Source organism: Centruroides vittatus, unplaced genomic scaffold, assembly GCF_030686945.1.
Source record: "Centruroides vittatus isolate TY-2023 unplaced genomic scaffold, ASM3068694v2 contig_1695, whole genome shotgun sequence".
Lineage (NCBI taxonomy): Eukaryota > Metazoa > Arthropoda > Arachnida > Scorpiones > Buthidae > Centruroides > Centruroides vittatus.
In genome coordinates this window covers 227,666-456,354 of record NW_027121028.1, presented here as the reverse complement: position 1 = coordinate 456,354, position 228,689 = coordinate 227,666, and the positions used below count along the sequence as shown (strand labels likewise).

At 32.2% G+C, this 228,689-nt stretch overlaps 7 protein-coding genes across 8 annotated transcripts; 6 read left to right on the top strand and 1 right to left on the bottom strand.

Annotated features, from left to right (window-relative positions):
* Nucleotides 1-37,506: 37,506 nt before the first annotated feature.
* On the top strand, nt 37,507-54,031 carry LOC136969031 (ATP-binding cassette sub-family C member 4-like). The gene is made up of 4 exons (XM_067263102.1): nt 37,507-37,568; nt 43,099-43,209; nt 53,601-53,706; nt 53,780-54,031. The coding sequence occupies exons 1-4, from the start codon at nt 37,507-37,509 to the stop codon at nt 54,029-54,031; spliced, it is 531 nt and encodes a 176-aa protein (XP_067119203.1).
* Nucleotides 54,032-55,291: 1,260 nt separating this feature from the next.
* LOC136969030 (ATP-binding cassette sub-family C member 4-like) lies at nt 55,292-100,268 on the top strand. The gene is made up of 23 exons (XM_067263101.1): nt 55,292-55,333; nt 55,537-55,700; nt 56,084-56,209; nt 56,525-56,774; nt 62,868-62,981; nt 74,566-74,652; nt 75,844-76,035; nt 82,614-82,708; nt 82,809-82,895; nt 82,955-83,051; nt 85,690-85,878; nt 86,047-86,219; nt 88,043-88,323; nt 90,059-90,138; nt 90,722-90,872; nt 91,279-91,512; nt 91,585-91,685; nt 92,901-93,098; nt 93,169-93,324; nt 95,156-95,245; nt 96,857-97,029; nt 99,851-99,956; nt 100,023-100,268. The coding sequence occupies exons 1-23, from the start codon at nt 55,292-55,294 to the stop codon at nt 100,197-100,199; spliced, it is 3,363 nt and encodes a 1,120-aa protein (XP_067119202.1). The 3' UTR covers nt 100,200-100,268.
* An 8,414-nt stretch (nt 100,269-108,682) lies between these two features.
* On the top strand, nt 108,683-152,401 carry LOC136969039 (S-adenosyl-L-methionine-dependent tRNA 4-demethylwyosine synthase TYW1-like). 2 transcript variants are annotated; one of them, XM_067263118.1, is made up of 14 exons: nt 108,683-108,814; nt 111,092-111,213; nt 116,040-116,186; nt 116,313-116,414; nt 118,003-118,197; nt 120,156-120,255; nt 124,074-124,180; nt 128,344-128,457; nt 128,675-128,928; nt 131,725-131,834; nt 132,058-132,371; nt 137,990-138,100; nt 141,562-141,729; nt 152,070-152,401. In XM_067263118.1, exons 1-14 carry the CDS (start codon nt 108,796-108,798, stop codon nt 152,286-152,288), a joined length of 2,082 nt encoding a protein of 693 aa, XP_067119219.1. In that variant the 5' UTR covers nt 108,683-108,795; the 3' UTR covers nt 152,289-152,401. The 2 variants fall into 2 exon arrangements, with proteins under 2 accessions (XP_067119219.1, XP_067119220.1); XM_067263119.1 differs by having other exon boundaries at nt 137,990-138,104; nt 141,566-141,729.
* Nucleotides 152,402-163,409: 11,008 nt separating this feature from the next.
* On the bottom strand, nt 163,410-188,462 carry LOC136969037 (kinesin-like protein KIF12). The gene is made up of 21 exons (XM_067263116.1): nt 188,387-188,462; nt 188,166-188,299; nt 185,255-185,313; nt 182,972-183,263; nt 175,322-175,411; nt 173,978-174,056; nt 173,782-173,909; nt 173,637-173,706; nt 173,427-173,561; nt 172,750-172,882; nt 172,418-172,660; nt 171,671-171,789; nt 167,306-167,410; nt 167,141-167,230; nt 167,000-167,054; nt 165,483-165,546; nt 165,302-165,409; nt 165,067-165,217; nt 164,602-164,720; nt 164,251-164,537; nt 163,410-163,961 (listed from the first exon to the last, which is right to left on the bottom strand). Exons 4-21 carry the CDS (start codon nt 183,010-183,012, stop codon nt 163,885-163,887), a joined length of 2,094 nt encoding a protein of 697 aa, XP_067119217.1. The 5' UTR covers nt 183,013-183,263; nt 185,255-185,313; nt 188,166-188,299; nt 188,387-188,462; the 3' UTR covers nt 163,410-163,884.
* Nucleotides 188,463-193,247: 4,785 nt separating this feature from the next.
* LOC136969038 (uncharacterized) lies at nt 193,248-199,281 on the top strand. Its single transcript, XM_067263117.1, has 2 exons — nt 193,248-194,029; nt 199,031-199,281. The coding sequence occupies exons 1-2, from the start codon at nt 193,251-193,253 to the stop codon at nt 199,221-199,223; spliced, it is 972 nt and encodes a 323-aa protein (XP_067119218.1). The 5' UTR covers nt 193,248-193,250; the 3' UTR covers nt 199,224-199,281.
* A 2,167-nt stretch (nt 199,282-201,448) lies between these two features.
* LOC136969029 (carbonic anhydrase 6-like) lies at nt 201,449-210,877 on the top strand. The gene is made up of 15 exons (XM_067263100.1): nt 201,449-201,521; nt 202,695-202,727; nt 202,800-202,967; nt 203,044-203,195; nt 203,280-203,372; nt 203,450-203,677; nt 203,776-203,906; nt 206,708-206,805; nt 208,578-208,604; nt 208,694-208,864; nt 209,362-209,489; nt 209,620-209,712; nt 210,154-210,381; nt 210,451-210,571; nt 210,705-210,877. Exons 1-14 carry the CDS (start codon nt 201,464-201,466, stop codon nt 210,568-210,570), a joined length of 1,728 nt encoding a protein of 575 aa, XP_067119201.1. The 5' UTR covers nt 201,449-201,463; the 3' UTR covers nt 210,571; nt 210,705-210,877.
* A 5,011-nt stretch (nt 210,878-215,888) lies between these two features.
* LOC136969047 (dCTP pyrophosphatase 1-like) lies at nt 215,889-226,098 on the top strand. The gene is made up of 4 exons (XM_067263126.1): nt 215,889-216,111; nt 219,157-219,267; nt 224,251-224,285; nt 225,813-226,098. The coding sequence occupies exons 1-4, from the start codon at nt 216,008-216,010 to the stop codon at nt 226,004-226,006; spliced, it is 444 nt and encodes a 147-aa protein (XP_067119227.1). The 5' UTR covers nt 215,889-216,007; the 3' UTR covers nt 226,007-226,098.
* The last annotated feature ends 2,591 nt before the right edge of the window (nt 226,099-228,689 follow it).

Sequence of the window (228,689 nt, the reverse complement as noted above, 5' to 3'; positions counted from 1 at the left end):
ATGTTTGTAAATCAATAAATGTACTTAATTATCAAGAACTGTCATGTAAAATCAAAACATATACCTGCAATTTTACAACGATACTGTACAGTTATTTTATGTCTGTAAAACCAAGTAACAAATGTATTGTATTATAATACCTGATTGTGCATTTGCGACATCAGGTCATGTAACCTTGTTACATTAATAAATCTACAATGAATGAAATGAAATGAGGTGGAAAGAAGAATGAACTAGACAAAAAAATAAAAAAGGTCTGTAAGAAAGACAAAAATGACTGTATCGACAGTATATGCAATGAAATTGAGGTCCGTGCAAATAATAATCAGACTCGTGAACTATTCGATAAAGTTAGATGTCTAGCAAGAGAGTTCAAACCACGCACACAAATAATTAAAAATGATGAAAATGAAATCATAACTGATGCGGAAGGGATTGCGGATGTCTGGAGAAACTTTATAAAGACACTGGACAAACAAATGGTAATAATAAACTTCAAAATGGGGTCAGGGGAAGTTGAACCATCAATTCTTAAATCAGGGGTAGAAAAAGCCATAAATACATTAAAAAATCACAAAGCGCCGGGACCCGACAACATAACCTCCAAAATTTTAAAAGCAATGGGAGAACTGGGTGTTGACATATTTCATAAAATCTGCTCCCTAATTTCGAAATCTGAGAGATGACCAAAAGAATGCTGTAAATCAATATTTATTCCAATTTATAAAAAAGGCGCACCAACAGACTGTAGTAACTACAGAACTATCGGCCTAATTGACCATGCCAGTAAAGTAATGCTCCAAATAATTAAACGCAGAATTTGCCTCGCTCGCAATGCAACCTCTAAATTATTTAGAATTTGGAAAGATTCTGAAATCACTATTTTTAATAAACTAAAGCTCATAAGAACGCTTATTTTTCCAATTTCCACTTATGCCGCGGAAACCTGGATTATAAATGCCACTTCTCGGAAGAAACTTGATTCCTTTGAAACACGGACATATAGAAGAATGCCGAGAATCTCTTGAATCACCGAACAAATTGCTCCATCCTAAATCAACTGAAAATCGCAAAACTCCTCACCACTAAAATATACCGATCTTACCTTCGCTTCTTCGGACATATTTCCATGCGCAAAAATGGATTTGAGAAAGAAATTCTACAAGGGACGATCGGTGGCAAACGCCCTACAGGCAGAGATCGGATTAGTTGGGTAGACCAAGTAATGATGATTACGGGACATACAATGTATGAAGCCAGCCGTATGGCCCAACACCGGGAACAGTGGAAAGATACAATAAAAGCCGTCAATTCGTAATATCATTACGCACTTTGAAGGGCATAGGACTAAGAAGAAGAGGGTATAAAATGAATATTTCTCTGTTTTGTTTAATAAAATATAAAATGCATGTTGGACATTCGAAAATATTCAAAAAATACAGATTCGTCATCTCAATTTTTTATAAAGGGTATGAAACTCCCATTCTGTTGATCTTTTTTGTCCATGCTTGATATACCCACTTGCGGTGCTTTCTTGATTGCATTTCTTTTTCTTTTCTATCCAAATATATAACTATCATAGCCAATTCATCCTCACAATTACACAAATCTTATTGTTGGAATAAAATTAATTTAATTAAGTTTAATATATTCTGTTTAATTATCAAAGTTATCGTCATAAAATCAATTTGCAATAATAATTTTTAAAATTTGTTGTAATATCCGAATAAATTCTAATCCGAAAAAAATATATATATATATATATTTAGGGTCTTGCTCGTTTGTCTCTGTCGGTCCGTTCGTCTCGTCTAGTTTGTCATTGTGTTCGTTTGCTTTTCGCGCTGTCTGTCTAGCTGCTAAAAAGTATTAAGATTCGCAATTGCGTTCAGTTTTATTAAGTAAATTAAGACTTTCTACTAACAGCCACTTGGCACTAACTTCTACACTTAGCTGTTCGTGGCAGACCTCAATTATTGTTTTTCCCTATATTCAAATTTTTTCTACACCCTTCGGGGAACTACGGCCTTGCAGCCTAAAAACTGCACACCAACATCAAACATACAGGGTACTATAGCATTATGTATTCCGTTCAGAGAGATTCTACTTTTCTCTACTGTCTATCTTCTCTCCCTCCTTCTTCCCCTCCCTTTTCCCTCATTTTCTTTTTTACCGGCTAAACACTTCGTGTACGGCTGATGTCTTGTATGTATGCATGTATGTATGTATCTTCCGTTATTTTTTGTATTTAAACTTTTGTGTTCTAATCTCGTTTAACCTGAAGATGGCCTATTGAATAGCTGAAAGCTAAAAGCGTTAGTTTAACTTTAATAAATATTCTCAGTAACTTAAGGTATATTTTGATTGTCTGACAATCTTGATAAATAAGACCATTAAAGTATTTCTAATATATTACCCGATCGAAATATTTAATTCTCTCGAAGATGGAAAGCCCAGACAAATTCTAACTATATTAGTCATCAGTCAAAGGCAAATTACGCAATTTGTTAAACATAAGATATAGCGGAAGTAATTTTGTGTAAAAGGAAGGTGCAGCCATTAACCAGACAGGCAATCTATAATCAATGCAAAATTGAAAATTAGCATTAAAAAATGGATTAGCAATGCCATTTTATTAAATATAGGTTTATAAAATCGCCATAAAATAATAATAAAAGCTTTTTTATGAGGTACTTCAAAATAGTTATCAAAATGAATTTACAATAATAATATAGAACTTTTACACTCGATGTAATACGATTTGAAATACTTTGTTAACCTATTCCGAGATTTCATTCGTATCGCGTGTATAATGTGCTACTTCCCTTTTCTGTTCTTAATTATAAAGAGTAATCTTTCGTATTTTTATATTATTCAGCTAGCAGATATTTCGCATTCACAAGTACCAGTTACTTTGGATGCATTTCAATATGTGGACTTCCTTTCAGTCAATACAATTGAATCAATTACTTTCATGATAAAGCAAAGAAAGAAGAAACTCGATTGGAAAGCAATTTTCAATTCATTTTCAAAACAGGTACAAGTTTTATAACGACTTTACTTCAATTGTTTTAAAATGCTAACAGATATTTAAAATACAATAATGTCATTTCCTTGTTACCAAACTAATAAGGTTTGGTTATCCTTCGTATTCTGTGTTATTCTCTTCGGATTAATATTCCGAATATTCCTGCGAGACACGGAAGGAAGTCCTTGGACTCTTACAAGTATATACTGGTATCTGCTCCGTACATTATTGTTTCAAGGTAACTTGTAAATAATATAATTTTATCGCAGGTAATATTTAATTTTAAACAGTAATTTTTTTCTATAGGAGTGAATACCAGAAATCTGAATCGTTCGTCGTCTAGAATAACATTTGGAATTTGGTTGCTAATGATAGCCGTATTGTTGTGGGGTTATGCGGGAGTTTTGACTTCTTTTCTGGCCGTGCAAGCGGACGAACCTTTACCGAAAACATTCGATGAATTGGCAGAAGCCATTAAAAGAAAAGAATTTACTTGTTATATAATGGAAGGATATGATATTCGACGGATGTTACAGGTAAGGAATATACTGTAATAATAAAGCGTATTAGAAATTTCGTCTTATTCGTATTGTATTTGTGAGAACTCGCGATGTAGAGATACTAGCGAGGTTGAGGCCGAAGTTTTAAATGCGAAAACGTGTACGTCTGACGTTCGGCGCCGCTTTCCTGTAAGCCTAGAAGTTTGACAATGGCGTTTAGAATGTCGAGCATGATTCCACTGGCTTTCCAAACGCCATTGTCAAAGCTGAAATTTATCTTTGTATACTAGTACAAATGTACTAGTATACAAAGATAAATTTAAGATAAGATCAATTAACAGGACTTATTATACTGGAATATTATGGATGCAGATACAAAGTCTTACTGATCAGAAATAATATTTTTTATTTAGTTAACCTGTTAACTAAATAAAAAATATTATTTCTGATCAGTAAGACTTTGTATCTGCATCCATAATATTCCAGTATAATAAGTCCTGTTAATTGATAAATGTACTAGTATACAAAGATAAATTTCAGCTATTATAAAAGACACAAAGCCATTGTCAAACTTCTAGGCTTACAGGAAAACGGCGCTCAACGTCCTACGTACACGTTTTTGCTTTAAAAACTTCGGCCTTAACCTCGCTAGTATCTTTTCCCACCTCCTAACACCCGATGCGAGATCAGGTTCGGAAAACTCGCTCACAAAGTCTGGTATGGCAAAATGAATGATCAAGAAATCGTTAAATTTCCGCTTTTACGTCAGTCCTGACACCAGTTAAGATTTTACGCGTCTTAACTCGCGATTAAACGTATTTATACATATACAGTAGAGAGCCGTTTATCCGAATCAATTGGGGACTCGGGTTGTTCGGATAACCGATTATGTTCGAAAAAATATATTAACCTGTCCGATGTTGAAATTTTTCTCCATTGCGTGTCGCTTCGTGTCGAATTTTCGTCGATTTTAAGCCTAATGAAAATTTTTATAATCATAATCGAGGCTATTGTATCGTTAAAAATTATTTTTTTATTTTGTACAAACAAAATAAATATATTGAAAAATATAAAAACATAAAAATTATACTTTAGAAGTAAATCTAGTATCTAAAATTTCGATTCAGCACGACACAGTCCGACTGGAAAGCGTTCGGATAGCCGGTGTTCGGATACGACTCTCTACTGTATGTTCGAATGGGAAGGGTCATGAGTCGGCGATAGAGCGACCGACATTAAATAAATCAAGTTCAAAACCAGATTAAAACAAAAAAGAACGATTTATTTATTAATAATAAATTGGAGTTCAAATACAAAGAATATATATATATATATATGAAAGCTAAATACAGTCGAGTCCGCATAAGTCGACACCCGAATAACTCGATACCATCGGTTAAGTAGTCACTTTTCTGCGGTCCCGGCCGACTTACATAGGCATTAATGTTAAAAAAAAACTCCGGTTTACTCTACACCGTTTAACTCGTCACCGCTGGATAAGTCGATATACTTTTGTCGTCCCACACTCCGATAAGTCGTCACCCCCTCTTGAAAAAATGAATTCACTCCGCTCGTGTGGTGCGAACTCATTTTTTTTTCAGGAGGGAGACTGAAAATACATAAAATGCCTTAACATTTTATGTGTTTTTATGTATAAAATAATAACAGATAAACAAAAAGAAAACATACAATCTACATCAACGTCACACCAGAATCCAATTTTGCATTTTCTCACGCTAGAGGCATTAAGAATCTTTAGACGTTACTTGCCAACGATTGACAATTGCGAAGATGACGTTATCGAGACGTTCACGATCGTTGAAAAAGAAAGTCGAGACAGTTAAGTGCTCGAAACAAACAACACTAAACGAATTTTTCAGTTTTTCATCTACGGAGTAATTGTAAACGGAGGACACAATGTATTGTAAGCCTATACTACTGTATAACCCACTACTGTATTTTCCTAATTCTAGTTTTGTGGTTTTTTTTCTAACTTCGCTTTAGTCGTCACATCGGATAACTCGACACATTTCCGCTTTCCATTGGGGTGTCGACTTATGCGGAGTCGACTGTAATTACACGTCTATCTGTATAATGGTTAACAGAGAGAGTTTACAGAAATTTGTGCATAATACTTCTATAATATAATTCTATGCTCATTGACTTATTAGTGGAGCCTCGGGAGGACTGGAAATTTTGAGGAAGGACACAAGACAAACTCGAAAGGTAGAGCTTTTAGAGAACCAGCGAGAGCCTGGAAAAACGGAATGTTTATCCTTTTTATCCCCGCATTTCCTCCAATCGATAGTCAGTATGACACCCCATGCGATGGGATCTGAGGGGCGAGTCACGCCCACAGGATGTATCATAACACTTTGAGATAAGATTATTTCCCTTAGTGAAGTCAGTTATTTTGATACACAGAAGAAAGTTGTGTTTTCCTCTTTTTCCAAATTCGAAAGTGAAAGAAATTTTAAAGATTTTTTCTAACTAAATAATTTCTAAAACCGGTAAACAATTATAGTCAATTTTAAATAATTCTTTTTTAAACGTGGGTAAAACAGGTCAGATAATCTTCAGGCTTTTAATATTACTTAAACGTTACTTTTATTTGAATATTATTTTTATCCTACTCCTACGGAATTGTTACAATTCGCGTGAAAATAAAATATATTACTTTAATATTTTAAAATTGTTCAACAGGAAACAAAAATCAAACACGCAGAACTTTTCTTGGAGGAATGTACCAAATATGGTAAGAAATATCCAGAAATTGTAACCAACGTTACGGTTGTCAACAATATTATGAAAAAATTTAAAACTACGAAACTTCTCTCGGCTCATCACGTGGAAGTAGATTATGTAAAGTTGTACACAAAAATGTTTAAACACGATCGAGTTGCAATAATCGCATCGAAACGTTACGAAGTACCTTTCTCCAAGGCATTCGAGTCGAAGTACGTAACATCCGAAGACGTACTTTTCACAATAAATTACGCATTTCCTATGAGAAAAGGATTCCCACATAAGAAAAAATTGGATCGGACGTAAGTGGAGAATTTCGTAATCATTATTCTCTTAACTTTTTCGAATTATTTATGTTCAATTATCCGTTTTTAGCGTTCGAAGACTGTACCAAAGTGGAATTACTCGTATATCAGATTCCAAGCGTATAATTTCTGACGAAGTTACAAAGCCACTTTCTATGGAACACATGTATGGGGCATTCGCAATTCTATTCATTGGAAATAGTCTAGCGTTCGGGTGTTTTCTGGCAGAAGTAATACTGGGCAAGCTGTTCAAATTCAGAATGTAATAATAATGGTTTACGTTGTTGTTTTATATTTGTTGCTTAAAGCATAACATCTGCTTTGTGATTTAATAAACAGCTTAAGATTTCACTAATGTAGAATTAGAAAATTTCCGATAGTTACTAATATTATTGTACCTTTGTCTTAATTCTACGGGTCAATAGAATAAAAATATAATTAGGGATAATTTGTTTTGTTGGAGATTAACAAACAATGCAATTTTTATGTTGTGTGTAAAGCAATCATTTTGCTAACGGTTTACTTTTTTGTTTTAACAAGGGAATACAATTAATATATATTTACGTATAATTATTATCACTAATGTATATTGCGCATAAACATAAACTGCTACTTCTGGATCATGTTAGATGTCGTAGGAGTGAAGTTAGATTTTATATGGTTTGGCATTCATGTTTAATCTTGTTCATTTTATACTGTAAAATAAAATCATGGAAAAAAGCAAATCCTAGCAATTTTCTTGTATGAATTCAAAACGGGACGTAAAACAGTAGAAACTATACCATATCAACCGAGCATTTGACCCCGGGATAGTTAGGAAATGTACGGTACAGCTCAACGTTGGTTCCAAATATTTCGTAACGGAGAGATAAACGTTGAAGATGAGGAAGGTCACGAAAGTCTTACGGCGATCGATGACAACAAATTGAGGGCCGTTGTTGAAGCAGAATCCCTGAAAACGTCGCTACAGTTTACAAAAGAACTGAACGTTAACCATTCAACAGTATTTCGATATTTGCATACAGGGATGGCGAACCTTTTTGAGTCCGCGTGCCATATTGTAAGCATACTTAGCTTTAAAGATGTTAATGCGTGACAAAATCTTAGACTTCGAATAATGATATTTAAAGAAATTAAACGAATAAGCTTTAATTCGAATAAATGTAAAAAATCTGATTGATGAAAGGATTTTCAGGTGATAAACAGAAAGGATGATTGAAAAAGACAGAAATCATATGATACGTCACGTGCCAGATGATTTCTCTTACGTTCGCCACCCCTGAAATAGGAAAATCAAAAAGGCTCAACTAATGGATGCCACGTGAGCTGAACGAATATTAAAATAATTTGCCGTTAAAAATCTATTCTATACTTCTTTTGTCAGCAAAATCGACCCTTTTCCCGATTGCATTGTAATATTTCACGAGAAATGGATTCTCTGTGACAACTGATGAAATTTCATACAGTGGTTGAACCGAGACGAACCACTAAAGCACTTCGCCGAATTAAAGTTGAACCAATAAAATATTATAGTCACTTTGGTGGTCGGCAAGTGGAATTGTCCATTACAATTTCATGAATCCTGGCAAAAATATCAGAGCAGAGAAGTATTGTCAACAAATCGAAAACATGCACCGAAACCTGAAATGTTTACGTTTGACTTTGATCAATCAAAAACGAGCAATTCCTCTCCATAACAATGCCCGACCACTTTTTTCACAAATGACTCTGCAGAAATTAAATGAACTAGGCTATGAAACTGTACAGCACTCATCTTACTCATTAGACCTCTTCAACTTATTATCATTTGTTCAAATACGTTGACAACTTCCTGCAGAACAAGGTTTTCAACCACCAAGTAGCAGTTCAAAACAGCTTTAATTAAGAAATTTATTAGTTCCGAGACTTCCGAATTCCATGCTACTGGAATAAATAAACTGGTTTCTTAAATTAATACGCCTCAATGTCCTTAATTTATTGTAATATTATTTTCGTCTACTAGTACGTATTTTCTATTATCATGACTTATTAGACTGGTTTTAAGGATTCTGAACACAGTTTCACAGATCAGAAATTTATTTTATTTGATATACCTGATTAGTGGGTGAACAATCCAACGCTTGGCGAATTCTGCTTCGCAATGATAGGAGGAGCCGACATCGAAGGATCAAAAAGCGACGTCCCTGCGAACGCTTGGCCTCCACAAGCCAGTTGCTATCAATGCGAAGCAGAATTCGCCAAGCGTTGGATTGTTCACCCACTAATCAGGTATATCAAATAAAATAAATTTCTGATCTGTGAAACTGTGTTCAGAATCCTTAAAACCAGTCTAATAAGTCATTATAATAGAAAATACGTACTAGTAGACGAAAACAATAATATAAAATTATATGGTTTCTTGTTGGCAAAAATGTATGGATCTAATCTAATGGTTTTTATCTCAAGATACTTTATTGTAAGCTGAGATAAACTGTTTTAAAGATAATGGTTGAAAATTGCAATTATTTTTCACCGACATCTGTATTATAAATAATCATATCAAGTACAAAAACAGGCAACAATGCAATGCGTTATTAATTATATGTTATTGCATAAGTATTTATTTTAATAGAATGGTATATTTCTGATAAACAGTTGACACATTGAAAGTACTATTAACTCGTTACCAGCGAAAAATGTTTGTTTTATTATCGAGTTTTTCGTGTTTCTTGATGTGGTGTTTTTATTAGTAATTTTCTTAACTTGTCTACTGCTACAGTTAGGCATTAATATTACCGTATTTTACGGACTATAAGACGCACTTTTTTCTTCGAAAAATTGCCTCCAAAATGCAGGTGCGTCTTATAGTCCGTAAAATACGGTATATGGATAAGTGGTAATTTTCGTGTATTATTGTGTTTGAGCTTTGTATATGACTTTTAACAAAGCAAGTCACTACAACTATATAATCCTGTCAAATAAAATATATATTTTCACGTAAAAATGGCGTTTGATTTTTATATATATTTGTAATATATTTTCAAAATATAATTAATTGGCCTATTTCTGAAATGACATACAGGTTTATTATATAATACTAGAAAAGAATGTCTAGCGATGGCCAGAAACTCGGGAAAAGTTTGAGTTCTCGTTATAAGATAGTTGACAGTTGGTGAGTGGTAGAGTGGTAGAGAGTACCACTCTCTACCACTCTACCACTCACCAAGAGTGACTATTTCTGAGTATTTGGTTACTGTTACGTGGCGTTACGCAAACTCGGCCATCGGCTGTTGCATTCCTGAAACGTCAACAACTAAAAAAACACGGAATTAACAGGCTTTGTACAAGATAAAATGCTTTTTTACACAGAATCCTACGCAAAGTGTATGTATTTCACTGGAAATATACCTTATCACAAGATCTTAAACTAAATCAATATTAAAATATAGTGATAAGGACGTAAATTTACTTCAGGAAAATTCCCAACTTATTCATTTATCAGAAAAAACAGCACTTTGTTTATGCCGAGCATCAAAAAATAGTTTTCTGTTTAGTATACTCGTTGCCAGTGCAAACAGACAAAGGTTCAGAAGAAAATAATGTACAGTACTGTAAATGAATAATATTGGCAAATACCACAGGAAAAAGCTCGTGATATTTCCTAGTGATGCAAAAAATCCTGACAATCGTAAAAAAATAAGAAATAAAAATCGTTGTTAAAAAACTCATAGGCAGTCAACTACGATATTTATCAGAAAAAACGTTTTAAAATTTATAAATGTTAAAACGTTTGATGATTGATCGAAGAAGTGAACCAGGCGGAGAAAGAAAAATGAATAAAATTTCTTTCATATGTGTAGACTTACAGTAGTCATCATCATATGATATAAAATTATAAATAATTAATTATTTTAAAATTATACACACGCATAAATGAATGTATGTATACAATTCTATTATTATAAAAAATAATTTATTTTAAAATATTTTAGAAAGAGGAAGACCATTTAATAAATTTGAGTATTGTAACAATTTACAAGCCTTCATTAAAATATTATATGCGTGTAATATTTTAAATTGTAAATGTCGTTGCGTGTATCGTAACTATCGTTACACGCGTTCGAATGTATTAAAATCTTGTAACATTTTAGATTTTTTTAAAAAAAAAGTTCCTCTAATAATATAAAAATATTTCATAAATTTGAATATACACATAACGTGTAAAAAATTTAATAAAAGTTCGGGTTAATTTAATACACTTCTCGTGTTTAAACTTCACGTGCTGGTGAAGAGCTCGTGATCCGTGTCTACTATCAAACTATTCAATTGTTTATCTGGTTACATATGCGTTAGTGCAGAAAGTCATACAGTAATTAGTGATGTAACGAATATTCGGTTACTACCCGGTATTCGGCCTATTCGGCCTATTTTTCGCTATTCGGCCGAATACCGAATACCTAAAAACAGGAGTAAGAAATAACAAAAACACGGTAAATTAATCATTTTGGTTACTTTTATTAATGAAATTATAATTATTAAAGTTAATAAGAAATAGCATCTACCTCTAGTATTAAATTATTTCGTAATTAAATAATATTATAGCCTTTATCTAGCCCGATATCTTACGGCATTGATGGCGTGTAGGTTAGAATGTATCGGGCATTAATGTTATTCTTTAGTTAATTATGTTATATTCGTATTCGAGTATATTTTATTGTTTTTACGATATTTTAAAATGATTTACGAAACGTTTTATTGAAACTTATCGTATTTAACGAAAGAATTATTTATCTATTTCCAGAAGATGAGTAACTGATATATAGGCCTAATTTATTTTATATATAAAGCAAAGAATGAGCATTACTCATTATATACAAAGATAACATTTGAAATCGTGTTAATTTTAAAAATATTCACAAAAACAATAGCAACAAAACATCACAAAACTTCACAGATAGATAATATATATGAACTGTTCCACAACTGGGGAGAAACTAGACTATATGTCCCCACTAAAGTATATCCTTAGGGTGCTATTCAGTCTACAAATACGTGGTAAAAACAAAATTTTAGTGCTTAATTAAAGAGTTAAAAAGAGCCATTGCAAATAAAATAACTTGGTATTTAGATGTAAGTTATAACTTACATCCAAATACCAACAACTGCCGAATCATATCGGGCTATTTACGGCTATTACATAAATTATAAAGCAATTTGGCACTAGAGGTAGACGTTAGGCTCCATCTCATATTAACTTTAATAATTATAATTTAATTAATTAATTTAAATAATTTAGACCTACTAGAAGAATAGTTTGAATCAAGCCGAATAGTAATAAAAGCGCAAAGTGAAACGCGACCGATCTCTTTTTCCCCTCGCGCCAAATCTTCGCCAAATTTCCCATGCCTAAAATAAATGAATCGGTCCGTTTCTATGGTTGCCGTGACAACGCCGACATTTGTCTGGAGCTCATCCGGCGTTGCCATATTTGGCCACTTTGCGCCAAATTTGGCTACCCTTTTTTAGTTTGGCGTAAAAAATATCATTTGGCGCATTGGCTACTTTTTGGGTTACATAAATTTGACGTGGCTACATTTTTGGCTACATATTATTTATAAATATATTATTTGAATAAAAATCACTTTAAAATGGTGTTTCGTCGTTTTTGATTAATTACAGACCCAAATAAAACTAATATTTGTTTTATGTTTTTCAAATTATGCTTTTTTCAAATACATTTTTGTTTGTCTCCTTTATAATAAATGAATATATCTATTTCTAAGTAAAAATTGAAAGTGTCTGTAAAAGTAATGTTTTTAAATATCCTTATTCGTGATAAAGTTTTAATACTTATTATTATAATCTAGACACGTTAATCCTTAAATAATAAAAGTAGAACAAAAATAATAATTTTCCTATTCCAAAGAACTTCTCAAACCACAGTTATTTAATTTGAAAGTTGACTGACATTTCTTTATTAAACTAATATGTGCATTTTGCATATATCATGACCCTTCATCAATTTGGTTTTAGGTTTTTCTGTTTTAAAAGATATTTTAAGCAATTTTAACTTTTCCATTTTTAAACTTCCCCCCCGTAGGCACTAAGGCCTTCTTAAGCAAGCCCATTATGTGTTCGGCCACCATACAATTAAGCGGCCAGGTGATGAGGGACGAAGCCTAACATATCCGCTTGGACCATCCCGAAAAATTCCTGGGGATTTTTCGACCCGATCGGATTCGATCCCGGGTCTCTCCAGAGGGGGTAGGCTGGAGGGGTAGAGATAGAAATTTTGGATCTTCAGAACGACATTAGCCTAAAATCCATTGTATCGGATGAGAAGTTCTGGAATATAGTTGAAAGAAACAAATTTCCATTCTTGAAAAAAGCAGCATATAAAATAAAATGATTTTTCGGTTCCACATACTCGTGTGAATCGTTGATTTTATAATGTTCATTGTCGAAAACAAAGTACAGATCACGACTTCCAGATGAACACCTTGACGATTGCTTACGAGCAGGAATAACATCATACTCTTCTAATTACGAAGCAATGGCCAATGAAATGCAATGCCAAAAATCACATTAACTTTGAGATTTATATTTTTTTATAAAGAATTTTTATACTTTGTAGATTTTGTATGCATTGTTTAGTAATTACTTGTTCTATAAAAATTATTGTTAATATTCTTGTGTATGTTAAATTACATTTTTGGAATTAAATGTTTTTTGTATATTATATGTATGTAATATTAACTATATCCAATTCTAAATTCACCTTGAAAAAATAAATGGTGCCCGCAGTCCGACCGGTATTCTAAAATGTGCTCTTAGGTACAAAAAGATTGGGGACTCCTGGTGTATATCATTACGGAACTCTTGTTTACAAACGGTGCTAATCCGATTGATTCAGTCCTTGTACAATCGAATGAAAAATCGATTGTCTTTTTCAATCGTGCCAATCACTTGTTTGAAATGTGTAATGACGTTTTCATTATGTAACACACTCAAATGTCACACGCGTGTGCATTCTAAAACTACAAGTGTACGGCCTCTCTTGTTTTACGAGTTTCTCACAAGATTCTCGGCTAAAGACTCATACAAGCATACTGTCATTTCCATATTCTTGTGAAAAATGTGAAAGAGATTTTATTTCACCTAAACATAAATTTGTTCATTATAGTCACAACTTGTGCTACAAAAAGGAAATGAGCTGTGATTCTAATTAATGTGTGTTTCTAATGTAGATCCACGTATGGAGAAAATTTTAAATGAAAAACAGACGCAATCGTCACATTAATTTCTTTTCTTTACGTGTGTACTTATTGTAAGTAAAATGTTTATAAATTTATAATAAATAATTTTTTCTCATAAAATGATTTCACTGTTGTTTTACGACTTCCAGGTTGAGAAACGCTGCTGTATAGGAAATTGGGTTAACTTCGATGACCACCCGTTTGACCTCAGGTCAAATAAAAGAAGAGTCTCCCGAATTGTGAAATGACCCGTGGTTTGTAAGGGGACAAATTCGTTGGCTGAAAGAGAATTAGGACTTAGATCTATTAATACAATTTTCATTGAATCACAAACAAATTAGATCGTTGTATGTTTCAAAATTTTACCTAGAATCGTACTATAATTGTTTCTTAAATTAATTTAGGGATAACAGCATAAATTTCGTTCATGTAGGCCTATATATTATAATATTTTATATACAAAATTTGTGGGTTTCGCAGTTTTTTTCATTGTCAGGATTAAGGTCGTAATTTTTTAATATAAATTGTGATTTTCTTTACAAATAAAGTAATTTTTATATCGATATTTTAGTGTTTTGAAAAGTTTTCTTAGTTATAGTAATGACGTCACTCTACGGCACATAGATCACTCCCATAGTGTACATCCAATTACGCGGGAATAAGCTGGCGCCATAGTTAGTTATGAAAATATCTATAACTAGTTAATTCTACGATAGATTTAAAACGTGTCCGATTTAAAGATCTGATTACTAAATTAATCGAATTTCGAGATGTTTTTAAATGTTTATTGTAACATTTGATTATTTCAAATTATAAATATCGCTGGGATAAAGATAATAAAATTGTCTTTTTTATCACTCTCGTGAGTTAGGAGTGTAGGTCACGTGATCATCAGAAGCGGCGGCGTCTCGCAGTAAGCGGTAAAAGTCGTAATCTGTTCTGGTCTAAACTCATTTGCAAACGCATTTTATTTGAAAAAAAGAATATTTACTAAAAAATATTATATGTAAAATAAAGCATTTACATAAAATATACAAGCTTCTGTAAGACTATTTCGCATACGAACATTTTCTTCACTTATTATATATTTTGTCAACGTGGACATTAATTATTAATAGGACAATTATACTAGTTTTAAGATTTTATGCAAGAATTAAAGAAAAAGTTCTTAAAGAAAACAGACTTTTTTCAATTCTTGCGTAAAATCTTAAAACCAGCATAATTTTCCTATTAATAAATAATGTCCACGTTGACAAAATATATAATAAGAAACTAAAAGACGGTGAGGCAATAATAATTAGTTGTTTTCTTCACTGCTTATAATAAATAGATTCTGGCTGCATTTTTCGGTCGTTATTCATTATCAAAAATACCACTTTCACGAAGTGTGTTTAAACGTTTAAAAAAGCCGTTCATTGAATAATTCACAAATAATTCACATTAGAACTGGTATCACGTGACACATACGTCGCCAGAAAAGTTGCGAGGAAGTTGACGTTGCTTCCCTTTCTGCTTTCACTTCAGACTCATTTACATGGAAATAAACGTAAATTGTGGAATGTGCAAAATAAGTTTCATTTATTTCCTGCAAATTTTAAACCAATTTAGGTAACGGTTGGTCAAATAAATATTCGTCAATATATAAAACTTATTTCTAATTTTTGCAAATATTGGCTTTATTTGTATAAAGCATTTAACTCCTATACGTGTCATTACAGTTTTTCTATGTGTAATATAAAATCTTTATTAGACGTGTATCACTTTAAATCGGAATATATAAATCATATCAATATTATACATTTTTCCCTCGAGTGTATTCTCACGCAGATACTATAAAAGTATAAAATTTTTCCGACGGTAATCACGGAAGTAAAAGTGCCTGGAATCGCCTTTTTATGTTATGATATTTGGTTGTTCGAGTTCTCTGTGACGAATCGGCAGGGCGGAATCCGTAATCTAAATCGGGTTCTGCACCAAGGTCCTAGAATATTAGGTTAGCTCGTAGAGAAGAAACGCTTCTCGTTGGTTGCTTATTTGACGTCATTCCTAGTCGAAAAGGAAATATCTTACTATGTCCTTATGGTAAAAACATTACCGATCAGAGGCTCGTAGCTTTAATTACACGCTAATATTTCATTAATTACGATTAATATTTTATTAAATGTAAATAAAAATGGATTATAAATAAGAAAAATCCGGAATATTGAGCGAATCTTGGTAATTTTTACGCGTAAAGTTGAAATTAAAATGCGTTTTTCTAATTTGTAAACGAAATCGATTTTATCTATTTTATGATATTATAACAACAATAGTTTCTTAAAAGATTAATTTTGGTAAATCCTACGTAGGTGATTTATATATAAATGAATTAATTTAATTTATATCGTCAAACGACTTCTTTTTTAAAACTAAAAATTATATTGGTCTATTTTTTAATTTTTAATATTCGTGTATCAAAAACGATACTATTTACTCATACATATACAAAAATAACTTTATAAAAAGAACAATTTTTTATGTTAGAAACATATTATTGATATCAACGTATACAAATTAAGTGTTATGTAAAAACAATTAAATCAGGTACAAAATTTTTTTAATATTTAAAATATTTTTTTTTTATATTTTCTTACAATCCATACTGCTAAATATTGTAATCCATCATTTTTTAATTCTACATTTTCCCGAGATATCTCACATAAATCATCATCATTTACATTGCATGAATTTTCAGATATTCCTTGTTCTTTAGAACTAGACATATCTGAAACTTCTTGCAGTAAGTTTTGCTGCCTCTTCAAACATTTCATTTATTAAATAATTTTCAACTATCTCATCTTCTGTGTTTAATTTATTTTGCAATATTCCTGGTGATTTGCCTAAAATTATCATTCTTACTCTATATATTACTTCGAGTGGACTAGGATGATCGTATAAACCACCTCTAGTTCGAATCTGTGAAAATAGATTTTCTAAAGAATCCTGATTTACTTTACACGTTAAAATATAATGGTATTTAGGAAATTTTGAACTAAGGTCGAAAAATAAATCTTTGATAGATTTAATAGATATAAGCATTCTTTTTTGAAATGTTTGAAGCGATTGTTTAGATACACATCTCATACTTTCAATTATTCTGTAAGTATTATCGAGTATATTATTTTGTTCATTTATGTTAATGCCGTAAGCACATTTGGAGGGATAATCAATTTTGTAATGAAAATTGGGTGTTGAACTATTCGTAACATCAAACCATGCATTAACTGATGATATAAATTCATAAGCTGCTAAGGCATTTTCAGTTTTAATATATCTTTTAATAGCAATAGCTGTAGAGTTAGAAAATAGTATATATTATTTCCATTAGATGGATGTATAAATTTAGTATTGAATATATTTATCCCTAATTCCTTCCATAATCCTATATTTTGTCCACCACAGTCACTAACAACAGCAACAACAGTATATCCCGCATCAAAAAGTTTTGAAATAACAGTAAATAACAGTTTTTTTTCATTTTAACATCGAAATCCAAGTAAACTGGTTGTTTCCACCATGCAAATAGTCCTCTCGCCATCATTACTAAAACTTGATTATTGGGTCCAATAAATTTATCCCTCACTTTATCATATTCAAATATATACTCTTTACCTGAAATATCAGTAAAATGTTAAAACAGAAAATTAAAATAATTATTGAATTATGTGGTTTTATCAATACGAGTACAGTATACAGAATTTACCTTCATCTCGTCAAACTGAGGAACTGTAAATTTTTCCTCTTCCGAAAGTTCAAAGCCTTTAATTTTCACGATGTTTATAACATCATTTAATATGCCTCGACAAAGATTTATTTTTGAAGCCCATCGTCGAAGTGTCGAAACTGCAGGTAACGGGATATTCATTTGATTTCTTAAGTATAAATATGATCTTACGCTTAAATATCTCAAAGTAAATGCCAAATTCGTATCTTCTTTCTTCCATTTAATTTTCTTTTTTCTCTCCGGCAGATTATATATTTGTGTTTCTGTAAAGGCACCTTTCAATATTGACATAACAAAATCTTTTTTATTTTTTTCAATTTTTCGTGTTCTTTTTGAATGATGACAGTTTTACTCTTCCAAAATTTCAGATTTCTTTGGATTGCTTGCATTCTTATCTCAATATGTTTAATCTTCATTTTTAAAATAAAATTTTCATGTTTTAATTTAAAATTAAGATCTTCTAAAGTTTTACAATTGTTACATTTGTTAAGAGATTCTTCTGATTTATCCTGTTTATTTACATCTAAAAGTTTTTCTATCAGGTTTTTTCTATTTTTTTTAATAAACGATTCTTTCTTTCATTTGACTGCTTAATATTTTCATTTTCTACATTTCCTAAATTTACTGTCGGTAAAAAGTTTTCTTTAGTTTAGGTCTTGCCAATAAACCTAATAATTCGGGGTTAATGTTACCTTAGGTTCCGAGATGGGGACGTAGGGATATTTTCCCTACGTCGGCGACCGCGCCGGGGAAAAATTTATTTCCCTGCGATTCAAGATTGCCACGCGACCGGCCGCCATCTTGAAATGCTATGCAGAATCCGCGGATTTTAACCGAAATGAAAAAAAAATTAAAAAAAAGGGAAAAAGTAATTTTTTACTCACTTTTCGATGGAGTTCGACTACTTCTTCCTTTGTTTCTTTCCTTTTCGATCCAATTTTTTGCCGGTTTCGCTAAACTCCGGATTTTCGTTCGGTGAAGTTCTTTTATTCGCTGTTGTTTTCGCTTCGGCCGCCCTTTTATTGGTCGGTTGGCGTATTCCTTCTTTTGAATTAGTATTACTATGCTGCTTTTTGGTATCTTTCCCTTCTTCTTGTTTCTTGTTAGCTTTCTTTTTCGTAATCGTCGCAGGCGCTGCGGGAACGGTTTCGGGCTGGAGCCAAATCGGCACTTTTCCCTGCCCGGACAAGTGTTGCTTAAGTGTTGGGCAAAAGTTGGAAATCTCTCGCCTGGTTTTCTGGAGGGCCAGGAATCACAATCAATGCAAACGGACTCAGTCGGCTGTATGCCTAATTTCACAGCAAATTTAAATGCGCTATCGACAAAGGGAGGTACACCTAACTACAAACGGTCGTCTTCCATCGACTTGTAAAAATCACGGGAAGTGCATTTCGACCGAAATTCGTCGTTGCAAATCAAATCGACCGAACCGCTCATTTCCACACAATCGGTAATAACTAAACGGGGGGAGGTTGGAATAATGGAGAAAAAAAACACAGCCTATCCTTAATTTCTAGTTACAGGTTCGTCTAACGTTTAGCTAAAAATTGTAAAAATAAAAAAAAAATACTTACTAATGCAAGAAGAAATATTAACCACAATTATTATCCGATAAGAGTTCATTTGAAAACGAAAAATCGTCACGAAAAAAAAACACGAGTCATAATCCAAATCGCAAAACACGGCAGCACACGTTTCCAACTGGTAGTCAATTTGCATAAAATTGCATTGAAACGAACAGAAATCACGTCACAGATCGAGCATTTGCATATTCGTGCGTAACACCACTATGAATTTCCCGCCGATATTACTCTCGCACGACGTCACGAAAAGGCTCCCTCTACCGTCGCAAATTTACACACACCGTCGCCGTTTCGAGGTTACAGGATACTCGGCAACATGGAAGTCGGGGTCGAAACCGACCGGGGAAATAAATTCTCGAGGGCGTCGACGTCACGAGTCTAGGGAAAAAATTTTTCCCCGTCGCGGACGCCGACGTAGGGAAAAAATCCCACCACCGCAATCTCGGAACCTAAGGTAACATTAACCTAATTCGGCTTTTAAATTTCTCTCAAAATCATTTTCTGTGAAATGATCGGAGCAAACATGACAAGAATCAGGATTAAATTTGTCTTTTCTTTTACAATTATGGATCCATTTTCTCCTTATTATTGGATCTTTAAAAAATGTAAAATAACTAACTTTCCTGTTTAATAACTTTGTTTTACAATAGGTTTTATTACAAGTTGCAACAGCACATGTTCTTGGCATCTAAAAAAAATAATAATAAAATTTAGGTATTTTTTTATTTTTCCAAATAAGTCTAATCAAGATATAATATTCTGAAGTGGTAAAAAGGAGTATTAACATTTCTTACATAAAAATTATTATACGAATAAATAACACTACAATAAATTTATACTAAATATATAAAACAGTTTTATATTTTGCATTTTTAAGCATTTTACGTAAATATGCATATTTTAAAAAGTTATATTAATTAATAATAAACAATATTTCTTTTTTACACCTCGAATTATCTTAAAAGTGTCACCACCCTGTTACGGGGCCAGCTTATTATCTGTAGTCGTCGTTTCATCGTGCAGATACTATTTTTATACATGCAGAAAACTATTCTTAGTATTTTTAAGTATTTTAGTAATAAATATATTTTATCCGCAACCATATTCTGTAATTTCTACAGAACGAAGAGTAAAGACAACAACAGATTATCAAACGGTTCTAGGAACACACTTGTTACTTCCGTACAATTTTTATCGACATAATTATGTTTAATAATAGTAATAACGATAGATATATTTACCTTCGAAAATTATGAGTGTAAAAACGCTGAACAAAGTAACAAAAATAGTGAAATTCCAAAATTTTCTTCCCTCGCTTACTGTGGTGAAACAGTCGCTCGACCACGGATCGACTAGGGATGACGTATATCCGGAATCTGGCAGGAAGTGGCTAAATCGGCTGTATGAGCTAACCTTATATTCTAGGACCTTGGGTTTTGCACATCTCCATTTATGACAGGCTATTGTATGCCATCTTGTAATGAAATTTTAAACTAAAGGCCTTCCCAAATTATTTATTTACCTGTTAATACATTGTAGTGTAAATTTTATATGTTCGCCTATTAAAAAAAAAAAATAAAATATTATTGTAAGTTTTTATAATAAGATTTTTAAAAAGTAAAGATGTTCGATACTCTCATCACCCGATCTAATTCTTGATTTAGTCACGAGAAGTCACATATTCAAAATGCCCTTTTCGAGTCAATTAATGTGGGCAGAGTCGTATTTAATGCATTTAAGAGAAGACTGATGTTATGCGTTTTTTCAACCGTAGCCTGGAAGATTTCTAGTTCGTTTACGAGATGCGTTACAGTACTTCTTTTCCTGTATAGTTTTCTTGATTTGTGTATCTCGGCTGCTTTAATAACGGCATCAAGCTTATTGCCCTATATTCGGCAATTCGTTTGGTTGTGATAATCAGTTTACGAAAAAACTTCATAGTGCATGCTTCGTATTCGTTTGTATCCTTGCTCAATTTGCACAATAATCCAGTATCGAAGCTGCTGGGCATAGTTAAAAATCAAGACGTCATAAACACAATTATTCCAGATATTACAGCTTCTGATAAAGAATTTTCGGTCCTGTCACAAATAGGCTACGTATTGATTATTGACAATGTTTAACGCGCCATAATATGCAAAAATTTTAAAAATAATAAGCGAGCTTAAAATTAATAAATACAAATGTATTCTGACAGTTTATGGGTTAATATTTAAACATATGATTACGTGGAATGAAAACAATATTTAATAATTTAAAATACATATATTAACTTACTAACGTATTTAAATTTCTTGCAGGACTGATACCTGTATTCAGAAAATTATTCAGGAGAATTTCAAATCTTGTACAGTATTAACAATAGCACATAGATTACACACTATTATCGACTCAGACAGAGTTATGGTGAGTTTTATGTCGTAAACTAATATAAATAAATACGAGTTTCATTTAAATTTTTAAAATTTTTAGGTATTACATTCAGGAGTTATTCAAGAATTTGATTCGCCGTATGCGTTACTAAAGGATGTAAATGGCACTTTTTATAATTTGGTAAATAACACAGGCAAGACTTCAACGAAAGAACTTTATAATATTGCCAGAGATAAATTTTATGATCGGCAAATTATATTAAATACAAAATTATAAGTAAATGCGATACTTACTATACAAATTATTTCTTGTAAGTCTGGATTATTATTTACTTTTAAAACTTTCATCTTAGAAGCATGTCTACGAGCATTCGTTTCATGTAAGAAGTTAAATATTATCAACGAACTAAGTTTTTCTAAAGAAGAGGTCGAATTTGAAAATCGAATGTTCTAATATTCTTCGATTTTCACGACGTGTTCTGATTATATCCTTCGATTTTCATCGAACGTTCTAAAGAAGAAAGGTCGAGAAAAACCGAACTAATGTGTTTAAATTTGAAAATCGAATATCTTCCAACATATTACTTTTTTTCTTTTTTTCCAGCGCCCGTAAATCTTGCACGTCGCTTTCTCTTGTTCTCCATTGTTACTTAACACTTCCACTGTTACTTAACACTATCATTGTTACTTTACACTTTAATACTTAAATCTGGTACCCTAACTGTGTACCAAATTTTAACTTCCAACTCCTAACCGTTTGGGCTCTGCCCTGATTAATATTATTATGTTGGATTAAGTGAGATATACTCGGTTAACACCGGTGGCTGTGTACTATGCCGGACCAAAGTCAAGGCATAGTAACCAAAACAGAAATTAAAGAAGTGTATCAGTGTGTGTGTCTGTATTCAGGAATTTTCTCACAATATGACATGTATTCAATATAGCGGCCTTCTGTAGTGTGATGTATGTGTTTCTATTCAATTGTAATGTGCCCAGGCTTTTGTGTAGTGTGTGTGGTATGACACCTGTAAAAAACAGAACAACAAGTACAATAAGCACTCTTTCTATCCTCCACAGATGCCTTATTTCCTGGGCGAGTTCTGTGTACTTGCTAATTTCTTCAGTGCATGCGTTTTGTATATTGTGACTGTTTGGAATGGATATGTTTATAATGTATGTGATTTTATTGTGTTTGTCAATGAGTGTGATGTCTGGTAAATGTGGTAAATGTCTGTTAAATGTCTGTTGTGGTAAATTGTTGTATCTGTGATTGTGGCTCTGTTCTAGTACATTTTGTGCGTGTTGTTTTCCAATACTGTCTGTGCAATGTATTTGTAGTATGGTTTGTGGATGTCTACTAATTTGTGTTTCCTTGCAAGCTCTTGGTGTATTATTATGTTGAATTAAGTTAGATATACTCGGTTAACACCGGTGGCTGTGTACTATGCCGGACCAAAGTCAAGGCATAGTAACCAAAACAGAAATTAAAAAAGTGTATCAGTGTGTGTGTCTGTATTCAGGAATTTTCTCACAATATGACATGTATTCAATATAGTGGCCTTCTGTAGAGTGATATATGTGTTTCTATTCAATTCTAATGTGCCTAGGCTTTTGTGTAGTGTGTGTGGTATGACACCTGTAGAGGAGAGAACAACAGGTACAATAAGCACCCTATCCATCCTCCACAGATGCCTTATTTCCTGGGCGAGTTCTGTGTACTTGCTAATTTTTTCAGTGCATGCGTTTTGTATATTGTGAGTGTTTGGAATGGATATGTCTATAATGTATGTGATTTTATTGTGTTTGTCAATGAGTGTGATGTCTGGTCTGTTGTGGTAAATTGTTTTATCTGTGATTATGGCTCTGTCGTAGTACATTTTGTGCGTGTTGTTTTCCAATACTGTCTGTGGAATGTATTTGTAGTATGGTTCGTGGATGTCTACTAATTTGTGTTTCTTTGCAAGCTCTTGGTGTATTATATTTGCTACTTGGTTATGTCTGTGTAAATAATCTGTCTGTGCCAAGAGCTTGCAACCAGAGGTGATGTGTTGTATAGTTTCTGGCATGATGTGACATTTTCTGCATGTGTCATTTGTGAGTGTTGCATCTTTGAGTATGTGTTTTCTGTAGTTTTTAGTATTTATGACCTGATCCTGTATGGCAATCATGAATCCTTCCGTCTCCCCAAAGAGGCATCCCTGAGCTAACCAGCTGTTTGACGCAGTTTTGTCAACAAAATCCTGGGCCAGATCATAAAGATGCCTGCCATGGAGTGCCTTTCGAGCCCACGATTGCTTAATGGTGTCTATGCTTTTTATATGTTGCATTGTGTTGCATTATGTATTATTATTATTATTATTATTATTATTATTATTTATATTCGTCTACGTGGACGTTATTTATTAATAATTTCTAATTAATTCTTGGTGTATTATATTTGCTACTTGATTATGTCTGTGTAAATAATCTGTCTGTGCCAAGAGCTTGCAACCAAAGGTGATGTGTTGTATAGTTTCTGGCATGATGTGACATTTTCCGCATGTGTCATTTGTGAGTGTTGCATCTTTGAGTATGTGTTTTCTGTAGTTTTTAGTATTTATGACCTGATCCTGTATGACGATCATGAATCCTTCTGTCTCCCCAAAGAGGCATCCCCGAGCTAACCAGCTGTTTGACGCAGTTTTGTCAACAAAATCCTGGGCCAGATCATAAGGATGTCTGCCATGGAGTGCCTTTCGAGCCCACGATTGCTTAATGGTGTCTATGCTTTTTATATGTTGTGTTGTGTCCATATGATGTGAGTGTAAGTTTAATGGTGTGTTATTCGAGTCTGCTAGAGTTACTGCTTTATGTAATTGTGATGTTTCTTGTTTTTTGTAGAAAAACTCTCGCAGTGACTGTATTTGTTTGTAGTGAAGGTTAACTATGTCAATCAGGCCACGTCCGCCATCTTTACGTGGAAGGGTTAATCTTTCTGTGGCGAGATTTAGGATGATGATGTTTATGCTTAGTAAGTGTTGTTCTTGTTTTCCTTTGGAGTTGCTCAAGATCTGTGTGAGTCCAATGTATAACTCCAAAAGAATATGTGAGTACTGGGATGACATATGTGTTTATTGCTTTAACTGTGTGTTTTGCATTTAACTGTGTTCTGAGAATAGCATTTAACCTACTTTGGTATTTTTTAATTAATCTTTGCTTTATTTGTGTATGTTCTGTTAGTTTGGCCTGTTGGAATCCTAAATACTTGTAGAACTCGCCCTCTTCCATGGATTCAATAACGTCTCCATTTCCAAGTGCAAAATCTTCTTTCTTCAGGATTCCTTTTTCTATGTGAACGTGTTTTGCATTTAATCTAGGCCAAATTCCATTTACATGTCCTTAGTGTATGAATGTGTGATTTGTAGGAGTTGATCAAGTTTTTTTTGTGTGGATGCATAAAGTTTTATGTCATCCATGTACATGAGATTTGACAGTGTAAACTGTGTTGTTTTTTCATGTCTGATATTGTAACCATATTGCGTGTTGTTTAACATGTTGGATAATGGGTTCAGGGCTAGGCAAAACCAAAAAGGACTCAAGGAATCTTTTTGAAAAATTCTTCGTCTAATAAAAATTTGCTTTGTTTGTATGGAAGTGTTACTAACCCTGAGATGTAGTGTTGTTCTCCAGTGCTGCATAGTGTTTTGAAAGAATGCAATGAGTGATGGATGTATTTTCTACATGAGTAGGATATGTAGCAGCCAATTGTGTGGAACACTGTCGAATGCTTTTCTGTAGTCTATATATGCCATGTGTATGATTCTGTGTTGTTTGTGTGCTTGCCGTAGAATGACTGAATCTATGAGTAACTGTTCTTTGCATCCCCTGTAATTTCTACGGCAACCTTTTTGTTGTTCCGTAAGAATGTCGTGTTCTTCAATATGTTTGTATATTTTCGTTTGCGATACAGGATGTCAATAATTTGTAGAGTTTTGGAAGACATGTAATTGGTCTGTATTGTGTGGGATCTGTGGTATTGCTGTTTTTAGGTTTCATGTTAATGATGCCCTGAGTAAGAAAATTTGGCATGTCTTGTGGATTGATGATGATGTGTGTTAGGTGTTTAGCTAGTTCCTGGTGCAGTGATGTGAACTTTTTGTACCAGAAATTGTGAATGTTGTCTACACCAGGTGTCTTCCAGTTGTGTGTTCTGTTAACAGTATATTGGAAATCACGTATGTTTATTTCAGCACAGGGTATAGTTGGTATGTTGTGCAAGTTTCTGTTTTCCTCGATCCAGCCTGCATCAGCATTGTGCGTGACAGCACTGGACCAAAAAGAAGACCAATATGTTGTGAGTTCTTCTTCTGTTGGTGTGCCACTGTGCTGTGTATCAGTGTTTGCTTTGTTATTAATTTGTCTGTAAAAGAGTTTTTCATTGTTTGAAAATAGTTTATTTTGTTGTTTTCGTGATGTACATGTTTTGTATCCTTTGAGTCTACGTGCTTTGGCAGCAAGTTTTTGTTTAGTGTATCGATGTATTCGGTAATGCGGTGTTGTGTTGTTCATGTTTTGTGTGTGTTTTTATTTTTTTGAAAATGTTTTTGAGCTGTTTTCTTAATTTGGCTGTTATGTTGTTTTTAGTGAATTGTGTCAGCCTGCCTAATTGCTGTCTAATATCATTTATTTGTGTTTCTATTCTTCTCTGCCAGGCAGGCTTGTGATAGAATTGGGTTTTTTGTGTATTTGTCTGTGATTGTACTTTCAGTCCATGGTGTGTCACTACTGTGACTGCCCCAGCATAAACTAATGTATGAATGTCTGCGAGTGTAGAAATTGAATGAATGTAGTGTGGTATTAAGTGAGTGTTTACGTAATTTAGTGTTTTTCCCACTTCCTTTGACGTGTTGATTTTTGGTATTCGTGGTCGTTGTGTGGGATCTATGCCTGTATATTTAGTGATTGTTTCCTGAAATATAAGTGAGAGCGTATTAACTAAATCCATGTCTATGTTATCAGTGATGGACGAGGATGTGTCTGTAGTATCATTAGTGGTAATTGTTGTATGTGTGTTATTATCAATGGTTGTTACTAGATTATCTTGGCAGGTTACGTGATCTTTATTAATGTTAGAAGTTTCTGTCTGTCGATGTATTTGATCAGCAACGTGTTGTTTGAAAAGTTCGAGTGTTGTTTGTGGAATAAGGTTGTTGTGTATAATTGTTCTTTTTTGATCAACAACCCTTTGTTCGGTGACAGTGAGGTGAAGATGTTGTTGTGTGAATGTATGGTGTAGTTATTGTCTGTACGCTGTCATGTTTGTTTCGAGTTTTGTGATGGTGTAGTAAGTACGGATTATAAACTCGTTCATTTGTACTGTCCATTTTATCCGTTGGCGTGGTTTTCTAGTTTTTGTTGTCTGTGGATGCATTGCCACAGAAACACCAAGGCTGGGTTAATTCCTCACATGTGTTGAGGGCATTGCAGTAGCCATGCTTGGGCCGGTGCTGCTTTCGCCACCGGTAACCAAGGGAGACTGTGGCCTATTTTTCGAACGTGAGCCTCTGCCTAACTCACGAACGCGGACCTTGTTAACCCGGGCGACGTCCGAGCCGGTATCACATTTAGATCTGGTTACTACCATGATACATATCTCCACAGAATGTGGGTGTGAGGTCACTCTTAGCTTCATTTCTCCTCATAGACCTTACTGGCATAAGTCTCCCTACCAGGAGCTTATGCTCCAGCCTGCATTGTCCTATATATCGGTAAAATTACTAGGCTCTCCCACCACGACTAGGTGGTGACCACGGGAGAGTTATTATTATTATTATTATCATCATCAACTCGTCTCGATTATATATATAGATGGATACTTACTATACAAATTATTTCTTGAAAGTTCTGGATTATCATTCATCTTTTAAAACTTTTTTCTTAGAAACATGTCTACGAGCATTCGTTTCATGTGAGAAGTTAAATCGCTGAAATCTCAAATTAATTTTAAAAGTTAATTATTAAAGTGAAATAAAAAATGATCATGAAATAACCCACAGCATATTTTCCATTAAACGTAATATTACTCACCATTATAATAACATTATTTTTCTTCTACCTCTCCTTTCACACAGAGTTTTTATTGTTATTTTTGTCACACAGATTAGAAACTGAAATAAATTAAAATTTATAGGCATTTTCTTATTTTTAAGTTTTCAAAATATATACTTTTTTAACTTACAAAATTTCATGCTGATCAGAGTCAATTAGAAAATTCAGTAACATGCAAACTACCTAAGTTTTTGTTTAATAGTCATAAAACCATTATAACATTAGTATTATTTTAATTATTTGATTTCACGTAGGTGTGAGCGCCGCCGGGGTATAGGAATATGAAATTATTCACCATACCACTTACAGGACCCTGTCTCTTAACAGTTTTTCTAAGTACAGAATGGCTTCGTAGAGTTATTATACTTATTTATCAGAAGTTCGCAAAAACCCGTGGATGACGTTTCTCCTGACACCAGGTTATCAGTTTTATTATACGCGGATAACCACGCGTATTTAAATCTATCTCGCGGAATAACGAGTGAGAGGGACGATGGGTAAGTTTGGAAGGTGCCGACGAATTTGAGTCAGAGATGAATCAAATTATAACAATAACAAATATAATTTAATTTAAACGGAATAAAAATGGAATACAAGGGTAAATATAACGTGATTACAATTGGATCTTAATCTAACTATTTAACTTATCTCTATTAAACTAATGTCTATTCCTATCACACGAGAGAGCGTTTACAATAAAATTCTATGGTCTTGGTACCTCAATATTTGATGAATCTAGACGTTTTCTATGGCCCAATATTAAATCTTACCTTCACTTAAGGACTGGTAAATTATTTAGATTGGGATTTATTTTATGCGGAACTATCGATGAGCTCCTGGTCTATATCGGAGACCCCTTTCTCGCTGTGTCTTTGCAACGAGGACTCGTGGCGGACTCGTCGATTTCGGCGCGCATTCCGATAACATTCTTCTGCTTTACCCAATCAAAACATTACAATCTTACATCATTTGGGGATAAAACAAAGGAGTAAAACACTTGACGTCAACCAGTTAAGTCTATGATAACGATCTTAAAAACAGAACTGCATTTCCTTTTTAACGGAAGAGGTTAGAAGGGGTCCTCTCCTTCCCAAGTTTATACAATTACTTTATGTATGGTCTTCTTACAATTTAAATAACATAACAATTTGATTAGAAAGTTCCTTTAACGACAATCTGTATAAAAATTTGGACCTTTCGAGTACAACTTTAACAGTTGCTATGTAAAGGGGGACAAAAATGACATCGTGTTCTTATCTGTTATTACATCAATTTGTGTCAACACTTTCTTCTAGTTTAAAACACTTCTTAGCAAGAGTTATTATTATTTTACTAAATAATTAATTAAAGTAGATTTTTACCCAAATCTCATAGAAATAAAAAGAAGGCTTCTGACCCTCACATAGGATTAAACTTAAAGAGAACCTCGTATACTACCCAATGATTCGTGGTTCACGGACACATACACTCACCAACTTTTAAACATGTATGATCTTATTCTTTACTTCACATCTGGGTGCATAGATAGACACTGGGCATTTTTAACATTACTCTTTGTTCGGGTATATGTTACAAACAGGATGATTCGTCATGGCCAAGGATCTCATTCCCAAGTTTCTGGAACTAGTTCAGTTAATTTGTTTACAAATAATAAATAAAATAAGATCAGGTTATATAATACTATCATTTACGTATTATATAATCAGAGATTTCATACGTTTGTATATAAATAATATATTTTACAAGTAGATCGATTTAAATTTAATCTAAAATGTTTACATTTTTCTTTTTTATTTCACTGGCTTTCTATAATCTCACTTATTAAGTTTTTTATTCGTGCACGTGTGGAATTGTGTTGTTAATAAATAAGTAAAATTAATGTATATTTGAATTATATAATAAAATACTTTTTTTAATTCACGTTTATATTAAGAAGAATGTTTATTTTACTAATCGACTTTGATTTTAGATTTGAATTTGAATATAATTTAATTTTATAATTAACTTAAAGTTGGGAAAGTTAAAGGTTTAATAAGTATCAAATTTTTTTAATGTACAGAAAAATACTTATAGTTAGTTTCTAGACTATAGCAGTTATAATTGTCATACAGAATATTTATACACTTTCCTATGAAGTGCTTCATATTGTAGGGCTTAGTGGGAAAGGGTTAGGGAATAAACGTAAAAAGTAGCAACAGAAAGTAAACATCGTTTCAATATATGAAAATAAAATAAAATATATTTTTATGTTTATAGAAGATACGTTTTGTGTCCACTTTCTCGTGTGTAATTTTCTGGAATATGTCACAGATGTTAATTAAGCAGAGTGTTGCTTGTACGTAATGAATTTTCAAATATTTCGAGTCACGGAGAAAACAGGGTAGTACAGTAGTATGGAAAGAAAATAATTCTTAGTCTGATGAAAAAACAACACTAAGTGAACATTATTTTTTCGGAATTGACATGCCGATAGACAATTAAGTCTTTTACATTTCTGGATTCAAAATACTTTTAAACTACCAAAAAAAAATAATAATAATAATAAAGCCGTGGATTTATACTATATTTATGAATATGTGTTTTATAGTGTATGGAGGTATTTATCTTTTCCTCTTAATAACTGCTGAACCTTTGTCAAAAAATGTATAAATTTTTCAAGGAGGTTTGGATATTAGAGGTAAAATTTTCTAGAACTTTTCAGAAATATCCGAACCATAAAGTTCAGGAAATACGAACCCTACAACATTTTATCTCGCGCATCAATCTGAAAAAGTAAATGTAAGTGACGAAATGACATACAGAATGCCAGGAAAAAGTTCAGCAACCGAGCGACCAGTTTTTTAATATAAACAACACGTGTACGATTGCTGTTTGACCTTCTTCTGATAATCGTATATTAGTATAGTAATTAAACGTTATTATCAGATAAATTATACGTTTTTCAAATCATTGAATATCTAAATGAATAGAACTTAACACGTGCATATAGTTACGAACAATTAACGAACTCTTAATAATTTTTCCACAGCGAACGGTTATATATAACAAAGTAGAGAAAGCGAGCAAGCATCACTTGTGTTGTCTATACGTCAACTTTTTGTAAACTATATCGATGAAATACAATTTTCCACTGATGTTATTACGTTTTATTTTGTGAAAATAACTTACTTAAAAGCAATAATAATAATAATAATTTATAGTAATATAAATAATATAATGAAAATATAATAAATAACTTTAATATATTATGTAAGTATTTACAATATTGTATCAAATGTACTTTTTAAGTATGTCTTTTTGTTTTTCTGATGTTTGATAGACACTTCCAAAACAGATACGTGTAGAATATTTTGAAAGTGACCAATACAAAAGTGCTATAGAAAAAACACGAAAATACTTATAAACCTTCCACCGTATTAATAATGACCTGTAATGAATGTATATATATATATATTATTACAAGTTATATAATAATATTTAGAAATTTTTAGATAACTTATTCCTTCGCATAAAGTTGGAATTTTTTCATTGATTCGATGAAATCTTTACATAATTGATAATCTCACTGTTTATTATATGATGAAATCAACCAACCAGTAATATAAATACCTCGTTAAACGTCTACACTTACATATTTTATTAGAGTATTGACATTACATTACATTTATACACATGTAACTAGTATTTCTGTTTATGCAGTGTGCAGAATATTACGAAGCCATATGTTAATATAGAATGGATGAAAAAGAGAAAAATAATCCATTTGACTCAGCTGGTCTTTTCTCACGTGCATTTTTCTGGTATGTAATTTCATTTAAACTCATTAATATTTTAAATGTAGAAAAAGAATGGAAAGGATAGCTATCGGTGAGAAATAATTTCCCGAGATTTTTATATTTTTGGAGACGTTCCGGGACGTTGATATGTCGAGAAATGTATAAAAAATTCGATTCTTTTATGCATGTATTGAATTTAGTGTGTGGAGAGGTCACGCTTTTGTTCACCTTGTTCGAAGCTTTTATCCAAAGAAATTTAAATTCTACAGTGAGGATTGTGTATGTGTGTATGAGCGTGATTAATTGAAGTGAATTTTAGTGGATAAAGGTCGAGAGGTTCGGGAGATAAACGGGATCGTGTTATGTCTCGAGTAGGGTCTGACATAATGAACATTTTATTCGTTATTGCCATTTACAATTGCTTATACAACCCACCTTATCCCGAATGTTAAATATTTTCTAGTTTTATTATAGTTAAGGATAGAAAAAGTTTGTAATAATCAAATATCGTAAGTGATTCCCTCACAACTTTTGATGGCTCAATGTGTAGCAACTTATTATCGGAGCTTTTTAATGTAATATTTCATTTCTTACTAAATAGCAAATATATATTATATACATAACTATAAAGGGGTAAAGGAATAATAGTTTAAGCAATAAACAGAATTTTTATTTTAATATAGAGAAATACAGGTGAATCTTCGATTAATCATTAGGAACGTATATAGTGTGCGCATTCATCATTCGGCAGCGCAAAATTTCTCTTTAGCTGTGCATTTTGATTTACATTTTTGTTAAGATATTGAACTCGTATAGTTTGAACAGCGTGTCTACGTAATTTAATTGAGACATGCCCAATAATTAGTTTAGTTGACATTTCATGCAACAATGTACTTTTTGTGAAGTTTCCCTTATAAATTATACATTTATAAACTCAGAATATCATATTAAACGAAAAATGTTAGAATTATAAAAAGCAATTCAGGCACAGTTAAATAATTTAATTTCCTGTATCAGTGGCGTGCCGTGAGATTTGATGATAGGGAAGCTGTGTTTCTGTAAGAAGCCGACTTTCAGCGGCAATCAGTTAATTGCGCGTCAGTGATGGTCTAGGGTCCATTCGTACGTGCGAATGACAAAAATAAACAATTTATGTACTTTAGTTCTAAAATACAAATAATACATACATAATACAATTATAGAAAAACTTGTTTCTTTTTTTATTTTTTATAAATTAACTCTATTCGGCGATGTTTTTCCGCAAAGTCGTTAATTACTTTATCATAAATGTCACTCGTCGTTGATTCCATCAAGGTATTTAAAACTTCTTTTTCTATAGAAAGCGACGACAATCTTTCCTCCGACCGAGTGTTCCTGGCCAATGTATGAATTCGCTTCATTGTTGAAAAACTACGCTCAACAGACGCACTGGTAGATGGTATTGTAAAAAGTAATGATATTAAACCATATAATTCTATTAGTACGTCTTCGTTTAGGTCATCATTAATTATAATATTTTTGATGTCTAAGAGTGACTTGCCAATATAGTTCGGACACGAATATAAATATTGCAATTCACTACGTAATTTACATAAATCAAAAAAGTCTGCATAAAATTTACGTAAAGCATTAAAACTCTCTTCGGGAAATTGTTTTTCATAATATTTAAAATTATTAAAATCTAAAAGTGATAAAAATTCTAGAGATTTTATGTCGGCAAATCTGTCAATACAATTTTGTATCAATGTATCCATTATTTCATAAAACAGACGTCCATATAAATCCTTTTTAGACTCAATATCAGTATGTCTCATTCCTCTTTTTGGTTGAATTTCTAAAAAAGTTTCATCTTTTTTCAAAGCGTCCAAATCAAATCAAAATCATTTCTTTTCTGTCCTAAAAAATCAATAAAGTGATTTATTCTAGTAATACAATATGCTATATTAAATTTTTTTTGTAATATATCAAAAAGGATATCTGAATGTGCAAATATTTGATGAAAAACTAGTAATAAAAAGTGAAAATCAAAATCTATTAAATAATGGTATAATCCTCTTGCGGCAATTGTAGTATCAAAATCCTATTGTTCTGGACTTTCAACCATATTCAACAACAAAAGTTTTAATTCTTCTTTATACTCCATAACGCAGTTTACAATCCTGCTATTGTAATTCCGTCTAATAGGTGTGGCTAAAGGAAAACGCTTATTGACTTCTAGGTCTAAGGCGTGAGATCTTTTAGAAGATTTAGAAAAAAATGAAGAAAATCCTGTCATAGTTTGAAAAAATATTTTACATTCTTTTATATATTCAACAGATTGAGAAAAAACTAGGTTCAATCTGTCAGCGTAACAGTCTACGAAAATAGCATGTTTAGATATTTCTTTAATTTTAGTTCGGACACCATTATGTTGTCCGGCCGTTGCGGCAGCACCGTCGTGTGTTTGTGCCACTAATTTTTTAGTGCATTGAAATTCGTCTAAGTAACTCTTAATGTGATTGAATAACGAATTTGCGTCTCTGTTCTCACTCGCATCAGTAAAGCCCACAAATCTTTCTTCGACGTTACCGTTTTCTTTCACGTAACGAAATACAGTCGACATCTGGGCTCTGTGGCTAATGTCCGTTGTTTCGTCTACAATTATAGCAACAAATTTTGCGTTTTCAATTTCTTGCAATAAAACGTTTCCTAACGAATTAACGAGCTCATTTTGAATTTTGTTCGATAAGCCAGTAAAAACTGTAGACTTCTCTAAATGCATTTTTAATTGATTATCTGACGTACTTAATAAAGAAACGAGTTCAATATAATTACCTCTGTTATTAGATTCAATACATTCCCTGTGCCCTCTAAATGCCAATTTTTGCTTTGATAAAAACATGTAATATCTATTAATTTAGATACAATATATCTATTAGCCGTAACTATCTTGTTATAATTTTCAATATTAATTTTATATTGTTTACTAATGTTAAATTCTATTCTATTTTGATTTCCAAATTGCTTCAATTTTACGAAAGAATCGATGCGACATTTGCGATTTTCGTGTCTTTTTCTAGCTTTACTCAAATTATTTAAATCGTCAAAGCCATTCTGATTCCACACACTAATTTCATTTGAAAATAATAGGCGAGGCCAACAAAACAATTTTTGCATTTTTATGCATCCACAAAGCCATTGTACGTCTTGATAAATTTTCTCGTGAAAATGTCGAACAAATTTTTTGTCGAAGTACTTATATTTAATGTAGGCGTTGGTCTTTCTCTTTTAATAATGTTTTCTTTTTCATTATATGGTCTTGAGCCAAAACTTTTTTAAAGTAAATTTTCAATATCACAATTACAGTCGAAATTGCTAGCCACGATATAAAGGCTAAAATTAAAAATAAAATTATTAAAACTTACTCCGTAAAATAAAATTTGTGATGGATATACAATTATACATACCTGGTACAAAATATTCAATTGTATGAATATACTTTTGCGAAGAAACGTATATAAAAATAACATAAAATATATATAGAATAGTACACAAGTATTATAAAGTGGCAAGACTATCATATCAAAAGACCTAAACCTAACTATATATTTTGTATATCGGACATGAATGCTATACGAGAGAGAAAGAGCTTACAATTGTTCCAAATATTATACTACTTTCACTTGAGGTTTCATCTGCTCTTAAGTATCGACATGCGGGTAACCATTCTGGAGAATGTGGGACGGGAGGAACAATCTTCTGTGCGCACGTTATCAGGGCCGGATTCACTAATCCAGGGGCCCTGGGCACAAATTCGGTGGGGCCCCCCTTTAAGAGTAGGCAAATTTGATGATTTAGAAAATTTACACAAAATACTGTACTTTCAATTAGATTTGAACTAGGAAGTTGTAAATTTCATTTAAAAATAAGATTATTGTAAACTTACATATATTTATTGTGTAAAACTAATTATTTTAATTTAATTGAAAAATACCTATGTAAAATTTTTTCCCGAAATTTTCCGACTGTTTCGTAGGTTATCCCGGGTTTGGTTTTCTTTGCCTGTGGCCCTCATGATTAGGCCACACTAGGCTGTCGCTGTAATAGAAAAAAAAATTATGTTCAAACATAGTTTTGCGGGGGCCCCTATTTTGTGGGGGCCCTGGGCACCGGCCCCAAATGTCCTTATGTAAATCCGGCCCTGCACGTTATACTAAGTTTGGTGGGAAGACTTTTCTATGTCAGCATATTGCTTTCTGTGGCACTTCGATGAACTGCCCTGAATTACATATGGCAATCTTCTTACGGAGATCTGCCCGATGCTGCCCCGAATGGCGGGAAAACGCCCATTTTTATAGAGACGGCTGTCGCACGAAATTTGTACTATGTGCAGAGCGGGTAAAACTGACTCATCATGTGAAAGTAAGTTAATTCAGCCTAGAAAGGAAGTTTATTTCCTCCTTTTGTTGGGAACGACTAATGTACATCCTTTTGTGTGAATAATATTTTATCGAAAATAAAATATTTTGTTATAATATTTCATAACAATTAATCCCTTTATCCGCGGATCTTAAAAAAGCGATATAGCTTATAAAAAAGCAACTGTAAGCTAGAATGAAAATAATATATAAAAATATATATTTAAAAAGTTAATGTTACTGTGAAAATAAATAAAGTTTAACAAATATAGTCAAATATCAGAATATATTTTTTCATTTAATGTGCAGCATAATTTCAATACTTCGAAACTCTCAAATTATACATCGAAAGCAATATACAATAAAACTGTTTATTATTTAATAATGCTTATAAATATTTCATATGAGTATTGCAAACACTAAATTATTTAGTTCATGTTCGAATTTTATAATTTAGAAATTTTGAGTAATTTACCGTAGAAATGAATTTACTAAACAAAAATAGAAATAAGTCTTTAAAAATAGAACACAGTCTTTTTATATTCAGTTTAAGTACTGAAAACATTATACCAAGGATGAGATAAATATACTGACGTCACTGAAACAAAATTTATAATTCAAAGTCACTTCATGCATGGTTTGTACTTCCAATGTCTTTCGTACAATGTTAACTACTAGTTTGAAAAAATTCTGAAGTGAAAATAACATAAAATATTATAATAGAATATTTAGTCATTAAATTATTCGAAGTTAAACGTTTAAATTTTATTTTTTTTATTAGAATTATATTATCTTAGAAATTTTATATATTTTAGATACTGTGCATAAAAATTTTTGTGAAATAAATTACTAAAATTGAACAACTATATTTCAAAAAATTTGTTTGTGAATAATTGAGAAATATAAATAGCATGCAATAAAGATGGACGCTGCGAGTTAACAAACATAATGTATAAAAAAATACAGCAACGGCAACTTCCTAACAAGCAATCCTCCTGTGCGCTAGCAAACATTGTATGATTTTTATGTTAACAACATATTTACAACTACACTTCGACTTATTTGAAAAACTCGAATAATAGAAAATAATTTATAACAAGGGATGCTTAAATTATGTGTTTTTATCACTTAATTTAAGCAAACTTGCAAATATGACGAATGACAGCAAACATCTGAATGTTGATAGTGATAAATTAGTTTTAAATAAATTATGCCAAGGAAATATTCGTAGTAAATATATTCAATGTACTTAAACATTTATGAAATTTAGTCAGAATAATTTAATTGCATCAATGATCTATAGAAATAAACAAAATTTAACCAAAATTAATTTCCAATCGAAGTAAGTGGTTGCTAGCTTATTTACTACATCGAATTATTAATTGTAATATATTTATGAAACATCAGACAATTCTTTCCTTTGAATACATTTGGAATTTTTTTAAGTGTACTAAAACATATTTAAAATTTAAATTATATCAAAGACAAATTTTTTTCTTGAAACATCATTAAACTGTTAATTAATATCTTGTTGAAACTTCAAGGTATTATCAAGGTATTATTATTCAGTTGTGTGTATTATTACACGCAACTGGCTAAACCTTTACACTTTAATATACTGCGTTGCATATCTGGGAGATATGTACGAGTAGATTTATAAAAAACACTGTAGATGCGGTATATAAAACATTTCTGATGTAAAATATTCTTAATATAAAATGGAGAAAGAGAGAAGTAACACGTACGATTCAGCTGGCGTTTTGTCACGTTTGTTTTATTGGTACGTAATATTATTTAATGTTTATAATTATTAAAATTTTATGATTACCATAATTATTTAATTTTTTGGGACAATACTTTTAAGCTATATTTTTGCATTTAATTTTCTATCAGCTCCAAATGGAAAAATGCCTACCTTCCTCTGTGCAGGATATTGTGAAAGTTATGTGTTTATAAATAATCTATATATACGTAACACGAATTAGAATGATTTACTTTTATATTTTTTATACTTTTATACTTTTACTTTTTTGCGTGTGACACTGTTCTCTTCGATATAATTAGGACACATTTATTCCAATATATTGTGTGAAATATAATTAAAATGTCAATTTAATTATTTATTTCATATTATACATTCAAGTAAACTTCTGTTATTTGTAGAATCGTATATTAACAACTAGCAGATAATCCCGGCGTTGCCCGGGTAAAAGTAACGATAGCGAAGATTAAGATTATTACGTTATAGTCAACCATATCCGTTTACACACAATGAAGGAATTTGGTCCCCCTGTTTCCAGACTAATTAGAGAATTTTTAGATGCGTCTAAAAATATGTTCGATTTCCCCAAAACGAAAAAAATGCATCTGAATCTTGTACGTCGCTTTCTCTTAACACTTTCATTGTTGACTCTTCCATTGTTACTTCACTGCCATTGTTACTTAACACTTCCATTGTTGATGGCAAGTGTTAATCCTGTCCCTCTCCCCCGTGGGAGAAATTTCGAAAAATCCCTTCTTAGTGTGCGTTTTCGTGACGTACCCTAACTGTGTCCCAAATTCCAACTTTCAACTCCTAACCGTTTAGACTCTGCACTTATTATTATTATTATTATTAACTCGTCTCGAGCGGCCCAGCAAGGTTACGCTGTTTTGTTGCCTAACTAAGAAAAACTAAGCTATTACCTATGGTATAAGTATGCACTTTCCAACACGGGTTATGCGTATGCCTTGAAGTAGGCGCTTGATGATTAGGGAGTACGCGAAAAAAAATTAATAATGGCGGATGTACTATAAGAATATTTGAATTTTGGATTCTGCGTTTAGGTCTTTCGCAACGTCACAGAACTCGATGTTTAGTTTTAAATAAAAAAATAATTATATTTTTATAATGTTAACGTGTGTCCTTCCTCCGACACTTTTCACTTTTCGATAAAAGAAAACTCTTGCATGTAATAGTAGTGCTATATATTTGACAATGGCCCCACTGTTTGTCGGGACACCGGAGATAAAATTTATTAAACGTTATATTAATTAAATTCTAGTGGTGGAAACATTTTGACATTCTATAATTTTGTTTACATTACACATTTAAAAGCAGGCTTTTAATTAGTTTTTACAAAATTACTTTATTACTAATTAAATTAGTTATTTAATTTAATCAATTAGTAAGCATTTGTGCCGTCACAAGGTTATACACTTTTTATTCTGATAAACTTAGAAATGTTATTCGGCTTAATCAGTTATTTATCTAACCACCTAAAAGTTTATAGACTATTAAATGAATTGTTACATCCTTCTAGTCCGACTGTTTAATGAAGTTCAAGAATTAGTCGGAAACAACTTTTAATTTCCAGATGTTTTATTTAAATGCATTTCGGATCCAAAGTTTTCGCTGATTCCTCCTCAGTAATATATATGCAAAATATTTATACAATGGTTTACCAAAGAGTCCAAGATACAACAGCTCAGAAAACAACACATTTAGATGTAATACAAATATTAATTACTTCAGGTTCTTTCTGCAAAAATGCATAATCATTTACTAATAAAACAATTTACGACTATAAAACATTTTATCCTTTATTAATAACCTATGTATATATAAATGGACGTGTTTGTGCTTATATTTCACTCTGCAGTCAAAACTACACATCGCACATGAACGTTGTTTGTGTGTGGTAGTAGCCCTAAGTCTTCCATCATGCGAGTAGAGTAAATACCTCGGAATAAAGGTGAATATTGAATAGTCCTTTAACGTTAGCAGAAAGTTCTCGGCAGTCTTGACAGAGAACGTAAGTTCGTTAACATCTAGATAAGTCGAAGTGAAGAGTTTTGTGAGGATATGTTGATCTGTCAGAAGTGGGAGAATTTGAGGTGGGATCACTTTGGGAGGATGAACGGTGATGGCGGCGGGAGGCGATAATCCAAAGATGTGCGCGCACTAAACAAATGTTAGTAGTTCTCTCCCCGTGATGCGTCATCGCTCCGCCTTTTATTTGGGGGCTCCTTTCTCGAGATTTCCCCACATACGTCGTGGGTGATGATCTCTCTGGACCAATGATAGATTAAATGACATAATTATGAGAAAACAGTTCACTCATCTTCTACAAAAACGTATTTTCATGGGAACGAAGTTTTTATGACCGATTTGTTTTATGAGTAAATTTGTCGGTTCTTTTACTCTTTTTGAACTAACTCTAAATTTTCTATTTTTTCTTTTTTTTTGTAAAAACGATAGATGAATATGAATAAAATGTTCGAATCGGATGTCATCATCTTGGCCCTAACATCATCATTAAGTGACAATTCCAGTGTTCCCAACCGTGGCGACCAACCGTGGCGACTTGTCGCAACAATAGTGACTTTGCAGTAACCGCTACGTCTCTCTAAAACAGATCAGCAAAAATAACGACTTTTGAGATTTTTATATTTTCATTTTTGAGAAATATAAATTTATTTTTATAGAATATAGAATATAGAAATAGTAGGATATTGTTCAGACAATGCAAATGTAATGACGGGAGACGAAGAATCTTTTAAAACCCACTTGTTAGCCAATAATAATAATGTAATAATAAATTCCTGCATTTGTCACAGTGCGCACCTAGTACTGTTAGTGCCGAAGTGTAAAGCGACAATCAATGCTCTGATTTCCAGGATTATATGAAAAAGTTGCAGCTTAAAATAATAAGTCCCAGCAAACCACGATGGCAAGCATTATCAAAATGTGTAGATTGTATAATAAATCAATGGAATGTATTATTTGAAGTTTTTCGAGTCGCAGAATTTGAAGGAAAAATCAACAATATTAGTTTATTTTTATCAAATACAGAATCCATACGTTAAAGCTTGTCTATTATTTTTTAAATATATATTACCTTTATTCAATGAGTTTAATGCCTTCTTCAAATCTGAAAAGTCTTTAATATCTCATCTTTACATGAAAGTGTTCGTTTTATTAAAGTATTAGACTCTAATTTTATCAAACCAGAAGTATTATTGGCTTATGATGATCACATTGAAACTCTTAATGCATATAATCCACATAATCTACTGCCTATCGGAAAAAATTAATGTTGGGATAACCACGAGAACACTGATTAATGATTTAAGTAAAACGGACAACGAATTATTTATTTTGAAATGTCTAAAGTTTTACCAAAAAGCAGTTAGTGAAGCGTTTAAAAGATTTTCAATTGGAAACCATTTTTATAAAAATTTCGATTTTTTGAATAAAAACAATATTTTTGATGCCAATAAAATGTGCAATTTAAAACCAATTACTGAAATTATGCAAATTGACATTAATGTCGACACACTTGCGAATGAATACAAAAAATTACTCTTTATTTAAAATTTGATGAAGATGTAGTACAAGTTTGCCATCAGTGATAAACACACCATTCACACAATTCTCCATTGGGTTTACAATTTTTGTCTGATTAGATTTTCCCAGCATTCCGCGGGTATCACGCCATTATTTAAATTCATTACATTATTTTGCATAATAATTGCAAAATGTTCCTTAAATTTTCTTTCCACTACATTTTATCCCTAAATAAAATTTTTATATTATTAATATGTATATGACAATTATTTGCGTAACAATGCAAAACACAGGTAAGGTATCAACTTTGAGCCTCCATAATTCAGAAAGGATTGGAGAATTATTTTACCGTGTACTGGTCAATAGTATAAATAAGTAAATCAATTACTTTTGTTAATTGTTTTTGTAACACAACTATTATGTGTATAACTTTTCTTGTATTGTATCAATAAATTTGTTTTGTAATACAGCCTTTTGATGATTTGAAAATTTGTTGTTTATTGAGTAGCGACAAAGTAGCGACTTTTCAAAATAACTGTGGCGAAAAATTAGCGAATTTTATTTTAAAATGTAGCGATATTTATGGACGAAAAGTTGGGAACAGTGTACATTCATGAAAATGGATAAGTAGAAATTTGAAAATAAAATTTTCACTTACAACATAAACATTACTGTAACTGAACATTTGTAACTGTTGATAATTTTGGTACTAGTATTGCATGTTTTGTTTACATTATATACAGTCAAACCTGTTTTTATGCAATGGATAGGGAACGCGTAAAAAAACGCATATAAAAATCGCACGAAACTTCACGAGTGGCTATAAAAAATAGTTTTCGCAACACAATTAAAAAAATATTTTTATGCGGTCATTAGAGACCGCATAAAAAAGTCTCACATAGAAAATAACTCAAAACCGTACGAAATAGAATTTATTGACAACCGATGTCAGCACTTGACTGCATCGTCTGGTCTATCGTCTGTTTTACATATTTTTGTCCAGGTGATGTTTTGTTGACTTAAAAAATAAATTATTTTATTTTTCGCATATTCATGCAATAATATTACTATAAGTTCATTTATGCTATAATAAGTTTATATAGCTATAATAAGTCAACGTGAGACATTACAAATCGCACGAGACTAGTCGCCAACTATACCGCACAAAAGAAAAATCGCACAAAAAAAATTTCGCAAATAAAAAATCGCATAAAAGAAATCGCACAAATAAAATATCGCACAAAAAAGACCTCATAAAAACAGGTTTGACTGTATTTACTTCATATTACAGTAGAGAACCGAAAATCGGAATCACTTGGGGACTGGGGTTGTTCAGATTAGTGATTTGTTCCGATTACCGATTATGTACGAAAAAATACATTAACCTGTTCGATGTTGAAATTTTTCTCCGTCGCGTGTCGCTTCGTGTTAAATTTTCGTCGATTTTAAGCCTAACGGAAATTTCTATCATAATAATCGAGGCTATCGTATTGTTAAAAATTATTTCTTTATTTTGTACAAACAAAATAACCATATCGAAGAATATAAAAACATGAAAATTATACTTTAGAAGTAAATCTAGTATCAAAAACGTTCGATTCAGCACGACACAGTCCGACTGAAAATCGTTCCGATTACCGGGGTTCCGATTAACGAGTCTCTACTGTATTTAAAAAATGTTTTAAGTACAATTGTAATTGTAGTAGTTAGAAGGATGATGTAATATACAAAATAATTTTACATTTTTTGTTTTTGTCAATTGACACTTAGTGATTGAAATGTATTCTACATATTATTTATCATCTTTCATGAAATTATAGTTATGATTTTAATAATTAAAAAATAATTATAGATTGGTTTTTAAATACTTTATTACACTGTTTTCTCAAAAGAAAATAAATTATAAAACATTCATTAAATTTCGAGTACTTGCCAATTTAATTATACGAAACGATAACAAATAATTTGTTTATTTTTTCAGTTGGCTTTTTCCAATAATAAATAACGGAAGAAAGCGACTTTTGAAAGAAGATGATTTATACGAAACTTCCAAATATCATACTTCAGAGAACCTTGGAAATATGCTTCAGAAGTAAGTGTGAGAATACCAGGGTTTAAGGTCAATACCCTAATTACCAGTTACACGTCGAGTTGGTAAAACATGTCCACGCTGTTGTTTCGGATTGCTTTTTATCGCGTGGCGAGGGAGGTGAGCGAGTCAACAGATGCTTGCGAGTGACAGGAGACAAGTTAAATAAAATAACTAAGCTAATAAAATCTTATTTCGTCCACTAGTATTTATCTATTAACAGGACTTATTAAATTGGCTTTAATTAACCCTCCGTGAGTTGAGTCGCACGGGTCTTACAGACCCGGCGCGAACTTTAGTTAAAATTTTTTAATATTGAATATTTTCCAAAAAATCTGAAAAAATTAATATTCTTCTAACTTTCTAACCCGATTACCATGCTGTTAAATTTTTTTGAATAGCAACGCTCATTTTTGAGAAAAAAAATACTTTGGGTCTGTCAGACCCATGCGACTCATGATGGGGGTAAAAAAAGACCGTTTAATTTGTCGCCGTTGCCGATAGCGAGTGTCGCAATAACTTTATCGCGTTTAAGTTGTCGCGCGGTGTTTATTAAATCCTATCATATCGTTATTTATTTGTATATTTATATTTTTGTTTTTTTTGTTATAATATTGTTTTTAAAAGTAATGTCTAATTAATTTTTAATTATTTTAATTATTTTTTATTCTTTTCATATAATTTTTATTTATCACTTTTATAATTAATTTATGATTATTCCTCGTTTATTAGGCGATGCAAGTTGGCTTTTTTTCACTTTTACTAAGTAATCAGAAACTTGTGAAAACAGTCTAGCTATAAAATTCCGGGAAATATCCTGCCCCCTCGGAAATGATCTTGATAATCGAATTTACACAATCGCTATAAATTCTTTTGTTTTAATCGCGTTATGAGCTATAAATTGCTAATTAAATGTTCGACAGTGTTCAGATGAGTAAACATTAAGAAATTAGATATATGGAAAATAATTACAACTACGCGACAATCATATCGCATAGCTATAATTATTCTATAATCTAATAATCCAGATTAATCTGATAAAAATATTTTTAATTATAATCTGCTTTTATTATTTATTCATTTTTCATCGCGGCACAACAAAACAAACCTAAAAAGTTAGCCCGATCTACATAACAAGTAATTATGAATGAAATCGCTGCGTTTGATCGCGTAGCGACTGTTTTGTCGCGCGATACACAAAGCGCGACAAAAAAACTCAAAACTAAATTATGATAATACAAATTGTGAAAATTATAAAATTTTTGATAATTGCATTTTGATAACATTCAGATATTGATATGGATGCCTTTTTAAAGTTTTATTATGTGAATATTTTATATTATAAAAAAAACAAATTACAGAATCGAGAACATGTCATTAATTGCCGAATTTTTGATGGTCCTCTCATTATTTTTTCGATTGATTCATTTCGTGCAGAGAAAACATTTATATCTAAACTATCAACAAAGAATTTTGATAGATTGAATAATATTTTGACCGATGTCAATTTTTGAATTAGGTGATCGAGTTAAGCCTAACACACGACTATATCACATTAAAAATTAAAAATAAAATTCATGTGTAAAAATCTAACAAACTATCTGTTAAATCTTGAAGAAGACATTCTAATGAGTAAAACAAAATAAAACAGTTGTCAATTAGTCGATTTGAAACCCAGAAAAAAGCATTTTTTAATAGAGCCATAAAACAATTAATGTTTATTGACTCTCGCGATAGGGGGTAACGCGAGGTCTATTATAAAAATTTTTAGCAGTAGTACTGAATTTCTACTGACTTCACACGAATGAGTGATCTTTCTTCCCCATTTGCAAACAAACCCGATGATTATCGGTGAAACGTCAGATAACTTACAGCGAGTTGAAATTTGATATGTTTATTATTTTGTGTTTTTTTCATCAAATTACGTAAAAATAAATATTGAAAAGACAATTTTGTCAATACAAAAGTAATTTATACTACTAAATAGAAAACAAAGCGTAGAATTTAACGGAAAAATTGTAGTTCTTCTACGCGATAGAAAAAATTTATTAATTTCAAAATAAAAATGGCGGGTCTGACAGACCCATGCGACCTAAGTAAGAGAACGATTCCTAGCGATTCACTCAGGGTTAAGGATACAGCAACCCAGATTAGAAAATTGTTGTTTTATTAAATTTATTAATTTAAAATAACTAAGCATTTATTAATGTCTAAAGTTACTATACATAGGTCTACAACGCTAACTCGGTTAAATGCAATTAAAATATTAAATATATATATATTAAGGGCCGCTTTAGGCTAAGCCTACTCCTATTGCCGGAGAGAGAGTTCACAATTCGCTAATAAAATACCTCTATAAGGAAATGAACGATATGCGTCGATCCGTTCGTAGGAATCGTAGTCCTAAACGATATGGCGAGCTGTATAGAAGTTCGACGCCGTGATCTGTCTTCTATCAGAGTTTTTTCCTTTCGTTGTGCCGGGAGACAAATGCCTCACTCTGTCAAGTATAACTTTTTTTGGATCGCCATGAGCTTCTTGGGGCTCGCGCTTTTATTCGATTGTCGTGGGAAAGGAATACGTGATCGTCATTGTTGACGAAGACAACGCATTTTCTCACACCTATGTTTCAACTTTCCCATCAGATTGCTGACAATTAGGGAAACCTCCGATCCAAAACTATTCGATAGTTTTTCTATCGGCGGATGTCTACAATCTTTCGAAAAAAATTCGCGTTACATTTTTTTCTGATATGTGCGGATTTCACATAAGTTTACCAATTTCTTATGTTTGTTCAGATTAAATTAAATATTTTTTTAAACTAAAAAAATGCGATAATGATTATATTGTTTTGTTTAATCACAAGTATTCTTGTCACCTGTAATAAAACTGTGATTACAGATAACGTAGATATTGTGGAATTGACCTGAGACCTAGGTAATGATTATGAAATGAGTTGGCTGAAATATTAAGCAATCAAGATTGCCCTTTAAACAGTTTTGTTACATTATATAAAAATAGGGTCTTTATAACTAAAGTTATACTTTAAAATGGCCATAAAAGGGAAACTACTGGACAAAATATTATCAAACATGGTAATAATTTACAAAAAGTTGTGGGATTTTGTTTCCACCAAAACATAGTTCAAAAACTTACCACCAGCGGAAAATGGCGCTGTATGCAATACCAAATACATCGGTTGAAAATGAAAATGAACAATTTGGCAGAACTGAGAAATGCGACACACCAACATGTACGTAACATTCCTCCTGATATGCTAAGATCTACTGTTGAAAACACAGTACACTCAAACCTGTTTTTGTGCGGTCTTTTTTTGTGCGATTTTTTATTTGCGCGATTTGTTTTGTGTGATTTTTTGTATGCGGTATATGAATTTCAATCAAATTGGTATACTGCACAAAAATAATTGTGTGAAACCCGTATTAGGCCTGTCCAGTGTTAAATTTTAATTATTTCGAAGCCCTCTCGGGAGATAACGATCGCGATCCACGATAACGATCAAGTTTCGAAGGATGTACAATCTTCCGCCGTCAAACTCACTTCCCTTCTTCTCAGGATCCGACCTGAGTCACGGAACTCAAGTCACCATCCTCGATCGCGATTGGTGATCGTGGCGGAAGGGACTTAGAGTATAAATAGGGGGGAGATCTCTAAGAACGGGGGAGCTGACGTCCGAAATAGACGACCTGCCCGGCGATCGAATCCGACTCGAAAGCCAAGTCGAGACGCCGAAGCCTCAGCCGCCAAGCCTATCCTGCCGCCCACCTGCCACAACCGCCAGGAAAACGCCGAGTCCGACTCCACTCCTCGATCAAAATCGAGCACCGAGAGGTATGAATCCCCTAACAATTGTGAGCTCTCTCTCTCCCGCGATTAGGGACGGGATGCGTAGCGTTTCTGTAGTAGTTCCTATGTTCCAATAAACCATTATCTGTGTTGTCCTGTTATACGGATATTGCCTTCCTTTATCGACGACTCCACACACACTCCTCCACTCGACCTGACAAGTAACTGACCGATCCCGACAAGTCGGGATATCGCGCAAAATTAGCCATCCTTGACAGTGGGGCGGGTCTTGCCGACCTATTCGCCGAGAACAAGGAGGTCCGACTTCCGTCCTACCTCCCGGCGTTTCCCACAATTGCACAAAACACATTGCACATATAAAATATCGCACAAAAACAGGTTTGAGTGTAATGCGATTTAACTTGCTTTGAGAAAATGGAGGACGCCACATTGAACATGCTTTTAACATCTTTTAGAAACGATTAAAAACAATTTAAACCAATTTTTTCATTTCTTATTTCGTTCAACGATATTGCATACAGCACTATTTCCTGCTGGTGGTGAGTTTTTGAACTATTTTCGTTAAATGGAATAAAATCTTATGACGTCTCGTAAACTATTACCAAGTTTGAGAACATTTTGTCTAGTAGTTTTCCTTTTAGAGTGGAACTTTAATTATAAATATCTTGTTTATTATATTTAGTTTTAAATTATTTATATTGTAATATTTTTACAAGTTTTATGCTGTTAGTGTTGTAAAAGGCACAATTTAAGCTATAACAAATAATTCTCCAGGATTATTTTTTTAGGCAATATGCAAATACTTTAATTAATGTCTCAAACGTATATGTGAATGCAGATTGAGCTCATACAGTTTGTTAAACAGACAGCAGACAATCACTTTCTATTCTATTTAGACCATTTAAAGACCCTATTTCTCATACTACATTCAGAATTAATTCACAAGATACAATAACATTTTACTGTAAACTGTACGTAACTGCTTTTATTCCGTCTTTTTTTCCAAAAAGTAATGACAGTTTAATTTTTAAATACTTTATCACACCGTTTTACCAAAAGGTAATGAATTATAAGCATTTATAAAATTCTGAGTACTTGCTAACCTTTATGTTTTTGTCAACATGACTCTAAATAACAAGTATTTAAAAACATGTAATCTGCATTCTGTATCTATATATATAATCGAGACAAGTTGAAAATAATAATAATAATAATAATAATAATCAGTGCAGAGCCCAAACAATAAAAAGTTGAAAGTTGAAATTTGGTACACAGTTAGGGTACGTCACGAGAACGCACACTAAGAAAGGATTTTTTAAAATATTTCCCCACGGGAAGAGGGACGGGATTAAGTCTTAACACTTCCATCAACAATGGAAGTGTGAAGTAACAATGGAAATGTTAAGTAACAATGGAAGTGTTACGTAACAATGGAGAACAAGGGAAAGCGACGTGCAAGATTTACGGGCGCTGGAAAAAAAAAGAAAGAAAAGGGGTAATATGTTAGAACATATTCGATTTTCAAATTTAAACACATTAGTTCGGTTTTTACTCGACTTTTTTTCTTTAGAACATTTGATGAAAATCGAACGATATAATAAGAAGACGTCGTGAAAATCGAAGAATATTAGAACATTCGAATTTCAAAATCGACATTTCTTTAGAAATACTTAGTTCGTTGTTGAAATTACTCTTTTTCTTTTGTGACTATAAAGTAATAATTTTAATCTTCGCTATCGTTACTTTTGCCCGAGCAATGCCCGGCCTACCTACTAGTTAATTAATAAACATTCTGCGTTTTTATACTACTTAAAATAACATGGTTGTAAGGCTCTATCTCAAGTCTCATAGAAGCTCTAAATGACTTCTATGACAATGGAAAATTATAAATGCTTGTTTCATTTAAACTAATTATAATTGAGCTTCTTATACGAAAAACATTTGTAACAGTACTACGTCTTTTTAAAACCCATTAAGCCCTTAGCCCGAGATATGTCGGGCTGCACTATAGGCCTTAAGGGGCCTCAAAAAAGGCCCCTTAAGTGATTTATAACTTTTCCAAAAATGTATGAATCAGCATATGTACTGTACATCGTTATCTATCACCTATGAAAATTTTATGAATTTTTTGACCGCGAAAAATGTTTGTTAACGATTTATTAATTACATAATTCATTGCACTAATATTTTTATGGGAATTTTTTTATAAAATTAATTAAATTGTTCTAAACTTCTATTTGATCTAATTGTCTTCTGTAAAATTTTTTAAAACACTATTGAATGTTTTTTATGACAACAGCAAGTTTTTTTCATTTTTTATTCAGTAAAATTTTTTCTCATATCTTTTTCGGGTCTGCTCGTATTTTAATAGCATAAAAATCAGAAATATTGTGTTATATTTGAACAGACACGGTAGGTTAGCTCCCCTCCAGCTTTAAACTGATATTCCCCTGAAAAGTACTGTACATGAGAACTACTCAGGAAAGCTGACACCAGCTGTTCTCAAGATCAATTGGTTTGTAAAAAATGTAGACTGCAGGTGTGAAATTTCACGCATTGTTAAATGAAAGAATAATACTTCCTGCAGCTATATTTATCAAATAAAAGCATTTTTAACGATTATTTTTAACTTGTTATATAGTTTTTCTGTAAAACCACTTTTTGAAGGTGTTTATTTCACAAGAATTATTTCCCGCAAATTTTCTTAATGTTAGATTCGTATTTAAGTGGTAATAATTAATTAACATAAAAAATAAAATTCTTAGAGGATTTTTTGCCATTAGGGATTGCGGAAAAAGGCCCAAGGAGTATCGGTCTTGAATTCTAATATTTAAAACTGATTTTAATGTATTAATAATAAGAAGGCATTTTTGCAGGTCATTTATGGGATTGGCTGGGCTAAAAATGGTGCAACTAGTGCTGTGAGACTAAACTTGATATATTCAGATGGCATTCTGAAAATTCTTAGGTTTTGCTGAAAGTTGAGTGATAGTCTTCCCACCTTGTTCACTCAAATATTTAGTTGTCTCCATATTTATACCAAAAGTAAATCGAAGTTTTGAAATACTCCAGAAATTGTTCATGTTATATTATTTTAGTTTTTGCAATAAAACCAGCTGTTCTGGCGATTTGTACATAATTTTCACTTTTAGCCCATTTTTGATTGCCTGACATGTGTGAGGGGCGACACAAGCTTTTGATTTTGAAAAGTTTACTAAAACCCTTTTCCGATATTTTTGTGACATTAAGATCGGTGTCTCTCTGAAACCACGTCAGGATGTGACACCACCGAGTCGCTAAGGATCCGGAAGTCGAGACGGCAAGTTATTACGTCACGCGAGAGATCGTGGGGGTAAGCGGTTGAATTCGGAGTAGAGGTTAGTAGAGAGAGACGAGAAAGTGATTCACTCGGAATCCCTGTTAACTAGCAATAATAATTTAATATTAACAAAAATAAATACAGGTATACAGGCGGTACTAAACATGGTTACATTATCCAATAGTCATTGCGAGACCGGTCGTATTTTTTCATTCTGAGAGAGAGAGTTAACGAACGACTCGCGTGCTGATAAATACCTTGTTAAAAGTCTTGGCTTAAAGCTACTGGATTTCTTGACTTGGAGTGTAGCAGACGAGTCCCGATTAATTTATATTCAACAACGACGTCTTGGATGAAATAATCCGCAAAAGAATGGAAAAGTCCACAGAGGAATATCAAACGGATCATCAGGTTGGATAACGCCCTGGAATATGCTTGATGGTTGCAGAGATTTTTCGAAGTAATTTCTCTACAGGATTTGGGGCCGAGTTGAACGACCAGATGACGACTGCCTGGATTTGTCATCGTCCTCCCTTGTTCTTTGCCTTCCTCTTGGGTTTTTTCCATGAGGTCAGAAGATTGTTGTTAAGGGTCTGGCGTCCAATATTTGAAATTTATCAAAAGATCCGGGTGACACAATAGATGGGTCATCCTCAACAAGGAAACAAGTCCGTGGGAATTAATTGTTATGGATTTTAATTTTGCTCTTTGATAAGATGATTGAATTTTAAACGGTTGAAATTTAAAGTGATTAACGTTTAAGATAAAGTTTTTCGTCTATTTGTCCTTCACACTTTAAACAATTACAATCATCTCACAGGCATCACGCAAGCAATGGTTTGTGTAAAATGAGAGGAATTGCAATGACACTGTTACTAATGCATTGCACACAATTAAATAAATTCAAATATATATATATATATATTTGCTATATATATATATATATATATATAGCTATATATTTGCTATATATATAATATATATATATATATATATATACAATCAATAGAATTACAATACATGTACTGTGCCTATGATAAATATATCATTATATAAATCTAAATCCAGCGGAGTATTGGCAGTGGGCCGTCAGAGACTTGGCGAGAATGAGGGCAACTTCGGGCAGAAGGGGGCTGTTATTGTGTGTCGCGGATGGTCCTATGTTTACTGGGATGTTATCACCGATGTCAGCTGGAGTCCGCAGTGGAGTATTGCGGGCTAGGGGGTCTGGTTGACGTCTGACGAGTCTTCTGTTGATGGCCGCGCGGAGGTCTGTATCCATCCCTTTTTATACCCGTTTGGCCGGGAAAATGACTAATGCATCAGATGATGCAATATGTTCTAAGTTCGCTACGTTCCGCGTGTTGTTTATACTAAGTGTCAGAAATCGAACAGTTTATCAAATTTATGACCTCTCTGTATCCGGTATTGTTACTCATTCTACCTCATAGGTTTGATAACAGCTGTCAAACCTTCGAAATAAGTGCTGGGAGTTATCTTGGTCGGTTTACTCGTCGTTAATATCGGACATAATAGAAAGTGTAGGAAGTCTGTTTTTTCCCTTTCATTTGATCTGTTAAGATTTTCCCACTACGTCGTAAAATAATTCTAAATTATTAGTTTACATATTAATGCTAATTATTCTCCCTGTCTATTCTCACACTTAGCAATACATTTAGTTACTCTGATTCATGCTTGTTTTTAATAATATTATTCATAAAAAGTTAGTCAACTGAAAATTTTATTTGAAAAACATTAATTAAATCTCAGTAAATTGATTCATACATTTTTAACTCGTTTTTGTTTGGTGAAATGAGGTGTAGAAGTAGTCATTCGTAAGGTTTTTCTGCAAATCAGCTTCTTTACTAATAATAACTTTCTCAGATTTCTGCGTTATAGAAATGATGTAAATTTGGAACAACTGGCGTTGTTGAGTAGTGTTTGGTGTATCTTGTAGTCGATTTGTTCTGGCAGTTATCATCCAGTATCATCTTCAGTCAGTTTTAAAATTGACGAAGCAAAAAGAGTCCACATATCAACTTTATATTCGGAAAATCACGAAGAATTTTTATATAGATAAATGCAAAATTATTGCATGTTTTACGACGTTTTGTACAAGTGGCTACAAATGTTATGGCCGAAAGAAAGTTTGAGTTGAGAGGGTAGAATTATGTTGACCCTACTTTAAGCTGTACAGCAGATAGAAACTTTTTTGGAATAACTTGGAATTGAAGTAATGAAACCTTTAAAATAATATGATGAATTTAAAATATGTATGATTTGAAATGTTTACAAAAATATTTATTTCAGCTGCTGCTCATCGCATTTTCAATTCACTATGTATAAACTGTCCAGTTACATTAATCCCTAAGCTCTTACTACAGCGTTTGTAACGGATAAAACTAACTTCAAAACAAGAGGTTGACACAGAAATTAAATCTGTGTTTTTCAAATGGACTTCAGATATTTTTCTCTTGGTCATTGTCAGGATGTTCACATTCTTACATGGTAAAATTTTAATGAAAATTGTTCTTTTCATTTCATCTGTATTGTTAGTCGATTTTCCTATACTGTTGTATCTTTTATTCAAAGCATTTTTGTTGTTGTTGTTGTTGTTGCATGCAGTTTCCAGTAAACTTTAATAAATTTTTTCTCTTTGTGAAACTTTCTACATAACTGAAAGGTAATTTTTTATATATATGTTACATAGCATTATTAATATGATTTTGAAGGTTGCAGAACGTATTAAATTACATTAAAAATAAAAAATAATTATATAATTTGATTTCAAGATATGTTGTATATCTTAAAAATAATTAATTCTATCCCGGGTAACAGTTCACTTTTATCTCGGAATTTCGGGACTAGCAGTAGACCGGGAAATGAGAAACCCGAATAGCTCACTAACAACAATACTGTAACAAAGAGTGAATAAAATCTGAATAAACAGGAAAATAGTATGCGTGACATAACAAACGTTTTTATAGAAGCAGAAGCACATATGCTTTTACAATGGGTGTATGCTGTGTGACTGAGATGCGATTTTTTAAAACCAGAAGAAGGTTTAATATATTTAAAATTTTTTAGTGTATTATAGAATTTATTTTGTTAGAAAGGCATAATATAGTGATAACTTTTTACATCACTCGTAGTTTCTTACGGATTAGTAAATTGTGATTGCTTCAAAATATTATAAAATTTAAATGTAGTATCTTCTTAACTTGTAGAAATTTTCTGTGTTTTTCAGAGAATGGAATAAGGAATTACTGAAGAGAAATCCAAGCACAGTCAAAGCAATACTACGATTCATTGGGTGGAAATACTTAATAGTAATTTTACTTGTATTTATTCAGGTACTGTGCCTACTGATTGAAAGTCTTTTTGCCTTTAAAAATGATTTATAATATTTTAATTATGTATTTCCAGGAAATTGTCGTAATTACAAGCAAAGCATACATTTTAGGATTAATAATACATTATTTTGACAACAAATCGGAATGGAATGAACCAAAAGTTTATTTATTAGCAGCAGGATTTTGTGGCCTAACAGCGATTTATTTGTTTACATATAATAGTAACTGCTTTATAACAGACGTATTAGGCATGAAGTTAAAGGTAGCTTTATGCACTGTCATATACAATAAGGCAAGTATCAAGTATATTATTAGAAACGTATAGTAGTTTTTGTTCCTGTTTGTTCGTTTAACTTGTGTCATTTTATGCGGTCATTTTGATTTTAAACTTGTTTTAACCTTTTAAATGAAAATAGTTAATTTTTTAGTTTTTTGCTTTATTTATTTTCTTTTCACATTATATACCATATATACTGTTTTAATGGAAGGAGACTTGCATTGGTTTAAAGGTTTGTGATATTTCATGGATTTTGTACGTTTTGGGGTCACAATGTTACCTTTTGTGTTATGTAGTATATAAACTAGATTGAATATTTATAGTTTAAGTAAAATTAGAAATAAGTACTAACTAACGCAGGTATAGTTCGGTGTGTATTTCGGTAATTATTAAGATGCATTAAAAGGGTTGAGGGTGTTTTAAAATGGATGTTATAAAAAAATGAAATGTTATGGATCATCACACTGAGTGAAACATTAGTTGAAAAGTATAAAAATTGAAAATATATTTTATTGACGATCCGTATTTTTATATAATAAAATATAATGTTGAAACATACATATATATAAACACATAGAAATAACGATGCACCATTATAACAGGTACAGTACCATATAAATGGTCTTACTACGTTACACTCAAGCATACTTTTTATAAATTTTCGTATAGAAAGTTAAAACGTCCTCATATTTAATGTAAATTATTCAGGTTTCAGGGAAAATAAATTACATTTATTTTTAAGATGTTCACGTATTATGGTATTGTCTAAACTTTCTGTATTGAAAATAATTCTTTTTTTTTTTGTATTGGTAATAAAATTTATGCTGTATTGGGATTAATGCAGCAGTCTCAGTTTTAATATTTATTGTGATATTAATGGAAAATATTTCGTTTCACTAGAAAAGAGATAATTTAATTAGTGATAAGTGTAATTTATAGGTGTTTTGGTCAATACAACTCGTCCGTTATATCAGTTTAAAGTAACTTCGATAAAGATGGGAGTATATGCCAATTATAATCATAAGCCCTCTTCCCAGTAAAGCAACGTCTGTTCCTATACACATAGTACATATCATATGGGTTATGGAAATGTTTCATTTTTGTTCTAAATATTTTCTGGGGAATACGTTGACGCGCGTTATTCGCAGGAAAATGAAGTTATCGTATTAAAAAATATTAAAATTTATATTAAGTTTTTGATAAATAACAATGTTTGGATTTATATTTTGTATTTATTTAATTTGAAATATTTTTATGCAGGCAATTAATCTAAGTTCTTCATCTCTGGCAAAATCGAATATAGGACAAATGGTAAATCTTCTAGCAAATGATGTTAACAAATTTTCTAGCGTAAGTTTATATGATTATTTTTCTAAATATTATTTTTATCGTGTTAATTAATATCTTCTTGTTACGAAAATTTATTTGCACAACTAAAATAAACTATTTTTGTAATTTTTACGGCACTCTTCTAATTTTTCGAATAAACATGTAAATTATATACTTTGTTATCTTTCACTTTATATGTTTAAATATTTATATTTTATTCACAGAATATGTTCACTATTTCATATTTCTTCACAAATCCTTTTCTACTGATTACTGCCGTAGTGATGCTTTGGCAATACTGCAGATGGGCCATTTTAGTAGGAATTTCGGTCATACTTCTGTACGTTCCGTTACAAATTGTGTTGGGCAAACTATACTCAAAATTCAGGTAATTATTATTTTACTTTACATAATTATGACATACATACATCTGAAATGAAAAAAGGTATAGTGTGTTTACTACTCTGTAACTCAGTTATATTAGCAGCATTTTATTTACTTAATTAAATTTTTCTTCTTAATCAATCAAATCAGTTTAGGACTTAAAAATTTAATATTTTTCCCAAGAAAAAACATACTTGAACATAATATAAAAATATTCAGAGTACAATAAAGTAAATTAAGTAAAGTAAATTAACAAAATTCTAGATAAATTTTATTGTCATTTTAAATTATGAAATTGACAATAAAATTTTAACTAGAATTTTGTTAATTACACTTTATGTGATCTTACAAATAAATGTATTTTTTAAATAAATTGCATAATGACAGATTGCAGGCAGCTGTACTGGGAGATGAAAGATTGAATCTGTTGAACGAGATAATTGCCGGCATGAGATTAGTTAAAATGTACACTTGGGAGTTGCCATTCGCTTCGTTAATAGAGAAAATAAGGAAGTAAGTATAATTATACTATTTTTATGTTCTTTTCATGTAGAAAACCTTATTCCCTGGAAATTCTGTTCACAATCTGAATTTGTTCTGAATTTTTTTAAAAAATCACAGATAAATAGCAATATTACAAGTCCATAGCTCGACAGTATGTATGGCTTATTAATATGTAGTTTGTTTGATGGTTGTAGAAATTCAAGAACGCTTTTAAGCTTTTTGAATTTCTACAACCATCGAAAGTGACGTATTATATTTGTGTCCCAATATCTTCAATTATTTATATTTTACATTAATTTATGTTCATAATTGCTCTGTTTGTAGAAAAGAAATGAAGAAAGTGAAAATGTTTATATATGCTAGAGGAATACCATTGACATTGGGATATCCTGTGTCAAGACTATTTACTTGTGTTACTTTCCTCGCTATGGTTTCGTTTGGAAGCACTTTAAATGCTGAAATTGTGTTTGTCACTATGTACGTTTCGATTTTCATCTATTTTGGCACCGTTGCTTTGTTTTCGAAAGCAATCAATCTCATTGGAGAAATTTGGGTTTCGTTGAAAAGAATTCAGGTAAAATAATTAGTTTATAGTATATAACGTATATTTAATTAGAAGTACAGTAGAGAGTCGTAAATCGGCACCCTGGTAATCGGAATCGCCGGTAATCGGCACGATTTTCAGTCGGACTGTGTCGTGCCGAATCGAACGTTTTTGATACTAAATTTACTTCTAAAGTATAATTTTCATGTTTCAATATTCTTTAATATGTTTATTTTGTTTGTACAAAATAAAGAAATAATTTTTAACGATACAATAGCCTCGATTATTATTATAAAAATTTTCGTTAGGCTTAAAATCGACGAAAATTCAACGCGAAGCGACACGCAACGGAGAAAAATTTGAACATCGGACAGGTTAATATATTTTTTCGTACATAGACCGTAATCGGAACAAATCTTTAATCTGAACAACCCCAGTCCCCAATTGATTCCGATTTTCGGTTCTCTACTGTATAAAATAATTAATTTTAATATTTTTAGATAAAGATAATTATCTATATATATAAATTAGAAAAAGTGGATGTTTGGATGTTTGTTTGCTATATACGCCTAGGTCATTAAACCAATTGCTACGAAACTCAGCAGTTACGTTTTTATATCGGAAATGTAGATAATGTCTAAAATTTACTCCAAAATATTTATTCAAATAATACAACGAATTTAGACTCTGAAATCCAAATTATTTTTGGTAGACGAATCTCACAGCAATCTCATTGGCAAATTAATTTTATTTTTTAAAAAAGGCTACATCATCTAGCCTTTTTCAAAAAATAAAATCAATTTGCTTAATCAATTAAATCAATAAAAAATACATTTATTTGTAAGATCAAATAAAGTGTAAGTAACAAAATTCTAGTTAAAATTTTATTGTCAATTTCATAATTTAAAATGACAATAAAATTTATCTAGAATTTTGTTAATTTACTTTACTTAATTTACTTTATTGTACTCTGAATATTTTTATATTATGTTCAAGTATGTTTTTTCTTGGGAAAAATATTAAATTTTTAAGTTCTAAATTAATTTGATTGATTAAGAAGAAAAATCAATTTGCCATTGAGATTGCTGTACCAATAATAATTTGGATTACAGAGGCTAAATTCGTTATATTATCTACATATACAGCAACATTTATATATATATATATTTATTTATTTAATTTCTGTCAATCAATAATTTCTATCTTCATTCTAGCCCACCAGTGGCCAAGCGGTCTTCGTACCCCGAACTGCAAGGCGCAAACTCCGTGAGTTCGCGCCTTGCTAGGACACGCTGGTCACGTGGAGTTTTCCGGGTTTTTTCCACGTCTGTAACGAATAAATAAGGGTCAGTTTCCCTTAAAAGACTTTCCGGAAGGCATGCCCTTAGGCAGATCGCTCAAGTGTTGCGTTGTCATAACTTAACAAACAAACATCTCCATTCTATTTGCTGATTTACTCGTAGCGCCAATAGATTGCGCTGCCTTCTGAATGAGCAAAGCAAATGGAATGCTTGAATCGAACGTAAATCAGCAATTACAGTTTCTTAAATTTAAATTGCAAGAAAATATTTTAAAATATAATTAATAATAAAGAAAACGCCCGTAAGTACGAATTCGTCTTATTTAAATTCAAAACAAAACCTTTTCGATAAGTAACAGAACTTTACTGCAACTTCCGAACGCTTTCGGCCTTCACCAAGGCCTGCCTCAGGTTTCTAACTTAACTGACTTATTTTACGTCATTTCTTGGTAGTGTTGTTGACCGAGGGCAATCAAAAAATATTTTCCATATGTAACAACTCTGGTTTTTTTCATTTCTAAACGGTACTTTCTGAATTTTAATAAGCGCCCTCCAGTAGTTAAGTGGACAAAACCACCGAATTCTGGTAGTTTGTTAGTCGGAGGGTTTGGGCATGGCTAATGAGCTGGAGTTTTCCGTGTTTTTTTCACGTTAGTAACACCTAAATAGAGTCCAGCTTCTAAAAAAAGACTTCCCGGAATGCATCTTCCTCAGGACATAGCTCACCTGGCGCGTTGCCGTAACTAAATAAATTAGACTGATTTTAACGAGCGATTATTTATTTGACATCGTCACAATGACAGGCTGCAACTTTTTGTCACAATGTTCTCAATTTTTTTAATGCTGTCTCGCTCCTGTACTTCATAGTTTTCCTGTTAGCAGTAGAGTCGTGACGGTCATCTAGCTAACTGTTTAATGAAAAATTTTGAATCGATGTAACGTGACTTTCGGTTTACATTGGAAGTGCATATATAATTAATCTGGGTCTTTTGATCGACACATATTTGGTCTACATTTTCGTCTAGCTAACAACTTTTTCGAGTTTAAAGAAGGACAGACGGGCACACAGATAGACAAGGGACATCAGTCGGAATTTATTGATTTATAATTTTTTTCAAATTGCAGCCTGATAATATTCTATAAACGCGATATTAACGAGAACATCCTTCACACGTAGTTAGAACAGACGGTTGCAAAGATGTAAACACTTTGTTATCATATGAAGATAATTATTATCGCATTTTTTTATATTTAAACAAATCATATAAAGTCTTTCTAACCTTAAGGTTAAAACTTCAATCACGTGCGTGGCTATCACAACCCATCTAACACGGATCACTTTTCAATTATTACTAGTACAACACTATTAATTAATAGCCGTTGATCATTCTCTCTTCCGGGAAGTCAACGACTACTTTTGGTCGAATTACTTCGATCTCCTTCCACAACAGTATTATTTCTATCAGACGAGCGATATGATGGCATTCGAATAGGAAAATTGTATAATAATATGATACAGGTGAACATTAAATATGTTTAATGTGATTTTTGAGGGTGCCGAGTGTAAATATATGATTCGTTTTTCGCGAAATTTGATTGATTGGCATATTACCATTTGATATTCGGCTGCGAGTGGTACAGATTCTTAGAGTTTACATTAGGAAAAGATATATCTTAAATTTTAAAAAATATTTCCAATTTGTTTTTACCTGAACAATGAGATTGTGCAATTTTGTACTATCTGATTATCGCGATAAACGCGACAATGGTGGACTAAAATAACCAGACTATTTCTATAGTTTTCGTTTTAGTGTTCGTTATATTATAGTGTTTGATTTATATAACTACAAAAATTATCTTATTAAAGAGTTTTTTATTAGGGTGTACTATAGATTACTCCCTATGGAATTTCAGGAGTTTGATTATATATTTGATCTCAGGGGACCGAGACGAGTTCAACGGTACCCTACTTTTGGACCGGAGACGAAAAATAAAAAAGTTATCACACTTTTTAAGTTACCATACTTTTTTAATGCTCTCGTGCAGACGGCACCGTAGTTGCTAGTATTGCCATCTTGCGGTAAAGTCTGCAAACCGTGACGTCGGACTACGGTCATCACCCGGAGCGTTAAACACGCGATACGAGAGCGGAGAGAGCGACGCGACTTCCGATCGTCGCGCGATCGCCGGAAAAAAGTATGATAACTTTTTTATTTTTCGTCTCCGGTCCAAAAGTAGAGTATCGTTGAACTCGTCTCGGTCCCCTGAGTTCAGATATATACACAAACACACGAAATTCCATAGGGAGTAATCTATAGTATACCCTTTTATTCTTCTACTGCACGCAATTTAAAAAAGAAAATTTAAATGTGTTAGATTGGATCCTCGGTGTGATAAACGTTTGTAAATATAGATGAAATACGATAATATAATGTAATAGAAGGATTAGAAGTACCAAATAATCTGATAATCTTAACCTTTGTTGTTATTTTTTGTTCGGGCAATGCCATGCTCATCTGATAGTTATTTTGTAAATATTTATTGTATCTGGGGCAATTGTATAATTTTGAAACAGAAGATACACAGTATATTAAATTTACATAAAAATAAATTATTAATTTATTTTTATGTAAATAAATTACAAGTAACAATTAATTAAATAAATTAATTAATTGTTACTTAGAAATTAAATGAGCAAACTATTCAAATAAAAGCTGTTATTTATTGACTTTAAAAAATACTACGCTTTTGAGTTGCTTTTTGTTAGCCCTAATTAACATATCATAGTATATAATCGAATGCTGTCTAATATATTTTTAAAAACTATAATATATAGGGACAATGACGTATTGAATCAATACCGAATAGTAATTAAATATTCGGTATTCGGCCGAATAGTGAAAAATAGGCCGAATACCGGGTAGTAACCGAATATTCGTTACATCAATAGTATTTATATCTGCCTACATGAGAAATACTGTTTATGAAATTTTCACTTTTTACTTTATTACACTTTATCTGAAAGAAAAATAATCCATTATTTGTCCATTTGACTGATGTACCGTACACATCTTGATTTCCACACGATAATTAGAAATGAAATAAAAATTTCAAATCACATTTTTATTTTATTGTTTACATATTGTTACTTTCTGGTTTTTATTTTATAGCAATATATGTAATATAATACATGCCGTATATGTAGATATAGTAAATGAAGTATTGATATAATCTAATCTGCAGTTTGTATATACTTTTCTGGCAGACAGTGCAGATAAATTGTTATAGATCTGTAAGAGTAATTAGTAGTGATGCAGCGAATATTCGGTTACTATTTGGTATTCGACCTATTCGGCCTATTTTTCGCTATTCGGCCGAATACCGAATACCTAAAAACAGGAGTAAGAAATAACAAAAACACAGTAAATTAATTATTTTAATATTTACATTTAATATTATCGGGTTAGTGTTGTTTGTTTATATTCATTTATAACTGTGAACACAAAATATAAAACTAAATAATATTAGCCACATGTATTCACAATTTATAATTACAAAGATCAGCACACGTACACACCTATTCGTTCGAGAATCGTCGCACATCTGAGGGTCTGACCCTGCCTATTCTTCTTTTTAATCGCTCGTCTTTGCTCTTCCCTTTCTCTTTCCTCTAGCGCTCTAGTCCACGTATGCATATGCATGCATACTTCATAATGCGCGTGCATGGTACTTTTTTCGATTCATCACTTTTCCGTTGTAGATTTCCCATTTAACAATTACGTGACTCATAGCCTGGTGATAACGGAGAAAAGAAACAGACAGAACGTTGATATAAGTCACAATTATGATTTTACAGATTCGAGACAGCTCGGTAGCCTGAAAGGCCCCAGGGTTTCGCTCATGCACGCAAAGTGACTTTCATTACAAGCATTTAGCTTTTCAAAGTTTTTGAGAACAATTATTTGCCTTTGACGGCCACGAATTTCGTGGCAATAAGCTGCCTTGGCTTGTTCGATTATGTTATCAACTCAATTCCATATTTATACTACGTTGAAATATATTCACAAAATAATAAATTTACACAAATTTAATTCTAAATAGAATACATGTACTGTAAATTTAGTTTTGCTTGCCTTTCAGATGCTCTTGCTTTTGCATGAGATTATTTATATATAAAAAGCGAAAAAAATAATAAAAATGCGTAAAACTTAATATAAAAATACCTGCAACTTTAGAACACACATAAACATGAGAATCCACCAAAAAAAAAAAGTCAATAATAACTAAAATCCAGAAAACAAATAAAACTTTCAAAGTAAGGAAATTTCTGTGGCGAAATGTGAAGTAAGCGACACGTGATGCCCGTCTCCCCATCTTCTGTAACCAAAATGGACGAGGATGAAATAAAAGCCTAATCATTAGTAGAAGTAAAAACAAACATCGGCGCGTGTCTAGAACAATAAACTTGAACGGGAGCGAAGATGAAACACGACACTTTGTAACTTATGCCAATTACCTTCTAATATTAAAAAATTAAAATCGTCAATAAACTATAAAGAAATTAAAATTTTTGACTGAATTCGATTACAAACATATTAATAAACTGGATTAAAGTAAAAATACCCGTTTTTCGACGCCAAATTTTCATTAATTAATTTTTTAAATTGGTGCCGAATCGACCCAGGGCATGTAATTTCTATTTGACTGCACGCGCGCGTGACGACAGGTTAAATGTTACAATAATTTATTAATAAATATTTTAAAATAGCATTTTATGGAACATCTTTTTATTATTGATAGTAATATTTGATTGTTTTACGTAGGAATTTCTTCTACTTCAAGAAAAGGATAATAATTCAAACGAAATTGCAGATGAAGGGACAAAACTAAATGAATGTGGGATATGGATGGAAAATGTTATGGCTACGTGGAATAATGTGAGTAAATATATCTAAGATTTTTTAAATTTCGGCATGATACTAATATACCCGTTTATTTTACAATTACATATCTTATATTACCGCGATCTATGTCACATCCGCGATTTTAACGCAGTTGTCAGGGGGGAAAGGTGTAAATAACTGCAATAGCAAAAACGGAGTACTAAACTGGAAGTCATTAGGTGTATCAACAAGTCAATGGGAAAGATGACACATAAGTGTTAGAAAATGCAAGTCATCGTCAACAAGAGACGATCACGTGGCTCCTTTCCCATGACAATTGTATAAAAGAGCGAAAACACTGGAAGCTCAGGGCGATCACTCAGAAGTTATACTTGGAGAAACCTAAAATAGCACATCTACCAACTAAATCAAAGGAGAAGTTTCCGGTAGGGAAGCCAGTGGATCTTCCACACAGAACTTAATCGACGCACGTAGTCATCATTATCACCTACAGGAAAATATTTCAAACCCAGCGATCTCTCTCTTTCTCGAATATAGGCCTAGCTGTTAGATTAAACCCTGTTGAGAAAGGTTTGCCTGTATAATCGCCTAATTAATCGTAATTAGCAATACATGTATTCAACTTATAGTAACTTTTGTATTTTAATAGTTAGTTATATAATAAATGCTTTGTTTATATGTTAAACCTGTCTCCTGTCACTCGAAATCATCGACGCCTGTCAACTTGCTCACCTACCTCGCCACGTGACAGAAAGCCATCCGAAACAACAGTGTGGGTGGTCTTTGCAGACTGTTGCCGATTAAGTGGTCAGAAAGGTTTAACCCCTTACCCACGATTTCTAACTATTTGGTGTAAGGAGTGGGCTGAAGCCAACATATAGGCATTCGACAGGTTTGTCCGCCCAAAGAGGTTGTCTGCAAGAGACAAGTTTTGCAAAGTTTAGGCTAGGTTACTCTAGCACAAAATAAATTTAAAAAATGGAAGAAAATCCACGAGGAGCCACCCTCAGTTTAACAGGAAGTTTTGTCCCATTATTATCAGCATTTTCAGGCTACGCGGCAAGGCTTCGAGTCACAGAGTTTTTCAAATCATTAATGCTGTAGCAATACAATCACGCTCATAGTATGCATTGTCTGGTTTTTCAGGTTAATTAATGCCAAATAGTGCATCATATAAATTTTCTTTAATTAATAGCATCTCCAACCGAAACTTACATATTGAATAATTTTTATCATTTAATTTTTCAATGCTATTACAATCTTTTGAAACTGCCATTTGTGACAGTTTACTTTTGCCAAGAGAAAAAATTATTCTAAGATGGCGCTAAACGTCAGAACAACGACAGTCAAGACACCTTTTGCAGTAATCACTAACTCATTGGCAATGGTTAACTTCTATGTTGCTTATGACTTATTAAAAGATGTCATAGCTTATTGAGACATGCATTTTACATCTTTATCAGCGATTTTAGTCTCATAATCAATGTTAGGGCAGTGTTCCCAACTTTTCGTAAATAAAAGTTTTTGAATTTGCCATAGATATTTTGAAAAGTTGCTACTTTGGTACTACTCAATAAACAACAAATTTTCAAATTGTCTAAAGGCTGTATTACAAAACAAATTTATTGATACAATACAAGAAAAGTTGTACACATAATAGTTGTGTTAAAAAACAATTAACAAAAGTAATTGAATTGTTAACAACACGAACAATATATAATTATAATACATATATAACAAAAATGAAAAAACGAAAACAATAATAGGTTTTAAAACAGACTTAAATCAGAGTTGCTTCTGTCTTTTTGACAACGGTTTGTCAATGTCAGCCTCTCTTATTCTAAATCAATACATAGTTTTGTTGATTAAAAATTTAAAAATGTTCTTGAGTAATTTCGTAATTAGTACAACACGAATTTGTATTATGTAACTCAATTTCAATTCTTAACAATGCCGAAATTAAATTAACTCCAAGTCGATTTCTTTTTTTGGTTTTAAGACCAGCCAACATTAAAAATACACGTTACACATCAGCGTTTCCATGCGGAATAATGAAGGCACTTTGTGCCACTTGAACAATGTTTTTAAACAAATACACATCGTAGAAATTTTTAATTTTTGCTATTTGGGTCCGTATATCACAAGCATTATCAGGGTCTTCATCAAATTTTAAATAAACAGTAATTTTTTCATTCATTCATTCGCAAGTGTGTCGACATTAATGTCAATTTTCATAATTTCAGTAATTGGTTTTAAATTGCACATTTTATTGGCATTAAAAATATTGTTTTTATTCAAAAAATCGAAATGTTTATAAAAATGGTTTCTAATTGGAAATCTTTTAAACGCTTCACTAACTGCTTTTTGGTAAAACTTTAGACATTTCAAAATAAATAATTCGTTGTCCGTTTTACTTAAATCATTAATCAGTGTTCTCGTGGTTATCCCAACATAAATTTTTTCGATAGGCAATAGATTATGTGGATTATGTCGTGGCTATAATTTGGCTATAGGAGGGCGGCGGGCACATCTTCGCCAGAGGGCGCCTTTGTACCATTGGAGCACGAGGTGTGCTTGTTACCTTTCACGTAGAGCTGGTGAAACCTTTATAGTTGACAATAAAGCTGTTATGTTGTTAAACGATTAGATTAATTGAGAATATAGATATCCAAGCATGCGACAATAACGTAACAAAGGGTTATGGGCCCAGGAAGAAAATTCCAGCGTTGATGCAACTGGATTGAACGACCAGCCACGGTAAGCCTAAATTTGCTATTCTTAGAAACCGAACCTTTATAACGAATAGAATGGCCGAAATAGGACATGGTCAGTTACCGAAGTTTACGGGTAACAATTTCACAAGCTGGAAGTACCGTATAATGGCCATCCTAGAAAGTAGAGATCTGGGAAATTGTTAATAGACGACCCACCTACGGATCCCGCCGAAGAGGCGAAAATGGAAAAACACGGACTCACAGGCCAGAGGCATTTTAACATGCGCGATGGATGACACACAAGTGGCCCTTATCTTAACGTGTAGAACGGCAAAACAAATTTGGAACCACTTAAGAGAAAGATATGAAGGGGACCTAAGGAAACAAGCGATAGAGGCCAGAAACAATGTGGCGAGATTAGTAATGAATCGTGACGAGACATGGAGAGATTATCTACTAAGAGGAGAAAAACTTCTAGAGAGTGCTAGGATAATGGGAGCTCAAATAGAAGACGACGAATTCATCACCGCACTATTGAAAGGTTTACCGCAAAAGTACAACCTAACAGCCATGCAATTCGACAACTTAAAGGACCCCAAGATCTCCGATGTGAGAAAAACCTTTGAAAGATATGAAGAAAGAAATGGGCCCGAACAGAGGGAAAACCTCGCAGCCTACAGAGCATGTCACCTACCGAATTATAAAACCCCAAAAGACAATGCACAAAGAAAATCTCGAACAAGGAAAGTGCTATGCTACATCTGCCGTAAACCAAATCACAAGGCAATTGAATGTTGGTCGAACCCGATTAACGAAGCAAGGAATAGAGACAAACGAGATAACTATTTCGATCTCGATAACCGAAGATCAAATTTCAAAACTTCTAAAATAGCTTGGGAAAACTCAGCTAGAGAGGACGATAACCGACAGAGAAAGAAAAAATCAGCTAACGAGGATAACAACCGACAGAGATTAATGACTTTAAACACAAACGGTGAGCCAGATACATGCTGGATCATAGACAGTGGGGCGACCAGTCACATGACCCCAAATCGCCAATGGTTAGAGAACATGAGTGAAGACAGAAAAACAATCACCATGGCCGATAATAATGTCATATACTCAGAAGGCATAGGAGTCGCAGAAATAAGAGACGAAAACTCTAATAGATTACTTCTTGAAGACGTACTATACACCCCAGATCTGAGCAACAATTTTCTGTAAACAAACTGGCAAAGGAGGGAATCAAGATAATCTTCGACGCTGAGAACTGTAAAATACTTGACGAAAGAGGAAATGTCATCACATTGGGCAAGAAGTGGAAAGACCTATACACTGTTAGACTCAGGACCCCCAGCCATGAATACAGTATGAAATCCCACCATAATGACTGGGAGACCTGGCATAAGCGTCTCTGCCATATCAACGGAAATTACATGAACATTTTAGCCAAGAACGAGATGGTACACAAATTTCCACTCGTACCACAATCCAACACACCTGTATGCGATACCTGCATTCGAGCGAAGTTCACCAGGAAGCCCTTTAAGCCAGTGATCACAAAACAATCAAAAAATCCTCTCGATCTCCTACATCTTGACTTAGTCGGACCCTTTAGAGATGAATCAATGGGAGGAGCAAAGTACGTACTCACCATTGTGGACGATTACTCAAGAAAAGTTTTTACCAAATTCTTAAGAGCCAAATCCGAAACGCCGGAAGAAATCATAGACTTCATAAAAAACGTCGAAAACGCAACTTCGAGAAAGGTCAAACAAATCAGATCTGATAACGGGGGAGAATTCCTTAACGAAAACCTAAAGACGTTTTTAAAGGATAAAGGTATTAACCATCATCTGACTAATTACTACTCCCCTGCTCAAAACGGCGTGGCAGAAAAGGCTAACAGAACTCTTATCGAGGGTACCACAGCGCTACTAATAGAAGCGGAACTGCCAAAAAACTTCTGGGCTGAGGCAATGAATTGCTTCACTTATGTACGCAACCGGACACCCACCCAGAACGACATGAAGAGGACCCCCGAGGAATTGTTCTCTGGAAGAAAACCCACTGTAGGACACTTGAAAGTATTCGGCTGTAAAGCATATTATTGGATTCCCAAGATGAAGAGAAGTAAACTTGACTCAAAGGCGGAACTAGGAATCTTTGTGGGATACTCATCCTGTAGGAAAGCCTACCGAATATTCGACCCTACCACTACGACCGTAATCGAGTCACGTGATGTAAAATTTCTAGAAAACCAAAGGGGCAAAGACCTCCAAAAACAAGCGAATCCAACGCAGGACTATACCCTAGTCGAGTGTTTCTCAAACGTTTTGGACCGCGACCCCCCTTCTGCACTTAAAAATTTCAAAGGACCCCCGAAGAATAAGTATGTGTCAAAAAACATCCCGGAGGGAGGGGTTAGGCTCGTATTTAAATATTTATATTATTTTTATTATTTATATGTGCAATTTATTTAAGTAAAAATTATTTTATATATTTTTATTTCTATTATTTCTAAACATGAATCCATAGTAAATTTATAAAATATTTGAAAAAATTGATCTGGCATCAATTTTTCAGCGACCCCCCAAATATTTTTCACGACCCCCACTTTGAGAATCACTGCCCTAGTCGATATAGAGAGGCAGGGCATCGATTCAACTTCTACAGCTCAGGACATAGAAGATACAGAAGTCGCAAATCCTGATAACGAAATCGAGACAGATTACGACCAAAATGAACCTATAGAGGAAACCCACTCTCCAATTAAAGGGAAAAGACCTAGACCACCTCTAAATTTTTACTATGAACCATCTCTAAGTGACTCCGATGTCGAAGAAGACATACCAGAGGACACAAACGATCCAACATATCGACCCAACAACAGAGTCCTGTTATCAGAAAGCAAAGTCATAATCCCGAACAGTTACGAGGAAGCAATGAACCTACCGAGCAAGGACAAATGGATTGAAGCCATGCAAAAAGAGATGCAATCATTAAAGGCTCACAATGTATGGGAAACTGTAACCCTACCAGAGGGAATAAAACCCTTAAAATGCAAATGGGTATACAACATCAAGCTCGACCCCTTGACCTCATGCACAAAATACAAGGCCAGACTAGTAGCCACGGGATGCTTCCAAAAATACGGAATTGACTTCCACGAGACGTTCTCACCCGTTATGAAAGCGGATAGCCTTAGAGGACTTTTGATATACGCTGCTATGCACAACTATGACGTCAACCACCTAGACATAGAAACGGCATATCTGTACGGAAGGTTAGACGAAACAATATATATGGAACAACCCAAGGGATACGTAGAAAATACGAAAATCCAAAGGCAAGTATGCAAATTGAATCAAGCCATATATGGATTAAAGCAGAGTGGCCGAATCTGGTATCAAACACTCAACAAATATCTAATGGAGATCGGCGCAAAGAACTTTCAAACTGACAAGTGTGTGTACATCTATAAACTAGGCACTAGAAAAGTTATCCTGGGAATACATGTAGATGATATAATAACATATCTACTGACAGGAAGATCTTACAGGAACTACTAGAAAAACTACGAAGAAAATTCAAGGTCAAAGAAAGTCCAGACACGAAGAATATTCTAGGCATGGAAATAATAAAAGGAAAAGGAGAGGTAGTAATCAAACAACAAAATTACGTAAAGTGCATACTAGAGAAATACTCAATGCAAGACTGCAAGCCAAGAAGTACCCCACTTGATCCAGACGTTAAACTGGAAAAATATAACGACTCAAAACCGTGCGATCAGAAGTTATACCAAGAAATGCTAGGCTCGTTGATGTTCCTGGCAACGCGCACGAGACCCGATATAGCGTGTGCAGTAACCCTGCTCTCAAAATATACCAAAGATCCAAGAAATATTCACCTGACTGCATTAAAGGGCGTACTCAGATATCTGAACGGAACACAATCGACGGGACTGCGCTTCACACCAGACAGACTAGATGTCAAGGGCCCTCTGACGCCAGCTGGAGAACCCCCCCAGAAAAGAGTATAACGGGATACGTATACTCGATAGGAAAGAACATATTAAGTTGGACTTCGAAGCAGCAACCCGTTACCCCTCTTTCGACTTGCGACGCTGAACTATACGCCCTAGGAAGCTGCGCCAAAAAAGGGATTTGGATAAAATTCTTTCTAGAAGAACTGTTTGGGAAATTGGGAATAATCCAATTGCTATGTGACAACCAATCTGCGATCTCCATAGCAAAGTCAGGCTACACGAGTAACAACTCAAACCATTTAATTAGACTGGCATCATATCTAAGTCAACAGATAGAAGGAGGAACATTTCAACTTAAACATATAAAGACCGAAGAAAACGTAGCCGACGCCTTCACAAAACCGTTAAGCCGACCGAAGTTAAATCTGTTCGTCAAAGACAATTTTTTGTATATGTGAACGCCGCACCCAATCCATGGCCAAATTAGGCAGGGAATCTGTCGTGGCTATAATTTGGCTATAGCAGGGCGGCGGGCACATCTCCGCCAGAGGGCACCTTTGTACCATTGGAGCACGAGGTGTGCTTGTTACCTTTCATGTAGAGCTGGTGAAACCTTTATAGTTGACAATAAAGCTGTTATGTTGTTAAACGATTAGATTAATTGAGAATATAGATATCCAAGCATGCGACAATATCGTAACAGATTATATGCATTAAGAGTTTTAATGTGATCATCATAAGCCAATAATACTTCTGGTTTGATAAAATTAGAGTCTAATACTTTAATAAAACGAACACTTTCTATGTAAAGATGAGATATTAAAGACTTTTCAGATTTGAAGAAGGCATTAAACTCATTGAATAAAGGTAATATATATTTAAAAAATAATAGATAAGCTTTAACGTATGGATTTTGTATTTGATAAAAATAAACTAATATTGTTGATTTTTTCTTCAAATTCTGCGACTCGAAAAACTTCAAATAATATATTCCATCGATTTATTATACAATCTACACATTTTGATAATGCTAGCCATCGTGGTTTGCTGGGACTTATTATTTTAAGCTGTGACTTCTTCATATAATTCTGGAAATCAGAGTATTGATTGTCGCTTTACACTTCGAGAAAAATATGCATATAAACTTTGCAGTAAATTTTCAATATTCGATGGTATCTCGTCAGCGGCACTAACAGTACTAGGTGCGCACTGTGACAAATGCAGGAATTTATTATTACATTATTATTATTGGCTAACAAGTGGGTTTTAAAAGATTCTTCGTCTCCCGTCATTACATTTGCATTGTCTGAACAATATCCTACTATTTGACTTTTGTTTACCTGCTATGCTCGCAAAACTTTTTAAATAAGCACTATCAGAATCAACACGGACAATATCTAAAAAATTTGTTTTCAGCTTATTAATAAAAATACATAGTAAACGTTGATTGGAAATATCTGTGCTTTCGTCTAACAGAACGGATATTTCTTTTATTTTGCAAATTATTTTTTAAATTTTCTCTTATATTGGCAGCAAAAACGTTTTCTATTAAACTCTTACACTTTGTTTTAATTTCATCTGTTTTGCTGTGTCAGAATCATCAAAACAAATTTGACCAACATCGACAATGCGATCGACAGATCGGAAACCGAAATGATGTGAAGCAACTAATGAAGAGTACCGTAATTCTGCAATAACCTTCTTGTAGATTTTAATTTAAAGAATGACTGAGAAATATCTGCGCTTTGAGCAATAGCGGATGCATTTCGTTGGTGCTTATTACTTTTACAATGCTTCACTAAATCAGATTCTTTTAAATTTAGAATTACATTTACATTTACCATCTGATTCTGCTAACCATTTAGAAAATCGTGCGTTTTCCGTTTACTTTTTTCTGAATTTCTGCTTTTTGTACTTGCTTGTTGTCCGTTCAGAAGTTCCCAATTTAGCCGTTTTAGTCTGTTGACTAAGTTCCTCGTCCGATGAAGTGTCACTTTTCTCTTATTCTGTATCATCTTTTGCACTGCTAGGACCAGTTTGCGGTTTTGAACTAACTTTTTACAGGTTAAGTAATACTGAATATGTTTTATTAAACAGTTTGAAGATCAATTACAAAATGAAAAACACTTTTTTAAACTTGATGTTTCTAATTCAGCAGAATTGTAATAAAAAGTAACTCTTTTGAAAAAATAAAAAAAAAATATCACATACATACTCCAGCGGCAGATCATTGGAGTGGGGGCCCCAAGCGGTAAAAATTTCGGGGCCCTCGAACTTAAGTTAGGAAAAAAGTTTCAAGGTAACTCTCATTAAGTTATTAACATAAAAGAAAAGTAAAATAAAATTTCATACCTTACACATTAAAGAAATTTATTTAACAAAAAAACATATTTTTACATGAATTGCCATCTTGTTTTAGGGCCCATCAGTGGCCAAGCGGTTTCAAACACTTTTAGAGCAAGAGAAGTGAATGCTCGATCGAGACAACGAACGAGTTGTTTTCCCAAATGGTAAAGTAAGTCATTTCTGTTTCTGGAGAAAGCCTAAAAAGATAAGATGTAGGAGAAAGTTATAAAAAGACAAGACGTAGGAAAAAGGCAACCGATGACTAGACAAGACGATGCGAACATATTCTGTTTTTTAAAATCAAATCAAAATGAAGTTCGACACTCAGCCGCCAAAGTCGACATGGAAGAAAGTCAGGACTCACAAATGATTCGAATTATCAGGTCAAGGATCCCTGTAACGGACAGACAATGTGACCAAGGTGGTTATGTCAAAACGGAAGTAAAATGAATCAACATAGAAACAGGAGAAAACGAACTTAATTCGGGACAACCCTCTATATCCGAGTCCAGAGAAGACACATTGAAAGAAGTAGGTCAAGGTAAAGTTGTCGAACATTCAGAGACAACAGTTTGTACCAAATTGAACATCCTTGCAAGATGGATTCGAGCCTTGTTAGTTATAATTTCCTTGACCGTGCACATCCATGGAAAATAAACCGATACGACCAGTATTAGTAACCGACGTATCTACCGTAAGAATATCTTAGTCACCGCGACAAAGTCGCATCCCTTTTCCCATCTGTCCAACGACAACATTGTTGCAATTTAGACAGGCTCATTTAGATATAACGCAGGATGCGAATCTTGCCACGCTGCAAGATAATAGATCTTTTCACATGCTTTAGACAGCCACAAAAAATTTTTTGCTATAATTGAAAAACAATTTGAGAGAGAGAGAGAGAGAGAGTCTAGTAACACAGAGATTTGCATCACCCATTTCTGCAACCTAGGAATAAATTTGTGGTGATCTTTGAGAACTGTGACTGTCAACACTACAAGTGCAGCATCCAGTGAGAACAATTCCGCAGAAAATAGCTGCATCGAGTTATGACCGACGTTATGACAAGGTCAACGTCCGAATGCTTTCCATAGCAACCATCAACTAACAACTGACACCTCCGTCGCTAAGAACTATAACAGTAGGTCAACCAACCCGCCTCTGGGACACTTTCAGATATGCTATTGGCACCAAAACCAAAGTTTAGATGTTACGCGTGAACCAGTTGAATTTGTTACGTTAGGAAAAATTTTTCTTATTGTCAGGACAGGAACCCATTTGTAAAGTTTAGAATAAACAAATGCATGTCGGTGCCGAAATTAATGGCAAATTGACAATGTCGGGTGAAACGACGTTAAAGAGAGAGAAAATTCCAAATAATAAAATTATACTAACAAGTATAATTTTAAAGAAAGCGGCAAATGGTGTGAAATTCGCGATTTTAACGCACTTGTCAGGAAAAAAGAAGGTGTAAATAACTCCGATAAAAAAAACAGAGAATTAAACGCCGGGTGTATGAACAAGTGATGGGACAGATGACACATAAGTGTGAAAAAAATGCAAGTCATCGTCAACAAGGGATGATCAAGTGGCTCCATTCCCACGACGATTGTATAAAAAAGCGAAACTTGTGCCTGTCGATCTTCGTGTCAAAAAATGGAACCCCATTGGAGAAGACACATGACCGCCATTCTTCAGTTTACAGTCTGATCTCGCATAGAGGTAATTGTTATAACTCTGTAAACTCACTCCCCCCAAAGACAGAATTAAGCTTTAGGCATAGCCGACCTTATTAGAATTGTAAACTTATATTTAATCGCATATAATCGCATTTTATCGAGTAGTATCTTAGATGCATAGCCTTGTAACCAATTTTGTTGTTAATCTAGTTAATGAATAAATGTTTTATTTGTCAAGACCTGTCTTCTGTAAATTTAAGGACACCTGTCCACTTACTGACGCACACTCTCCCCACTCCTTTTTTGCCCTCCTAGCCATCCGAAGCAACATCCAAGTTGGGTTTCGCTAACTCGTGCAGTGCAAATGGTCAGCAAGGAGTAACCCTTGACGCTCTGCTTATCTCACACACGAAAACTGGTAGGTGGCCCCTTGCTTGACTTCTCACACATGACTTTCTATACATTACATGATCTTTTCTATGTATATAATATTTGGTTTCAATTTCTGATAAAAATCCATCATGTTTTGGGTTGCTGTGTTCACCCAAGTATTTTTTTACTTGTTACTGGTGGTGTGCAACGACAGAAAGGAGAAAGGAAAGTCAAAGGTTTTTCTTTGTGATATTTGTTGTTCTCCGTATTTTTACATTTCATGTTTACTAAATTTCTTACTTGCATTTCTATTTATAATAGCGTAATGTTGTTATATTTTTAGGACATGATTGCTTTTTACAGTCAAAATTGTAAATTATATTTTTAATAAATATAACATGAAGTAATTACTGATATTAAGAAACCTCATGTAATATGCTTTAAAGAATATTTTATTAACGTTTTTATTGCAATTTCGTTGTTTAATTTTATGTATTTTACAAATATATTTCCGTTAGAAAACCGGATCAACATTAAATGGGATTACGTTAAGTGTACAACCTGGAGAAATGTTAGCTGTTATTGGTTCAGTTGGATCAGGAAAGGTGATGATTTTACTTTTTACTGTTCGTATATAAAACTGTAGTATATACTTTAAAATTTAAAAATTTTGATTTTACCTGTACGTTTTTATTTTTTATTCAAAAAGCTTATTACGTCACATAATTGTGTATACTTATACACAATTAAAATACAAGTCAGTGACGGAGAAGTCGACCACATGATTTATTTATTTAAAAAATTATATGTAAAACGTGAACACATTAGAACACTTTAAATAACAAAGCAATAGAACAATGACATTTTCATTGATGTATGTCTGAAAGTTATAAATGTTACGTGGAATTCGAAAAGTTGTCAATGACAAATTCATCACTTGACATATTACTATTTTGTGATATCATCGCGAAGACGAATATCCTCTAAATGTTTTCCCATTATACTCACAGGCTATGCAATTTCTTTCTCATCATAATTCTCCACATTTTCTCTATAGACGAGCAATCTACTCTTCACACACGCCATAGGAGTACATTTATTTATTTCTAGCAAAGCGGCTTTCTGGTTACCTTAGCCATGTACAGTAGAACGTTATTTCGATAGGATGAGAATGAATCTGTAAAGAAGTCTCATAAAAAAACAGGTTGGTTTTGAAAAGGAAGACATAAACCTGTACCTTAATCATTCTATCATAGAAATATAGTTTACGTATACAACGAGCAGATATACACTCAAATAAAATTAACAATGCTTGCTTCTTGTTTCTATGTCAGCAACACTATTAGTTTTTTGACTTGTACTTACACAAATCTGCTTTGATCAATATTCCCAAAACAAATTCGGAAAATCAATTCGTAAGATAACAGAACCGATTTTCATTCAGCTGTTATTTAGAAGTGATGCTGTCTCGATCACCTAAAGTGACGTCACATTTTAACTCTGACAGCGATATGTACTGAATTGCCAAAATATAGTAGATATCGCTAGATATTGTGAAAAATTCGTACTTTTTAACTGAATTTCTGTGATATAGTAAACACATACTGCTACATGAGGAGAGGTAGTTCTATTGGATTTATTTACTAAATGGAATATATCACATAATTTTACTAATATTACTATATATTTTAAAAGCATTATTTTTGTTAAATAACATAATTTACTATTAATGTTTAAAATCATAATTACAATAGTATTTTTTCTCTTCACTAATCCAAAGTTTTTTCCCTCGTTAGACATCTTTATTAATGTCAATATTAGGAGAGATTCCAGTTATTTCTGGAAAAGTATCAGTGAAAGGAAAAATATCTTATTCTTCACAAGAAGCATGGATATTCAACGGAACAATTAGAGAAAATATAATATTTGGAGAAGAATATCAGGAAGAGAAATATAGAAAAGTTTTACACATAACAACCCTTGAGAAGGTAAAAACTTTATGTACTTTAACAACAAAAATTGCATTTTCAAGCAAAAGTTTGTTAGAAAAACTCTGTTTTTATAACTATGAAATATAAGGTCATTATTGGGCTGTCATTTAAAAAGATTGTAGATCAGTAAATTTTCACTGTCGTTCTTAACCTCCAAAATGTAATTAGAGATATGTACATGTAGACCAGATATGGAATGTCGACATGCGGGAGGGCCAGATTAACTATACACAAACAAGTGATAAAAGTTGGAACTTATGTTATTTTATAATTTCTCTCTTGAAAGGAGTTACATAGATGACCAGCAGGACTCCATTGCAAACGAAAAAGTAATATGTACAGGGGCAAAGCAGTACTAATTTAAGGTGGTTGGCATATCGAATATTTTATGTTAAATAGAAGGACGATTAAAAAATTCAGCTCGGCATTGTGATTTTATATAATTCTGTAGTTTTAATTACAGTGTAGAAAAACATGTAAAAGAAAAATTTATATCAAATAAGTTTGTACAATCCGTCATTAGCAATCACGAAAAACTTGTACTGATCCGTTTACTTTGAACTTATTTCTGTGTACAGTATCGCATGTCAGCACAAAGTAATAGTTAACCATGTTGTTCCAAAAGTAAACTCATAACCGAAGGGCAACAGATGTCATTAATTGTGTTTAGCATTGTATCGAGTGCATTGTATTTATTCTCAGTAATCTGGCAGCTAGAAAATCCGGCCCCATATGTAAAAGAAATGGCCAGATTAACCTCTTCAGGGGAACAGTCAGATGTGGCGCTACCACTCAGTTTTGAAGAAGAAACGTGGGATATTTTTTAAGAATTTTTCCATGCGTTTTTCTCATTTCCTTTTTGGAAAAAAAATTTTTAAACAGTTACGTCTAGTAAAGAAAAAATCTTTCTTTATTGTCACATAATTCTTTTATATGTTAATTTTTTTTCGTAATAATTTTTGGCTAAAATCTTTTTCTAAAATGTATATGAAATTCTTTTGTGATTTTTCATTCGTTACGATTTTTTCAAAAGTTTTGAATTTATTTTCAGTTTTATATAATTTTTTAAAGTTTTAGGCATTTAAGTCATGACGATTTTTTCCAACCTACAAATCAAATTCAACAAAATATAATTGGCAGTTAAGGAATTTCATCCGTAATGGTAGATGACGTAATGGCCGTTATGTTTACAACTACGATGCCTGGTGGCCTTTCCCCCCAGACTGAGAAGTGGGTGGAGGTCGTCTTGTGTTCTACTGTCAGTAGAAGTAACGTAATCATTGCAAATAAAAGAAAATCTTTTATGTAATTTTAAAATTCGTTTTTCAAATATACACCCAAATATTAAGGTTTAAAATATTAGCATTTGGTAAATAAAGTTACTTTACATATAATAAATTGAAATAAATTAAACTGTAAGAAACAACAAAACAATAAAAAATGTAGAAATACTTTTATATTCATCTTCACATTTATAACATATGTTATCGTCATTGACCGATATTTAATTTTAAAAATAATATTCATCATTGGCATGCATCAGAAAAAAAAGCATAACTTCCCTAAAACACACTTCACCGAGAGGGTCCGCTGCAGTCTGAAAAAGCCAACGCAATCCAATGTGTGACCTATTTTCTCTAACATAGTAAAAAGAAGTAATTTACAGTACAACGCTATACACATAAACACTACCCATAATAATCAAAACAAATTTTTAAAGTATAAGTTCTTCGAAAATCCTCCAATCGAACTTTGACGTAGTTCTACGTTATAGCACTAAATCAATAGACATGTCTAAATAACACGCTTATAAACACTAAAAAACATAAACGTTTCGAAATTAGAAGTACATAATTACATGCACAAATAAATTAGTAGTCCAATAATACATAATTTTGCCTATATCCAAGAATTATGTCCAAAGATCAGTTCTCATTAATTGTCGAAAAATAAATTATTTTTAACTTTTCTTTCTTTAAAGTAGCATATTCTGGAACAAGTTGTAAATTCACAATAAAATTTCTACCTTTTATCTGTTAAAAACAATGCAAAATGTATGGATCCGCGTAATAAAAATTTATCGCAGTGAACTTCAAAAGATAATGAGAACATACAAACAGTAAATCCACACTGTATGAAATCTGAACTGATGCATATGGGATAATCTGCAAATGCTCCTGTTCAATGTTACGTGAGCAAAAGTTCAATTATTCCAGAATAACCAAATAAAGTTTTAAAAAGTTGTTCCATGAAATCCGATGAATTTAATTAATACGCAATAACTAAATCTGTTTAAAGTTTAATAATTTACAATTATAATTATGCAAATTAGATATAAAAAAGATTATTGCGCAAAATCCAGTCACATTTAAATAATATAAAATGTCTAGATCTATTTAATAAAGATTAGTAATGTACTATCACAAATATGCAAATTAGATATCAGAAAGATCACTAGGAAATCTTCTGCCAAGTTGAGAAATATAAAACGATCACATGACCAAAAGTTAACACCAAGAAATATAAAGAATTATGTTTAAAATTTAATGTTTGTGTACAAATTAATAAATTTTGACAAATTTCATCAAAGACAACAGAATAATTTTCAGCTTACTTAAACTGTACAATAAATGATTATTTCTTCGAAAGAAGTCGATATGATCGTGCCAGATCGAGTTATTAAACAATCGAGTCGAGCCAGATCGTGTTATTAAACAATCACGTGACTTTTTTCCATTTTTATCTAGTTGAAACGGTATCTTTTACACGTTTCAGGCTTTTTGCCCCTCATCAATCAACTAAAATAAGTAAATAGTGTATACAGCATTAAAATGTTATTTTTTACAAGTAAATTGTACAAACATTTTAAAACACATGTATATAACCTACACGTACCAGTTTCCACCAATATGACACTTGTACACGATGACTTTGTATATCAGAAAGCCGAAAAATGAGGTGGATATAGAGACATAGTAAAATTCTTGTACATCTATTTAAAATAATAAAGCGATATTAAAAATACATGAAACATTCGGTATTAGCAGAATAAATTCTTGCTATCTATTATCTTCTTTCTCCTATCAGAGAGGATGAATGTACAGTACGTTTTCCAAGTTCATTCAAGTACATCCATTGGGACATTTGTATTGGCATAAATTTATAAAATTCTTCTTTTACTTGAATTTCTAGACAAATTTCTCAAATATAATCTTTTCTACTTTTTCGCTTAGTTTTGACTTTTTGCTATCAAGCGGTGTTTGGGTTGTTCGCAATGGTCAAAATTTACATAATGACGTAGAATAATTACAAAGGTTGAAACGAATTTAAGCCCTCTGGTGGTATTTTAAATGAAAATATTTTTAAAAGTTTTAATCTATAATATATTTAACCAGTTTTTTATTTATGTTTATGCTTACTTTTTTATTTATACGATTTTTTTGAGTTGAGTATTGGCTAGACTTTCTTTGAATTTTCTATTATATGTGTTTTTCTGTTTGTATAGAATTTTGGTGTTGTTTTTATCAATATTACAACTATTTATGTGGCAATAGATTAATATTTCTTTTATTTCTTTTACCCGTGCATTTATCAGTCAAATTGGTTGAACACGATCTCGTGTTCAACACGTCAAAAAAAAAAATATATTAGAACACAGTTTCACAACAAATGATTACTAATCTTTATTAAACTGGTCCAGACATTTTATATTATTTAAATTTGACTAGATTAATAAAATAATTATATAAAATTTTTAGTGTTTAGCAGCAAAGTTTCAATGGCAGGAGACATTGTAAGTTCTCCCATGATGTATAGTTGGTAAAAGATTTTGCGCAGTGATTTTTTTATATTAGGTCTACCGGAATGTTCTGTTCGTTTTTAGAATAAAACGAAATAATAAATTTTCCATACCTTGAATAAACTTTATTGAATAATATAACTTCCATCATTGTTTATGACATCTTGCCAGCAGGATGGCAATTTTTATATCCCATTTTTAAAAAATGCCTTATCCCTAGAGGCGAAAAATTGAACCAGTGCTTGTTTGATATCTTCTTTGTTTTTGAACATTTTGCCCTGCAAAAAATTTTGTAAGGACAGAAAGAAGTGGTAATCGGAGGGTGCTAGGTCCAGGGAGTGTGGTGGATGTGGCAGAATTTCCCAGCCTAACTCTGAGAGTTTCTGACGAGTTCCCAAAGCAGTATGTGGCCTGGCATTATCACGAAGCAGTATGATGTCCTTCCTATTGAACATCGCCGGCCTCTTTTCTTGGAGTGCTGTTTTTAAATTATCCAATTGCTGACAGTACTTCTCCGAATTTAGCTTTTCATTCAGTTTCAACAGCTCAAAATGTATTGATCCTCAAACGTCCCGTCCATCCTCAAATGTCCCACTAAGTTCACTGCGGTAAATTTTTATTACGTGGATTGATAAATTTTGCATTGTTTTTAATGGATACAAGGTGAAAAGTTTACTGTGAATTTAGAACTTGTTTCAGAATATGCTGCTTTACAGAAAGAAGAGTTGAAAATAATTTATTTTTCTACAATTAGCGAGAACTGATCTTTGGACATAATGCTTGGATATAAGCAAAAATATGTATTATTGAACTACTAATTTATTTGTGCATATAACTATATACTTCTAATTTCGAAAATTTGTGGTTTTTAGTATTTAGATTGTTAATTAGCATCTCTACTGATTATATAAAATCTACTCCTATTATATAAAACAACGTCAAAGAAGAATAAAAAGTTCAATTAGCAAGTAGTCCCTTTATTGGCAAATTCATTTGTTGGTAGAGTTTTTTACATTTGAAGTGTAATTCAAAGAAAATGAATGGATGTAAATATAGAAAGTAGAATATGGCACGACTAATATAAAAGAAGTATTATTACGTATTACTCGATCAGAAAATGTTAGAAAAATTTATACTTTAACAATTTTGTTTCGATTATTATGGCCTAGTGTTTATATCGAAAATATTTTTCAGTTATATTTGTAATCACAGTTACAAATTTTGTAAAATTTAGCTTGATATAATAATATATCATTCGAATAGTAATGGCACTTAAAATATTTACAGGATTAATTAAAGTTGTTGAAGTTTGTTTGAGGAAACCGATTAAGGCAAGCTTATCGGCAGTTATATAATGAACTGAATTTCAGTTAATTAGTTCACCTTGTATGTTTCGATCTAGTTTTTTCGTAATATTACGATATACAAACTTTTGATTTTGTAAATTGTATTATACTAAAAAATAAAGTTTTATGTAATTTTCCTACTTAATGATGTATTTTTAATGTTTCCGAACTAAATAATACTTATTAAATTGAAATTCAAGCTTTACAAACTACTGAGAATATTAGAGAAGACTGTTTTACTGTAAATTACTATGTCTTATTACGTTTTACTCTAATGTTAGTTTCAGAAAAAGTAGGTCGGACAAGGACCGTTAGACTGATGACGTAGACTGTCTCTTTTCCAGGTTGCATCGGATCTCTGGCGATAGCGTGATTTACGGAAGACAAACCTATTTTTTTCTGACGCCAGCCAATTAGGAATATTAATTTTTTTAACCAATCAAATGATGGCGGGAGGTGTAAATTCGATTTATTTCGATAGATGGCTTTCTAAAATTTATATTTATTTTAATTATTTTTCTTTTATTGTAATTTTTCGTGAACTAAAAGATATTCCAAAACAAAGTTGGAGAATCCAACTACTCGTGAAAATTCTAAGACTTCACGAAATGGTGCAGGTATTTCATATGAATTTTTTGCGAATATATTTGTCGTTCGCCACTGCCACATGATCGCCTTGATGAATATATTTGTTGCTCACTGCTGAGTGGTTATCAATAGTGCACCGTATATGAAGATAGTCCATGATTAATAATATAGAAATTATCTCTAAATTTCTATAAGTTTTATGATAATTATTTATTGGCATCACCACAATACACCTTTAGTAGTGTCTTGCCTGCGTAAATAATACTTTTTCTGTCCAAATTGAACTAACCATTTATGTATGTACCTCTTTTTAAGAGAAAACTTTTTAATTGAAATAATGTGACTTTCATCTATAAAGTTATTCAGAAACTCCTGCTATAAGCTTTCTATATCTGGTCAAGACTTTCATCTGTCTAACACTGTTCAGAAGATGAAGGTTGGACAGAGAGACAGACAGAGAAAGACAAATGAGACCGAAGGTTTATAAGTCTATAATATATAAAAATTGTAGCCCAAATTTTCTTTAGTTTCAGAAACCGCATTTACTTACCTTTTATTCACTTCATGCTCCAGAATTCACCTTGGTGACAATCTGATCTTTTGTCTTATGTTACTTAGTGTAATGTATAAAATGTTCTTTTAATACATGAAATTATATCTAGTTAATGGATAAAACTCCTTTAAAAATCGAAAGTGAATGATATCTTATGAACATGAAGTAAATTAATGGTAATTTTTTCTTCAATTTTAATTAATACGTAAATTATAATTTGGAATTTTAAAATTGTTGACATATTTTTTAAAAATATAATTAAAGTATGCTGTATTTTTGTCATTGGCAGGATATACGCTCATTTCCTAATGGAGATTCAACACTAGTTGGAGAAAGAGGAGTGATAATGAGTGGTGGGCAGAAGGCAAGGATTAATCTAGCAAGGTAAAATTAGTCTTATTTTAGCAAAATATTTTTATAAGTACCGCTATTAATGCGTATTATAATACATTTATTTTTCTTATATTTATATACACTTTTTCAGAGCGCTATATCTAGATGCAGACATCTTTTTACTCGATGATCCATTGAGTGCCGTTGATGTTCCAGTAGCCAGACATTTGTTTCAAAAGTAGATATTTAAATAGAAATAGTCTTTTCTTTATATATTTTATATTTCCTTTATTTCAGGTGTATAATGGAATACTTGAACGATAAAGTTTGCATTTTAGTTACTCATCAAACACAGTTTTTGAATTCTACAACTAAGGTTTTAATGCTAAACGGGGTAAGAAAATAAGTTTGCCTATGTGTATTTTAACGCTTTAATTTAGTAATATTGTGATTGATTTAGAAAAAATTATGAAGTTTCTCTAATACAATATTTAATACATATAATGCATTAATCTAGTACCATTCTCTGCCTACTATGATGATTAATATTTCTTACTTGAAAATAAAAATATTAGCGTTAATTAAGTATAAACTAATTATGTGGTAATAGCTTTCATATGATTTTACAATTACATTCTTTATATATAACACGTTTAGTCTCTAGCCCGAGTATATTTGGGCAAGACGTGCGCTTGCGAAGCGGTGTTTGGGTTGTTCGCAACGGTCAAAATTTACATAATGACATAGAATAATTACAAAGGTTGAAACGAATTTAAGCCCTCTGGTGGTATTTTAGATGAAAATATTTTCAAAAGTTTTAATTTATAATATATTTAACCAGTTTTTATTTATGTTTATGCTTACTTTTTTATTTATACAAAGTTTTGAGTTGAGTATTGGCTAGACTATCTTTGAATTTTCTATTATATGTGTTTCTCTGTTTGTATAGAATTTTGGTGTTGTTTTTATCAATATTACAACTATTTATGAGGCAATAGATTAATATTTCTTTTATTTCTTTTACCCATGCATTTATCGGTCGAATTGGTTGAACACGATCTCGTGTTGAACACTTCTAGAGAAAATATATTAGAACACAGTTTCAAAACAAATGATTACTAATCTTTATTAAACTGATCCAGACATTTTATATTATTTAAATTTGACTAGATTAATAAAATAATTATATAAAATTTTTAGTGTTTAGCAGCAAAGTTTCAACGGCAGAAGACATTGTAAGTTCTCCCATGATATATGGTTGGAAAAAGATTTTGCGCAGTGACTTTTTTATATCTAATTTGCATAACTATAATGGTAAATTATTAATCTTTATTCAACAGATTTAGTTATTGTGTATTTATTAAATTCATCGGATTTCATAGAAGATCTTTTCAAATCTGTATATCCTGGAATAATTTAACTTTTGGTCACATGACATTGGACAGGCGCATTTGCAGATTATCCCATATGCATCAGTTTGCACCAGATTTCATACAGTGCAGTTCGTTGTTCGTGTCTTCTCGTTACCTTTCAAAGTTCACTGCGATAAATTTTTATCATGTGGATCGATAAATTTTGCGTTGTTTTTAATGGATAAAAGGTGAAAAGTTTGTTTGATTGGGCAACAATCAATAATCTCTCTCGAAAACGTTCTATGCACTATATTACTTAGGAAAAGCTTATTTTGTATTCTATTGGATGATTTTTATGACCTCAGCAAATTTTAAAATTAGCCATCCAATAGAAGTGTTTTTTTTTTTTTTTTTAAACCATTTTCTTGGTTTCCCTCCTATAGAAACATTACAAATGACCGATAATTTCGTGACGTATTTGAGTGTTAACGGTAACTAATGATTATCTGTCTAAAAACCTTTTTTCCTCTGAGACTTACATGAGAATATCTCACCGACTTTAACAAACAGCTGATCTCAAGGACATATAGCTCTGTACACCGTGCACGTGATCTGTAACAATTTTTTTATGTGAAAGACAGTCTGTTGCTAAATAATATGTAGTAAAGAAAATAAAGTTTTATGCTTAAATTTTTTAGAAATGTATTTCATAAAATGGTGTATTATTAATTTTCTTTAATAATTCGTGGGTGTTTTTCCTGTAAAGCACAAAAAAACAATGTTAGGTTAGTGAGATTATGTGTAGCATATAATGCAATAAATAATAAGAAACTGGTATAAAAATTATTAGAAAATAACTAAATACATTCGAGTATTTACAGTAACTAGTTCAGACATGTGGAAAATCTATTCCCCCTCGAACGTTGTTTGGAACATCCTGCGAAACTTTACAATCAGCTGATTTCAAGGACATCGATTGTTTCCTTGCTAATAGTGGCTTTTAAGGGCTTATCAAAAGTTGTAGGCTCGCGGCTCATTGTTCGTTGTCTGATGCATATATCGACCCCATTTAAAATTGCGCCTTTAGCCGTTCATCCAATTCTTTACTTTGGACTCTTTGAATGACAGCAGCTTCCGCGTCATTTGCGCCAGGTTCCGGCATGATTTCTATTTTCATCGCTAATGCCTGAAGTCAGCAGGATATGTCTGAACATCTTACTCTTTTTTTTTTTTGTTTGCAGGCATAGAATCTAAATAGTCTAAAGGAAAATGGCTGGCGGTCAATGTGCTCTATCATTAATCGTTTAAATTCATCGAACCTGTCTACCTCTTTAATTATTAGGTTTATATGTGTGAAATTCTTACAAATATTGCGAATATACTAAAATATACTAGTAAGTGTAAAAAACAACAAAAATAGTCACTACAACCGTTCCAATTATGAATTACACATAATTAATAGTGTGTAATAATCTGTTACAATTCTCTTTACAATGACAGTTCATCAAATATTACTATATTCATATTAGGCAGTCTGTAGACGCCAAAAAATTTTGTTTGTTTTAATATATGTTTTATTTTTCCACGTGTACTATAGTGTTTTGCTCCAGTATCCATCTTTTTTATTATGTAGAATTCGAAAATTGTTAACGTATATAAATATATATTCTTTTATTTTAGGGAAATTGTGAATTAATTGGCAGTTATTATGAAGCCGGAAACTTAGAAAAATATACAACAAATTTATCAGAACAGGAAACAACTGAACAGTACATGGAGTTTGGAAATTTCTGTTACACTCAAAAAGAAATTGCAAACAATTATCATAACGTGTCTTATGAAATACAAGAAACTAGGGATGAAAATGAAGTAAGAATTTCTTTGAAATGTTGTTAAATTGTTTATGATTATTTATTATTTAAAGGGAAAATGTGATCTGAATACAAAGCATCCTTGTTATTAATAAATAATACGAACATATTTCTTTTCATTTGTTTTATTCTTACTAAAATAGCATATGCAAATTATTTCCTGTAGATAACGAAATATAATAAAGTACAAGAAGATGAACGAGTTGGAGTTGTAGGATTATCTGCATACAAAGCTTATTTCAATGCAGGAGCGGGTTTCTTCTTCAAGATGCTTATAATATTTATGTTAATTATATCACAAATCGTTTTCAGTGTCAGTGATTATTGGTTAATTATATGGTAATATATTTTCATTATTTAATTTTCATACTTTTATTCATAGATTAATAATGTCATTCATAACATTACAAAATTATCAGTTAAAGTGCATTCACTATTGTCTAAAATAAACGTACTTTAATGCCAACAGTGGCATTAAAGTACGTTTATTTTAGACAATAGTGAATGCACTTTAACTGATAATTTAACAGAATTTACAGGCAACAGTGCCTGTAAATTCTGATTTACTATTTCATCTGTTGCTGTCTTGTGTACTACTTATTTATTACTTTTAGAATATTTTTAAAAATCGTTATGATTTCGAAAAAAATTGAAATTTTTGCGCCTTAATATTACGTTATAATATACAAAAATTGAAACCTGTTACATGCCAGAATGAAAAAGTATGAAATATAATATACATAATATTATAACCAATGTATTTTTTTAAAAATAATTTTTACATTTGTAACATACTAATAAAAAGCTTGTCTAAAAAGGTGCCATATTTAAGTCTTCACGTGCTGCCAAATGCTCTATTCACATATATAGGTACAAGAATTACTTCTTGCAATGATGCAAGTACGGAGTTCATCTCTCCGGATCCGTTAGATACAGAGATCGCCTTTTCTTGTTTCTAACAATTGCAAGGATCGCTCGTCTGTCGAGTTCTGTGTCAATTTGATCGCGATGAGACAAATTCGCGTGACGTTTAAGTAAGCCACTGCAATCTTTTCAGCTATGCTTTCCCTCCACTTTCTTTCCTGTATAAGAAAGCTGATTTGTTTCTCATTTTTATCACATCCATTATGTCTTATCTCATCCTGTCGTTTTTACAACATTTAACATACTCGTTCTATACTCAAGACATTGGTTCTTTCTTGTATGTAATTGCAATTGTCATATTTGCTTGTTATACGATAGCCTTGAACCATTTCTCACAGTGAGCAGACAGAGACCCTGCACGTTGCTTCCAGGTTATGCCGTAGCATGGGTATTTTTTCTCACGATCTGCTTAATTATATACCAAACGTAATTCATGAATTTTTAATTTTAGACGCTCTGCCAGAATTTCATAGCATTTGAAGTGTATGACAAAATGTTGATTGGCGACGTTGCAGAAAGCTTACAGCAGTGCTTCACCATCCTTAATTGCTGATGCTGAAATGTCAGTGCACCAATGCGGTACCTAATTTCCAACTCGATCATCTCTTGCATAATTTACAATAAAATGGCATTGTTTCCTTACTTCATTGACATAGATCTATTCCATTCTGTATCATGTTTTTGTATGTTTCTAGTGAATTACATCGACGGTCGCCATGTTGCTTTTATTATGCTAAAGGTTGCAGTTAATTAACCAATGAAACAGCCAACTCTAATTCTCAAGGTAGATGAAAAACGTAAAATCATATTTAGGCAATTTTGTCTTTAGTTTTTCATTTCTTATTTTAAATTGTAATTAGAAAATATAACATCTGCTGGGGTGAAGCTTAGTCCGAAATGCTGAAATGTAGGCATACAGAATTACGTCACATTAAAGGTGTTTTACCTAAAACTTGTGTGATTCACTTTTTGCGGGGGGATAACAAGTCCTATTACACAAAAACGTCCATATTGACCAACACATAATATGTCTTCAGGTACATTTTAGCATCGAGCAAAACCATAAATTTTAACTGATAAGCTGGTGTCGCACATTGCAACCAGTTACACACTTGAATATATCAATTACTAATTTATAGTAATTATCCACCGAATCATAGTATTTTTACATCTATTTTAATTTAATTATAAAGTGGATTTGTTGATTTAAAAATAATTTATTTCATAATAAATTTTAGCTTACAAGACGAAAGAAGATATATTCAAAATGTAGGAAAATCAGAAAACTTTACCTCAAAAATAGTGACTATTAACAACACCAAAGATGAAAACTTTTATCAAACTCATAAATTTAACTTTTACATTTATTTTGGATTCGTATCAGTAATATTATTAACGGCAATGTCATCTGCCTCATTATTATACGAACTCTTTGTTGCTGCCTCTATAAAACTCCACAACAATATGTTTCGTTGTATTATACGTACTCCAATTTCTTTTCTGAATAACAATCCCATTGGTAAGTAAAAAAATATAATTATTAATTGAATTATTAGGTTAATAATTGATTTGTTTTATAAAACCGTGTCTTGTTCTATAATTTAGACTTGATAAACACTAATGTTGTGTGTTTTTTCTTCAAAGACACACAACATTAGTGTTTATCAAGTCTAGGTTAATAATTGTTTAGTGAAATTTACAAATTATATATATGCAATTTTCCAATAATACAAATTTGTTACAGTATGTAATATCCTATTCCTATTTTAAATTGAATACCTTGTAGCAGGAACATGATTTTAACCTAAGTTTTTTGGGAAAGTTAACTTAAAGTTTCGAATTTTCTCTACATTTTAGGACAGGATTACATATGATTCAGCTTCGATTAACGTATGAATGTCTAATAAAACGTTCATAACTATCTATGAAAGCTTAGGGCAGGAGACTTAAAATATCTGTTGTACTTTACGTTTCTTAAATTTCAACTTAAATTTCAGAAAATTTGGCATTTTGGTAGTCTGCATTTCTTTGGTCTAGTTGAGAGCGGATTAATCCTTTATATGCTTTTATGACTCAATGTCATAATCACACTTGGACTGGCATATGAATACAGTATTGTACAGTACAGTACATTACAATAGTAAGAAGCCTGGCACTTGACAGAATAAACAGCACAATTAGAACCCGACTTCGTACGCTTTCCTCTTATTAATGTTGTATGCATATTAACAACGTTGATATAATTTACACACACTGGTGATTAAGCATTCCTTTGATTGATCAATGTACAACGATAGATTACTATCTGTCTTTGCATATATACTCACATCACTTGCAAGAAACAAATAAATATTTACACATATATATGATTACAGAAATAATAATAAATACAGTAGACTCTCGTATAACGCGGGGGATACGTTCCACGTTGTAGGAAATCGCGTTATACGGGAGTCTACTGTATACATTTATAAAAGTACAGTCAAACCTGTTTTTATGCGGTCTTTTTTGTGCGATTTTTTATTTGTGCGGTATAGTTTGCGACTAGTCTCGAGCGATTTGTCATGTCTCACGTTGACTTATTATAGCTAAATAAACTTATTATAGTAATATTATTGCATGAATATGCGAAAAATGAAATAATTTACTTTTTAAGTCAACAAAACACCACCTGGACAAAAATATGTAAAACAGACGATAGACCAGACGATGCAGTCAAGTACTGACATCTGTTCTGAATAAATTCTATTTCGTACGGTTATGAGTTATTTTCTATGTGAGACTTTTTTATGCAATCCCTATTGACCGCACAAAAAAATATATTTTTAATTGTGCTGCGAAAACTATTTTTTATAGCCACTCGTGAAGTTTCGTGCGATTTTTTATGCGGTTTCTATCCACCGCATAAAAACAGGTTTGACTGTAACATGTCTGTTATCTCAAGTCATTTTTGTTTGACACTTCTTCTCCTTTATGCCACACAGCGCTAAGAGGTTCTTTATCGTATTTTTCACAAGAAAAATAGTAATTCGGTGTATAGATATTCGGCTTGAGTTATTTGGAGAATTTTGTCCATAAAATTCCTAATATGGTCGACTGATCATTACGTCACACTTCAACAGCTGTTTCATAAATCTGAAACAGTATCAGCCATTTGGCTCCGTGCTTTTAAATTCAAATCTATTTTTGTTCGTAATAACAATTAAGTAAATAAGTTTAATTAAGTTTATATTTAAAATCTTTGTATTTTTCAGGCAAAATCCTAAATCGATTTTCAAGAGATACAAGCGGAATGGATGACGTGTTACCACTGGTTTTTCAAGACGCTGTCAGAGTAAGTTTAAATAAATAACTGATATTCTCAAATACTAAAACTGAGTTTTAAAATATGAAAACACATGATTATGCTGTAAATGAAATAGTATATTTCTACAAACTAGATAATATAATTAAATTTGATTACAGTTACGCAAAATTAGTACTCGTTTTGCAAAAACATTAGAATTTAATACAAAAGTTTGTAAATTGTTGTTTACGAAACAGAATTTTTAATTTTTCCAAAAGAACAATGTATGCAATTATCACCATTTGAAATCAGGAATTAATTATTACAAATCGTCAAACATTGGCATATCACTTTGTAAATTTTCTTAGTAATTTTATAGAATACCATGTGTTCCAAATTTAATTTTGTTATATTAATAACTTTACTGAGAATCAATATTTTGTTGTATTCTGATTAATCAGCACGTGTTCTTTTTTATTTGCACAAAACAAATTACACGTCTAATTCTTACATAGAAATCTGTCTCGTTAGATCAACTTTGATTTATTTGTAAAAATAACTGATCATTTATAATGTATAATATAAATAGAAAATTCAGTTCCTGTATATATCAATTTATTATATTTTTCAGTCATTTAGTATAGTATTCGGAATATTTGTTATCGAAGGAATTATTTGCCCTTATCTACTCATAGTAAAGTTCATACTTTTAATGTCATTTTACCATATGTGGACGATCTATTGCCATGTATTGAAAAGCATAAAATATCTGGAAGGAAAATGTAAGTATATTAAATACTGTGTGGCCATCTCAAAGTTTCTGAATTCAGAGCACTTTGTTGCCTTAAATAATAAGCGGATTGACACAAAAACTTGTATCAGAATATGCAAACATTGCGAATAAAGATTATGCGAAAAAAATTAGTTCAAAAACTTATTCTAATAGGCAATTCACAGAAGAAATCACGAAACAGAACGAAATAGATAACGAAGATTATCATTAAAACGATATTTTAATCTGTTATTAAAAACGTAACAAATAAAGTTGGCGAAAAATGTAACGTCTGTCTGCAAGAACTTGAATAAAATGCTCTGAATAGGGAAACTTTCGATGTTGTGTTGAACTATTAAATATATTCCCGCGGAAAGTGATTTCAGATATATTCTATAATTACTTTGTTTTAACAGCGAGGAGTCCAGTATTTTCTCATCTGAGTGTATCCCTTTACGGGCTTACAACAATCAGAGCATTTAATGTCGAAAATAAATTCAAATCAACATTTAACGAATACCAGGATAAGCACACTGCAACGTGGTTCATTTACGTGGCATTGAATCGGTGGAATTGCACTTACAGTCAAATTATATGTTTTCTGAATATTATTGTCACGATTGTAGTTTTCTGTATCACAATGCCTTCGAGTAAGTGAAAGTATTGAAGTAAATTTCTATATTACGTGATATATGTGAATTTTAACTGTTTCTTATGTTTAGTCGATGCAGGAAGCACGATTGGCCTTATAATAAATTATGAATTAATGTTATTTTTGTATATTCAATGGTGTACTTTTAATTTATCTGAGACGGAGTATCAAGTAAGTTTTATATTAATATTTTATTTCTTAATAATTAACACAAATAAATAATTTAATATTTTTATAATTTTAATTTTTATATGACGTAACATAGATTAGTATTAGTTATTCAGTTTTCATTGAGAATTAATGATAACATACATTAGAATACCATTTACGTGTTTCTAACAGTCAGTGATATTTTTGTATATTGGCATGTAAATTTTAATTTGCTAACATTTTTCGTGTATAATTATGTTATACGAATTGGTTTATCGCGTAATACTTAATATAGATAAAAAGAAATAAAATTACAATACGTTTAAAGTAGAAGTATTTCTTTCAGAATGAATGTTTATAGAAATGAAAAAATATAGGAAACTAAACTTGAAATAAAGAAAAAAACACGAGTACAGGTATACCTCGCCTTACGTCGGCAATTGATTCCAGGAGAGGCGATTGGTTGCGGAATTGACTCGTCACTAAGCTAAACTACAAATAACCATTTCCAGTTCTGTATTTTATTTATAAGTGCATTTTAAATAATATATGGTTAATAAGAATCTATTTTAAGTTTACAAACAAATAAATTTTAGTTTTTAATACAGTACGGAAAGTACTAAATTTATGAATACATGTACAGTACATGTTTACAATTTGGCGATGTTTACAGTACATCGCGGACTCTATTTGTGAATGTGGTTTGCTCTAAGACATTATGGTTAAATAACAAATACAGTTATTAAAATTATTTTGTGATAGTGGAGAAAACTAATTTATGTTGCATTTAACAATGTTTACATTCAATTTGTTTATTTACATCGCCGACGTCAGCATCAACAGCTGATTCTGATTCTGAGTATTTTAATATGATTTTATATACTTTTATTCTTATTCATTGTACAGTAACATAACTTTGTGCGCTTTTAACGCTTTTCTAGAAATATTACGACTTCAATATTTGTGACAGACAGAGGTAAGGTCGAATAAAATGACTAATACTTGATTTTTATTCCTCCATTTTTTTGACAAACGACGTATAATCGAGAACGATTTAACTCGAAACGACGTAACCCGAGGTATGCCTGTAGTTGGAAATAAAGACAATTCGAAGACAGACCAAATGATCCTTTTAAATTTAACTTGCCAATATTATGCCTTAGAGTTTAACGGAATAAAAGTCTCAGAGCGTATTACGAATAATTGTTAGTTAAAGATTATTTCACTATTTTTCAGATGAATTCCGTTGCACGTATACTGAATTATAGCGAGTTAAAATCGGAAGCAGCTTACGAATCTTCTCCTGACGAACAACCTCCTGCCAATTGGCCTCAGAAAGGAGAAATTGAATTTAAAAATGTTTCTTTGAAATATTCGAATGACAGAAGTACTGTTTTAAATAATTTATCCTTTCTTATTAAGCCAGGAGAAAAGGTGAGTTAATTAAAACATTTATTCCTTGTAATTCTTTTGAGCAATGTTGTAATTTTATGTTGGGATGTAGATAGGAGTTGTTGGACGAACAGGAGCGGGAAAGAGTTCTATAATTGCTACTTTATTCCGTATGACAGAGCCAACGGGGACGATAACCATCGATGGAATCGACACTAAAAATATTGGTCTTCGGGATCTACGCAGTAAAATCTCAATTATTCCTCAAGTAAATTACAATAGGTTTAAAGTGATTCTTTTTTAGTTCGTAAAATTATTTAATTTTTGTATTCTTATTGCTATAAATTCTGCTTGTATGAAAACATCGTTATTTTCACTAAACTTAAAACCTGCTGTGTCATCGTTCGGTTTGGTTGCATATGTAATATATTTTATTTACCAGAATATATTGTTGAACAATCTTGATGTAAGGCAATAATATAATTTCCTTGTAAACGGGTTGTTACAACATATTGCCTTGTAGCCACCATGTTTGGATTAGAATTTGACAGAAAATAATACAAAAAAAGTACTGCCTGTTGAAACATGACTACGGTGACTGTTGCTTGGGTTGTCCACGGATTTTTAACTGTTTTGGCGCTTCTGTGAAGACAATACGTAAATTCTGATCAATCCAAACAAGTAATAGAATTTTGTTTCAATTTGCTCTGGGTTTCTTAATTACAAAAAACTTTTAGATTTAATTTCCTCTGTTCTTGCAAGAGACTGTCAATACCAAATAATATCATAAATGAACGCCGGTAAAAATTCAACACATCCTCACTTGTTAACGCGTGTTAACAAGGTAAGATGTGTTGAATCTTTAAACGAAAACTGAAAAACGCGTAAGAGTTTGTCAAGATGTCAACACTGCAGAATCAAACACTAACTTCTTGAAAAAAATTTTCGCAATTGATAAACACGAGGTTAACGATACAAACCAAGCACGAAAACACAAAGTGTGGAGACAACTCACCTATTCCAAAACCCGTGGCTTGATTAATTGAAAATTTCTACGTTTAGTATGAGAATTGAGTTACAATTCTACTTCCATTTCCTTGTTCTAATGAAAATTTGTATACTTATTTATATATATTGTTTTTAAAACAATTTCACTCGCGTTGAAGATACGCCATACAATCTTAACAGAAAAATATATAAAATAAAAGATATACCATAAATATATTATCATAATAAATAATGATGTCAACTATTATTGCCCCTGGTTATCTTTTCTCGTGGGTTATTGCTAAATATTGTCACTTTCTGTTATATAGGCTCATAAGTTCTTTCATAATATGTTGGTTATATCACAATTACTAACATTCTTTATAATTCCGTATATCAGATATTGTATTTTATATTGACTTTAACCAAAAAAACATGGTGAAAGACTATTTTCAATTGTGGTCATTTCAATTTTTATACGTATTTATTAATGCATTGTGTATTTATATATTAATTTTCCATTTTACTTCACGTGCGTATTATTTATTTATTAATACAGGCGATATTACAAGAACAATAATTTCGTCACATATAACAAAGATAAACTACAGTAGTTGTAATTGTGTATATTCTGCATTTCGTGATACTTACTTATAAATCCTATAGGCCTTTATCACGGCAAATTGTTATAATATAAAATGTATTTTAGTTCTCTGTTTACATTAGTTTTCTATGTGATAAGAAAGAATGTTTATTTGATACAAATTTTACAAAAATAATCAATTCTTATTAGCAGAAAGCCTGAAATAAAATAGAGACAAATGTACTAATAACTTTTCAATAATTGTGAAATTAAATATACAATACAATATTATCAAATCGGTACCCGATAACCCCGAATGTCCGGTAGTTCGATAATCAGGCTGCAGTCTGATCCTGTACATGCAAGTCTGAATAATTTCCACTGCTCACATGATTTTTCTATCAGCCTGTTATTCACATTGATTATTAAAATATCTTCTGGAATATTTTTCTTTGAATGAAAGTTATTATTTTATTTTTAACGAATTAAAAATTGAACACAATAAATACAGCTTGTGTGTTGTTTATAGGATCCGGTGTTATTTACTGGTCCTCTTCGTAGAAACATCGACCCTTTCAATGAATATTCAGAAGAAATGTTATGGCAAGCGATTGAAGAGGTAAGAAATAAACAAATATTTTAAATCCATAGCTTTTTTTGATTTTGTTTTTATTACAGTAGAGAACTGCTTATACGTATCTGTTGTAAACGTCGTTTTCATTTATTTGTGATTTTATATTATTTCCAAGACTAGCCCATTCTTTCCTATGATAAAATTTCAATTTATAGACATTAAACTCATTACGAAAATTGTCATACAAAATATCATTCAATCTATTAAAACTAATGTATCAATGTCAAGGTTCTATTATTCTCTTTATAAGTCAAAACTGAATCGTGTAATATTAATTGAATTAACGAAACAATATTTACATTTCACAGAGGGAGATTACTTGTTATTATATTATGGAGCTATCATATTAAATACAAAGTCTACGTAAGATATTATCTAACTGTGAAGAAATTGATAAAAATGATGTTTGAATTAACAAAATACATTAATTTGAGGCAAAATTGGCAATGGATAGAGAGAAATGGAAGGAAATAGTGGAAAAGGCATCAGACACCAACGGGCAATGAGCCCAGTGTTAAGAATGATAATGATGAAATTACGACGGACCGTTCTTAAAAGTTTGAATATAAACTTTATATATTTGCGATACGAATGAATACAAACTAACAATACCCAGCTGAGTTACATAACTTTCCCGGCTGTTAACACATTTCATTGGAAATACTCGTATACATTTTATATTAATAATAATAAAGGAAATTGTGTGTGGAGTCATCTTTTATGAGATTTTGTTATTAAAAATGTAATATTATTGATTATTATGCAATGGTTAAAGCTTAACTTTAAGAATAGGGATGAGTTATATGAGGAATTGTAAATGCCGATAAGGAGTGAAATGTTCAATACTCTTCTCTCGAGATATGTGACTCTCCTGTATGTCCCTATTCTCTCGAAATTTTACCACCAAGATTTAAAATCCTCAAAGACCCTTATACACAAGTTACCGAGCGAAATTTCGTTTCTTTATTTTTCTCTATCTTGAGATTATAAACGAAATAGACGCAAACACAGACACAAACACACACACATATACACATATTTCGGACAAGAATTTTTTTGGATTTTTTCACTTCAGAGTTGTCAAAACATTACGATTCCAGTAACTGGGAGGGTAAAATGTCACACAATTACAAAAGTATAACATGAGAAATGTAACCCAAGTCGCGTTAAAACGTCCAGAATATTATCAAGAAATTAAACATTTCAGATAACTACAATACTTTCCCGTGTTCCGTTGTAACAGCCTGGAAGGTAAAAGCGTTATCAATAACACAATACTATTCATTTTCGGTGGCATTTCAGTCATGAAAATTTAAAAATAATTTTAAAGTTTATTGCTAGGGAGTTGAATCGTGTCTACACCAATACTGAATATTAAAACGAAATTTTTTGGTAAAAACCTTGAATTTATGGTTCTTTGGTCCAGCTATTGGTTTTTTCAATATTATGTAATCGAAATTTATGTGACTAGATTAACCACACGGTTTTCATTACATGACTGTCAGGTATAATTCCTTGAAAAGTGTATAAACAGCACTCCACTGTATAAATTGATTGTCTAATTCTATTAATCACATGTTGAATAAAATGTTTAAGGTACAGATGAAAGATGTTATAAAGAATTTGCCCGGAGGAATAGATACGCATTTAACAGAAGGAGGGCGAAATTTCAGCGTAGGAGAAAGACAGTTAATTTGTCTTGCCAGAACAATCCTTTGTCAGAATAAAATTCTTGTCATGGACGAAGCGACATCCAACATCGATAAAATGTAAGATTGCTGTGTTTTGTGCTTTTACGTATAAAAGAAACCATATAAACTATTGTGTAAATATATAATATTTGTCCCTTCTGTATTTAATTAATTAATATTATTTGTTTGTTTCGCTGTTCTCGCGTATTATATATTTATCATTTATATCGGAAAATTAGATATATTCCAAAATAAATAACAGGAGTTTTGTGAGTTTAGAGTTTTAAATATTAACAGTTTTAAGTAGAATATATTTTATCTGCTAAACATTTCTGTGCTAAATATTTTAGCGTGTATTACGTATGAATTCATGTTTAACAATAATTTTATAAACAGTTTTAATTATGTTATGTTAAACGTGATAAATTTTCAGTTCATATTTATATACAGAATAAAAATAATTGCGTTTTTTGTTTATCGAACATACACTAGTTTAGTGCATAAACGTCATAGGAAAAGAAACGTATTGTAAAAAACATTAAAGAAAATAAATTTACACTGCGAACCGAACACTCTGCTGTCATTGCGCTTGTTCAACAATGCAAATAGAAGTTTCAAAGAAATTGATCTTATCCTGAAAAGAATTTCATAAAAAATATCCGGAGGTCTGTACGACTAAGCTGGTGTTGAATATAGCTGCGAGATTGTTACTTATGTTTAGCGCTTGTTATGTTCTCTGTGCTTTTCGATTGTGTTTTTCTTTTTTCTTTTGAATATAGGTATATTTAAACTTGTTCTTATTTATGAATTATTTTATATTTAGTGGTTCATATAAGAACAAACTGATACGTATTTCCTCCATTTCCTGATGTGACAATGAGTTGAGTCTTTCTGGCTTTTTTTAATGTAACACACTTATAACAAGAGCGCTTTTCATTCTAACAATTTCATTTACTAATTTCCATTTTTAAAATATATCTGTGTAAGGAACCGGGTTCGATATGGTTAAATGATCGAACGATTTAACGGCTAAGGGATGGTAAATCCCGCCCACTGAGTCTTACAATGGTTATATAAAAGTTAAGACTAAAGATCGTAAAATCCTAGTCTAGTCAGGATTCTGACACCAGTTAAACAATTATTTCTAATCGCGTTTTAACTCACGATCTACAAATTTAATATCACTAAAAGGACGGCTAATAATTTCATGAGCGGGGAGGTTCGTAGGTAAGTGAGTGATAGGAAGTCCGTTGGTTTAAGGAAGTTTACCAATAGACACATTAACAATAACAACTAAAAATTTAATCGAATGAGTTCAACTACAAATGAGAATACATAGACGTTATATCTAACATAATTATATCGATTCTATTCCTAACAGAGAGAAAATTTACAAAATATATTATATTACTTTACTAATATCTTGACTCACTAATATTTTGTTGACTCATTGATCGAGGTTTGTTCTAAAGGCGAGAAATTGCCCCTATGTTCTTTGGGCAGAAGTTAGTACTCGGGGAGACATGGCACAAATTTAAAGTACGAGACTACTGTATGATGACGTGTGCATTGCGCGCGGAGTTTAGCGCCTATCACCTATTTATACTTCAGTTCTCTTCCAATGGAGATTAAGTCTTTTAGACCATCTGACGAGATGTCACGACGAGTCTTTTGGTTATTCAGCTACTTAGTCATGGGAGATAAAGATCTCTCTCGGGAACTAGCTTTCAACACAGGGAACATTTCTCCTTGTTCTCCTTGCTGATTTTAACCTTTATAAAAATCGAAAAATTTCATTAAATTTTAAAGTATTTTCTATTAAAATATGAAAACCCCTTTCAGAATCTCACATCTGTATTAGAGTTTTTTATTTCCCTGTCTTTTACTTGTCCCGGGATTCCGGGAAAAAACGAACTGTTTTCCGGGATCCCAAGAAATCTCTTGATATAATTAATCATTTTTTAGACATATCATTTCATTTTAAGATTTATTTTATAATTATTCTTCATTATTAACTAACTTAATACGTACTGCAACCTTCAAAATAATAATACTAATGATGCTGTGTAACATATATATAAAAAATTACTTTTGAATCACGTAGAAATTTTCAAAAATAGAAAAAGTTTGTTGGAAAAAATGCGTTTGACTTGAGTTGAAAATTTAAAGAAAAAAATAAAATATTATTGTAAGTTTTTATAATAAGATTTTAAAAAGTAAAGATGTTCGATACTCTCATCACCCGATCTAATTCTTGGTTTAGTCACGAGAAGTCACATATTCAAAATGCCCTTTTCGAGTCAATTAATGTGGGCAGAGTCGTCTTTAATGCATTTAAGAGAAGACTGATGTTATGCGTTTTTTCAACCGTAGCCTGGAAGATTTCTAGTTCGTTTACGAGATGCGTTACAGTACTTCTTTTCCTGTATAGTTTTCTTGATTTGTGTATCTCGGCTGCTTTAATAACGGCATCAAGCTTATTGCCCTATATTCGGCAATTCGTTTGGTTGTGATAATCAGTTTACGAAAAAACTTCATAGTGCATGCTTCGTATTCGTTTGTATCCTTGCTCAATTTGCACAATAATCCAGTATCGAAGCTGCTGGGCATAGTTAAAAATCAAGACGTCATAAACACAATTATTCCAGATATTACAGCTTCTGATAAAGAATTTTCGGTCCTGTCACAAATAGGCTACGTATTGATTATTGACAATGTTTAACGCGCCATAATATGCAAAAATTTTAAAAATAATAAGCGAGCTTAAAATTAATAAATACAAATGTATTCTGACAGTTTATGGGTTAATATTTAAACATATGATTACGTGGAATGAAAACAATATTTAATAATTTAAAATACATATATTAACTTACTAACGTATTTAAATTTCTTGCAGGACTGATACCTGTATTCAGAAAATTATTCAGGAGAATTTCAAATCTTGTACAGTATTAACAATAGCACATAGATTACACACTATTATCGACTCAGACAGAGTTATGGTGAGTTTTATGTCGTAAACTAATATAAATAAATACGAGTTTCATTTAAATTTTTAAAATTTTTAGGTATTACATTCAGGAGTTATTCAAGAATTTGATTCGCCGTATGCGTTACTAAAGGATGTAAATGGCACTTTTTATAATTTGGTAAATAACACAGGCAAGACTTCAACGAAAGAACTTTATAATATTGCCAGAGATAAATTTTATGATCGGCAAATTATATTAAATACAAAATTATAAGTAAATGGATACTTACTATACAAATTATTTCTTGTAAGTCCTGGATTATTATTTATCTTTTAAAACTTTCTTCTTAGAAGCATGTCTACGAGCATTCGTTTCATGTGAGAAGTTAAATAGCTGAAATCTCAAATTTACAGTTTTTTACTGTAACATTGATAAGAAAACCTTGTTAAATTTACGGTTAGTCATTGTTGAAACAAAGATATTGCGGATGTCCTATGTGATGGTCTAGCTAAAAAGACGATGATTGAAATTTTGCTGAACAACAGAACATTGTTGACACGATTACAAGTGAATGTAATACCTTAATATTTTGCTGCACATTCAACATATGAAGTTGTTGAAAATTATTAATAACCCTAGAATAGCATTTTAAAAACTCCCACTTAATATACTTAATAATATCTTCACCACCGAAAATATATAGCTGTAGCGTATTTGTTCTATCGTTTTTTGTGTGATGTAAAAGTTACTAAAAAAATATGTACTATTTCCGAAAAATTTTAAAAATTAATTATTAAAGTGAAATAAAAAATGATCATGAAATAACCCACAGCATATTTTCCATTAAACGTAATATTACTCACCATTATAATAACATTATTTTTCTTCTACCTCTCCTTTCACACAGAGTTTTCATTGTTATTTTTGTCACACAGATTAGAAACTGAAATAAATTAAAATTTATAGGCATTTTCTTATTTTTAAGTTTTCAAAATATATACTTTTTTAACTTACAAAATTTTCTGCTGATCAGAATCAATTAGAAAATACAGTAACATGCAAACTACCTAAGTTTTTGTTTAATAGTCATAAAACCATTATAACATTAGTATTATTTTTATTATTTGATTTCACGTAGGTGTGAGCGCCGCCGGGGTATAGGAATATGAAATTATTCACCGTACCACTTACAGGACCCTGCTCTTAACAGTTTTTCTAAGTACAGAATGGCTTCGTAGAGTTATTATACTTATTTATCAGAAGTTCGCAAAAACCCGTGGATGACGTTTCTCCTGACACCAGGTTATCAGTTTTATTATACGCGGATAACCACGCGTATTTAAATCTATCTCGCGGAATAACGAGTGAGAGGGACGATGGGTAAGTTTGGAAGCTGCCGACGAATTTGAGTCAGAGATGAATCAAATTATAACAATAACAAATATAATTTAATTTAAACTACTAAAACTTTTAAACTTTTAAACTACCAAAAAAAAAATAATAATAATAATAAAGCCGTGGATTTATACTGTATTTATGAATATGTGTGTTATTACATATGAAGGTATTTATCTTTTCCTCTTAATAACTGCTGTACTCTTGTCAAAAAATGTATAAATTTTTCAAGGAGGTTTGGATATTAAAGGTAAAATTTTCTAGAACTTTTCAGAAATATCCGAACCATAAAGTTTAGGAGATACGAACCCTACAACATTTTATCTCGCGCATCAATCTGAAAAAGTAAATGTAAGTGACGAAATGACATACAGAATGCCAGGAAAAAGTTCAGCAACCGAGCGACCAGTTTTTTAATATAAACAACACGTGTACGATTGCTGTTTGACCTTCTTCTGATAATCGTATATTAGTATAGTAATTAAACGTTATTATCGGATAAATTATACGTTTTTCAAATCATTAAATATCTAAATGAATAGAACTTAACACGTGCATATAGTTACGAACAATTAACGAACTCTTAATAATTTTTCCACAGCGAACGGTTATATATAACAAAGTAGAGAAAGCGAGCAAGCATCACTTGTGTTGTCTATACGTCAACTTTTTGTAAACTATATCGATGAAATACATTTTCCACTGATGTTATTACGTTTTATTTTGTGAAAATAACTTACTTAAAAGCAATAATAATAATAATAATTTATAGTAATATAAATAATATAATGAAAATATAATAAATAACTTTAATATATTATGTAAGTATTTACAATATTGTATCAAATGTACTTTTTAAGTATGTCTTTTTGTTTTTCTGATGTTTGATAGACACTTCCAAAACAGATACGTGTAGAATATTTTGAAAGTGACCAATATTTACCAATACTCCATTTTATATTTTTAAACGATACTTCGCAATAGCGCAGTAATTATGGCCTTTTTCCTCGTGATCCGTTGCATAATTTCAATCTCATTGTATTGTATCACATCACAGTAATTAATTTGTCATTCTCCAAAATAAACTTCAGAAGAAAAGGAAAAATGTGTTTATAATATTGTGAGATCGCAACCGGGGATAGGGAATAACTTTATGATTCACCTCTCACTTAATCGGTAAACTTGTTTTAAAACAAGCTCTCGGTTGTCATATTCGATGGCTTCCAAAGAATAGTGATATACAAGTCTGTAAAGATCTCCTGGAAGTTGTGTTTCCTGGCACCAGTTAACCAATCCTTTTTAGCGGGTTAACGCGCTATTGAACATCTCGCGGAATAACGAGTGGGAGGGATCGCGAGTAAGTTGGAAAGGTGGAAGGCGGTAGTTGAGTCAAAGAATACTCCGTTTTTAACAATAACAAAAGTTTAATTAAATCGATTAAAAAAAATGGAAAATACAAATAAATGGATTACAATAAGTTTATCTTAAATCTAATATCTAACACACGAGAGAGAGCTTACATAAATACAGTAGAGACTCGTAAATCGGCACCCTGGTAATCGGAATCGCCGGTAATCGGCACAATTTACAGTCGGACTGTGTCGTGCTGAATCGAACGTTTTTGATACTAAATTTACTTCTAAAGTATAATTTTCATGTTTTTATATTTTTCAATATATTTATTTTGTTTGTACAAAATGCAGAAATAATTTTTAACGATACGATAGCCTCGATGATTATTATAAAAATTTTCGTTAGGCTTAAAATCGACGAAAATTCAACGCGAAGCGACACGCAACGGAGAAAAATTCAACACGAAGCGACACGCAACGGAGAAAAATTTGAACATCGGACAGGTTAATATATTTTTTCGTACATAAACTGTAATCGGAACAAATCCCTAATCTGAACAATTGATTGACCCCAGACCAACCCCAACCCCAGACCCCAATTGATTCCGATTTTTGGTTCACTACTGTACTACCTTAACAACTGTAGTTCATACTACCTTAACAATTGATGCAGATTCTGTCTGGAATGTCTTCTATTCAGAGTTCATAGATTTCTTCTGATAGGAACAAATTTATAAGTTTTTGATCTTCTACTTAGAATATAGGCAAAAACTTATGGAGAACTCCTAATTTACTTCCTCTTGCGATGAAAGCTTTCGGTGAACTCTTAGAGAAGCCTGATAATACGTACTCCTTGTCTGAGAGACTGTTGGCTAACTCCTCGATTTTGGCGTGAAGTATAGTAATATTTTCGAGTTGTGACCAATCGAAACATTACATTTTCATCACACGACTGGGTATGAAGGGGTGTAACAAAGGGGTAAATCTCTAGATGAAGTCATGATTTTTAATGATAAAATCTGCGATAAACGTCCTGTAAATAGGAAGCCGATTTCCTCTGTAACGGAAAGGGGGTAAAATTTCTCCTTTTTACAAAATCAAATAATTGAAAGGTTTCTGGTCTTCTCTAAGTTATTTGAGTACAACATTTAGTTTAAATTATCATTTAACATACAGATGTGTTCAATTTAGGACCTTTCTAAATCTTAAAATAAGGAATTTGACGTTAAGAGGGAGAAAACGAAAGTTTTCTTGACATCCGTTTTCAGTGAGTTTCCGCCTGAACTACTCTCAGAATTTAACGTAAATTGCAAGTGGAATAAATGAATTAAAAGATAACATATTTAACTTAAATTTTGAAGTAATTAGGGGTTTAGGGGGGTGATTCTCTCGCTATCATTTGAGAATTAAAAATAGATCAAGTTATTTAAAAATAACCTTATCATATAACCACCTTAATTTGCTATTATTTCTTCCAGTTGGCTTTTTCGTTTACTAACAAAAGGAAGAAAACGGTATTCAAAACAGGAAGATTTGTATGAAACGTCAAAATATCATTCCTATGAGTACCTTGCCAACCTTTTACAAAAGTAAGTTATCAGTTACTAGCTAAATTAAATTTATACAGTCGACTCCGCATAAGTCGACACCCCAAGGGAAAGTGGAAATGTGTCCAGTTATCCCATGTGACGACTAAAGCGAAGTTGGAAAAAAATCACAAAACTACAATTAATAAAATACAGTAGTATAGGCTTACAATACATTGTGTCCTCCATTTACAATTACTCTGTAAATGAAAAACTGAAAAATTCGTTTAGTGTTGTTTGTTTCGAGCACTTAACTGTCTCGACTTTCTTTTTCAACGATCACCAACGCCTCGAAAACATCATATTCGCAATTGTCAATCGTTGGCAAGTAACGTCTAAGGGTTCTTAATGCCTCTGGCGTGAGAAAATGCAAAATTGGAATCTGGTGTGACGTTGATGTAGATTTGTATATTTACTTTTTGTTTATCTGTTATTATTTTATACATAAAAATACATAAAATGTTAAGGCATTTTTATTAATATGTATATATATATTAATATATTATTATATTATTAAATATATTAATTATATATTAATAAGTAAATCGACTCCCCCTCCTGAAAAAAATGAATTCGCACCACACGTGCTGAGTGAATTCATTTTTTCAAGAGGGGGTGACGACTTATCGGAGTGTGGGACGGCAAAAGTATGTCGAGTTATCCAGTGGTGACGAGTTAAACGGTGTCGCGTATAACTGGAGTTTTTTAACATTAATGCCTATGTAAGTCGGCCGGGACCACAGAAAACTGACTACTTAACCGATGGTGTCGACTTATGCGGACTCGACTGTATATACAAATTTATTCAAAATATACAATACGGTTAATGTTACCTTAGGATCCAAAATGGCGGCCGGGGAAATTTTTCCCTACTTTGGAGACTGCGACGGAGAAAAAATTTTTCCCTAGAGTCGAGACGTCGACGACGTGGGGATTTTTTCCCCGTTCGATTTCTACCCTGCGTTCGACGTTGCCGAGTATCCTGTAACCTCGAAACGGAGACGGTAGTGTGTAAATTTGCGACGGTAGAGGGAGCCTTTTCGTGACGTCGTGCGAGAGTAAAATCGGCGAGAAATTCGTAGGGGTGTTACGAACGAATATGCAAATGCATGATCTGCGACGTGAATTCTGTTCATTTCTGGGCAATTTTATGCAAATCGACTAGTTTCCTGTTGGAATCGTTTACTGCTGTGTTGCGACGAATTGCGTATTGGATTAATTGCTGTGTTTTTTTTTGTAACGATATTTCATTTGCACACAAATTGCTATCGGTGAATAATTATTATTATTAATTCCTCCAGTATTAGTAAGTATTGTTAATTCTTTTATTACAATTTAATCCTAAAAGTTAGAGAACCAAGTAATCAGAAATTAAGGAAAGACCGTGTTTTTTTCCTCTCCTTACCTCCCCGCGTTTAGTTTATTGCCAATTGTTCGATAATGACTAGTTTTGCCGATTTGAGTTGCAACGACGAATTTTGGTCGAGATGCACTTCCCGTGATTTCTACAAGTTGATGGAAGACGACTTTTCGGAGCTTGGTTTGCCTCCCCGTATCGATAACGCATCGAATTTTGCTGTAAAATTAAGCATACAGCCGACCGAGTCCGTTTGCATTCATTGCGATGAAGATAAGAAATGCTTCATATGTCAGGTGAACGACAGATCAGAAAACACTGTGAATTGAATCGTTTGTAAATACGTGAATTCCGGCAGTACGATAATAACGGACTAATGGAAAGGATATATGCACATTGACGACATAGAAGGAGTAGCGGTCGAACATAGAACAGTCAACCATTCGAAAAATTTCGTCGACCCCCAAACAGGAGATCATACTTAGAATATTGAACAATCGAAAAGTGAGTTAAAAACTCCTCTTTTTGTTGTTTTTTATTGTTTATTTCGGTTAAAAAATCCGCGGAGACTGCAGAGAAATTCAAGATGGCGGCCGGTACCATGGCCATCTTGAATGCAGGGGAAAATTATTTCCCCGTCGCAGTCTCCGAAGTAGGGAAAATTTCCCCGGCAGCCATTTTGGATCCTAGGGTAACATTAACCTACAATACAATATATATATATATATTAAAACCGAAATTCTGTATATTATAATATTGTAATCGACTAATATAATATAATATTAAGCGACTAATTAAATAAAGTGACGCTCATTCTCACAGGTATTATTTTTACGTATTACAAAGTAATTAAATTGCATACTTTGCATATGTTGTTACTAGAGTTAAGTGTGAATAAAAGTTTCCTAATTACACAAAATACACTTTACAACAGTTTTTACACTATAAGTTACGTTCAGAAGAAAGTTCCTAGCAATATTTGAAGCAAATATTTTTGTAAACGCAAGATTCAAACCGAGTTATAAAAAATCCAAGATCGAATTGCGTAACTTTCCCGGCGAAAAGTAAGCAAAGAAAAGTATATAATGATCCCATCTGCTGTGGAGATTTTATTTAAAAGATAACTTTTACATTATTTGTTATAGTAGAGGCAAGAAGTTTAATTTTGAGGGTAGCAGTTATTGAGGTTCTGTTTGGCAAAGTACAGCTTCTACCGGTAAAAATATTTACATAACTTGGAAGTGTTTTGAGATATGACCCCCACCTCTTTATTTTATCCCAAACCAATACAGTATGTGTAAATCTGACAATCTAGGAGGAATAGTTCTAAATCAAAATATAAAGCATTATTGTTTGTTTTTTGAGTAGTTTATCCTAATCAAATACAAATGTGAGTAATTGTGCAAGTTACTTAATATATTTAAAAGAATGTAAAATTATTTATGGTACCTAAAAATGGATTCGCAAAACTTGTTATTTTGAAACCAAGCATTGATCTCATAGCAATGTTGTTATTCATTTCTGTAAGATCAACTGTATATTGTCATATTCTTTAGTATTGTAAACAAACATATCAAACAGAAAACTCGGCAGTAATGCATTGTATTATTAATTGTATAGCATTGTGTAAGCACCTAGTTTTCTAATAAAGAGTTAAGACATTTAAAATACTATTAAGAAAGTTAATTCTTCATCTATAATTAATATCATATTAATAAATAATTCTATCGATAAGATATAATAAAGAAGATACTGCCTAATGAATCAATCTATTGTTAAAATGCTTTAATTAATTACAATTAAACATAACATTTACTTAATTATAACACGAAATTTTTATTCAGAAGTGAGATAAAAATCAATATTAATTAAAAGCTAAATTATGATTATTTATTTGTGTACACATTTTCAACCCGTTATCAGTATTTAAATCCATTGTTATGATCTAGAACGTTACTGGGCTGCAATTTGAAAAATGAATTATGAATTCCCATTGTCATTCGGCTGTTTGTCTTTCTTTCCTTAATCTCGAGAAGGGAGTTAGACAGATGAACTGAGAGAATAGTCCTGGCAATGACAGGCAGGAGGCTCCGATTTACTATATGTGAACTTCTAATGTAAATTCAATTCAACCACAGGAACATAATTAGCTAAAGCAGGGTAGACGTTTCCTTTGAGGCTCTTCCCTGCTTACCAATGTGTAAATTCATTAAAAGTTTTTTTTTTAAAAAAAATAAGAAATGTATTTACATAAAAACTGATTAATTATAAAAATAATTAACGTTAAATCATCCAATAATACTTCTGCTACTGTTTTGCAGTACTGTCTTTACGACCGCTAGTGTACAGTTGAACCAAATGTCACCGATTTTTTCCCAGCTTTATCTTCCTCACTATAACCACAGAAATTTAATAGCATCAATGCGTGTTAAGCCCAAGCTACCAAATTTCGTTTCTTAATAATTATCCCATTTTGAGATATTAAACTAAGTAGACGCCAACACTCACGCAGGGAAAGAATGTTTTCCGTCATTTTTTTAAGTTTTGTGTTCGGAAAGTCTCAAAACGCGGAGATTCGCAAAAAACTCGGAGGATCAAATTTGATATGATTTCAATTTTTTCCATTGTTATGTATGGAAAGTAAAGTCTGGAAAGTAAAAGTCAAATTAATGCAACTGCCTCCGGTAAGATGGCTGCACAGTCTTCAGTTTCTATCACGTGACCACCGTCTTGTGGTCGGCATCGTCTCTCACCACCCGGCCGACTTCGTGTGGGCCTGGCTGAATCCGCGACGGGTATGATAAAAAGGCCCTTTTGGCGTCCACAGGGAAGAGTAGATTGAAAAAAGCTACAGCCAAGTTTCTCCGACATAGATATTGATATTTTAATTAATTTAATTTAAATTGTTGATCTTAATAACACGTCAATGTTAGATATTTAATTAAATTCATTTTTAAAAATTTAATAATCAAATTAATTATAAAAACAGTTTTACACTAAATAACTCGAATTATAATTTGGCGAATAAGGAAAAAATTTATCTGGCAACACTTCGAGAAATTATCGTTATGTCGATTTCGCTCGGTTAAATTCGCACGTGGGAAGATGAACACGAGTTTGACGAGTCTTGACTTGTAAATATAAACAACAAATTCGTTTTTTATATACTTAAGCTGGAAATGAATATTTTTCATTCGGGTAAATCTTATCGTTGATTTTCTTTCGTTAAAAAATATCTTATTGTTTGATATTAAACGTTGCATTTTCTCGGGATATTTATGTAAATTAGTGTCGGTAAGAAATAGTTTTTATGTGTAATGTTATGCACTCGTGGCTAGTAAAAGTGTAACGACTTTTTAAATGAAATTTGGATACTGTTTGTAATTATTATAATTTCTTTAATAAGAAAGAGCAAGTTTCTTTAACAGGTTGTTTTATTAAAGTTAGTTGAAAGTAGATAAGCAACTGCAAAAATGTTTGAGATTGTGTTTTACTAAGCTCCAATAGAGCAACTGGTCGCTACTGAAACTCCAAACACTATACATAGTGATCTCAAAATCTCTTATGTGCGCTAGTTATTAAAAGCTATATCCGTTGTGGACGGAGTGTGGCGCGAGATCCACTCGGGGCTCTTCTAAACCGTTACCGAGACTCCCGTATGTTGGGCTCCGTCCCTAACGTCTATAGGGTATGTCGGTTATGTATAAATTGTTCCGACGTAGGATCGGGCTCTCTCGTATTTCTGATATGTGGTGTATATCTTCTTGCGAGGTTTGGCAAGAAGATATACACCGCATACCTTTCCCTTGTCAAATAGATTTTAATTTTTCCACGTTTTTGACGTGGTCTACGTCGATGGTCGAGTCGTTACGCCAGTCTCCGATAACTTCTTTATTATGAGATAAAAGTGAGAAATTTTTGCTTTTATAATATCCAAATTAAATTGTCGTCCGTTGTTAAGCTTTGACTTACCTGATTTCGGAGATGGCAAAAATGGTCTTTCTGTATCGTTATTAGAAATAATTAAACTAGGTGTCGGCAAAATGAATGTGTGTTTATCCGTTTATAATACCCGTAGAAGTTTTTTTTTTTTTGTCAAAATTTTTCAAAATTGGAATTTTAAGGAATTTAGATAAAAGTATGTCTTTATGATAGTCTTCGACGGATATTAAATACATTGCTTGAATTTTATTAACTTGCTTAAAGCTCATTCAATACTTTGAGGAGAATTTTAAGAATGTTAAATTTTACTAAACATTGTTTATCATTTACATTAACTTCTCATTAGCCATAACTCTTGAAGAATAACTAAAACATGTAAACAATAAATTGATAGAACTCTATACTGTTGTTTCTTTACGTGTACTAATAAGGGAAATGTTTCGGAGTGTGTATACTATTCTAATGAAGAGTTAGTAATACCATACGGACCCGTTTCCGAGGCATGGCTGTCGAGCACGTGCAGCAAATAGGATAACAAGAAAACGTCCGGTTTACCCAAAAAGTGAAGAATGTACATTACTGTAGCTTAATTTATTTTTTAAGTACCGTAATTAGCTGTACTCTTTCGGGAATCCATACACTCTACGTTGTTTTCCTCGTCAAAATGTCAAATTCTATCTTTTTCACTTAAAAATTAAAATTTTTTAAAAAATTATTTTTTTTCTTTTTTTAATTATTATCTTATGAATTATTTCTTAAAAATCACTTCATCATCAAATGCACGAAACAAATAATTTTTTCTGCTGTTGTTGCTATGAAATAGGTAAACATTTGAAATAGTTTTCATTGTTATAGTTGGAATTTTGTGTTATTTGTTTATTTCTTCAGAATTAAGGTAGTGTTGTGGAGAAAGTTCCAATATAGCCAGGCATTTGGAAGTAGTTATCCCTGCAAAATAGATTTTTGTAACTACTGTAAATCTTTATCCCACTTTAAAAGCTTTCGAGGTAGCAATTATTGAGATTTCCTGGTATAATCGTATATTTTCTATTGTGGCGACACCTTTAGCATTGGTCAATTGTATCTTGTCATGTATCGATAGTATTTGGAAAGTGAAAAATTGCAAAAATTCCAAGTAATTTAAAATACGTGATAATGAATTTTTCAACTCCAAAATTCATTAGAAAACTTACATAATATGCACATTAAGGGGACTGATTTAAATTTTGCCTTAACAGAATTTTAAAATTTTTCCAAAAATCTAAATCACATATTACGACTGTATCTAAACTAAATTTGATTGAAATTTCCCCAATAGTTTTTTCTACAGATTGCTTTGAACACCTGCTCTTTAATTATTATAATGCCGTGTATCGGTTAAGGTTGTTCCGATAAGTCTAAATTTTTACGAGTTTCGACGCGACGACATATTTTGTCCGTCGAGAATTTTTCATTTCTTAATTATGTGTAAATATTTAGAATTAAAAGCATATAAAGGCTTTGTTTATACAGCTTTTTGCGTAAATATTTCAGCTCCGTCGTGGACGGGTGGCTTGGAGAATTCGTTCGGCGTCGTTACGTTAACCGTCGCGGTCGGATGTTTAATTCTAGTATGGTATTTTGCCAGAAGTAGGCTAAAGGAATTTTTAATAAAGGTACGTATAATAATAATTTTGAATAATAATAATTTTGAAAAATAAAAACGCAGAATTTTTTGACAAGAAAATTTAACAAATTTTCTGAATTAATAAATAGAATTTTTTAAATAATAGTATGGTTTCGAAAATAATCTTTTTAAAGAGAGGGCGATAAAAAGCATAGCAATATTTTGATTTCGTTACGGCAGTGGTTCTCGACTCGTGTTTTACAAAGTTGCCTCGAGTGTTCCACAAAGAGATTGAATTTTAAGTTTTCTTGCAAGTTTCCTCCAAAGTACTTTAATATATTACTTTATTTGTAGACGTTTTCATGTTGCTGTTTCATTCAACACGATATAGTTAATTGCTTTGTGAGAATAGTGAACGTGGAATTGCTTGTCGATTTTCGAATATATCGACGCTAATGTTCCGCATATTAAAAAGTATATGCATCGTGTCCTGCAGCTTCAGAAAGGTTGAGAACCACTGGGTTATAGTTATCAACAAAAATGAATTTTAAAGACTATAAACACAAATTTTTTAAATTTAATCATATTTTGCATTTTAAAACATACTTAAACATTAGTACTCAATTAAACATATAGAGAGTTTTACTTATGGGAAACTTTGTCAGTTTAGGAATTTTATTAGTAATTTAATTTGTCCACAGTGGTCGTATTCGTACCGATGATCGGTGCCGTAAGTTACTATTTGCTTTATTTTTGGTGCGCAAATGCTAACTCTCAATCCTTGGTCGTGAATATGGGCATAAATGCAATAAAACAAAAGTTACAATTTAAAAATCAATACATTTTTTTAACAGTTTATTTTACAATAATTTTAATTTTGTCTTTATAAGTTGAAAGAGACTTGTATCTGGTAAATCACTTTTAATAACATTGAAGCGTAAAAAACTTTACATTATTTAAATGTTTGACATAAAATAGATACAGTGGAACCTTGGTATACGACCTTAATTGGTTCCCGATGTTTGGACTTGTACCGAATTGGACGTATACCAAACCGACCTTTCCCATAAGAAGTAATGTAAAAATGATTAATCCATTCTCGTGTAAAAAAATCCCGTCTTGATATGGTATATTAATGGGGTTGTAAAATAATTTAAACACTGTTTGAGCGCATTAATAAAGAAATAAATTTTATTATAGATTTTTAAAGTTATTACAGTATATTGCATTATATTATTTAAATCATTAAATCAAAATCAAGTCAATCCAAACTCTCCAAAAAGCAATTTCTCAACATGAGCTAATGTCTTCAATCTCTGTTTAGAAATTGATTTAACCCCTTTCGCAACATTAGCAGATTTAATAATGTATTTATTTTTCACAATTGTTGATATCGTCGTTTTCAGAATACAGTATGTAACAGTCAAATCTCGAACACCCATGCTATCTTCGTAATTTCTACAATCTCTTTTTCAGTTCCATTGTGATTCTAGTCATTTTTTTAGTTGTCTGTTGCTTTTCATTTGCCTTTTTGCAATTCATGATTAATAAAAATAATAAAATCTTGCTTACAAATTAAAATCAGAAGAAATTTAACAAAGTTATAAACCGTGGCACCGCAACGTCTAGTCTGGTCTAGTACACCGGTAGTGCTACTTGTTTGTAGATGACGCGTATAATTAAGTCGTATACCGAGCAAAATTTCGTCCAAACGGGACGTATTCTAAAGCAGACGTATATCGAGGTACCACTGTATTTGGATTCGTAGTATGTTGATCTGAAGAGAAACTAAAAGTTTCGGGTAACGTCTGAAGAAAATAAATTTTTTACTCCCAAGAACTATTAACAATTATTCAATTGAATTAGTTAAAAACAGAATTTAACTTATTGCAATGGACTTATATCTAATAAGAAAGGCTTTATCATCCTGTATATCGGGTAATCTGTTTTTATATAAGAGTTTCAATATGATGATGTATATTCTGCATTGAGAATATTTATTTTTTAGTTATGTTTAATATTTAAAAATTAAAAATAGTTGAGCAAAAATTATTGTGATGTCATTGTAGTGCCAGACTGCAATTTTTTTAATCATATTTTTAATTTAATTAATTCAAAATATCTCAAAATAATAGTATCTTGCACCTGTACATCATACTTTTCGCAATGACAACAGTTGTGCCAGTCATCTATGTAACTCTGTTCTGGAGAAAATTTTTGAATTGAAATTGCATGACTTCGGCTTAGACCGAAAGTTCATATATAGTTAATCGGGGCTTCCTGCCCGAGCTTTTCGTATCTAGTCTTGACTTTTGTCTATGTGACATCATTCTCGAGTAATAACGTCTTAAGCTCGATCAGTTTATAATACATCACCAAACGATCGCCTAAATATCGGGCTACAATATGGCTAGTTAAATGATTAGCACAAAGTAATTTGTCACTAGAGGTAGACGTTAGGTGCCATCTCTTAAGTAAATTAATAGTTATAAGTAAATAAATAAATTATTCAATAATTTTGAACCCTCTGGAATTAAAGAACTGACCCGGGCGGGGCTTGAACCCGCAACCTCCGCTTGCCGTGCGGTGCGCTTGCCAGTTAGGCCACCCGGACCCCAAGTGAGTCTTTGCTTCTAGAAGTATATTAATTTAGATATAACCTTACTTGGTTAAATACGGCGCTGGCTGGGGTCGATTCCTACGCCCACGGCCTAATACCATCTCCACAGTAGCACTCAGCCGGCTATCTCTTTACCCAGCGAGGTATATATACATATATACAAATAATAATTTACTTAAGAGATGTTGCCTAATGTCTATCTCTAGTGACAAATTACTTTGTGCTAATCATTCAACGCGCCATATTGTAGCCAGATATTTAGGCAATCGTTTGGTGATGTATTATCATTCTTGAGATTATGGAATGACAGACAGGCAGATGACAATGAAAATTTATAAGTCTACAATCTTTTTCAAATTGTAGCCCAATAAGGGTTTCATTTATACAGTTTTCTATGGCAATATTTCGGCTCCATGGACAGATAGATGGCTTTGAGAATTCTGTTGGTTTTTTGTTGTAGTTGAGATAATTTGGATTTTATTTTTTAAATGTTTTTGGAGATTTTTTAAGTTAAGCTTTTGATTGAAACACTTGTGAAGGAAGCTCCTGATACGTAGGGTGTATAAAGCCAAAGTATTTGTGATATATTCTATCTTTTTGATTAATTTCCACATCACAGATATTTAAATTAAGCTCCTTTGTGAGTAGGAAGAGGTTGAAAACTGATTTTTTAATCTCTCACCTTTCATTTTCATTATTCCAATAATGTTTGAAATAATTGAACATTTTCCATAACAGTAAAATTGAGTTGTGAGAAGTTTAACTTAGCATGTTCTTAAGTATTCCATCAGCTTGTACAAGCTGATGAAATAAGAATTTTGATGAACATATTTGAAGAATCTCTGCTCTGGATTTTATGCTTATATCCACTTGCACAAATTATGATTAGTAAACTTCCCAATTTTAAAAGTTTTACTATCTGAGAACTAACAAAGTTTTAACCTTGCAGGTGTAAAAACTTCAGCTCCCTCTTAAGAGAAATCCTGATAAAATCCTCAATTCTGATAATTTATATACAAGGTATGTCTGGAAAAAATCCAGCCGTTGTTAATATAATGAGAATGGTTTGTGCATTATCGACGTAACCTGTCAGCCAAGGAGAGTGGATTAACTGACAGTGTGAGAGCTAGAAGCTGATTTGAGGATTCCAATGTTTCTTGTGTCTTCTTTAATAAATGTGTCTATTTTTCATATTATATGGCCTGATACTTTCTGGACAGATCACATACAGTATATACAGTCTTCCAAAAAGATGCTTCCATTTTAAATTACTGTAATTCTGTTAATTATCAATACTATCCAAGAACATTGTAGTGTGTGATATATCCATCTGCTTCTATTCTTTTTTTTTTTAATTGGTTTAAAACCATTATTTTCTAGGAATTATCACATCCACAGACTCCAAAAATACTAGCCAATCAACTTGGAGTATGTGGATGTGATAATTCCTGGAAAATAAGTGTTTGAACCAGTTACATACTGAAATTGTAGTGTATATTAAAATGTTGGAAAACCGTACCAAGTTTCGCCTTGCCCATTAGAATTTCTCGATGCATGCATTTTGTGTCAAGTGACAAACATCTAACCAATGCTCGAATTCTTCCTACACTTACTACAGCATATCCATTGTATCCCCTCCCGTGGCAGCCGTGATTCTGCAGCTCCGGATTACTCGTGTCGCACAATGACGAGTGATTCCGACTTTGCAAACTACGGAATACAAAATGCCTTCTCTGCTGTAGAGTTGCCATTTTCATTTACAGTGCTTTCTAGAGGTAGTAGATAAGAAGACATTTAAATACATGTGGGAGATGAAACTCAAACAATTACTCTATTGATTGGTGTACATTGCATACTTCTCGAATAATAATTAACATAATTACAATAATTTAAAATGGTAGCATTCATCTTGGAAGATCCTGTATACTTATTTCTTAACTCTCTCCTTTCTTAGGACATTAGGTAGGCAGTCTGTATACGGTGAACTTCCATATAATGTGATGAAAAAATTGTAACTAGTATGCGAACAATGATATAAACAGTGAAGCTAATAGTTATAAAAGATGTAAAGGTTTATCAAAAAATAATATGCAGCATATCTGCATGTCATATGGGAGTTCATTGTATTTATGAACACAGATTTTTCTATTATCGCTGAATTAATTGACTATCTTTAGTGTTTATAACAATTAACTCTTATAACACTAACAAATATAAATCTTCCAATTCGGATTACTTTATATTAAATATTACAGATAAGAAATGTATTTGAGAAACCTTCTCCGATTCAAAAGACGTTTCACGTTACTTTATCTAGGAACGTACAGCAAAAAACTTGCCGTCCAAGTGGATTTATTAAAAGTGTAAAAGTTTTTTATGGAACGCAAACAGGAAATGCTAAGGTAATACAATTTTATGTTTTTGCTGTGTCCAGCTATTTAACACTCATTTTATAATGTTTATTAGAATTTTATTTACAATACTATTTGTTTTTATCTGCATAATTATAAATACTTCTATAATTTTAGAAATTTTCCAAAGAGTTAGCAGAAACTTTGCAAGATAAAGGATGGACGGTCGAACTTATCAATTTGAAAGATTACGATCCCGACGATTCTTTTTTAGAAGAAGTATGTTATTTTGTTCCATTTATTGTACTCAAATTATTATTATTATTATTATGATAAGTTTCTTGAAAATTCTCCTATGTTTCATATGAAATTACTTATTGATACATAAAGAAACTTTCTATGGACAGTTCATAGCATTCTTTGTTAAGTATGTCATGGGAATGATGAGTTTCGTCTTTGTCTTGAGTCGGTTACAATGCACTCGACGATAAAAGTGCTTCTAATAATTATATAAAAAAAGTACTTTGATTAGGAAATTAAAATGGTAAATTGTTACTCTTACATTTAAGATCCTTTTTTATTACTCTTTATACTCTTCGTACTCTTGATTGATTAAAATTACGTGAAAAATTTGATTAAATTACCTTAAAACGACTGGTACACAGACAGTGTTGGCAAGTGGAAGTTTATATGTAGGATGATCGTAATTAAAGTATCTTATTCGTCGTCGGAGGGATACGTAGCAGTCCAGACTCTATCTTTATGTGCCGACGTCTCGGAAAGTGTGGAAGATATTTCGACGGAAAAATTGCTATGGATATTATGGGACCGAGAGAGACTAAACGGCATATTATATGCATATTGCTCGTGTCTTACGGGTGATTTCTGGGTATAAACTGTCGGGATATCTCGAGTGCTATTTGCGTTACATCAGATTAGCCTCGACAATCACAATCTTGCTCCAATACATTTCTCTTGTCATGCTGTTTTACATAAACATGGTTTTTTTTGTGTGTTTTAGTATTGTTTCCCTTATACTGCTTAAAATTGTTGCATAGTTTTTGCCACTCACAGCCACAGGTGTCATAATGGTGAATATTGGGACTAAATTTTTCCTTGAAGAAATCACTTCTGTTTGTCTTGACATTACAATTTCTATTGTATTATAGTAATTACAAGTAACTTTTATATGACTCTATATTCAAATACCATTCAACAAACTGTTCGGTGTTTCAAATGCTAATTCACTGCATTATTCCACTTGCGTAAAACTTGAAATTGGAGTAGTCCTTATTAAAACTGTAAAGCTGAATTCCGTAAAAGATATTATATTTCATAATAGTAAATCTGTAAAATTAAAAACATTATACCTCTAAATTATATCTTATATCATGATTTTTGGAATGCTCATACATTTAAAATGTTCCACAGTGAGAAGTTTACCCTTAATGAATTTTCTACATTTGTTTTTGTTTAGGTCTTTCATATCTGAAATAAATAAATAAATAAATACAAAGACGGAAAAAACAGTACATTTGAAATTAAATATGATCTCGCATACACATTCAATTTCTTTTCGTGTGTGCTTACGTGATAAAAAAAATGGAGGAATTTATTTCAGATTTTTAGTTTACACCTCTACACCTACAACAGATTTCAATTTACTACTTGAGAAAAACTAAAACAATTGCATTACACGAAAATAAAATATTAATATAAATGCACGTGATTTAATCGTGTGCATTTATATTAATGATGTCGTCTTTGTCGATCGTCTCGTCTTTGACAATTTTAATTAAGTTCGTAATTAATTCTAATTGGATAATTTTTTTAGGCAAAAAATTGATTATAATCTGTATCCGCCTAGGCAAAAAAGAAGACAACCTGCATTTTTATCATTTCTACTTACGTGGACGGACGTCCGCCCGACGACGCAAAATGGTTCTGCAAATGGTTAAAAGACATCTGTTTCGATTTTCGTATGCAGAAATTCGTTCTGAACGGGATGAGGTACGGAGTTTTCGGACTAGGTAATTCCCTTTACGGAGAAAACTTTAATAAGGTATAGTCTGCTTAAAGATTTAAAATATATTTTATTTATATTTGTAAATTTATTATTTCTGAAAATTAAAAATATTATCATAATTTCTCAACGTTAAAAGGGATTCTTTAATGTCGAGATTATTCAGATTATTGTATTATGTAATGAGTTGTAAAAATTTAGCTTAATAGGAACTCTATGTTCACATATTTACTGATGATACTAATATAAAAATTATATAAATAAATGTAATTTTTACAGTAGTATTGTTGTGCATATACACTGCTGAACTTTTCGGTAACAACAGCTCCGTTGAAAGATCTACTAACAATCGTAACTTTATATTTGGCATAGCATTTGGTATTTAATGAAGAATGTTTATTACACTTTATGGTGTATACTCCATGCCAGAATATACGAAGCGCGATTAATTTAATGGGAATCTAATTGGTTTCCGTTTTAAAATGTAGAAGCAGAATTTGTATGTTAAGTGACAATTGACTCGTCCTTACTCACATTTGATGCATAAATTTACAATCGGTTTCTTACTAACTCGATTCGTTAATTTCAACTTGCAGAAAATTTCCAATAAAGCTGATATTTATTTGTTTCTACTGTCATTTAGCTTCGTTTTGACAACTTTTTAAACCAACATGTTAGGTATTTTATTATGACGTATCATAGACATTAAGCCTGTTGGGTCGCATCTGGTAGTACTTAAATGTTTTTCTGGCAACGCTAGCAAGAGAAAAAACACGAACACGAGCGTGCCATAATGTAGATGCCGAATTAAAGTTGTTATTGTTTAATTGTGAACGTTAGTGCTTCATTTCTTTCTTTTCTTACATACAAAAAGAAAAGCTAAATGATCTTCCCAAAATTATTGGCCTACTTTTTGGCTACGTTATTAATTAATCCGCCTAGCGGTAGACGGTTAAGCCGCCATCTCCCGTTTAATTTAGAAATTTTTGAAAGAAAAGAATCGAACCCGCAACTTTTGCTTACCGTGCAGATGCGTTGCCGGTTACGCTATCGGGAACTTTATCCGATCTTTACTTCCAGAACTATAAATTTAGACACAATCATACTGGCAAGGTTATTTCTCTTGATTAAAATGTCAATAGCATTGATTTCAGGAAAAGTTTTTGCGAATGAAAATAAGTGTGATATTAAAAAAGATGCATTTGCAACAACATAAGCTGGTAATTATCACTAGTATAGTGATAATTACCAGCTTATGTTGTTGGAAATCAGCAGAAAGTTTACACATTTTAGAAACAACCCATTGAGAGAAAGACAAGCATAAAAATCAAGAGAATTTTATAGTGCATTGGTTCTAGTATGTGATTTCCAGCTTATTGCTACAAAATAATTTTAAATAAATAGATGGCAATTATTTCTTTATATGTTAAGATTCAAACCTAAAAGAATGACAACGATTTTATACGTTCGACTTAAAAAATTTAATATTTTTATCGGTTAACTTTAATCTTTAACAAACTTGTAGTTTGGTCTTTTTAATCTATGTTCGATTGACATATATAAAGAATAAATGAGAGGGTATTGAAGTCAAACAATTTTGTTGTGTCTACGGCATATATCGACATATTTAACAACTTTCGGCTATTGTTTGAAACATTTACATTTATATTTTAATTAATATCTTTATATTATTTACTTGGACATCATGCAACTTGGTCGTATTGTGATAGAATCGAGGCGGCATTTGTTAGGCACGGAAGAGGCAATTCTCGTAGCCGACGGTTGCGGGCGGACAAACTTTGCACTTCCGACGCGGGGAAGCAATCCAATCAATTGCTTTGTTCTTGTGTTCTTTTGAATCATATACTAGTTTAATTAAATTATAGAATTTTTTGGATGATAGATGACATATAAAAAACAAAAGTAATTTTCTATCCGCATCAAATTCTGCTCTTATTACTCAATTTGTAAGAAGACCATTGATAATTACTTTATAGGTTTCTAAAGAATTGGACGAATGGTTAAATAAACTCGAAGCAGAAAGAATACTGGATGTCGGTCTGGGTGACGAGAATACGGCAGAAAGCAAAAACGGAGGTAATTATTTTGTTACGTAAAAACGTCGCGTGCTTATAAAGGGTACGTTTGTAGAAATGCCAACCCGAAAAGAGTGCTATCGGTAGCACGGGATATGTCATGGATGGTTAGAGAGTAGGAGGAAGCAATGCCTCTATTTGTCCTGCTCCCAATATGACATTATTGCACTAATTTTAAGATATTCCTAAAGTAAAATAAGTTCTGTTTTCAAATTATAATATTTTTAATTTCATAAATTTAATTATATTAATTAAACATATTAAGTGTGTTTTTTCTATTTATAAGGTTATTCTTAAAGTTTTGAATATTTATTAATCAGATATATTATGACACAGATAAATTTTTAAAATAAATTTAAATTGATATTTCTTGTTTGATAAAATCAAATTCGTACATTTGGCAGAATCTGCCCCTTTGTCTGCATCGTGTATATGTTTCTTTGCTCGGGATTTCTGGACGCGCACTCTTCGGTCCCGACGTCCGAAGAGTGCGCGTCATTTTTATGTCTGAGTCGGTTGTTTCTAGACAGATTTTAGCCGACCGTGCAAGTGGGTCGTCCACGAGAACAGTTTTTAGACAAACACTTAGACATTGGATACTTCCAGTTCACAAAAAACTAACTACATGTTGTTAGTACGAATGCAGAGATTGGTTTGAGATTGCATACTAGCAATTCTATGCGGTCGACGTTGTCGAGTTCTTAGGGTGGAGGGACTCGAGTGCGTATAAAGTAACGACGGGCATACTTTTGGACACACATTGCCTAGACAACGTACGAACATACGACGCACGTTTTTATGATGGACATACTGCAGAAAAGTACTTTTGCCGATATTCGTAAATATAATGTCATTAGGCAGTATTTGAAAAAAAATTATCGGTGGGACGGATGCCGTCCGTGGACGGACCCTGTGACTCCGTAGTTGAAATTTACACACTGCTTCTGTAGAAACTACAAAAAATTTATTCTAGTTGGCCTTTCTGCATTTCCGAAGTCAAACGAGTTAGACAAGGACATCATTTGTTATTCTTACTTTTGATTGATTCATTTATAACAAATGACCATTTCTAAAGTCAAAGTTATGAATGTTGCAAGTTTATTAACTTCTAGAAATTTTTAAAATTATTTAATTCAAAATTTGTTTCCACTTATTAACAGTTGCAAAAGAACAAGCTGTAATTGACTTTCTTCAGGATGAATTTGGATATTTAATTAATTAAAAATGAACTATTGCAACCTGAAAATCGATTTAGCATTTTAAGTTTAGTTCAAAACAAATGGTAAACTCATTAGAATGGAGATAAAATCAAAAGATGGATCAAGTTAAGTCATGCTGCACTTCTGGCTTATTGCTAATATAATTAATATTTTGCTTAAATTTTACAAAAGTAAATCAATTTATTTACTTCTACTTTGGTAAAAATAAAATAAGATAGATTCGTGCCTCGTACATAAATTTACTTCTTTGCGTTTCACCAGAATTCATTCAATTGCACTATCTGGAAACTATAAAGAAAAAAAATTAAGTATATTTAGTGAATGTTTTGTTTATTTATTTAAATCTAACTCTGTCTACACAAAACCAAACTTTAGTTTGATTTTTCTCACATTTTATACTTAATTCATTCATAAACACGACATTTCGTTGTAAAGTACTATTTTTAGTATCTTAGGAAATCGACACAAAATGCGGTCGATAAAACTTCCGTTAACCTAACGGGTACTTTACGCGGATTCGAGATTAGTTTGCCAGGCCTGGGCTTTTAAGCGTGCACCGAAAAATTAGTAATAATAACGATAAATATCAAGTCAGATCAAAAGTTCAAATATATTTAATTAATAACTAGAATGTACTACGTACAGTTATCAATAGTCCAAACAAAATTTATTAACGAAAATCAACAAGTCAACCCGACAATAAACTTAGCTACTTAGCTTAACTTAATATTAATTCCCCTTTGAAAATTCGACAAATCCAATACTTAGAAACTATGAACAAAATCTCTTACTAATTAAACGTCTATCCGTCACCTCACTATACGAAGAAACTATTTCCTCAATCCTTTCGATATCGTCAAATTGTCAATCGAACTCCTCTTTAACACCTTGGATCGTCCAATTATCAATCTGGACTTCTATCAGAAAATACTTCGCTTTCGAATTAACCTCGCTCTCAAAGTTGCCTCGATTTGGAATTCACCTCTCCTCCTTCGGTTAACGTGCGGGTTTTATACTGTGAGGTGACGTCACACTTGAGCTGGGTTACTCCCTTATTTACATACTTAGTTGCTAACATTAACTTTCTTTTCTGGCAGCTTTAAGTTTCCGACAAAGCTTATAAACCGTTTACAAAATATTTATCATAATTTTCTGGGATGTTAAGACGGTTTATCAAGTATTTCTTTACTAGTGAATGTGGGGACTCCCCCCTCCATTTTTTTTCTGCGGACTGTTACTTCCGCCGGGCAGCGCAAGTGCGCAAGATTTTTCCTACGGCGCTTATTTCTCCGTGAGTTGTTTTATCTTCATTTTTCATTACTAACAAGAGAGTGGTGGGGAACCTTCGTCCTAAATAAACTTAAACCCCAAACAAAAGATAATAAAACGGAAATAATAATAAAATAAAAATAACGTTCGGACTCAGTTCCTTACACCGTAACTGCTAGTGGGACGGTATACGGACAGAACAAACACTATTTTGGTGTGTTATAAAAGATGTATTTTTTTCTTTAATTTTGTAATCTATTCATTTAAATAAATAAATAAAAATCATGATTATTTTTACTTATATACTTGGGTTTAAACCCAAATATATGTAAGAATGGTTTCCATTGATTGGTGTTTATTTTTTAGTGTTGGGAGAAATGGAGACCGACTATAATTTCAGTTGTGATAGATACCTCGGAGCCACACAGAAATACAATTCGTAAATATATATTAAAAGTTTCTTTAGAATGCTAAAAAGAATCCAATAAAATTCCAACTTTGGAATCTTTTAAAATTATTTTATGCATTTGGAAGTTGTTAGTAAAAGTGAATCGAAGTGTTGACAAAAGAAACGGGCAAACTTTATTATCCAACGTCTATTGAATTACGAGCCAACTGCTGCCGAGGTCCGTAATGCTTTGTGGATAGATTGGTCGGTTTCCAAAATATTAATTTTAATTAATAACTATTTTATAAGATATTAAAAGTAAAATCATCTTTATCTATTTGCATTACGGAGGTTTTCTGACAACAAAACACGTATATCGTTAATGCTGGCAAACTCGTTTTAGTGTCTCTTTTCCATAATGTGATACGAATGTTTCGGTCCAGTTTTATGCACGACGATTATTTGGATATAAGAAATTTACTTGTTTTATGCATTGTTTAAGAGTAGAAAACATGATGCTGTATATTTTCCAAAATAATGCACTGCCGGAATGCTTTCGGAAAGTTCTTATTATTCTCGCTAATGCTTAAGATGTAAATAGCATTGTAATTAACTACTGTCAATAACAAAATTATTTGCTTTGTTTTCTCGCAGACACAAAGATACTGGTAGTTAATCTTGTATATATAATGTATCGGTGCATTTTATTTACTTCAAAAAGCTCCGTTACGTGTGAACTATGTTGTTTTGTTACCATTATGACAGAAATTCACACTACTTTGAGAGTCGTTTGAAGTCCGACTCTTTCTTACCTTTTATAGCATAGCTTTTTAGCAACAGAACTTAACTTTTAACTTTAACAATTTAATTATTTTTATTAATTAACTGTATTTCTGATGTTAAAAAGGAAAAATACAATAAAAAAATATATTTACGATATAGACATCCATTTGGATTTTGTGGAATGGAAGAAACGGTTAATAGAAATATTAGAAAAGCCCGAACGTGGATACTCGTCGCAACGGATAAAAGCCAATCGTAATAAAGAGGTAAAATTAATTATTAATTTCTGCTTTATTCTCGATAAAAGTGCTTTTTTTAAATTTGAAAAAATTAATAATTTATTCAGACTATTTTTGTAACTTTTTTTTAATAATCAATCAATCTGCTAATTATTCTCATTTAATAAAAATTGTGATTCTTCTTTTGTTTATCCAATCTAACAATAACGCATGCAGAAACCTCGGCACTTACTCCGGCATTCGATTTACTTATCGTGCAAGCATTTTTGGCTCCGTTTGGGCCTGTCGTCGGATAGCACTGCCGTTCCGTTCCGTCGAACCCGACGTGTACGACGAACCGGCCGCATTACCCGACGAACGTCCCAAACGGATCCGATAATGTTCGCGTAATTAGTAAATCGAAGTGCCGGATTAGATAACGAGGCTTCCGTGTGTTATTGACTGTTGTTCCAGCTTTGTGAGTTTGTATCAGTTTAACAATACTTTACTAAAGGAAAACCCAAGAAAAGTTTAGTTTATATTGAATAATGATTAGATAAAAATAAATAATGTTTAAGAATATTCACACAGTTAAACATTAATGCATTGTTATACCAATGTCGGGATTAAAATGGGAAAAAACTTTCTTTGTGTTGTACTTTTTTCACACTGTAATTCGTAAGCTGGCTTAGTAGTTAAGCAGGATTAAATTAAGTTTAATTACCACTAACAAGGTTAACTACTCGTTAGCTTACATCCAACAATATTTTACCTATATCCAATTTAGGTGACTAAACATTTTAACATCACACTATTTCTACTGCAACTCTTTCATTAAGGACACATTTTGAGCTGGCCAATGCCCTATAATTAAAATTTCTATTAAATGCTTCCAAACATATTGAGAAGTGCACTGTTTGCTATTTATAAATGTAATATAAAGAAAATTTTTGCCATTAATTACTTTAAAACTAAAATATTCTCTAATACAGCATTGTCTTTATTAAATTACTCAGTTTTCAACTTTTAAAATAAAATGCTACGGTACTCGAGCGAGTGACACGTATTGGATCGTTCGTTACGTTTACGTGCTAATGCAAACATAATACAATCGAGATATTGTTTGAGTGCTTTTCTTCTAATTTTATCATTATGTTAATTTGATATTTATGTCATTTATGATTAACGTACGAGTCGCAAGAATTACTATTTTTGTCATTTAGTATCGTCATTTGTAATATATTTGTTTAAAGAATTTTTCATTTAAATACTAAGTGTTCATTGATTTAATGATTATCCATTTTCACAGTTTTACCTTATTTATATTTGATTTTTTAACTTTTACCACATTCTTGCTTCCGACATTGGCCGTCAAAGATGGATTTGCTTCCTTTCGGTCTACGTAAATCATTGATTCTTTAACTCCGTATGTCTCTATTAAACTGTTCGTTTCTTTGACAAATTTTCACTGTGATTTTTCTCGCTTTGATTAACTGCTATACGCTCTTCTTACTGCTATGCACATTGTGATAACTGCTTCTGCCATATTTCATTTTCTTTGAATTTGCGGTGGACTTTGGGGAAACCTTGAAGTGACTTATGCTTGTTAGGGAAAGAGATTTAAGTTGGCCTAGTTTTTGGTAGTTAAACCGATTAAACCTTAAGTCTGTTTCATTCACATTGCATACCTTAAGCTGTCGGTTAAGCCAACTTAAAAATTACAGTGTGAAAGGGATATTACACTTGATATTTTTGTCATAACATTGAAAATCAGTTTGACAAACACCAAGTTTCAGAAGGTTAATCCTTTTCTTCTTATATGAATGATACAGTAGAACCTCGGTTATCTGGACCTCTATTATCCGGATTTTTGATTATCCGGATTGCTCAAATTAAACAAAAATTGTACGAATTTGCCGATTTGCACTTGGCGAATTGCGACACTGTTGTACGTACGTGATGGAATGCATAGAACAAAATTTTGAAAAGACCATTAGTAAATTCCAGTAACATGGTAGAAAGTGGTATAGGGGACATTGCGGAAGCAATAGCACAAATTTCAATATGTGCCGAATGTGACGAAGATGTAACTGAGTGGTTAAATTGCGATGCGAACGATCCTGGATTCCAAATTTTGAATGACGAAGAAATAATTAAAGAAATATCTGTCTCGGATGAACAAGATCGAGAAGACGAAGAAGAGATTTGCGAAGTAAGAGATATTGGTCCTACACATTCTGAAGCTTTTCGGTGCTTAGATGTTGCCATGAAGTGGTTTGAGAGCTAAGAAGAGCGTATCTCGGGACAACTTATATGTCTTAAAAGTATTCGCGATTTAGCAGCTTCAAAAAGAACAGCTAGCTTTAAACAAAAATCGACAATTGAATTTCTTAATAAAAAATAATTTAATTTGAAGCTGTATATAAATCTAAACAAATAAAAATTATTCATACTGTATGTACAGTACATGTCTTTCACTGTCAATTATTTTTTTTCTTTCGATTATCCGGATTTTTCCTTATCCGGACTACCTTCATCCCCAATTAGTCCAGATAATAGAGGTTCTACTGTAATACCTTTCTTAAATTGAAAATATCTATAAAAATTGAGCCAATTTTTGTTTTTGTATCATAATATCTTGATCATGCATTGGAAACAGTTAGTTTTTGAAATCAACAAGCACGTATTACTAAATGTGTGGTTCACACATTCTGAATCAGATCTTGTTGAATGATAAAAGCAATATAAATTTATTTTCAGTTTAGTTCCTGTTTCCGACGAAGCATTTCTTATGATGTAGAGCAAACTTTCATTCCTGTTTGTAGAAGCCAACATTCCCCAATTCCAATCTTTGTTTCTTGGCTGTTTTACATACTGTAGTCACCAAGAGTTGCCGTAGAGTAAGAAAGAGATTGGTCACTTAATACCAGATCCGAACTGCATAAAATGAAGATCTGTGAATTCCTTCCGGAAATCCTATGGTAGTTCGTGTAATTGTGTTGGTACTAAGCAGCCAAGCATTACCGTGCAGAAGTAAAGCACTTTTCGCAAGCAGCCCAAAATGTTTCTGTTTAACAACAGATCTGAACAGCTTTGATGTTGTATATAAGCAGATATATTAAGTGATGATTTTATTGTGTGGACTCTCCCAACACACTTATTTATGGGTACTACATTCAAAATGTAGTAACAATTACTTTTCTAGTAGACTTGATAATCTCGAATGCAAGATCTAAGATATTTTACACCGTGTCTGCATAAAGAATTTTCCATGCAAAGACATTAAAAAAAACAAATTAATCCACAGACCTCGTACGGTAGTTTGGATGCCGTTTTAATTGCATTTCCACCTTTAACTGACAGCTGTCGTCGCACGTGCAGTGCAAAGTGATGATTTTCAGTGTTGTCAAATGAGAATAACAAATCTGATCGGACTAGGATCGGTTGTAACGATGTAGTCTCAAACTTATTTCTGTCCCCAAACTGACCCTTTTATAATTATTTATTGCAACATTATTTTATTTTCTTAATTTAAATTCTCGTATATGTTAGTTCATTTAACTTCCCAAAATTTTAATCGAAAATTACATAAGTTTCCAAAATACAAGCTTGTGTTTGTTTATCTTGTGATGGACCGGAAAGGTATTTGATTAATTAATAAATCGCCATTGCAAATAAAAGTTATGAACAATTGAATTTACGACTTATTGATAAAGGATCAAAAAATTTGAATTAATAGGTATGAATTACACTTGGTAGCTGTTACAGATTATTTTTCACATTCCCAGCTTGGGAAATGCTGCTGTACGGGATCATCTTGATGACCACAGTGCACATTTTTCCAACATCTTACAGATTCAAATATTGCAATTATTTAAGCATTTATGTGTGTATTCTTTTCCTTTCTTAAACAGTCAATGAAGTTTAAGGTATGACTTGTATTGTCAATGGAACATATTCTCTTTTAACAGTAGCGATTTCTTCTGTTTTTATGACCAAATTTGTTACATCAAACTCAAAGCCCAAGGTTAGAGGAAGACAAAAGGCAGAATTGATGTTATTTGTGAACTGATTATAAATGAACTTAATAATTGATGAATTTCTAACATGTTTTATTTTGTTTTTAAAATTAATTTTACGCTTTCTAATGAGTTAAATAAAAACCTATGTTAAACATTTTGTAGATGTTTAATTATAGATTTAATTTATAGATGTTTTACGAAAGCAGTGATGATGATGATGTGGAAGATGTAGCATCCGACGGAAGCGAATTGGTAGACGTGGAGGATTTAGGATCGGTGATGAATAAAATGAAGAACATTAAGGTAAGGTATGACTTTTGTAAATTCAAAAATTCTTGTTTGAGTAATTGTATATAAGTAATATTCGGGTGTAAGAGTCACATGCAGTAAAACAGAAGTGTTGTTTTTGCTTAATTTTTCTTTACTTTTCTTTGAAGTATAGATTTTAATGAATTTTTATTGTGGAAAAGTATAAATGAAATTATATTGCACTACAGAAAGTATATGTTCTACTTTGTAGGCTGCAAAAAAGAAAATTTCGGAGGATTCGGGCCCGAAAGAAATGATAACTCCGACGTTGCGCAAGGCCCTCACCAAACAGGGTTACAAGCTAATAGGATCTCACTCGGGCGTCAAGTTGTGCCGGTGGACCAAGTCGATGCTCCGCGGCCGGGGAGGCTGCTACAAACACACGTTCTACGGCATCGAGAGTCACCGGTGCGTGGAGGCCACGCCCAGTCTCGCCTGTGCAAATAAATGTGTATTTTGTTGGAGGTAAATTTCCTACTATTGATTATGAGATCATGTGCAATTTTAGTGCCATACATTGATTTAACACTGTCAGATAAATGCAACAAAACTTGTAACTCAGAGTTTATTAGTTTATTTTACATAATGGGTTTTTGGTCTAATACAATATTTTTAAATATTCTTTAGTACTTTATTTTGAGTTCTTTCATTTTAAAAACATATGCTAAATATTACAAGGGTAGGCTGAAAAGTAATGCACACATGCTTGTAGAACACGAACAAAAACAAATAGCAAGATTGGGCGTAAGTACATTAAAGCACAATTCTTAAGCTTCAAAATCATATATTTATTTTTCAACATAGTCACCGTTAAGGCTAACACATTTCTCCCAACGTGTAACAAGTTTTTTCATTCCGTCACCGAAAAATTCTTTCGACTTTTCTCGAATCCAGGACTTTACACCTTGGACGATGAGGCAAAGGCAGCTGTCATGATTATCCTCGCAGTCTCTGTTGAGTAGAAGTAAAAAATAAAAATCACAAGGCGCAAGATCGGGGAATAGGGAGGGTGTGGAATCGGTTCAAACGTCGGGTTTCACATAGCCTTTCCAGTTGTGCGCAAGGTGTGTGGACGAGCATTGTCATGTTGCAAGATTATTAACACCAGGCTGCCTCTAACACGACAAATAATCACCTGGCGCTAATAATCTTGCAACTTGACAATGCTCGTCCACACACCTTGCGCACAACTGGAGAGGCTATGTGAAACCGGACATTTGAACTGATTCCACACCCTCCCTATTCCCCCGATCTTGCGCCTTGTGATTTTTATTTTTTACTTCTACTCAAGAGAAACCGCAAGGATAATCATTACACCTTGGACGATGAGGTGAAGACGGCCGTCAAGTCCCGAATTCGAGAAAAGTCGGAAGAATTTTTCGGTGACGGAATGAAAAAACTTGTTACACGTTGGGAGAAATGTGTTAGCCTTAACGGTGACTATGTTGAAAAATAAATATATGATTTTGAAGCTTAAGAATTGTGCTTTAATGTACTTACGCCCAATCTTGCTATTTGTTTTTGTTCGTGTTCTACAAGCATGTGCGCACTACTTTTCAGCCTACCCTCATATGATGTTGCAATCATGTCATCATTACCTTCAAAGAACACATTAAACATAACACAGTAAGATTAAAAAATTTTTTATAAATGTTTTGATGGTTTTTAATCTTAATTTTTTAATCTGCAATGATGATGGATTTTATTGAGACAAAACCATTTTCAGTAACTAAGGAAAAAACTAGGCTCGAAGATGTTAATTGTAAAATTTTTCTTGTAAAAAAAAAAGGGAAAGTTTTCTTTATCAACAAACAAAAAGATGCAAAATGGAATTTCATTTTCATTCATTTCACAATGGTTAATTAAAAAAATGGAACTTTGGAATTTATTCTTCTGTTTTCCATGTAAATATTTCGTTGTGTGTGTGAAGTCAGGACTATCTGACATGTAAATTGAAGGTTATGTGAGAATCTGGAGTTCAGCGAGATATTTGTTAAAATAATTTTTCTATCAAGTTTAAATTGAATTAACTTTGAAAAATATTACGAGATCTTGACTTAAGAAACTTTGAGATTAAGAGATTTTGACTGGAGAATAACAATTTAGTTCCTTCTAAAGTGATAAGTCTGAGTGTGGTATCTCACTCAACTTATCCACAAGACCTTCCAACTTCCTCCTCTCGTCAGAAGCGTGGCGTGATATTCCGACGATGCTATTGAATGGAAGGTAGTATAAAAGGTAAAAGGTCACTTTCTGAATTGTTCTTGTCTTGATACTATTAAGTGGTCAAGGCTTTAGCCACTGCTCTCATTTTGGGGCCATTGGCGAGTGCCAAAGATATTAGTCGTCGTTTCTCCGGTTTTTAATTACCAGTTGTTTCCAAGGATTCCACTATAGATAATATAACTGTTTTATGTAAACTGTCTCTCTCGGGATAAATTTAGAGGTTTAGAACTAAATATCCTCACACCTTTGGATTGTCAAATTTATCATTTATGTTATCGTAGTCGTCACTTATTTGTATTTATATTTAGTTATAATTTTGTGTAATATATTTATATTTAAATTGTCGTGTAGATTGATTTAATGCCTAACTCTGTCGACGACTCGCGTTACCGCGAAATGTTTGAATGTAAAATTCTCTCGAAATTCCGGTTGAGTATTTATACCTTTGGCCACTTGGAAGATAAATTAATTTCGGCGTGCCTTCATCCGCGAACTGACTAAGTGGTGTCGGGACTGACTAGGAAAGATTTTTACAAATCTTCCTTACCGTATTTGGAAAGGGTTAACCTAGAATCTCCCTTCTCACAGTTATGTGTACTTTGAATAGTTTTCTTTTTTGTAATTTTAAAGACATAGATCTGAAGACTGGACAGTTTGGCCCCAAAAAAGTTTAATCTTAAACACTGATTCCTTCGTGTATTCTATTTTCATTTTTATTTTCTTGGTTCATCTGGGGAGTGATGGATTTGCATAATGAAAATAAACTACATAATTATGTCCGGCATGTATTGTAAGTATAAACGAGAGGAAGAAATTATTTGAAATAATTAACGAAAAGAAAAAATTGTGAAAGTACAAGGGTTTTTTTTATTTTTATTTGAGGTTTAAGATAATTGAATAATTTTATGTATTTGTTGATTTAAATAAAGATTATACATATCAACTACGAAAAAAAAGAAAATTTTAAAGTCAATATTTTAATTATTTTCGAGATTTATAAATTAAATTTTTTTTGTTTTTATTTTTTAAATTAAGGCATCATTCCAATCCCGTCGGAACCGAGTGGAAATGGAAAATGGACAATCCGGAACTAATATTCCAGGAAGCTTTGAAAAATCATTACCGGATGATCAAAGAATTTAAGGGTTTGTGTCTGGCTTGAGAACATTATGTTCAAATAACACAGTTGTATCTGTTATAATTTTATAATGAAGTATTTGGTTTTTATTTTGAAAATTAACAATTATAGACATTTCTTCTCTCATCTATTATTAAAGTAGAAAGAAGAAATGTGTTTTATAGCTTCCTTTGTTTTGTCATTCATTTGGAAACAAACAATTAATACTTTTTTTTTAATCATTTAAAAAGGTGTACCTGGTGTAAAGGAAGAGAGGTTTAAAGAAGGAATGGAAGCTAAACATTGCGCATTATCGCTTGTCGGAGAACCCATAATGTATCCAGAGATAAACGAGTTTGTCCGACTTCTTCACGGTCGCGGAATCTCTACCTTTCTCGTTACCAATGCGCAGTTTCCCGACGCCATATCGAAATTAGATCCGGTGACGCAGCTGTACGTTTCGGTAGATGCCGCCAGTAAAGACAGCTTGAAGAAAATTGACCGTCCTTTATTTAGAGACTTTTGGACAAGATTCCTAGATAGTCTAAAAGCTTTGTCTGACAAGGTAGGTTGACTTTATTTTCACTCTAGTTTTTTTAGATTATATTTTTAATTTATAAAATTTATTCTCGATAGCATATAATTCTTGTTTACAACAAACTTTTTTACTTAATATTAGCTAGAACAAGTTATAAACTTGTCTCATAATTTTTTTCATAATATTTCAAATAAATCAAACACAAACCAGAAAATTTCTAACACCGAATGTTCATTTTTTTAACAATATTCCTATAAACATTCAGGCACTCGTTCCCCATTCTCTTTTCATTGTTTGAAAAATATTTGCTACTCAAAGTCCAGAAAGGTAGAAATTGTTTGGTGTTGGTCCAGGCTACAAGAACCTTACTAGAGTTTATAAGAATTCTTGTGGCAATGAAGAGATTTTGGAATTTCTAGCCAGTGATTCTGACAATGATCAACATACTTTTTAAGCAGCATATTTTTTAGAAGTAGATTGAAGTTGTTGGGACAAGATCTGAATGTTCTTGTTACAGGCATTTAATCTAATTGCTAATTTTTTCATACTTTGTTATTATTAACTATTAATGTATCTAAATATATAAAATTGCTTGTCCTGGCTGAGTGACAGATTCGTCATCGCCCAGAGCAAACCGCCGAACCTAAAGTGATGAAATTTGGTACACGGTTAGGGTATGTCGTGAAAACGCACACTAAAAAGGGATTTTCAAAATTCTGCCTGTGGGGGTAGAGGGAGAGCATTAAGGCTTAACCCGAAGAACAGCTTCTACTGTACTGTTTTAGATGCGATTTTTCATTTTCAACTACATTTAGTCTTTATTGAGTACTTAGTATTTTTATATAGTTCGACTTTTTAACCAAATGTTCAAACTGTTTTAAATTCGAATTTGTTATTGCATATTGGTTGATTGTAAACATTCCAGAAAATTGATCAAATTGAAAACAGTTCGTTTGATTCTCGGCAATTTTCATCATTCTCGGTGGTAGGTGTTATATAACAATTACTATGGTTGTTGAAATACTGAGTATAAATGGTGTTTGCTTGCAAAATCTGCATAGGCAAAGTTGCTGGTAACAGCTAGTGTAATTATAAAATTACTTACAAGGGGAACCCGGGAGGTAGTCTTCATTAATTTCAACAAAATTTTATGGATGTGTAGTATTTACTACTTGGTTCTGTGGCTTTAGTAGAGTTTCACTATTCAGACATTTTCAAGAAAATCGCAATTAAAGTTTTTCTAGAACTATTGATACCTAAGCAGAAGCACCATTCACGTGTTCATGACATGGCATGATTAGTTAGTAATGGTCTTCGCACAACCCTTTTACTGGTTCGAATCCACGTATGATACAATTATAAATGTAAAAAAATTAATCTTATTGTTATAAAACGTGTACATAAGAAATTTCATGCCATTTTTAATTATTGAATTTAAAATTTATTATTTATATCAGGGAATTCAAAAATTCAATCAGCAAGAAAAGGGTTAATAGTTATAGAAAAACAATTGTGATTTTCTCAAGAATGCCTGAATAGTGGGTCCTGCATCTTTAGCAAAGTTTAAGTACCAGTAAATCGGTGGCGTAGCGTAGTGGGAGCGGCAAAATTTCACAATAAATAATAATAATATCTTGTAAAAAGTTGAACCTTTACAATACACAATAATGATGATTGTTCTTGCTGAAAAGTTCTTTAGAATTACTGTATATTTTAGTCTTTTAAATTGAGATACCTAAATAAGGGAGCGGCGAAATTTTCTTCCGCACCGGGCGGCTGACACCCAGGCTACGCCACTGCAGTAAATACTATACATCCACGAAATTTTCTTGAAATTAGTGATGACAAACACCCGGGTTCCCCTTGTTAGAAGAATACTAGTCTTACAGATCACAAATAATGAATCTATAATTATATATATTACACAATATATATTGTGCAATATAATTATGTAGCAGTTGCCAAATTAAACAATTTGGATGATTTTTACATGAAACATACAAACATCCAAGTAATAATTCTCTCTTATTTTGTTAATAATTTGTTTTTATACATAGTAAGTTAGAATAACTAATGATCCAATTGAAAGCAGAAAAACTAGTTAAATAATAGTGGTTTACATTAAAAAGAACAGAACTAACTCTAAGGAAAAATGGAATTTGCTCTTTCCACAGTTCTAGAATGGAATGGTTGTAATCTCTCTTGTAATCAAATAGTTTTTAAAGTTATGCTATAAGAAATAGATATCATCTCTCCTTGACATGCATTTTTCAGAATGTAACTACGTCATATCATAAGTCAAAAATATAATAAATAAATAAATAGGCTATATACAAGATTACACAGTACAGTACATAATGCAATTTTGGGCTGTCATTGATTGTAATAGCCCAAATTCATGAGCAGTTGCCATGGCTGCCATGTTTACATATCTGAAGTTTCTCATTGAGAATAATAAGCTTCCACTTCTTCTCACCAGTAGCAGAAGACACAGTGGAGTGCTTCAAGGTCTGTATAAGGTCGGGACACGCTCCCGTGATTCTACGTGGCAGCGGCCATTTTGGGACTTATCGATAGAGCTCACTACACGTGGTTCCTGCGCAAGTCGACTGTTATTGCGTATATACGTACTCAAAACGTTAAACAATGGGTTATTGTTTGGCACCTAATTGTAAAAGTAAGTCTACCGACGTTCGATTGTTTAGATTTCCCGCAGATAAGCAGAGGAAAGCGAAACGGATGCAAAACTGCAGATGGGCTAAGTGGCAGCCAACTTTTCTGTCAGTGAGAGTACATATTTTTGCCAGAGATATGAACAGTACTTTGAATGTAAAAAAACTGTATGGAAGCAAAAGCTCATTTATGCATACTTCTGCTGACCTCCAAAAATAGTGTTTTATTATATTTGTATCTTGTGTGTTTAGAGAGAAAGAAGTTATTTTTAACAGAGCTTATCTAAGACATATCATTAAATTGTGTTTAATATTATCCTTTTTGATTAGATTTTATGTAATTAGGAAAATATGATGTTTAAGCCTTTGTAAATTCAAAAATGTTCATTAATTAAATGCTAGTCTAGTATTTATTTTTTAATGCATTAATATTTTATTGGTAAATGCTTTAAAATAAAATTTTGGATAACTTATGTTATTGCATTACTTTACGAAGTGCTTATATACGAATTGCATCAGTTTTAGCGCCTATTTAATTAGTTTCAATCGCGACAGCAAATGATATAGATCAGGGGTGGCCAACTTTTGTGCACATAAGATCTACTTTTTATCGTAAAAATGTGTCGCGATCGACTTGTTTTCATAGGCATAGTCTAAGTGGGGAGGGGGAAGTGTGAAATACATACTATGTTTATACACTGTTTCAGTACGAAGTGCACTCACTGCTTGTGAGTTGAGTCATAACTGCATGCACACAGTTGCATTTGGTTACAAATATAATACATTAAGTCAATACATCGCTAGCGATCGACCAAAATTGGCTTGGCAATCGACCGGTCGATCGCGATCGACTTGTTGGCCACCCCTGATATAGATGATTGTTTCTTTTAAACTATTTGATCAAAAAGTTACATAAAATTGGGGTTGCATAATCATCCGAAATTATTATTATATTTTTGACTGGAAATCACTGGATTTATGCAATTTTAGTTTAATTAATGTCGTATAAAACTGATCGCTCATACAAGTTTTCTTAAAATGTGCGACTCAAAATACCCCAAAGTGGCAGCTCGAGAAGTAGGTCACGCGTGTCCCGACCTTCTTTTTACAGCCCTTGGAGTGCTTTGCAGGCATAATGGATATACTGTAAAACACAAGAAGATATGAGACATTTTTTTTAATATATACCAAGAAAGATCATTAACACATCATTAGAACAACTTGAATTCAAATTTTAACCATGTTTCCATGCCTCTGTTTCACTTGCATTGATCATTGTATGTGCAAACATAAGTTGAGGTGCATCTGTATCGAGAATGAAGTATTCTCCATTTTCTTTTATTTCAACATAGTTGTTAATGTGTTGTGATGCATTTTTTCAGATAAGTGCATTCAGTGCACTTATCTGAAAACCTGCATCACAACACATCACAGTGGGTTCACTACTTTGTCTATTTTCACATAACTGTACTTATGGATAACTAGATAAATAGTTTGTTTGTGGATGTTTGGCGGAGTTATTCAAACAGACTAAAAATGAGTTACATTTTTCTTCATAAGGAATGATACAAATACAGTAGAGTCGCTATAATCTGTCACATCCAGTAATCCGACACTCTGTAGGGCAGCTCGTGCGAAATTTTTGATTTATATGACAGTATACATATACATCAGACTCTATCACTCGCTAGTTGTTTGTGACTGTTTTATCGACCACACGTGCAATAATCACGATAAACACGATAGACTAACCACGAACCAAGTGCATATTTTTAATTAAACTGTCCAGTATGTACAGTACTCCAACACCCACTGGTCTGATATGTTGTTTTCCAGAGGCTTGACTGTATTGAAAAATTTTTTCTATTATTTTCAGAAGTGCAGTGCATTTGGATAATGAGCTCTGGCTTTATTGTTCTTAAAAATTGGGAATTATAAATGGCATTTATATGATTAAAAAATGAATTTGAAAGAAAACTAAAGATATTACTAATTAGAAATTTTCAAAGATTTGTAAATCAAATTTTACATATATTCATTGAACGAAAACATGATCATTGAATATTTTATAATAATGGATTATTCTGTTTTGGAAGAGAAGACACAAAATTGTTATAATTAATCAAAATTTTGCTGTTTGTCTTTGCTGAAAATTGTTGATTGTAATTTTTTAGGAAGTGCATTTTTGTCCTCAATAATATTTTTTTACAATATCTCTTTACTGTGCAATGAATATAGAAAACCTGTTTCATTTGAGATATTTACTGTGACAAAAAAGTTGGTTATTATTATTTGGACAAGTTATTCAAAATAAAGCCTTGTTTTTTCTTTTTCAATAATTCAACAAAATAAAAAAAACTGTTGAATTTCGTGCGTAGAATTAAGTGACGATATTAGCGATACGACGTGCCGCTAGAGATTTTGATTTTCTCTCTTGCATTTTTTGAAAGTCCGACGAAGCATTTAAACAGTCAATTAATAATAGAAATAAAAAAAAATGCATATTTCAAAGTATGAATGTATAAGAGGAATTCAGTTTTGCATCGGGCACTTAATCTAGAAACATTGCATTACCCGACAAAAAATTGCAGTCACATCAATATAATAATTACATTTGTCTATTAAGTTTTTTACTGATGTGTAGTTATAATTTACACATATCTGACATAGTATGTTTGGCCGATTAAATTAGCTATGGTTTTATTCCATAATATGTTTATTCATATAGAATTTTATTAATCTTACTTTACTATGCTGTTTAAAAAAAGAAGGGTGACTACAAATTTTTGTTGGGTATAGTATATTGTTTTGCATTTGTTGCTGTTGGCTAAAATTATAAAACAAAAAGTCATATGATGTCTGATAAAAATTATTTAATGTTTATTATACTTAGTTGTAAAACTAATTAATAAATTATTTATATGTTGTAAAAATTGCTTAAAACTGATTTTAAAAGTATAATTGAAATCGTAGGGTCAAAGAACAGTGTATAGATTAACGTTGGTCAAAGCATGGAATACAGAAGAAATCGAAGGATATGCAAAATTAATAGAACTGGGACGGCCGGATTTTATCGAAATCAAGGCGAGTGTCGTATTCTTTTTATCGTAGTCTCTATTATGCGAGAAAATATTGCCGTATTGGTTTATATTTAATACAGTGATATTAATAAATACATTTTGAGTTAATTATTTGTGAATTTCTTATTTTACATAATTTAACAATTAAAGTTCACAAGATGCTTTTGAGAACTTATTTGCTAATTTGAGTACTTTAAACAAAAATAAAATGCAAATTCCTGCTTATGATAAAATATCTTGGAAATGTTAAACGAACTTAAATGTTTTACTGCATAACCTAAATGCAATTCGGGAATGCTCGAATCTGTTATTAGGTTTAGGTTAGAAGTGATATTAAATGGATCATTTGCACATCATATTTTTTTATAAAATTACATGGCATTAACTTCAACCTAACTGTCCATACATGTTATGCAGTTAGCATTTACATACCATATTTGACAGTGTGTTCTTGGATCTTGTTTGATATTTCAAAATGCACTAAAAAGGTAATGTAATAGTTTGTATTTTTCATGTGCTACAACATTTTCTAATAAAAATTATAACTGATAATGTTGTCCTGAGATTACAACAGCTTTCTCCAATAGAAAGGTTGAAGGAACCAGATATTTCCATCATTTAGTACATGCTTGACACAGGACAATCACTGTAGACCTGCCAACATATGCTATTAGTTTTTGAAATAATTATAGGGTGGTAAGGAAGTCCAGCTACAGATATTATTTAATATTGCATTATTCTCCTTATTGAATTTTTTTGTGATTGACTATGAAGATTTATATATCTGAAGGATATATTGAAAATTTGTTACTTCTTTAAGCAGTGGTTATTCCCTATCATCATGTATGATAGATAATATTTCAAGTTTTGAAAAAAATAACCATTAACTAATGAGAAGGCACGAACAGTCTTGCATAGAGTTTACTGGGTAGCATTTCAAGTTTGAGTTTTTCCCTCTTCCAAACTTAATTTTTTCTTCAAATAAATGTTTTAAATTAATAAAATTTAGCTTGGGTACAAAATATTACTGTGGAAGTTTTTGGCAACTTTCTTCTTCCATAATCTCTTCTTTACCATTTTTTATAAATTGTAAAGCACAAGAAGATAGTTGCTGAAAACTTCAACAGTTCTCTCCATATGAATCTCAATTTTGTTACTCTTTCCCTTCTTTGCATACTACTACTATTGTCTCAATTGTCAATTATCTTAGAAATTCTTTTTAGAACACAAGGGCATATTTTATTTTGTTGCACAGATAGCCAGGAATTGTTGATACAATTTACAAAATAATGTGTAACATGTTATTGTATTGAAGGTTGTTCCTTAGTATAATGTAACTATTGATCCCTGCATTGAAAAAATAGTGAGGAACCAATAACTACTTATTCTTGCTGCAGAATGTTGTTCTACACCTTATTTGGATAAACTGCAAACTTAAATATTTCTGGGTTTGTAGCTTCACGTTGCATCATTATGTATAGTTGAAGGAAGCAGGACAATCTTATCATATATACTAAGGAGAAATAAAGTACAATTATTCCAAAAATGCTACTGTGAATAGGATAGGGCTGTCTCTGGTTTGTATAAATCAGTGAGGTATTTCCCTCTGACATTTGTTCATATACTAAGAAAAAACAAATCACCAGTTTACTAAAAGACCTCGGCTAATGGAACAGAGCGGTATCAATTATCTACTGTCACGTTTCAGCCAATCTAAGAAATTGGCCTTATCAGCCTTTCAGTATTTTTGGGCACTATTCACATGAAAGGAACCACCTTCAGGTTATTTACTGGAATAAATTTTTAAGTTGAACATGTAAAGTATTTTTTTGTATGAAAGAGCAAATATTTTGATTCTGTGCTTTGGTTTGTTTTTTTACATATTGGCAGTTCTAAATCTTCCCACAGCTGGTTATATATTAGTAAATAACACCAACAAAACATTGATAAAATTAGAATGCTAAAAGAGCAAACATTTTAACCTGAAGCAGATCCCATTAGGATCAAAAGTGCTTGTCGTAGTATATTTGCTGGTATATTTTTGAATGAAGAAGACTTCTTATAAGAATAATTGTATGGTTGAAAGGAAATGATGAGTTGGTGTTATTTATTAACAGAAGTTGCATCTTTCTGTAAATTGCCTCCAACATTTCATCAGTTGTTACATATTAACCTATTGAATATTTTTATTTGCTGTTTTCAGATAATTTTCTTTGAATGACAGGTGCAAATCATAAATCTGAATCTTCTCAGGAACATATGGTCTTACGACAGGCCTATTGTTCAATTTTTCACAACCAGTCTTCCAAATACATGTATGATTTCAAAACACTGGCCATGTATAGCAAACACAATGTAGCTTCTGTTTGCAGAATTAATTTTTTTCAATCTAAATATTGGTATTGTGAATAGTATTGACAGTTGTGATATCTGTAATGGACAGAATTCATATTTCAACCTGCCACCTCATCATTCACTGTATAGAAACATTGTTAAGCGTGTGAAGCATTCACCGTGAATATGTTGCCGACTGCTTTGTCGTCATTTAGCAGTTATTCAGTTACCAAACTGTGATCACTCTCTTCCAAAATTTCTACTTCCACTTCCACTTCGTTGTCTGACCATACGGGCATCATACACTCACAACGTAAAACTGAGATTTGCATTTGTTTTCAATCATTTGTTACTATTTTCCTCTTTGGCATCCATTTATACTGCTATAATTATCTGCTGAACTGAACTAAATATTAGAACTTACAAATACTTAAAAAGTTAGCCACTAAAAGTATCCAACCAAACTTCAAGATTGAATACTTCCAAGGTTTGCACTCATGGAATTGACCAAGTCTACATTCTTCTGGGTGAAACAAAATGACCATTTTTCTCAGATTTTCTTGTGATATGAAGATAGTAAGTGAAAGATATGGAGGTCTACAGAATATATAAAAAACAAATTGGATAGATTTATCTAAATGTAAGCCACCTGGTTGAAAACTCAGTGTATTAACATCTGAATGATACATGAATATAATTTGTAGTCTGTTTAAACTATAACAGAAGAGAGACAACCACAAAAGAACCTTAAGTTAGTCTCATATTAAACACTTACTGGAAATAATTTAAGATTTCTTTGCAGGTTATGTCTATTTTCTGTTGTAATCTGTTTACAGTACATTATTACTAGGAAATTAAAACTCTTTTTCTTAAGAGCTGTAATTTCCGTGTACTGATTATGTACAATGGATTTAAAGTTTCAATTACTATTAACTCTAAATATCAAGAGTCCGTGGTGGTGGTGGATGCATAACAATTATTACAAATACAAACAAAACTAAGCTTCAGAATTGAAAAATATTTTTTTATAAATAGTCTGTTTCATTTATTAAACTTTTTGAAATTTATATAAAACAAATTGTATTCTTCTGATGTCTAGTCATTGTTGTTAACATATTTGTTTCTGTTTAGGGAGTGACATATTGTGGAACTTCGAAAGCAAGTACTTTGACGATGGAAAACGTTCCCTGGCACGAAGAAGTTTTAACTTTTGTGCAATCTTTAGTAAATATTATTTCTAATTATGCTATAGCTGCAGAGCATGAACATTCAAATTGTGTTTTAATAGCACACAAAAAGGTAAGACAAGTAATTTTTTTTATATATAAACTCTTCTTTTTTTCAAATTTACTGAAAATGACAAGAATTGTTTGGTATTTTTATTACTATACTTATTCTTTTAAAGAAAGACTTGTATAACACGTCTGGTGGGAAAATTTTACTTTTCAAATAGCTATTGTATAGTTTGTTATGACTAAATGCCTAAATTTTTTCAGATCTTCTCTCTCATTGACAAGAAATATTTGAGTAGAAACAGACTTCTTACAGGAAAACAGATTAGTACAATCAAAAGGAAACATTGAGCACATTACTAGAAACAGTAATAGCTTATGAAAATATGTGATGTCAATTGTACAGACAGGTTCAAAACTTGTTAAAAAGCCACAGATCACAAAAAATCACATTGCAAGAATGATATTTTGTATAGATCTGTCCATGAAGTGTAGTACAGATTGAACAACTGTAGGTAGTTCTGCAACATTAAACATATAAATTGTTTTTGGCATAATTAAATCTGCCAAACACTATAGGGAGCAATTTTAACTAATAATTTTTCTGGTAAAATACTCATCATTTCTTTTCAACCATACAATTATTCTTATAAGAAGTCTTCATTCAAACATTTTGTGTCATTTACTGAATACAATGTATTCAGTGGTGAAAAAAGTCTCTCCCCAACTACCAATTTTTTTTTTCAAATAATCAAAAGGTTCACAGATTTCCTGTTTCAATTTAGTATAATGAACTGGCTCCCGCCAGTTCATTATACTAAATTGAAACAGTTAAATATCTTAACAAAAAAACAAACTTTAATCACAGTTGATCGTATACTGTAGAAACTCAATCCTATGCAGTTAACAAGACTCTTCGTATTCTTCCTTACCCACCCTTGTTTATTACTTTTACGACTGCTTGTAAAGAGATTGGATATGGGCTGGCGAGACCGCAGTCGGGGAGAGTAGGTCCAATATCACTACATCCCGGCTGCAAAATAACTATTAGGCTGATAACCCAAACATGGATCTGAGCTAAACTCCCAAAAAACTTAGGGTATAATAGAATTGAGCGTCTAAGAGAATATGTAATTGTGAGGATTTGTGTATTGTATGAACATTTTTTTTTCTTTTTTACATAAATTATTCTTGCAATTCTTCTGCAAGACAGTTTGATTGATGTTCTTTTGTGAATCTTTATTTCAATGAGATTGTTGCACCACATGAGCGATGTCAAATGGTCTGATTTTAAGTTCAAAAGAAACGTCTTTGCATTCCAAATTTATTTTATTGGCAAAGTAGTGAGGAGTGGGAATGATGCACAGAACATGCTCCATCAGTTTAGTGGGGTTGGATGTAGAGAAACCCATTTCGTTCACCAAATTAGATGTTGTTGGATGAGGGATGAAATTGTGGCTGGGTGATAAATACAATAGGGGTTGGTACATATGAGGTGATGGAGGCTGATGATGATACGGCAGTTAAGGAAGACAGACTCAGCTTGTTGATTTCAGTATAGAGACACTGATTTCACTTACTTAAACCACAGCTTCCAGTCTGGGCATTTTGCTGATGGGGGCTTCATTCTCATGATGAGTCTTATGGTGGTTTCTTTACTGCCATCCTTGATCACGTGTAGTCCTCAATGAGTTTTCTTCAATGATTGTGGTCAAGCCTGTGTTTAGAGGAGACCAAGTGATTTTTGCAGTCATCCCTCTTTTGCAAGTAATCTGATTAGCATTTAATTTTGCAATCAGATGTAAAGTGGAATGCACGTGCATTTCAAAACTCATCATGTTGTTCAATATTTAAAAAGTATTGGGGTGCATGAGTGTGTCCTGTTCTGAATTGAATACTGTTCAAATTGTGTTCAAATATTAACAGCCAGCTTGAATGGAATGAGGATAGAAGCCTGAAGAAGAGCCCAGAAGGGGTTTTGAAAACATTTGCAATTATCGAGCATAAGCACTCCAGTTATTTAATTAAAGTAAGTCAATCTTGTGTCATATATATAAATTAAAATGTTCGTGTCCTTCTCCCCCAGAATATTAATCAGTATCTCCACTTTCGTCTTCTCTGGCACATTCTTTGATTGGAATGCTCACTCTACCGATAAGAAAAATAGGTTCCTATTTACAGACCTAGTTGGGACTGGTAACTTTAACGTTTTCATGCTTTTAATTAAGCCTGATATAAGTATTGAGAAATTATCACCAGGTTACTTGTTCTGCTTTGATTATTAGTACTAATCTATGCTAGCTCCAATTCATGCTAACTTTCCCTTTCTCTCTCAGTTTCAGCTTTTGGCCTTTCCTGCTCCCTTTCAGCAACAGTTGAGATCAGAATTTCCAACATAAAATCTGAGTCATATAATAAAAAGTGACAATTTTATTAAAGTTCCCTTAACTCAAATACCTCCAGATCATCGTCTATTGTGCCATGAAGCTCTTTTGCCACAATCCATAGATCTTCCTTTTTAATTCCCTTTACACTTAGCATTCTGCCGTGAGATTTCCACTGCAACAAAGTAAAGAAAAAAATATTATTTTCCTACCTCTTCTGTAGTGTAAAACCTGTATATTCCTCAAAAGGTTTTCAGAGTAATCTCTCCATAATATGGTACTATGCTGGATCATAATCACTATCCTGTCAGCTGCACCAATGTAGAGAATCTAGACTGCATTCACAGATTCTTCCTGCTGGTTTGTTGTACCAAATTGAAACAGTCAAATATCTTAACAAAAAAAAAACATATACAAAAAATATAAATATTTATTAAATGATCAAATGATCAAATTTAACGTTTTTCACAAAGAGTAAAAAAACCTTTGCTATCATTTGTTTTAAACTTTAATCACACTTGATCGTATATGGTAGAGACTCTTATCCTTCACTAACTCTGCTGTCCCCCGCTCCCACTTTTTTATGACTCTTTGTCTACCCTTGTTTATTACTTTTATGACTGCTTGTAAAGATTGGATATGGGCGACAAGACTGCGGTTGGGAGTAGGTCCGATATCACTACAACAGCAATTACACTAAACAATGATACAACTGTCTACTCTCCTCAAAATGTATGTGTTTTCTGACTGCCTATTTGAAAGAAAAGATAAAATGTCCCTATAAACCACTGCATAACTAGGACCATTGCGTGACTTTGTCGTATTGCAAAAGAATTGAATTAGAGTCAGAAGGAAAGAAGTGATCCCTGCACCTGTTAGGCACAGGAGAGGCGATTCTTGTACATTACCTGAAAGACATGGACAAGTGAACTTTGCACTTGCTGCCACAAAAGAAGCTATCCTTGTATCTGCAGACTATGGATGCATGATCCCTGCACTGGCCAGGTACGGAGAGATGATCCAAGAATAAAGCAATCGCCATCATTTGCTTTGTTCATTTTTTGCTCCTATTTTCCATTAAGTGCATGTAATACTGTTTTTATTTTTGACTCCTATGACTAAATTCTGTTAGGTTCACTCATTGCATCAGAGAGCATGGACATGAGCCAATGACAATGATACATTGTATTACGGTGACAGTATATTTGGCCCATCCACCAAATGGCACTACAGAGTACAAAGAGACTATCTTAATCATAGGCAGTAGGGCACCTAGTAATCACTGAGGTGTCTGAACATTTAAATTCAGACCGAGTTATATGCTCGGACTCTGGCAATACAACCCAATAGGGACCAGCCTTCCTTGCTCTCACATCCAGCTCTCTAACATTGGCATACAGTCTTGTACAGCTCTAAGCTGTTTGACATGCTCAACCAAGAACTGAGTGATGCTTAACTTGTCGAGCTGCAGGGCTTCTTCTACTCACTATGCATGGTCGCTGTGTGGTTGACCACTGCTTCCTCTGTCTTTGAGGTGATCTTGTCAGTCTGTTCTAGGCACAAGTTGGAGGCTAGATCAATGATCTCCTTGGCCCTTTCAAGAACAGTTGGCTGCAATTCCAACTTTGAGGCCTTCTTACAGGACTGCTACTTCTTGGTCATGGTGCCAGATACACCAAGTCCTCCCTCTTAAGGAGTCAAGTCCTAAACATCCATTAGCTTGAGATTCTCCACTTTGCACTGCTGAGAGTAGAGTCGCATGCACTTAACTGTTCAACCATCATTAAATAAAAATAAGTAAAAAGGATTGAGGTTACTCCCAATCTTCCATGGGTGCCCCACATCCTTTTGAAAATCAGAGTATGCAAGAGCCTCCCTACATCTGGTTTGGCCTGCTGCCGGGACAGCTACCCATTTAAATGGCCATCTCCCCAGGGTCATCCCACTCCTGCTAGATGCTTGGCTTGGACTACCCCTTCATCCCTACTAGGATGCTTTCTTCCATTTCTGGTTCTCCAGGGTTGTTATGGCCCATCTAGCACATAATGGATCTTTTCCCCTCAAGACATAAGGAAGTTGGCCCTATGCCACGGAGAGGCTCTGTAAACCACTACAGGCTCTATCCTGCTGGCACTAACAAGGCTTCGGCAATGGGAGTATGACTGCACACATGGTGCTGGCTAAAGTCAGTGAGGCAAGGAAAGTCCCGTCTTCCTAGGAAACTGCTTCTCTTTTACCATGTAAAAGGAGTTTTAGGTGGTCCGTGCTACCACAGGCTTTGGCAAGATCGACTACATTTGTCCACCTGTAATGCATTCAGCCATCATCTTTGTACCACCAAGGAGAATGGGGAGTTCATGAGAACATATCTTGAGTTCTAGAGGATAAGAATTGTCAAGTCCATGGCCTCCAGTTCTTGTATCGAAGCAGTGTTTGAATCCAGGAGATCCAACGTCCCCAGGCCCACAGAGGACACTGGGAACTTCACCTGTGAGTATGGCGAGTGGGAGTCATCTTGCTGCCAATGAGAGCAGTGCTCAATCCAGGGCAGGGGAACTCAGACCACGCCGTAGTGTGACAAGGCACCTTACCATATTTCAACTGTGCCTATCAGGTGAGGCTTCACAAGGGACACCTACTAGTGCTTTCACTCCTTATTGGCAGGGCTACCAACTTGCGTCAGACAAGCCCAAACAATTACATTCCACTTCTCTTCAGACAAGATAAGACCTCCCTAGGAATCCTGTTCATAGCAGCTGTAATAGTTGCCTTCTGGCGTCAAGCTTACTGGGGGACCATTTTGGCCCTCTGGTATAGCTATTCTCTTTGGTTTTGACAATAAGTCTCCCTTCTGTTTTCATGTGAGTCTGTATGTCACAATGCCAAACTGCCACTCTTATTGCCATTAGTTTAAGGAGATGTTTGAAACCCTGTGGAGGCCATGGATAGGGATGTGGCACACTGACAACAACTAAAGCCCATCATACTCTATAGACTCGAGCCTAAGCTTCTAGTGATGTCAGACTTCATCAATAGCCGAGACCAATTCAGGATTTTTGGATCCTCTAACCAGTCACTAGGCCTCCACCGAGGCCAGTTCCCTACTTTGGAGGGGGCTTTGTATATTGAAAACAAAGTCACAGACTCCTATTTTTACTTTCCCAGCTCTGTTATATATAACAGAGGAAAAGTATGGCAATCAATCAAAAATGATCCCCCCCCATGATTTTTACATTTTTGGACTTGGGACCTTAAAACATCCAGAAATGCAAAAAAATTCAGGAGTTTTTTCTGTATGTATGGATGTTAATATGTGGCATGATTTTGTTTACTTTCTGAAATTTTTCTGAAAGGTTTGTGTATTAGAAGTATTCATGCTATTAAATTTTAGTGGTTTAAGGTTGACGGGATGGGGAGATAAAAGGGTTATGTATATTTCCAGTAGGGTCAGACTTAATGGCAATTTTACTCGTAATATATTCACTCACCACACCGCATTGTTTACAAACAGTGCTCACATCAAAAACCAATAGCCAGTGTGAAAACATTTGATTTTTAGAAGTTTTCGCACTGGTTATGGGTTTTTGATGTGAGTACTGTTTGTAAATTTTACTCATTACTAGCATTTACAATATTTTATAAAACCCATCCCTAATCTCAAAATTAAGCTTTTTGCCATTTTATAGTAATTTACAAGGGACACCTACTAGTGCTTTCACTCCTTTTAAATATTGTTTTTAAATATAAGTTTTTAAAATATGTTTTAAAAACTTATATAACTTATAAGTTTTATATACAATATTTAAAAAACTTTATAACAGATGATGTCACACATGCAGTTTTAAATGTTGCCAGGAAAGTTTAAAAAGAAATCCAGCAAGAAATTGCTTATGTTTAAAATGGACCCACATTACATACATGAGGAGAATCTTAATGCCTTTTTGTAGAGTTATTCTCCTAGTGTATGTACATTTGTCAACGTGATGTCCACCCTACATATTTACGTTACTTTATAAGATGAGGACCCATATTACATTTCTGAGTTCCTTGTCTCAATTAATGGAAAATGGCAAAGTTTTATTAAAATCACTCCATTAAATTTTGAGAACAAACTCAATTCTATAACAAATTATTATTTCAGCAACCCAATATTGTTTTTTCCCAAACTTATCACAATGACTTCTGTAAGTTTGGGAAAAAACAGCACTATTGGATTCAAGGGCGTCGCCAGAGGGGGGCAGAGGGGCAGTTGCCCCTCCCTAGACATGCGAAAAAAAATTATTTAAATGCTAAGTCATTTATTGCCCGATTTATAATTCCCGCGCGAAAAACCCAAGAAGATTATGTTTTAATTAAAATAATCTTCTTAAGCTTCTTAAAATTTATGAATCGTTTTTATTTTACCTACATACAATTCATATCCTCTATCAATTTATATAATCTTGCCCCCCCCTGGCCCATTGGCTGGCGACGCCCTTGATTGGATTGCTGAAATAATAATTTGATACAGAGCCAAACAAGAAGCTAAATGAAGAATAAAAGGAAATTGATTCTATGAGCCCATACAAGATGTGCTACAGACTGTGAAACATCACATGACAAAATCACACATGCTTATGAAAAGAGCTTATATCTTGAAAATGAAGTCACAGATTCCCATTTTTTATTGTATTTTTCAATTCTGCAACACAATTAATGGAAAATTGCAAAGTTTGTTCTCAAAATCCATTTGATAGATTTTGATTAAACACAATTCTGTAAGCCTCGTAGAAGAAGTTTCACTAATGCTCTGCTTCAACAAGGATGCAATAAGAAAAAGCCTACATATTATTTGCAGTGTAAAATAAATGTAACATGTTGATATTTGAATTATGTGAATAGTTACCAACTAATACTTAATGTATTTAATTTCATATCATAATCCCCATAATCAAAAAACTTGACAGAATAATGTTATGTTTAGTCATTAATATAATCTCTTATATAAATACAGTTTAAGACCACTACATTTTTTAGTTTTTTCAGAACTAATAATTGAGTATTAAACATTATTTATTGTATTTATTTTGTTGATTATTATTCTCAATTTGTTTCAAAATTTGAACTATCTTAATACATTTTAGTTAATAAGACTAATAACAGTGAAAATTAAACACTAAGTGCAAAAATTTTTGCGCATTGTCAGGCAAGCAAACTGCTGCGAAAAAACACCAGGGGTTGCCGAATATATGTGAAGGGGTGGGGTTGTATGACGTAAGGAGAGGGGAGGGGTTTACAGTTCATAGAATGACTTCCATGCAGAGGGGAAGGAGTCAACATCTCAAAAATTTATAGCTGCATTATAGTGGATGGTCTTGTGCTGAAACATCTAGAACAGGTGAAAGTTACATGTAGTTTGGATTCGTAATGTAGAAGGTGTGTCTCTTGGAAGTCCACTTGGATGCCGGGAATGGATGAATATGTAGTCAAAGCCGTACTGTTTAATCCTTTTTTGACAGATGTTTGATGTTCCTTGAGACAGACATGTATTGCAGGTGGAGGTTGCATCGATAGTCGATGATGGGAATGTGATAGATGCCTGGGAGATGGTCCTTGTTGGGACAGTCTTTGGTGTTACAGAGTAGAGAGGAGATAGCCAGACTCCTGTGGAATGCCAAACGATAATTGTTTCTTCGTGCTATTCTCGCTGGTATCTTAGGTATTTGTAGAGTTCATTTTTATCTAATAACAACAGTGAAAATTTGACTTTATAACACCACCATGAAAACAAATATTGAAAAGTAGCTTTTTTATTGGTTAATAGTTGGTTGTTGCTCCATTTCTTCACATCACTTTAAAAAAATGGTAGAATAGATATCAAATGGGCTACCATTTGGTATCAATTTTTTCAGTAGGTGGTTGTCAATATTATACCAATGGTGCACAATTTCACATTCAGTTTCAGTTTCTTGAACATTTGAAAATTGGCAGTTGTTTGCATATGTCGTCTCCCAAAAGTTTTCACAAGGATTCTCAAGTCAGGACTTCTTGATAGCCAAGGTAAAAATATTATTTTCTTCGTATTAAACCAGTTTTGAGTTATGGCATGTGATATTGTCTTGTGGGTAGTACTATTTTCTTCCTCTAAAATGCGATCTAAGTGGGGAGCAAATGTTTTTCCAATAACACTTGTTAAAGTTAATTTTCAGATTTTAAATTATCATCATCAAGAACAAGGTTGGCATCATAACAGAGCCTCCATCCACTTGTATACTAAAAAGTACCTTATGTGCCTTGCACAAATCATTCCAATATGCATTATTCCCATCTGGGCTATCAAGATGAAATTTCTGTTTGTCTGAAAAAACAATATTGGTCCAGGATATATACTTCTTGACCCATTCTAATCTTTCTTGTTTATGTGCTTGTTAAAGCTAAAGAGCAAGTCTAAATTATGTAATTTGCATTCTTGCTTTTCTTTAATATTTTCCCATTTAATTGTTTGGAAAACTTTTGCTCCAATTTCACATTAAATCTCTCATGGACATGTTCTGTTGAGTTGCCAGACCAAAAACCACCTGTAATCATGTAAGGACAGTTTTTTTTTTTTTTTTTTTTTTTTCTTTTTTTTTGACTGAAATTCATTCTGTACATAATTTTCCTTTTTTTTCAAAACGACAAATTGCTGCTTTGGACCTATTAAAGAGACCAGCTATGGCCCTTCTGAGTAACCAGCATAATAATAAATTTTTTGGCTTTTTTTTTCTCCTCTCAATTCACTTCTTCCTGGCATGGTATTTTTATGATGTCACATGACTAGGAAAAATTTCTATCATCCATGATTAAAGGAAGGGATTAAATGATTTTCTCATGATGGTCTTATAATTTGACTTTTGTAAAACTAATAACTGAAATGTGTTAATCAAGTTTTGAACAATTAGTTCAACAATCTTATTTATTGTACTTATGTTGTTGAGAATAATAATTGGCCATTAAATGTAGTATAGTGGTCTTATAATTGCTTAACAGACTGTAGTCTACTTTCTATGGATTTGTACTGTACATTATAAAGTTTGAAAATATAACAACAGTTTTTAATAAGATTTGCTTTCCTAGAAAATAATGAAGTTGTAATGAGTTCTTTATAATTAGCTGTACAAATAACCTGATAACTACTACTAATGAAACATTAGTCAGATTCGAATTAAGCATGTTGCTGAATTTGGAGGCTAGTTTTTTCACCCCAAGTTAAGGAATGCAAGGAATGCCTGCAATGCCTTAACTTGGGATGAAAAAACTAGCCTCCAAATTCAGCACCATGATGTATAACTCATTTGCTACACATCAGGGAAATTGCCAAAGCTAATAATTTTACCCTAGCCTATAGAAGTCCAACTGTTTAAAAACAAACTGGACAGAAATAATCTGTCATCAGTTTATTTGGTACCAGTAGATCAACTTCTACATTACATCAGACTAATACACCCCTTCTACTAATGCCTACAGGAACACCAATCTTTAATCAGGTAAAAACAGATGACAGCTTTGGTCACTTTTACAGCAAACAAGGATAGGCTTACTCACTTTGACCAAACATGCCTAATAAGTCACTCAAAGGATTAGTATGACAAATAATATAATTTTCTAGCTTTTCTAGATATATAAGTGTACAAGAAAAGGCACAGTAATCAAATGTGTTGTCAACTTTATAAAGCCTAGAAGGTCCCGAGATCCAAAAATCAAAACTGTACCTTTCCATCCAATCAGGATATAGCTGGTGTAAAGTTTAAAAATTTGTTCTATTCTATAATGCATACCCTTTTTGAATGACAAACTTGACAATGGTAGCTTTAAATCCACTGAAAACATTTGCTTCTTATTAAATTCATTTACTCTTTACTGAATTGTTGGATTTTAATACTGGTATATTTTTGATTTTTTTTATCCAGATTTTTGTAGTACTCAAACAAACTGCTAGGTATAACCATAAAACAATTTATCTAAGAAAATTTATATAATTTTTTTTTTATATTTTACTATTTAGTTTAAAATAAATGGTGAATGGAGAACTTGGATCGACTATGAAAAATTTCATAAGTTAATAAGAAGATATTATGAAAGTAACGGAGAAGAAACATTTACGTCATTGGACTATATGCTTCCTACGCCAAATTGGGCCATTATTGGTGCTAAAGAAAGAGGATTCGATCCCGTAGAGACGAGATTTTTAAGGAAAAGTAAAAAAGATATCAGTGGATGTTAGATTTTTTTAATTTGTCTGAAAAATTAGCATATCAATGGAAAATTGATAATGTACTGTCATTCATCAATTTTTGTATGATTTTGTTATTAAAAATGATTTGTTTCTCCTTTTAACTTTAATGTAGTTTTATTATTATCTGATATTGGAATGGCAAATATTTATGCATGTATTTTAAGAAATTTTATGATCGCAAAACTTTTAAAAGCCCAAATAATTTGCATATAGAAGTAAAATTTATCAGTATCTTAAAGAATAGAGGCATCATCTCAAGCTGCAACAGTTATGAATATAATATTGAACCATTGCTACTTTACTAACTTATTTGCCAGAAAGGCATCAAAATTATTGAATAATTAATGTATATTGCAATAACAATATTGTTTACCAAAAATTTATTTAAAAATTCAAATCTAATATATATTATCATTGTGATCATGTCAGATCATTTGATAATTAAAATACTGAGGGAATCAGCAACTCAAATATTCTAAACAAGATAAAAACATCAGGTCAATTATATGAGCATTCTTAGCATATTAAAATAATATAAAATGAAAAAAATATTGAAAACGTCTTCCTGTTCTAAACAATTTTAAAATATTCAACAACTATAAATTATTAATTTAAAGTTAAAAATAAAGCTATAGTATTTTATAGTATTAGCTTATAAATTTTAAAACTTAAGCTTCTTTTTTTCTTCTGTAAGAACTTAATAAACAAAACAAGACATTGAATAGTGGGATTGAGGATATATAATAAGATGGATGTCAGATATCAGCTAATGTAATAGCTATGAATTAAGCAAGACCTGACAAATATTACAGTAGATGTTTTGATATTTCATTTCTTGTATCTGCAACAATTGAATTGTTGTCAAATAGGGGTATTCCTAAAAGAACAGATATTAGAGATAATTTTTAATTTACTTAATTCAATTAATTAATCAATTTAAAGATATTTTTGAAAATAATATAATGTTATTTAATAAATTAGAGAATTTGAATTTTAATAAGAATGAAGGTGGTATTCTACAAAACATCCAATACAATAAATTGGATTGAAATCCATGCAATGTTTTGTTAGGCTGGCAACTGCATGCTTTGAAAAAATATTTGCCAGTAGGTTTAATCTTTTATTAAGTTGCTATTTTTTCCAATTCTTTATTGGCCAGACTACTATGCCATCAATTACTATTATTTAGCTTTAAATGAAATATCAGAAACTGAGAGAATTTAAATCCTAGATTCAAATGATATGGGATTGTAACTTCTTTTCCAATGTCAATATCTTTCCTATGTCATGAATCAGATACTGAATCTAAAGATAAGGATAATAGAAAGGTTTGGATGTAAAAGTGGATTCTCAACAAAAACTTCTCAATCTGGACCCAATAAAGTCTTGAATAGAAACAGGAAACTTTCTGGCAAAAACTGAGCTTGACTAAAATTTGGATAAAATTTTCCTGTTACCACCTGCATCAGACTGTGAAGAAGAGAAGCTGAAGAATGCAGGGAACTTTGGTTTTTCCCTTGCATTCTTCAACATTTTGTCATTGCCGAAACTTATTGACAGCCAAATCCTTCATTGCTTCTGAGAAAGAAGAATAAGAACTGAAAAGTGAGTTTGATGTGAAACACATCCTTTCTAGAAAAAGAGAGATCAGGCCTGTTCCAATGCATTTCCTCACAGAAGCAAAACACATACCAGAGATTGCTCTAATCAACAACTTCACTTGTTACAAATTAAGTGGATGCAAAAAAAAGACTAAATTCAGGTGTATGGAGTGTAATATATTTTTGTGCATTAAAGCTGTAAGAAATTGCATTTTATTCTTTCACAATTAATAACTGCTCATTGTGAAAGAATGAAAAGCAATAAAATATTTGCAAAAGATTCATTGTGAAAAGTGTAAAAAGAAAAATTTTAAATGTACAGTATAATGCAATTATGTTTTCTGTTTTATATTGAATATGATTCCTAAGGGTAAAAATAAATGAACAATTATGTATCTTAACATTTGAACATCCATTAAAATAGATACAGCTCCCCAAAATTTAAGGTTTAAGAGTTTAAGGTCGGGATAACCATATACAGAAGTATAGTTACTACAGCCCTAAGCAGCCCAAAAAATATCAATTAATGTATTTTTAAGATTGCAGGATTGAGGAAGATACATAATGCTAGTTTTAAAATACAGAGATACACTTAAACTACAAATATATATCAACTTTACTGGAAACAAATGAAAAGACAGTATAGTATCAAGATGTGTACTTTTCCAATATCCTAATATTATTATTCTACAATCTCATGGTTTCTAAAGCTATAATTAATGGAGACAAATTCAAACTATAATATATACAATAAAATTTTTCTTAACTATTATATAATTGAGATTTTTTAATAAATTTACTTATTTATTTTATCTACATTAGGAAATGTTGCTGGACAGCATATCTCCTCCCAAATAAATAACAAAACCCATAATAAAAAAGATAAAATACATAAAAAGAAAATCAACTGATGTCATAAAACATAAATAGAAATTGCAAACAAATAGAATACACAAAAAATGTCTAAAATATTAAATACATATAATGCTAAACATAATACAAAAATTTTTAAAATAATATAATAACCAAAAAGGGGTAAAGGATACTGCTATAAAATTCATTTGCATAAAGTGTAAAAGAATGCAATAAGATATGTAAATAAAGTTTACAAACCATTAGGAATTATATAGTAAACATAAATGATTATATGATGCTAGCTGAGCTTATACCAATAGCTTTAAAATGCATACTGGACACAGTGTTGCAAGATTTATTCATAAAAAAATTCATCTTTAAAACATTTTAAATTTTTTGGCATTCTGGAAGCAGTTAGTTAGTTTATTTATGCTGTTGCATTAATGAACAAGCTAACTGCTTTAAGTTTTAAAAGCATCAATGCAAATTTAATCTACTTATAAAAAACATTCAAATCTCACTGAAGAATAAAAATTACTATAAATTACTATAACTGAAGGATAATTACAATAAACTCTACAAAATACAGAAATCTCATTTAATCTTTATTTTTTTAGTAAGTGAGAAATCATGTCCTATCACTTATAATTCTTTGATTTCAATATAGCCTCTAAAAGATATGCTAATGTTCTTGCAACAAATATTACCTTAAAGAAAATAAGCAAGCATAAATGCTTAATAACATTACATAAATTTTGCTACAACATAATTGTACTGTCACAGGGAAATGCTGACTAATAATCATTTGTAAAATGGTCATTACTTAATGTGTAATAACAGGTAATAATTTGGTTTATGTTGTTTTTTACAAAATACGTGAGAAACATTAATAGCTGTGCACCAGTGGAGAGATCATCTTGCATAAACATCAAATAATCAAAATTACACTGAAAATTTTGAATGAGATTATCAAAGGCATCATTTCAAAAGATATAAACCAATTAATTAAGATTAATACTACATATCAAATAGTGTTTACAGCATTTGATACATTGTGTAAATTATATATTTCATACAGTTGTAAAAATGGAAAACTTTTTCCTTATGCTTTGGTGGCATGTTATCCTATGGGCAAAATAAAGGCAATTGCCTGTAGCCCCAAACCAATGTAAGAAAATATTTTCCTGAAGAAAAATGTCTGAAGTCAACACTACATGGTGCCCCTAATTCACATTTGTCTGAGTCCCATGAAACTATAATGCATCACTATTGTGCTTTGAGAAAAAATGGAAAATAAAGTTATATGTTGTTGCTAAATCATGTATCCATTAATTCAAAATTTCTAACTTTATTAAAAATTTAGAATTTTGTAAACTTTTGGATTGGATTGATGGGTGATCTGCCAGGAGAGGGTGCTTCTCAGGACTTTCAATGGGAAACTGGCTCCTATTTAGGTGTTAGGCAAAACCAGAAAACTCCAGAGTGAGGTGCTCTATCTACTCGGCCATTGGTGGACTTTGTAACTTGCCGTGGCCCATTCAGAAATATAACACCCTAGGCCTACAATATGCCAGTACTCCCAAAGTAATAGGATCATTTGATGCAAAGTGGCACTATTTTTATAACTAATTCTGCAATAATTGAACTTTTACAGATTTGTAAATATCCAAAGGGCACTATTATTCGAAACCCACAAATAGTACTATCACTCTGTGCAAAATATATATTAATTATTGATACTTCTCAACCAATAGGTCTTATTTTTTGTCTCTACTTAAGTTTTTAATTCGTACTAATTCCTTTGTGAATTGTTTCTACATAAAATTATTTTTTCATTGTTATTATTTGATTTTTGAACTCCTAAGCCCAGGCCTAATGGGAAATCTGCCATTTCTTACCTGTACACCCAGAAGACTATTAAACAAGTGATCTGTATCATCTATGTATATTTTTCTATTTATATTAACAAATGTAGAATGCAAACTCTTTTTCAAACATTATATTGTAATTAAATTAACTTTTAGAATAAAATAATTGAAATTAACAACATTTTGTTTTATTTTTTTAGGGGAAAAAATTGCCTTACACTTTTGACCTCCACTCATTTGTTTTGATTATTCATAACACACCTACTTATTAGGCAAGTAACTAAAATCAGTGGAAAGTTATGATACCAAAGGTATTAGATAAAAAAAGAAGCTACAATGTATATAGGAGAATTGGCATGAATAAATTATATTGGTTTTTTGTAACTTAAAATTAGTAACAGTTGCTAATTTTATCATTATTGCTTTGATTGAATAATACTTATTAGTCTATAAAGATTTAGATATCAAGATGACATTTTTTAGAAAATCAAGGCAGAACATAAACGTAAACAGAAGCTAATTAAATTCAAATCACTGAGTTTTTCATCCAAGAGTCTACTTTATTTTTTCTTAATAAAATTTACTGAATTATTTAACTGTTTAAAAATGTAATTTTTGATCAGGAAAAATATTAAATTTCTCTCTCCATAATTATTAATAAATTCATCATTATATCATTTCAAATGATATAATGATGGATTTATTATTAACACACAAAATTTTTATGACTAACAATGTGAATATAGTTTCCTACTACCGGGCCAACAACGTTTCATTCTGATTTCTAAATGTTCAGAAGGTAAGACTTAAGATTTATATATGTAAAAACCTATTTTAAAAAATCCAGCAACGAGTTACTTAACTTTCCCGGCAACATTTGGTAGCGCCATCTGTTATGATAAAAATAGTTAATTTATTTTTAAAAATTTGTGTATTATAAAATGGCAAAAATTTTAATTTTTAGGATAGGGACGGGTATTATAAAAAATTGTAAATGCTAATAACGAGTAAAATCGTCATTAAGTCCGACCCTATTGGAGATAAATACTACCCCTTTATCTCCCCACTCCTCGACCTTTAATCATCAAAATTTAATAACATCGATCCCCCTAATACACAAATTTTCCTGCAGAGTTTCAGAAATTTTCGGCAAAAATTACAGGAGTTGTTTGTTAAGCTTCAAAGATAGTGTGTTTGGGGTGGCACGATTTTTTTCTCTAACATCCATACACACAGAAATTACCCCAGAATTTTTTTTCTCGATATTTCAAGGCCCCGAGTCAAGAAATGTAAAGGTCTGGGGTGGGGTTATTTTTTGACTGATTGCCATACTTTCCCTGTTAACAGCCGGGAAAGTAAAACTAAGTGGGTGTGTCCGTTTAGAAATTCGTTAAGGTATCAAGTTACATCAGATGACCTCGGTAAAATGAATAAATTCCTAATGTAATTAATGTACTATAGTAAAAAAAACTCATAATGTAACGTGTAATGCTTTCATAAATTAAAAAAAACAAATTCATACTTACATATGGAAGACACTCTGCAGTGTTCCTACAGACTAGTGGATAAATGTGTGCAATGGAGTGGCAGATTCCTCCAGACTCCAGAAATTAATTTAGTTATAATGAAATATATTTACAGTTTTTCAAATCGACTGCCGGTTCTAATAAGCATTTATATCACAAAGATAGGTTAGAAGCAACAAAGCTGCAATTTTATTTGTCACTCTGTGTTGTTATGCAAATTATGCAAAAAATAATTTCGAATAAAACTTATCTTTACAGATTATATAGTGACAAACTTAGAACTAATATTAAGTGATTTAAAGTCTTTATCTATATAAGGTTTTGTCTAAATTCAGCACTTTTTCTTAATAATTTCATACCTGATTCTTGTTACGTGTGACTTTTATATACTACCCCTCAAACAGTATTAACTTTTATTAATTTGACAGTAGAAAAGAATATTTCTGCACAGTCTTACGAGCCAGATGTGTGGATTTACTTAATCTATTTAGGAATATGTACAGTACCTTTTTTCTCAGAAAAAAGAAGTTGGAAAATAACATTATTCAATGTAACGTACGATCGTACACGAGCTATTTAAAATGATAAATTTTAGAAAAATAACCCCTTTTACAAAAAAATTAATAGATCAGTAAATAAATATAATTTCATTCTTTCATAGAATCTATAACATTTATAAAGAAGACATATAAATCTATATGGAATTCATGGTTTCTCTAAAGAAGAAAACTTTATACCTCCTAAATCGACATCTTCACTACAATAAAATGTCGTAATTTAAACTTTTAAATTACATTTTTCTGCGTATAGTACGTTACTACAAAAATATCGATCTTGCTTAAGTTTAAAAAATGCATTTATAACCTCGATTTAATGTTAATATTACAGCAATGTTCTCAAAAAGATTGGGTTAATGAAATAAGGCGACGCAACACTTGGGAAATCTGCCAAGGGGGGTGCCTCTCAACAGAGGACACTGTGGAAAACTGGCCCTATTTAGGTGTTAGACACTTTTAAAAAAACTACACGTGGCAGCATGTTGGTGAGCGCCAACCTGCGACCTTTTTTCAGCAATTAACAATTGTTTCCTTTGTAAAATTCCTGTTAAATGAGTAAATTGTATATTTATTTACGCTTCAGTTTGAGAGAAAATCGAAATATATTGTGTAATATTTTTTTATAAATTGCTAGAAAAGCATACATTTGCAAGATAGAAAGAATTCTAATACTGTATATCCCATATTTAAACTTACAGATCTCTCCATTTCAATATAATTCAATGTCAAATACACCAAGACAATTCACGCTCTTATTATATTAATGAAGAGAAAACTGACTAATGTTTTAATAAAATAAAGCTTTAGCTAATTATCATATCAAACATCATACTGGCTTCATTTTACTGGTATGTGTATACAATGGTTTAGCTTGTCCCTTTCTTTATGCTTTCTTTGTGATGTTTCTATAGATTTTATTCTTAACGGAATGAAATAAAATTTAAGCAGTGCACATGATTTTTACCAGTGCAAGGTTAAGTAAACATTATGCAAATTGAGGTAAGCCTGCGTGCCACTTTGACAGTAAATAGTTACCATAGAGATGATTCTGTCTCAAATGCGACTAAATTTGTTTACTATAAAATGTCTTCGACTAAAAATAGTTATCCCCTCGAATTTGTACTAATAAAATGGAAAACTCTGTAAATAGAATGTAATAATATACCTGTGTAACATATTTAATGCGTGTAAACATTACGGTCAATCGATTCTTAAAATAGTAAAATTAAAAAAATGTAAGTAAATAGCAGTTCGTGGACTGAAAATTTAATAACGACGATTGAATAATTTTTTGTAGTTATTTACGTTTGTCAAAGAGAAATTGTCATACAAAATTACGGCCACTCGCCAGAGATAAAGTAAACCACGAAGCAATTTATTTGAATTTGACACGTACTGTACAGCACAGTACGATCGCGCTAATCCGAACTAATTGAGACCAGTGGTGATTCGGATTAACGGGAATATGATAATAAGGATATGATGCTTACGCTTTGATGCCATTTTAACCGTTTGAAGGTACTTAACATCAATTTTAATCTCTATTTGCTCTGTAAAGTCAAACGGGGTCACAAAAATAATGAGCAGCAATGCTCGAAACACGTGACTTAAGTTTATTTACACGTCATATTCAAGGGTACAGTTGACAAGTTCTTATTTTAGTTTCGGGAACGGTAAGTGTTCGATGACCAGGGATTCGGATTAGCGCGACCACGCTGTGTTTTGTAAGGTCTCACCATATTACAAAATTTTAAAATACAGGATGTCTCCAAAGCATCTTTATATTATTTCTTTATATTTCTATAAAGAATATTTATTATTATTATTTATAAATTATAGGCCTATTTCTTTTTGTTGTATGCTGCCCTTTCACCACAGTTGGGTGCGGTTTTCTTAATTTACAACACTTTAAATTTGGCACTGATTTATTTATTAATTTTATATAATAGACTGTGTTGTAATTAGGTATCGAGTGGCCACCCAGGTCCACTGATCTCGCACATCAGAATTTACTCTGGGTTCACCCGAAATACAGTAGTTTACAATACACATCCAATCATCATCTATGATATTAAAAAACAAATCTGTTCTGCGTGTCGGCACATCTCACTTGATATTTTCGAACACGGGCACAATTGGCAGCATAATATATTCTTGTGCATGGTGATTTGAATATTCATTTCAGTAATGATTTGCCTATGGGACCCCAATTGTGGGTCGTGATAGAATTACGACAGGGCAAATATATCTTATTCTCTAATCTTGTGAATTAATTTTAACATTTGGTAACAATTTTTATCATTTATAATGATGAGAATCACTAAAAAAAATTCATATTTTATATACAATGGATGTATTAATACATTCATAGAATATAAATGATTGTCTGTGATATCGTATTATTGTAATTAAATTGAATATAATAAATTATTCATTATCAACAAACTTACATATTTTTATTCTTTCAATAATCGATATGTATAATGTTTAAATGCTTTGAAAGAAATTTGTTACGCAATTATATACGATTCCATGTAAACAGCTCATTCATAACTTATCATCTAATTACATTCATTTTGGATACTTTACGTAACAAGCCATGTGACATTTGGGTTAAAATCATCTCTATGGTAACTATTTATCGATAAAAACAGGAGAATTAACCGTGACTTTCTTATATTTATTTAACTTTGCTGTCACTGTATCTATAAATCGGTGGGATAATTTTAGAATGCTAAAAGTTAAATAATTCATAAATTTAATATAATTATTTCGACAGAGTGTAGCTTTTATTAAAGATAAAATTACACTGGACAAATGTGCAGGACACCATTAAAAGGAAGAGAATGGAAACATCGATGAGGGTGTAGTTAAGTACTCGAGGGATGTTAATCTATAAAATGGCTTACAAATTAAATTTATAGAGTAGGAAGAGATCGACCAGCGATTCCGAAGGGAGACAAAATCCAGTTTATTAAGTAATTTTCGTTATATCGATTCAAACTGTGAATCGAATCAATCTTGTAAACGATTACGGGTTCCCAAACGTGTTGTTAATTGTTACGACACGTTGTGCGATTTTAAATGGTGTAATTTCGGCTAAAATGGTGCGAATTGATTTCGCTCCGACTAATTACAGTTAGTTTTTTCCTATGTTTTTGTTTTTTTCAGCAATTAGAGAACAACAAAGGTTAAATTTTGATGGGATTTTGCATTGCTCGACATTTTGAAGTCCTGATTGCAAAATCAAACCGGGGAAGAAAATGGATGTGTGTACTGTACATGTGTGTTGACTTGTATTTTTCTTTATATCTCGGGACCCCATTGACAAAAAATTTTGAAATTTGGTAGGAATACTTTTATATACGAAGAGTTGATGCTAGTACATTTTGGAGTGTATAAGTCAAAAGGAAGGGGAGATAGAGGAGATGGGATCAAACTCAATGGACATTTACTGTCACGAGATTTTAGCTTATTGAAAACAATCATTGAGCTTTACATTTTTTTTAAACTTACCCTACCCGAAAATAAGGCTTCTGTTCGAAAGGCGAAAAAGTCGTGCTAGAGCCTTCCCAATTTTCTTTTTTTTTTGTAAATAAAATGTTTTAAAACGTATTAGTGATGTGTTTATATTGATACATATTTTATAATACATCACACAGGACATCTATACAACCACAATGACAATTACGTTTCGTATATTTTATTTTGAAATTAAAATCGTATAATATAAATGTATCTACAAACAATTCTTATCTACATTATATAAGTTCATATTTACATAGAAGATAATCTGTATAATTTATAAATAATATTAAAAGGAAAACTCCAAATGATAATGATCTCGATCACGTGGCATTGAAAATCGATTAGCTCGGTCACGTGACGCTATCAGAAAAATTAACTCAATCACGTGACAATAGCGCATGTGATCCAGTTCATTTGCTGGATCGCTCGTATCTAGAACAAAATTTAAAATTAAAGATATTACTCTATTAATTTTAATTCGTAATATAATAATATCTTTAATTTTAAATTAAAACATACAAGCGATCCGATAGAAATATGCAAACGATCGATAACTAATTATTACGTCATTGACTCATTCTAATCACGTGAGTGGTTAGAATGAATCAATGACGTAGTTTTTAATCACGTGATAAACGAAATAAAATACCTTAAAGTGTTAAGCCTAACTCAAAAAACGTTATTTAAGCACAAAATAAATATTTGGCGTTAATAAATGCTTAATTCTATATATATTTACATTAATTTCTAAATAAAATCAGTACTTAATGAGGAAAATATCAATATTTTAAAAAAACAATTACTTAACCTACACTTCACTGGCAGACGAACTTTATTCACGAGGAATCTTGATCATGTGATAGTGGGAACCAATCACGTATTGAGAAATTTTAAACTTTATGATATTTATGATTTTATAAAATGAAAAAATTATTTTAAACTTAAAAGATAGTATATTATTTTATACTTTTAAAATATTTATATTATTTTAAATTAATAATAAAAAAAAACTCGGAATTTTAACTAATTAATAGATTAATGCTGCCAGATATTTTAATCACAGTTTTTACAGAAATATTTATACAATAAATATAATACATGTTAAATATACACATTTTACAATTTATAATACAAATAACATCGTTTAATTAAATAATTTAAGTATTATATTTCTTCTCTTAACGAATTTAGGCATATTAAATCAAATTTAAATTTAACCACGTAAAATTAAAAATAAATGCTCTATTTACATAATTAGTTTAAAATAAAATTTAATTTCATTTATATTTCGCTTTAATTTATAATTTAAATAAGTTAAGTTTTTAATAAAACTCATGCAAAAAACGATATTTTAAATTTCGATCACGTGATCTAATGGACGGAACCGATTGGATGATGCTGTTATTTTAATTATTAAAAATTTGCATATATGTATAATTTTTAATATGAATAATTACATATTTATACGAATTCTTGTATGAAATACATTTAGCAGTAGAAAAATCCGATCTTGAAATACGTCGTAGATTATCCAATTATTGCCCTCGGGCAGTGTATCGCCTGCTTTTTAAAATGATAAACAGTCAGAAGTATTGATTTTATTCTCCTTTACTTTTATTTATTTTTTTATTTTAATAATTTTCTTTATTTTACGTTTCGCCCCACATTGCTTTCTGTACTTTTTGTAAGTCTTTTGCTAACTTGGCACTATTTTCGTCTATCTCTTCTGTAAAATTAAAGAAACAAAAAAAAAATTGTTATAGAAAACGCCACCAGAGGGACATGTAAAAATATAAAATTTAAAAATTTGAATTATTCTCTCATACTATTGGTTAATTTTAAAATTTAAACTATTCTCACGTATTATTGGTTAATTTGAAAGAGACTTTTACGTAATTGGATATTTCGAAAATTTGAAAGATAATGTTTATAATTTTAAAATAACGGCATCTTTATTTCGCTTTAGATAAAGATTTAAGTTGAATCGTGTTTGAAATCTTAATTAACACTCTTACGTTTAGTTTTAATAGACATTTTAGCTGATTTCCTATTTATTCCTACTGGCATTAATTTCGATATGAGTGGAGGTAATTTAGGGGGTGGTGTAGGAGTCATGACGCTGTTTCCCACTATCGTGACGTCATCTTCGACTTCTCCTGATCCATTATTTACTGATTTGTTTATTTTGGATCTATCGGAACCTTGCGATATTCCATTACCCCACGAATTCCATCTTTGCGGCTTAGGGGAGGCTTTGGCGCTGCGATCGCTGTTCTCCGCCGTTTCTGTTATATCTGTCAAACTGTTTGCCTAGAATCAATAATCATGCTTTAAATTCTTGATTTTAATGATGAAAATTTCATTACCTTCTCCCAACTTTTCGTTTTTCGGGGGTGAATTGCTTCGTCCAACTTCGGTTCGTTACTTTCACTCTAGAAGGTGTCCTTTTTGTAAAATCCATGTATTCCGCACTTTCCCTTTCCAACTAGAATGGATTTTTCATTGTAAAATTTTTTTTTAAATTATAGTGTTACTTTTATGTTTAGATATGAAAGAATACGCGGTAATAATGTTTTTGTGTATGAAAATATCCAGAGAAAATTACTGTGTTTAGATACGAAAGAATCGCTGTTGTATAGTATTTCTCTTGGATATTTGAAAATTCTAGAGAAAGAATAAGTATACAGAAAACACTAGACAGAAAGTAAGCATACAAAGAACACTACAGTCCAGAGAACAGTGGACAAAAGTGCTTTTCGGGGAGGAAATTCCAAAGAAATAGTTTTATCTAGTGTCTAGTCGACAGTATCATAAATCAAAGGAAAACTCACGTCTCCGTCTAAGTCATTAAGTGATCTTCTCGATCCCGCACTGGACCACGCATTAGTCACTAAATCCTGTTGAGAACTGTAGGAATTGTTCAAAGAATGGGAGTTACCCTCGTCTTGATAATCGGGACTCGCCGAAGATGGACTGAATTTTCTGTTCGAAAATTGAAAAAAAGTATTAATTATACAGTTTTTTAATGATTTTCGCATAAAATTTATAATAAAATTTTAAAAATACCTTCCCATATTAGCTAATCTTTGTGATAATTTCTCATTTTCTCTGCAAACCAACTCGTGATCCCTCGTTAACAAGTCTCTCATCTCGTGAAGACTAGCATTTTCTTCCCTAAAAACACATGAATTTTAATAATTTAAAGCATTTTTACCCCAAAATAACATCTCGAAGACAAATATCTAACCTCAAATTTTCATTCTCTTGCATGTAGTGATACAACATGGATTTAATTTCGTCCGTCTTCATGTCTGAAAAAGGAGTGAAAATTAAAGAATTTCTTTATTTAAATGTCATACATTTTCTTAAATTGCTCCCATTTATTGTCCCTGACCTCAATAGAAAATGAATCTCTACCAGCCAACGCCTGTTAAAGTTCAAAAAATGGGAACACATCCAGCATCATAAGTACCATGCAAAGGGGGTAAGTTAGCTTAATAGAAGTAATGGAATATTTTGTTTAGAACCCACACGATTCATTAGGATAAAAACCTTTTCGTTGAATAGAAGAATTGTTTCCATAGTAACTACATAAGTTTACCAATTTGATTAGATTTTCTACAACATACCATTAGTGTGAGGGTGGACATGATAAATGTTTGGCTAGCTTTATATATTAGTTAAGAAAATATGAGTGTTGTGTATGCATAATAACAAAACATTGGCGTAAAAAAACACTAAATTTCTATGAAATTTAATTATAATTTCGCATTTTACTTCACAATTATGTAAACTAGCAGTGTCGCGTTATCCTATGGGCAAAACCGGCCCCCGCCAACAGGAGGCCCTAACCAATTTTTAGAAACTTATTAGTTTAGTGAGAATATCAAAATTGAAATTTGGCAACAATTAGGGGACCTAGATTGTTGGTTTGGCGCATTCACAGCGCAGAACTTGTCTGCATGTGCACAGACTTTACCTCTAAGGAATTAGAAGTGATAAAATTGAAATTAGAAGAGAAAGTGATAGTGAGTAGGGGGAAAGCAAATTGGGAAAGATTGAAGGGAAGTGTCGGATAACTGGGAGTCTATATCGCATTTGTTAAACAAGTAAAAATACAATTACAGGACAAAATACGTACAGTAATACAGTATACAACACAAACAACAGAGGATACAGGGAGATTCCCCCCTCTAAAATATTCCATCGAATAAAAATGTGTGAAGTCAACACTATGTGAGCCCCATAATTCAAATTTGTCTGGGCCACATGAAGCTATAATGCGCCATTGTAAACTAGTATCTCACTGACAGGTTATGCTATAAGCAAACTAAGCACGAAGAATCCCTTAAGCATGGAGAATACAGGTCGTGGATTTCCGCGGGGAGTTTTCCGTGTATTTTTTACATTTATAACACCTAAATGGAGGCTAGTTTCCTATAGAATGTCCTCCCGGGAGGCATCCTTCTCGGATGATTGCCCACGTGCCTCGTGATGTATAAAATATTAAATAATCAAACAGAATATTCTTCAGACATCCGAATGCTCCTACAGATACAACGTTTGATAGTTATCATACCCTTACTAACTACCACTGAGTGTATTACTGTCTGGCCTTTTAGTGCTCTAAGAGCCGAAAAGGGCCTAAAACAACAAATAAAAAAATGAAGAAAAAGTGTATTACTGTATATAACTCAAAGTGGAACATCTTATAACCCTCTCGAAATCAAATTTTAAATACAAACTCTGTGTATATCTACTTACCCTCTATAGATATCGAACCGGGTCTTCCAAAAGTGACGTCTCCACCAATATTTAACTATATATTTAATATTAACAAACAATATTTAAAACATATCACATCGTTAAGACCTACCTAGAGATGAATGTTATAAAATTATGCACCTTCCATACCTGTTGCCTCAAGAAATCATTTTCCATTCTAAGTAACTTTACCTCCCTTTTCAGGCTCAAAATCAGCTGTTCTCTCGGATCCTTGATAAAGAAATGAGTCATATTAATTTACGTGTTACATAGATCATTAGTTTACACCTAATTACCATTAATTACCATTCTGATAATTGGTTTCGTCTTGATTCTTTTGGCTCTCGAGGCGTACCTTAACGTGTTGAGTGTCTCTGAAGTGTTGGCTCTGCTAGGAGATATACACGCTATCTGAACGGTAAATATATTGTAAAATCATTTCGATAAATCGATATTTTCCTGATAATTCAGGATCGTTTATGTAATCGGAAATATTAGAATCAAAAAATTTATTATTATTCTTATTCAATAACCTGCTTAATTCTTATACGAAACTCCCTAAGCAAGTTATTGATATCTTCACGCTCATAACGCTTAATTAATTCTGTTATTAAAAAATAATTCCAGTAACGAGTTGCCTAACTTTTCCGGAAAAAACGTTAAAATTGTGTATGGCACCATCTGTTGCGAGATTTTATTAGTTATTATAAAATGGCAAAAGCTTCATTTTCAGGTAAGAATGAGTTTTATAAAATATTGTAATTGCTGATAATGAGAAAAATCTACATTAAGTCCGACCCCACTCGAGATACTACACGTGACTCCTCTCTATCTCCCTACTCCCTCAACCTTTAACCACCAAACTTTAATAGCATCAATGCCCCTAATACACAAACCTCCCTGCAAAGTTTCACAAATTTTCGACAAAAGACACAGGAGTAATTAGGCTTTAAATTGGCTGAACAAAGTCGTATCCCCATACACAAACGTCCATACATACAGAAAAAAACCCCAATTTTTGCATTCCTGGACGTTTGAAAGTCCTCGAGTTAAAGTGTAAAAGTTTTGGGGGTTGTTTTTCGACCCATCCCCATACTTTTTCTCTGTTATTTATAACAGATGGAAAGTAATTAGTTTGAAATTAACCTTGGGTTTTATTTTTAAAGATTTTTATTTGAATTTAACAAAATTTCTAGTTAAAAGTCTACTGCTTGATAGTAGATAACATGTTATTAATATATTGATTCAATGCTTGGAGAATATTGACTGAGTAGCGCATATACATCGCTAGACAATTACATTGTTGGGTAAGGTATTTATTTTATTTACTATCGAAGACATTTTGTATGATTCTTATATAAAATATAATCGAAAAATACAAAATTTTATATAATTTTGAGATTTTAAATTTAAAATTGTTATGGCAGTTGTCGATATGAGGACGTCTGCTTTGCTACAGGAATATGTTTTTAAATGTTTGCTTTAATTCCTATAAGAACACAAGCTTTAAACTACTATAATTAGTTTTCTTGATTCTCTATGTTACGTAAGCAGCTCTTATTATAGCTTATCCAAAAGCAAATAATACACTCGTATTGTCTGTGTAACTAGAACTAGTTTGCCTCTAGAACCAAGACAATATGTCTTGGCTCTAGAGGCAAACTAGTTGTAGTAAACTCTTGCTTCTGTATTAAAATCTTCTGTCATTTCTGCGGCATTAATTGCACGAGTCGACAAGTAATCACGGAAGCAAACACTACTCTAGAAATACTCCTATACAAAAGCATGCCTTCAGGCAATCAAAATGGATATTACTCTAGAAATACAAGAGAGATGTTCAATACAAGAGATGTCTTGAGCAATAACAATAAACAAGAACACGTAAATAGCATAAACAATAGCATAAACAAGAGCAATGGTGTCTTGAGCAATAACAATAAACAAGAACACGTAAATAGCACAAACAATAGCATAAACAAGAGCACGTATTTCTGTAGTAATCAAAACAGATATTTATCAATCAAACCGAATATTCCCATAGCAATCACCACTCAAATCATAAGCAAGCATATATACCAGCATGAATGGGTGCTGTTACAGCAGTATATCAAACAAATCTATAGCAATAATGCTAGAAATTGCCATAATAGTAAAAGGATAAATTCCCGTAACCACAATAGCTTAATCTGCTGTAAAATGTCATATGACAGTCAAAAATCATTAAAATTTTCGTCCGCCATTTTTTTTTTCTCGTATACTACTTATTCCTCGAAAATCTTTAATCGATAGAGTCTTAATCCAAAAATTTAAAAATCGATGATCCTAAAATAAGTCGTTGTCTTTAAGCCAACGTAATTTTGGCTGTCAGTTTGTCTACCGACTTATAAATGCAAAAATCAATATAGTCAAAAAATACAGGCAAAAATGTAGGTTACATACTCATGTATGCCGCACATTTCGCTTCATTTACATACGATTTTCGTACACTCAAGTTTAAAATTAACGTAGAATTAAGTTAATTAAGGTTAGATTTCTTTGTTTTAAGTTGAAATAAGCTTAAAACCTCATAAAATTCCCTGGAATAATTGAGTTTTTATTGGAAATTCCTGAGCGAGTGGATCATTCAATATTCTAGTGACCTTGTATTAAAATATACAGATTTAGAGGAAAATCTACAGAGAGTAATTATGAAAAGTGTACTTAGAAAAGTATCAAAAATGATGAAGTCCAGCGAGAAAAATTTATAAAAAATACATTATTAAAACTATTTTTTCGTGTATAAATATTATAATTGAGATATATTCGAACTGTTTTACTAAATTGTTGTTGTACTCGGATTTAATAACACTATAAAGAGCAGAACTTATGTACGGTACTGTACATACAGGGTGTCTCATAACTTTGAAACCATAAAATAACTCTCATAGTTCCAGGTTTTCGGGACAACCTGTATATTCCTATTAACATATTAATATAAGCTCTGCTTGCTGTGTGTTATTTTATCCGAGTACAACAACAATTTAGAGAACTGATTATGAAGCATCCTGTATATTCTTATGTCAAACTATATTTCTATAGAAGTAAGAACAATATCCTACTGTTCTTACTTCTATAGTAAAGGCTAAGAACAGATGTCGGTTTAGCTGCAACAGAAATATAGTTAGTACATAAACAGTTATTCTGTAGAAGCATAAGCAAATTCTGTAGAAGCAAGAACAGATATTAATTAATACTTATTATTCATTTAGGAGTAAGAGTAGATACTGCTATAATAATAAAATCAAGAGTTGATATGGTCAATCATTTCTGTAGAATAACGAGTCGAATAAGAATATTATTTTAACCAGAAGAATATCATTTTATAGGGAAGAAAAGGCTGATAATAGGAGTATCGTTGTCATTGTAAAAGTAGTAATTCCCATAGAAGCAAGAGCTGATATTCCTGTAACAGTAGCAACAGTTATTCTTATAGAAAGAAGCAAGAGATAGCTTCTATAAGAATTCTAAAGGATTCTCTTGTATGCCCAGAATTCTTAAAGATGTTCTTGCTTTCCTAAAATTCTAAAGGATTCCCTTGCTTGCCCAGAGCATCCTAAAGAATGCTGTGTAGTATTTATATACCAAAAAATCATGAATTCCTGTAGAAGTTAGAACAAGCAAAAGTCGATAGTAGGAGGTATAGTAGTCAGTGTAAAAGCAGTTATTCCTGTACAAGCAAGAGCTGATACTCCTACAGTATAACATTAGCAGCAGCTACTCCTGTAGAAACAAGAGAATCCTTCAGGATGTTTCTGCCTCATGCTATAAGATATTCATCCATCATAAAAGCAGGTATTCCTGTAGAAGTTAAAGCATACATTCCTACAACAGTAAGAACAGATATTCCTATAACAATTCCTACACGTGAAATTGTTATAAAATGCTTAATTAAGTACTTTTCTACAATAAATAAATACATTTAAATTGTTCAAAATTATAAATTACTCGTATAATTAAAATTCGAACGTTCTCTAGACATTGTCACGGGATTATTGAACCGAAAGTGTGTCACGCTTTAAATATTTAAATGGAATTTAAAATAATTTTTAAATGCCAATAAAGTATGAAATTAAAAATTAAAAACACGAACAATTTTTTAAATTATATTCCATATTTTTCATCGTAATTTATCAAAAAATTACTGTCAAATTCAAGATGAATGTAGGTTTAATTGTTAATTTAGTAACTCGAGCATCGTTAATCGATTAATTTGTCCTACTTACGAATCGAACCGGTTCTTAGAATAATAAAAAAAAGTATTTTCTTCAAATAAATCTCGATTTTATGATTTATAATTTCCAAAAATGCTGGACAATTCTAATAATAATAATCATCAAAAATTAATATCGAGCGACGATATTTAATAAACCTAGAAAAGTCCAACTCCGCCTAATTTTTCAATGGAATTTTTATTAATTTTTGCTAATTTTAGATAATAAAAAGTACAAATAGACTCATTCTGAGAAATTTTATAAATATTTTATAATTTTTTCTAGCTTTAATTAACTATTTTCTCACGTACCAGACTTCAGTAGTTGCCTTTAAAAATCCTTCCAAAAATTACGAATTTTCTCACGTAAACTAGATAAAATTATAGTATAATTATACATATTAATTGTTTTTTTTACATACCATTAATGCCATTCCACTCCCACCAAAACTATCAGCTAGAAGTTTAGTTAAAGTACTGTCTCTGTAAGGTATGTGACCGTTCCTCTTCCTAGGATCAGCAAGAGCAGAGATGCAATTACCTGGAACGTAAAGAGGATAAATTAATTTAAAAATATGCAAATTAATTAAACATTTGGCGGGTTTGAAAATACATTTTTTAACTTTGCAATTATGATTCATGGTTCTTTTTCTTACTGTTTCCTGTTCGGTGTCACTAGGTTATTTGACGGAGTGTAATTTATGATAAGGAATCGTAAGAATAGCCAAGGTTGCTTATGATAATTTAGGGGCACACCCATTTTAAAACGGAAGAGGGTGGTCTCTTAAATGATTATTCAAAGAATGAAATAAAAATTTGCAGTTAATTTCCCTACCCTTAACGTTATGTAAGTATAGAAGAATCGCGTGTCACCCCCCTTGTAAAATTCGAAAAAAATCCATAAAAAAATGTCTTTACGTCTATTCAAATATATAACTAAGATGATGTATTAATTGATAAGGTATAATCTCTGATAGACGATTTAGGAATTTAAAAAATTGTATAAAATAAAATTGATTTTCTTTTCTAGGAATTGGGAGTAGGAATTACATTTTAAATCACGTTTTAATTTCGAATTTAAAAGGCGTATAATCTCCATAATGGAATTTTGATGTGTCCTGGCGTGTTTAATAATTATTTTTCCAGCGTATAAAATAATTATAACTCACCCAACACCAGTAGAGATTTGTTAATGTTGTTGGCTTCCTTCAGTGTTTCCCCCTTGCTGTTCGTTTTCTTCGTTTTTTCAGACCCAGCCAGGTCGACTAATGATAATTTCCCGTGTCTACGTATGAAATTTGTGCTATCTTCCGGGTCCCTCATCTCCGACGTCATCATCAGAACCAATATTGTGTGGCTCCTGCTCGAATGCTCGTTCATATTATGACTCCTGACTTGCCTGTTCTTCCTCCCTGCAGTTTCATTTAAGATTTTATATAATTTTAAGCTTGCGGGATAAATTTTTAAGTGCAAAAATCAAGGATGATGAAGAATCTTTAACCTTCTTCCAGAACTCCTTCCAGATCTCCAGCATCCTCGCATTCGACGACGAAGAGATTCTCTGCATAAAACCCCCTTTCCTTAGACCATCTGACTGATAATCCTTTAGCTGAAGGATTTAAGAGGTCGAATACCTAATAAATAATTTAAAAAAAAATAAATTTAATCGATAATTTCTGCGAAATTAATTAATAATTCATGTTTGATAATGTTAGAAGAGATTATAATTCGTGCAGTTCTTTTATTAAAAATAAATTAATAATTTATTATTTTAATTAAAAAAGTAGATTTATTTTTAAAATTATACTTAAATAATTACATAATTAACATATCCTGGTGTCTTGGCCAATTACTGAACGGTTTAGATTATCGATCGCTCTGATTGGTTGTAATATTTCACATATGAACGAGTTATAACCAATCAGTGAGCAATACTAACTTTTAAATCTAAACTTAAGGAGCTTACAACCAATCATCAATCAGCTAAAACTTAATCAAACCAATCGGCAAAATTCACAGATTTTTTTTAAATTTAAATTTAAATTGATTCAAATTAAGCGGAAAATGGAGATTTTAAACGTTTATTTTGTTAAATTTTCTTCGTAAATTTATTTTTTAAGTAAATTAATTTCCTATTAATTAAAATGTAAGTCAGATAGGAGGAAAGTATACTTTTACCTGCTCTTTGTACACTTCTAAATAGGAAGCCTGTACAATATAATTGAGTTCTCTTCTTAATTCGACTTGTTCGAATAAATAATCGAATGCCATTTGTACAACGCCTTGTACTTTCTCCCCCGTTCTTCCGTCACACTTTAGCATAAAAAAGTCAATAATTTATGGCACAAAAACCGCGAAATTTTACGTAGAAACCGCTCAAAATTATACCTGTACGCCCGTGAGCGTGTACGTCTTTCCAGCCCCCGTCTGTCCGTACGCCAATACTGTACAAGCGAATCTAAAAATAGGAAGAAAATTCGATAAATTATGGATAATTCAATGGTTTCTTTAGTTAAATTTCAAAGACATTCACCCGTCTAACGCCATGTCTATCATCTTTTTGATTCCGCAATATTCAAAGACGTCATTTTGAGATGCTTCGGGTTCGAATACCACGTTGTAAGTGAAAACACGTGTCTGACCTGATATTTGATCATCTACCTGCAAGATATTGCATGCAATTTACGAATTTTTAAGTCAATTTTCGGGAGACAATTAAAGAAAATTACCATGATTTGCCCATCTGCCGGAAAATGGACCACTTGGATGTCTTTCTTTCCAGCTTCTTGCATGGTAAGAGGTCGAACCCTTGAAAGATAATTAAAGAAAATTTCTTTAATTTTAAAGGTTGTTGACATATTTAGGAATAATTTATCGACTTTTATATGACCGTGCAATGAATATATAATATATAAAACCGCTTCATAAAGGAGATATTTTGTTTATAGTTCTAGGAATTAAATTATAAAAAATTTACTCCCCTCTAAATCAATGAATGAACCGCTTACAACTCTAGATTATGTATTTATTATAAGTTTAAACTCATAATTTTACTTTTTTTATATGTTTGTCCATCCGTCACGCTCTATATATGTAGGGTATGAGTTTACTTAAATGTTTTATGGCACATATCTTTATAGATATGAGATTAATTTGGGAAACTATTTTCGTGTTCCTTCTCCATTTTATGACAACGTGAAAGGCTTCTAAATTGGTTCACTCCATTGACTTCTATATATTACTCAAAATACTTTTGAAAAAATTCTGTACAGTAAATTGTTTATATACATAGGCTATATTATTATTATATACGATATACAGCTTATATGTATTATTATATACAATATATAGGCTATATTTTATAAGTTATATTCGATATAATTTAAATAAAAATCCTTTCAAACTATGTAGCATCCTCTCGGAGTAATTAACTTACGACTCATTAAAGATAAAATATAAAGAAAATTGTGTTTTTATTGGGTGTAGAATGATTAATTTTTATGCTTAAATTATTTAAATATCGAAATTAACATATTATTTCATAATTTAGGTGAGTTATAATCATTGGATTCCTGATAATCAACATCTTCTAATGATGCAGCATCATCTTTAACGCTAGAAGATGCTGCTCATTTTGTTTAACGAGGTAAGTGATGATTGAATTTAATTCGATAAAATGATGTAGTAAATGTTCATTTAAATTTTATTTACTAATTAAAATATTATTTTATAAATATGTTTAGTCATAATCACATTCAATTGTTGATCATCAGCATCCTTTAATGATGGAAACTGGAGATCATAATTGAGTTTATTTCGTTTAAATAGGCATTTGGTATTAATTTAAAGCTTTAATTATTAATTAATTTTCGTTATTTATGTTTAAAATACCGTTTAATGTCCTTGTATTGATTTTTATTAAAGTTAGATAAACAATCGCTTCATATTTCTAATGGCGTGTAATGGTACCAACACGAAACTATCAGATGAAGGTTAATCACATAACCAGATACGAATCTGTAATATTAAAAAAATGTAGGATAAAAGTAATAATAAAAAAACGTCTAAATTACCTGACAACCACATTAATATTATCGTAATCTCCATTAATTTCGTCTGTGTCTGCAGACATTATCGAATCTTCGGAGGCTGCCGTACTCGGCCTGAAAAATTCAATATTTTCGTCAATGTTTAATATTAAAATACATCCAAATTGATAAAATTCCGTTTAAGAATGCCTGTATACGGCCATATTGGTGGATAAAAAGTGAAATTATTATTTTTTTTAAATTAAAAACAAGTTTTTCAGATGTACAAAATCACGCATCACGCATAGTAGCGTGATACAAAATGCAGTTTAGATTTCCTATTTCGTGAAAGGATTGAAAGGGGTCGTTGAACGCCAACGATTCCCAATAGAGGAAACCCCCCCCCTCTCTGGAGTTCAATGATGCTTGACTCCTTGAAGTAAATAAATTCTTAGAAACAAGTCCATTAAGAATATTTGAGAAAAATGATATCGATAATTCAATGACAGCTTAGATAAGATTAATATTTATATAAATAGAGAAGATCAATCGAGGAGAAGAAAGGAAAAACATAAAAGATAAATGGAAACTGCTCCCGTAAATGTAGCTTTCTTACATAGCAGATAAGCCTTGGGATGTAAACACGCTTCGATTTTATTGTTTAATTTAATTAATATTTAATAATTAATATCAAATATAAACATAAGAAAGTCTCCTCTATCTAATTGGGATTCTCTACGTACAATATAAAAAATTAAATGCAATGTTTATCGTATTTTTATCGAGCTCCACCTTTGTTTGAACTTGCATATCATTTTTTGTACATTTGCACGGTTTTTATCGTAGTTTTTTGACGTTATATCGAGGAAAAAACTCGTAAAATTTACTTTTACACAATGTTTACTGATTAAATCGGAAGTATTTACGGTTTAAATGATTAATTTTCTCCTACCTTTGAGCATTTTTCTTCGATATTCGGTGTGAGTTAGACAGTTAATATGACGACAGAATAAGGTCTGCATCGATAGGAACTAAACAGCGAGACTGAGAAACGATTTTTAGATTTAGAACACTCGATATAACAGTTGCAAACTTCACCTATTTCCCATAGTATTCGAGAAAATATACTTATGTGTCAAGGTTGTTTTCATAATATTGAATTTTCATTTTATTTTTACTCCGTTACGTCATTTATCGGGATTAAATTTTAAAAACGAGTAAATTTTCCATTAATAATTAACGAAAATAACTTTAAAAGGAGTAAAATAACTCGATATTAATTCTTTTTTTAACGGAATAAACGTCATATTTCCCACCCCCGTTTTTTATACAGAAAATATTTAAAAATACTGCACTAAATTTAATAAATATTAATAATTAATTTTTAATTCTGTCATTAAAAATTTATGTAAATACGGAAGTATGAATATTTTATAAAGTATTTTATTTAGTAATTATTATTATTTAAAATAAAATTAAATTAAATTAAATGCCGCTGCCGGTAAAAGTGTCTTCACTGCATGGTCAGTGAGCCATGCAGGAAAGCCTGAACTACATCTATTTTCCGAATATTTTTAACGAATAAACGAGAACAAAATTGAGAAAAAGAATATAAAAAATATGTAATAAACTCTCCTTGATAGATTTTTATATGTTAATAATTAAACTAGAATCAATAAATAATTGGAAAAGGCAACTGAGGATTTTTTGGAAGTGAATTACTGAAGTCAATCAGCAACAGTTACTTTAAATAAGAGTTGATACAGCGATTTAACAAAAATCTATGGAATCGATAATAAATGTCTGTTGTTCTAAGAAAAATTGACGTACAAAAACAAATTTCTCTCACCATTTAACTAAATTTCTGAGCTATTTTAGTGAGTGAAATAAATCAATTAATTTAAACTTTTCATTAAAATAAGAGTAAAATGGTTACTGGTTTCTAATTATTTACACCTTTTCCCTATATTTTCGTCTTTTAATTAATTTTCTCCCCCTTTTTCACGTATTTATTCTCGTAAATATCGTGTTTAGAAGATGGAAAACGTGTAAAACTAATAACCAAGCTTTTACTTACTGTAAAACCTGTATATTTACATTATACAGACTTAGAAATGTATATACAAAAAGTAAGAGAAGTTATCTAAAACCCACCAGCTGAAGAGGATCATGTGGATCAAAACATTATTAAAAATTTAAAAACGAAACATCCTTCGCAGTATCAAGATTATAAGAAAAATTTGTTAAAATGGCAAACTAGTAGACGAGATGCTGCTTTAAAATCAAGATATAACACTGATAATTCTGAACGTGTGTAAGGAAATAAGCTACATCCCCGTAGTAAACTATTAATTAATCAAGAAGATAAAGGAAGATAAGAGAAGATACGTGATTAGGAGAAAAACAGTAGCTGGATCGAAGAGATGAAAGAGGATGAAACACGTCAGGTATGGAAGAAGTTGAAGATTAATAAGAAAATAACATTCAAAGCCGCTTAAATTATCGCATCTTTACTGAATTATTTAAGAAAATTGAAGAATTATTTAGAAATTTTATTCCTTTACCACTACGAGCCATATTCAATTAAGTATAAAAGATACTAGCATTTATACTTAATGCAGCAGAGTTAGGCCTATATAAATTAGTAGAAATGGCATTAAATATCGGTTGATACTGTTTGTTTTTTCTAGAGAATCAATACACACTTATATACTTAAATTATATAAATATAAAACTGTATGTCAAAATGTGGACTGCCAATTCCTCCTTCGTACAATCCAGCAACGAGTTTCGTAACTTTTCCGGCGAGATTTAAAATTGTGTGTGGTGCCATCTATTGTGTGTTTTCAGTAATAATTATAAATAGCGATAAGCTTAATTTTGAGGATTTTACGAAAAATTTTAAACGTTAAAATCGAGTAGAATCTTTATTAAGTCAATCTCCACTCGAGATACGACACGTTAATCCCCCACTATCTTCCCACCCCCTCGACCTTTAACCACCAAAATTTAACAATATCAACGCCCCCGGTACACAAACTTCCCTGCAAAATTTCGCAAATTTTCAACAAAAAGCACAGGAGTTATTAAGCTTTAAAGTGAGTGAACACGTGTAATAAAGCCATATTTTGGAGTGTGGAGGGTGGAATTGACGGCCTCTTCACAATCCTGTGTACCTCTATCGTGTGATAACCTTGAGTATTTTGGCTGAGTACTCTTGATTGATCATTCAATGTAATGCCCAGCCCATAATACCCGAAACTCGAAATCCCTGGGGATCTCATTTACTTGTGTTCCATTACAAAATTAAAATATCTCGTCACCTTGGTAAGGTTGCCAGGGAAATATTTCACCTAGGAATAATACAAAAGGCATATATATATATATATATATATAATAATATATATTACAGATTATCTAAGATTGGAAAAGTCGTATTTGTGAACGGATTTTTCTACCGATAAAATCGTCTCGTTAACCGGGGTCCATTTTAACTTTATTTAAATACTAGCGTACGAAACAAACAATTCAAAGTAGCGCCCGCGATCTAATCCAAACCACAGCTTTTCTGGCGTGTAAAATATGTGTAGACACGTAATTAATGAATAAGAGTATTAATTTTAATTAAAATCTAGGCACATACACGTGCTTTTTACGATATTTCAATCAATATGAATTAAAACAATATCTAGAAAAACACTTTCCAAGTCACTCGAATCCCTTACACCCATTGGAAATTGGATTTTTTCAGTTTAAATACAATTATCTAAACATAGAAAAGTGTGTAAAAATACAACGTAAATAATTTTAAAAATTGTTTCGCCGCAAGAAAAACGGTTAAAATAAAGTTTTGTTCAACGAAATTTGAAGAGAAATACATTTAAATTATATTTTAAAAATAATAAAAATATAGTTAAAAGTTACTAAAAAAGACAGTAAATAAATTGTAACAATCGGTAAAAATCGCAAAACCTATTTAAAAAGTACCAAAAACAATCAAAAACGACAATACATTACGAAACAATAGTTAAAAACAGTGAAAAATGAGGAAAAATTATCCAAACTTTAGCTATAAAATCGCTCACAAATCCACGAAATTCGTTCAAAAATTACAAAAAAAATAGTTCTTAATTATCTCAAGCAATTAATTACGACTTTTATATACGATTTCAACCTACTCGTTCACAATTGAATGCGAATTTCCCGCATCCAACAGAAAACAACGCATTTAAACCCGACAAAAACTCGAGCAGAAAGATAAAAGTTAAAGGGGAAAAAATCCCTAAATTTCCTTTAAAAAAAGGGAATTAAAACTACATTTTTGCGGAGTTTAAATATGTAATTCATTAATTTAAAAGCCGGTGTATTACCTGAATCAATTGTTCTTAGAGTAAAAACGTCGTCTTGCTTACCCTACTGTTCCCATCTCATTCAATGTCAATACCATTAGTAAATGTTTTTTTTATTTTTATTTTTTTGTTTTATTTTATTTTTTCTTGCCCCCCTGACGGAAATCGCAATGCATTCTGGGTAACGGCCATCCCTCCTCTCTTAAGTAGTTAAGCTGTGTTATCGGTTTATCGACTCTTTCACAAATTTAATATATATTTTTTGATCTCGTAAAAGATTTACGGTAACAATTTCTCCATTTTTTTTTTTTCTTTTTCCTACAGATTTCTCCTATTGATCAGTAACGCGCGCCTGGCATCCCATAGGATTTTACGCGTGTTAATTAGTAAATCACTCCGTTGATTATGTAAAAAAGTGATTTATTTAATTAAACTTAACTTTAATTAAACATGATTAATCATCCGTTTGGGTTAATTACGCTTTTCCTCCGTTTAATTACGCTTAACACCTGAGAGTATATAATAATAATTACTCTAACTCCTACTTAATTCTAATCAATCTGGCTCAGTAATCCGACGTTACGCTTGCGTATCTTTAAAATAAACTAAAATTTACCAATGTTAACTCGAGAATTGCGTAACGAATCGTCCGTATGTTACGATCCGCTTAAATAATTACGCGTTAAGCGCTCGAACACGGTAGAAAATCGTAAAAATTTGTAATTTTTAAGTTAATTTAAATGTAAAATTTAATTTTTAACAGTAAATTATTGAATAAAAAACGAAAAAATTGCCTTAAATATCGTACTTACAACACCATGGCTTCTCAATGTCTAACAAATATTTATTCAAAACGTGATGTCATTTATTATCGTCCCCCATTGGCTCGATCATAAATAATAGCCATCGTCTTTATCTCCGGATTGGATAAATATGACCTTGACAGTGCTTTAAGATGACGTCTGATTGGTGGAGAAGGAAGATGTTAGCTATAATGATGCAAGGTGCTGGCATTATGACATTGAACGTGACTGCCTTTGACGTGTCCCCCAAAGAAGATAATGTGATTAAATTCCATAAATAATAATTATTATTATTATTCATGAAAGTTTAACACGTTTATGGGCCAAATATTTAAATTATCTTCATATAAAACCATTCGGGAATGTGTAATGTGGTACGTACCATGCTCCTTCATCCTATTGATAATCGATATCGAGCGTTAACTGACGTTGTAAAATATCAATTTAACCTCGAATTTTCTAAAATTTAATTACTTTTTTAGTTAAATTTAAGCGTTTAATTAATTAAAAACATTATTAAGCGCTTAATTATAAGTCGAAATTTAATTAACATCGTAAATTTATGATAGTGAAGTCGTCAGATCTCTCTGAAATGATGTTTATTCTATATATTTATCGTGTAATATTATATATAAGTGTACAGTACATTTCCATGTTCTATCGGCGATATATAAGATTTTTTATGTGAGAAAATTGAGATATTTTATAGATTTGTTCCCTAGAAAGTATATAAGAGCTACGAAAGGAATGAGGGCCTTTCATGTATATTACTTAAATGTAAGAAAAAAAAAGAAGAGACTCATAATACTTGGCTTCTTCCTTTTTTCTTATATATATTCAAGGCTTTCGATAGCTCGTATGATGTTCGGAAGTAGAATGGGCGGGCCCCTTTGTCCTTTAGCGGGCCCCTTTTACCATGATTCTTTTTAAAAAAACGATATAGATAGAATACCTCTTCATTGATAAAATGGAGTGTTAAAGATATTTTCTGTTAGTAAGAATAATGTTAATTTAATAGGGGTAGGAACCATTATGTGCCTCTAAGTTTTTTCCGGGCCCCCTTCGTGTATTTGTACTCGAAAGTACAGAGGATGAGGAAGGACGAAGCGAAATTAGCAATATAATTTATAACTAGTCCTCTTCTTAATATATAATTCTCAATTCTTCATCTCGCTCTTTCCCTATTTTCTTATTATAGTGGAAATCATGATAGAACGGAACTCCCTGTGATTTTTAGTAAGTGGATGGTGCAGAGATCTTCAAGAACTTCAAAACAGATCTCACAGTGCACGTCTATACTGTCGAGTTCAACGTGAGTTGGCAAGCACGTGCCGATAAGAGTTCATCCCTCTTTTTCCGGCAGAATATTGTAATTTTACCGGTTCTTATTCTCGCCCATAACCTGTGACCGAGACAGGGTCTGTTGAAGGGTGGATCGTTTGTCAGAACTGAATCAAATAGCCCATAATTCATATGCAGTAGCGAATTACGTTCCTTTGAGACTCCTCTAGATGACGAGGCCCTAGGCACGCGCCTATTGCGCCTATCGGGTATAATCTACCCCTGTATGAGAGGAGAAAAGGCCCAATATTGTATAAGGTTGTATCTTCTTTCTCTTCTACAAGAGTGAATCATATACATTATATACAGTGATATAATTAGGCCTCTCCTTTAAGTTATAGGTATAATTTTGGGTTCTCTCTTCTTTATATTCTCTTTCTATAGATAGGAAGAAAACGTAACTACTCTGTAATTCCTTCTATATACATATAAAGATACTAGAGTTTAGAGTATATTTCTGAATTAATAGAGAAAATGTAACATGAAGATGACGTCAAAGTCGTGTATAAACGAAAGATTGTGACGCATTTATAGTTATATTCTATAGCAGAATTCACGCCGGGATCTTAATTAATTAAATAAATCACATAATAATGTTTAAATGCGGGTTATGCCGTAATTACAAGACGTGAAAATTCATTAACACGCGAAGAAATCATTCGAATTTTCCAACCGGCGAATGGAACTTGCGGTTTAATTTTCAAAAAAATTGAGTTAAATGCCCAATTTATCTAAATGACAAGCGATAAATAGGAATAAAATGAACACTTACAAACTGTCGAACATCATTTTCTCTCTTTTTTATCAATTTAATAAATATTCAACTCGATAGAAAATTTTAATCGCCGCGAAACTCGTGTTAAGTTGACGAATTTTTCCCACTTGGGTTCGCTTTAACGATTAAAGCGCCACCCAATGTAGTTACCATGGTAACTATTCAATATTTTTCTATTAAGATGGCGTAACGTCGCCTTCGCGGGAATCACCTAAATGGGTTGTAATTTAAAGAAATAATCGTGTCAGGGTCTTCGTAAAGTAAACTATACGCTGTCTATAACGTAAAATACAAAACACACAAGCGTTTTTCATTCATTAAACACGTAAACACGCGTTTTTTCCGCCATTACCGGCTGAAAAATGTCGGAAACCTTGAATTTCCCGACTAATTTAAGCAATTTTTATTAAGAAATCAGCATAAATACCTTGTGTATAAGTTTCTTCTTCTTCTAAAGAACGAATTCATTCTTATTTTACGTTGGTAGAGAGAAGAGGAGATTGATTAACTCGATCCTTAACAGTTATTCCGGTCACTCTTCACGTAAAGAGCAACCATAATAACGCTTTTTTAACTTAAAATTTTTCGAATTTAATGCGTAATTTCATCGAATTTCTCTTAATCGTTAGATCGATTATAGGAATCGATGTCCAATCCTTGGCCTTATTGTCCTTTGTCACGAGCGAAGCATTAACAATGTCTATCATGTCGCACTTTACCTAAATAAATTTCAAAGTTCAACACTGTTATTACACATTTTCTTATATTTTAAATGCTAGAAAATTCACCTTAAAGTAGCATATTCATAAATTACTTCACTATATCATTATATATTAAATTATATATTAACTATACCCACTTTTATGCACGCTCTGAATATAATTTAGAACGTTTACTCGCTGTAGCATGAAACTTACCTGTTCACGAAGGGAGTTAACTGGGGGGGACGGAAAAAAAGTCAAATTTTAGTGTGACCAGCCAACTAAATAACACTTCACATGCCCAGATTTTTACTAAGAAATTGTCATTAACGTTTATGTGGCAACGTCGCCACGTTTTATCGATTAGAACTCGTGATACAGTGGCAAAGTAATGTGTGTCGGAACGTGGCGCATGTTCGTGACGAAATATTCTTTGCAGATCACGTGCCCCGTTAACGTCACTACAGGATAACTTAGAGGTGAGTGAACCTTGAAAATTCGATAGGAGAGGGAAAGTCCCTCCATTTGTTACCAACGTCCCCCCCCCTTTTTTCCTCTCTATATTTAACTAAAAAATCAAATTTCGAATATTAATAAAATTTTTACTAAAATAAGTTTAAAATCGCATTAAAAATTGGAAATTTTTTCAATTTTATGTGAAAAATCTGAAATATTTTATGATTTTCGTAATTTGTTAAAAAATAATTTCTAGAAATTTTACTTTTTAAATTTTTTATAACTAAAGTTTTTTTTAGAATTTTTTAAAAATTTTTCTAGAATTTCAAAGCGTTTTTTCTAGAATTTTAACATTTTTCTAAAATTTTTAAAAAATTTTCTAGAATTTTTAAAAAATTTTCTAGACATTTAAAACATTTTCCAGAATTTTTTAAAAAATTTCTAGAATTTTAAGACATTTTTGTAGAATTTTTTAAAACATTTTCTAGAATTTAAAAAAAAATCTGGAATTTTTTAAATTTGAAAACTTTTCTAGATCTTTTAAAGAAATTTTGAATTAATTAATTGATACAAAAATATTTTAAAACAGAAATTAAACACAATTATCTTAAAACTTTCCTTCTTAAATATTTCGTTAAAATTTGAAAAAATTATTTAAAAAATTTCTTTTAAAACTTGTTTTATCAAATTTTATTTAAATTATTTAATAAAATAATTTTAAAAATTACTAAAATTTTTAATGATTTTTGAAATATCTCAAAAAAATTTTAGAATATTTTAATAATTTAAATTTTGAAAAATATAGGCCTATATTAAAATTATTTAAATAAATAATTAGAAAAACACATTTAAAAAATTATTTCATGAAAAAATTCAAGAGAATTTGAAAGTAAAATTAAATTTCAAGTAATTCTAGAATTATTTAATAAAATTTACTTTTTATAAATTAAAATAACTTAAAAAAATTTTTATAAATCTTTGGGAAAATTTTTTATATATTTGAAAATATATTTAAAATTCTCCATTAATAATTGCAATTAAAATTATAAGATAAAAATATTAAAAAATTATTTAAAAAACAAAAAAAAAAAAACAAAATACACTAAAGAATTATACTTAGATTTTAATTAATGAGTTATTTGTAATTAGGTTCAAAGTTTAATTAAAAAATAGATTTAATGGTGTTTTAGCTCACCAAATCTCCATTAACATGCCAGGGTTGTGAAGATTTAAGTGTTTTTTCCAGCTTAAAATATGAATAATAAAATAAAATATACATTGATTAGATCTTGTTTGTATACTCTATAATACAAAAACATCATTGCTTTTGTTAGAATTCCATAAAAACATGACGTTTACAGACATACCTACACGCAAATATGACTTACAGACAGAGGTACTCTTACACTTTTTCCACGTTAAAAATACACAGAAAATGAATTTTTAAACTGGAAAAAATATTTTAATATAATTATTTATTATCTTAAATATAAAATAATTTAAATATTTCCGTATTTTTATATTTAAAACCCGAAAAAATCATAATTTCCTACCTGGAACTACTCCAAATTCAATTCACATTATCACAATGATGAATGAGTAGAGCTGCCATCTAGTAATAGATTTAATTATTAATTTATATTATTAAATTTTTAAGGATATTATTTTTATGTTTGAGGATAATTTATTTATTTATTTTCTTATAAATATGAAACGTGAATTTTTTTTAAATAAATTTTTCGGAGGGGGGAATATTGGGATTTTAGATAACGTTGGCATGCCAATGATTAAGTCGGTAGACATTTTTAAAATGTTAGAAACCAGCCACACCTTCTATAGGCACGTAAGTTATACATTTAATATCCGTTCGCCATCTTTGATGACATATTAAACCGGAAGTAGATTGCGTTACGGAAGCCGTCACGTTTTGGTTCGCGTGACGACACGTCCCCTTTCATTAATCAATTAGAAACAAACAATTAATAAACTTCCATTTTTAAAATTTGACTGCTTGACAGATGTCAGTAGGAAAATTAATAACGTTTACTACTACAAATAATACTTTTTTTTCATTAAATAATAAATTTAAATGTTTACGTGTCAATGGCCGTTTTATTGTAAGTTATAAACCCCAAAAACGCAAATTTGGGAGTTACAATTATCTCACAAACCCTCAACAGAGCAATTTTGGAAGGCTAAAAGAGCATCCTGAATTCCTCAAAAACACATTTTGGGAGTTAAAATAATATCCAAAAACCCTCAAGATCCTATTTTGGGAAATAAAAGAACCCCCCAAACTTACGAAAATCCAAAAATTCGGTGTTTACAGCAAATACACAAACCTAAGAAAACATAATTTGTGAGTTTGAGGTAAGCTCACGAGCCTCGGAAAATCAATTTTTAGGTAAAAGCAAGCACATAAACTGAAAAAATATATAATTTTTAGGGATTAAATAAAATATATCAACCCTAGAAAATACAATTTTGGGAGATAAAGTAAGCACACGAACTTAAAATTAGCAATTTTGGAGGGTGAATTGCAAGCTTCCGAAATTATAAACATTCGATTTTTGGCGCTTGTCGTGAGCCAAAATAGTTTGATTGCTTTTCGTCACGAATATCAGCTTAATTGGGGTTGCATAATGGCACGAGGCAGTAAACAGGAAGATAAAATTACGTTGACAAAGCCCAGGGGGCTCACGGGTCGCTAGTAGCTGTTTCACACTGATTTTTCTTGTAGCTCTTTCAAGAAAAGAATAAAAATGTAAGAAATTTTTCTATAATTAAACAAAGGTTACAATTGCTTAAAAGAAATAATTTTTTAATTTAAAATAATTCTGAAAAATAACTAGAAAGAAATAATTACATAAATCGATACTAGATGGCGATAAGATCGAGAAGACTGGTTAAAGACAAAAGAAAAATGGCGAATGGTATTACGGTGTTAACACAATGAAACTATTCTTGCCATTACTCACTCCAGGCCGTGCCTTCGAATGCCAAATTATATTTAATTAGTAGCCGGCTTCTTAAAGAGAAAACAATAAAAACAAAATTTCTACCAAAAAAAATCAAGTATATTTTCAACTGTTGAAAACTTTAATACATATATTGATGAAAGTGTTTTATTAGAAGTGACACAAATGCCCATAGGAAATGGAAGGAAATACTAGCATTGCAATTTCGTACTAACCAGGCGGAAGTGATCGCTTATCGGGCGAGACTATCACGTGATACACGCAGTCCGGGGGTGATTGATGTCGGGGCCTTCTCGTTAAGGGAGAAGAAGAGAAGCGGAGAGAGGAGCATACTGATGGAAACGTCCACGTGGAGATAATAACCCGAAGGGGAACACCCCCACCTACAAATAAGGGACAAAATGACTATGGTCCCTCGATTTGTCTACCAGTTTCCCTGCCAGCGACGATAGAACTATCCTTTCTTATCGCTCTCCCATAAACGAAGAGTGGGGGGTGAAAGACAAGCGAATTCTCCCGTTTATCCACTACTTCCGCAAAACGCTTCCGTTTCTTCCCTTATCTACTTTACTTTCCTGGTATCAAAATGGAAAAGGCGTTTCTTCTATATGCACGGTTTTTATTTTTAAATGTATAGTTTAAAAGCTTAACGCAAGAGGCGCTCTTATGTCGTAAAATTCCATAATCAAAAGTCAGCGGTTTTGATATGGTAATGAAATTGGAAAATTATTTTTTAATCGTTAGTAAAAATGCGTTTTACTGCAAAGTTTAGGAAATGATTTCAATAATTTTACAACATATATTTTTAGTATTTTAGTGATGCTACAGGAAATTCTTCACGTTGTTTGTTTTGGGGAATTGTTTTTAAAATCTGAAATTTAAGACTGCGTATTTTAGGGATTTACTTCTCAAATTTCTAAACATATTTTAGGGATTTATCTCGATTTTCAGAAATATATTTTAGATATTTTTCCTGGAGTTTTAGGAAATTTTTTTCTGATATTTTCGGGTATATTTTGGTATAATTTTTCTCTAATTTTCCAACATCTTTCATGAATTTTAACTAAAATTTTCAAGCATATTTAATGGATTTTTTTTCTAACTTTAGAGCATTGTTTAGTGCTTTTACCTCAAATTTCATAATATATTTTGACAATTTTTTCCGTATTTTAAAATATAATTTAGAAGACTCATCTGAAATCTCGAAGCATATTTAGAGAATTATCCTGAAATTTTACAACATATTTCAGAAATTATTTCCCAAATTTTAGGGCATATTTTAGCGACATTTTCTCCAACGTTCGAACATATTTTACGGCTCCTTTGGAGAATATCTTAACGATTTTTTCTTCAAATTCCAGACCGTCATTGAATTTAATTTCTGCTTAAAATGGGGGAGATATTTTTGTGAAAAACAAAAGATTTGGAATGTTTGTTAACGTAATGGAAAGAATTTCTAAGAACATTCTAAGTGAAAAGAACTAACCAGTTAGTAGAATGGTGAATTTCAAAGCATTGGTTTTGTCATCGATGTCTGTGATGGATGAGAGGGCGGGCCGGACATAGACAAACGTCGTACTCACTTCTTTATCCCCCATCAGAAAATGTTGGAATCAGTAACTGTTTCTCCCGAACGAAAAAAAATAAAGAAATTTATAAAAAAAAATCATGAATGCCATTTTTTTTTCTTATAAGTTTGCCTTTAACTTTTCCTATTCTAGATTTCCCTTCCCTATCAGTTACACTTGTCTTGTACTAATCCGTCAAATAGCCGAAAACATGGCCTCCGGATATACTTTGTGTTTTTAAAGTAATTTAGATATTTCGCTCTTTGTTGCCATTTCTTTTTTTTCATCTTTCTCTCCTCCCTCTTCTTCTAGTTAAAAAATAAAATAAAAATAAAAGAATAAACGAACGAGTGAAGGAGGGTGACGTGCTTATAACCGCCATGGAAAAAAAACACGAGAAATTGAAGAATAAAACTGAAATGAATTGGAAAATTATTGAATAAATCTGTTTAACACTTCACTAGGATATTTTTGTCTAGAACAATTAGGAAATTTATAATTTGTTGCGTCACTTACAATATAAAATGTTACGAGTTGAGCAAGCGTAACGTGTTAGAAATATCAAAGAAAATCTGTTTAAAGTTGTAAATTTTGTTGGAAAAATATAAAAAAAAATATCGCATTTCAAAAGAGTTATTTGTTTTAGGAATTTTCTCCTGTTATTTTCGACATGTTTTAAAGATTTTATCTTAATTTTCGGGGCAATATTTCAGAGATTTTTTTCTTATTATTCGAATGTTAGGGAAATTTTTTGGATCTTTTCGTCAAATCAGAGCAAATTTAAGACGGAATTTTACAGATTTTCTTTTAAATTTTTTAACGTAATTTTCTTACATTTCGAAGTATATTTTTAGGTATTTTTCCTCAAATTTAAGGATATATTTTTTGGGTTTTTTTCTCAAAATTTCGACGATATTTCCTTTTATGTATATAAATTTTTATAACCAAATTGAGGAAGAATTATGCATACAAATACAGCTTAGTAATTGTGTACAATTGTATTTTATGTACTAAAAATGAGTTGCATTATCTATCAGGAAATAAGATAATTATAGTACAAAATGAGGAACAAAGAACAAATTTAGTAAATATTAAATAAAAATCGAAACATGGGAATGAGAGATAGAGAAGCGGCGAGTGACAAAGAGGAGGAGAGGAACAAGAGAAACAAAAAAAAATGTTTGAAAAATTGGGTAAAATAATAGAGAAATTTAAGAAGTACAAAGCGAAAAATAAGTGAAATTTTAGAAATAAATGAGTTAAAACATTCTTGAAAAAAGTACAATTGTTCAAATGATATAAAATAAAATTGTAAATACGATTTTTGAAGAGAAAATTACATTCTGTAATTTTATCTTTTTCTGTAACTTAAAAAAAAGCCTTTAAAAATTGTTTTAAACTGTTGAGAAGGTTAATTTACATTTTAGTGCCTTTAACTAGTTACTGAATTTATAAAATAATCATTAAAAAATTATGAAATTCATGTAAATAATCATAAAAATTGTAAAATGATCCCGAAAACACGTTAAGTAATTACAAGAATTACGAAATAACCTTTACAAAAGTTGTAATCGTCCATTAATCATCGGGTTCTTACGTCAAAGTTGATGGACAAGAATCTTTTGGCTCTTGTCCCCGCTCGGAAAACGAACTTTCTAAATATTGTATTCCGTTAATCACGGACTAAAAATGCAATGAAGTAGAATTATTTACATTTTTCCACTCCTCTTAATATTATCCTTATATTTTCCTAATGCTATTTTTTGCTGATCTACGTCATTTTCTGTAACAAAATTACAAAACGGGGGCTTAAAACACTGGCATCAGCATTTTCTACAATTTTATGATTGGACGAACACACCGCTGGACAGTTGGATCGGAAGTGTCGTGTGATCTTTGACCTCTGCCAAATAGTTTCCTCGACTTGACGAGATTATTTTCTTCGGATTTTGTTCCCATGGCAACAACCTCAGTCGATAATTATTACTTGTACCACACACACACGCACACACACACACCACACATACGCGGGTATAAAGTATATTCTTCTGTCTCTTCGACCTTTGTTTAAACTTGTTCAATTTTAAGTCAAATTATTAATTTTAATGCTGGAATTTTACGGTGTTACGAAATTTGTAGGTCAAGGGACGTTGTTTATTATGCTCATTTGCACTAACAATTTTTCTAGGTCACGTACACCCCTCTGTATTAATCTACGGCGTTTCTATACGTCACAATGCTCTTTAGTATTGCTAAAATGTCTCTAATTTAAGCGCTGATCTTATCGATAGTTGCTGATACCGATCAACTTTATGTTACTCATTGTACAGAATATAATGGAGTTTACATACTTTTTAATTATTTTAATGCGTAACGCGCATACGTAACGAGTAAACTATGCTAATTAAACTTTAATTATATTATATTAATTACCTAAAAGTAACGTTTGGAGGAGTGTACGCGAAGTAATTGAGCATCGAAGAACATGTGAGCAATCCTTTAATGCGTACGAGTCAGCTTAAGCGCATAATACCGTCTTAAAGTAAGGCGTATTTTTTGGACAATGCCAAGGAACCTGATGCAAAAAACTTTAATTTTAGTGTTCCTTATCTTATAAACCAAGCTCTAACGCATCATCCCGTAATTTATTAACGTCCCCCATTAAGTACAGTAGCCACATCCGGATGCCATTTTGTACGTACGCATACATAATGCGTGTGTGTTTTTTTTTAAAAAAAAGGGGTCGTGAATGCAGTCAATGAGTGTCTACTCCTTTATTAGTGGCGCGCGGGTGTGTGTGTGTGTGGATCAGTTACCAGCCACGCATGCATAATTAGAGTCAGTGAGCATAGATCGGCCATTTTTATGGTATAGAATGAGAGGAGGGAATGAGGTTAGTAACGAAGTCGTAAAAATACGTCGCCTCAAGCTGACTATCGATCAGACTTAGGACGATTCGCGGGAAATTAAGCGAACTTAACAACGCTTTATAGGTTTGCGTTCCAGAAAAGGGAACTTAAACCCCATATTAAAAGCACGCTTGGCTGACTTTTATCTTGTTACGTCTTAATTTTCAAAGTTTTTTTTTTAAGTTTAAATATGAAAGTTGCGTAAATATATTTATAAGAAGTTAATAAATAACTTAAAAAATTGTCTATTAAGTTATATATATATGTATGTTTTTTTCCTGAAGGACGTAAATAAATTTAAATTTAAATCTCTTCTAATCCTCTCGAGATGCGCTGCGGGTTATACGCCATTTTCTTTAATAATTTATGTTTTTCTCTAATTTATATTTTTTATATTATTAAATTTGTAAATAAAGTAAACAAATTATCGTTTTTTAATAACTCTACACAGTTTCTTTTATTTAAAAAAAATAAGACGTTTAGAAATATCAATTTTTCGTCTGTATTAGAAATTACCGCCATTTTTGTTACTATTATTATTTTTTTTTAAAGTTTTATCGAACTTTGGAACTTCTTTACAGCATCCCGGTTAAAGAAAGAAAGAAGAAGTAGAGAAAGAAGGGGGAAGAAAATAAGAAATGGAGTGTACTGGAGTGAAATAAGTCCAATTGGAAGAAGTTGGACTTGTCTGCTAATCAGCATTATCCGCTGGAGTAAAGTATGTTGTTTTCACCAAATTGACCATAGAGATAGCATTAGGGGGGAGACTAACACCCCAAAACGAATGACCCCTTGACGCCATACGAGGGGCGGTGGAAGCAAAAAGCAACTGACGAGCAAATTATAGTGGGGACGGCTACCGAACAGTAGATTCAATTAATTGCGAGAGACTCCCTCTTTTTTTTTCGGTGATGTTCTCTGTCTTTGCCAACTCGCGATTAATCTTTTGCTGGTCAGCGTTTCTGACACTAAGTTGGTCTGATACTTGTATTCAACATGTATCCAGATAAAATCCCGTTTCTATTAATTAAAATTAAAGGGAAAAAAATCGCTAAATTATCAGATTTTACGGGGGTGAGGTTGCTTCTGTGTGAGTTTTGCACGTGTTCTCTGTGGCTTCTCGGAACTTCTCTAGCTCTTTTTTTGCGCTGTAAGTTAAATTAACGTGACCTAATTTAAGTTAAGTTAATATGAATTTTACAGATTTTTTCTTTTGTAGTTTGGATTCAAATAAAACACGAAAATCGCCGGAGAAACTATCGATAAAAATTTGAGCACTAGGATATTATGTTGCAATTTTCTTTCTTTATTTTCTTTCCTTTCTCTCTTCTCTTTCTCGTTTCTTCTGATAAAAAAGTTGTTCGATTTCACGCAAAATTTCACGTTAAACTAGGATTTCTTTCTTTCACGATGTGGATATTTCGAAAATGTCAATAATTCTTTCGGACCGTTCCAAAATTCCTCCGTATCTTCACCTCCTATCGAATTTAAGGGGTGAGGAATTTTCCATTTTGAACTTTAAAAGGTCGCTTATCCTTCGTTTATAATATTAAATCGTTCTAATTGTCGTACGGGCGAAGATTATTGCCAGAAGTGTCGTAGTTACTCGCTAATTCGGCGCTTGTTTACGTAATTTGCATATATTTACATTCGCGTGCCCATCGTTTACGACCCCTCCTCACCCCAAATCGTATGGGGATGTTCCATTATCGTTGCTATTGGTAACATCCAGCTAACTCTCACCTTAGTTTTGTACAGGGGGTGCGTTTTTTTTTGTTTTTTTTTATGATTGAACGCATTATTATTTGATAAGGAACAGATTGGATTTTTAAACAACAATAAATGGCGCGCGCGAAGAAAAGTTTAAAGAGTAGAAAAATAGGAAGTAAAGTGTTCGTTAACGAAGAGTAAACACCAATTTGCCTTGTTAAATTGGCGTTAAGTTTCGGAGCAGTTTTTAGAATTGGGTAAATCGTATATCGAACGGCAGGACCCGCGACCACGCCTGCACCCCCCCTAGCGCCAACCACATCACCGGGCCCATCACCACTAGACGTCGCTCCAGTCTCTGTCGAGAGTCGTATGGTAGCACACATGACCATGAAGTGCGAACTGCTGACGATCCTATTGATGCTCTTCAACGTCCTCGCTGGGTACCACCACCAAACGATGGGTGACAACGGCGACAAACCCGAATTTCTAAAGTTACAGGTGCTGGAAGATAACGAGAGAGAGAGGAGGTTCCACCTGGGCCACGTCACTGCCATAGAAACGTCGGTAGATTGGGAGTCGGGTCCGAATTCCACGCAACATGGACTCATCCTGAGGCAGATGACAGACGGGCGACGTTTCATACAACTCATCTACGATTCCACATGGCAATTGGTGGACTGCGAGTACCTACGCAGTGCCAACATGGTGCGTGACTTTCTTAGCAAGTTTCGTCACGATTTCGACTGCGTGAGCCTATTAATTTCGGGTCGTAGGGTGGCCGAATGCGCCAACGCCACTTATCGCCTGTTAAAGGACGGACACTTGCCCTCCGACCTCGCACCTTTGACCGATTATCGACGACTGAGACTCGAATGTCACCAACTTCACAACAGGATAAAGAAAGTTGTAAGGAGAGGAGGTCACGATCACTCGGCCACCCCCGATCGCGTCAAACGTAACTTGTTCTTGTTTCCTGGTACCAATTGGTGCGGTTCTGGAAGTTCTGCTCGTAAATTTAACGAATTGGGTTACAATGCCGCCACAGATAGATGCTGTCGAGATCACGATCTGTGCCCCTACACCGTGGAGGCATTCACACATAAATATGGTTTCTTCAACTATAGATTTCACACCATAAGTCACTGCGATTGCGACGAGAGGTAAGGTTCTATACGTGTGTGTATGTATTTACTGTAAATTCCTCCATCCCGTTATAGCGTAGCGTTATTTCGCGTGTTTTTTTATCTGGTAAAGTTATTGTTTAACGGGGTAAGAAAGATATATAGCTTGTAAAGTTAATTGGTTTCCTCCTCGGTGTCGCGGTTTCGGGTATGCAACTATCGAACACAATGACTGTTAAATAATTAATTAAACCAGATGCATAATACATAAAGCAGCATAGTTTTTGTACACGATAACAAAAGGATACAGTACAAAAACAAGAATTTTCTGACAAATTTACACGGGATACGAAGCATCCGTCCTCCATTTTAATGCTCACAAGTATGCCGGATACGTCATTTCTTTTCGTTATATTATAATACTAAACTAGATCTAACTGACCGGATATGCTTATCTGTAAAAAGTTTACCCACTCGTGACGTAATCTGGGGGGAGGTCAACCACGTAAGACCTTTAGAATTTGTAAGCGCGGTGTGCATCCAGAGAAATTCGTATATAACGCGCGTATGGCCCCTCTTTTTTGTGTGTCCTTCGCGTTAAAAATAAAGCTTTTTCGGCATCTTCCAGTTAAATTTTCTTAAGTGTTTGAAAGATTGTAAAAGTTTATATCACTCCCCCTTTGTTTTTTTTATGTAGGGGAGGATTAAGAGCACTTTAGTGCACCCCCACCTAACTACTTTTCACGTCTATATATAGCTGTTTTTTATATAAATCGAGCTTCTCGGTGCTTCAGGAGCACCTTCGTGTTGTAATTTACAACAGAAACATGGAAAATTTGTCTTTTATTATTCGCATTTTTCCCATCCTTGTTTACGTCCCCCCCCCGTTTAATGAACTAAAAATGCGAAATTTTCGCCTGTTTTTATGATAACAATGGAGTTTACTGTTAATACAGGGCGGTGTTGCACCTTGACGCATCCCGCTGTGTGGAATTTAAGGATTTAAAACGAGAAAAAACGTTACACTGTCGACGTTTTACGTAAGATACAGTGTATACCCCGCTGCTATTTTCAAATAGATCAGCTCGAATGCACTATAAAGTTGCTTGTTTTATATCATTACTGTCGTTGTTACTCTTCCCTGAAAGTTCTCTGTATTGAATAATAGGTGTGTAGGTGGGTATCTAATGCAATTGGTATGTGTTATATTTATACGGCTGTGTGTAGCATCGTAATGGGATGAAATTGCTAAATCACTTTTGAAGTTTAACGTCACCTTCTGATTGTTTTAAATAGACTTTACTTTATTATTATTATTATTTAGAACATTAGTTTGTCGGAATTACCGGGGTGGTGGGAAAGTTCTAGTGTTATTCTAGATGGTATGCCGATCTGGGTGTTGTTAAATGATGAGGGTCGAGGTTGAAACGTGTTGCGAATAGGTGGACACTACCGATACCTACCGACTTTTATCATTTATTTTTTGGCCAATTTCACACCCATTTTTGAATTTTATGTTAAAATTTGGCGCAGTTTTTTTAAAATAATGCAAAATTTAACCCCGTTTTAGCGAAATCTTACGCTGTTTTTACTGTTTAATCGAGCCATTTTTTCGTAATTTTTACACTTAATAAAGTGGTTTAAACTATAATTTCGGCTGAAAAATTAATTAAAATGTATATATTTTCAAAATTTAAGCTTCAGAAAAGCAATTTTTAACCTTTAAACACTTAAAATTAGACATTTTTACACTTAAAATTAATTTAAAAGAAAAAAAATCTCTTTTTAATACGCTATTTTATTAATAAAAGGTAATTTTGAGTAAAATTTCTTAGCTTGTTACTTTATCTAGTCGTTGGGTGGATCGTTCTTCTTCTTCCTTTCAACCCACATACTTTAAGGCGCGGTGGTATTTATATTATAAACTAAAATAACTGTAAATAAATTGAAAAATATTAAGTGAAGTTTTTACATTACTTTAAAGTTAAATATTCTAATTTATGAATATTTTTATATATTAAAAGTTTCTTAATTACTATAAAACTTTAAGGAGTAAACAACTTCTACATTTCTGTAATTGTGTAGGGACTACACTACTATAGAAGTAGGCTAACTAATTAGGCAGGAACGAACTGTATAAAAGGAACTGTAATTATATAGGAACTGTGTAGAATGAACTAAAATTGTGTAGGACTTATGTAGAAAAAACCATAACTGTATAGGAACTATATCCATACAGGAATAATAAAGAAAGAACTGTAATTCCTACAGCCTAATGAAAGATATCCTACAGTTGTAGAAATTGAGAATTATACTGCTTAATTTTTATTCTTTAACTGGATAAAACTGTTCTTATTCCAGTCTTCAGCTGTATTAATTCTTACTTTAACAAGAAATATATATATATATATAAAAGAAAGTAGAAATTCTCATTTAATGAGAGGGTCTTATTTAAGGCACACAGCATCTATTGTTGCGTGAGTAGAGATTAGAAATTCCTGTATAAATGCTTCGAAAAGAACTTTCTGCGGCGAATTATATTCGTTTCTATCAGCTGACGTAGCCGGAATCCCGTAGGGAATTCCCTAATCCACCCTAATAACGAAATAATAAGAAATGTATATAAATCGAAACGTCATTCCCCCATCTTAACACCTACAGGAAATTTCCATTAAGAAAAAATTGTGATGTTAAACCGTCTAAAAACTGGAAAAAGTCAGTCTTTTTTTCTGTGGCAACACGTGTCAGATATTATTTTCTACACTCTTAAACACTGCAGCACCTGTCAAAGATATTTTTATAGTCGTACTAGCAGTTCCTAAATTCCCTATAATTCCCAATTTTCTTATAGTTTAGCAGCAGTTCTTTGTTTCTCTATAGTTGTAGCAGTTCCTAATTCTTCTGTATTTGTTATATTTTAGTATCTATACTTAATGTTAACAGTTGTAGTACCTCCTATTTTCCTACGGTTAAGGAGGAAGTGCACAGCCGTAGTTCTTTCCAAATTCGCATAATTCCTGGCAGCAAAGCATCCGAACTCAAATAACAGTAGTTTCATCGACTTAAAGAAGAAAAATGAATTATATTTTCCTATAATTGCTTAGAATTGTGCCGCAGTTTAGCTAGAATACCGACATTTTCGCCTGGTCTCTGTGCTAATTATAAGTTAGAAAAGTCGAACCGAATAGTAAAAACCGTTTCCAGATGTGATATTGTGTAAAACCTATGGAATTTATGTGAAAACATCGACCTTTCAGGACCCACAATCCACACACTTGACGAATAAAAGAGTCGAATAACATATTTAAACTGGGTTTCGAATGTCGTAAGCTTCGGAGGAATTACGTCATTCTAGAGTTTCTCGGTGCCGTGTTAGGAAGAGCCAATGGTAATATTTCTACTTTCCTAACATTTTTATGGCCATAATTAAGAGAATATTGGCGAAAATTTCGATTCTTTTTTGCTTAAAACGGGAGTAATTAAAACTCGTTTAAACGACCTTTCTAACTGGTGCCATTGTCATCCGCACTGGTGATAAATTAACCTACGTATTGTATATAAAGAATATAATAGATTAAAATTATAATTAACACAGAGAATAAATAGAAAATTTCTTGGAATGTATCCCATACATTCAATATAAAATTAAAGAATAATTAACAATAGGGTGAACTGAAGTGACGTCACCGAGTCGATGTCGCGCGACGGTAGAACGTCGAAGGACAGACGTATCGTCGATAGTTATCGTGTTAAACACTAAACCAAATGATGGAACCCGTAACGATGCCGTTGATTGATGATGGCATGTATCTTGTCTTTCTAATAAACCTATCATTTATGTTCAATATCCGATGATGCCCGGGAGCAAATTGTAAGAAAATGATGCTTTACGACAAAGAATTCCTAGCTAATTTCTATTCTTTTCTTTATTTTTAGGTTAAAAAGTATTATCAGACATTCCAGATCAGGATACAAAGAATTCAATTTGAGCCGCTTAAAAGGTGTTAAGAATTCTTATCTCTTTGAAGTAGAGCGGAGATTGTCTTCCTGTAAGATGGTTCACCTTACACAGCTTTATAAAGAACCAGGGGATGTTATCGTCCCTGTTTAGTCTTTGGAAATTCTTAGATAGCATTCTCCAATGCTCATCTCTTTATCCTTGAAGTGGGTTATGTCAACTTGACAGCTAACAATATCATTTTCCCCCCTCTTCTCTTTTTTATTAACATAAAGATACCTTCACTTTATTTATATACATAAGGGGATTTTTGATATTATTCCTAAAAAAATATTTAAAAAAAAACAACAATTAAGAGGCTTTCTAGCGTGTTTTTTGTAGGAGGAAATTATTCTTTTAAATAAATTATAAATAAAATGTAGGTTAATGGCATAAAGATGCTGTTAAATTTGCATATTCATCACTCTGGTGCAGGCCAGTCGAGGGTTTGTATGAGGCCCCTTTTATCTTTTTTGAACAAATACGTAGAATGTTTCTTTATTACTAAAAATAACATTAATTTACAGGCATAAGAACTATTAAGGGCCTCCTAAGTTCCTTCCGGGCCCGAGGAAAATTCCCAGTTTCCCTCTACTGGGATCCATCTTTGTTAATACACAGATATGTTTAATAGTATTTTTCTGGGTTCATCTTTACGTTAAAATCCATTTTAATTTTAATAATGATCCGAGAACAAGATCATTAATAATCCAACAAGACAACTTTGTTAAATATGCAAAAAATTCCATCAAGAGTCCGACAAAATGCTCTCGATAATCTCATCGAACACTATCCAATACGAAATATCTTTACATTAAAACATTTCTGGATAATATTCCTTTAAATTACCCTATTCGCCCCGCGATTTCAAAGGCAACACAACCAAAAGCGAACACTAGCAATCAACAGTTCGAGTTAAAGGTCTTCACGTGGCTTCTTTCCTGTTTGTATTTTTTTGGAATTAATTAAAGAAAGTGATGTTTTAGAACTTAAGCAACGTGTTATATACGAAATTATTTATATTTGCACTTTTTTATTTTCAGGTTTCGAGCCTGTTTGAAACTGGCCAACACAGCAACCGCCAATTTAGTTGGTAAACTGTTTTTTAACATCGTTCAAACCAAATGTTTTTTATTTAAATTAGAGGACATGTGCATGAAACGTTCTTGGTGGGGTAAATGTCTTAAATCCGAAAAAGAAAAAATCGCACACGTTCAAGATTCTTTAAGTTATTAAACAGAAAAATATATGTATACAAAATTCTAGTCCAAATATTTTTAATTACTCTTCGTAGACGTGCCAAAACACATTGACATATATACACAACTATATATTGATACTCAGCAGCTTAACAGAAAGATTAATCTTTGATTTTATTTCTATTTTAAATCTTTATCTGTTTTTTTTTTTTCCTTTTTCAGAAGGAAATATGTCTGTTAAATCCTTAAAAAATTCAAATGTACTAATTTACTGTATATATTCGAATTTTTTAATTAAAGATGCGAATTCTTGACACTAAAAACTCCGAAAATACGTGATGTTTGTGTTGGAAAATGTGGAAAAAAATATCTTAGATGAAGATTTTCTTAAAAAGTCGACTTATCTTGCACGGCAACATATTAAAAAATGCCAAAAATCTTTAAAAAAATTCAAAAAAGATTAATAATTTTGGTGTCAGAACATGTAGAAAATCAATATTGATGAATATGCAACAAGCCTGTACTCGTACAAACAGTTTTAATCCAAAAGTTGTCAACTTTTATATTGATATAAAATAAAATTTTCAATGGATTTTTAGTGTCAGAACATAAAACTTTGAAGGTGCAGATATTTTCAAAATGAGAAAAATCATTTAAATAATACATCTATTCGAGTATTTAACGTCCCAAACATCTGTTGGTTACAAAAGTTAACAATCTTCTTTACATAAAAATCAATAAAACGTGACGAAACTCGCGCTCTAATTTGCATACTCGCACGTGACGTTAGATATTCAAATTAATTCGTCATTTTAAATACTTTCCAATGTACCAATTAAAATTTAAGAACGTCCGAGTGTTACTTTATAGGCAATTTCTCCAAAAAACTTAAGAAATTTCAATCCAAAAAAAAAAAAAATTTAAATTAGCCAATAAAGTAAAGGATAGATGCGTGATCTCAGGTTTTTAAACATGGTTTTTAATGACAAATTTAGGGGATTTTAAACGTTTATACGAACTTTACGGTGGGTTTAAGGCCTCGAATACATAAAAAAATGGGTTTAGATGGTAAAATTTCTTTGTAGAATAGTGTAAATAATATATATTTAATATAAACTAACATCTAAAAAAAAGTAGCAGAGAGTCATAGTGTGCTTTTTAACTTCGAAACTACTAACTTTAAGAACCAAAAAATATTTAAAAAAGGGTGTAGAACAACACCGGTGATATTTGTCCATTTATATATAAATATATAAATATATAAATATCAAAAAAATCAAAGTTTTTTCTAAAAAATCATAGACATATAGTTCCTATTGTAACTATTGCTGTCTCGTCCTGTATATCGATGTTTTAGGATATTTACTAACTTAAAAATATGGTTTTTTAAAACTAATTAAATCTTCTAAAAAATCTTAATTGGGTTTAATATTAAGCATACTTATAGACTCCATCATTAAAATAATATTTATTTCTATTTTTAAGTGAATTTTTTGATCTACTTGTAACATATTCATGTCGTGTATTCATACACTTTTCTTGATAAAATATATATGTGTGTGTGTGTGTGTGTGTACGTATGTCGTAGATCATTTTTAGAATGATTTTATTTGTTACGTGTCCAAAAATGTGTATAGAAAAAATTTAAATAAATAAATAAAGTCTGTTGTACAAAACTTGAAGTTTTTAATGACCTTTTTTCTGTAATAAAATCACTAAATTTCGGTCGTCTCTCGGTTAAAAACACGTCTAAAACTTCACGTAAAACAACGAAACTCCTGTCGAAATTACACCAAAACGTGCAATTCACATACAATTAAATTGTGTTTTACACAACGAAGTTTTAAATATAAAAATTTAAAAATAAATCACTAAACTTCCGACATCTCTCGAGAAAAAATCCAACTAAAAAAATTCCACATAAATCTAAAAATGTTGCTTAAAAAAACAAAAAAAAAAACAAATTAATTTATACATTAAACGAGTAAATAAAAGAAATGATTTTTTTTAAAAATTTAATTAATCAATTTACAAAAATAATAAAAGGCAAAAAATACAAAAAAAATCTGTATTGTTACGTAATTTAAAGTGAAATTGAAACTTTCATTCATAAGAAACAAAATACAAATTAATCTATTTCAATTTATGAATGGCGGTTGCTATAGCAACTTACTACGCTCCAGCGAGTATCGACGAATGACGTAGTGACTTTTTTTAATTGAATTTTTTTAAAAATTCACACATAAATATAGAAGTTGAAGGAATTAATCAGTAGTCATGTTCAGTTTCCTTGTCGTTACTTCTTTATTTATTCTCACCTGTTCTCATGAACCAGGTAAATTTTATAATATGTCATTTTTTAAAAAATTAAATTGTATTTTTAATTTTTATAAATTTTTTTGGATTTTGGTCAAAAATTTGGGGATTTAACACGCGATTATCCAATTAATCGAGAGCAATTTATAACACGAATATTGCTCTAAATAACACAATTAAATGAAGGTTCATTGTAAGCATAACGAAATTACGCTTCTGTGGATGCTTTCGTTTATCATTAACCTTCAAATTTCTCCCATTACTCGATAATATTTATTGCTTATTGTCCATTAATGGAGTTTAAATAACTATAAATTGACACTTTCTCGATGATTTAAACACCTTAACAAATAACTATAAAGACTAACAATTTCTTTTATTGTTAAGAAACATCATTAAACGTTCAAAAATAAACACAATTAATTTGACTAACGTTTAATAGTTATTGTTATTATCGTTATTACTTTCCCGACTCTGTTATACATAAAGGAGGTAATGTACGGCAATGGGTCAAAAAATGACCCCCGAAATTTTAAATTTTTGGACTCGGAGGACCTCGAAGTGTAGAGAAATGCAAAGAATTCGGTTTTTTTTTTGTATGGTAGTGTGAGGGGGGACACGATTTTGAAGCTTAATAACTTCTGTGTTTTTTGCCGAAATTTTTTAAAATTTTGGGGGGTAGATTGTGTATTAGGGGTATCGTTGGTATTAAATTTTGGTGTTTACAGGTCGAGGGGGTGGGGAGATAGAGGGGGATCGCGTGTCGTACCTCGAGTAGGGTTGGACTTAACGACGATTTTAACGTTATTAGTATTTACAATTTTTTTTATAAAACTCGTCCGTACCCTCAAAATAAAGCTTTTTCTATTTTATAATTATTAACAATATAAAAGGATTTTTTTAAATAAAATCTCCTAACAGATGGCGCCACACACGCAGTTTTAAATTTTGTCGGGAAAGTTAAGCAACTCGCTGATGGATTTTTGTAGCAATTAATTACAGCTATTTGCTCCATTTTTTAAAAATTACTTTTATATCAATTATAGCTATAACTATTCCAGTTTTCTGGGGTTTTATAGTAACTACAATCGTATTTATTCAATTATTCAATTGTTTTCTACTTTAATTATTAGATATAATTTAAACCGTAGTATAATTCAATTCATACATTAGAATGTTTTCATTTTTCTAGGTCTTCCAGAATGGGGATACGATGGAGATACTTGTAGGTTTATAACATAGAGGATAATAGTTACCATTTTCATCATCATTTAATATGCATATTCAACTATTCTAGTACCAGAAATGTGGCCTGCTATTTATAAACAATGCGGAGGTTTTAACCAATCCCCAGTTAACATAGACATGGATCGAGTGGTGGTCAATCGTAATTTGGGTCCTATAACGTTTATAGGGTATAATTCGGTACTGAGAGGTGTCACTTTAGAAAACAATGGGCATACAGGTTTAGCTGTTTCCAGCTTAATTTCTTTTAATCTTTGACGTTTTCTAACACTTCTTTTCCAATAAAATTCTCGCAGTTAAATTAATTCCACCAGCAAATGCTTACATAGCCATCAGGGACGGAGGACTCGGTGGAACGTATAGACTCAGACAATGCCACTTCCATTGGGGATTAACTGATATTCAAGGAACGGAACACACCTTAAACGAGAAACAATTCGCTCTAGAGGTGACGTACACGCTAATTTTAAGGATTTTATTAGGTTAAGTTCATTATCCTTATCACAATAACTGATTTTTACGAACCTTACAGTTGCAGTGCCTTCACATGAACGAGAAATACTCGAGCGAATCTCAGGCATTACAGATGAGGGATGGTTTTGCAGCTTTGTCAGTTTTTTATAGAGTAAATTTTTATTAAAAATATATAAAAATTTATAGATTATATTTCATTTCTTAACTAATATTTATTTACTTAATTAGGCATCTAGTAGACCCAATCCTTTATTGGATAAGATAACAATTGCCATGAGTGCGGTACGAAATTCTTACTCCAACGAAACGATACATTTCGGTTTCCCATTATCTCGACTTTTTCCAAAAAATAGAGGGTCTTACGTTAGATATTTCGGCTCCTTTACTACGCCAGGGTGTGAGGAAGTCGTGACTTGGACCGTTTTCACGGAGACTCAAAAGGTTAATGTTTTACAGGTGAGATTCAAAGCGAAATTACAATTGTTAAAATAACTAAAACACGTAAAATTACTGTAAAACCTTGCGAAAAATTCAATTGTTTTTCTATTTTTCAGACTCCACTGTTTCGTCTCATGGTAGAAGGCCCCATAACCGACAAAGAAGAGGTTCTTATTTTAACAAACGTTCGACCTTTACAATCACTTAACAATCGAGTAATTCAAGGGTCGAGATCCTTCCATCCATAAATAATTAATTTAAAACAATTTATTGTTTAAAAAGAATTCTAAAAAGTCACAATCTATGACAGACTTTTCAATATTGTATCCGGATAATTTTCAAATCTGAGTAATATTTCTGTATTATAAGAAACTAATTATCCCTTTTGTGTTATTTTGTACGTATGTATGTATGTATATATATATTAAAATAAATATAGAACTTGTAGACAATGTGCCATTGTCTATTTTACAATTGAAATCAATGATTATATTTTAAAATAAATTCCTCTAAATTCAATTACATTTACAGGTATTTAGCATGCATTTTTAATTGGATTTTTAGAAGAAATATTAATATAAATATAAGTTTCCTCTTGTAAAAACAACCCCCGCAGAGATTATATAATTATAAATAACATAATTTATTAAAGGAACGTTAAGCAATTTAATATCAAATTAATATATAAAATATTGCTTCATGTTATTATAAATGTCGGGTATTAATTTCTTTGAGATTAATTTTTTAGATTTATGCATTGTAGACAATACAATTTTCAAAATTCTAATGATGTATAGTGTATAAATATCCGCTTTTTTATAATTTCGTATTATATTAATGATATATGGAAAGGTATTTTTAGAAATATGTGAAGTGTAAGGCAGGGATAAGCACCATTTTTATCCTTTATCCCATGTTATAAGGCGAAGAAATGAGGTTTAAACTTTGAATTATGTCTGAAAGTTTGATATTGATTCGTATTTTATGTCATATTTTATGCAAATTATATGATAATAAATGTAAAATTAGCATAAATTTATGTTATAAAAAGCAGAAATCGAAAGTAAACAGGTGTCTGGTAGTGGCATACAAATTAGTATAAGTACTGTATAGTACATAGGTATGAAGGTTAATAATAATTAACGTCTTGTTTACGTTAATTCGATTTTTGTTAAAGGTGTTGACTTAAAATGTCCTTTATAATTAAATATAATGTAAAAACCTCGCAATAAAATTAATATTTGTCTCGCTTACGAGGTCTACAACGTCATTTCTGTATACCCCTTTATTACATAAACTTGTCTACAACGTCTCGCCTTCATACCTCTTTCGCAGTGGCACGTCATGGGCACGCGGGTGAATTTGAATTAAGGGGTCTCGTGTCTTCAGACATTTTTCTTCGGGGGACATTTTTGGGGAAATATTCTTTTAATAAAAGATTGGTTTGGAGCCCCTGTTGGTGGGGGCTACCAACCACCATAGGATAACACGCCACTGCTTTTTCTTTACATAAACTTGTCTATAACATCTAGTGTATGACGTCTTGCTTGCAAAAGTCTTGTCTATGACGTCTTGTCTGTATAGATCTTCCATTATGTTACATAAACTTGCTTACGTCTTGTCTATGTACCCATTTATTACATAAAATTACCTATAGAGTATTTCCTACGATAGCTTTCATTAACCCATTCTTAGAAGGGGTTATATAAAAAATAGACCTATGTAAGGGCTCTAGGCAACCCCTAGAACCTTACACAGGCCTTAGAAGAAGTTATATAGGCAAGAATAAAAGAATGTTTTTGTTTTATTTTATAGAAACGGATATTTACGCAATTTTGCGTTAAGCAATAATAAATTCTGGAAAATCTCCCCGTTAACCAGATTAGTAACTTTTCTAGAAATGTTTGCAATTGGCAGAATTTCAATCGGGTCGTAAATGTCAATTCAATAAATCACACGCGGCCTGTGGACTGAATGATGATCTAAAAAGACTAATTTCTTACAATTTTCTTAGAAATATAAATGAAAACTTCTTAGACAGAACTGGACAGACTGGTTGTGCCCTAGGTTATAACATACAACAGGCCCTTCCCGTCCACCTAAAAGCGATATACGTAAAAATGTGAGTCCCTAATATTCGTAACACGAGGCCCTAAGTTGTAGACTCAATGCGAGACCTTACGTTGTACACTCATGACTGAAGGCCCTAGAAGACCCATTAAGCTGCAGCTGCGTAAATCCCCGTTTCTAAGCAATAATGGCATCGCTTACAAGTTGCTTTACTCTACTTTAAAGGAATAAAATTCCCCAAAAAAAATCCCTCCACGGGTAATGATATTCTCCACTCGATTCTCTCTAAATATACTTTTCTTTGAAGGAAATTTATGCAATTTCGTGTTTTACGACAATTAAAATTGAATTTTTGATGGCTTAAGGCGTGATTTAACGATCAGATTATCGTCTTAAGAAGTTTTTAAATCGAGATAAGTATAATACAGGCTGTTAACCTTATCTATAAACCAATTTTTTCGAGTTAATCGTGCTTTAACAAATATATGCAAAAATACTACTTAAATCGCGGTTTGTATTGCAAGAAATTAACGATAACACATTCAATTTTCTAACCAGAAATTAGATAAATATCCTTAATTACAGTTACGCTAATTATAATTAAAGAACTTTTAATTGAATATTACGTAATTCTAATAAAAATAACGCAATTATCTATATGCTCGGTTAACGTCTAACTGTATAAGTAAGTTTATTTTATATAATAAATTAAATTAATTAAATAAAGAGAAGGGAAGAAGTGAAATATATACGGGCCTATATATGAGAAAATTCAAATGTCTTTGGTGAAAAAGCAATAAATTTGGTGGCAAGAAAATATATTTACGCGGAGTCCCAACGGAATAAATTATATAAGTTTCGCAATTATCAAGTGATGCAGCAACGTAGTGGAAAAGCTGTGTGTGTGTGTGTTCCGTGCGCTCGCCACGTGACTGGAAAAGTGATAGATGTTGTCACTATTAGAGAATTATAAATAAGTGTTTTATCTACATATTGGCACTGGCAATTATTCCTTGCCGTCGACATGATCGTTACTTTGCTACTTTCGTTCGTGCTGTTTGCCTCCGGCCAGGAAGGTAAGGTGTACGAAATTATCTTTAAACCACTCTCCACTGTATCGTCATTTTATTTACTCCTATAAAGATACACTCTTGCTTTAATTCTAATTATTTTTTCTCTTAATCTATTTATATTTTATCCATAAAAAAAAACACTTTTGCTTCTCTTTTACAATTAATTCATCTAAAAAAGCACTCTTTCTTCGTTTATATTTCATTTGCTCATCTACAGATACTCTTTATTTTACTTATAACTTATTATTTAAATCGATTTTTCATTGTGTTTTAAATGAGATTGTTTTCTAGGTGAATAAATAAAAGTATAAACGAAACGTGAGCGTGTTTTCACCCTAATAAAGACGCTCTTGTCGGGCTGCAATTTCTAAATTACGGACATACACATTCCGTTTGTCTGTTTGTCCGTCCGTCTTCCTTCGTTAATCTCCAGAACGGAGTTAGGTATACGAAAATCGAGACCAGAAAGCTTATTTTTTAAGTTAAAATATGATTAAAAATTGATTTTTTTATGTAAAAATCGCTCTTATTTTTGTTTATACTTTATTTATTAGCATTTAAAGAGATTATACCATAGGATAATTTAAAGTTTATATATAATAAATTTATTTACAAGAATAAGAACTTTTGCCGAAGAAGGATTTCCTACTTCCGTTTGAATTTCCGTTTATTCTGAACCTTAAAAAATTTCTAGAAAATAAATAATAATACTAATAATAAAAGAACAATTGTTTAAAAAATAAATAAACATAAAAATAATTTTTAACTGCTTAAAAATTCGAAATTTCCGCTCTTAATATCTAAAAACAATCCTTAAACCAGTAGAAATTTAAATAAAATGAGGTTAACTTCCCAGAAATTGATAAATCTGTGCATTAAAGCACCTCCGAATAACGGCCACCGAGGAAAATACCAGACGTGCCCGTTGTTCGGAGGTGATCCTCTTTGGAAGTTCTACTGTGTATTTATTATCCACTATTTAAATTATCCATAAAATACGTGTTTACAAGTTAGAAATAGATTTAGAAACTTACAATCGAAACATTTTATATTGAGGCCTCGAGAACAATAATGGTGGGGGGGGTTTGGTTTCGTATTTTCCAAGATGTTTACATAATTAGGTATAAGTCCAATGACACGCAAACAAATTTCAACACAAGATCAACCGAGTAGATATATTTAAATATGGTTTTCGGGGGAAATACAGAATCTACGAAGTGTTTTTTCTGTACGTATGAATGTTAGTATGCGTGTGGGGGGGGGAACTTTAAAGCTTAATAACTCGTGTGCCTTTTGTCTAAAGTTTCTGAAATTTTGCGGGGAAGTTTGTGTGTTAGGGTTATTAATGATATTAAATTTTGGTAGATTTTTGGTGGAAATTTAAAAAACGACAAGTAACTGATATTTAAGCACGTACTGTAAAGTTTGAATACAGGCCCAATTAGTTAAAGTGAAAGAAAAATATTATTTTAAATCGATTTTTTAAGGTTAAAAATATAATCTATTTGTTTAAAACATGAGAAATTATTGATGCATTTATTAACAATTTCGCAATAAATATTTTAAGTTAAAAGCTTCAACGTCACACAAACAGATTTTTGTTGCATGTTCCAACGTAACACGTGTAATGTACATGCTTAAACACCTGTTGAAACTTTTATTTTTCTAAAAGTTTACGTTAAATTATTCATCTAAACATCCAGAATTATTTCAAGTTTTCATTATTATTTTTTTAAATAATAAATTTAACCTATTCTGTTTCGTTTTATTTACAGTCCAGTGGAGTTACGACGGATCGAATGGTGAGAAATAGTTATTTAGTTATTTATTTTCAAATGAACAAATGTAATTTTTTTTTAAATTAAATATATATATATATATATGTTTATAGGGGTTGGTCCCGAAGGTTGGCCGGGACTATGTCAAACTGGTTCCGAGCAATCGCCCATTAATATAGATTGCAGTTATGTTGTAGAAAATGAAAATCTGGACTATTTCGATTTTTCAGATTATAACAAAAAATTAGAATCGGTAAAAATCGAAAATTCCAATGGAAAAACAAGTAAGAAAATATTTGCCTCTCCTTCCCGTGCTCCTTGTTCCTTTTGTGGATCCTGTTCTTGTACTTCTTGTTTTTCTTCACGTGTTCCTCGTACTCCATCTGTTCTTTATTCTTCTCCTGCCTCCGATTCACGCGCTTTTTTTTTTTTTAAATTCTTTTCAAGATATCCTTACAACCGAGGATCTCGTGAATCAAAAATTTCCTTTATTTTATCTGCAATTCCTTTCTTTTCATTGCCTCCTTATCTCTCTGTCCTTCCATATTTATTCTCTCCAAAGTCTTCCCTTTGACCTCTTCTATCTTCTAATATCGGATTTAGCTTCGATACTCTCTTCTCCTTCTTCTTCTATGCGTGGCCGTACCATTTATGAAGAAGAGATCGTACCATCTTCTGTCTCCTCCTCTATAATCGTCGCAATATCTCTCTTTACTTTTGTATATATAATTATATACAGTATTTACTTTACGTACAATTAATTAAATTATTTTTTGTAAAGTCAAAGTGACACCTAAAGATGACATTATATTATCTGGTGGAAGTTTGCCCGGAACTTTTAAACTCGAAGAGTTTCATTTTCATTGGAGAGCGGAACATTCTTACGAAGGAGGATTTAATCCATTGGAAGTAAGACATTTTATATTTAACACGTAATATTCTTCACTAAGAAGCATTTAACACGCGATGCTCCTCGGTGAGCGACGGGAGCGTGGAGTTAAATATTTATTTACACTTTTCTAATTACTTTATCGTTTAGCTTCACTTCGTTCACAAGAATGAGAAGTATGCCACTTTGCAAGAAGCTTTACGATACGACGACGGTGTAGCGGTTATTGCAGTATTTTTCGAGGTATTTATGTTTTTTCTACAATATTGAATGCATTTACGAAACTTTCCTCGTTTTTGGATTAACTGAATCTCGAGTCATGCTTTCTTTTGGATTATTCGAAACAGCTGAATCTAAAGAAAGGTCCCTTAAACCTCTTTCAAAAGAAATGGTTATTTTGAAAGAGATCCAAAGGACTTTTTAGATTCTTTCCTAAGAGCCAGAATGTTCGGATCCAACTGAATCCAGAGGAAAGTGTCCTTCGATTCAAATGTTCTCTGATATTCAGTTGATAGTTTCGCTCTTATACAACACTTTACATCCTTTAGATATTCTGCATCCGAAGAAAAATGACCCTTCAGTCTAACCCAATCAAACTTCATAAAAAAAATCTTTGAATTAGACGAATGTCCTAAAAAAGGAATTCTAATTAAATCTTAATTTTTACATATTTACTATAAACAGCGCTATTGCTATCCTTTGAAAGTCATGGATACCATTACGAGTGCCATTGATAGAGTAAAGTATGCGAATCAAACGGCAGATATAACCTTTGGTTCGTCCCTTAGCGAGCTTTTACCAGAAAACCATTTCGAGTACTTCCGTTACAAAGGATCCTTGACCACTCCGGAATGTAACGAAGGGGTGACATGGACTTTGTTAAAACACACTATTTGCATCTCTAAAGATCAAGTAAGTTGAGTATTCGATATTTCGCTTTAAAATTATCTGAATTTATTAATATAAAATTTAATCTTCAAGCTGTATAAATTCCGTACCGGGGTTCGTCAATCTAATGGAGAAGTTCTCAAATATAACTATCGCCCGATTCAACCATTAAATGGAAGATTAGTTGAAGTTAATACGAATTGCTTTCACTGAGGTTAATGTTTTAATTTTTTACATAAATTTATTTTTTTTAAACAAGTTCCCCGCTACTTTCCGGCTAGTAAGCTTTATATCGTACAGTACATCGCTTCGAGTAATGAATAAGCATTTTTTTTATTTATTTACAGAATTTATACTGTGAAATTCCATGATAATGCAATATTAATATGTGAAAATTTAATGGCCAAATGAAGATTTTAGTCTATGGAATTTAAAATATATAATATATAAATTGTAAAATTTTATGAATATTAATATTAAAATTTATAATTTTAAAGTAAATAAAATATTTTAAATTTTATTTTCTTGTGTTTTGGGTTAATTAATGTTAATTTGCAATTAAAACATTTTATTAAAAAAAAAAAAAAAGTGTAAGTTTGTGCAAATTGGCAGATGGCGCATTCGACTTACAGATGTTCGTTTGGTTTGAATATTACGTCAATTTGACATCATTTCGAAAATAAAACTGGAAACGTGACGTCAAACTGACGTAAGATTCAAACCGAACAATACGTTACTTTCCCGACGATGCTGCCATCTACTGGAACGAATTTTATTATTATTTACACTTTAATATTTTTTAAAAATAAATTTATAAAATTATTTAAATATTTTAATATATAAATTACTTCAAATAAGTAAAGCAAGTAAAATTAATAAAGCGTTCTTCCCGTATGAGAAATATTTAATGGAGAAATTCGAGTTGCATTTTTTTATAACCCCTCAAAGTGCTTTTTAGTGGTTCACTTCAAGACTTGACGTTTTTAGTTAGTTATAAATTTATCAAAAGTGAAGAGAAAGAACTTACGTGTCTCGCTGAAAGATTTACGGTCCTTAGTAATGTACAGAGAGATAAAATGGCGAGTGATTAGCTTGTAAGAATAAGAAATTGGGAGAAAGCTAATAAATTCTGAAGCATACTTTTTACTTTTCTCGTAATTTCTTAGGTTTTACGTGCTACGTGATGCAATTCCTATCGTGCAACATTTTAAAGACGTGTAATTTCCACCTTTCAATACTTTACTAAAGTGTTACAAAGTAGGCAATTGTTACAAGGTGTTACAAGGAATTGCACGCCATTAATGTGCAGTTCCTACCACGTGACATGCAATTTCTACTTTTCAATGTTTCAATGATTCCCGACTTTCGAATAAATACAAATTGTTCTGAAAAAGAGGGCATCGTGGGTGTGTTTCGAAAAACAAAGGACATTTCTTAATTCAAAATGGCGGATATGTCTTTCTTTTCTAGATCAAAGTGAAGAATAATGTCCTAGTTTACGATAACAAATGTTTAATCACACACTACACACTACACACACTAATCGAAGGCTATCATTGTCTCACAATTTCGGTTTGAGAAGATTTGTAATTAACCCAACGCAACAAATTTAAAATGGTGACATTTCCTTACCAAAATTCAAAACTAGACACTAAGGTGCTTTTGGCGCTGCAAGCACCGCACATTTTTGTTTGAATAGATACAAGAAATCGTGCCAACCTTAGCGATTCGGATACAGTGCAGTGTTATACCATTGTGAAGGTGTAAAGCCTTAAGGCGATTTTCATAAAATTTACTGCAATAAACGTTATATTTTATTCCATAAAAATTTTTAAAAAATAAATAAAAGTTGAAGGTTGATACACGAGTAGGTTGTCTTATAATAAATCACTTGGGTACAGCTGAGTCAATGAATTTATTTTAATGATAAAAAGAGTTCCGCTGTTTCTAAACAAACACAACTTGCGAGCCAGGTAATATTTACAGATGCTAGTATATATTTATATACAGGTATCTGTGTATCTTGTGTACAGTAAGTAGGTCTATACCGTATTTACTCCAGTAAATCCCATATTGAAAAACACGAGAACACACAGTACTACTCTGTACGGGTTACTGTAGTTTAGAGTGATAAGTAAAGGATTTAACTAAAATTCCACCTCTTCAAAGTGTCGATCAGTATTCGGAGATTTATCCAGTTGGTCACTGGCGGGTCATCGGATTAACTATGAAAACAGTAATTATTTAAAATGTGGTTGTAACCCATAAATAACCCATAATCTCCTGTTGAGAGGTAATAAATCTGGAAAATAGGTTTTAAAAATAAATCCCCGGCATTTAATCGAGGAAATACATTATATTAAATTCCTTAATTTTCATTCTAATTATCAAAAGAAGCTGGCAACTTTGTTGCTAGACTTTCTCGGCATTTTTTTATTTGTTTTCATGCCTAATAATTGCTATTATCTTCGATTGATCTTCGGGTGATTTGGTACATACTCTCTCCCGAACCAGGGGTCAGATTTTCTTGAAAATTTTTACAAACATTTCCTCCAATGCAAAAACCCCCAACTAGTTTTTGCATTTTTCGGTTTTGTTTCAAGGCCGGAGTCCAAAAATGCCAGACTTAAGGGTCATTTTTGACCGATCTCCATACTTTTCCTCTGTTTTAATTTATATAACAGTGGAAAATTTAAAAGTTTAATAAGTTTTAATAGAGTTTTTGTGCTTGAAAACGAAATACGGAAGAAAACCGGTTAATCGAGGATCTCGGATAATCGGTGTTCTACTGTAATTTACGTCGTCGATCGTCATTCAATATGTTAAAAATAAATAACAATAGAATTAATAAAAATAGGTTAAATTCAATTAATTTTTGTGACCGAAATACTTTACTCACAATTGATGTGACGTACTCACTCCTCGAGTTCTGTTGCAAATATTCAAAATAGACGTTGTTTAATTTGCATATGGCACACACGGCAATAGGTTCCGTCGTCAAAGGGGCCTCGAAAAAATATTCCTGCTTAACTACCCGATTTGAATTACGAAATGACAAAAATAAAGCAAAACATTACGTTAATAAAGCCAAATTGCCGGTTCCTACGTCCAAGTGTTAATTATGATTAAAACAATGTATCGTTATTATAATATAGTCCAAAATGGACACTCGGTGTTTCCCCTGATTTATTTTTATAAATTCGTCGTAAAACCGGTTATCCCATTTCTCTTAGGCCTCGAATTAAAGTTAGGTTCCTGAAAATAAAAGAATGAACGGCCATCTTAAAGAATGTGGCACTTTAAATATGGATTGCATTGATGAATAAACCAATGCAACACTTGCCAAGAGGGTTCCTTCCGGGCGGATTTCCTGTGAAAAGCTGGTCTCTATTTATGCATTATATGCGACACGAAGAACAACCAGAAAACTCCACGTGGCCAGCTCGTTCGCAACTAACTACCAGCATTCGGGTGTTTGATCCATTCGGTCAGTGACGGGTGACACTTAAATATGACATTTCAATGAAAATTTGTATTAGTTTCGGAAGCAAAACTTTAAAGTGAGCAGTATTAATAAGCACGAGGCATTACTTTTTACTCTTTCCACTTTGTGGGCACGAAGATGGCTTTTTTAACCCCATTATGGGTTTGGCCATTAGTGAAGGACAAGCCATCCCCGAAAAATCCCCAAAAAATGGGTTTTTCGACGTGTCATATTTCAAGTTCCAACAAATAATTTTTTCTTTTTAATTTCTGTATCAATAGGGAGGGCCCCGAGAGCCGCTATGGATCCCTGGTTTTAAAATAATAAAATGACTGGCAATACGGGGCGATTGTTTCCTGTTTTTTATTAATAATCTACATGCATACAATGCTAGAGTATTTCAACACGAGAATTAAAGTTGAACGTACAGGAAATTATACTGTACACATACCTCATTTTTTATTACAATTACTTTCATTTTAATTCTTAAATAATTATGTTTACTGAAGGCCGGATGGCCGAGACGGTTAAGGCATCGGCCTATCGCTCCGGGGGGAACGAAACCCCTGGAATTATTCGGGGGGTGTCTCTTCCGGATATGTCGGGTATCTTCCTGGTCACCCGACATTTTACGTAATAAAAGTATTAATTACTTTCATTATGTAAAAAGTAAAAGTAGATAATATATCTCGTGGGAAAGTCCACAAATTTCTATACTTCATCGGTAGATGTGTAAACATATTTCAATAACTTATGAAATTTTTTCTGTTTTTCTAATATAATTTTATATATTTAGACATATTAATTAATTTTAAGTTACTTTAAATAATTAAAATGCCGAATAAAAATAAAAGTACAATCACAAAGTACTGAAGCGATTACTTTGACTCTATTTTTTATTGTTGTTTGCTTGATTAAATTACAAGTAATATAGAAAGAATTAGTAGCGAGGTTGAGACCGACGTTTTAAACGCGAAAACGTGTACGTCGGACGTTCAGCGCCGCCTTCCTGTAAGCCTAGAAGTTTGACAATGGCGTTTGGAAAGCCAGTGGAATCGTGCTCGACATTCCAAATGCCATTGTCAAACTTCTAGGCTTACAGGAAGGCGGCGCTGAACGTCCGACGTACACGTTTTCGCGTTTAAAAATTCGGCCTCAACCTCGCTACTAATTTTTCATTTACGTATATTACAAAACATTCTAAGGGAAAATGGCCCCTATTTAGGCGTTATAAGCGTGAAAAAAACTCAGAAAATTCCTCTTAGGTAAGCTCTTTGGCCAGGCGCGAACTCACGACCAACAACGGCTTACCCACTCGGCCATATGTCGGGCCCCGTCCCTCACCACCCGGTCGCCCCATCGTGGGCCTGGCCGAACCCATAATGGGCCTACTAAAAGAGGCCCTCTTAGTGCCCACAGGGCGGAAAGAGTTAAAAAAAAAACCCACTCGGCCATGGCGGGCATTCGAAAATCTTTCAAAACAATCCAATTTTTAGTAAAGTGCCGGCATTTTATAGTTTATACTTTTCTAGTTAATTTCATTTATATTATTTTAAATTAATTGTAATTTTAATTTGTTAAAACACAAAAAAAGTGATAGAATCTGAAGTTTTTGCACGTTTGTCTAAATGAAAAGAAAAAAAACACATCTTTTTGACATTTTACTAATATTGTGTAAGGGTTTAATCATAATTTTTATTTATTTAATCGTTATCAAAATTAAATGTTATCAAGGGGAAATTTAAAATAGAAATTAATCTCTGAAAAACTTTCAAATTTCGAATTTTTATCTGTAACAACGCCGGTTCTTGAACGACCGATTTTTCAAGAAACTTTAGAATGAACGTTTTCGGATTAAGTTAAAATAATAAATTATAAAATTTTCTTTAGTAATAAAGTAATTTTATTAAGTTAAAAATTATAATAAATACACAAATTTAATTTTTGTTTACTGTATAAACATAAAAAATAATTTTAATATTAAAAATAAATTGAAAGTATCATATCAAAAAAATCAGGTGGCGCTAGCGACCACTTGTATTGGTTTTCCCGCGAAATTTTATTATGTTGTAAACAAACACGTGGTTTCGAACGACATTTATTTTGTTACGTCGATCAAATCACCTAAATTTTTGTTTTCTCTTAATATTTTAGTAATTCGTTAAAATGGCTGCCAAATTAAATGGCGAAAGTGAAGCTACGTCTAACACAACTAATAATGGTTCCGGCAAAAGTTTTTCTTTCAGTAACACACCGACTTTAGAAGATCTGTAAGTTGAGTTATTTTAAATTAATTATTAACTTCACACTGATAATTTAAGGTTAATAACTAATTAATTAAGTCATTTTAATGAACAATATATAACTGTGAATTCTAATTGTGCAGGATATTGTGTAACTAACAGGAAATAGGGGCAATTTGTTTATATGTATACCTACTGGTAATTACTGATGCACAGTTTATGCCATTATATACATAATTGCAAATCTACACACTATTTGTGTGTAGAATCTTTTCTCCATTTATAAAAATGTTATGTATTTTAATATATGAATTACAATTGCCCTACAAATTTGCCACTTTGTCAAACTTCAAAATGCTGTCATCGTCGTAAGTGTCAACAAATACTTGTACTTAATCATCTATTTAATATTTTTGAGGAAGATCCTCATAAATACTAAATAGGGATGTTTTTGGAATTTGCAAATGACTAAATGTACCGTTTGGTGACATTATATCGCCGAATCGTGTGACTTTCTCGGCTTGTATGTGTCGGTATTATTAGGTAATTTATAAAATAGATCGATTACAAGAAAGTATTTAAGTTAAATTATATAACACAGAGACCTATACAAACCCAAAAAAGTTCAAATTTCGGATGATAAAATCATCACGCGGAAAACTCAAAGGCACTAGCGTATTTCCATGGAAACCAAAAACTAATTATAATAAATTTTGGAAGTCTTCCTTATGAAAGATATTGTATGGTTTCTGCAAACAGTTAACATTAATAAGTCCCGTCTTTTGAGATTGTACTTTTATTTGTTCCACGGGTAATCTTTTTAAAAGCAAATTTGCATCTAGATCTTTAGATCTGGTACGCAATATCTTCGTGGTTTCCTTTTCTATTTTGTCTTTCGCAAAATAATATTTTCTATCGATACGTTTTGTTTTATCGTGTAATGTTTATTCTTTTATCGAGTCGATGGCCGATAGACTGTCTGACTTTAAGATCGGTACATATCCACGATGTCTAAAATCCAATTTCTGATTTGTTTTATTTTCCGTATTTCTTCGTAAATGGCTTTAATTTCTGCTTCGCACGTTGGGGAGGCAAGACAATCGGCAGTCGACTATTTTTTTGACACGTCCACGTTATTGGAGATCTTTCGATTTTAATCGGAGAAATGTTCGGAATCTTTAGCACCAACTTGCATCTCTGCTCAATTCCAGTTTTCTTTGTTGTTTATCACAGATTAATTTATAATTTTGAGTTCCATTTAAATATCTGTGTACTCTCTTAATTGCTCTTAGATGAATAAATTGTGGAAGCTTATTACGGCGAGACGGTCGGCTAACGGAAAATGTAACATCGGGCCCGTTTTCGAGCGACGGGTACGTCGAAGAGCCCGTCGTCTCTCGGAATTTTTCTCCGTTTGTCGATGACGAATTATCGTGTTCGTCTAAATCTTGGCTAGAAATGCCGTGTTTCTTCGTTGGATTACCATTCTTAAATTGAAATTTATTGTGTATTTTGTTCATGTATTCTTCTATAGAAAATTTATAACCTGTTTTCTTTTGTATAATCTTAATTCCCAAGAAAAATATCATGTCCGGTCTCTTCTTTTGTGTCATTAATCCATCTTTGACACTGTTTTTTGCCTCTTGATGTGTTGTTGGAATTTTTTCTAATAAATCTTGGGTTGACGATATTTTTCTACTTTTATTCTTTCGGATTTTGTCGCCCCAGCCAACGCAAGCCTTTTTTCTTTATTATTATCAAGCACTTTATTATTGTCAAGGTTGTTGGAGTCTGATTTTTATCATGTATTAACCATTTTTCTTTTGACTTTAGACAGTGCTTTTTCATTTTCCTAAGCATCATTGGCTGATTACATTTAAAAATTGTATTGATTATTTCTAAGAAGTGTTGTGTCTAATAATTGCATTTTCATTCCTACGCTGTAACATTTCTTCAAAGCATCCATTTTAACTATTCTGATTAATTAATAATTGTTGTTTGTCTTGTATTTTCATCAAAATCTGCAACTTCATGAATTTTTCCATTTTTCGAACTATATATTTGATATGCTATTCTTTCAATAGTGTATCCTGTAGAAACCCTATCCACTGCTTTAACAGCAAGTTTCTTTGATTGTTCGGTAACTTTAAGATAAGATATCCATTTTAATGTAGGATCTCAATTTTTTAAATGATATTTGGTTAATATGACTACTACCCAAAATTCTACAAAAAGTTTTGCATCTATCAACATAGTTCGTGCTTCATTTAGCATGATTAATCATTGATCGTCATTAATTGTAATAATTTTGCTCGATTAATTATTTGCTTTGGTTAGATCAGTGGTTCCCAACCGGTGTTCTGCGGAACACTGGTGTTCTGTAAGCATCTCCCAAGTGTTCCGCAGATTTAGTCACAAATCGGAAAGTGTACAGTACAATTGTATTCAAGCCGCCGAATATCAAAAAATTAAAATCATAAAATTTTCATAAACTTAAGTATATATGTACGGCTCGTACTTATGGAGTGTACTACTGTTTCGAATAAGACAAAGGCAATGATAAAAACTGAATGAAATATGTAAAAAACATCAGGCACAAGTTTCCCATTAAAGTTATTTAGGTATATTTTTTCCTGTCTTAGAATTGGCATTAATAATATGAGTAGAGATTTTGAATTATAACTGCTCAATTCTAATAAAATAACTGATGACAAGCTTATGTATTTCATATTAACTTAAGTAAGTGTTCCGCTAAAGAAAACTGCTCACAAAAGTGTTCCGCATCCTAGAAAAGGTTGGGAACCACTGGGTTAGATAAATGAAATGAGAGTTACGCTTACTTCGTTTCATTTATCGAGACAAAAGAGATGGTTAAAAGTCGGCCGTCGACCGTTACTTTAAAACAATTATCTCGTGGCATTAACGGTCTACTTTCTGTATGTCGTTGCGGTACCAGAGAATGCAGTCGGATGCCAAACATTTGTCGTAGGAGCTAATTTTGCTAGTTCTTGATAAATTTGTACGACTATTCCAGAAAAGGATGTAGTAAAAATGGATAAATGTTTCTTTCAGTCGACAGATACAGGCCGAATTTTCCCGGGCGAGAAATTGGGATCAGTACCACCAACCTCGCAATTTACTTTTGGCATTGGTCGGCGAGATGGGAGAACTTGCCGAACTGTTGTAAGTATTTATAAGTTGAATGTACGAAAGTATTTATTATATGCTATTTAAAAAATGTCAAATTGTAAAAATTACTAAATACAGCATCTTCCAAAAACAAATGTTACCATTTTAAATTACTGTAATTACGTTAATTATCACTGGAGAAGTGTGCAATGTATACCATTTGATAGAACTGTCCGAGTTTTGTCTCCCGTCTACGTTCAAATATGTCGTCTTCTACTAGCCATAAATAAAAATGGTAGCTCTGCAACAGAAAAGGCATTTGGCATTCTATAGTTTGTGAAGTTGGAATTGCTTGTCATCGTGCAACATAAGCAATCTGTAGGCATTGTGGGAGGAGTGATAACGGATATGCCTTAACAAGCATAGGTTGAATTTGAGTATCAGTTGGATGCACGCTGTATGACACAAGGTACACACATTGAGAAATTATAATGGACATGTGTGAAACTTGGGTGGTTTTCCAATGTTTTAATGTATATTACAACGTTTTCAGGTAAAATTAACATAATTACAATAACTTAAAATGGTAGAATTCTTTCTGGAAGACCCTGTAAATACGTAGAAATTTTCTACTGCTTGGACTAAATTGTATTAATTTAATGATTTGTTAATTTAAATTAAGAGTGGACTTATCATCTATGTGCAAATCTTTGATATTTGCATATTGGCTTCACTGTTTTTCACGCTTTATTCGCAATTTTTCATGCTTATCTGTATGTAATGACATTTTATTGAAATATGATAACGGTGTAAAAGCCGACTTTGGCAATCATCCGCAAGTCAAAACTATCCTTTTAAGTCGTGTATTTAACTCAAAACGTTATCACACGTGACTTCCTTGATTTGTGTAGTATTTTTCGCAATAGCAGTAATATGGGATGCCCTCCATATCCTGCTGGACTGCCCAAACCGTGCGGCAGCCAGAGGAAACTTAGTCGCCTATAGTCTTCGTCGGGGCCAGAACTGGCCTCCGGGCATTGAATTCTTCTGCAAAACCAAGGAAGCCTTCTCTCAACTTTGTAAATTCGTGGAGAACTGCCCACCCTTCATTAACACGAACTACTACCCCTCAAGGTGACAGTCTGTAGGCCCATTCTGAGGCTCCTGCCACACAGGACTCAAAGTATTAATTGTATCTATTGTTTCATTTTGTACACCATTCCTACATAAAGGGCCCTGACGCCCTATCTATTAAGACAGTAACTGTCCATTGTAAGTACGCGACCTCGCTACCTGTTTACCATCCAGCCTGAATGGCATCTGTTTATGTACATATTCTATGTTTATTTTGGTGTATTATATGCAATGCAGACATTCATGTAATCCCATTACCTCCTCCTTTTCACCAATCTATACTATATCTCTTTTCCCTCCTTTTCGTTTTCCACCCCCCTCCCCATCTCTACCTCTTCCTTCCACTCCTAGAGGCTAAGTCTCAGGACAGCCCAATTCCTGTAATAAATAAGTAAATAGCAGTAATGTGAATGTTTTCTTGTGTAATTTGGTATTCATTTAAAGCATATTAAAAAGATGGTACCACATACAGAAACATTTGTATAGCATAAATTCACAGACAGCTATGGAGTTACAACGTGTGCATCTTATAACTCATTCAAACAATTATCCAGGCTTGATACTCTTTGGCATATTAAGGCTGCATATCATAACACATGGCACATCACCACTGACAGAAAAATTGTGAAGTGTGTATAAAATGTTTGGTTTTGTTCTATTTGTTTAAAGATAATTTCAATTCATGTTGTATCCTCTATAAGCCGTGCTAACATACTTGTGATGTGCCACTAGTTACTCCAGTATCCAGTTTAAACTGATCAAATTATTTTATTTTCTCACATACAGAAAACCGCAACAAATGAATTTTGCATCGGTGACACCTCACAAGTATGCTAACACAACTTATAGAGCATTCAAAATAAATATGCAAAAGTTTCCTATAGAAATATTTATAATTTCAATTAATGACATTGACTTTTTGTCCTTTATGCTGTTTCAAAGAAGCAAGTGCTGTACGATATCCAAAAAATCTGTCACAGAATTGATGTAATTCTGAGCCCATAAAACTACTGGTAGTTCATGTTTACTGTCAATGCCATATTCAATAGTAATTATACTGACAATTTTTCACTTCATTTTTTGGAGATTGAATGTTAAACTCTCAACATGTCAAAGATAAGCATAAATTTTAAATTACGAATAATAACTATAGAAGATAACTTCCCTCTTCCGCAATGCTAAAGACAGTCTGGACATACACCTTCGACCAGGCATCTACACTATCCCCGTCATCGATCGTAGATCCAGCCGCTACTTAGAATGCACGTGCTACAACATGCCCTTTAAGCATCCGCCTCAAAGAACTTGAGAAGTCAATTATTATGCCTTTGTGTCCTTTATCATAACTTAAATTTATCTTTGTATACTAGTACATTTATCAATTAGCAGGACTTATTATATTGGAAAAGGACTTATCCATTGCAAAAGGATTAGTCAATGTGACATTGGCTATCTATGCCTCCGACCCCGACATTGCCGTGGAATTCCACGAAGCACGCCTATTATACTGTATAACTCTTCCAGGCAACCCTTTTTCAAACATCTTGAGCAGATGGAAATATATAAAGCCACCTGCAAAAAAACTGCTATTAACTTTTGCAATGTTGACTCCTTCCCCACAGCATGGAAGTCTTTCTTTGAACTATAAATCTTACTATTTTCAGCACTTCCGAAACTTGTTACCAGTGTGCTTCGTGAAAATACAGACTTATCACAAATGCTTTCGAACTTTTGAACAGTTCTTCTTTGGGTGAAATCAGATAGAATGCTTCAAAATGGAACGTGAATATTCAAAAAACAAATTGAACGCCTGTTTTATGAAATCCATTGCAGTGGGCATGGGTGTTCACATGTGGATGGTGATAATTAAGGGTTGGCATCTATGAGGGCCTGCCAGACTACCAATAGATTAATCTCTTCCTTCCAATTGACACAGGTGGTCCTGTGACTCTGTGAATGGCTATGGCTTCCAGCCATTTAAGATGCTCCTGGTGAGGTGTGCCGATGAGGATCTCGGCCTTGTCAAACTCCGCGTCAATGTCTGAATCTGATGTCCAGACTGGAAAAGACTGTCCAGATTGTAACAGACTTCCCGGTGTCTACTCCATCCCACTTAAAGACAACAGATGAGACAAAGACCTGATATATATTGCTTCCACCAAATGTTCTTTAAGTACCCAAGTAAGAGAACATCGAGCAGACCTTCAGCATGGGTGACTCACTATTGCCTTTGCCATGTATGCATTGGATCCAGACAACAATGTGGAGTTTGACAAGATGAGATCCAGCATCTTAAATGGCTGGAAGCCATAGCCTTCACAGAGCTAGCCACAGCATCACCTGCATCAACCGGAAGGAGGAGATTAATCTATTGGTAACCTAGCAGACCCTCATAGATGCCTACCCTTAATTATCACCATCCACATGCAAATGTGCCTGCCTGTCACAACGGATTTTGTAAAACGGGTGTTCGATTTGTTTTTTGAATATTCATGTTCCATTTTGAAGCGTTTCATTGGATTTCACCCAAAGAAGAACTGTTCAAAAGTTCGAAAGTGTTTGTGATAAGTCTGTATTTTCACAAAGCACACTGGTAACAGGTTCCAGAAGTGCTGATTTCACCCTGGTGTTTAGGTGATGTTGAACTCTGTATTTGCTATTTTCAGCAGCTTCTTGGGCATCGAGTTGGTTGCCCGTGTGCATACCTGCCAATTACTCATGCTCCCTGTCTCCCTAGAGGCAGTACCATGTGTGGACATATTCTCTGTATATATTTTGACCATACTGTTTTCTGTGGGCTACACACCATGTGTTGTATTTAAAGTAACTCAATAAATGGAACTCGACAGCGCCATGGTTCCCATTTCACACTTCTATCATTCTTTACTTTTCTTCCCTCTTCTCACTGCCTCTAAAACTCTTCATCTTTCCTTTTTTGAAAAGCTATGCCGTAAGGTTTGACCTTCTAACACTTTTAATCATATCATATCATATCATATATCCTCCCCTCCCCATTTCTCTCGTCTGATGTCACTTCTCCTCTTCACATGTGTTTGGCAATTCTCTGTTTGTTTTCAGCATTTGGTGATTAATTTGTTTGATGATGCCCAGTCAACATGGGTGAAAATGTTTGTAATTGTTATAAAAATTTGCTGACATATAGGTTTAGTGTTTTTAATAATAACTATATTGTCTTCATTTAAAACATTGTCATTTTGAATTTACAAAGTGCAAAGAAATGCTCATTTACTTGTATTTTTTAGTGAGTGTAGTGCTTCTTCTATGTATCACAATGGAAGCAATGTATTGTGTATATGTATTGCAAATACGGCCTTTCCTTGTTGTCATTAGTGCAGTTGACCGACATCGCTCCATCTCGCACTGTCTTCGTCTTACAGGCGACTGCGAGATGGAGCGATGGAGATCATTATAAAAATTAGTTTTTATGAGGGACAAAACCATGACCGAGCTGGCATTTCCCAAGTAGAATGATCGGTCAAAACAGGCCGACGACATTTTCTCAATTTGGCAATTGGCCAAAAGTTCTCGTAAATATTGGGGGCCGGGGATTCTTTAGGTTGGACTCGCGTCCCTGGCAATAGAAGTGCAATCTGCCATGCTATATAAAAGATAGAGAATTCTGTGTCTCTATATAGACTGAATGGTTTTTAGGGGCAGGTTCCAAGGACTACAAATTTTATGTATGGATGCATTTCCATTTCTGAATTTGTATTTGTAAGTGAATCGCAAAAGTCTTTATGTTTGCAGTGCTCTGTATTTGCAATTTATTTTTCTTTTTGGTAAACAACCTTTAGACATTATTTTACAAAAAATTGATGTGTTTGTATTTATTGGAAAAGAAATTATTTAAGTGTTTATATGTTTGTTTTCCTTTTTTTTAAGTCAGTGGAAAGGAGAAGTTAAAGAAGGATTGCCAGGTAAGAAAATACTTGTTTTGTTAAAATATATTATTGTCAGTTTGCATAATTAAAATGTACGATAAACTTTTATGATTTATTAGCGATTTGGAGATTTTGTGATAGGAAATTCAACGGTCTCCTTCGTCATTTTTCACACGAAAAGATTCTGGCTTCTAGAATTAAGTATTAGAAAAACCCTATAATCATTAAAAGCTATGCAGATAAGTGCATGATCCAATTAATGGAGCAGTGCTGCATATATCTTTTTGCACACAACCTTAGAATTATTAATGCCCTTGACCCTTTTGTCTTAGATGGTAGACGTTTTGCTATTTTATACTCTCGTGGGCCGGGAACGCAATGTCATTCGACAAACTGTTTTGAATGGCTCCAAAATGCAAATTGACGCCACAACCGAGGTTACAATACCTCTTGAGAAGATACAAAGACCTAGGTAATGGGTTTTGTGTATCGAGACGAGATCCCGGAATTTTTGTTCGTATCTTACGGCAATAATCGGTGCCACGTCGACAGATGATTACTTTTTGGACTCTCGGTGCACTCCGGTGACATATCGATTAACAAAACTGACAGATAAGAGATTTTATTGTATTTCTCCTTATACTTTCTTGCAACTTTCAAGAGCTTGATTTCTTGTTAGCAGGAATGTTAATTAATCTCTCGACTAGACATCAATAATGGTGATTCGACTGCTGTGAATAAGGTAGTTTTATTGCCATTCAAGATTGACTTGTACCCTATTGAATGTGTCTTACCATTGAACATTTGTACCATTTTGGATATTAATTACTTAATTTGAATATTCTCATTATGTGTAAGTAGATCAAACTGTGTTGCAAGTAGGGTCAACAAATCATTTTTCGAAAGGACCGCTCGTTAACTCCATATTTGGGCTTGTCGGGATTTCTTGGAATGTAGGAGTTAACAAAGGAGTAGGAATGACTTCGTCTGAGGATAGAGGACAAAGAGGGGTTTGCTTTTGCCTTCTGAGTTTGTGTTGAACAGACATATATTCATCTGCTCCCATTGTAACCCTTCTTTAATTTTGATTATTGTGATAATAACCTTTGTTTATATCGCATTAAATATTTAATGAAATTCTTTTCCCTTCATGAATAATTTTTTATATTATAATGCAATTAAGTCATTAAAGAAAATATAGTTTGAATTTTTGCAATTATGTGTAAATAAATAAATTTATTGTTGATTTTTGTGAAACCGTGTTGTATTATTCTTCGAAGTATCAAACACAAATCCGTGTTAATAACAACCACTTGGCTTTTTTCCACCTTTACGTGTACCGTATCAACTAAATAAAGGTGGAAAAAAGCCAAGTGGTTGTTATTAACACGGATTTGTGTTTGATACTTCTTTAAATTTATTGTGTTTGAGATCACAATTTTTAGGGTCAGAGGCAAATCGTTATTCGGCGACAAAGTTAACGTTAGCTAATTTCGATCGGTCGATCGATAACTTTGTCGGAGAAAGCGAGTTGCGGCATAGTGACGCGATTCTCTTTTGCAGACTGGACGGAAGAACAGAAGATCCACCTGTCGGAGGAACTGAGCGACGTGCTCATCTACCTGATCAGACTGGCCGACAAGTGCCACGTGGACCTACCCGCCGCAGCCCTGCGCAAGATCGCCCTGAACGGCCAGAAGTATCCCGTCCGCAAGGCGTGGGGTTCGGACAAAAAGTACAACGAGTACGAAGACTGAAGAATCCAAGTATCAAAATTATTTGTTCTCTTTAATAACGTAGAGTGTTAGTATAGGTAATATATTTCTAATAAAAGGAATTTATTCCAAAATTCTACGTTTAATCCATTATAAATAAAAGACTTTCCGAACTGAAAAATACAATCTTTTTGTACACGAGGAGAATTTAAATTGCACCACACACCAAAGAGAATAGGTAAGTTGGAATGGTTGAATTGGAAGAGAATTTTGATTCAAATTCAGAGTAAACAGTTAGTTACAAAAATTAAAAAAAAAAGAATTGTGGTTTTTGAATAAATGCAATTAAACCCTTTAGTATTAATATTGAAATTTTGATTCCAGACATTAAAAAATGTAATTTGTATATTTCTGTGATTAAGTTAATGATATAATGGTTTTTATAAACTGAGAATCATTAGCATAATAAATTTGTGAGTAATATTTCATTCCTACACCCAATTGTGTTTCTTTGGTAATAGTGCTGAGGATTAATGTATTGTTCTGTATGAGGACAATGGATGTTTCGAACTGTCTGGAGTTGTGCTATTGCACACTCTGGACAGACACACAGCTAACAAGTAGAGATTCCTACAAAAATTCACAAAGAGTACTTGTTGATTTTTGCACTCTTTGAGGATTGCATGTTGGCCCAAATGGGACCAAAAGTAATTTTTCCCCATTTTGAAAGCTACTTTGGAGATATATATATACACACAGTGGTGATATTCGGCGGGTTCGCACAGGTTCGGCCGAACCCGTTGTTAAAATTTTCAGTTTTCCGAACGGGTTCGCCCGAACCCGTTGTTAAAATTTTCAGTTTCCCGAACCTTGTTAAACACACGGAACATTTCTCAGTGGGTTTGTTTTTTTTTTTTTTTTTAAATATATTAAAATATGCGTATTATACTCTGTAATACAGTAGAGAGTCGTAAATCGGCACCCTGGTAATCGGAATCGCCGGTAATCGGCACGATTTTCAGTTGGACTGTGTCGTGCCGAATCGAACGTTTTTGATACTAAATTTACTTCTAAAGTATAATTTTCATGTTTTTATATTCTTCAATATATTTATTTTGTTTGTACAAAATAAAGAAATAATTTTTAACGATACGATAGCCTCGATTATTATTATAAAAATTTTCGTTAGGCTTAAAATCGACGAAAATTCAACACGAAGCGACACGCAACGGAGAAAAATTCAACACAAAGCGACACGCAACGGAGAAAAGTTTGGACATCGGACAGGTTAATATATTTTTTCGTACATAGACCGTAATCGGAACAAATCCCTAATCTGAACAACCCCAGTCCCCAATTGATTCCGATTTTCGGTTCTCTACTGTACTACTAAACTAGAGCCGTACCGAACATTTCAATCTAGATTGTGAGTAAGGTCGGGGAGTATGTCTTGGTGAGATTTCTCTTGACCGTTTCAATCGAGGTTTAATCGCGATCGATTCAAGAGAGTTCTTGAAAGTAAATCCAGTCATAAGAGAGATCCCAGAATGCCATGCGCGCGAGATAATACAAGATGGCTGTCGAACACGTGTCGCGCTATGGACAGCGAAAGAAAAAGTTTAATGTATCTCGAGAGATGATGACACACGTGTATTTCGAAAAGCGCCATTTTGCGGTAAAGATTACCCCTGCCTAAATAAAAAAAAAAAAGGTCGACAGCCCTAAAATATTATCGTTACCTGTCCTTCACCCATGGCTCGTTACGTTACGTTCCAAGTACGCCACTGATTGTTAGATATACGGTTGCAAGAAAAGGTATTGTATTTATTTCTATTCAAAACTTCCATTTCGTTTGTCGGTGATTGTCAGGGAAAAATTTTCTGCTAGCGAACCCCTTGTTAAATATTTCGAATATCACCACTGTATACACACACACATATCCCAAAACCCGATTAATCAAGGCTGTCATTTGGTTTCTAGTTTGGATAGTTTAATAATTTTTTTGTCATCTTATTATCCTTTCGGTGTTCTTCGAGACGGCACGCTAGTGTTTGTAGTATGTAATAATGTTGGCTTGTATATTGTTCGGAGTTACGCAGTTTTTCCATAGGTTTGTAAGGGTCTTTGTTGTTAATATTCTGTGAGAGTATGCTGGTTGTAACCCAAATGTTTAGATTGTATGAATGAATAATCTAGCTGCATTTGGAAAGGATCCAGTCCTTTGGAGTTTATCATAAATTTCAAAAAATCCAATTATCATACCAGTCACACCAGTTACATCTTTTCAATCCCCTTTGTATAAAAATGCAGCAATTTGTGTCTTAGTTAATATGAAGAGCATATCTTCACCCATCCTCTCTTCGACAGACTTTGATGGAATCGAGTTGCTACTGCCATTGCGGATGCCAATTATACGTGGATTGAGTTTAAGGATCTTAAACACAAAGTATTACGACTCTTATTCCCCATTTTGACCGTGTCTACTAAAAAAGAAAAATGGAACTATCCATTATCCGGGCCACCTTTTCGGTAACAATTGCAAGATTGTTCAATTTGCACAACCTAACAGTCTCTGTGATACCCCACAGATACCCTTTTGAACTTATCTGATAAACACCTAACTTTTCCATAACTCTTAAAGATATACAAACCAACATTATTACATACACCAACATCTGCCGTAAATAATCGGTCTAAATTTTGGATATATGATTAAAGATTAGAA

Coding starts and splice junctions, on each gene's coding strand:
- LOC136969031 (XM_067263102.1), top strand. CDS start 37,507: ATGGAGAAAGAGAGAAGTAACACGTACGATTCAGCTGGCGTTTTGTCA. Junction 43,210..53,600: donor CTTGGAAATATGCTTCAGAA/GTAAGTGTGAGA, acceptor TGTGTTTTTCAG/AGAATGGAATAAGGAATTAC. Junction 53,707..53,779: donor TTTTACTTGTATTTATTCAG/GTACTGTGCCTA, acceptor ATGTATTTCCAG/GAAATTGTCGTAATTACAAG.
- LOC136969030 (XM_067263101.1), top strand. CDS start 55,292: ATGGTAAATCTTCTAGCAAATGATGTTAACAAATTTTCTAGC. Junction 62,982..74,565: donor TTATGGCTACGTGGAATAAT/GTGAGTAAATAT, acceptor TATTTCCGTTAG/AAAACCGGATCAACATTAAA. Junction 85,879..86,046: donor AAACTAGGGATGAAAATGAA/GTAAGAATTTCT, acceptor TATTTCCTGTAG/ATAACGAAATATAATAAAGT.
- LOC136969039 (XM_067263118.1), top strand. Junction 131,835..132,057: donor GATGATCAAAGAATTTAAGG/GTTTGTGTCTGG, acceptor TCATTTAAAAAG/GTGTACCTGGTGTAAAGGAA. Junction 141,730..152,069: donor TTTTAATAGCACACAAAAAG/GTAAGACAAGTA, acceptor TTTACTATTTAG/TTTAAAATAAATGGTGAATG.
- LOC136969037 (XM_067263116.1), bottom strand. CDS start 183,012: ATGAATTCGTTCTTTAGAAGAAGAAGAAACTTATACACAAG. Junction 172,661..172,749: donor GGAAGGAGTTCTGGAAGAAG/GTTAAAGATTCT, acceptor ATGAAACTGCAG/GGAGGAAGAACAGGCAAGTC. Junction 164,538..164,601: donor AAACGAAAAGTTGGGAGAAG/GTAATGAAATTT, acceptor CTAGGCAAACAG/TTTGACAGATATAACAGAAA.
- LOC136969038 (XM_067263117.1), top strand. CDS start 193,251: ATGACCATGAAGTGCGAACTGCTGACGATCCTATTGATGCTCTTCAAC. Junction 194,030..199,030: donor CACTGCGATTGCGACGAGAG/GTAAGGTTCTAT, acceptor TTTTATTTTCAG/GTTTCGAGCCTGTTTGAAAC.
- LOC136969029 (XM_067263100.1), top strand. CDS start 201,464: ATGTTCAGTTTCCTTGTCGTTACTTCTTTATTTATTCTCACCTGTTCT. Junction 203,196..203,279: donor AGAAACAATTCGCTCTAGAG/GTGACGTACACG, acceptor CGAACCTTACAG/TTGCAGTGCCTTCACATGAA. Junction 203,373..203,449: donor CTTTGTCAGTTTTTTATAGA/GTAAATTTTTAT, acceptor TTACTTAATTAG/GCATCTAGTAGACCCAATCC.
- LOC136969047 (XM_067263126.1), top strand. CDS start 216,008: ATGGCTGCCAAATTAAATGGCGAAAGTGAAGCTACGTCTAACACAACT. Junction 216,112..219,156: donor ACACCGACTTTAGAAGATCT/GTAAGTTGAGTT, acceptor TGTTTCTTTCAG/TCGACAGATACAGGCCGAAT. Junction 219,268..224,250: donor GGAGAACTTGCCGAACTGTT/GTAAGTATTTAT, acceptor CTTTTTTTTAAG/TCAGTGGAAAGGAGAAGTTA.